At 44.6% G+C, this 288358-nt stretch overlaps 14 protein-coding genes and 1 pseudogene across 43 annotated transcripts in view; 10 read left to right on the top strand and 5 right to left on the bottom strand.

The window, feature by feature from the left end:
- LOC114801966 (phosphatidylinositol 3-kinase regulatory subunit gamma-like) overlaps positions 1-4293 on the top strand; it is a 28842-nt gene extending 24549 nt beyond the window's left edge. The window contains exon 16 of the mRNA XM_029000493.1: positions 1-4293. This exon is cut by the window's left edge and continues 246 nt beyond it. The gene's annotated coding sequence lies outside the window, so the exon portion shown is untranslated.
- Positions 4294-4751: 458 nt separating this feature from the next.
- LOC114802745 (uncharacterized) lies at positions 4752-4870 on the top strand (annotated as a pseudogene).
- Positions 4871-5207: 337 nt separating this feature from the next.
- LOC114802094 (gamma-interferon-inducible lysosomal thiol reductase-like) lies at positions 5208-7860 on the top strand. Its single transcript, XM_029000752.1, has 7 exons — positions 5208-5359; positions 5843-6031; positions 6117-6179; positions 6253-6342; positions 6534-6686; positions 6779-6847; positions 6935-7860. Exons 1-7 carry the CDS (start codon positions 5222-5224, stop codon positions 7001-7003), a joined length of 771 nt encoding a protein of 256 aa, XP_028856585.1. The 5' UTR covers positions 5208-5221; the 3' UTR covers positions 7004-7860.
- Positions 7861-8424: 564 nt separating this feature from the next.
- LOC114802441 (probable proline--tRNA ligase, mitochondrial) lies at positions 8425-10526 on the top strand. Its single transcript, XM_029001352.1, has 2 exons — positions 8425-9023; positions 9633-10526. Exons 1-2 carry the CDS (start codon positions 8520-8522, stop codon positions 10512-10514), a joined length of 1386 nt encoding a protein of 461 aa, XP_028857185.1. The 5' UTR covers positions 8425-8519; the 3' UTR covers positions 10515-10526.
- A 328-nt stretch (positions 10527-10854) lies between these two features.
- On the top strand, positions 10855-14669 carry LOC114802407 (tetratricopeptide repeat protein 4-like). Its single transcript, XM_029001292.1, has 10 exons — positions 10855-11104; positions 11197-11314; positions 11452-11613; positions 12252-12329; positions 12422-12546; positions 12648-12734; positions 12889-13136; positions 13255-13339; positions 14081-14163; positions 14282-14669. Exons 1-10 carry the CDS (start codon positions 10991-10993, stop codon positions 14388-14390), a joined length of 1209 nt encoding a protein of 402 aa, XP_028857125.1. The 5' UTR covers positions 10855-10990; the 3' UTR covers positions 14391-14669.
- A 90-nt stretch (positions 14670-14759) lies between these two features.
- LOC114802307 (tetratricopeptide repeat protein 22-like) lies at positions 14760-19030 on the bottom strand. The gene is made up of 7 exons (XM_029001083.1): positions 18411-19030; positions 18076-18131; positions 17878-17993; positions 17178-17296; positions 16899-17060; positions 16577-16729; positions 14760-15628 (listed from the first exon to the last, which is right to left on the bottom strand). Exons 1-7 carry the CDS (start codon positions 18975-18977, stop codon positions 15104-15106), a joined length of 1698 nt encoding a protein of 565 aa, XP_028856916.1. The 5' UTR covers positions 18978-19030; the 3' UTR covers positions 14760-15103.
- A 2759-nt stretch (positions 19031-21789) lies between these two features.
- On the top strand, positions 21790-35371 carry LOC114802687 (leucine rich adaptor protein 1-like). Its single transcript, XM_029001848.1, has 2 exons — positions 21790-22464; positions 29776-35371. Exons 1-2 carry the CDS (start codon positions 22255-22257, stop codon positions 30472-30474), a joined length of 909 nt encoding a protein of 302 aa, XP_028857681.1. The 5' UTR covers positions 21790-22254; the 3' UTR covers positions 30475-35371.
- A 9578-nt stretch (positions 35372-44949) lies between these two features.
- On the top strand, positions 44950-47244 carry LOC114802462 (phospholipid-metabolizing enzyme A-C1-like). 2 transcript variants are annotated; one of them, XM_029001392.1, is made up of 5 exons: positions 44950-45198; positions 45721-45773; positions 46096-46234; positions 46333-46391; positions 46790-47244. In XM_029001392.1, exons 2-5 carry the CDS (start codon positions 45744-45746, stop codon positions 46889-46891), a joined length of 330 nt encoding a protein of 109 aa, XP_028857225.1. In that variant the 5' UTR covers positions 44950-45198; positions 45721-45743; the 3' UTR covers positions 46892-47244. The 2 variants fall into 2 exon arrangements, with proteins under 2 accessions (XP_028857225.1, XP_028857226.1); XM_029001393.1 differs by having other exon boundaries at positions 46333-46601.
- A 4975-nt stretch (positions 47245-52219) lies between these two features.
- Positions 52220-57924, top strand: ftsj3 (FtsJ RNA 2'-O-methyltransferase 3). Its single transcript, XM_029000727.1, has 21 exons — positions 52220-52365; positions 52473-52578; positions 52716-52762; positions 52860-52939; positions 53246-53345; positions 53438-53632; positions 53716-53831; positions 53923-54027; positions 54112-54212; positions 54308-54394; positions 54577-54729; positions 54846-54981; positions 55075-55277; positions 55371-55479; positions 55723-55813; positions 55886-56021; positions 56210-56304; positions 56556-56658; positions 56934-57117; positions 57201-57295; positions 57394-57924. The coding sequence occupies exons 1-21, from the start codon at positions 52299-52301 to the stop codon at positions 57626-57628; spliced, it is 2544 nt and encodes an 847-aa protein (XP_028856560.1). The 5' UTR covers positions 52220-52298; the 3' UTR covers positions 57629-57924.
- Positions 57925-59210: 1286 nt separating this feature from the next.
- lim2.2 (lens intrinsic membrane protein 2.2) lies at positions 59211-62024 on the top strand. Its single transcript, XM_029000792.1, has 5 exons — positions 59211-59304; positions 59972-60179; positions 60511-60651; positions 61125-61259; positions 61811-62024. The coding sequence occupies exons 2-5, from the start codon at positions 60002-60004 to the stop codon at positions 61879-61881; spliced, it is 525 nt and encodes a 174-aa protein (XP_028856625.1). The 5' UTR covers positions 59211-59304; positions 59972-60001; the 3' UTR covers positions 61882-62024.
- On the bottom strand, positions 60502-63825 carry LOC114802118 (G-protein coupled receptor 35-like). The gene has a single exon (XM_029000791.1). It carries the CDS (start codon positions 63820-63822, stop codon positions 62959-62961), a length of 864 nt encoding a protein of 287 aa, XP_028856624.1. The 5' UTR covers positions 63823-63825; the 3' UTR covers positions 60502-62958.
- Positions 63826-67249: 3424 nt separating this feature from the next.
- On the bottom strand, positions 67250-88845 carry LOC114802608 (GRAM domain-containing protein 2B). 7 transcript variants are annotated; one of them, XM_029001675.1, is made up of 13 exons: positions 73733-74209; positions 72420-72572; positions 72168-72228; positions 71953-72025; positions 71534-71637; positions 71250-71348; positions 71037-71108; positions 70877-70945; positions 70495-70591; positions 70276-70359; positions 70078-70180; positions 69189-69296; positions 67250-69087 (listed from the first exon to the last, which is right to left on the bottom strand). In XM_029001675.1, the coding sequence occupies exons 1-13, from the start codon at positions 73783-73785 to the stop codon at positions 69072-69074; spliced, it is 1092 nt and encodes a 363-aa protein (XP_028857508.1). In that variant the 5' UTR covers positions 73786-74209; the 3' UTR covers positions 67250-69071. The 7 variants fall into 7 exon arrangements, with proteins under 7 accessions (XP_028857508.1, XP_028857505.1, XP_028857503.1 ...); XM_029001672.1 differs by lacking the exon at positions 73733-74209 and adding an exon at positions 87457-88845 and having other exon boundaries at positions 67252-69087; positions 72168-72231; XM_029001670.1 differs by lacking the exon at positions 73733-74209 and adding an exon at positions 80655-80906 and having other exon boundaries at positions 67252-69087.
- Positions 83495-88649, top strand: gipc3 (GIPC PDZ domain containing family, member 3). The gene is made up of 6 exons (XM_029001676.1): positions 83495-83763; positions 84633-84818; positions 84970-85150; positions 87276-87385; positions 87499-87580; positions 88121-88649. Exons 1-6 carry the CDS (start codon positions 83509-83511, stop codon positions 88270-88272), a joined length of 966 nt encoding a protein of 321 aa, XP_028857509.1. The 5' UTR covers positions 83495-83508; the 3' UTR covers positions 88273-88649.
- A 515-nt stretch (positions 88846-89360) lies between the features above and the next one.
- Positions 89361-94974, bottom strand: tbxa2r (thromboxane A2 receptor). The gene is made up of 3 exons (XM_029000915.1): positions 94849-94974; positions 93028-93896; positions 89361-90809 (listed from the first exon to the last, which is right to left on the bottom strand). Exons 2-3 carry the CDS (start codon positions 93838-93840, stop codon positions 90498-90500), a joined length of 1125 nt encoding a protein of 374 aa, XP_028856748.1. The 5' UTR covers positions 93841-93896; positions 94849-94974; the 3' UTR covers positions 89361-90497.
- Positions 94975-100606: 5632 nt separating this feature from the next.
- ptprsa (protein tyrosine phosphatase receptor type Sa) lies at positions 100607-259983 on the bottom strand. Of its 23 annotated transcripts, none has more exons than XM_029000494.1 (39): positions 259714-259983; positions 227352-227441; positions 189951-190125; positions 182031-182176; positions 180607-180748; positions 167995-168183; positions 166490-166498; positions 161853-161870; positions 156579-156689; positions 154882-154893; positions 147585-147854; positions 146275-146856; positions 145999-146135; positions 145751-145895; positions 139290-139598; positions 136425-136618; positions 135733-135759; positions 133757-133874; positions 128826-129419; positions 127797-127891; positions 127135-127388; positions 126962-127049; positions 126411-126638; positions 126057-126214; positions 125443-125457; positions 125095-125210; positions 123088-123135; positions 120009-120106; positions 117058-117181; positions 115824-115999; positions 114049-114168; positions 112074-112228; positions 110970-111255; positions 108061-108239; positions 107827-107953; positions 107614-107739; positions 106086-106240; positions 104461-104596; positions 100607-104329 (listed from the first exon to the last, which is right to left on the bottom strand). In XM_029000494.1, exons 3-39 carry the CDS (start codon positions 190069-190071, stop codon positions 104261-104263), a joined length of 5877 nt encoding a protein of 1958 aa, XP_028856327.1. In that variant the 5' UTR covers positions 190072-190125; positions 227352-227441; positions 259714-259983; the 3' UTR covers positions 100607-104260. The 23 variants fall into 23 exon arrangements, with proteins under 23 accessions (XP_028856327.1, XP_028856330.1, XP_028856329.1 ...); XM_029000497.1 differs by having other exon boundaries at positions 125095-125207; XM_029000496.1 differs by having other exon boundaries at positions 125443-125454.
- Between the last annotated feature and the right edge of the window lie 28375 nt (positions 259984-288358).

Below are 288358 nucleotides of genomic sequence, written 5' to 3'. Positions count from 1 at the left end.
CATCACTTTGTAAAATACAGGCGCTGGGGAGCTGTGGACCAGGACTGCGGCCCGCAGGATCTCACTATTCCCAGTTCACCCCGGTCCTGGAGAACTGTGCCAGATTATTTCCTTCAGCACATTTTGCCAGATGACCCGTGAGCTCAGGTCCAGGCTCCCCCGAAGGTGTCCAGCGGTCTGAATCCCAGGGGTGGAGAAGCCCTGTTCTTTTGATTTGCGAAGGAATTTCAGTTTTTGTGAAGCCCTTTAGGTAGCAAAGCGAAATACCTTTCTTGATTGTTAAAGCTTCAGCTTCAGGATGCGACCTGTGAAGAAACATCCATTTGCTGAAAGCTTTTCATTATTTCTTGACTTCACTTGATAAAACCGTTCTTTTCTCGAATGGCATAGAGGTGGCATTTTCATGACAATTATCAATTCAAATGCCTGTTACACTATTAGGCGGGGTTTTAAGGTGTAGCATTAGGCAATGTATGAAGTACAGGGGGCAACTGAGCTAAAATGCTGTGGCAGTTTCTCTCATACTGAACAAGAACTTCTACAGCAGACGGAACCACGTTTTCTGTTCTTAATGCTCAAGCTGTCACATAGATGGCATTACGATTGACAAGGACTCTTCCTCTTTTATAGCGAGTTTTCTTTAAAAAAAAAAAAAAAAACAAAAAAAAAACAATTATATATATATCAGAATGAGTATCATTCATGCAGCTTATTAGACAGATTCATGCTCCTGACCCCCAGTGAACATCTTTCTGGATGAGCGAGGTGTATACTTTGTCGTGTATCCCTTCCCTTCCCCCTCTAGACTCCTCTGGTCATGCTGTGGGCTGTACATAAAATATACCCCACACCAGAGAAGAAAGAGCATCTGGTTGATCTTCCACCAGATTGTGTGTGTTCTTGTGATTTATATATGCATATATGTACAGTATATGCACATATTTCAGCTCTGATGTGAGACATTGAAGAAAAATACCTTAGACTTGTATTTCAGCCACTGTTACTAGTCTCGTATACAAAAGGTCGATCCATTTTTCTGTTTGGTTGAGAGAGGGGTTTGTTATCCTTGTCTTATTTTTTTTATTGCCTGTAGCAAAAGTGATTCCGTTGAAAGCAGCATAATCAAGAATGGAGTATAGTTTTAGAAGAAATGACACAGTACTCTGCTTTAAAAAAACAACATATTTTTCTAGAACATTTCTGACACTGGTTTTGTAAGTGTCCATGGCGATAGGTGCAGGAACTTCTGTGAAGGTGCTTCAAGCTTAAGCTTTCTACGGCTTCTGAGTATCAGAGTGTCCATGAGAGTGTTTTTTTTGTTTTTTTTCCTCTTTATTTTTGGGGTCCAAGAGAGAGAAGTGCCTTTTTTTACCGTACCTTGTTGTGTCCATGACCACCACCACAGTCATCATCATCATCATCATCATCACCACCACCCCCGTCATCATTCTTCACACTTGTTTTTATTTTATTTTATTTTTTTATGCAAGCCTAGGCATGATTTGCATTAATATTTTGGCTGCTGTCTCTGTGTATTCACGCACACAAAATACAGTGATAACAGCTAAAAAATGATGTTCTTTGTCAATGTGAGATCCATTGTTGTGTGTGTGTTTTTTTTTTTTTTTTTTTCTGTGCTCAGAGTAAGTATTCACTGTCTAGCAGTCAGATTTTGTGGTTGTCAGGTGCTTTACCCGTGACTGCAATAAGGTCAGTAAACTCGTCCCTCACTTCCCACGGACCTTTTACGAAACAAGGACACTAGCTGGTGATTTGAGAAGAACCCCAGTCAGAAGCTAAATACGAGGAGTTCTGAGTATAAGGAGCAAGTTGACGTTTCGGTCGTCTCTCTTGTCTAGTTGCCATTGTTTTCATTTATGCAAAACATAGTAGCATTTTTGACTGAACGGCTGAGGATGGGAGGAAGCTGGCTTGAGGTTGCCATGGTTACAGTAGCCTGTCTCAGCCAGGATATGTCGCTCAGTCCTTTTATGCAGTATTTTCATATATATATTTATATATATATGGCTTCTGTGCAGCGTGTCGGCATATTCAGTACATACGGTGTACACTGTTTTAGCTGGGTTATTGCAGCAGAAATGTCTTTATAGAACAGTGCACATTCTTACATTATCAGGTATGAAATAAAAGAAAGACTTTATTTTTTACGCCTGGCTTTACAGCACGACGCCTGTCTTATATACGAGGTGTTGCGTAGGAAAAGACACTCTGTGAGATCGTTGATACTGTTTCGAGATTGTGTACAGTATATACGTGTGTGTGTGTGTGTGTGTGTGTGTGTGTGTGTACATTGCATATAGAGGAGAAACAGGGGCCCATATAGGATTTGCACACAACTTTTTTTTTTTTTGTTTCTTCCTTCGAGTTGTGCGCTTTTTTAAGGATTTGTGGCTGCTAGTATGTCAGTGCTTGAGATGTGGGGTTGCTTAGGAACACTATAACTTTTGCTTTTTTTTTTTTTTTTTCCGTAGTGCTCGTTTTAAAAATGCTGTGTTTACAGTAACCCTGGAGAATGGGACAACATTGGCTTGATCACTGTCACCAATGGCTTGAACATAATCCAGCTTGTTTGCGTTCTTCGTGTAGCAGATCAGGACACTTTCTCTACTGTGGACTACTGTATATAGCTTTCAGCAGTGCCCGGCTGATTGGCTGTTAGGTTTCAGAGAGGAAGATCATTGAAAACTGTGACAATCTGAAAAGAGTATTTTAATGTGAGAACATCCACGCTGCTGTCCATATTTCACAACCAATATTTCAGTCCTGCAGTCAGCGTGTGACCTGACCAGTGAGATAAGGTGTCTTAGAAATGGTCTGGAGCCCAGCTTCGATTTGGCATGGATCCCCTGAGATGCCAATGCTATAGTAGCAAGAATGGATTTTTCTGAATTTTCAGCTACAGCAAATGAGCCCTGCGTGCATGTGTGTGTGTGTGTGTGTGTGTGTCTGTATGAGTGTGTGCGGGTGTGAGAGAGTAGTTGCATTAGGGTGCACTACAAAGATACATGCTTAATGAGATGATGTATATGGAAGGATTTTATTTTTTTAAAACTAAGACTTCTCTTGGTCTCGAGATCATGATGCATAATAACATCATTTGATAGTTTTGAAAAAAGGCTTCTTAGAAAATGGACCTCTGTAGTGTGTCATAACAACGATGGCATTGGAGATCTGGTGCCGGTTTTGGTCCGTTTGATATTGGCTTACTTGTAAAGCCATTAAACTTGTCTACGTTCTTATGTTAATTTTTTATTTCCTATAACCAGAAGAAAAATCTATGGTAAATAAGCTAGCTTGATTTTTGTGTGTGTGTGTGTGTGTTTTGTTTTGTTATCTTCCAAGCATTTAGAATACATATGTTTACAATTGCTAAGTAATCTCGTAGATGGGGAGGAAAGAAAATCTGTCTCTTGACTAACTTCTGTATTCTCTCGGCAGTTTTAATATATTCTTGTCCCAATTTCACTTTTTTAAACTTGAAGATTTTGTTGCTATGTTTCTTTTTTTTTTTTTTGAACAGCATGCAGGTGGTTAGGAAGTAAGTTGAATATCTTTCCACCTCCTCACCATTTATTGTCTGATGTGATGACTGACGATGTGGATTCTGGTGCTTACTTGATGGAGCAAAAGCAACTGAACTGTTTTTTTTTTTTTTTTTTTAATAAACAGTTCCAAAAGGCAGTCAGAATCAGGGACATTATATATTTTTTATATTTAAATTATCTGATTTATTTTTCTTCATTTTAAAAATTGACCATATGTCCTGTCACTTTAAAGTTTTGTTTGACAAACAGTAATTGTGTTCCTTGACTTGAATCCAGATTTCCCACTGTAGAAATCTGAAATGATGTGAGATGGCAATGGCATTTTATTACAAATCAAGAATCTAGAAACTTTCACAAATCTTAATTTGCCTGACATTTCATTTGCCTTGCCTCACCAGTCAACTTTTGTTAGAATATAAACTATATAATTTTATATGAAACTCCCCGTTTTAAAATATAATGATGGTTGTGAGGAAGTAAATTCCATTTTAAGTGCAATTGAATATTGAGAGGGAGCACTGTTTGAAATCCAGCATGATCTTACTGGGTGTACTCAATATTCCTTACAGTATGTATTTAGGTAATGTTACTTTTATTGAATTTCAGTCCACAGATGCATTGTTTATCCAATTTCCAGCTTGCGCTAACATTGTGTTTGTCTCAGACTGGTACTTCAGTTTTGTTTGGTACAGTCATAAGAAAAAATTAAAGCATTATTGATAACTTGCCTGCCTGTCTTTGAGTGTTTTTTTTTGTTTGAACAGATTTCTCCTGGGGGTCTAGCTCAGTAATGTGTGTGTATATATAACTTTTTATAGAGCACAAATAATAATGTAAATAATATTTACATTTATGGCATTTATCAAATGCCCTTACACAATGTCCCTAAATTCTGGTAAAACTAATGCATGTGGCCTGGTTTTACTATTTGCCCTCATTTTAAATGTTGTGTAGGACCACGAAATCATTTTTACATCATTCAAAACACAAACCCTTAGCCTCTGATTTGATCTTGCCAAAGCCAAATATTCATTTCAGTCTGTTTTTTTTGGCTTGTAGTGATGTCACACATTACCCCCAGTTCAACCGGAGCTATTCTACAGGTTTGCAACATATACACAGTACACGGAAGCACAATATGAGTATATATATCCACTTTATACATACATATATTCTTACATTCTTGCTTACGGCCATACCAGCCGCAGAACGCCCGATCTCGTCTGATCTCGAAAGCTAAGAAGGCTTGGGCCTGGTTAGTACTTGGATGGGAGACTGCCTGCGAATACCAGGTGGTGCAAGCTTTAACTATGGGGCAGTGTCGGCCTAGCGGTAAAGGAACCGTCATCAGAAGGTTGCCGGTTCAAATCCCCTTCCACCAAGATGCTGAGCATCTAATCTAATGAGCAAGGGCTCATTAAGGACATATTAAGTAGTCCTCTTTTTATTTTTAGGAATGATTTAGGTGTGGTGACCATGCTTGTTAAGAACAAGGGGTAAAGAAACACATTAATTTTTTTTTTTTTTTAATCGATCATCCGGCATCACTGATTGGTGGAGCGCTGGATGGATCATGGGAAGGAGGAGCTTCCGTAACGACCTGCTCGCCACGCCCACTTCCCCGGCCAGACACTCCGGATCCCGATGGGAACGTGATGGAGGTTCTCTTCTGCTGGACGCTCCTCTTGTCCCTCCTGTGCGGGATTTGCCGCAGCAGAGCGAGTCACAAGCCGTCGTGCGGGTACCCACCGTCCCAGTGGTGCAGGTCTTTGGAAATTGCAATAGAATGTGAGGTGAGTCGAACCAATCACCCCACCTCAAGTACGAGGTTCAAATTGTGAACGCGTTACACTTTACATTATAACTAATGTAAATTATATTGCCCATTGACCTTCTAGATGCTCTAATTATTTAGTTAATGAGAGAGTGCTCTAGATTATGTTGAAGTCTGTATGGTCACGTGAAAAACTATATTTGTAAAAAGTACAGGTTGTGAAATTAATGCCTTTACTATCTGCGTAGATAGGGGGATTTATTTTTTTTTCTACAGTAAGATCCTCTGCCTGCTCGTCGTTATGAACATCATGCTTTTAAAATGAAGTGCCAGGGGTTCCTAATTTGCCCGTCATGTGCTGGTAATCAGGTGGATCTTGATCTCATTATCGGCCTGTCGCTTTGCTCTTCTGCTCTGTGCGTCTACAACGTCGACTTCAGCTTTTTTTTTGGTGTGCAGGTTTGTAGCTTCGTACTGGGATTTTTTTTCCCCTCCGATCTAGGTTCAGAAACAGTGTTTGGAGCTTAACAGCACCAAGCCGAACTCCGACGTTCCGGCCCTGGAGGTGACCCTGTACTATGAAAGCCTTTGTCCTGGCTGCCGGGCCTTCCTGACTGAGCAGCTGTTCCCTACGTGGACCATGTTGAAGGACATCATGAAGGTCCATCTGGTTCCTTATGGCAATGCTGAGGTACTACCTTAAAGGGGATGCTCCAACTTACAGGCCTTTGCCTGGTCTTGACCAGCATTTTGAAAGCACTTCATCGTCTCCACAGGAACGACAGAACTCTGTCATCTGTCAACACGGAGAGAACGAGTGCCTTGGTAACATGCTGGAGGTGAGACCTGAAGCTCTGCAGATTTTGGTATTCTTAATGGAGTTTTGAATTTATTTATTTTTTCCTCTCCCAGTCTTGCATAATCCATGCTGTGGACCATGTAGCATTTCAGATCATCTACTGCATGGAGTCGTCTTCTGATGTCCTGAAAGCTGCACAGCTCGTAAGTGGTTTTTTTTTTTTTTTTCAGGACTAAACTCCTATGAATTTATTAAAATCATGTAACTGTTCCCATTTTTTAAATGTTCCTTACAGCAGTTCTTTTGTATTAGATTGCATGTTAACTGCCCTCTCTGACCTTAAGATCCTTTGACGTACATCCACGTTAATTATGAACCCCGTTTGACCTCTCAGTGCCTCCAGCTGTACGCCCCATCGGTTCGGTGGGAGACCATTTCATCCTGTGCAACCGGAGCGGTCGGGAGGAGTCTGATGCACAAGAATGCAGTGAAGACTCGCTTCCTGGAGCCAGCACACACCCACGTACCCTGGGTGACTTTCAACGGGGTGAGGAGCTCCTCAGAGGGCGGTCCGCAATGTGTCGCGCGTACGCCGTGCATATATTGACACTACGAACTTTCCGTTTCTAACGTTACCAGGAATACAGAGACGATTGGGAAGATGGGGCCATGTCCTCGCTCTTCAGCCTTGTGTGCAGTTTATATAAGGTCAGTATCTCTCCATGAACTGAGTGGCATTCTGTGGTTTTAAGATTGTAATGTTTAATAAATAAATTTTAATGGACTTATTTACAGGGAGCCCAGCCCCCTGCTTGCACTGGAGTGCAGAAAAAACTGGACAGAAGTTTTTGTTTGCGTCTGTGAATAATTTTTTTTTAAATATTGCTTTCCTTGCACGACCATGTAAAACTGTCTTGTAAACACTTTAAAATACAGTACACCAATGTGCGGTGGTCTATTTCATTAAAGCTCGTTTCTTCCAGCTCTACAGAATGCTGCTTTTTCTGACCTGTGCAGTCCAGCCACGTGGGAGAATTGAAATCCAACATGTAATAGCTGTTCGCGGGACGAGTGGAGCAGTCCGGTCAGTTTAGTGGGTTAAAATGATCACTTTAAATGCACTCCAGACTACTCGTGGAATGTTTCTGCGCTGAGAAGGCCGAGTAAAATCCGCTTCCATTTCCTTTTGTTGAGGCAAGGGGGAAACTGACGAATACTCTTTCTTTGACAATTGTACAATAGCGAAGAGTTCTTCTCATTGAGACACTGTTCACGTTGTCATATATAGGAGGGTAGAGAAGTGATGAAGCTCAGTGGCATTTCGTACAGAAGAGTATTGTATTTTCTTACGCATATCCATGTTTGGGTGGGTGTTGCTGTACGTATTATTTATTTATTCCCCCCCCACATTCCACCTTGCATTTACCAGACGCCCTTATCCAGAGCGACTTACAATCAGTAGTTACAGGGACATTCCCCCCTGGAGCAACTTAGGGTTAAGTGTCTTGCTCAGGGACACAATGGTAGTAAGTGGGATTTGAACCTGGGTCTTCTGGATCATAGGCGAGTGTGTTACCCACTAGGCTACTACCACACCTTAGTTGCTAGAAATGCCCTGTACTTGCCCTGACAATGAACTGTTACCACCGGTCAAAAAAAAAAGGAAAAGCAGAGTGCCAAAAAGGTCCAAGAAGCAAAGTGTGGTCAATTCATCTCCTTCACTCGTGTCTTCATCGCTCCAGGGTTGTCTCCATTGCTTCTGTCCGTCAGCAGCAACCAGCGCATGACAAGTGATGCTTAAAGAAGCATGCATGCTGTGGTTTTAGTCGTTTGATGACTACTAAACTTCATTTGACTGTGGTGTCAGTTCTTGGCCACGCCCACATTGGAAAAACTGTCCTAACTACTGATTGTAAGTCAGTCTGGATAAGGGCGTCTGAATAAAGTTATTTATTCTTGCCCTGTGTGTGCCCTGATTGTTGAAATATTCTCACTCCTGCACACATAACCTCCCTTTGTGGATGCTATAAAACATACACGAGGGGCAGTGGTGGCCCGCGACCGGAAGGTTGCCGGTTCGCATCCCGATCCGCCAAGGTGCCACTGAGCAACACACACACCGCCCACCAAGGGTGACCGATTAAAAGCCACTTCACTTTGGAAAGAAACAGGACAAAAATGGTTGTGAGAAGTCGAACTGTCGTGACGCCGCCCACTCGCAACTCCACTCCAGCTCGGTTGGTGGCGATGCGACATCTTTCAGGCCCTCGAGCGGTCCGAAAACGGTCTAACCGGAGAAGAGCAGCGTGGTCGGTCTGAACCTTCCAAAGTCGCATCATGCAATCGCTGTTTAATCGGCGGTTTGCTCCGTAACGCCAGAATGGAGCCTTTCCTGCGGCTCTCCCGCCGTAGACCGCTGGCGGCGCCCGGGCTCTCATGCGTGAGCCGCGCCGCCTCGAACGCGCCCCCGGCCCGAGTGTCGCGGCTCTTCCAGCCCTGTAACCTCCGCGAGGGCCAGGACGCCGGCGACATGACCTGCCGCAGCCAGAGGCTGATGCTCCAGGGCGGCCTGCTGCACCCGTCCAGCCCCGGCTGCTTCCACTACCTGCCCGGCGCCGTGCGCTCCCTGGAGAAGCTGGTGCGCCTCGTGGACCGGGAGATGCGCGGCGTCGGCGGGCAGAAGCTGGACATGCCCGCCCTGTGCGCCGCGGAGCCGTGGAAGCGCAGCGGGCGCTGGGGGCTCATGGGGAAGGAGATGTTCCGCCTGCGCGACCGTCACGGGACGGACTACTGCCTGGGACCCACGCACGAGGAGGCGGTGACGGAGCTGCTGGCGTCGCAGGGCGGCTTGTCCTACAAACAGCTGCCCCTACTCCTGTACCAGGTACTCGCGTCTCAGACGGATTTTACGTGCTTCCGAGCTGCCGTATAAAGCCAGAAACAAACTGCGTACGCGTAAACGTACAGAGTTGCGTCAGTGCGGCGCGTCGTAATCTGTAATGTGTACTTCTTACCACCAGGGGTCAGTGTCGAGGCCGCAAACCAAGTGATGAACTAAAACCTAGATCTTAAAATAGTCACCTGTTAGTGAAAGTGAAGTGATTCTCATTGTGAAACTCTGCAGCACAGCACGCGGTGACTCAACGAAACGTGTCCTCTGCTTTTAACCATCACCCTTGGTGAGCAGTGGGCAGCCATGACAGGAGCCCGGGGAGCAGTGTGTGGGGACGGTGCTTTGCTCAGTGGCGCCTCGGCGAATGGGGACTCGAATAAGCAACCTTCTGATTACGGGGCGGCTTCCTTAACCGCTAGGCCACCACTGCCCCCCACTCTGTTGAGTGCAGATCTCTCAAAGCCGGCCCTATAACGCCCCTAAAGGCGTTGCATTTCTGCACATACGTACATAGTTGACAGCAAGTATATTTCTGCCTTAAGACATAGTTCTCACTACTGTCTCCTCCAGTTACCAGTACTTTTCTTTTTCTGTTTTTAGGTGACAAGGAAGTTTCGTGACGAGCAAAAGCCAAAGTTTGGCTTGCTGCGGGGCCGAGAGTTTTACATGAAGGACATGTATTCGTTTGATGTGGACAAGGATGCCGCGCAGCACACTTACCAGTCTGTGTGCGAGGCATACGGCCGCCTCTTTGACCAGCTGGGGCTGAGATGGGTGCAGGTTCAGGCCGACACTGGCAACATCGGTGGCACCCTGTCCCACGAGTTCCACCTGCCTGCTGACATCGGTGAGGACCGGCTGCAGGTTTGTGGTAACTGCGGCTTCGCCGCTAACGTTGAAACGCTGTCGCCTGGCCGGGCGGACTGCCCGCGGTGCGAGAGCAGCAGCCTGGTAGAGTCTAAAGGTATTGAGGTCGGCCACACTTTTTACCTGGGCACCAAATACTCCAGTGTGTTTAATGCCACCTTCATCAATGCCCAGAACAAACCAGAGGTGGCAGAGATGGGCTGCTTTGGACTGGGCGTATCCCGCATTCTCGCCGCCGCCATCGAGGTCCTTTCATCAGACGACGCCATTCGCTGGCCATCTTTCCTGGCCCCCTACCAGGTGTGTGTTCTGCCCCCTAAGAGAGGCAGCAAGACTGGACAATTGACTAGCCTGGCCGAGGAGCTTGCTCACAGCCTGGGGAGCGGCCTTTCCAATCTCAGGGGGGAGGTGGTGCTGGACGACCGGACCCAGATGACCATAGGGAAGCGGCTCAAGGACGCTGCCAGGCTGGGATACCCATATGTGGTGGTGGTTGGGCCGAGGGCGGCAGAGGAGCTGCCCCAGTTTGAGGTGGTCTGCCAGAATAGTGGAGAGACCCTGTTCCTCAGCAGGGAGGCTCTTGTGGACATGCTGAGTCGAGTGGAAACTGTATGATTGTGAGTTTTGGGTGAGTTTTTTTTTTTTTTTTCTAAATGTGAAATGTTAAACAAGAACTTTGAAAGGGGACCGTGACACTGGCATACTCTGTACATGATTTCAGTACAGAAATGTTACGTTTTGTACAAATAAAGATTTTATGCAACGCTGTTGGTCATTTATCTCTGTGTGGAAATGTAATAAATAGTTAATACATGTTAAGTTCTTGCTAAACTGCGTTATTACGTATTGAGTAGACTGATCGGGTATTATGTTGCCGATGTGATATCGGAACTAAAGTGTGCGCGTTGTTTCGCGGGGGCCTATTTTACAGTTGCACCAACACGTGTGTCCACCAATCACAGTTCCTCTAGCCGTTTCGCGATCGTTCCTGCTGTCGTAGTTGCTGCCACACGCGGCGAAAAACATTACATTTCAGCTGCTTTATAATAGAATAGAGGATTGTCTCCAAAATTAGCAAGACCGCTGCAACGATGGCTTCGTCAGTGCAGCAAGGGAACGACAGCGACGACGGCATGGACGAGTTTATGGACAAATTTAAGACGCAGAAGTATGAGAATGCGTTTAACGAGAGCAACTGGGAGGAGGTAGGATGATGTTCACTAATGCTTCTTTTATTAAGCATTTCGGACGAACAGGCGTGAGATGGGCTGCTGGCGTCTTTATATATCCTCCTCAGGAGTTTGATAAGGTGCCAATGTTCATGAAGAGAGCTCCAGAAGAAATCGACCCCGTGACCCACCCTGACCTGGCCTGTTTGCAGTCCATCATACACAACGATGACAGTCCGCCCGAAGGTTGATATTTCTAATACGTTTGATATTACTGTACACCAGGACATATTCCTACGTCTTGTCATTTTGCTCCCAGTTTAAATAATATTTTGCTGTCTTTCTTTTTTTCTTTTTTGTTTGTTCCATCACGTCCCACCCAGAGCAGGCAAAGAGGCTGAAGAACGAGGGAAATGACTACTTTAAGGAGAAGAATTATAAAAAGGCCATACTGTCCTACACTGAGGGTCTGAAGAAGAACTGTGTTGACTCAGAACTCAACGCTGTCCTGTATACTAACCGAGCGGCTGCCCACTTCCACCTGGGTACGCTCCACCGACATGCCCTGTGTCTTTCATTATCACTGGCTGTCGCTCTGTTTGTAGTGTTAACAGCAACATATTTTGTACAGTACAGGCCAAAGATTTGGACACACCTTCTAATTCAATGTGTTTTCTTTATTTTCATGACCATTTACGTTGGTAGATTCTCACTGAAGGCATCATAACTATGAATGAACACATGTGGAGTTATGTACTTAACAAAAAGTGGAGACCTGGCCTCCACAGTCACCGGACCTGAACCCAATCCAGATGGTTTGGGTTGAGCTGGACCATGAAGGCAAAGGGGCCAACAAGTGCTAAACACCTCTGGGAACTCCTTCAAGACTGTTGGAAAACCATTTCAGGTGACGACCTCTTGAAGCTCATGGAGAGAATGCCAAGAGTGGTCAAGGCAGTAATAATAACTCATAAGTACATAACTCCACATGTGTTCATTCATAGTTTTGATGCCTTCAGTGAGAATCTATCAGTGTAAATGGTCATGAAAATAAAGAAAACACATTGAATGAGAAGGTGTGTCCAAACTTTTGGCCTATACTGTATATTGTGCCGTGTTTGAGCTGCACAGCTCATGTAAAGAAGTAAGTAAAGGCTTTGTGTGTGTGTGTTGCATTTTCCAGGGAACATACGATCAGCTCTGAATGATGCCACAGCAGCCAAGAGGCTGAAACCGGACCACCTCAAGGCTTTACTCCGAGGTGTGGGATTCATGTAGCCTTCCCAAATGAGCAATGTTGGTGCATTAATGTCCACTTCCAGTGGTAGAGCACGTTGTGATTGTACGGTGCAGGTGGCCAGTGTTGCATGGTGCTGCGCAGCTACACAGATGCGCTGCGGTGGTGTGACGAGGGCCTGCAAGTTCATCCCACAGATAAAAGTCTGCAGGAGCTGCGGTGCAAGGCAGACAAGCTGAAGGTCGGAGTACCTTTACAAATGTGCTGTTGTTTTTTTACAGAACGCTGCACCATCAAGAAAAGCTTTTAAAAACTGCTTGGCTGTCTGTCTTTGTTGAGCAGAGAGCGGTAGATCGAGATGCCAGGAAAGCAAAATTAAAAGAGAAGAAGGAGCGTGGCGAGAGGGATGCCTTGCTGGCAGCCATTAAGGTGTGTTAAGCATTTTAATAAAACTTTCACAGGCTTGAGGTTAGGCTTGTGTTGAATCTGTAATTGGTGTACAGAGGTTGCTGAGCATTGGAATGAATTCCTAAATGTACAGAGATCGTTGAATGTGCGTTTATTGCTGCACACACTTGCACAGGAGCGCGGCATCAAGCTCACAGCGCAAGAGAAGCCTCAGAGGGGTTCAGATAGTGAGGATGAGGAGGGAAAGGATGACATGGTCGATGCAGGCCGGGCAGAGATGGGGTTGGACGGTGTCCTGTCCCAGGAGGCGACCGGGGCTCGGGTGTACCTGGATGAGCAGGGCGCCCTCAACTGGCCAGTGCTGTTCCTCTACCCCGAGCACAGACAGACAGACTTTATCTCTGCATTCAACGAGTCGTCCCGGTGAGTACCAGGGTTTTTAAACTAAAACTTTGGATTGTTAAGAAAGGGCTAATGTGCTCGAAGATCAATCTTGAGTGTGAGGTCGGTTCTAAGACAAAGATGACCATTTATTTTTTAGTTTCATGGATCATCTGGCTGTCATGTTTGGACAGGAGCTTCCTCCATGGGACACGGACCAAAAGTACCAGCCTCAGAACCTGCAGGTTGGTGTGTTCGCTTATTAACCCAGCAATCTTTCTTATGCTTTTTTTGTCTTGCAATAAATCACACTTGGCTACACACAGTGAGTAGTTGAGAGCATTTCGCATGGTAACCAGCCTTATTTACTAAATTGGTTCTGCACATTATCAGTAATTTAGTTATTCAAATCTTTTTAAGCCAATGCTTTCTGATTTATTCGACCTCAAATTGCTGCATGTTCTGGGCAGCAAAGGGCTGCTTATATGCCGAGGATATTAGCGGTTGTTGCACAGCCTTCGTCTTAGGTCCTGTCATGCCAGGGTGAGGCCATTTCAAATGAGCAGCCAGTCTCATACGACTTCCTCCTGCCACGCTGTCGACAAACTGTGGTGGTTTTATCCACCTCCCTTTTCCCAGGGAAGCCAAAATGCTCCCACATATGAGATTTAAGTAATGCTGGAGATTTCTTGAACTCCTCTGCTCTTCCACTTTGTCTCACGTGCGTGACAAACCATGTAGAGGGATTGGTTTGGATCACAGATCAACTGTGATCCGGTGCAGAACTAGTTGTCCATAAGAGTACAATCTTTTTTGCACACTCTAGCATCATAGCAACATGATTGTCTGAGAAGAAATGAAATGTGCCATTTTCACCCACGCTTTTTTCTCAGTAAATAGCAAAAGTTAAACAATATTACGATTCTGTTGCCTTTAAAACGTATTGTTTGATTTGTGAATAATCTAGTCTTTGCCCTGTACTGCAGCTCTACTTTGAAGATGAGGAGACAGAGGAGATGCATCAAGTGGATCTGCAGACCCCCCTCCTCAAAGCCTTGCAGCACATCCGGTACGCAGCGCTGCTGTATGAACAGTAATAAGTGCTATTGAAGCAAATCAACATTATTTATGACATCATTTGGACAAATCTACTCATTACAATTGCTATGTATTTTTTCCCTCCCCAGATGCTCGGTAAAGGCTGGCACACCCAGCTTCATTGTGCTGGTCGCCGGTTCTCCGTTTTGTAAGCAGTTTTTGTCTGGTAAGAAGGTCCATCATCTGAAGTATAGTTAAAGCCTGACCTGGATTTCACATCCACCAAGCAAAGACAGTTCTGCTCTTCACAAACGCTGCGACTAACCAGACTTTACCGGACTTTACCGGACTTTACCGGACTGTACCAGACTGTACCAGACTGTACCAGAGGACCTGCTTTTGGAGGGAGAAAAATCATGCAGGAACATTAAACTGCCATCTGATAACAGGTTCAGCTGCAAACGTTGATCCTAATCATGTTTTCATAAATGCTTATTGATGTGTCCTTGCACTAATAATAAAAATGATAATAATTCACTGTGGTTTACACTTTCTTTAATGTTCTTTGGCATAAAGAACACGTTTTGAAATGTTACTATTTCAGTTCAATATGCACATTTCAGCGTATTTACAAGATTTCAGAGTGACAGAACAACCCTAAACAAGCTTTTCAGGTGAAGTGACATTATTATATAAAAGTTATTGCAAGTGACGTGCACACGTTAATTATGGCTGTCAGCGTGTTTAAAATATCATTTGGCTGTACTGAGTATTTCATGTTTTAAATTCCTGCCCTTAGTCACACATCGCTATGTCATTTGGTGATGTGTTTCAAGCATATCTTTGTTTTTTTGTTTTTTTATGAGGGTGGATTTTTCTGAAAGCTGTCAATTTTGCAGTAATCCCGTCTCAAGTGATATTCCTGTGTCACAGCATTCTCCATATCCAGTCCACAGGTCTGTCTCACATCCTCACACAGAGTGGGCTTTTACAAGTAGAGCCTTGGCCCGGGGCTGTATGCTCTCCAGCAGCATGCGGATCAGCTCGGTCCGTCCCCTCTTCACCAGTGTGAGCGAGAGTTCTCTTACTTCTGCCCTGTGTGAGCGGGACAGCCCCCTCAGCTCCTCCCTCACAGCCCTGGCCGGATACCTCTCCTCCGCCTGCCGCACGCACTCCTCCAGCAGGCCAATGGCGGCCTCGGGGTCCTGTCTGTTCTGAGAGTAGCAGGCCAGCAGGCCCTCCAGAAGGTTCCGTAGGGCGGTCGGGTCGCAGGTTCCGGGCCTCTGCAGTTTCAGGGCCCGGCGGAAGCAGTTGACCGCGTTCCACTCTTCACCTTTCAGCAGCAGGCAGCGTCCCCGCAGCAACTGCAGCTCGGGCAGGGTGCTGCCCATTTCGCACTGCATCGCCAGGGCCAGGCTCACCAGAGCTCTGTTCACTGCAGCCTCGTCCACCAGCAGACTCTCCTGCAGTGCGTCCACTCCCATGTAGTAATGCACCTTCAGCAAGCAGCGGCAAACCATGACTTACATGCAAATATACCCAGAGTAACACATAAACAAAATATTTAGTGTACTTACACACTGAGTAAACCAGACAGCCACAAAGTTACAGGTTCAAAACCCCACAAAACCTCCCTACCATTGTTTCCCTGAGAAAGACACTTAACCCTGAGTGTCTCCAGGAGGACTGTCCCTGTAACTACTGATTGTAGGTCACTCTGGATAAATGCCAGAAATGTAAACAAAACACTAAAATGAAATGAAATTTTATGTAATGCAAACCCCAAGGCAAGTAATCAGAATGTTGCCGGGGTTCGAATCCAGAACCGCCAAGGTGCCACTGAGCAAACACTGTCCCCACACACTGCTCCCCGGGTGCATCCAAGGATGCTCTCTGCATCCACCAAGGGTGATGGTTAAATGCTGAGGACACATTTCGTTGTGTGCACCGTGTGCTGTGCTGCAGTGTTTCACAATGACAATCATTTAAAATTGGGGCGATGAGTACTTGAAGACATACAGAGGCATTGATTTTACAGATTTAATCTCACCTTTTCTAAAAAAAAGTCAGATAAACAAAACACATTCCAACGACCAGCACATGGGTGGGCTATAATTTGTTTCAGAGATTATGTAACCTACTTGCTGCTGGTTCATACTTTAAAATATGGTTGAAAGTGGCCTCTTAAATGAATATTTATTAAATATGAAAAATTGTCCAGATAATAAGCTTTTGATGAGCCACTATAAGGATCCAAATGGACAGACATTTAGATATTGAGCTCAGTGCACTACTTAAAATCAAGTTTGAGGCACTTTTTTTGCTTTGCTCCTCCATTTAGGTTGGTGAAATGCCACTTAATAATCTCTCTGGTTTATCAATATTGTAATATATTAATACAATACTATTTTATATGTATTAAATATATTAACCACATTTCCCACCTGCGCCATTTCCAGGTGTGTCCTCAGACAGGGTCTCACAGACAGGACCCTTTCCAGGTCAGCTCTGGCTTCCCTCAGGTTCTGTCTGTCTGGGATGCTGGTGTGGCCCAGCTTGGCATTCTCCAGGTCTCTCATATAGGTGGTGACATTGATCTGTATTAAATAGGTAAAATGTTCATCAATTGGAATTCAGGTCATTTTCATATCAAATGTTTGGTATCATGCAGAAAAAGCATACGTGTGGTTGTACAGATGGGTATGTGCATGTTATTCTTATAGTTGTGTCTTTTGGGGTTGACTGAGGTCAGTAATGCTCCCTTACTTTGGCCCGGGTGCAGTAGGCCTGCCAGTTGAGTTCTGCGTCTGGCAACACGGTGAGTGCCATATTGCAGATGCCCATCACCATGTCATGCTTGCCTAGTTGGTAAAACACCTTTGCCAGCTGGTTCAACACAAATGCGTTGTCTGTGGCAAGATCGATCGCCTGCAGAATAAACAAATATTACATGAACATTTAGATTTTTTCACTATCCAGAGAGACAGTGTCTACATTACCAACGTCATAAACTAGAGAAAAAAACCCAATGGGGATGTGCGGCACCAATGCATAGCAAGCCAGAGGTTCTGATCCAGAGAATCCACAGTCATGGATGGCCATGGGCACAGTGGAAAACTCCTCCTTCCTTTCCAGCATGAGACCGACATAACACCATGCAAGAGCTGGAAAACATGGGTAAAGAAGCGCCACAGGTTACAGCACCCTTACATCACCCTACATCTGGATCTCAATCAGCGCGGCTCATTCTTATTCCCCCAGATTTGTGACATCAAGGCCTGATGTCACAAGAGTCCTTAGACGACATAGTGACTGTGCTATTGTCTTGTGCTGTTCTTATCTTTGACTGTCCACTTATCTTATCTTCATCCTGGATAATCCAGCACATTTCCCTCGTAATATCCCTGTATAATCTCCAGTTTTGTGTTGAGTTTTATTACACATACTTCACTGTCAGTGGCTGTGATGCATTGTCATTTCATAGCAGAAAGACAGAACTTTACAAAATTTATGTCTAGGCATGTCTAGGTCTGGGTGCGATGCTACTTTATAACCTGTCAGGCAGGCCAGAGACATAGAGACTTTCCTTCTCTGATTCATGCAGGCGGCTCGTGGCAGCAGTAATGTTCTCCGGTGTTTGGTGTCAATCCTGCGTTCAGCCCTTTCCCCCAGACGTCTGACAACAAGTCTGTCTCGGGTCACATCTCGAGAATCCTATGAAATGTTCTGTTACAGAGCGTGTTACCTTTCAGATGAACTTTGTCAGATTTCAGCGTCTCAGCGAGCAGTTTGAGAGCCTTGCTAAAATGTGGTAGTCTGGAGTAGTCCACCTCCGCCTTATCCCTCATCATTTCATCCAGCCTAAAACCGGGAGAATTTCTTTCATTTTACATTCTCAAAATCTCAACCGCTAATCATCGTTCATGTTTTCATCAGGTAATACCTTATGTAAATTGTGGACATCTGGAAATACCAACTCATCTTTTCCTCTGTTGGTATCTGTAAAATAGACAGTTTGTTCAATGTAATAATACAGCATATAAGGTTCTACTTCCTATTGGACTAGAGCATAGAGGCCTTGCTTTTGCAATAATCAGGATAGCCCTCCATAAAATGCATTCATGATGTGCATAGCAGCAGAGAAATAAATTGTGAAAATTTCCTTCACTTCTTCCAGCTTCTGCTACGAAAACCGACTGGATTCTTTCACCTCAATACAATCTCACCAATGGAAGTAACATGCTGTTTGTTCAAAACTATATTAAAAACTGAGCTCACCAGGTCTCCTCCGTGGTTCAGAGCTTTGTTGTACAGGGTACAGGCGGTAATTAACCGCTCCCTCAGGTCATCTTCTTGATGCAGTTCTATGTCATATGGGTATGCATACGCTTGCTCGGCCAAGCACCGAGCTGCTCGCAGCCTGGTCTCTCCCTGCCCGCTGTCCCCGCTTTCCTCACCCATGAGGGCAGACACCCTCTCCACACACACCCCTTCATCCTCTTCCCTCTCGAGGCGGTCGTAGACGCAGCCTAGGTTGGCCCAGGCGTTCAGGTTGCCAGGCTCCTCTCTGCAGATACTGCGGAAGGCCTCTTCGGCCTCGGCCAGATGGTCCAAGTGGAAGTCCAGCAGGCCCAGCAGGTTCCTGATGGCGTACTGCAGCCGGCCGCTCTCACCCTCCAGCTCAGCCCGCAGGCTCTCCCGCTTCACCAGAGTGTCGTGTTGCCGGAGCTCTGCTGGCCCCTGAGGCTCACAGTTCAGGTTCAGCACCATCGAAAAGTGGCCAGGGATGAAGTCCATGTCCTCCATGAGAGCCTCGATGTTCTCTTCTGTGGTGGCTTCCTCCATGGCTTCCCACCTGTCAGCTTCGCGCACACTGACATGCAAGGTGCTCGTCCTGTGAGTAGTGACTGAACAGGAAAGACAGGTTCTGGTGGAGAAGAAGGAAGGGAGCGGTGGAGGGAGGGAAAACTGTGCATAGATCTTTCAGACCAGCAGTCTGACTTCCAGCAGGAAACTCATCATCTCCTTCACATTTCGTTTGAATGCCATATTTGAACAGACTTTGTGTGGCTGGAAAAGGTAGCCCGACTGTGAGTAATTCGAATAAATAGGAACTCCCTGCTACATTTATGTTGATTTTCTGATTCTCAGAAAATCTGTCAAATCTGAAAATTTCTCTGGATCTTGACAAACAGGGAAATGATCAGGTCATCCGGGGACCAGTTTGACTTGTTCATGCTATGTCCATGTATGCTGGGTGCTTTATCCATCTATGTAGACAATTCCTTACATGATTGTCCATTTAGAGACACATTTGGTTTCCATATTTATAAATTGCCCCATTATAACTTCTAAAATCCCTCCAATTCACACAGAATAATATGGTCTGAGGTTCTCAAAAAGTATTTGTCATACAATTTTAAGGAATAAATTCCATCTCCTCTCCCTTAACTCACCACTAGAGAATGCTCTGTGAACAGAAATACTTCCAGTATCCAGCCAAAACAAGGCGCTCTAAAAAAACTTTCTGGCATTCTGGGACGTGACATAATCTAATTATAAAAAAAACAATTGAAAACAAGACATTCATTAAAAGAGATGTAAAAAAGAGCTTTAATTTACATCTGGCGAACATTGTGCCTGAGGCTCAGCACTAAATTAGCAACCTGATAACTGCTGAAGAGTCTAACCCAGGCTGAGAAAAGGGAGCTGCTGCGCACATTGCTCAGTGTTAGTATTCAGATTGTGTCATGGTGCATGCTGAGAGATGGACTGTTTAAAATGGGTGGTAGTAGCCCAGTGCATTACACACTTGCGTATGAACCAGAAGGCCGCAGAGTCACAGGTTCAAGCCCCACTTACTGCCACTGCCATTGTTCTCTGCACAATGGTGTTCACAGTTGAAGGAAATGGCCATTGTGCCACCCACAGCTGTTTAAAGATGGCCTCCTTCCCGATGTCAAATCCGTGACATTCGCAACGGAATCTGCTCAGGTTCTCTATCCTGGTTTGGCCTGGAACTCCACGCGAGGGTGGAGGAGCCAGCATTCCGTGCCTCAGCTGTTTGCCATGGCGCTCTGTTCTCCTCACGACTTTTAGGGGGTACCGTTGCATAACCCAGATTACAAAATATAATGTCTGGAAATGAGAAGACTGTGAATGAAATCCTGCGCCGTGTGCTCTGATACGTTTCCCCAGATCCGCAACCATGCATGGCTTCATTTCTCATCCCTTGAGATGTGCTTTTTATAAGCTCGTGGAACATACAGTTCACAAAACAATGTGGTTATTTACTGTTCCCAAATCACTAGAACATTTCTACTTTTTTAACTCTTCTGTGTGAGTGGCTCATGCTTGATGCTATTTAAGCTCACATTTGAATAAGTAATGAAACCCTTCGCTCTAGTGATCGCCGTTTCTCTCAGAGACTCAGAAAAGGAAGGCAGCTTCACTTCTCCTCCCTCCATTTTCTGCTGCTGAGCACCTCTTTTTTAATTACATCTTGACATCTTAACTGGCAGGCAGTGTAGTATTTAGTGTTTGGCCTGAGCGTTTCCTGGGCGCCGAAGGCACTCTCGGCTCTTCTGGGCCACTCAAGCAGAGGAGAGCAGAGACTCCCCCTCACCGGCAGCAGATGGAAGAATGATGGGGGCTGCAGGTGGAGACCGTGGTCCAGGGTTTTAGTCTTCATTTCTGAATGTGGCCTGCAACATCTCATCACTCAATAACATCTGAGAATTTAATGTTATTGCTTACACCACCTCCAACTTGAGGATAATTACAAACAGTGAAGTGAAGTGAATGTCACATGTGATACACAGCAGCACAGCACACGGTGCACACAGTGAAATTTGTCCTCTGCATTTAACCCATCACCCTGAGTGAGCAGTGGGCAGCCATGACAGTGTGTGGGGACGGTGCTTTGTGGCACCTTGGCGGATCTGATTACGGGGCTGCTTCCTTAACCGGTAGGCCACCACTGCCCCTCTTATTGCAGTGAAAATGGGAGCATTGAGAAGGACGGAGAAACACCGGCCTACAGAAATCCCACAATTTAGAGAAATATGGGTATACTAATCGATAATATACAGTACAGGCCAAAAGTTTGGACACACCTTCTCATTCAATGTGTTTTCTTTATTTTCATGACCATTTACATTGCTAGATTCTCATTGAAGGCATCAAAACTATGAATGAACACATGTGGAGTTATGTACTTAACAAAAAGTGGAGACCTGTCCTCCACAGTCACCGGACCTGAACCCAATCCAGATGGTTTGGGGTGAGCTGGACCGCAGAGTGAAGGCAAAGGGGCCAACAAGTGCTAAACACCTCTGGGAACTCCTTCAAGACTGTTGGAAAACCATTTCAGGTGACGACCTCTTGAAGCTCATCGAGAGAATGCCAAGAGTGTTCAAAGCAGTAATCAGAGCAAAGAAACTAGAATATAAAACATGTTTTCAGTTATTTAAACTTTTTTTTCCACCTATACAATCACAAGGCTTAAACATATTTAATATGCTTTAGTACATGACAGGGTGCATCATGGTCAGGATCTTGAACCGACTTGACTCTCAATCAAGAGTATATAGTGCTATTTCGTGGCTTTTTCCATTTTAAGTCCTTTGCCCAGTTAAAATACACCCACGGCGTTTCCCAGCGACAGCCGACAGTTTGGATAATGTTACACCCACAAGGAAGGTCTGTCGGCGGAACGGGTCTGGAGAAGACATCAACCTCCGGACCAGACGTCTGGAAGACGGGGAGAGTCGCAGAGCCACCGCACGACGTGGATTATTTCAGCCTCGCCGTTTTCACGCTTCTCTTTTTTTTCTCGGAGACGCGCGTACTGCAGTAAATACGGCCCGCAAGTCGCGCAGGTGGAGGCTGGACGTGGTCGACGTGAGTCGGGACAAGATCCGTCCACTCAGGGATGACGTTCGGGCGGAGAGACGTCTCTGCGAGGACGGCGTCCGACGTCACCCGCCGCACACGGGCAGCGGCGGAGATGTGACAGCATCTGGCGCGTCTGTCGCAGCGGACCACCGCCGGACCGCGGAGCCAGTCGCCTGATTGGTCGGGCCGCGCTGCATTCGGAACCGCTCGGCACTCCGCCTGGACCATGGAGGAAGGCAGCGCCAACGAGACCGCGCCGGATCTGAAGGACCTGGAGGTGAAGATCGGGAGGAAGACGCCGGAAGGTCTCCTGAGGTGGATGCGGGAGGAAGCGGCGCATCACGGAGACGCCAAGTTAAACCATCAGGAAGCCAGAGATCACGACCCGGAGAAGAGGAGTCTGGATGAGAAGATAAGGAAACTTCGACTGGAGATGGTACGCGTTATTTAATAAATGATAATAATAACTATACTACTAATAATAATGACAACAACAACAATTATTATTATCATTATTATTATTATGAGCAATTGTTGGCTCATCATCAGCCCCTGGGCATCTCGTTTCAAATTTTATTGCGGCATACAAGATTGGTTTATTGTCAGTACAACAGTCTACACAGTATAATGTAATGACTTTTCAGACAGACACCCATAGTGCTATCATAAAATATACACACACACACACACACACACACACACACACACAAACAATACTATACTAACTAAAACTGAAGCTTAAATACTGTACAGGTTATCTCTAGAAGAGAAAAGTAAAACTTTTTTGTACAATGAACAGGTCGAACAGGACAACTGGACAACATCGTGTTGGACGCTTGTAAGCAGATATGTCGGATATTTCAAACAGGACACATGAGACAAGACAAACATGTGCAAGATGTGCAGCAATGTGCAAAAAGAGCAGAGATGTGCAAAAATCAGGTGCATAATGCTGGAAGTGTATTGTTGTTGAGTTTAACAGTGTTCGGGTGATGTTGGTGCATCGAGAGCTCTTGCGGTGTCTGGCAGTTACGATTACGTGTTCTGGCTGTTAAGTTAAGTTGTTCCTAAATTATACTTCATATATTTCTGTCCCAATTCGTGGAACGATCCAGCACCGACATGCACGTGCGATCAATAATTCAGGAATTCTCTCTCCCTCCTCTGGCAAAGATCCGCAGGTGGTTGTTGGCTGTGAAGCCGGATAAAAAGGTGGAGGGGTTGCCAGGTGGGGCTCGCCCCTCATTCCTTTTTTAACTGAGCAGTTTGCTGAGCCACGCCGCTATCCTGGCCAATGATGCCGGATAAACAAGATTAACATCAGACGAGTGTCCTGCTGGCGGCGCCGGACAGGATTTGCTGGTTTTACTGGTGACCAGCAGTGTTTTGAGCCGATGCCCAATACGTACAAACACACTGAACTTGTAACACTGTACACAGTCATGCTATTTATTGCTAATGCATCTGTGCTTCGTCTCTAAATTCCATTTATCATAGTTCTGTCCTCTCTCGGGTATAATTAGAAACCATTTAGACACGTTGATGGTATCTTCTAATGGGACGTTGGGCACCAGATGTCGTACATTCCAGCAAAGTGAGCTCTGAATGAGGGGAGCGGTGGCTGTGGTCAGCATAAGGGTCGCATGCATGACTTGAAATGTTTTCTTAAACAGCACATTCCGAGCCAGTTAAATCCAGAGACCCTTCCCATTATGCATCCGGGGGTCTTCATCCATGCAGCCGTGTTTTTCCTTAAAAAAAAAAAAAAAAAAAGCGAACACCATTGGCCATTAAGCAAATGGCCCAGTGTGCAATTTGCGGCCCTCTGCGAGGCAGCGGTGAATCTCCCGATCGAAGGGAGAGAAGCTTCGTAAATCTGCGGCGCTGTCAGCGTTGATTTGCCGGCGGCTGTCGGCTCCGGGCCCGGCCAGTGATTGAGGTCTGGCTCTTAGTGTGAGTAGCCGTGGCCCTTTGCTGTGCTGCGGGGGAACGGCAGCAGGGCTCCTGGGGGAGAGGTGCGGACAGGGAGGACGGGACGGGACGCCCTTGTCCCCGTGGTGTTTGTGCCCATGCTTTAATGAGCCGGCTGTCATTGAGGCTGTCGTCTGCGCGGGTCGTGGCTTTGTCACTCCACCCTGCAGGGGACCTCGCACACACGCGCACATACATCTCAGCAGAGGTGAAAGAAACGCCATGATGGAAAATAACAGGGAAAGGTGTATGTGTTGGAGAGAAAACTGTACACTTTGGGAGGTCGGTGAGAGTCAAATCTATTCCCCTTCCCTCTGGGTGGGACATTTTTTGTATTACATATTCATTTTGCTGACAGCAAGTCCATGTGTGGCTCGTGCGGCTTGTTCCATACCTGGCGGCATTGTTTTAGGTAATGGAAACTCACGGCTTTTATGAATGTAATCTGTAATCGGATCTTTCTTACGTTGGGTCAGCCACCTCAGAAGAAACATCCTGCGCGTTTGTGCATTTGTGCCTGTACAGTTTGTGATAGGAACATAATGGGCCCATTGTAGCATTTGGTGGACCTGTATTGATCTGCCAAGAGTCTGTGAGATCATAGTTAATATTCGCAGCTAGGGCTGGATAATTATAGGATCTCGATTGATGATTGCTATAAAATTGAGCTCGATCTTGTTTTTTTCCATTTAGACGAGCTCTAGCTGGACACTCATGAACAATCCATCTGGTAGGGTGGTAGTAGCCTAGTGGGTAAGACACTCGCCTATGAACCAGAAGACCCAGGTTCAAATCCCACTTACTACCATTATGTCCCTGAGCAAGACACTTAACCCTAAGTTGCTCCGGGGGGGGGATAAAGGGCGTCTGATAAATGCTGTAAATGTAAATGTAATCAATCTGAATCAGTCACAAGAACAGTACAATAAAGCCCTGAACCAAAGATTATGATTGAATTAGGTTTGTAACAATAGATGTCAACAGTTTTATGGTATAATGGCATAATAATGCAAATTGTGTAAAATCTGCTTAGTTTTCAGTGTATATTATTGTGAGACAGCCATTCCCATCCTCTGTTTGGGTTGCCGTATTTCCGTCGATGTCATTTGGGACACAAGAAATCATGGAACTGTGCATGTGGCTTTGAACGCACACGGCAGCGTTTCTGCTGAACCCTGGTTTCTTAAGATCGACCGTCACACCCTGAGCCCGGAGAAATCAATGCCCTTGTCTTCTGAGTTTATTGAGTCATCACCGCCTGTGTGCGGACCGCCGGTAGTTTTTTTCCGCTGCGCCATATTCCCCCGGCGCAGGCAGCCAGCAGCTGCGCGGTGTGGCCGGTGACCGGTGTAGGAAGCCACTGTCGCTTCTCCCGACCCGAGAGAGAGAGACGGGAAGGCAGGGGTCTCCATGTCGCCCTCTTGCTCTCCCGTTCTCCTTCACTCCCTGATTCACAGATGGGAATCACAAGGGGGTGGTGCACAGACAGATGGAGCAGGAGGGTGTTGGATGAGAGGACAGGATTTTGTGAGGTCCTGTCATATTAAATCAGTGATAAAGAGCGAATTCTCGTTTAGGGATTCCATGTAGGAATCAGACTAAGGCACAGATAAAAGTCAGAGGTCTGGTATCTAGCACGGCTGCAGGGAGAAGTCAGTGACGGAGGCTGGATGGTTACCCGCGTCTGCAGCTGGTGAAGTCCAGCCTCGGCCATGTTTGTCTGCTGTGCCCTCGCCGCCCATGCCAAGGATGTTGTGGGGGTGTGTGAGAGTGGCGGAATGGAGCGGAGAGCGGTGATGTTTTGGATGTTGTGGAGGGTTGAATGTGGCAGGCAGTGGTCAGTCGTGTAATAATCCATGCACGCTGCATGATACCTCCTGTCAGTTTAGCATCATTGGAAAAGGTTACGCTTGTGCAAAGAGTTAAGCTATTTATACCCTGTATTTCAGGGGATCTGTCAGCGAAAAACACGAAATTATTTTACTTGCAAATAGATATTTAAATAGATACGTGCCATTTTTTTGCTTATTTTTCCTTGCATATCTGCACCAACATGAATATGATTGTCACGACTACGGACTTACGGGGGAAGGAAGCGCAGAGGTCTGACATACTGGGAAGGGTTTTTTATTTTTAAACAAACAATAAACTCAAAGAAATACAAATAAACAATGGCGCGGTGGCCGAAAACAATTTAACTTAAATTAAGAACTGAAACTAACCCGTAGGCGTGTGGCGATTGCCAGAACTGAAAATACTAAGACACGGTTACAATGTCAAGTTCACAAAAATGCCAGAGACCTAGAAGGGGCGGAAACATCCGGCATTTATGGGGCGTCAGGATTTGAGTCAGGTGTGGAGCCCAGCTGCAGGCAATCCTGACAATGATTTACTACTGGCTGTCATCCACATCCACATTTGGGTACACAAAGCAGAGGCGCGCCCTTGTCAGCGTCACATTTATATTTGATGCATAATTCAATGTGATAACAGAGTCACTGCAAGACCTTCCTCTTTAAAGAATATTTAGATTAAATTGTTATTTTCTTGTCAAACTTTGTGTACAGAATCTACAACAGAGTGAATTAAATAGATGTATTCATAGTTGGGGTCCTAGTGAACCGGAATTGATCTCTTCATCGATGGTAACTTGAAAGCACGTTGTAAGTCGCTCTGGATAAGGGCGTCTGCCAAATGCCGTAAATGTAAATGTAAATGTAAATGTATTCTCTTAGGTGTAAATATCGCCTGGTGGCCCATCAGCATTGCTCAGGTAAAGCCCCGTGTGCTTTAACCCAGCTTAAAAGCCATTTTCACCGTTGCTGCTGACTAAGCTCACATGCCATATACTGCAGCTCGTGTACATAATGACCCCTGCGCGGGCTCGGCTTCCTCTGTGGTTGGAGGTTGATTTAATGGCACTAATGCCTTGTCCACTGGAATGGAAATAAATATTAGTGGCGATGGCTTACACCGGGCTAATTGAAATTACCACAATTCACAATCATGTTTTGATGATTCAAGCATAAGCTTAATAAGTGAACCAGACATTTTAATGGACAGGGACAATTCCAGTACAATGTATAAAAAGGGGCCGAGCTTGAAAGGGTTTTCTGCAGAAATTCACTAAATGCTGGCTTTAACTCTTTAAAGCGAGAGACTACAGTGTAGATAATCAACAGTGGCACAAATCGAGCTGTAAGATGTATTATCTTGCCGTGAAAACTCCTCCCATTGTCTTTCAGCTGCAAGAGCCAAAGATCTGAGGGCTTTACAGGCTCCTGGGATACCGCCATGTTATTAAGAGTGATACCCTCATGACAGATGTACACTCACACACACACACACACACACACACACACACACAGACTCGTTTTCTAAAGTGACTCTGATGCATGAGAACAACATGGGACACCAGGGGCACCGCAACTGATCTCTCCAAAATCCCAGGAGGATTATCCAGGAGACATTTGGACTGCGGACTTAAGACGGACTGGGAAACAGAACCTGCTTGGCGGTGAGAATGAAGTGGTTGCGTATAAATATGGAACTGAATATTTGAGACATGCTAGGACATCACAGGAACGCCAGATCTATGTCCAGAGAAGATGGCACCATGGCAGGTAGAGGCAGGAAAAGTTGGCCCAGAGTGAGAGGAATGCAGTCTGGTGCTGGGAGTTTTGGAGGAGGTAAAAGTGACAGCTTCATACACCCTACGTCCTTGTTCCCTCCACCGTGCTACAATACCAGTAACATGCCATGGAAACAGCATGGTAATAATGCTTAATTAAATAGTATTATACTTCCGTTCAGAAGTCATTTAAAAATATCCTCATTGTTCATGCTAGAAATGTCTATTACTGATGGAATATCTTTATCAGCAGCTATTTGTCTTTAGTTCCTGTGGAACAATTCTTTAATGCAAGTCTAGCCAAATTCATCTAATGCATCAGCAGATGTAGTTCAATTGTTATTTATTTTACTATTTGCTGTTGCCGCTATTTACATTTACATTTACATTTACGGCATTTGGCAGACGCCCTTATCCAGAGCGACTTACAACGTGCTTTCAAGTTACCATCGATGAAGAGATCAATTCCGGTTCACTAGGTTCATCTTTTATTCACTCTGTTGTAGATTCTGTATACAAAGTTCGACAACAAGAAAATTACAATTTAATCTAAATATTCTTTATTTACTTCTTTCTATTTCTTAGTAATATTACATAGTAATATTTTCTATTGAAATAAAATTTTCAATGAAAACAAGGACATTAAATTGGTTGATAGTAAGTGCAGTCTAATTTAGAAGGAGGTGTTGAATGTGGGAGCCGAAACATAAAAATGTGACTGGAGTGAAAAACATTTTTGTGTCGGTGCTTGTTATTAACAGTCGGCTCATTAATCTGCCTCCTCTGCCACTGGGACAAGCTGAACCCAACCCCAGAAACCCCAAACCCCAGACCTGGCTGTCTGGACCCTGACCAGCAAACGCTGCTTCATTGCAGATGCTTTATTTTGACACCTCCCCCCAATTTGCGTCATCGCTCAGTTATTTTTCGTCATCCTTCCTCTTCATCTCCTGCTCTCATTAAACATAGCCTTGGCTCTTCTATCCTACGTTTATCCCCTTTGCCTTTCTTTCCAGGATTTTGTTCTCTTTTGTCTGGTGATAGGTGAGGCTGAAATGATCAGAGCCGTGTGGGATGTGAACAGCGAGCACGGTGGCAGCTGTAAATCATCCGCCTGCCCTCCGCTGCTCTCGCCTCAATATTTTTTCCCTCAACTGGGTTGCCAGGCGGCGAACTTTCACCGTGCCAGCGCTTGCCCACCAAGGCTTTTTTACTTGCTTTTATAAAAACCTGCTTTTATACTTTTACATCCCCTTGGCAACAGGCTTTATGTCCAGAGTGTTGATTTTCTCAGAGGTTGGAGCGGTGTGAGATTGCACAGTTTGATATGGGGGGGTTGGTCATGTAGAGACCCTGATACGTGATGGTGTATATGCTGGTCCTATTAGTGGGTCTCTGACCTATGAATGGTGCAAGCAGTGCCCCTAGTCCAAAATGATCATGCATTTTCTGCAGGTGGAAGTACATCAATAGGTTGCTGTGGAGCGAAGGACGCAGGGCGACTTTAAAGTTAAAGTAAAGCAGCACAGCACACGGTGCACAGAGTGAAATTTGTCCTCTGCATTTAACCCATCACCCTGAGTGAGCAGCAGGCAGCCATGACAGGCGCCCGGGGAGCAGTGTATGGGGACGGTGCTTTGCTCAGTGGCACCTCAGTGGCACCTTGGCGGATTGGGATTTGAACCGGCAACCTTCTGATTACGGGGCCGCTTCCTTAACCGCCACCACTGCCCCAGGCCACCACTGCCCCGGTGGTGGCCTGGCCTTTAACCAGTATTGAAGATGAGCTGCAAGCTGCTAACTATGGCTTTCATTATTCTAATAAATATTATGTACTGCCACTGTCCTCTCTCGGCTGCGAGGGAGGCACTCCACCTCTCCTCAGCAGAAATGATATTGTCAGGGGAGTCCGAGGATTTCAGAAACACTTATTGTCATCTCACTGAAGGACACTGCACGGAGAGTAAAGTTTATAATGCCCAGCAGTGCAAAACCGCAGTTCCTGTTTTCCTGTTTTTCTCTTATCGATCATGTGCTTTTATCTGCAACGTTGTCTTTTTTTATTGATGTGTCTTTACCTTTTGTCTTGTCCCCAGGCCTACTTTCACGTCTTTCTTTGCCTATCCCTCCTTGTTTTTTCTTCAGGCTCACCTCCGTTCGGTGGACGTTCGCATCCTGCAGCAGCTCCTGGCGGTACATGAGGGGATCGAGGCAGTCAAGTGGATGTTGGAGGAGCGCAGCACCCTGACCAGCCGCTGCAGCAGCTTGACCAGCAGCCAGTACAGCCTGGGTGAGGGCCCTGATTCCTCTTGGAGGGGCAGCTGGGGCAGCCTGCACGACCCCAACGACAAGCTGGACAACATCTCAATCGGCAGCTACCTGGACACGCTGGCCGACGACACGGATGAATACTGCCCCTCCAGCTCAGAGTCCGTCCTCTGCTCCACCCCCCGCACCACGGACACGTCTGGGCGAAGTGGGGCCGTGATGGGGTCAGGGCCGGGAACTGGATCTCCCCATATGAAGCAGCTGGAAACCACCAAATCCTCTGATGTAACCAAGGCGTCATTTAACACTTCTAAGGATAAGATGGGGCAGAACCAAGCGCCGCCTAGCAAGGCTAATGGAACTGTGGACAAGGTTCTCAGGCAGGATGGAGACCAGGAGACCATCCGAGCCTCCCTGGCTGACAAATTGGCCAAAACCCAGAGCCCCAAACTACAAAAGACCTACATAAATGGCAAGGTGGAGCTAGATGGGTGCAACCTCAACGGCAAGGTGCACCTGGAGTACGACGCCCACTGGCGATGGGTGCAATCACAGGATGATGTTACGTTCTTGTGACGTTACCCTCTTCAATTCCAGCCTCCTTCTGTAATGGTCACCGAGGTCAAAGATCAGTTGGCAGGTGGAAAAAATTTATGAATGTGAGTGTCAAAGGTCAAAATGGCCAATCAAGAGCAAATCTTTACTAGAAGGTCATATCTGCAAGATTGCATGTGTGTTTGGTTTAGGTGAAAACGGTGTACAGTGGTTTCCGCCATTCCATGTGTGTGACTGCAGTAGTTCCAGGTTCCCGTTTAAATGTACAAATTTTAACCCAATCAAGTGTTCGAGCTATGCATCCTCCTGTCCCTACAATCAACCGCCTCTGTGGTGTTTTCTGTGAACAGTGCTAGAATACGGACCAAAGTTTCTGCTGAAACAATCCCAGGAGTGAAATATTTTTCTACTCATCCTGTCCCCACAAACCCCCTATCGAAAACCCCTAAAAGCTTAACGTAGGTTTAGGTGTTCATTCAAGTTGCTTAATTACGTTCTTAGGGAGCACTGTGAATGTAAGCATCCTCTTCCCATCAGAAGATTCCCTCAAGAGCGAATGGCACTTTCTAAACATACATTGGGTACCAGATGACTAGAGAACCCCTAATATTGTCTTGCGCTCAGTGGACAGATACTTATGCACTTAAACGTATGTGATTGCTGATGTTTGAATTAATGCCTAACCAATACATGTAACATGTTGATGGCAATACCTATTGTGTAAATCAGGTTCGTCTTTGGTGTGGCTGGTTTCGTGGGTCCGCGTTTTCCCAGTGTTAACGTTCAAGAATTTGCATGGTTGTCCTATTGGAATGTTGGCAGTTTGAATTTTATGTGAAATATCTGCAGTATTAAAGCATTAGCTTTTAAACTATTACTCATTTTGTCGTTGCAATACACAGAATGCTCAGCACACGGTGCACACTACAAAGTGTGTCCTTTGCATTTAACCCATCACCCTGGGTGAGCAGGGGTCACCTTGATAGTGTGTGGGGACGGTACCTTGCTCAAAGGGACCTCAAGGGGACCTCATTGGCACCTTGGCGGTTCTGGATCTGAACCCGCAACCCTTTGTTTATGAGACCACTTCCTTACCTGCTAGGCCACCTCTCATATCTGGATGTAAAGGGCAGTATTGTCAGGTGTGTTTCAGTGTTCATTGTCTCAACAGATTGTTGAGCAGTGTGCTTGAAAACTTTTATTTTAACGTCCTGTCAGGTATTCACACTGTCCAAGTTGAATTTTCCACTTAAACTTGCCACTTGTGGGACTAATAAGGGATTATCTTAAAGCATTAAAGATGCACTGCATAAAAAAAATTATGCCATTAGGCATGAAGTCAGATACGCAAGAGCAATATTCCTCCGGTCCCAACCGGCTCCCTCTCTCACACACCCACTTGGAGAAGCAACAATGCCAGTGTTTCGACAGTTTCAGAGGGAGGGTTTCTATGACTACTGCGCAGCGGTAGGAGTGTGGGCTTGCTGGAGAGAGGCTGAGGCCAGCTGCTTAGATCAAGAGCCACATGGGAACTCTGCATCTTTCGATTTGGGATCCTGTCCGTACCAGCCGTTCCACCTTTAGATAATCCTGCCCCTGTGTGTTTCGAAACTTTGCACTGCACATAACATGGACTACATGTCTGAAGGGTTCTGACATCTGCACTGTTACGGATACAAGCACTTCAATGGCAATAGGATGCACTGTGGTCTGTGCAGTGTTGTACTATATCCAGATAACAGTTCTAAGTTATGACAAAGTTTTTGGATGCTTTCGTGTAGCTTTTTTATTCATTTAAGTCATGTTCATTATTTTTGGATGTTTCTGTAATAATTCTGCTTTGAGTAACTTAATAGAATGTGTTAAACAGCAGGTGGTGACAAAGGAAAACCTGTTTAAATTGGTCAGTTATGGAACATTTTCCTTTTTAGATTTATGCTTTTAAATTGAAATGGGTATCATGTTATTGTGAATTAACCTCTTTTTCCTGTCATAAAACTTTTCTTTTTGGGAAGAATTCGGTTATTTTCATAATTGCCATCTACTTTGCTAACTAGATATCTCAACAGTGTATTTATCAGACAACCTTAAATGTGCCTTAGCTAAGTAGAAAAAAGCATAAACATTGCAATGTATAATGTATTTATGTTGTCCTTATTGTAGATCTGCTGCATATTTAACATTAATGACGCTACAAAGAAATGGAGGCTAGAAAACAGGGACTGGCAAATCTTCTTAGACCCTTTATGTGCTATTTTCCTTTAATTTGCCATTTGTCAGTGTAATAAAATGAACATCGTAATAACATTTAGGGTTTTCTAACATTTAGAGTTTAAGTGACACACATGGGGAGTGTTTGCTGATGTCCTATTTGTTACCTTTTTTATTTCTGACCCCCAGAAAATAAACTTAAGGAAGTTTTTTAATGGGAGGAGCCAATAGGGAGGATTGACAGCTCAAATGCATCATACATACTCATTATGGACGATGTATTCTGAATACTGTCATTTACATTTACATTTAAAGCATTTATCAGACGCCCTTATCCAGAGGGACTTACAATCAGTAGTTACAGGGACAGTCCCCCTGGAGCAACTCGGGGTTAAGTGTCTTGCTCAGGGACACAATGGTAGTAAGTGGGATTTGAACCTGGGTCTTCTGGTTCATAGGCGAGTGTGTTACCTGCATGGCTACTACCACCCTACTGCCAATATAGCACATTCATCTCCTCCCTCTTGGGACCATATCCACTTGTGAATGGGACATTACACACTCCCCACACTCTGCGTTGTATATAACTCTGTGAAAGTATCCACCATGAAGATAATGATAATGTCATCTGAGGTAATCTGAGGTGTAATGAATCTTTATTTATTCAGAATATTCAGTGCCCCGCACTTATAGACCTTACAGTAGACAATTGGATTAAATGTCCAGCCCCTGGTTTACTTTGCAGCCTGGGTGGTTACTGTGCATGCATGGTGGTGGTCAGCTTGATCCATGTGGCTTTAATGGGCTCTGATGTGGGCTGGGGCCCTTCTCTGTAAGAAAAAGTCTTATGGCACCGTTCCTGTAAAACGTGTGCAATTTATGAGCCCTGATGTATATGTCACATCCTGCTTAGATGATGAAAATACGATTAACGAATGGTTCATGATTGGAAATTTATTGTATATAATGAATGCATTGTTTATGAAAAATCCTGTACAATTTTTATTAACATTGTGAAAATATTTTTTTCCTTCCCTGTGGCGTTTCACTCAGTACTTCTTTAATCCCCTTTCCATTATTACAGAAGTTATTTGAGTTAGGGTACATTGAGGAGGGTTTAAAAATAGATGTGGTCTGGCCAAAATGCAAAGTCAGGACCCTAGCCAGCCATGAAACCAGGTCCAAACGTTGTTCCGTTCATTTTATTGGCAGCTAACTGCATCATTCTGTCAGCCTTTGTTTATTTAATTCCCTGTTGCACATTTTTGCTTCCATTGAAATACGTTATTACCGTCCACAATGTACAATGTCTGACAAAACTGCATTTTTTAAGAATGCTTCTTTCCTTTTAAACAGTTAAATGTTGGCAGGTACAAAATCATTAAGGCCCAACAACTGCAACAGTTTTTCCTTCTCGGTTGGTCGTTTAAATCTGAAAGGAGCCTTTCATTCAAATTCTTGTTCTAACTTTCCAGTTCCTTGGGGATAGAACAAAATTATATGACCTAATGTATACACACAATGTATTTTTTAATATTTTGTTACTGTAGATACTGTAGGCATTAGCCTTCCACAAAAGCTTTAATCATAAATAATTGTCAAATTTCATAATTTAACAGGAATAATAATCCCTTTCTGCAACAGAGCGTTTTGCATTTGCTCTGTTGTATCCCTGATGTACATCATCAACTTCTTATAAATGGTGACATCTGAGTATATAAACTGATATGCAGCCTCCACCGTGCAGACTGTTTTTACACAGTATTTCATCTGCAGTGACCCGGCAGCACTGCCCAACATATTTCCCACACTCCCCCTGTGCCGGGCGGATCTGACGGAGATTAGGACGCGAGTCACATACTGTAAGAGCACAGAGAGACGCTGAAAAGGACCTTTTTGGCTGTTCGCAGTTTATGGGGGGGGGCGGGGCAGTTTTTTTGGAGAGGCTTTTGGAAGTTGAACTGATTGTGTTGCCTCGGGTGCGATGGCAGGAGGGAGGCTGAAAGCATCCGTTTAAGGCTTCCTGTTGGGCTCTGAGAAAAGATCTCCGTGTTAACACGGCTTTGTGGGCACCTGGGCACAGCTAAAAGGGAGGAAGTGCTTTATGAAGCATATTCTTTGGAGGTAGAATGCTAAACACTCTTCCATTGTTGATGTGAAGCAGTCACTATCAGGCTGGGTCCTGGGCCTGGTGGACGGCGAGGCATGTTACTAAGGTTGACAGGTTAACAGGTAACCTGATGCCAGAAGGAACACTTTATTTTATCTTCATTTTAATATTGTATAGCAACCAAAAAAATGAAACCCTCAAAACACTCTTTGGTTATCAAGACTTGACAATGCTCTAACAGATCATGTGACTCAAACTAAAGATTATCTGTGGTTATCAAGACTTGACTATGCCGTTCAAACTCTAAAAGATCATGTGACCCTCCAAGTTGGACCGTTTTCTGTGTTCTTTTGCTTTGCGTGGCCTGTAATAATTTGAACTTGAGTAAAATTTAGAATGACATAAAAGGTGCACTGGATCTCTTCAATTGGTGATGTGTTTTTTTTTTATTCTTATGATATTCTTTGTGTGATGTTCTTTTTTCTTTTAAGACTATGGGTTTTGTGAAAATATTTGTTTGCGCTTGTTTTGTTGGAAAGGTTCCGCAAGATCCACTGTACATGCTTCGGAAAGCGATTAAAGCTATTTTAAGTGTTACACCCTGTCTGCTTTGTTCTTTGTGAGAATGTTTCTGTTTACTTGAAAACAGCTCAAGTTCTAAAATGATGGTGGTTTGACCTCGCTGCTCTCCAGGGCTTTTTAACTTGGGAAGCTTCTGGCACTGGATCGGACATTTCACTGATGAGGGAGAAAACAAGATGGATGTGGCAAAGCCCATCCTCTGCATTCCTCACTCAAAGGCCGCACTGTCTAAATCTGGCAGATGGTCCCCGTCCCTCTCCAGTTACCCACCTATTTAATTGTGAGAGACGTGAGAAGACGCCACGGGTCTTCAAACTATTTCAAGTCAACATGTTGTTTTCTCCAAACCAGACAAGACCTTTTGAAACTCCTTCCTTTTTGGCTTTCTTTTTTTAAACAGCTCTTAAACTCAGACAAACCAAGCATATTTCTGATTATGATTAAAGAGATGCTCTCCTAACCACATGGCACTAGATTCTGGAGGTCTTAACCTTAATCAGACGAAGAGAAAGCAGCATAAAGTGTTTTCTCATTGCATAGAGCATGTTCTCATATTAATATTCTCATTGGACGGCGATCGCCCCTGTCTCGTGTTAAACGGGTCTACAAACCGAATCGGCCATGCTGCCGAGACTGTCCCTTTGTCTGCCCTTTCAGAAATCATATTCCACAGGATTAAGGATGTAGAGGGAGTCTTTGTGTGCTAAGCCGTTTTGTGGTGACTTTGTCTGGTTCATGCATGAATTGGGTATTGATCCCCTGCTGTGATCCACATGTGCCAGATTTATGTGCTGGTGCTTTATTTATTTGGCCTCACTAACAACGGCCGGATCCTGTTTGCTGATTAAGGCCATTGAATTATGTGACAGCCATAACTGAATTATGGGATCTCTGGAGAATAATCTCAGAAGCCATGCCTCTAGAGCCTTCTCCTGTTTCTTCTCCTTTCTCCTGCCACGATATTACACGATGCATTTGTGCAATGACACAGATAATTCACTGTCATAGTTTCTCACAGCACATCTGGCATAATTTACATTAAATAGCACCAGCAACTACCAGTAAACATAGTGCAACAGACCATTTATACCGCTATGGGGCCTTCATAGTCAGTTCCACGGTATGGACTTCCCACCGCAGGAGCCGTCAGAGGGCGGTCCCAGTGTTCTAAAAATCACATAAAAACGGAACAAAGATAAATGAGCACCATATGATCTCAGAGCTGTTCTCATGGGGACAGTGGTGGGGGTGTTCCCCGTGTTTTCTGTGGGGACCGGAGGCCCCACACACTTCTCAGATGTTCAGTGTAGAAATTACATAATGCAGAACACCCCCGTGGATCTACAGACAGACGTCACCTGGGACGTACAAGCCCCAATACCAGCTCCATCCATCTTAACCATCTTATATTGTTTATTGTATTATACATCTCAATAGGTGGTAAATCCCCCTAAAAATAAAGCTGTGAATGCAAGACAGTATAGTAAATTAGAATTAATGTTTGACTGTAGGTGTGTGTACAACATTTAATAAGAGAGTAAACAATATCATTGTTTTGTTGCCATTGTCTTTTTTTTTTTAGAATTTTTTTAGAATTATGATGCATGCAATATGTTTCAGTATCGCTCCTGAGTTGGATAAAATCACTCAATAGAACCATTTGAATGTTTCCAATGCATGCACATGCATTGACTGCCCCATGTTTTGAGGATGGTTTTTACAGTCTGATCTCACCCACCCCCCCAACAACAGCTTCCTCCATACATGTACCGAGCTGAGCTCCAACCCTCATATGCAAGACCTGCACCCAAAGAGAAGCTGTTTATTCAGCTGCATCTCCACTCTCCCATTTACTCCCACATTTCCATCCTCCCTACCCTTGCTACTACTCCCACACATGCAAATCCTTATCAAGTTCATTATACTTGTAGTGTATTCTTTAGCAGAAGAAATTAGTCTTTTCATTGGTTGAGGTTTTTGGTTGCGGTCACTGTAGATGTCTACGACAGTCCAGAACCAGAGAAATTCCATAAAGCAAGCAGTCCACGGACCAGGAAAAACAGAGCAAACACCATGGTTACAGACACAACTCTACACTGGATCCATGCTGATGTCCCCCACCGTGGCTCAGTTTCATCTGTCTGGCTTCCTGTCCCCATCACAAAAGCCCTGACAACAGAGGATCCCCGCAAGGGCCTGAGACTCATTGAGGGGGCAGGAATCAAAGTCACCAAAAAAGCATATATAATATTGCTTTCTAAGTAAGAGGAGACAAGAAAGATAACTCAGAACATCCACACTGCAATTGTGCTTCTCAATAAATGCATGATGTTAGCATAAATTGTGGTAGCTACAATGGATCACCTTACGGTTGTGAGGGGTGGAGAGATGTCTTTTAGTGATGCCCAGTTCCGTGGGACTACAGGAAGTGAGCAAAAGGGCAGAAGTAGGCCACACTGTTCCCATAAACTGATGATGGTGATGGTGAGGGTGTTTGTATGTAGCTCTGTGTAAGCAGCAAAATCTCAAATTACATTCTCACATTATCCTTTGCATTTGCTCTGTGTTTATATGTATGTGCGTGTATGACATGCTCTCATTACCAGTCAATCCCTGATATGTCCTCTGCCAAATAAAGGAATTAGGATTTGACATGTTCATCACATGAGACAAATATTTGCCCATCAAATCGTCTGTTTTTTCTCTTGATTCTGTGTGAAGGGTGTGCTCCTGGGAGATTACCTAGGGCTCCTGTAATCGTTCGCCAGTTAGGTCATCCTCGTGTCCCAGCACCACCAGGTCTTTAACGGCAAATCTGTCGGATGATTTTGGATGATGTCATTAGGCAGCACGTTCAGTTCAACACAGTTGCGTTGGCGGTGATCCACTCTGCATATTATGTCTGTGTGTCTGTGAGAAGGACAGCTTGTTCACTCTCCCGGGGAATGCTCAGCCTTACACACGTTGAATGTGGGAGTGTGGGATTAGATGTTATTTGTAATTATAAACCATGAGGCTGACGTGAAAGGGGAAGTCTTGACTAAAATCTTCGTATTTCGGTGACAGTAATGAGCACGATCCATCACTTATTCATCAAATGAAAGACTTCTTTCATCCATTTGCCCCAATGTACAGAAACACATCTGAATGTCTCCTGTACGTAGTCTCTGTCAGGACTATTGGCCTGTGTGTTGCATGCTCATTGGCCCCTACATTCGATTACCCAGGGACAAGTGTGCTTTTGTGTGGCTGCTTCTAACGAGGGCTGCGGCATGATCACAGAGGACGTAGAGGGAATGCTGCCTGCTGTGAGCCTTTTTTCAAAGACCCTCTGTCCGCCTCTTCTGGACATGTTTCACATTCATGACCCAGAAGGACAGGGGAGCAACGCGCTAATGGGAATATGTTTGGTGGGCATTGAGTTCTTGACGTGTTGGCATGGTGGCAGCCATTTGTTAGCAGCTTGCCCGGGTGACACAGATTTTGTGTACAAAATCAAATTGTGGGTACAATGCAGGCTCGGATGTTTTCTTTGCTTTTACCACCCTCTAAACATGTGGGAGGTCGCATATATGCCACAAAAGTGTTCACCACAAGTGTGAACGTTATCTGATGTAGGCAATGGTTGGCCAAGGAGCCACTGAGGTGTCACTGCTCCCCGGGTGCCTGTCATGGCTGCCCACTGCTCACCAAGGGTGATGGTTAAATGCAGAGGACACATTTTGTTGTGTCACCGTTTGCTTTGCTGTGTATCACAATGACAATCACTTCCCTTTTTATGTAAAAGTGTGTGTGTGTGTGGGGGGGGGGGGGTTCATCGCATCCATTGACAGCCACCCACACAGATTGGAATCAGGTGTGGGGATTGGGACTGACTGACTGTACAAATTATGGGAGGCCACAGTGTGTGTGTGTGTGTTTGTGCAAGGGGGGAGGTTAATTGTTCAGTTGTGTGTAGCATGACACAGGAGGGGACCTAGGAGAGGTCAGGGAGTGAGGAATACCAGAAAAAAAAGAAAAAGGAATGTTGCAAAAGTAACACATGTGCCTAGTAAATCTTTCTCCACAGTATGGCGGTTGGACATGTTCTTTTGGACTGGAAAGACCAGCAGTGAACCATTTTTACCAAAATCATCTACAGTAAAAATCTGATACTCAGTTTACAGTAGCACTAGCAACAAGTTACTTCATTGTAAACCTCCAAGGAAAACAGAGCCGGAAATGACTGTTTTTGAGAATGCAGAGGAGGACAGTGCCGGAGTCAGGAATTCCTCCTGCTATGTGGCATTTGACACTAATGTACAGTTCTCAGAGAGATTTCAGCCTAATGTCAAGGGCTAAAGCTACTTGCAGAGGCTATTAAAGGTAATGCCTTGTTCTAAATCTTGGATTTGCAACAACAACAAAAAAAGGGCCAATTTGGGAATAACCAGACATGACCACACACATACAGACCATACAGATCATAACAGTCACAAGAGTCACCTTTATAAATGCTATTATTATGACAGTTAGAGGTCCCCTATCATGAAACTTTCACTTTGAGAGATTATTTAAAATTAATACGAGTGGCAAGAAATGGTGATAGGTGTAAAGAGTGATAGGGTGGTAGTAGGGTGGTAGTAGCCTAGTGGGTAACACACTCGCCTATGAACCAGAAGACCCGGGTTCGAATCCCACTTACTACCATTGTGTCCCTGAGCAAGACACTTAACCCTAAATTGCTCCAGGGAGACTGTCCCTGTAACTACTGATTGTAAGTCGCTCTGGATAAGGGCGTCTGATAAATGCTGTAAATGTAAATGTAAGAGTGCTTTGGCCATTCTGATTCATTGTTCAAAGAGCGGCAGCTCAGATGGTCTGATCTGGAATATCTCTCCTTATGTAGTCATCCTCCAACCTGTCCCAAAACATTGTCTCCACCGACCATCATGGCATTGCATTGCAGCTGCAATTTTTTATTTTTTGGAAGAAACGCAGACAACTTCCCCAATATTATTGTGGGACTGGCTCAAAGTAGCTGTAATACTGTAATTCAGACTCCTTCAATTGTTTTTGTTCTTTGTTATATTGCAGCCATTTGCTACAAATCACTTAAGTAAATTTTTTCCTCATTAAATGTACACATTGTCAGAAAAATCACCAAAATTACATTTTGGCAAATTTGGTCCAGAATATTCAGACCGTATTTAGTAGAAGCACCCTTTAAATCTAATATAGCCATGAGTCTTTTTGGGAAAGATGCAACAATTTTTCACACTTGGATTTGGGGATCCTCTGTCGTTCCTCCTTGCATATCCTCTCCAGTTCTGGCAGGTTGGATGGTAGACCTTGGTGGACATCCATTTTTAGGTCTCTCCAGAGATGCTCAATTGGGTTTAAGTCAGGGCTCAAGAACAGCCACAGAGTTGTTGTGAAGCCGCTCATTCGTTATTTTAGCTGTGTGCTTGGGGAAGGTAAACCTTCAGACCAGTCTGAGGTCCTGAGTGATAGTTCCATTGGCCTTGTGATTCTCATTTGTTCTGACGTGCATTGTGAGCTGTAAGGTCTAATATTTACAGGGGTGTGGCTTTCCTAATCCACTCCAACACAGTATAATCAAACACATCTGGACTCAAATGAAAGTGTGGAACCATCAATGGCTGCAATATAACAAAGATGGAAAAATTTAAGGGGGTCTGAACACTTTCCGTACCGGCTGTATGTTTATTGTGTCTTTTATTTAACATTATAGTTGTTGTTATCATTATTTCTGTAAGTCCATCATTTGCAGAAAGGAAATTATGTAGCCCCATCTCTGTTCCACTCAGTCCCGTAAATTAAAGAGAACCCTGCTATTTCTGAAAAGGTCCGGGACTTAAAATAAACAGAGGCCTTCTACACTGTGGTCAGTTTTTCCAGCAGTCAGACCCTTTGTAAGAGCCGCAGCTCCCCTGGAATATTATGAGTATATGAGTCAAGGAGAACGGCATCCACCTATCAGAGAAGTGAGATCAGGGACTCTCCTTCACCTCCTTCACCCCCCCCCCCCCCCCATCCCGCGTTCCACAAGTGCAGGGATAACACCAACTTGATCGCTTCCAGATGCTGCTGGATCGGCCTCCTCAGATAAATCACACTGGATACCACGGCTTATTTTTATGATTATTGCGCTACCTAAGAGCTATTTCCTGGGCGGTGGGATGCCTGGCCAAAGGGCTGTTTATGCAGGCTGCAGCTCAGACTACAGATGGGAGCTGGTCTGGGGGAAGGAGAAGGGGAGGGGACCGTGGTGAGAACTGATGTGATGACGGAGATGTGCTTTGGCGTATTTGGTTTTTGTGTCCAAACAGCCCGTGCGTGGTTCCTCAACGCTGCCTCAGGGAATGAAGGAAGGCAGCAAGGTCAAGGTCACGAGGAATCTGGAGAGTATCCCAGCAACCTTTGTGCACAACCTACTTACTGGGTTGCAGTTCATTCCGGGGTGAAAGCACAGAGGCAAATTTTCAGGCAAATTCCACAACGAGTTCTTCCAGGGTGAAGTTGGCAGTGCAAGCCCTTTACCCACCACTGCATCCCAGCGGCCCTAAAATGTAGCTTTTCATTTTTTCCTGGACACCCTTCATAGCCACTTCTCAAAATGGACTGTCTTCCCTGCATTACGGTCTTGTCTTTTGACCCAGAAATGTGTGGCACATTAATGAGAGACTTTTTTTTCCTGCTGACGGTTTACTAATGACAGCATTCCTAAAGGCACAGTGCAGATAAGCCCGGCTGTGTTCCTTCCTATCACCTGTACCGTGTCCCGTTTGTCCGATTTTGGCTCGTGAATAATGGCATTCCAGCATTTTATCTGAGTTGCGCACTATTTACACACGGCCATCTGCTGAGACGAGGCATGCTGGGATGTTTTACTGAACTGGATTCTGCCATGTGCATTTTGGAGAGGGCACTCAGGAGGTTTATCTTTTCTCTATCCCTTTACAGAATAAATTGGTGCATTTTTAGGCCATACACACACAATAGTGATGCTGATGTCCAAAATACTGTTAAAAATGACAGTGGGTCTGAACCAAGGTCATCATGCTCCTTTTTGTTTTGGGAACGCAACATAATAAGTGCCATTGTAATTAAACTCAAGTTAAGGACTATTTGCTAAATATTTAATATTCCAGACTGTAGCACACAAGTGTCAATTGTTGTCAGGCTTCATTATTGTGCCTTTGTGGATTGGGTCTGTAATTGAGCATCGCTGTGAAATGATCAATTTTTCCTTTGTTCAGCTACTTTTTTAAAAGTTACAACTGATGTTGAAAACATTGGTGCAGGGAAGTGGCCAAGAACCTGAGAGGGCCTACATTTGGAAATTTCCACACTGTGATTTGAAATGCACCTTTGACAGCGAGAGAGGAAATTCAGCCTCCTCCTTTCCAGCACCTGAGGAAAAACATTATTATTAAATTTGATCGTTCCGCTTTTGTTGGCTTTGAAAGAAGCAATGAAAAAGGTTTTCATCTGGTTGCTGAAGCATGTGCTCGGTTTGCTTTGGCTGCTTGAACTCTTCAGTGTTGTCCCGAGGTTATGTTGTTCTGCCCTTGCCAAATAAGCAGCAGGTTTTTTTTTCAGAATAGGAAAAAACGAAACTACTAAGATTCCATGTTAATATGAATAAATTGAATCTGTATGAAGTGAAGTGATTGTCATTGTGAAACAGTGCAGCACATGACAGCCGCCCGGGGAGCAGCGTGTGGGGACGGTACTTTGCTCAGTGGCACCGTGGCAGTTCGGGTATTCGAATTCTGATTACAGGTCCGTTTCTTTAACCGCTAGGACACAATTGCCCCATACCTCAGGTATTGGTGTTTTCAGCCAAAAGAAAATCCGTTGCTTTCAAATTATCGTCTACTCTTTCTGTGGTTCCTGATAAGGCAAAAACCAGAGCAAGAAAGCTGGCAGCGATGGAAAAAAAATGTGTACCCAGAGATGGGTTACCATAGTTACCTCTTCCTATGAGGCTAAATAAGTGCATGCAATACTGTAACAGCATGCAATGCTATAAATTCTACTATGAAAAGTAATTAGCCTTCAAATATGTTGAAGAGGTTGCAAGGTAACCAAAAACTTTCGACCGGTGGTTGTAACACACCTGCCTATGAACCAGAAGACCCAGGTTCAAATCCCACTTGACCCTGAGTGTCTCCAGGGGGACTGTCCCTGTGACTTCATATTGTGAGAGTCTCTGGGTAAGGGTGCCTGATGAATGCTGTAGATGTAATTGTGTTAGGGCCTGGGCCAGAAGGTGCCTGTGCAGACATGTCAGAGCTTGGGGATGATGTACCTGTTCCTAATATGTTCTCTCCTGGGAGAGTGGTAAGAGCTCGGCATCAAGGCTACCGCCTTCTGCGTGGTAAAACGTGCAGGGTGTCCATGTTATCCCCTGCGGTGTCTTTATTAAGCCAAGGTGCACTGCATGGGTTTCACAGATGATTATGGAAAACTGTGTTGGTGTTTTTCTGACTTTTACGTGTGAAAAATGAAACTCTGAGTTGTCAGCGCAACCTCAAGGGGAAAAAGGCACCACAGCGTGACTGGATAATTGTCTTTAATAAGACGGTGTTTGGGTAGAAGCCAAACCACTCCAGCTTTAACGGCAGCTGATACCATTAACATATGGCAGCAACTTTAAGGACTCCTAAATCAGCAGCTAGAGACTGCAGGCCTAAGTAGCTTTTTTTTTTAGCACGATTCTGGGTGGTTTGTTGGGAATTAACATAATATTCCAGTGCTGAACAACTGAACATTCAAACAACATTCATCATTCATTTATTGTGTAACTGCTATACACCCCTGATCTGTGCTGGGGAAAGTTTATACTTTTATGCAGTTTATAACATTTATGCAGTTATGAATTAGTTTAAAATTAGACTAACTTGGATCAGCTAATTTGTTGGTTTAAATTATTGGGGCTGGTGCCATTGAATTAAATAAATTCATTGCAGAGCTGCAAACAGCATGATTCACTGACTGTATATCATGGATAGGACTGGGTTCACATTACAATGAAGTAAAAGGCTGAGAAAATGTGGGCCCAGCCCTCTGACAGCCTTTGTTCGCCATCTAGTGATGTTTGATGGAAATACGTTTCGTACAATAATTTCATATTAAATTATGTTTGTCACATTTTTATTAAATAAACATATATTTATGCAGTAAAACACAGTTAAGTCTTAACTTAACGTAACAAAAATGTTTCATACATAACATAATTTCCTTTTAAAAAAAAAAACAATGACATGATGTGTCTGTTCTTCTGTTGTACTCTGAGCAGCAATACAATCTTGTTCTCCATCTGTAGACTTTTGCTTGGGAGAAACCAACCCCCGGTTCTTCTAGCACATCTCTACATATCAGCATCAACATTACTTACAGTTATTGCACTAGACTGTATATAGAAAGAGAGATAGCTATAAATATAGACAGATGTTAAACAGATGGAACAGTTGCTGTGAGTGGCTGCAGAGGTGTGACCTTGCATGCAACGTAAAACCCAAGTGCAGTTGACTAACATCTTTGTTCTCTGCAGTGAATGAGCTGGACCCCCGTCGTGTGTGGCCTCGCTGACCCATGAACGCACACAGCGGACAGAAGCACAGAGTAAACAGCGAGTAGACCTGAAATAGACTTGTGCCGTACACGTCCTCTCGCCAACCTTCTGACATTACAATATCGCCGCGTTTTACTGGTAATAACGTGTTTGAACAACACATTTTTAATTTGATATTTCAGTATTTCTTTTTTTGGGACTGTGAAGTATGAAGATGGCCGGATAAAATGGATCCAGAGATTCTTGTCCTCTTTACACAGTGAGTATGTTTTTTTTTAATCAATGTGTTTGGCTTCATGCGAACTGTTAAAATAGTCTGTCCAAACAGTAATACAAACCTGTCTTCATTATGTACATTGCTACATATTATGTATAACATATTGAATATGCTTTATTGCCTTTTCACTCGTCTGGTTGTTTTAGTCAAATCGTTATTTCCTATTATCAGTGTGTTGATTTAAAAAATTTACAACCATTATTCATTTTGTCCAGTAGATTCTCTTTTATAGTAGTACCATTGTGAGCTTTGCATAAGAGACTGCGCATATTGTCTCTCTGTGTGTGTTTATTGTGATGTTGTGTACTGCCATACTCCAGCACTCTCTGGCCATTCTTACATAAAATCCGCTTTTGAAAGCCCTTAACATTTCATAGTCCACTAAATAAATCAATTTTCAATTATTAATATAAACTGTAAAAACATTTTTCACCTACCCAGCCTTTTTGAAGAAGAGGCTATATTGTTGTTTAGATGTAATGTCTGAGTCTTTTGGTATTTCAGGATGCTTGGAAATATGATGTGGGATGGATAGACAACCAGGAGAAACTTGTAATGTGAGTGCTGCTTTTGCAGATTTGTATAAAGATGTATTTTTAATGAGATTGCTTATTGAATGCGTTCTGGTGAGAAAAAGTCATATTGTTAGTAGACCCCTTCACCTCTTAGGTTAATGAGCTGCGATAGTCGATACATGAAACATGATAAATTTAAACTCCTGACCTCAGCCTTTACACATACAGATACGTCTTGGCATTATTCATCACCCTACATATAATATCCGATTGGACAGGATCTAAATAAATGAAATTACGTTTCAGTATTGAATTTCTTGCGTTGACATTTTGAACAATGTGCTCTGTTTGTGTGTGTATTTAGATGGCCTCTAGTCAGTCTGACCTCAGTGACCCTCCCGGTAACCCCCAGCCTGGTGACCTCATCGAGATATTTCGACCTGCTTACCAGCACTGGGCCCTGTACTTAGGTGATGGTTACATCATCAACCTGTCACCAATTGGTCAGTATTGTGCTTCAACATTCTGTGCTTTATCCACACATTACCACACTGTAAGTGTATTTCGGCTAAATTCTGTGGGCCTTCCCTCCTTTCTTCAGATGAAGGTCAAGCGGCGGCCATGTCCAGCGTGAAGTCGGTTTTCAGTCGCAAAGCGGTGGTGAGAATGCAGCTGCTGAAAGAGGTGGTTGGGGAAGACTCGTATCGTGTCAACAATAAATACGATGACAACCACACCCCTTTGCCTGTCTCTGATATCATTCAACGAGCGCAACACCTTATTGGCCAAGAAGTGTCTTATGACCTGCTGGGCAGTAACTGTGAACACTTTGTTACACTGCTACGCTATGGGGAAGGGGTGTCCGAGCAGGTCTCTCATTGACTATTTTTCAATCTCTTTCAATCTCTGTATTGTTTTCTTTTTTTAATACCCTCATTTTGCATGGTTCTGTGTTATTTTGTAACCCTTTTTCTATGCCAGCGAAGAAATGTTTACATTGAAGTGCAGCAGTTCAAGTTTTATGTCTATATATCACGATATATCACTTCTCTTCACAGGCAACGCGGGCCATCGGGGCCATCAGTCTGGTGACGGCAGCCGCGAGCGCTTTCTCAGTTCTCGGGCTGATCAACACGCGGTCCAGAAACAGGCCATTCTGACCTCGCCGAACAGAACACTTTCCCCGTGGCTCGGTGAGAAACATCAACTCACTGAAACATCACAAGCAGCAAGATTCTTAATTCAGTGAATAATGTGCCTTCTTCAGTTGACAGCGATGGCAGATATTTATCTGACGTCTGATGTGATTTCTTGATGAATAAACATATTATTATGTTGAGAAATTAGGAAAGCATGATAGTTACACAGAATCACCAATATTGATAGAAATGCTTGTTGATTCTATTATTATGAGAGGTTTCTCTAGTGTTGAATTGTATAGGCTTGACTTTGCTTTATATCCCCATTCTTTTGGAAATTTGTACAAATAAACCACAAATGTGATTATACCTCTCGTTCTTCTGTCTTTTCGTGTTATTTTTTGACTGCCGATTTTTTATTCAGTCAGTGTCAGTTCAGCTTCATTTTCAAAACCTTATTATAATATGGACAACATGAGAAAATTCACAGACAAGAAAAACAACACAATGCACAGACATGGCCAAATTATTACACACACAAGTTATTACGCAAAAAATTACATAGCTTGTAAAGAAATGAAATTGGAATTTGCAACATTAGGAGGTCACATTTACTGATATCAAAGCTATTTCAAAATGTCTTAAGATCAAGTTAAATTTTAGAATAAGACACCTTATTTGATAGCAGCTTCACAATTCTCACATCCTTTGAACTTCTACCTGAATTTCTTTGCCGGGTGTCCCAGAGATGTTATTTGGATGCAAACTGCCTCCCACTCTCATAGATCTTTTGCTTGAGGATGCTACAAAGGTTCTTTGCAGACATTTCTGTTGGTGAGCACAGGTAAGAAGTGGCCGAATCCATTTCTGCATAACTGATTGTTTATCTCTGACGCTTAAATACAATTTGCATAATGTTTGGAACGTGGTATAGATGCAGTTATTATTATGCATAGATACATACACTAGATGTCTCAGTGAATAGAGCCGTCTATGGGAGTGAATGCGTCAACAAAGTCACCCTCTTGGGATGGGGTAGCGCTACTTTTAAATTAATGAACATATATCAAGGCTAAAGCGGCATACAGAAAGGACCATAAAACTACAAATTTGAGAAGCGATTTTATTGTCTTAGTTCGTTTCAAATGTCTGACATGTATTTACGACCAAGGTGCAGATGAATCGATAGAGAAGCGTTTTTGAAAACATAAGCAGAATTGCGTGGCTTCTCTGTTGTAGCTTCTTCTTCTATGAATGATTCTGGAAGAGACACCATTTGCTCAAATGTAAATAAAAGCTGAGATATTTTTCTTCACAATAATGCCTCTTCTACATTGTCTTATTATCTTTTGGGAGATGCCTGTGAAATTTCAAATACAAAAAAACTTGAACAAATGACCAAAAAAAAAAAATCATTTTTATTTTGGTCATTTGTTCAAGTTTTTTTGTATTTGAAATTTCACAGGCATCTCCCAAAAGATAATAAGACAATGTAGAAGAGGCATTATTGTGAAGAAAAATATCTCAGCTTTTATTTACATTTGAGCAAATGGTGTCTCTTCCAGAATCATTCATACAATAATCAATAATCAATACAAAGGCCTTTATTGGCTATTACAGCAATCAAACACATTACATATTTGCAATTGCTTTTGATTATTTTCCCTACGTGTCCTCATGTCCTTTCTGGCGCCTGTGTTTTATTTTCCCCGGGAGTTGACTTCGCAATTTGTTGGTCTTGTATTCAAGCTCTTCTCTAAGCCGCTGTTCATCTCGCAATTTGCCCTCAAGAGTGTGACTGATAACTTTGAGCATTTTCAGTTTGCCTTTCATATTTTTACGATCTGCCAGTCTTTTATGACGCTCCATGTGAAGGGACGTTTTATCTTCTTCAGCTAAGGCCAGCACTTCCTTCAGTCTGTGTGCAGAATCCTTCAGATCCATCCGAAGCTGAGTGGTTTCCTCTTGGAGGTTCCTTTTCTCTTTGAGCTCTCTGTGGAGCTGTTCTCTTTCTGAATTGTCATGATCCTGAGCTTGTTTGTCTTTTAGCTCTTGGATTTGTCCTTGCAGTTGGGTATTTGCCTGCCTTTCAGTGTTGAGCTGATGTTCAAGCTCTTCTCTAAGCTGCCGCTCTTCCCCTATTTGGTCCTCAAGAATGTGATTGAGATCTCTGAGCTCTTTTTCTTTGGACATCGTGTATTCTTTTTACTGAATAAATATTTCTTTTTACTGAATAAATATTTCAAGTTAACAAAACTACTGAATGAAGGAACGCTAACCGCTCTCAAGACAGTTGTTTCTTGAAATGAAATTAAATATACGCGTGTGCTCCCCTTTATATGTTTTTCGTCGATGACGTCATCAGCGGTTAAACCAATCACTGCACAGTGGTTGTTTTTTTTAACCAATCAGATTTGTTTTTGACGAGCCAATCACTGCGCTGCGTTATATCAACAAGGCCCTTAGCGGGTCGGTTCAGGGACGAGATCGCGGGGATATACGAGAATACAGCGGCAGTTGGCGTCATGTCGGGCAGGTCCCTGCCTTTAACGGAGGCTCGGCGTACCGACTGAACACGGGGTCCGGCCGCAGCAGTCGCGTTGGATTGTGTGCGTGTGCGTGTGTGTGCGGCCCGGCAAATCGAAGATGGAGGACGAAGATTTTCCTGAACACTTTTATTACCCATATTCATTATGATGTAACCAAACCTGGGACCTAGAGGTTAAGGAAACGAGCCCGTAATCAGAAACCTGTCATGGCTGCCCACTGCTCTCTAAGGGTGATGGTGCTGTGCTGCAGTTTCACAATGACAATCACTTCACTTTCACTTTATTGGATGAATGAAATGACTGAAATATTATTATATGATGACAACCGTCTTCCAAACATGGTTCTGAAAGCCACATTAAGTCATTTTAAAAAGCCAGAACTGCAGGTTATTTTCACAACTGTAGGTTTGCATGTGTAAGTCACTGTCTTGATCATTTTTGCTTGATTCTTCAACAATAGGCTCAGTGTCTATATACTTTAGGCTCAGTGCATTCTAACAGCCCCTGTTTCATCCTGTTTCAAATTTTACTTGTCACATACACAGTCATACACTGTATGATATGCAGGGAAATGCTTTTGTGACTGCTATAGACCTCAATTTTGCAAACATTGCAAGTATTCAAGTGAACCAATATGCAAATAACATAACCAAATATTACAATTTTATGTTTTTAAAGGGTGACGGTGTGGAAATGTGTAAAGGGTGGTAGTAGCCTAGTGGGTAACACACTCGCCTATGAACCAGAAATCCCAGGTTCAAATCCCACTTACTACCATTGTGTCCATGAGCAAGACACTTAACCCTGAGTGTCTCCAGGGGGGGACTGTCCCTGTAAATACTGATTATATGTCACTCTGGATAAGGGCGTCTGATAAATGCTGTAAATGTAAAGTGACAAGTGTCTCAGGCCAGTTGGCGTTTTTCTAAGCAGGTGTCTGCAGGATGCTCGGAGTCAAAGTGAACTTTAGTGTCATTCATTCAGACCATGCAACAAGGGATGCATATAGGTGACTGTGTTCTTTGGGAAGGTCTGAGTATGTGTGGGCAAACAAGGAAAGCCCTGTCTGTCCCTGTATAAGGAGCACGATGGTGAAAGGCCAAGGCAAAACCTCAAGGCTTCATATCTTACTGTTTGAGAAAGGGTTTAAAACCGTACACTGTGCTTTATTCTCCAGGAGTGTGCTGCCTGGGCCTATTTTTAAAATCGGTTTGTTGGCCTTCATGCCAAAATACAGGCAGGACTCAAATTATCTTTTTAAGAATGTGGAGAGACAATAAATGTGTACAATGAAATGGTGGTGAAAAGCATCAGCAGTGAGATTCCCACACAATGAGCAGCGTAGTGAGATGGTAGTAGTCCCTGAACCAGAACTCCCTTTTCCAGAGCAACGTACAATCAGTAGTTACTGGGACAGTCCCCCTGGAGACACTCAGGGTCCAGTGTCTTGTTCAGGGACACAATGGTTGTAAGTGGGGTTTGAAAAAGTGCCTTTGTGGCACAGGCGTGTGTGCGAGTGTGTCAACCACTAGGCTACCACCACCTTGCTACACTTCCAGAACTTGTTGTATTCCTAGAACCATTCAAGGAGCTGTTTCATGTGTGTTTGGTTTTGGGAAAAGAGCCATTGTGAAATAAGCGAGCAGTGCAGTGTAGCTTTTCAGCAAAAAAGTAAAAAAAATATTTTCTCTAATGCTGTTTGTTTGGATTGGTGACTGGTGACATATAAACCTGATTGTGTGCAAGGATGTTTGACAATTGTTGGCCTCTTTATGAATATTGTGGCCCCTTATGGCACTTTAAATCTTAGATCCGCCACTGCACGTCAACCTGAATTGGTTATGGCACCGGTCTGAGACAAGCCTGTCTGGCAATAAGAGATCCAGCATATCCCATAGTGAGATCTCGCTATACGAGAGCCACAGATAGAAACACGGAGCGAATGCGGGGTAGCGCTGCTTTTAAATGAATGAAAGTCTATCAGGGCCAAGGTGGAATACAGAATTGAAGGAACATTACCCGGCGAATTTGAGAAGCAAATATTTTTTTGTCTTGGTTCGTTTCAAATGTCTGACGTGTATTTATGACAGAGTCGCGAATATATAAATATAGAAGGGGGTTTTGAAAACAGCATAATTTTATGTTCAAAATTATGCATTTATGTATTTTTTCATTCGTAATAAATGCAAACTACACTCCTACTATAAGAAGAACAACGCAAATTTAAAGACCACACAATAGGCCAACAATGTTATTTGAAAGACCCTGGCAGTCTTCATAAGTCCTGTTACCACTCGTACATTTATATTTACTCCTTTATCCAAAGCAACAGGCTGTATGGATTTGTAGAGAACTACAGACAATGAACTGAACATGATGCTTTTTTCAGACGAGGAAAAAAATGGAATTTATTATATTTAATATGAAAGATGAACATCCATTTACCTGCTTATTTGGGGAAAAAATAACTATAAACAGGGCAGGTCCATACACACAAGCATCTTGTATAGATTTGTCAAGTTCTATGGACAATAAACCCACCAACCGCCTGCGTCTATAACATTGTCTAAAAAAAGAACTTTAGACAATGAGCTAACTATACAATGCATACAGGTGCCATAACAGCTGTGCTTTTCCTACAAAGTCCGGCTTCTTCTTTCGTACCGTCAAAGAAGCGTGGTTGAGTGAGCTTGGAACCCCCTCCAAATATGGCGGCGGTATTGACGCAGGATAGGCTGAAAACGCCTCTTCCCGTACCATAGAAGAAGCGCGATGACGTCATGTCTGTGCGTCAGTAAAAATACACGTGTTGTGTTTTCGGAATCGGTGCTTGGTGGAGTCGTTGTTGAACATCGGACACATTTAGTACTTTATTAAAAATGGGCAAAAAACTAAAGGTCGGAAAGACCCGAAAAGATAAATTTTACCATTTGGCAAAAGAAACGGGTAAGTAACGCTAAATGCTAACCGTAGCCAAACTTCAGCCGTGTATCTTTTAGAGTGTAGCATGGCATAAGACATTGTATATTAAAATGTAATTTACTTTATCTCAGGTTATAGATCCCGTTCCTCCTTTAAGCTAATTCAGCTTAACCGTAAGTTCCAGTTCCTGCAGAAAGCCAGGGCCTTGGTGGACCTTTGTGCGGCCCCCGGTGGTTGGTGAGTACTGAGAAACACCGGCGTTTGGCTTCGTTATCGGTTAAACCAGCCGTGACGCGTTTTCGGCATGTGGTCTGTTAGAGACGCGTGGCTTGGTCGTCATGTTTAAATTTGCACACGTCTGCTCGTTACCACAGGTTGCAAGTGGCGTCCAAGTTCATGCCCGTGTCCAGTCTTATAATCGGTAAGATGAGCTTGACGCCCTCTGCTGGCGATATTACGTCAGTGCCGTTAACATGAAGATGAATGAGAATCATCATCTTCTGTCTCACTGTACTCAGGTGTTGACCTGGTCCCCATCAAGCCCATCCCCAATGTTGTGGCCCTGCAGGAGGACATCACTACTGAAAAGTGCAGACAGGTAAGGGTGATGACGGTCGTATGGCCTACAGTCGTTTTGTGTGAAAGAAAAGAAAGTGAAGTGATTGTCACATGTGATACACAGCAGCACAGCACATGGTGCACACAGTGAAATTTGTCCTCTGCATTTATCCCATCACCCTGAGTGAGCAGTGGGAGCAGTGTGTGGGGACGGTGCTTTGCTCAGTGGCACCTCAGTGGTACCTTGGCGGGTCGGCAACCTTCTGATTACGGGGCCGCTTCCTTAACCGCTAGGCCACCACTGTGTGGGCCCTAGCAAACTGACATTATATTTCTTCTTCACCAGGCTCTAAGAAAAGAGCTGCAGACCTGGAAGGTTGATGTTGTGCTTAATGATGGGGCTCCGAATGTTGGTGCTAACTGGCAGCATGATGCCTTCTCTCAGGGTAAGTTTTAGGTTTCTGGATTTCGTTTGTGTATTTGATCATCTTTCAGCACTAATGCATAACACCTAAAATCGATGTTATTCATTTCTCAGCTCACTTGACTCTGATGGCCCTGAAGCTGGCCTGTGAGTTTCTGACCAAAGGTGGAACGTTCGTCACAAAAGTCTTCCGCTCAAAGGACTACCAGCCCCTCATCTGGATTTTCCAACAGTTCTTCAAGAAAGTCCAGGCCACTAAGCCTCAGGCCTCCCGTAATGAATCGGCTGAGATCTTCGTGATCTGTCAGGGTGGGTGATGTTGTCTCTGCGCTGCTTTATGTTCACTCTCGTTGCAGAAATTTGGTAGCTGATCTCTCTTTCTTCTTCTCCAGGCTTTTTGGCTCCAGACAAAATTGACAATAAGTTCTTTGACCCCAAACATGCATTCAAAGAGGTTGAGGTTCAAGTGAAGACTGTGAAAGAACTTGTTTCCGTGAAGAAGCCGAAGGTTTGTGGTTTTTGTATGGAAACACAGGTTCTACTGAACTGACGAAGAACTTCTAATGGACTTCTAAATGCCACTTATTTCTTTTTTCCAGGCTGAAGGCTACAATGATGGGGATTTGACCCTATATCACAGCTTCACGGTCACATCATTCCTACGAGCCGAGAACCCTGTGGATTTTCTGAGCAAAGCCAGTGAGGTGAGGCCTTTGTGGTTGTGAAGCATTAAATTAACTGCATACACTGTTTTCATGTTGATGCTTATACCGTTTTTCTGTCTGTAGATAACTTTTGATAACGATGAGCTCGCAATGCATCCTGCTACCTCCAAAGAGATTAAGGAATGTTGCACAGACATCAAGGTTCTTGGTAGAAAGGAACTCCGGTAAGCTGTAGTCATTTTTGGTTTGGATTTATGTCAATCCATAATTACATGGCTAACTGTTTAATTAACTGGCTGCAATGTCTATGCTCATTTAGACTGCTGCTCTCATGGAGGTCAAAGTTACGTAGGTTTTTGGCCAAAAAACTGCGGGACGAGGCCAAACAGATGGGCCATGAGATCAGGTACCTGCCTTCATACCCTTTGTCTGTGGACAGAGCAGTAAAATCACATTCTTTGCATTAGTAAATACATTTCTCATTTGTAATATTGTAATGTATACATGGAATGTTAACTCCATGGCACAGTGTTTCTGGAGATTATGATCTCTGACTGATCTTCAAATCTCCTCACTGGCTCATTTCAGCCTAGACTCTGATGATGAAAGTGATGCTGAGGAGCAGGAGAGCAAAAAGGAGGCTACGGAGAAGGTCGACGGGAAGGAGGAAGATGCTGATGAGGAGGAGATAGAGAAGAAGCTGGCTGAGCTCAAGGCTGAAGAGGTGGCCGAACTGAAACGGTGAGGCCACGCCTTGTTACAGCCTTCACTCCCGTTTCCCATATACATTTTTTTTATGACTGCATGTGTATGTGTGTGTGATTGAATGGTACTGGATGTTTTGTGTGTGATTGCAGTAAAAAGAAGAAGCTGCTGAAAGAAAGGCGAAAGCAGAGAGAGAGGGTGGAGCTGAAGATGGACCTGCCTGGAGTCTCCATCGCCGATGGCACAGACTCCTCCATGTTTTCCCTGAGCACCATTAAAAAAGCTAAGGTAATGTCTGCACTCTGAATCTCGATGGACTGAGTTGGGTGAAGGCTCTAGGCCTGCAGCCTAGTTTAACTGGAGCCTTCTGTTCGACTTCAGGCTCTGTGTGAGATCACAGGAGGGGACATGAAGGCAGCTGATGCTGTACTGAAGGAGAATGAGGATGGCGAGGAGGACCTGTACTTCTCAGATGAAAACGATGATGACGACAAAATCTCCCTTGCTTCTGACCTCGCCTCAGACGACATGGAGGAAATTGAGAAGAAGGAGAAAGAAATGGAGGAAAAGAAACCAAAGAAAAAGTAACCAGTGATTTACCTTGTTGCTGAATTTATGAAACTGATTGCAGAAGTCTGGTTTATTTCTTCTAAAATGTTGTACATTTGCTGTTCCAGAGTGACATTCACTGCTGAAGAGGATGAAGGACAGGGCAATGAACTGCTGGTCGACCTGGAGGGGAAGGATGAGAAGAGAGAACACATGACGAGTATGTGGTTCAGCAAGGTCAGTTTGTGGTCGAACTGCGAGAATTGTGATATTTACTCTGCTTCTTCCTCGCTAAGTTTAGACCGACTTATTTAGTCAGTATAGGAATAGAGCATCAAATAAATTATTTCATTGATGGTGACGCCAAAGCATGTTGTAAGTAACTCTGGATAAGTGCGTCTGCCAAATGCCACAAATGTAGATGTAAATAAGTGTCTGAACTGCTGCGAACTTATTTTATCTATTTATTTTGCTGTATAGGGGATTTTTGCTGAACTCAACCTGGATGGGGACTCCGATGCAGTGCGGGAGATCAGACAGACACAGATACTTCAGAGCAAAGGGACTGCAGGTAGTAGCGCAGCAGAGAGATCACAGATGGAGTGTAAACATGGGCGTGCTGATAACTTGGCTGTTTATGCAGCGAGGGGCAAGAAGAGAAAAGCTGAAGATGATGGTGGCCCTGCTGCACAAGGAGGGGCAGCAGGAGTGGAAACTGTTGCTGCAGAAAAGGGGGAGGAGGCTGACAGTGACTCGGACACAAGCAGTGATGATGAGGGGTGAGATTTAAAAACCACAAATGTAATATCTGTGTTTTTTTTTTTTTTTATTCTATTGTTCCAAAGCTTATCATCTAATCATTGCCTAGTTAGAACCACGTGGAACATTGGCTGTCATGTTATGTTATTTGATTAAAGTGATTGTCATTGTGACAATATCAGCTAACATTGTTCCTGTCGACTCACAGAGATATTGCTGAATTGAAGAGGGCATCAGGGTCCGGAGACGTCCTAGGAGAAGGGGACGATGATGACTTTCAAGTTGTGCCAGTGGAAAGCACAAGTGAGTAAAACTCTGGGGTTGTGGTGAGTGAAGTGTAAATGAATCCAGTGTTAACAGTAACATTGCAGCGTTGCCCATTGCACACTCTTGCTAGTCCCTCTCAGAGTAGCTTCTTGTGTCCAGAGAGATTCCAAGGCTGAGGGGTGTCATCTGTAAAGCCACTTGACACATACCATATGTGCTATTAAAAAAAAAAGTTGTTGTAAATTTTGTGCTGCTGCATGATGCGCTTTTATCACTTTTCTTTTCAGGTAAGAAGGCTCGTATTTTGGATCCTGAAGGGCTGGCACTTGGTGCTCATCTTGCAACATCCAAAAAGAGACACAGAGACTTGATCGATGACTCCTTCCACAGGTATTTATTTACTTAATCTTTTCCCCTTCATAACAGTACTATTCCTATAGTGGCATATTGTCATCGTGCTCACATGTTACTTACACATGAATTTTATTACATTTCTATGAATGATTATGGAAGGTCCTTCTTTTTCCACTCTGTTATTTTGATGGTGACTGATTCTGATTGGTTAATCCTGTATATGTAGAATATGTAAGAGATGGAGGAAAATCTGTCCTGCCATCTCCAATATTTTCTTCTATTCCTAAATGATTACTTTCGTTCACTCTCAGGTACGCAAGTTCCCAGGAGCAGTCAGACATTCCCGCCTGGTTTGTAGATGACGAGAAGAAACACCGGAAGAAGCCAGTGCCTGTTACCCGGCAAATGGTGGATGAGTACAAGGAGCGCTGGAAGGAAATTAACGCCCGACCAATCAAGAAAGTGGCCGAGGCCAAGGCTCGCAAAAAGAGAAGGGTAAGTTGGGGGACAGGGAGACGATCGGAGCGCACAAACTAAATAGAGCAGCTGTCTGATGTTGACCTCTGACCGCCTGGCAGATGCTGAAGAAGATGGAGCAGGCCAAGAAGAAGGCTGAGGCTGTGGTCAACACTGTGGACATCTCCGAGAGGGAGAAGATGGCACAACTCAAAAGGTCAAGAAGTGTGCCTGCGTTCGGAATGAACCTTGAGCCGCAGCTCATTCTCACGTGTTTATTTGATTCTCACATTTGATCCATTTCTTTCCCTACAGCATCTATAAGAAGGCCGGAGTGCGGAAGGAGAAGAAGGAGGTCACTTACGTTGTGGCCAAGAAGGGTGCAGGTCGCAATATTCGGCGGCCGGCGGGAGTGAAGGGGGTGTTCCGTGTGGTGGACTCCAGGATGAAGAAGGACAAGAAGGGCCAGCAGAGGAAGGAGCAGAGGGGCCGTAGTGCAAAGGGTGGGAAAGCGTCACGTGGGGGCAGAGGACAGCCAAACAGGAAGTGAGCTCCAGAACAAGAAACTGAATGATCTTATCACCGCCTAAGTGGTTCAAGTGAGATTTACATGTTGGATATACCCATGATGCTTTGTGGGTAATGTGACCTATTTGCCCTCTCCTGCTGCCCTGCTGTATTGGTAAATTCTTTTTGTCATATGAAAAAAAAAAAAACCTGCATTCGTCAAAATGAAAGAAGTTTCATGTTGTCAGACCTTTTGGTTTTATGTACAGTCACATGACCCTGTCTACACAACAAGAACTACAATAAACAAAGCCTAAGATGGGGTTTTATACATACAGATATTTATGCCATTTATTTACAGTCAAACATGATTCTTTCACTGGTTCATAAAATGGAATAAAGGGTGGTTCCCTTCCCCTCCCTCGATTTTTGCAACTCTGCATTGCATTATGGGTAAAACAGTAATAGTGGTTTAGTACTGTACTGTGTCTGAAACAGCCACAAACTGCAGAAAGAATCAAAACACAATTTTATTTATAACACATTACTATTTTTTTAATAGTACGTTGTGGGTGTGATGTGATTTTTACAATCAAAAGGTAAAAAAATATGAACATGGAATGAACCATGGTATGGTTGCTGTCTTATGTCATAACCCCACTCACCACCAGCATGGTAATGTTGTGAAACACCATTAAAAAGATGCTTGCTCTTTCAAACATGGAATTAAAAAATACAGCTTATGCGTTTCTGCATCATATCAGTGTTTTTAAATACAAAATTTGCACAGTAGACATGTGTAAAAATACAACTAAAAAGGAAGCTTTTCTAACTGTTTGAGAATCTTCTCTTGGAAAAATTACTGCAGTGTAATGTGTATTGCACCAACTCTGATTTTGTGTTATGGGGCGGTTTTATGTATTATGCACTTCATTTTATTTTATCACGTGTGAGTGATGGTCTGTGCAGTGCTCCATATAGTGAACAAGAGGATGTTTTGGGTGAAGATTATGATGTCCTGCTGCCTTTTAATGACATACAACTGGCCTTAATGTAAATAAGAGGTGGCTGGTCTCGGTGGAATGTAGTCGGTTTGTAAAAGAAACGTGCATGAATCTGCATAATCCGAGCTGGGGCGCTGAAATGTCCTAGAATCGTTTTTTGACCGTCCATCCTTCCATTGGTTTGCATGATGACTCAGGCTGGCATTGTTCAGGGGAGCTGATCTGGGCAGGACCTGGACCCGACTCACCCGAACTGTGCACCAGGCTGGGCTTGTTGGGCCTGCGCAGGGTTTGAGGCCAATCCCATCCTGCGTCCCTCCCCTCCACCCCCTGACCCCCAAAAAAGCCTCATGATGAAGGGCTTTGCCAGGACTGATCGGCAACTTTTCCCCTTTTCCTAAATCGGGAGAACAGGGAGGAAGCGAGGGTCCATGCAAAAGAGCAGAGTTTGCCAAAGGGACCGTGAAGGCACTGGCTGGAGATGGAGAGACGAGGAAAGGATAAAGAGTGGAGTGATTGTGAGGGATGGAGAGACAGGGGGAGGGCAGACCAAACAAGAGAGAGAGAGAGGGGATTACCTCACACCTCACATGTTGTGCTCGATCATTCCCTCCATTGTGGCAGGAACAATGACGGCCGGCCGTAGTTGGTTTAAAAAGGATAGAAAGTTGCGGAGAGGCAGCAACCCTCACGAGAGACAGCAACCAGCAGCCAGGTATTTAAAACTCGGAACACCAACCGTGCACCAGGTACCTCAGGGACTAGCTCAGAAGCTCTAGATTCTGCCGCAACGGAAACCGTACCGAGAAAAATTATTCGTGAAGGGTGTTAGAATCAAACATTTTACCGTTCATGAAGGCCGTGGCTCGTCAAAAAACAAAGGCCTGACTTGTTCTCCCGCAGCACTCGCGTCCATTTGGTCGCTGCAGGGCTCCTCCAAGGTTCCATGGTGAATCGTGCTCTTATTTATCAGATGAATGTTGGATTGTGATCTGCTCGTGCAGCGCCTGCCTGAACACCATGGGTCCGGCGTGGGGGGGGTTGGTCAGCAGCAGGCCGGTAGTTTGGCGCGTGTGGAGAATGTGCTGATGTAGACTTTGCAGTGTGGACAGTTCACATTCATTAGCTTCATCGAGGGAGGGGGAAAAGGCATTAATTCATTGCGCTGGACTTCTGTTCAGTAAGTACCCACCAAGTTTTCTTCATAAGTAAAATCGAACAGAATCATGTTCTGCAGCGTTTTATGCAATATATACATTAGTATTGTGTATATTTGTGCCATTGTTTGGAGGCCGTTTATGTTTGTTATATTACAGCAATATTTTATTGGTGTATAAAAAAATTAGTAATTTAGATGCTGTTGTTGGAACATTTATTGTCAGGAGGACTGTGCTGTCCCAGGTCTCTCCTTGATGCTGTACACTTTTGCGGGCGGGGGCACACTGTGTGGTGTGGCTGCCCTTGTGCTACTCATCGTCTCCACGGCGACCGACTTTTGGATGCAATATCGGTATTCGGGAAACGCAGCCAGCCAAGGGCTCTGGAGGTTCTGCATCAATCATAAGTGCCATGCACACACCCTGACCGTGGGTGAGTAGGGCAGTGCACAGTGTGGAATGGCTATTAATTATCTTTTTCTTAAAAAATGTACAGTTCAAAATATAATGATACAAGTTTATGAATATATCACATTAACATACAGAGACAAACACAAACATTTCACAATAACACAATATTTTGATAAAATACTTACTTATAAAAGCAACAACAAGCCAAATGCTTAATAAAAACCAACAAGAAATGTTCCTGTTTTTTTTTTTTTTACATTAATCTGTGTACATTTATATTTACTGGTCAAAAGCATTGGATTCCAAAATGGATGACAAAAAAAAAGCTTAATGTTCATGGTTGCTCTGCACAGCATTCTGGGATGCCACTCGTGCCTTCATGCTGTTGGCAATCCTGAGCTGTTTTGCCGGGGTGGTGCTGGGCCTCAGCGCTTTCACCAATGGGACCAAAACCCGGCGGGTGAGGACAGGAGGGATCGCCCTGCTGCTGTCAGGTGAGCGACCGTATGCATTAAAACGTATGGCATTCCTCAGACGCCTTTATCCAGAGCGACTTACAGTCAGTAGTTTGTTACTCAGGAACACAATGCTAGTAAGTGGGGTTTGAACCTATGACTTCCTTATCTTCCGGTTCATAGGCGAGTGTGTTACTAGGCTACTAACACGCCATCCCAGCTCATCCACAGGCTGCCACGCGATCCCACACACTGAGATGAATGCGGGCAGACGCCAGAACTAAATTCACTAATCCCAATGAGTATATACTAAACACAATATATACGTGCACCATTTCACGCTGTATTTCTGTTCATAACCAACACCAGAGTCCGTATTTTATTCACCCTCACAATCCCCAGCGTTAACATCCGAATAAGAACAGTATGTAACTGTATAAGAAGCAACTAATACTAATACACGTGAATACACAACCTACACACTTTCACAATGTTTCTGTTTCATGCCGCAGGATTCCTTGCACTGTTAGCGTTGGCAATCTACACCGGAGTGACGGTTAACTTCTTCGGCAAGCGATATATTGACTGGCGCTTCTCCTGGTCCTACATATTGGGCTGGATTGCCATCATATTGGCCCTTGCAGCTGGTAAACACATTTTGCTTGGAATCGTCAGTTCATTTACAGCATTAGATTTTTCTGGGCTACTTTGCTCTGCACAACAGGTTCTCCCATTCAAACAGTCCCCATATTCTCAATTCCACTGTTTATTAATTTGGCAAATGGGTAAACTAGGTGAAACCGGCTGTTCCGAAGCAGGGTCGCGGACCCAGAACATTGGGTTTGGGGTGGAGATACGCACAAGGTGGAGCACCAGCCCACCGCAGGCGACACAAAACATTCGCTGACACATTCATACTCAGAGTCACCAACACACCTACATGTGGGTGAAAACCAGAGCACCCGGAGAAAACCCATGCCAACATGTGGAGAACATTCAAACTGAGGCCACATCAACAACCAGCGGCACCGCCCACAAAAAGTTGATCATTTTATGAAGACGCAATTATCTCAGGCTCACAGCCGATGGAATGCTGAAGTGCCTCAAGTGCCGTTCACACCCAAACAACCTCAAACTAATCTCGCTGGAAGCATCAGTGTTTTGAAATAAAATGTCCCACTTGTCCCACTTCCCTCAGGTGTGCTGCAGCTCTGCGCGTATCAGAGGAACGTTGCAGAACCAGCACCTCCCAATGCCTCAGAAAGCTGAACGTGAAACGGCAAACAACGATCCTGTGTCCCTCCGATGGCATGCTGTCATGGGGAATGAGACTCACATATTGGAAATGGTCTTAAAAGCTACTGCTATGAGTTGTCCAAAAAAGCTGTATGAAATAAAACAGGTATTTTAGACTCTCGTGTCCAATTGTTGAAAATCACATCATATTTTACAGCATATATGCACATTTTTCACAGGTATGGGAGTTTCATCGACTGCATTCGTCCCCCTTCTTTTTGATAAGGAAATTAGACTAAAGCTGCAGCTGGCGTGTGTGTGGACTTCATGGGTCAAGTTTCCTCGCTCATGGATTTAACCTAGTCCTAGGCTAAACGAGACCTTTAGTCAAATTCTCAATTTTTTGTCTAAAACTAGGCTTAATCCAAGAACATTATCATAGATTAATACATGATCACTCCTACTACTACCACTATTATTATAGTATATCATAAACCATATATAGGGTTATTTTGCTGCTGTGCTTCTATTATTATCATATCATATCACTAGTACTACCATTATACTATCTAACATTATACTATGTATATACTATATACTAAATACATTCATACACTGATATATTGCCATATTGCTGCTACTTGTCTGCCTGGTGTGTCTAGTTTGCCTGCGCTATATTATGGGTCGGTCATGTTTTGTCTTGTGTGTTATTCCATTTGCACTATTTCTTTTTGCACACTGTGAATCCCCGAAGCGTCACAATCTTGTCTCTCTGTGTACTTGTGTATGGTGAGATGACAATTAAGTTGACTTTGACTTTGCCTGTTCATGGATTAAACCTAGTCCTAGACTAAACTCTCTAAATTTTTTTTAGTCTAACACTAGGCTTAATCCATGATGACCCCACATGATTACAGTGGCGATAGGAATGGTTGTACCTGCTGACTACCTGGCCATTGGTTGCAGATTTATGGGCCACACACTCATGTTTTCATTTTTTGCTGCATTTTAGTAGTAGAGAGCAACAGGAGAACAAAACAAAGTGAATGAATTATCTGTCCGATTTCAGGAATTCCTCATATTCAGGATTTTGATCAGCGAGTGAGAAAATCAGATGACTCCGGTGACGCAGCAGAGGTCCTTCACAGACCTCCTGTTGTTCTTGGCCATGAAATAATAGCTTATTGCATCCAAGCAGCAGTTTGTATTTGACATGGTTAGTGCGACGTGGACAAGGTTGTGCGCAACTTGGGTGAGGTGGCAGTCTGCAGGCCAGAATTCCTCGGCCACATACTTGAACAGAAACCCAAAGTGAAACGGCAAAAAGCAAACAATAAAAGTAACCAGGTTTGCGCCAATGATGTTGATGGACTGGGCGTGGCCAGTCTGACCCTGCACTCTGCCTTTCCTGGACAAGGTGTACAGCACCTGTGCATAGCAGCACGTGATGATAATGAGTGGGATTAGGTAGCCGACGACAATGATGATGCTGATGAAATGGGCTGGCAGTGGCTTCTCCCTGTTCTTCTGGAAGCATCTGACTTGTTGGTTGTTTTCCGGATCTTCTGGGTACTGAGTAATGTGGAGTGCGGCACTCAGAGAACAAATCACTAACCAGATCAGCACACACACCACAAGGGCCTTTCTTGGGGACATGAAGGATTTGGCCCTGAAGGGATACTTCACGGCCATGCAGCGTAAGAGGCTAATAGCCGTCGCGATATAGATGCTAACATACGTGTTCACGTAAAAAGTCGACACCAGAACGAAGCAGGACTCTGCTGGAAGACTCCAGGTGTGGCTGTAGGAATACATCTTGATGGGCATGACCAGAACAACACATAGGTCTGCGAAGGCCATGTTGGTGAGGTACACCTTCATGTCGTTCCACTCTTTCCACTGGCGGAAAAACAGCACCAGAATGGTGATGTTGCACAAGAATCCCAAGATGCAGGTGGGTATGGAGACGGCCATGAAGAACACTTGGACTCCCTCAGTTATATTTGGAGTACAGTTGTTCATTGTTGATCTGTAAAAAGCGACAAAGCAATTTTTCTTATTATTACAATATAACAAATTAGGCCTGCAGGATTTGGGGAAAAAATACATATTGCAATTATTGAGATCAATATTGCGATATGCGATTGCGATATGATAAAGGACACTTGCTTGTATATCAATGAAAAGTTGCACCCCTAGGTCATCCTTCTCACTGATGGGTAGAGTTGATTTCTGGTGGCTCGTGAATTGTGTCCCGCAACAGCAGACTAATGGTGATCTGTAACAAAATGGTCCATTTCATTCAAAATCAGAAGCTGAATTACCAAGACTCGGCCCAATGCACAGGGTGGGCCATTTATATGGATACACCTTAATAAAATGGGAAAAGTTGGTGACATTGAACACATTTTATAAGTGGTCAGAAACTTAAAAAGAATTGAAAGAATAAAGTTACGTTAAAAGCGTTTCTTGTGAAATTACCAATACATTTGATGTGTCACATGACCCTCTTCCTATCGAAAAAACTAAAGTTGGATCCAAGATGGCTGACTTCAAAATGGTCACCACCCATCTTGAAAAGTTTGCCCCCTCACATATACTAATGTGCCACAAACAGGACGTTAATATCACCAACCATTCCCATTTTATTAAGGTGTATAAATCCATATAAATGGCCCACCCTGTACATATCTAGGTCGAGAAATTATAACCTTCCTCAGCAGGAGCAGCACAAGCAGCAGGTTTCTGACTCCCAGGCAGAAATTACATGTTGCTCCAAATGAAATATATTTAATTTTTAAGTTGCACCTCAGTGGTTCAGGATTTGAACCTGAAACCCTTCACTTATGAGTTCGTGTCCACCGCTGGCCGAGGTAAAGGACAACATGCAGAGTAAAATCAGCCGGTTTCGAAGTCACAGCCTCAGAGGTGTGACACTTACAGCATGTGTTGCACGATTTGTCCAGAGCGACACACAAAAGTGCTTTAAAATATCCATCATTGTGTAGATCCCATTCTCTTAACGACTCAGAAGCCCTCCCCACACACTTTTCCGATTTTTGAATATAGAAAGTGTGCGTAAGAGATTATGTTAAGTTTAGTCGCCGTGTGACCCTGCGTTCATTTAGCTCTAAACTATACCTGCATGAAACTGAAAGTGACCGCAAGGTAGCTCAGCGCCTCGTAACTAGTGTCTAAATAAATAAAAAAAAAACGAGCAAAATACAGCCTTTCGTCGTGCAGGCGTGTACACTTCACAAACTATTGCCAGCGACGAGTTTCAACGCGTAAAACTATTTATTTCCCAAGAATGCAGCGTGCTGCGCAGAGCCGACTGTACCACAGGCAAGATGCGAAAAGCTCGTTAAAGTTAATTGTCGAGACAGAAGACATTGCGACAAGTGCAAGAGTTGCTACAGACCTGCCTGCACCCGAGCACCTCTGTCGGAAGCCTGCCGCCACCACAGGCTTCTGTAAAACCCAGTCCAAATAAAAAAGAAAGTCAGTCAAAGTAACGATTTCTCCAAAAAATATTGAAATCAAGAAAACACATTTATGACAGATAAATAAATAAAGCGACTCCGGTTGGCGCAACCATGACCAACCTTCTTGAAAGCCGAGACCCCCCCCCCCCCCCCCCCCCCCCCCCAAAAAAAAAAAAAAAAAAAAAAAAACCTGGGACAGGTTTTTAAATGAAAATGAAGTCGGCATCAGGTCACAGTTAACCACCCTCCGTTATTTAAAACCACTGGCCACAATGCAACCGGAAAACGAAACGGCTGCGTTATGAGACACGCAGGCCATGCAGGTCACGCCAGGATTTTGTGATGTGGAAAAAGACGGACCAAAACAAGTAATTTAAAAAAAAGACTTATATATACTGTACAAATGTTTAAAATCTAGATGCAAAATATGTCATATCGTGAGGGCATCTCTTCACCCTGTTGATTTTCTATTGGATTTAGGTCTGGGAACTGACCGGGCCATTCCAAAACTTTCCTGTTTTATTCGGATGAAGACATTCTTTTATGCTCTTTGTTGATTGTATGCAGATGGATGCTTGGGGTAAAATTCCTCTTCAGCTTTCTAGCAGATGCCTGAAGGTTCTGGGTCAAAGGTGACTGGTGTTTGAAACCATTCGAAACTAAGCCCCCAGCTCCACCTAAAGAACAGCAACCCCCAAAACAGGATACGACCCTTTGGAATTGTGGACAAAAAGATCAACCTTGGTTTGTGAACTTAGCCAGGCCTGGATATATGGAAAATACTGGAGGTACAGATCCAGTATTATGTTTTTCTATTTAACTGGTTAATAAAGTACTTTATAGCGGTCACACCTATAATATGTGACAAGGAGTTACTTTGATCCTAGTGCACACATATTACCTATGAAAGGTTGTGGTGTCATTATATCAGTGGCAATAGGGTGCGCTGTCACAATGTTGCCAGATACATCACTGTTTCATTTACATTTTGTGGCATTTATCAGACGCCCTTATCCAGAGCGACTTACAATCAGTAGTTACAGGGACAGTCACCCTGGAGCAACTTAGGGTTAAGTGTCTTGCTCAGGGACACGATGGTACCTGGGTCTTCTGTTTCATAGGCGAGTGTGTTACCCACTGGGGTACTACCCAAAGCATCCAAAATGTGTCAAAATCTGGCAACAAAGTCCAAGATTCAAAATGAAATTCAATCTTAAATAAGTAATAACAACTCCTTACTCTGTAAGTAATTATTTCATAACTTTTTCATCACACTAGCAGAAATTTGGCATCCACTGGCCTCCATACCTTGATAGAATGTGGGACAGAACAGAAAAGCTGATTAATTCAATATTGTTTTCCAGCCCGTATCTGAACAATTTCACATTTAATGGCAGGCCGATAAAAAAAAAAATATAATAATGGTAAAGTTTACCAGAGTTTTCACTGTTTACACATTGGTCTTTTTTTGTAAGGACCATTTTAAGGACATTGCTTACTGTCTGGATGATGTCCACTTGTCTCTGCCCTATTAAGGAGAGCTGAGCATAAACAATGCCACAGACCTTCTCTTTCAGGGAAAGAACACATTGAACTCCAGCTGTGGGAAGATCTCATGCCTCATAGTCTCACGACACGGTTTTCTCTAATGCATTGGAATTCATTTTAATTAATCTAAAGCTTTTAAATATATTACCGTTGATATTGTTTTGTGTGGTATTGATATTTATACAAAAATCGTAAAAATATTGAAGTGAATAGACACGAATTCTGTATTTAGAGTCATATGAGGAAGCACCTCCAGACTGGTCAGGTAAAACGTGTTCCAGGAAACAGTAAAATGAAGGAGAATCATAAATTAATATAAGAAGCATTATACCAAATGGAATAGGAAAAAGACAGAACACAAGAAAATGAATAATTCCCCAACTGATTTATTTATTTTTTTACAGTAACAAAGTCAGTCTTCCAGAGCCAACTTTGACTTACACAAAATGCAATAAATAGACTGAGGGAGAATTAACATTAATGTAATGTAAATACAAAAGAATTATATACACTTGGTTAATGAAGGGGGAAAAAAAAAAATAAACTCCTCGCCCAAATTCTTGCATTGAGATCATTTATCACGAGTCATGCAGTGGAGTTGGTGAAGTCCACGTGCAACCCCTGCCTGACATGAACAACACTCAGTCACCTGCATAAATCTAGTCCTCCACGGGCTTCACCTGGGGACAGAAATTCTTGTGTTATCTGTGTTAAAGCATGCTCCGAACACCAAGAGGCTGGAACTGTCAGTGAGCATCAATTTCATTTGGGTAAATCAACATGGCAAATAATCGATACCTTTGGAAGTGATACATTTCAAAATCAGTTTCTGAAAGTGAGAGGAGCCCTTCTATGCAAGCAAAAAAAAAAAAAAAACACAAATGTGAAATGCCGAAAGGTAAAGTAGTGCAACCTGTTCTCGGCAGGTTACTCCTACCCTGAGAGTAAAAGGCCATAGCACCGTCTAATACTTAATATCTGTCCGCTCTCCCCTCGTCCTCTTTGGGATTGAACAGTCTCCACACATTTTAAAGTGCGATCGCTCTCCTGAACGATTGAAGTACTCTCACGCCACGAGAAATCTCATCAAGGTATTGCAACACACACAAGGAAAGATTGAAAAAAGGAAAAAAAAAAAAAAACATGCATATATTGGACCATTTTGTGTAAAAAAATATGACTCAAGTTACTTAATTACTTCGATCTGGTGGAGACCTTACAGTTCCCCAACAAGTCCTTCAAAAGACAATCTGGTACATGCAAATTTGACCCAGAGCACGGCCATCTCCACAACACACATGAACATCAGCGTTTAAAACGCTGTAAATACGAGTTTGTTCACGCCGCCCCTTCAGCCGATGTTAGTGAGCTGAAGAAAGGCACTGGTTTAGAAATGGAACCCCGCTGTCCGGCGACCAGTAAAAAGCATATGTAGAAAAGACCTGATTGAGACCGGTTTGTGCATAGACCATGCATACATCCAGGAATACTCGAGGGCCGGGCTCCAAGCACTGCTCATTAAAGTCTTTTAAATCATGCAAAAGCCAGGAGAATGCCACCACCCTTTCTGAGAAGAGAGAAGAACAGAGCGAATCAAGAGAGGAGGTTGATCGAGTGTGTTTGCTGGTTGGTCATCATTTCTACCAATAAGAAGAAAAAAGGACGTTGAGAGACGTGTAAAGAAAAGACACCAATGTGGACCATCGTGCTGCAGGAAAATGAATTAGGACGCTTTGACAGGAACTGCACAATATCCCTCAGAATCAGGAACCCACAGATTTGTAGATATACAGAATTTTTTTTTTTTTTTTTTTTAAACAGCAATTTTACTTTCGTTTCTGCTCAGAAACAAAAACCACAAGTCTTTGGTTACATGTTTGTGACCTTTCGGCACACAAAATTTCTTTCTTCTGCATTCCTCTGCAAGTGACATCAAGCTAGGTGAACATCTGAAGGCTTGCACCTTCCAAAACGCCGACCACAACACAAGCATTGGTGTCCTGCAGATGGTCCCAGGGCGATTAAAGCAGCTTTCCTTCACTGTCAAAGATGTCCAAATGTCCAGGGAGCCTGTTGGCCATGGCCATCTTTCATGGTGCCCTATTGGACTTTCAATTGGTAGATCTTCAGCCAGCAAGTTCTTCTCATGCCCTCGGTATCATTATTCTCAGCTCTCTTCAGCCAGGATGGTTACGTGTCTCTGTACCTGCAAGATACAGAAAGCTGTGGTTTTGCCTGTTGGTGTAACTCAGAAGCAGGCGGTTCTGCTGAAGCCTCTACGTGAACACGCAGGTATACAGCGCTTACCCGCTCTGTAGGGTGAACTCAGGCAGGGCGCCCAAAGAGGTCAGCTGCTCTTCCAGAGCCACAATGCGCAGGCCGATGTAACCCGAGGAGAGCAGGAGCAGCACCACCCTGCAAAGAGACATGCGTACAGGCCCATTTCCATTAAAGCAGCGAGAGCAGATGTTACATTTTGTACTAATCCACTGGAAGAAAAAAATATTCTGCATTCTATGAACAGAAAACGACTGATAACACTTGTAATAAATAAATAAAATACATTATCTGATACTTATCGATTACAAAAATTTAGTATCTAATGGAGGACCCATTTTTTTCATGAGAGACACACACGTTAAACATGGCAGCTGGCGAAAGCAGTTATATATATATATTTTTTTAACCCTGAGAAGAAAACTATTTTGCACAAGCAAATATAGCTTCGAGATGTTTGATTTATTTTACAATGTTAATGGCCTTTTTTCTATTTAATAGGTTTCTTTTTTCATTGTATTGTTTTGGCGGAGTTTTTACTTTATCCTGAGAGTGCACAGAAAATAATACTGAGTATCGAGTGCCATCCTTAGTATCAGTATTGGGTTTGAAATTTCAGCAAAGTCACAAGCCTAACAGTAACAGCATTACACCGTGCAAAAATAATCTGAACCTTTGTTTCCTAGAAGTATAATCATGAGAAAAGTGAACTTTGCTCGAGAATATTTTTCTTCAAAATCATAAAAGAAAAAAAAAAAAGCAACGATCATACTTTTGTCTTTGACCCAATTTCATTTTTCATTATTTAAAATCACTAATAAGAGGATACAGAGACAGAAACTGATTTAATTAATATATATTGATGGCAAAGTCCGAGTGTCTGGACTGTGTATGTCTGTAGACTGTCAGACGGACTTACAGTATCAGGTAGACGAGGAGGAGGGTGTTAATGTTGCTCGGTTCCCTGTGGATGAGAAGTGACCGGGCCCTGTCAGTCACACTCCAAACCCATGAACCGCCTGCTGCATACAGAGAAGAGGGAACAACACTGAAATGTCTGCACTCAGCCAGCTTTACCACTGTAAACCCACACAGATGAGTGTGTGTGTGTGTATACCTGAGGACTCCTCTGTTGAACTGCTGTCCTCGTGCTCCCGGCGTGAATTCCTCAAGGCTGAGTGGCTCACACGTGTCAGAGGCACTAAGGACAAGGACAAACACAGACAGTAAAAAAATAAATAATTAAATAACGCGCACTACCCGCACTTTACCTGATGTAGTTAAAGGCTTAAAAAAAATGCAGGACTAATAAAAATAATCAAGCAGAGCTTCTCACCTCTGCTCAGTTTCACTGGTGGTGGGTCCAGCACCAAGGCAGGCTTTTCTCCAGACAGTTGGTCCAAGCAGTCCTCCAGACTGGACTGGCTCGAGTTCTGCAGTTGTAGGACAAGGACATGACAGTTAACATCACCACCACGGTGTCCCTGATCAAGACACTCAACCCCAAATGTCTCCGTGGGACTGTCCCTGTAACTACTGATTGTAATTCTGGATAAGGGCGTCTGATAAATGCCGTACATGTAACAGTCATATAATATATGACGGTCTAACTTGTGTTAACAGGAGGGTCACGGTTTTCCTTTTCATTGGTGTAATGGTGTAAAAGTACTGTTAAATAAGTACTGTATTAGTTACAAAACAGACTAAAGTGGGCTTACCACGAGTTTGCCCTGATCAAAGCTGTTCTCTGCAGAGGAGAAGAGGGGGCTGCTATTCGGACTCCCGTCCTAAAGGGGGCGATGGTTGCACATTTGTAAATAAATGAACTGCATTGCTGCGAACGGGACAGCAGAAAGGTAGAAACGTTTCGCTCCTCACCTCTAACTGAATGCAAACAGAGCGCAGGACTTTGTGGCATCCCTCTCGGTTCCTCAGCGACACAAACAGATACTGGGGTGAAAAAGAGAAAAGGAGAAAGGACGTTTCAGCCGGCAAATCACGGCACAGTAAAAGCAGAGCAAAGGCTGACGGGCTCAACAGCAGCAAGAGGTTGGAGTTGTGCAAGTCCTCCAGTGTGACGGCCGCTCGTACCTTCTCTCCCTCTGCCGTGCGGATGGACAGTGCGTTGGGCACCAGCAGCGCCGTGTTCTGCTTCTTTATTACTTGCACGCTGGGAACAGGGATCACCACCTGCGCACAGGGACGAAACTGAGGACATGTCCAACAACGAGCACGTTTCAGAACCCCAAAAACAAATACAACAATACAAGAATTACAAGAAAAATGAAATGCGTGAGGAGATTTATTTAAATGAAGACATAATTGAAGGCAGAGTGTGGTCCTACTTCGGACGGGACAGAACTGGGAACAAGTACCTTAGTGGCCTTCAGCAGCACGGACGAGTGGAAGCAGATGTTGTTCTCGGTGATGTAGAGCCTGCCGTGGTACGGCACCTCCTTCTGCAGGGCGCAGATGTACGCTGCATAGAGAGACCGGGGGTGGGGGGGGGTCGGAGAAGAGAAGGTTACAAAAGGCTTACACAGCACTCCAGCTGCCTGCTGACGTCCAAGCGCTGCTGCACTACAGCAGAAGCTCCGGCTGCAGCTACGCCCTCCACTGTTCTGCGCGGCCGCCGAAGCAAGTCAAAGGTCACTAATCAGCTGGCGTGTTGGACCACGCCGCTCAAGTCACGCCATTCTCCTTTATGTCCACCGCAGCACTGTACACATTGACTTAGCAGGAGTGGAGGGTAAACGGTGATCAGCCCGATACGGAGCCCGATTGCACGGCTTACCGTGGATCAGGTCCTCGTTTTCCGGAATATCGGGGAAAAGCTTGTGGAATGATTTGTTGTGTTTGATGAAGCTCTGCGGGGAGGAAAAAAAGAAAGAAAAGGAGGGATGAATGCAGAGCATGTGAAGAATGGTGTGGTTATTTTGAGTGTGAATAAGGACTGGATTATGTAATATCCATAGCAGGAAGAACAAGGTGTGGGTTTGAGGAACCTACACTTCGGGAATTGATGCTGTCGGTTCTCTCGAACGCTCGGTCGCCATCAAACGTTTGAGCCCTGCTAAAAAGCCATATTCAAAATGTCATCTTACCTTGTTAGCAGAATTGTGGACGTATTCACATTCATTTTTAATATTCAGCATGTTCTTGTAACTATGCTGAGCAAAATTGATGTGTAGATACAAACACACACACACACACACAAACATAAACACCAACACAAGACAGCGTTTCATGAGCACCGTGTACCTGAGAGGAGCCGGTTTGGTCAGGTTCTTGCTGTGCTGCTGGTTCTCCAGCTGGGCGTCCTCCAGGCTCTGCGCCCTGCGGGAATCTGGCTTCTTCTTGGCCCAGCTGCCCCTCTTCACCCGGACTGGCAGCGCGCCACTCTCCACTGGATAACTGCGAGAACACACACGTTCACAAAAAATAATGAGTAACATGGAGCTCGAAACGAAGGCATGTCATTAACAGAAGACTGACAGATGCCATGTTGGAAAAGTTTTTTTTTCTTTTAAACTTAAAATTTTACTTCATAGCTTTTTACAAACTTTTTTATTGCATGTTAACTACTGCAGTCAACGTTAACATTAACTGGTAGATGCAACTTTTTTCCCCTTGATTGTTAATGATCAAACCAAGTCCAGTGAACCTAAGGAGCTCCAAAGTGTTCAAAACTAAATAAAACGTATTAATAAATAAGAGAATGATATATAATAGCAATATAAAACATTTTGATATAATTATAGTGAAATTATAGCATTCTGCTATATAAATTGCTAAATATTTGTATTTATACACAGGTTATTTCAGAAAATTATCATTTTTAAATAATCGACTTAAGTCAGCGTGGGTTTATCGACTCCAACTTTACTGCTCCATTTCCAGACTGCCATGACGCGTGAGCCTTTTGTAACGGTTTGGGTCGGTGTGTAGGGGGAACACTTTGGGGTTCCATCTGAACCCAGCCAAAAGTTACAGCTACCAGTACAGCAACAAAAAATGTAAAATTAAATAATCTGGTACCTTGGACAGAACAAATGCAAATGTTTGTTAGGTTGCTTGAATTTTCAGATATCTAATGCACATTAGATGCTATATATAACTGCTATAACAGAACCAGAGGAGATTGTGTTGTGTCGTAAATGCGCAGCAGGCACTGAGACGTCTCTGGTCTTATATCAAGTTCAAGCGGGAAGGGGGGAGAAGGAAGAGAAAAAAAAAAAAAAAAAAAAGCAGTATAATAAAAAAAAAAAAAAAAAAGTGTGGCCTTGACCTTGAGGGAGGGAATTATGAGAATCCTTGTGTGACTGTCCTGAAAATGAAATTCTTATCTTTACGATGGGACTAGAAAGCCTTCACCCGGTTATGACAACAGGTTGTAAAGAAAAAAATAAAAATCCGTATGTCAGACACTTCCTCGTTTTAATCTACGATCTGCTAGCAGTAGCCTCAACCTTGACAAAGATCAACTAAAAAGCCCCTGATGTTGAGAGATGATCCCTCAGCATCACGATGAAGATCCGTGATGGATAAAACCTGGGTCTGTCTCAGCTGCTTACCTGTAGAGATGATCAAATCTTCTAGACAAGCGCAAACTCCACGACCTTTTCATATCAGGTAAACTTATTTGGTTTAGCTTTTCTTATTGGAAAGAAAGCACGAGCCAAACCATAGTTTCAAGAAAGGAAATGTATCTTAAAGAGAGAGAATCCAGCCAGGAAACACAAATCCAGAAAAAGGCACGTCTGCTTCCTCTGTTGATGGCAATTCCAAAAAGAGGTTTGACGTGAAATGGTGTGAAGGCTCACGCACGCTGATGTAATGGAGCACCTCCCATAAGCGCCGAGTGCAGCGTACACAATAGCAGGGAGCTGGAGCGCGGCCCTGCCCGTAAAATTCCACAGCGCGATCGTCGCATGACCATCGTAAATAAGCCGCTCAACCGCTCACCGGCGGCAACACCGCCACGCCGGACTGGGGGGGGGTCGGATCCAAGAGCGCGAAAGTGAAGGAAGGGACGAGGAGCAGAAAAGATTCTCGTTTCTCGCGCACACAAAAGAGAGAGAGAGAGAGAGAGAGAGAGAGGAAAAAAAAAAAAAAAACTCGAGCGAAGTCAGGAGGGAGGGCTATAAAAAGCGGCTCGACCTGTTCAAGCTCGGCCTCTCAGATGCCCACAGGCCTCTGGAACCCACAGGTCAGAGCAGAGCATGGTGGGCGTGGACCTTCGGTCAGGTGACGCTGGATGGAGAGACGGAAGCAGCAGCGCTTCCTCCATTAACAACAGTCGGAAGATAATCTGTAAGGATGAATTTACAGATAATGACTCAACCCTGTCGTCTTCCTTCCTTCACAGCCTCGTGACAGCTGACGGTTAAGATGATTCCTCTGCGGGCAATAACCAGATGATAATATAATCAGTTCAGGTACAAGCGCGGAAATCCAGGTAACGGCGCGTTCGCGCTTCAGCGTCTGGCCCGAGGGTCACATGACTCGCTGCAGGCATGTTCCAGCCCATCCACTGCACGCACGAGGGGTGTGAGTGAGGGTTATTCCTCGGTGCATCAGCATCGCAGAACAGAGGTGACTGATGTCGTCTCGCTCTCGCTCACTGTGTACGAAGGATATTTTCCCCCTAGACAAATACGTACGTGGCCCAAATTTAACTGGTGCCCTTTACGGTGAAACTGTGATATTTCAAGTGGCCGCCGCAAAAACACATGGATATAAATATAGAAGTGAGTGAGTGTGCTTTTGCAGGTAGAGCCAAGTCAAATTGGATGGGTGACTTGGCGAAGCACGTTTGAGAACATTTCGGAAGAGAGCCCCGAGGGACTTTTTAATTAGTGGCACTGAGGAAACATCTCATTTACATAAACAAAACAAACACCACTTTCACAGTCAGATCCAAATGAGCAACTTCCTCCACAGCAGATGGTGGCACATGGGACGTCATGACAGCAGATGCGGCCGACTTAAGTCCCTCAGACGCGTGACCCCGTGCGAGGTCAGCACTCGCACTCTTACGCACTCCGCCACACCTACAACTACGTAAGAGAGGTGAGATCGGAAGAGTCCGCAGACACTGGCCATTGCAATCGGAGGGTAGACGTGTGTGGATGGAGAGAAAAGTTGTGTGTGTGTGTCATTCAGAATAAAAGTAGGTACAACACACAGCTCCCTGGTCATGAAATATCTTGTGAAGCAGATGCATTCAGGCCCCTGTTCTATTGGACTCACTTTATGGCCTCAGGTTACAGCGAGCGCTGATTGGTGCGCAGAAAGGATAGACATCAGATCATCTGATCTGACTGGTTTAAATGAAGGCCATACCAAACGGAGAACTTGGCAAAGAAACCTACCTGAAAACAACAGGTTTTTCCCATCCGGCCTGCTAAGGCTAAATGGGAAACCAAATCTTGTTCCCATGGCAACATAATAAGACGGATATAACCTCCCTGCCTCCAGACCGGTTTCTCACACAAGTTACTTCTTGCCACAAGCTGGCACTCTGGGTGATTCAGTCTCTCTCAGGAGGAGGCGGTGGCTCTGGGTTGAATGCTGCCCTCGTCTGGGGATTCGTGTCCCCAATGGGGGTCTGGATTTCTGCAGATGGCGGGGTGAAAGGTCAGAAAGCAACACTGCCTCCTTTCCCTGAACAAGTGCAGCGAGTAAAATCCCCATTCAGCGGTTCGCCCACAGCCAAAAAGGGTCGTGACCCCGGCCAACCGCTATGCAGGTGAAAGGTACCTGTAAACCACCCAGAGGCCTTTATTCTGACAGAAGTGGTCAATTACTAACTTAAAACAGAAAATGACTAGAATGATTAAAACCATTGTAAACTTCCTGAAGGATTTGCTAAACTATTTAGTCAAACATACAAAAGGAAATTAACATACAAAAGCTTTACAAAAAAAAAAAAAAAAATCCCCCAACATGCACTATTTCATGCCAGATCTTGATGCCAATGTCTAGACACACCTGGAGGAGGAGTCTTATGTAACGTTATGTAAATGTAGCTGCAAGCAAAATTAAAACTATGCCATTACATGACAGGCCGAGACATGACAAATATTACAAAAATAAATGAAAGGTTGTCTGCATATGATATCACAAAAAAAAAAAAAAAGAGAACCAACATTATATTTACTATGATATGTTATTATATTTCACAATGAACCAATGGACATTACCCTGAGTACAGGTAACAGTGCTGGACTGAATTGGCATTATTAATCAAAAGCAGGTCACAGATCAAACGGACCGACCGCAGAGCAAAAATCCAATCATGAGTTTCCAAAGAGCTGATGGTAACCAATGCCCTACATGTAATTACGTTTTTTTTTTTACTACTCTGACTTCTCACCCCTTTAGGGCTGATTAGGCAAAGTCAGCGTCACAGAGCAAACACCGAGTTCAGACTGGAACCCTGAACAGAACAGACTTAGTACTGGAAAACCTACATTATGAACAACAACACAGTCCACCCTGTTCCAGCGTCATCTAGCTACAGTACACACAGTGCGGACACAGCAGTACCAAATATTCATTAGAATTAACCAAATAATAAGAATAAAAAGCTTCTCTACCTGCCACCGTCCTCTCCAGGAAGCAGGTCAGCTCCGACCTGGACACTCAGGCTCTTCCCCTTCGGCAAAGCCAGAGTGCTCGGCATAGTGGCCTTATGTCTCGACAGCACTCGTGTGTGTGTGTGAGAGAGAATCGCTGTGTGTCGATGCTAGCGTGAGACTGCTTGTGTAATGGAGGTGACAACAGACCGAAGTCTAAAGGTCCCTTTTACAGCTTAAAAAAAAAAAAAAAAAAAAAAAAAAAAACCCTGAATATCACTGCAGAGCTCCACGCGCAGCAAAGAACATGTATAATTTGGATGCGAGGGGGAGCCGAGCATCGCCCTCATCTTCGGCCGCATACGGCCACGCGTTGCCTCGGCAACGGCGGGTGGGGGCGAGACACTTCAGCTGCATTCACTCGGTTTCTCTTACCCTCAGTGGTGTCAGAACAAAACACAATAATGGTGACAATGAGGGAACAACGCAGCCTGACAGAGCGCTGCATGCACTGCAGTAAAAATACCTCCCAACAGGCAGGAACCTGCCAACTTCAGGACTCTTTCACAGCGTTTTTAGCCGACTCGATGACAAGTCTGCTAACCTGTCCCCCCCCCCCCCCCCCCCCCCCCTTTCCATATCTGAACATCAGAATTGCTGGAAGAAAATTTTTACACTTGAATCCTGGAAGCCTGCCATTGGATAATTAATAATAATAATAATAATAATAAAAGTCCAACAAACAATGATAAATAAGGTGACTGATGCGACTGACTCAACTGAAGCTGATTGGCTCGATCTTTATTTTGTATTAGAACATTTTCTTGACCAATTACCAAAGTTAGAAGACAGACAGAACAATGAGTCAAATAAGCCATCTTATCTCTTAAACTTATGAACATTTAGTCAAATTGTCAAAAAAAAAAAAAAAAAAAAAAAAAAAGAAATTATTAAGTAAATTTTATTACTTATTGTAAATGACATCAAACCCAGCCACCGGGGACACATGTAACAGTGCTTGGCGCCGGTCCCAAGGCCAGGTAAATGGGGAAGGTGGAGTCAGGAAGGGCATCCGGTGTTAAACTTACACCATTTGAATCTGCTGTGGCGACCCCTAACGGGGGTAAATGAGCTCACCTCCCTGCTGCAGTACCACCATTGGGCCACCAGAGGGAATGGCCACACTTTTGTGTCACCAGAAAGCATACGGTTATAAATGTTATATATTAGTTAATTTAATATTAAATTATTAAGAATAATTACAGATCCAGTGTGCAGGAGAGCCGTGGGGCAGCAAAAGTAGATTAGGGACACAGGTAAGATGCCCCAGTGATCTTTAGCCTGTTTAGCCGTCTGATCCACAGCAGTTTTATGGCGTCCTTAGGCTCGTGTTGAGTCACATGTTCCACAACATCAACGCCACCGACTGGTGGCATCGCTTCCCCGCCGCCTGCGCCCTGCCTGGAGATGGCACAACTCACACAACCAACCGCGGGGAAAAACGGAACGCCCGACATCAGAACAAGTTTGGTCCGAGTGTGTGTGTGTGTGTGTGTGTGTGTGTATATGAAACAGTAGTTCCCGTTCCCGGTCAGAAACAGCAAAATCCACGAAGGCTGGTTACACAACAGAGAGCGAAAGCCACAGACAGACAAAGGGTAGGTGTGAAACAATACGGAAATGACACATCAACCACTTCCTTCCGTGTAAAAGAAAGTATAAAAATGTGTTTGGGGGAAAAAAAAAAAAAAAAAAAAAAAATTCACAAAAGAGATGAATGGATCTGACTGGAAATCTTCCCTGCCAAAAAAAAAAAAAAAAAAAAAAAAAACGCTCAAAGGAAAATTACACGGACCGTCTTGCCCTACAACAACGCGCCACTCGTGGCTGGCATCCACCGCGCTGGGCGTCATGTGGCCGACCCCCTTCCGAACCGTGGCCGGTCAAACAGAGGGCTTTTTCTTCAACCCACCACCCCCCCCAAGCTCCAGTCAACGGGCCCTGTGATGGCCCACCAGAACGGACATGTGACACAGGAAGTGAGTGTGTGAGGGGGCACTGCGGGGGAATTTTAAGCTTGTGTGCATGATCGCTTTGTACCAGTAGCTGATAAGCCGGAGACAAAATATTCCAGATACTCAGAACAGGAACGGCTGGAGCCGGAAGGAAGAAATCGGCCTTTATTAGTAGCCCACGTCTCCTTCTGCTTCTCGGCCATGTGATAGTTACACATGACGATGCATCTTTGAATCTTGAAGCAACACCTACAACGTGATTACAGTAGACAATTCATTTTTTGAATCAGTACTTGCTTTAAGCACAGCAAATATATAGGATAAGAGATAAGATAAGAGGGTGGTAGTGAGCAACACACTCGCCTATGACCCAGGTTCGAACCCCACTTATTACCATTGTGTCCCTGAGCAAGACACTTAACCCCGACAGGGGAACTGTCCCCTGTAACTACTGGTTGTAGGTCTCGCTCTGGTTATCAGTTTCTGGTAAAAGCTGTAAATGGAAATGATCCTTTATTGCTGCCACAAGTGGGAAATTGACATAGTTACGGCACATAATAAGAGCAAAAAAATAAAGACTATGCAGACAATGTAATATAAAAAATAAAAAGTTTACTATACAAATAAATAATCTCAAAATAACTGTGGATGAGTGTATTAAAATATACGGTACATTTTTTTTTTAAAGTGTGGATTAAATTTCTGGGAAAGCAGAAGCGAAAGGCACCGTGTCCAAAATAACGAAACCAAAACTCACAGCAGAGACTCAACTCAAACACCGAAAATACACACTAACCCGCAAACGATAGTCAAGGGAGGACTACACGGGACTTTAAACACGCCGATGCAGACCCCCACTCACTCTTAACCAGCGCCCGGGCGTGGTCATCCCTCTGTTGCTAAACTTACACGCAGCAGCCTACAATTTACCCAAACGCCTACTTCCGTCTCCCGGCGGCGTATGTGATTTTCCCGGCAGTGTGCATCCTTATACAGCCGGATGGACCGGCGCCCCACCCATCCCAGAGCAAGCATTGCAGGGACGTCCTCTACACCGGCAACGATGCAGAGGCTCACTGCTGGTGCGGCGGGACAAGGAGAAGCCGGTGTCCCTCGGGGGGGTCTGGACACCTGGCATGGACAGAACACCCGTGTCCGGCAGCACAGTTGCAGATTATAAATAACACACACACACACACACACACACACACACACACTGACAAGTGCAGCAAAGCCATTCTGAGAGCAGGAAGATCCCCTGGTCGAAGGAAAAGGTGTCACCCACATTACAGACTTAATGATGTAACGTCACCTCTGGAACGAGATTAGGGGCGCATGACCACAACAGGGGATGCTTGCAGGGAGGATCCCGACATTCGTTAACAAACAATGGAAGGTCGGCCCATTTGCTGAACCTAATCAGGTGGGATATTTTGGGTGTCCCGACGTGCTATTTCCGGATAAAGGAGATTAAAAGCAATTCCAGAAAGGCGTTCTTCTGGAAGAACTCTTAAAGTCACTCACAAGTTTGCTCTCATTTACACAATAACAAAAAAAAGATAAAAAAAAAAAAGTGTCCATTGACTTTTTTGTACATCGCGAGTGCGATAAAAATGGAGATTGTAGAGGCATACGGAAATTAACATGACAACGGGTGCGCAGGAAAAACTCCAACCTTACAATTTTACCAACATTTGACGTGTCCAGAAGGACATTTTTATATCAGCACCCCCTCCTTGTGCTACTGGTGCTGACGTATCCGGACATCAGGCGGCTAACGGCGGCTAGCATAATAAACCACGTCCGTGCCGCGCGTAAAGCGCCACGGATCGACCGCTAACCGGCAGCCGGCGCGCCGGTGGGGAGATAACGGGTCGGAGGGGATGGGCGAGCGGCCTTACCCCTCCTTCATGAAATGCTTGATCCGGAAGATGGCCCTCTCGTCGATCTTCCGCAGGAAAGTTTTCAACCTCTCTCTCTTGTTCTCGAGCATTCTTCCATCTGGCGGTGCCCGGTCCAGGATCGAAACACCAGCGCTGGAGCCGAGACGCCGCGGAACGCCAGAGCGGAGGTCGCCGCTTCTTTTTCCTCCTTCACTCCATCTCTGCGCCGATTAAGAAAAGCAGGCCGAATCGGGTCAACTCCGCCAGCCAATCGGCTGCGGCCCCGGGCCTGAAAAAATGGTCAGACCAGGCGCGTCACTCAATCGCAGCGCAGCGCACCACCCCCAGCTCCGCCCACCTCCTTATAAGGAAGAGCCGGCGTCCTGACGCTATCACGTTGTGCGGCCGGCCAGGGAGGGTCGGCTGATGTGCATGGGTTCGACACGAGTCCGTTTTATTAGTTTTTTTTTATTGTTGTTGTTGTTGATTTAAATGCGTTTAAATGCGTGTAAAATGCCTGGATTTTTAGGGGACATGTTTGTATATCTGACACTCACACGGTCCCTGCCCAGTTTAAATCAGTACGTCGAATTTTCGATGCACAATTTGGAATTTGAGTGTGAGTGAGCAGATTGTGAAAAAATAATTCTACAAGCTCTTGCATAAATATCCACCTTCCAGGTGACTGTTGGTTTAACTGAAACAAACAGAATGGATCAACATCGAGTAAATATTATTTAAAAATCCCAAAGACAGTGTCTAGTACACCAGCCAGTTCCCAACAATCTCTGTCCTTTTTTAATGTTTAAAATGTTTCGCTGCATATCACAATGTGTTTGACTGTGTACGTGACAAATAAAATTTGAATTTGAACTAGATTTGTTTTTCTATTTATAGATTTATAGGCACCTTCAGGTATGTATGGCATCTGATCTGAGCACCTAATCCTTGCGTGTGTATTCAGGAGTCTAAATTTGTCTCATGCTACTGGTGTTGTGTTTAATAAGAGGAAAGGACTCAGCAAAAGTTATATTGAAATAGAGAACATGCTGAGAAAGAGTTCACGACAGATCTGATCGTATTGCTACAGACTATTTTCAGTTGCAGAAGGGAAGCACGCTGAAGCCTCGGGTTGAAATATGCAAACACACTCGAGACTCCTACGAAAAAAAAAAAAAAACACAGCACTGATCATTTTTTTTACAAACACAGTGCATTACCGATTAATAAAATCCATATTTGTTTTTAGAGATAATAATATTTACGATGTCCAAACATATATAGCACAGCACACAGTGACACAACGAAAAGTGGGGAAGGTGCTTGGTTCAGTGGCACCTCGGCGGATCGGGATTCGAACCGGCAACCTTCTGATTACGGGGCCGCTTCCTTAACCGCTAGGCAACCGCTGCCCCGTACAGAAAGGATCGGTTATTCCAACACCAGGGGGTATACCAGCATCTTCTGAGCTGTCACATGATCATCACACAGACTGCTTTAAATAAAGGAATTATTACACGTGGAAAAGAGGCCTACATGCTCTCTGGCAGACTGTGGAGCCTTTTCTTGATAAGAGTTCGCTCTATTTAATGGCAGTGACGCAAGCCACACGCCATGGCCTCACAGTCATGTGGCCCAAGAATGGAGAAAATTCCAGATTTCTCTGGCACGTAAAGAGTGTTAAAAAAAAAAAAACAGTAAATATACGATAAGATTGCAGGGTATGTAAACCCAGAGGTCGTGACAATTCAATTTTTCAACAAAGTTTTATATATTTATATAAAGCTGTATATGGAATGTAAATACTGTATGTCCATGTGATGTCCATTTTCTTATCACTTCCTTATTGTCTGTTTTTTTTTTTTTTTTTTTTATTAGAGTCAGCAATGGGGACAATGACCTTGTGACAAGCTTATATAGTACTTTGAACTAGAAAACATTATCAATAAGGGTTTGATAAAGAAAAGGTTGTATTTTTTTTATAAAATTCTACATTCTTAAAAGTTTATTATTTAAACAAAAGATATGTGTTTCTGTGTGAAAAGTCACATATGGGCAAGCATCCCTAGGCATTTTGAGAATTGCATTTGCTATGCAGTGGCAAGCAAACACAAATAATGCATTGAACATAAAACAGGTGAAAAGACCAATTCTTCCTCGTAGACAGACATACGCACTGGAATCATCAGCGCACATCCATCATGAGACCGTGATGCATGCTTATGCACACAATGAAAGTGGATTTTTGCAGGTCTTGGCCACCAGTCCCAAGCGCTCGCAGACTCCATCATATCAAGTTCACAACATATTTCATCTAGACAGTAGACAAAACATCTCAACTCTCAGGTTCACTGGAGCCTTCACCTTCACCTCATCAAAATTTGGGTGAGTGCCCTCAGTTCTTCAATTACATTCACTTCACAAAAGCATATTTGGATGTGCTTTCGCTGTCGGTAGGTGCTCCTCGCCTAAGTGTGTACATATAGCACTGCTGAAACTGCAGCCAGGTCTGGAAGATCAACGATTTGACTGCTGCTTGTCACTGAAAATCAGACAATGAGCTGTTAGTAATCCAAGATTATTCCAGATTGGGGAAAGACCCTCATGTCATGTCCTCCATTTATGAAGGTGATGGCATTGTTGCCATGATGTGTTTCTCATTTGCTCTGGGGGTTGTGGTCTGGTCTCCGATGTCACAAATAAGATCCCCCGTTTTCTGGGGGGTGTTGAATTTCTCCAAACAAGGCCAGCGACGCTCGCCTGTCTGTCCGTTACCTGGCTACACTCATCACTAATGCATGGGATGGGCTGCAGCAGGAGGGGAGCTCGCCATGACTCAGGCTCCAGGTGGAAGAAGCCAGAGCAGGGCCCGATGCAGAACAGAGAGGATATGAGCCCTCAAGCCCCGGACATGAAGGCCACGGCCCAGGAGGAGACGGACAACGTGGTGCCCTCAGCACCCCCTCTTCCAGACTCGGCGCCCGGACCGACACCCAGTCCGAGGCCAAAACTTGTGTTCCACACCCAGCTGGCCCATGGCAGCCCCACCGGCCGCATCCACGGCTTCACCAACGTCAAGGAGCTCTACGCCAAGATTGCAGAGGTGTTCAACATCTCTGCTTCTGAGGTAGGTTGTTACTTCTGAAGACTAGCACTGTCGTGAAACCTCTTCTTATACAGCCGCTTTGTATAAAGTTTCTATTTGATGGCCAGAGTGTTCTGGAAAGTATAAATGTTTCACCAGGTCTAGGATAACAAGGAGGATCTTTCTGGAAAAGACACACAATCAATTTGTGTCTGTACACGATGAGATTAGTTTGTTCATTACTTCTTTAATCATACTTCTTTATCATAAATGTCCTTGTTACTAAGGAACCTTGGTTAAAGTAATAGATTTTTGGTATTATATATAAATCTACATTATATATAAATCTATATTAATATGTATCTATCCATGTATCTATCTGTATATCTATACACACACACACACACACACACACACACACACAGTTACAAGGCTGCTTTTCGTGGTTATAGTTATGATTATAGCATGTCTGCCTTTCTTAACTAGGTTTTTAATGTCAGACCATGAATGGACAAGTTTCAGTGGTGCCATTTCTTTTAAGTCCTTCATTCTGAAAGGAATGAAAGATCAAGGCTGCCTTCTGAAATTGGACTTTATTGCTCTTGAAAAGTGGCCATTTTTTTCTAATGAAGTTCTGAATCTATATATTTTAGTGTAAGTGTAACATTTAGAGGGATATAAAATATGGGATTTATGAATTTCTCAACCAGGAAGGAAATGCAGTTTAATAACACTTAAAGGCATAAAAAGTATAAAAGGAATTCATGAATACTGAGGTTATCGCAACACTGAAGGAAATGCAGTTGAGCAACATTTCATTCAGTAGTGTGAAAATTGTTTATGCTGGTTACATAAAGTTGTGTTTTAGGTGCACAACGGCCTTTTAATTTTCACTGTTGGGTTCCTTTCAGATCCTTTTCTGCACGTTAAATTCGCACAAGGTTGACATGCAAAAGCTCCTGGGGGGCCAGATTGGACTGGAAGACTTCATTTTTGCTCACGTACGAGGGGAGACAAAAGAAGTAGAGGTTACCAAAACAGAGGATGCCCTTGGTCTCACTATAACAGACAATGGTGCTGGATATGCTTTTATTAAGGTACAGCTATATTAAAAACACCAAAATATATTTGCCATCCTATATTACTATACGTCATAGATTGTTTTCTATCATTTGGTCCAATTATGATGCAATATTTGTTACCGGTGTTATGTATTTTGTTCATATTCAACCATATCTCGTCATTTAGAGGATAAAGGAAGGCAGCACCATTGATCGGCTGAAGACTGTGTGTGTTGGAGACCACATTGAAGCAATCAATGACCAAAGCATTGTGGGGTGTCGACACTACGAAGTTGCCAAGATGTTAAAAGAGCAGCCGCGAGGAATCCCCTTCACACTTCGGCTGGTTGGCCCCAAGAAGGCATTTGGTTAGTCCAGCTCTCAAAATCAGACTTCCGCTTTGTTCTAGAAATTTGCATTTCTTTGTTCACTATTGGTCCCAATGCTCTTTGATTAAGAGCTCAATTCAATCCGACTGTTTAATGGCCTTAGAACAACTGCTTTGATGGAACTGGGTCAAAGCGTGTTGTTAGACCGAACACAGCGTAACACTTTCATGCAATGTTCTGAATTTGAACTCTGCCATGACATGCACTAGACAGACCCGAGGGAAATCACTCACTACCCATAACCCCGGAGTCCTAATTAGGTTCATGGCTGCCAGAGCCCATCCTTGTATATTGGTACATTGGGTGCGGGACAGCCACACACACAAACACAAATTCCCCTGGCATGTACGCTTTTGGAGAACCTGGAGGAAACCTGTGCCAACACGGGGAGAGCATGCAAACATGAGAATCTTTCGAGCCAAGTTAAGTGCCGCGCCACCGCGTGGCACCTAATCTGAATCAACCTCTTAGAAAAGACGCACACAACCCCTTAAAAGTCAAGACAACAGCACCACTCTGTGGCCAAATGTACCAATTCATTTTCTGAATGAAAAAGATTTCTGAATCTTTATATTTTACTTTACTTTACTTTATTTAGCAGACGCTTTTATCCAAAGCGACTTACAAGAGGAAGACTTCTATAGAATATTGAGTTTACAAACTAAGAGCCCTGATAAGGCTCAAACTTGTCAGTGAAGAGCATGCTCAGAGATTGTTAGGTGCTAGACGAAGAAAAAATATAATGTATTTATACATTTATGTATTGTTTGTAAAGTGAAGTGATTGAAAGTGAAGTGATTGTCACATGTGATACACAGCAGCACAGCACACGGTGCACAGCACGGTGAAATTTGTCCTCTGCATTTATCCCATCACCCTGAGTGAGCAGTGGGTAGCCATGACAGGCGCCCGGGAAGCAGTGTGTGGGGACGGTGCTTTTGCTCAGTGGCACCTCAGTGGCACCTTGGCAGATTGAAACCGGCAACCTTCTGAGGGGCCGCTTCCTTAACCGCTAGGCCACCACTGCCCCACACACAATAGAGTGATAGTCGTATTATAGATAGATAGATAGATAGATAGATAGATAGATAGATAGATAGATAGATAGATAGATAGATAGATAGATAGATTACTCATAAAAAAAGAAATTTAGGAAAACTATTACAAAAATACTCCAATACTTTACTGTAAATTTTACTGTAAATGTGAATAACTGCCGTAAAAGGCAAATGCCACTGGGCAAACCAGACAGACAACAGGAACAGTGTTTGGACAGCCATTGTACGTTTCTAATCACATTCCAAGAATGGAAGTGTAGGACTTGGATTCGTAATCTGTTGATTGTAAGAAAGTTGAGGAAATGGCCCATTCTGTTATGTCGCTGTGAGTAAAACGTTCTGGATAAAAGAAACGAGTTGATTATTTTCACGGGAAATGAGTGCCCATGGTTACATCCCGTAACCTGTCAGACATAAGTGCTTACGGAATTTCTTTTCTTCTGGGAAACCACACGGTGAAGGTTTCTCAATCTTCAATGGAGCAATGGAGCAATCAAACAATATAACTTCAGATTGCGGTCTGCCATTCAGTCCATTAGACGGTTTATTTTCGAACCTGAACAAGTCCACCCGACTGTGCTGTGCAGACAAAATGTGTTTTAAAGGAGACAATTCCTGTAGATTTAGTCATTTATAGTTGCGCTGTCTGTACATTTGAAGTCGGTTCTTCTACGGAGACGTGTATTGGTGGGGATGTTTAGTAAACTCAGAATTAACACTATAACTGGGATGAGCTTTACCCTTCCTCCACCGACAGCGAATTACTGCGGTTAATAATTGAAGAGCCTTTGATTATCATTACAGCATTAGTTAATTGGATGTTTGAAAATTGATGGATTACCTTTCATGTGCAAAATTCTTGTAATTACACTCCCGAGTGCTCACAGAAAGGGAGGGTGGGGGTGCATTAAGTCAGACTCGACTGCTGTGATTTATGGAATTTGATACAGAAGATTTCTGTTGATGTTTTCCATTTATGAAAATCGAATCGAGACACAGCAGTTGAAACTTTACAATAAAAAGATGTATCTGCCTGTTTACGTCAGACATGATTGGCCAGAGGACGAGGGCACCTAAGTCCAGTGAGGGCAAGATGGTCAGTGGGAAAGAAACCTTACGCCTGCGGTCGAAAGGGGCAGCAACCGTGCAGGATGTGGTGAGTTTATTTGCTCTGACCTGAACGGTCACAGGCTGGACTCCAAGCGCATCCCACAATCCTCCACTGACCTTTTTCCGTGACCCGGGGCTTCTTCTCTTCTCGTCTCGCAGCCCAGCGAGTTTGAGGAGCGGGCCATTAAGAAGGTGGACGATCTGTTGGAGAGCTACATGGGCATCCGCGACGTGGAGCTTGGTGAGCAGACATCCGCAGGGCGGCCAGCCAGACTGGGTGGATGTAGTGTCCTCCATTCATGACCTGATGTGACAGGGTGCCTGACAGTTAAAGGTCTACTTTTCTGAGTAGTTTCTCTGGAAAGGAAAAGGAAAAATCTCAAAATACCGTCAGCCACTTTTGCTCTTAGACCTTCCATTACCAATCACACAATGGAATTTTCACACAGATGTCACTGTGATGAATTACTGGTTACTGGTTTTTACCCGTATACATATGTGATTTATATTGATTCACTTGGCAGATAATTTTCCTGAAAGAGAAATTTGTGGCTTTCATCAGATGCAGATATCCAGAGCAACTTACAATCACTAGTTACAGGGAGAGTCCCCCCTGGAGACACTCAGGGTTAAGCGTCTTGCTCAGGGACACAACGGTACTAAGTGGGGTTTGTAACCTATGACTATGTGGTCGTCTGGTTTATAGGCAGGTATGTTACCCACTAGGATACTAACATCCTAGTATGGAAGTTTTTTGAACTGGTGAAACTCTCTGTTGCAGCTACAACCATAGTTGAAGCTGGAAAAGACAAGAAGAACCCGGATGACTTTGCAGAAGCCCTGGACTCTGTTCTGGGAGACTTTGCTTTCCCTGATGTGTTCCTCTTTGATGTGTGGGGTGCTATTGGAGATGTGAAAAATGGACGAGTGTAAGTGACCTCAAGTATTGGCTCTTTTTTTTTTAAAGCAATACTGTTCCAGGATATTTCTTTCCACTTAGGTTTAATTCAGAATTTAGGTTAAAATTCTGAAAGGTGAGTCACCAAGATTGGGAACATCTGACAAAATGATTTATTTCTAAAAATGAGGCCATGTTTCTTTTTTTCAAGAATAATAAATTAATAATAATAAAAACACTGAGCCACTGAGATCAGATGTATTACAGGTATCAACCTCCAGTTATTAACCCTTGAACTCTCAATTTTCTGCTCCTGGAATGTCAGGGCCACATCCTTTTTCACTGTTACAACCCCCCCCCCAAAACAGAGCAAAGTGAAAGTGAGTGGCCTTAAATATATTTCTTGTAATTAATCCCCATGCAGAGAATATACTGTATACAGCTGAACGTTTACCTATATCATGCCTGAATGTATGATGGTCTTCATATTATCTATTCCTTTATATATTTTTTGGTATTTCATGTATGGAAAAGCCTTACATTCTGAGGATTTTTGTAAATACTAATGACTTTGAATTGATAATGCTAATTGATAGTTCTGAATATATATTACTGTTCTCTTGCATTGCTTTATGAAGACCTGACAGCATTAGGCCTACTGCATCATTTTAGTTAGCAATAAATTAATTACACCAACAATGCTTCCAACGTTACTTTCCGCATGTAGCAAGCACAACCAGTGCATTAGCAGCCATAGAGCTGCAGAAGCCACGCCCTTTCTAGTGGATGTGCGAAACCATTTGTAGTGCCAGTGCACCGGTTTTCCAGAAACAGGATGGATTAATGTGATGACAGGCATTTACCACAGAGCTGTGTAAAAGCTGTTAAAAGTGTGTGTTGCTAATAGTGTGGAGTAGAGCAACCCAGAGTGCATTATGTTGTTATAGTGACATTGGAAGGTGAAACCTTGTGAGACCCTTTACAAGGTTTCATGTTCATGTAAAGCTCTATATACTACCTACATATTGGAATTGTTGCTTAGCAACATCACTCAGTGAACAGTCAGGTTGGATGTTTGAAAAAAGCACGTGTGGCAGGTCCAAGAAGGTCTCCCCAACACAAGTTTCATAACCATATTTAATAAGGGAGAGCATAATGGTGTGATTCTATTCACATGCAGCTTGGTTTCTTTATGTTGTTGCCATGACAATTTCAATATTCAGTACACCTTTATGCTGAAATATTACGCAGCAGCACCTTAATACTCAATAAGGAATTACACAATTCTGGAAAGTGATAAACTATGTCATAATTATCTAAGTGTACTTCTGTCTCATATGCAAGTTGCTCTGAACTTCATCAGCGTTGAAAAGACATGAACCCTCACGCGCATCACTTCTATATCCTCGTGGACCTGAGTCGGTCTCTCCTCAGCTGTCGGACTAAGGCAAGTACAGTGTCAACGTCGAGGGAACCACAGCAGAGCCATTTCAGCTCCCAAGTTTAAGTGAAAGTGAAGTGATTGTCATTGTGAAAAACTGCAGCACACGGTGACACAACTAAATGTGTCCTCTGCATCCATGAGATGTGTGGGGACGGTGCTTTCATTAAGGGGACCTCAGTGGCACCTTGGCCGCTTCCTTACATGCTGGGTCGACACTGCCCCCTAAAGTATAGAATTTCAACAAAAAGGACTTTATCTTGGGGCAAAAGTGTGGCACAAACAAGTCTTAGAACATTCCTCAAAAATCAAACTTGATGTATCTCTTCCTCATCACTGAATCGTAATTTAATTTAATCGTAATAGCTGGCTATAGCAAGTAATCAGTTTCTTGTATACTTGCATTCATTTCTTATAGATATTTGATGGCATGTTAAATTATATTCAAATGCCTGAATATGAAGACTTGAAAACAAGAATTCTTTCTTTCTTTCTGTCTCACCCCACATGTCCCTGGCTCAAGCTGCCTCACTGCAGGGAGAGAGAGAGAGAGTTTGATGCATTGCAGATGTGCACGTCCTCCCCTCAATGCTTACTTTTTACTGAGTTTTCATAAACACTTCCACAAATTGACTGTGGAAAGACAAGTGGAGAAGTGCATTACAAAAGAGCAAATGAAATATGTAACACTTCCGAGCCCAGTTATTGTGTCATGCACTTCTTCGGCCTCTATTTGGGCATTTGTGAATAGGAATATATTCGTGGAGGCATAGAAAGTTCTGTTTGAAGGAGTTGCTCTTAGCAGAGTCTCTGGCGGTCTCAGCACTGAGACGTCGGTGACTGGACAAGCGCCACGGGCTTTGTGTAGCCCGCAGCCTGCCGTCCGCTCTTCTGGTCCAGATCTCCCCCCAGCGAGGCTCGTGTGAGCCTCCTCATGGAGGCGCTGTACAGGGTGAGGATGGAGCCGCGGGACCAGCCCATGCTGGGGTAGATGCGCCTCAGTATGGAACGACGGAAAAGGATGTAGACCCAGGGATCCAGTATCTGGTTGAATGTGGCAAAGCGGATCCACAGCAAGAGTTTTGGGACTTCGAGCTTGCCACGCGACAACACAGTCTGCGCAATAAACACCTGCACACACAGACAATGAATCACTTACAAATGATCAAAATGATTGATGTATGGATGAATGGATGGAAGGATGGATGGATGGATGAGAGACATAATGTACAATGGTCAATATCCTGTTCATGCACAGTGGGATTCCAGCCAGAAGCTTTACCCATGAGTTATTATCTCCAAACAGCAATGTAATAATGGCTGCTCTGAAGCTATAAAATCACATAATAAATCTCAGAAGAGATTTTGGCATCGGTCGTGCAAACAAACCTCATGTCAATATGTCAATATTTCATGGCGTGGCCCTCCCTGTATTTCTGTGATAAATGACATTTTAATGGTCAGTATTTATATACAGCTTTTTTGATACCTCGGCCTATCACAACTCTTTCTGGGTATAAATGTTTGCACGTCATCTGTTTCTTACAAGCTGCTGTGAAAAACAGTGAGTTCGTGGACAGGGCTGCTTCGAGGGCTGGGATATGTCAATGCGATGGTGATGTAAATGTGAAAAGCCACTGCGAGGAACTGCCCACAACATTTTCATCCAGAGATTTGATGGGCTGAGGCAGAACAGAAATCTGACTTCATCTGTTCACAGTTCTGCGTTCCACTCAGAACAGCACACGCCACCATATTTAGAAATGTCTGGGTGCACATGGGCTCATCAGTCCGATTCAGAGACTCGGATCTCTGAGTCACTGCTGATAAGCCTACGCGCATTGCACTCAATCTGTCCAACACCCGCACTCTGCCTCGCGTTTGAACAGTGACTGCTCATTCAGACAGATGAACAACTTCAAAAAGCACCGATAGAAGCCACGCGGCGGGTGAACCAAGATCCTTTTAGCTCTAATGAACATGAGGTGGGACTGAAATCAACCACAGTATGGAGGTTATGGATGCAACCGATGAAGAGCTACTGCCATCTGGCCGCCGGCCAGTAAGGAGGGTCTACTGCGTTGGCTTGAACGGCATGGACATGAAGCGTGGCCAACGGCCAAAGAGCAGCGTGAGATGATGGGGGCGGAGTCGACAGCGGTTTCTTTTCCTACTCGCCTCAGGTTCGACTCTTGACACAGGATGTAAATCCAGGGGTCGCATATCTGGTTGCATGTGGCCAAACGGAGGCCGAGCAAAATGTGCTCGGGTTTAACTGGAGCATTCGCGACTGCACTCGTCAAAATGTCCAGGAGAAGAACAGAAGGTTACATGACAAGTTTCTGACCGTGGGGGCCATGAATGGAGATCATTAGAAGAAAATATAATATCTATTGCCTGAATACTCAATTTTTTTTAAGTAATTTCATTTTGTATTTTTGGACACAGAGAATTTGAAAAATTGGCCCCACCCATGTGCCAGTTCCCAGAGGACGGACCTTGTTCACAACGTTAAATTAGCGGTTGTAGTAAACTGAGGCTGCACCCTTGATAAAGGAAACGCTTTTGGGCTATTAATGTCACTAATGAAGTTAATGGCTGTAGGCCATCAAAGCTGATGTCATCTCCCCCCGGTTCACTCATCATACAGGGTTACCGGAAAAGCGTGGTGAGAGAACACCGAGAGAGCTACTATGAGGCTATAAAATTTGATGAGGCCAAAAATAAATGGCTCCCCTGAGTAATAAGAACAGGTAGAACGCCTTGCGCTGTCTCCAGACAAGACAGCCCTCCCCCCAGGGTGCTCTATGACTAGGGTGGGCGGCTGTGAGCCGAGGATTTCCTGCCGGAGACGGCTCCATCTTACTGGGGCTTATCAGCTGGTAACACGCTTCGCAAGCGACGTGTCCTGTACATACAATGCCAATTAAGGAGCAAAAAACAACTGAACATGTGACCTCTCGTCATTTATTATCCTATATGCGACAAGACTGTAGAGGGGTCCAGAATGCAACAAAACGGTTGCATAGGCGACCATCTTTTGAGAATGTTTCATACGACAAGGCCACATGGTCACACAGTCGAATGCCGTTCTGGTGCCTGTCTGGGACAAGGTTTTGCATTATCCATTCCAACAGAATTAGTTCTATTTGTGGCCATTTCAGTAGTGGAAAAATCCCGCTCAGTTGGGCTACTAGGACTGGGATTGGATTGTGTGTTAAAGTTACATTGAGATCTTTCTTCACAAAAAGATCTCAATTTAGCCGATTGATTGACTATTGCCATATTCAGTATGTGATCATCTTAGAACATCAGTCTGAGGCCCAGTGCTAGACAAAGGAACACTCACCAGCAAGGGACACCAACAGATGGAGGCGATGATCATGATCCAGATGAGCTGCACCATCATCTCCACCTCATGGTCGCGCCGACGTTGGCCACTGTCCTGGCCACAGCATACCCGAAGCAGTGTGATCACACTCACCGTGTTCAGCAGGAAGGAGGTGACCAACGACAGCAGACCCACCAGCGAGAAGATCAGGCTGAATGTCATGTCCAACGGCTCAGAACTGATGTTCAGGAAGCACCATGAGCCGGGTAACTGCAGACGGTAGCTCCCGAGGCCCAGCAGGGGCAGGAGGCCGATGCATCCTGCAGACACCCACACCATCGCTACCACAGAGCATGCTCGGGTTTTGGACATGTTGGCAGAGCGTGAGAACGGCCGGTTGATGCCCATGAAACGCTCCACTGCCATGGAGGCGCCCAGCATCAGAGGACAAAGGCCATAGAAGACCATGGATATGCCCATAAAGTTACATAAGTGGCACTGGGGGTCCAATTCCTGCCACTTGAAGTGTGTGATGTGATACGAGACCACGATGGAGCCAGTGACCAGCAGGCCCATAAAGTCGGTGACCACCAGGCCGCAGAGGAAGATGAGAAAGGAGGAGCGTGATCGACTCGTGGTGCGCTGGAAGGACTTCCACAGAACCAGCAGGGCAAACAGGTTGGAGAGTAGTCCCATGGCACTGAAGATTTTGGAGAATCTGTCTGAGGAGAATCTGATTGCGCCAATGGATGAAGTGTTTATATTGAAACATACTGGAATTGTTTCATTGCCTGAGGAAGACGTCCCCGAAAAATATGTTCCATTCATCATTACACAGGATTGTTTTCTTATTGGCTCAAGACGCTGAGTTGCTTCATCCTGCAAAACTGAAAAAAGGCCATTATTTCCAGAAATAAATATTTTTCACAATCACTGTTTGTACTTATTTGACAGTAACTGATGAAAGAGAGGGAAGCTGGTGGAGACCGGTGTGACGTCATTAGCAGATCTGCTGATATGCGTCTGCAGTAATGCTTCTACGTATAAAAACATAAACAGGAAGACTGATTCCAACTCGGCCGCTAGTGATGCGAGCCTTGACTCTCCAACCAGCGTTAGAAGATGCAAGAACAGGGTCGCCGGTGTAGATAACAGGGGTGAAGGCTGTTTGTTTTACATGCATTTTACTTTTTGTATTGCGCTTTTCTCAGAAGGCCTCATTGCAGAATTTGGGGACACCAGGACAACACAGGCTAGCACGGTCTGAACATATTGCATGACACGGGCGCATCTGAACACATTTACCCTAACCTGAACATGCCCTATGAGCAAAGAGCCATGGGCTCTTGGGGCAGCAAATAACCTCCAGATGGACCCCGGGGCAGATATGGTTCTGCCAAAAGCCATTAGCTGCTCCGAAAACATCAAAGCAAATATGCATGTTTGGAGTAGATTTCGGGGGGGAGGTGGACACTGATTCGATTGGAAACGTCTGGACCGTCTTTGTTATGGGGGTGAAGGGTGCAGGTCAGCAGATCACGCGCAGGTCACGCGCACGAAGTGTCCCTCTACAGCGAGCAGGGGTTCAACAACACAATTAATGCAGTAATATAATATAGTATAATATAACACAATATAATATAATAAAACGCACGAAAAGTGAACATGGCTCATTTAAATAACGACGGCGTGGAACCACACGCAATGTGGTGATGTGACGTGGAAATCCGTTTAGCAATGCGATTTTACAAAACTTTTATTAACCGAAAAAGCGACAGAACGTGAATTTTCATTTATTGTCGTAAAGAACGCTGACAGAGAGAAGAGAGCAGATCTTACCTTATATCGGTTAACTGTGCTATCTGTTAACTGTGCAGGCTGATCCATCTTTCATGGCTGTCTGCTGCAGGGCTGGTGGAGCTCAGGATCTTCTACCAGGACCTTCTCCTCCTCCACAGAAGGCGCCTGTTTTCTTTTCGCTCGTCTCTTTCTGCCTCCGGATTGGCCAGCGTCGCGTAGCCCCGCCCCCCGCCTATGTCTTTATTTGAAGGGCGCCTGGACGCTTGAGCCTGGGAATGAAAGGAGAATTGCTATGTGTTTAAGATACTTTATTAAATCAGACATGAACAGTAATGAGAAAACAAATAAAAGAGATTTGTTTTACTAATTCGTAAAAAAAACGAATGATTAAAAAAAGCACACACATAAAAAACCAAATACATCTTTGTTATTATTTCTAAGTCTTGGTTAAAAAAATCTTGCTGTCACATTCATCAAATTATATAGGTGAACGTGTACATATAAAGCCACTGCCCATCCTCCCAAAGCCCTGTAATACAATTCACACACTTGCAGTATTTATCAATTACACATTGAATATTAGGGGAGATTCTGTAACACTTTTATGGATTTCATAAAGCCCACTTGTGAGAACAGGCCGCATATTTAAAGCAGCAGACAGTAATCAGCCTGGACCTGACACATGGACCAGGAGGGGGTTAATAAATGGATGCAAATGGCTTGTCAGGAAATGAGCTGCAGACCTTCAGTGGAAGCCCATCAACGCTCTCGGTGGCTTCTGAGGCTTCATTAAAGAGCATAATAGAAGAGCCTACAGAGCCTCTGTCTGCCAGGCTGCCCACATACGAATGATGGACGCCCTCCCATAGCAGCAAAGTGGAGCCTGATGTTTGTGTGGAGCATTCACACAAGGCCTTTCCCTCTAAATCACGGCAATGGCCGCTTCGCAGGCTGCCATCCATTACGCTCAACTTCAAAAGGATCGAGCACTTTATCTGCTTAGCATCTGAAGCATGGAAGGAAGCTCGGTGGCCTTTTAAGCCAGTTTTTGTCGAGCTGCCCAGCCTCAAACCTGGGCTTTATGTTTTCCTTTTTTAGTCTTCTTTATGAACTGCGGGGGGAGATGCTGTAGAGCAATGCTCATTCCTGCAGGGCAGCTGTTCAACATCTGTCAGCTGTCTTGGTTTGTCTCCCTATAAAAATACGCAGATGCTGTTTTAAGGAGAAACACGCAGACCTGTCAGCTTTATGACCGTCACTGCAGGTTTTGCAACACTGACCTGCTGCCAGCGCTGATAAAAACCAAGAAATATCTCAGCAGGCTGCCTTAAACCCTGACCGTCATTGTTACTTTTCACTGGAAAGATCAAAAGTTAGATTATGTTTGCCGGCAAAAAACATTCAGTTTGTGAGTGTACTCGACAAATAACTGTTAATCCTTGGGCGTGGCTTCCAGTGAAGTGCCCTCATCCTCTGACCCCTCGGGGCCTTGTGAAAGTGAAACAGACAGTTTTGTGCTGATGGGACAGCAGCGGTGGGACAGACAGACTACTCCTGTCCTGGGCAGCACTGAAAATATTGGGATCTGTTGAATGACTGGAATTAACCACCACGATGAGCCCAAAGAACATGGCAAACATTATTATTATCTAGAACATTAATTAGTAATTCCTTAATTCTCTATGCAAGAATTATGCGTAAAATGTCCTATACCGGCACGGCAAATGTATTTAAGGTGGCACTGGCAGGTTCTGGTGAATTTCTGTGTCCTGGTGTCAGATGTGCTGGGAAACCCGTCAACCCGGCCCTTAATTAGGAACGGCCACCTGCAGCGCGGATGACAACCCCTGACCGTTTCCTTGTTCCCATGGTGCCTGGACCAAGGTCGCGTCATGCAGAGTTGATGGGCTTGGTCAGTTTTGGGACTAGAATGTTCCATGAGAGGGATCTAAGTGAACAAACCCCCCTGTCTGATGTCCATTAAGCGTTAATCTATCTGAATTTCCAATTTCAAGGTTAAGTATTAGAACTGAGGTCTGCTCGGGATCACAGGGCTGTAGAATCTGGTCTGAGCGTGACAGTTACATTCCACATCAAACGATGCAAAAAGGGGCTGGAAAAAAAGATTGATGAACATCTTTACGTCTGCAGCAGACATGCAGACAGAAGCTCGACGACAAGATCAGAGTGAGTAAAAGTCCTGATTCATCTTCGCTGAACATGGTTATAGGAGAATTACAGGGACAACTGAAAGCATCTCGACTGGAATCTTTCGCCATCACCACTCCAGAGCGGGACGGCCAGTGTTGGTGGGAATGTGCAGCCTTCGTATGCTGGGAATGGGGCGAGAGAGAGATTAACGCGTCTGGACCTTCGTGATAATCGGACCAGAGGTCACATGAAGATGAAAACGATTCATCACAACTGCACCTAAGGAGCAGTGGAAAAGTTCAGCGGCAGGAATCTTTCAGCTTCTGGACATAAACGGAGATGGAATTTGTTATCAGGAATCTGTTGCAGGCCAGCATCAACATCCCCCTGTAATTATGACGCCTGAAAAAAGCGCAATTAAGATATTTTTAGGTTAATTATGTTGTATTTTGCTCAGTACAGACAGAATTCGAATGTACGTGGAACACACACCACTGGAGTGCTCGAGGTTTGAAGAGTTCCAGCATTCCAGGCAAAATAAGGAGGTCATCGCTGTTTGGAAGAGAAGTGGGACTGCTCAAATGCAATCATTTATCCACAGAAGATCTTTTGAGGCTCATTACCGAGTTTGTTCTATTTTTGTGTAGACAGGACGCATGGTGGCGGAGTCAGAGGAGAGAGAGGAGCACGACAGCAAGGTTCCAAAAAGTAGTAGTTTTTATTGAACGTGCAAAAATGAACAGGTGCAAAAAAAAAAAAAAAAAAAAAAAAAGGAATCCATAAATAAATCACACACGACTATAACGAAAGTTAACAGAAGATGCTAAACATATACGCTGTTTTGGGCAGGTTAACCCGACCTGGTCCTGCACCAATACTGTGACCTTGCTTGTTCGGAGTGTTCGTCACATTGGAAGATCATTCGTCACAAAGATCCTCCAGGCCTAATACAGGCTCACCTTCCCTGTAGCCCCTCCTCCTGGACCAAACCATCGCTCAGCAATGACATCTCCACATCAACATACAACAGTTCATAATCAAACAAAAATGCAGAAGAACACACATGATAATATATTCACACCACAAAATATTTACAAGCATATGCTACATTTTGAACTGATAAAAGCCCTGTACAGCAAAACCTTCAAACAACCCCAGTGATGGTGACCCCCATAGACCTTGTTGCACCTCGTTCATAATTAGGGAATCATGGTCGTGACACCCAGCAGCGTCAGGCAGCTATGATGGGAGCATGGCGGCATAAGGCCGTCTGCTTACTGTGTGAGGATCGTGGCTAACTCTGTTATAGTACAGTAAAATGTTTTCCTCATCATCCTCAAAATGTATTTAGAAAAGATTATACAGGCTTCATTCCCCAAAGGGGATTTTGGGAAAATTCCAATCCAATGACTGTCAAAGTGCAAAGACTGGAAAACACATTATCTTCTGAACTTTGTGGTATCTCAGGAGGGCTCTCAGTCTTTGGTTTTGAACCCCGTGTCATATCATGATGTAGAGACCACAGTGGCATAGCCACAATATCCAAACATGATCCATATTTAATCAGCCAGTAACCAATGCCAGGCTTAGACACGATGGCTAAGGCCGGGACAGATTATTGAGGGTCAGGATTGCATGAACAAGGCTTAAGGGGAGCAACCAACAGGAGAAGTACTCCTGAAACCACTGAGGATCGAATCTTTCCTGCCTTCTCTTCACACACACATACAAAAAAAACCCCTTACATTATGAAAAGATGACCTATTATGCAAGCAGGCAATATGAAATCTGACCACACGAGGGCAGTGTGACCCTTCAAATATCACAGTGCAGTGACGACCACCATGTCCCTCTGGTGGGCGTGGCACTGGATTTGAAAAGCACAGAAACAGCACCAGTCACCACATGCACCTTAATCTCACCGTTCATCACGTGGCTGCTCCGTTTGTACTTGAAAGGATCAGTTTCCTCTGTGGAGAGGCAAATTGGTCATGTGCTTGAAATGCCAGTGTAAATTAACGTGTAATTATTATTATTTCTACTCCAGCTCCAGATTTCAACCTTACAAAGGTATGAGGAGGCGAGAATGAGAGAATTTCAGAAAATAAAAACATCAAGACAATAACTGCTTATCCAGCTCAGGGTCCAGGCGTCCAGAGCCCATCCACCCAGCCACCATGACATCCAGCCAAGACACCCACCACCCTGCCACCATGCTGCCCCTCAACATGAGCTAAAAACAAGGTTTCTCAAAATATTTATATTTAATGCGCTTTTACACATACAAATGCTCACATAATGTTAAGATTTAAAATTTCAGATGATATGTAAAAGCTGCACAGATCAAACATGCCAGATGTTTGGAATGTAGTGCCAGCACCAGCTCAAGCTTGAAATTAGGGCCCTGTGTCTTAATAAGAGATATTAACAAGCAGAGAGGAAATGGACACATTATGAAATTAAACACATCCTGCATAAAAAGGCACAGTATCGAGCCTTTTCTGGGAATTCTTTTATCCCAGGCACTGATTCGCCTGACTTGTCATTCGCAACATAGCCTTCTCCACAGGCTATGGATAATCCAATTTATTGCTTCAGCGTTTATTACACACATTTTCTGTAGATTTCTGGCTACTGTGTCACAACAATTCTTTGATCGCTTGCTTGGCTGTGGCCTAATGAGCACAAGCTTGATTCACTGCTTAATTAGGCCCGTGCCTTCTTGCTCTGTTCGAACATTTAGGCGTCACCGTAGCTGTCTGCTTTCTGCCACCCCTTGGAGACCAAAATGGCCTATTTCCTTCAAGATGGACAGATGTGAGTGGCTGGCGACCGGAGGGGGGAGGTGAACAAATAGCAGCAGGTGAGGAGTTAAAACCCATCTGCCAATCTGGCCACGCCGCTGGCATTTAACAGGCTTTAGTCAGAGCCGCCGCCAGACGGGGCGCTGGAATTAAACGTGGGCAAGTAGCGCTCAAAGCACAATGATTCACACTAAAACGTAAATCTATTGTTTCTCTTCTTCAATTAGGAAGCTCCGAAGTGTTGGAGAGTGTAGTAGGTGTTATCTGGAGCCGTCCTGACACAAGTCTCAGTGAAGGAAAGGAAGCAGAAATTCAGAGAAAGAGCCCTTTTATTAAACGTCTTACTGCGCCTTCTGTTGTATAGTTCATACCCAATGGCCCATATAATTGAACACCAAAACAATCGAAGGTGCAGTTTTTCTGCTGCTTGAACATTGTATTTTCTCTGCCCAAAATCTGTTAAGCAACCTAATTAGTGTGAATTTATAAGTCATTCAGATTCAGTCACGGGACTAGACACTAAGCCCTGAAACACACTGCTGTGTGTGAGTGAAAATCGGTGAAAATATTAGGGCTGTCATAGATTAATGCATTAATTACTGTGATTAAATGACAAATGTTTAAGGTGTTAATGTAAATCAATGCAATTCATGCAGTTGTGTTGTGTGGGTTCTGATGTTTGACACGGCCAGATCAACTCCCCAGCTATGTCTTAATAATTAGTTGTGATGAAGTCATTGCACAATATGCCACTGATAGTTGTTTTTTGACAAGCCTAGAAAAAAAATATTTTGTATGTGAATATATGTATATATATGAATAAAAAAGGAATAAAAGGTACATTTTCAGACAATATTTCTTTAATACAAAGTCAACATATCTACATACACAGTGGTTTTAAACCAATTATTGTTTCATTTTGAAGTAACAGCTTGAAAGCAATAGTACTTGGCCCTCATACAAAGAAAAAACTATTTTGCTTGAATGTGGGTCTTTTGTCTTCTTTTTGTTGGCTCTTGTATTTTTGTATGTCTCTTCTTTTGTATTTTTTTTTTTTTTTTTAAACTTGTTTTTCACCATCAAGAATTTGGCTGTTGTAGTGTAAATTTCGCCATCTTTACATGAAGTCCAAGAATAACACGGTGCACAAGCTGTCAGAACACATCTCTGCTGCAGCATCGGCTCCTCTGGTCAAAAAAAAAAAAAAAAAAAAAAAAAAAAAAAACTGTTCTCGTCTGCTGAAATGTCTCATGAACGTCTGCACAGTTCAAAAGGCCGCACTGGAATTCCCAGATTCCAGATCCCTCTTTTCCACAAAAGTCTACTGTATCTTAACAAAAACAATAATACAAAAGATCAAAGAAAAAGAACATGAGAACATGTCTGTACAAGTCCACGACAGCAGCAGATCCATGGGGTGGCGATGGCGAGCGTGGCGATGGCTTCTATACTGCATGACCTTCCTCTCCTTCGTGTTAGGCTCTCTACACATTTGCTTTACAGGCACTGGGCAAACAAGCCCTCCTCGGTTCAGTGGAACTAATTAGATTTAGTGTAGAACAGAAAGAAAAGTGTAAAATCTCATCACCGGAGAACCTGGTGTCCCCCTGTACTGATGGCTCCCGTGCAGCTTTAGACTGGCAGATAAAAGCTCTCTGATGTGTAGGGGAAGGGAGTGTGGAATTTAAGATTAGAAAACTCAATCCTTTCAGCTTGTTAAAAGCCAAGTATTGGCCTGTACCGTGTCCAAGGGAATTATGGGAAAGACGGAACCTTCATGACTGCTCTTGCCTCATGGACCACAGCAAGTGGCTGCCAGGCCTTACTGGAAATTACATAGAAAGATGAAAATTAAGACAAAAAATACAAAATAAATGAAAGGATAAGGAGGGCACAGATGTCTCAGAGAAACATTGGTTGACTTTGCAATTAGCAAAAACATAATTTTTCATTATACAAATATTTGTTTATTTACAGGCATTGTCTTTAGGATCATAGTAATATAGGTATATAACAAATGAATGATGGGATTAAAAAAAGATAAAATGGTTACAAAAATTAATTACTTTTAGGAAAGTTTATAATATTTCGCACATTGTCCAAATGCACAGTACAAATAGACCGATCATTTGATTACAATGTGGTTTATTTTGAATTCATTATTTAGTAGACTGGTTATTGAACTTAAAAAATGAGCAAAATAAAACAAACCACAAAAAAAAGGGGAAAAAAAGAGAAAATACTATTCACTACTATTGGCGACAAAGCAGTAACTATTAAAATGCCGTTTCTATTTGGGCACAGTTTTTCTCCTGTGGTAGGAATTAAAAATGGCTGCAGATCCTACAGTCACTGTTTCAAAGGAAACAACATATTTTGATCGGTTTACAAAGAAAATGAATAAAATGAATAAAATGAAAAAGTAAAAAAAAATAAAAAATAAATAAAAAACTAAAAAAAAAAAAAATCTAGTTAATAATACTACTATTTAGATAAATCTTTATACTCTGCATTTAAATATATATGCATGTATGTATCTATGTGTATATATAGCTATATATATATATATATACACACACACACATACACATATATAGATATATACACATAGACACTGTATACTGAATCATTTCTACAGTGAAAAAATAGAATGTCTTTTAACATAATCTGAAAAAAAAAAGATTTTATTCTGACTATTTTAATGAGTAAAAAGAATCTGTTAAAAAGGAAAAAAAAGAAAAGTAAAATAACAATATTCATAATAACACATCAGTGATCAACAATGTTACAATAACAATAAGGCTTTTTGGAAATAAGAAAGACCACACACAGTTCCTTTTCCTTATTTAACCAGAATCCATCATTTGTTCATATGGGGGCTCTGTATGTCACAAATTTGAAACTTCAAGCGAAACCAAGAGCAGGGCAGCTTATGTCTATATGAGAACTGTGTCCCGTTAATGACAAAGGAAACTGTTTCAAGTTTTTTTTTTGTCCTCTCCCTTTTTTTTATTATTAATGTGCAAGTCAGTCACGCTATGATCTTTCTTTTTTTTATTCCATCACATTCCAATCATCCCATGATAGAGTACACTCATTCACAGCTAACATCCACCAATGGATAATGGGGGGAAAAATCCACAAAATTGGGAGAGGGGCTGTTACCGGGTCTGTACTGCTCGCCCGGGGCGTGTACCGCCTGGAGAGGGTGGCTCGGCCTCCCCATACTTGCCGATGCTACAGCCAAACACAGTAGCCTCCTAATCCCGGTTCCGTTACGCTCGCTTTCAGCAGAGATGAGGAGATAAGCAGCACGTTTGGTATACAAACAACAAACAAAAAGAATGTTCTTCTAAGACAAATTCATGAATTCTGACGGTAATGGAGGTTACGGTTTCTCTACAATGTAAAGCTGTCAGAGGAGTGCCCGAGCTCAGCCCCTCATGGTGGGTTTGGGGGTCTTTCTCTCAATACCATCCACCCCTGATGACGCTGAGATGTTTCGCCACCACTGTCGGGTTCGGGCGTGAGCTACGGCATTGACACTGTACAAATATTTGGGACTTTGTTTTAAGAAAAAGCACCAAAGAGAATATCTGCACATCTGCGCTTCAGACATTTGACAGATGGACACGGTAATGCTGAGGGTGAGGTTGGCAATCCTAAATGCAAAAATAAAAAGACAAAAACAAAAGAAAACCCTCAACCTTCACCATGATGCTTCATTTCCTTTAGTCACTTTAGTCTCTGTTCTTACCGCCGCTCTCCTCGCTCGCCTTCAGAAGTCTGAATGAGGAAAGTTCGTCCACGTGTAAGAACCTGTACCTGGTCCGCATTCCGGAAGCAGGAGTGGCGCATCCGTGTTCAGGTGTATTATTTTTTTTTTTCTGTTGGCAGATGATACTGAGTGTGTGCAGAGGCAGACGAGCAACCTGGCCACCAAAACCCTTTCCTTCACCGTCCATCTCCAGATTATCCTACTGTAAACTAGGAGCAAAGTCCCCCCCCCCCCCCCAAACCCCTTCTTCGGGTTGCCATGGCGACCAGCTCGTCTGTCTCTGCCAGCCAGTTGTAGCAACTTCCTTCATTCACTGTTTCACAGTACATCAATGCAGTTTTCTTCTTCTGAAATATAGAACATCCACCACAGCTGAACACTTGAGGTAAGGTTATCAGTCCGACACGCAAGTTCTTCCCACCCCGCAGCTCCAGCACAGATCCGTTGCTTCCCCCTTTGGCCGGTGAGGGTGTACAGTTCGTTTTTTTCTTTTTTTCATGTGGACCCCCGTCTCTGCCCCCCCACTGCTGATTCTGTCCCAGTCAAGGCTCGTTGGAATGAAATGATGCTCTAATTTCGGGTTTTTGGTCTATTTCTATGCCAATTTTTGAACAAGTGGCGTTGTCACTGTTTCAGATGTGAAGCAATTTTTCTACGGCTCAGGAAACCATCACGGGGGAGGTTGGGACTGGGGCAGGGGCGGGCGAGAGATGGCTTTTTATGTTGCATAGTGATCAAAGCTCCCTAGGTACTCCAGAGCCGCCTGGTAGCAAAACTGGTATTCATCCTGCGTGAGAGAGAAGAAACACAGGGAAAGCCTCGCGTCAGCATTTTCCTTCTCTGCGCGGTGCACAAATAAAGATGATCAATGCACTTCTGTGGGGGAGGGGCTTAAAAAAAAAAAAAAAACTTGCTCACCTCTGTCTGCACCATGGCTGGCCGCTGCGTCCTCAGCATCTTCACGGTCTGGAAGATGTCGACCACACCCTCGTAACGCATCCTCTCCAGCACGATGCTCAGCGTGATGAAAACGCCGGTCCGGCCCACGCCAGCACTGTAAGGAGACACGCGAGACAGTTGACAGCGTGGCGCGTAGGCTCCGCCTCTTATGGGAGGAAAGGCACTGGTGTATCTATTGTAGCGGTGTTTGGAGTCCAGCCAGCAGATGGCTGCTGAACATCTGCCACGTGCCGGTAAACACAGACTATACCGGGCCCCCCCATGGTCGCCACAGACGAGTGCGAAATCTGCAGAACTCATCAGCGGGTTACACACCGCGCACATGCACATGGCAGGGAGCACCATTTTAACTTTAATACACAAACTTCTGAGCCGGCACACACACAATCTCGCACGTAAGCCCTTCTTCTTTAAGCCCCTTGCAAACCTTTCTCTGTGACAGGGCCCAAAATAGGAGGAGTCTTAACTCTGATCCTGAAATACTTGAGGCCTGTCTCTGTAAGCTGCTTTGCCATGAAATGACTTCCACTTCACCAAGCGAACAATAATTGATATGACAACATTTTATTTTTTTAAACGAGGGGCTTCTTGAAAGCAGAGACAAGATTGAAAGAGAAGACTGGGCTTCAGAAATTCCGTGGATAAGGTACAGGATGTTAAAAAAAGTAAAATTCTTTTTTTCATACATTACAGTATGAAAGCACTATAATGAATGACTAGAGGAGGACCAAAGGGAGACCCATGTATGGGCAGAAGAAAATCCTCCTGGTAACTACCCCCTGTGTGCAAAGGGGTGACAGCCATGCAGATCCACTCATGGGAAGGATTTTGTATTTTTATTCCACTCCAGCTAATTAATGACAACACTGCATGGTTCTATTAAATATGAATTTACAATTGAGGAGTAAATGGCAGACAGAGAAAGAGCACATCCATGTGGTATGAAATTTAATTTAATGCATCTAGGATTACATTTACATTTAAGTCATTTAGCTGATGCCCCTTTTCCAGAGTGACTTACAATAAGAAGTTGAAGGTTAAGACACAGGGCAACTGTTTATAGAATAAAATAAAATATAACACAGGCCAATCACATGACCTGTGCTTAATATTCTGATTAGATGACTGCTGGCCAGATAACAATCACCTCAGCATACACAACATGAGGGTTCCACCAGAAGATATTGGAGCAGAGTAGGGCGGGATCTCACAGTTTCTGTTCACCAGGATCCAGAGATGTTCAGGATTTTACAGGTCTGCTTATTCAAGGTGCCATGACTTTATAAGCTTGGAAAAAGGCAATAAAAGTGTAGATGCTTTCTGAACTAAAGCAAAAGGTTCACTGCATCCAGTGGGATATAATATCTCCTGCATAAAATCCTGTCAACTCATGTTTTGAGGAGAGATAACAGCACATCAAAATATATAAAAACGACTGGCAGTAAAATGTGGTTTAAGAAGCGCTCTTTTCTGCTGTGGTAAACTGAAAAGCATCAAACTCAATTTCAATTGACAAGAAAGAGATAAGACACACTGTGCTTGACTGGACAGTAGCTCCGTACACACACACATATGCACCGTACCTGCAGTGAACAGAGATCGGGCCGTCCTGCCCAAATTGCTCCTTGGTTTTATGGACTTGACCAATGAAGTCGATGAAACCCTCTCCAGACTTTGGAACACCCTGCTCTGGCCAGTCAGTGAACTGGAACTGCCTGACTGTCCTGGACTGTCCATCCTGAGAGAGAGAGAGAGAGAGAGAGAGAGAGACAGAGAGAGCGAGAGAGACTGATTTACATCAGTAAATATATCACAAAATCTCCTGTTAAAGTCAATCAATGGCACATCAGGTCTGACATGAGTCTTGTTGGGTCGCCGTGTTAAAGGGAATAATCTGGTGATCGACAAATGGGTGCCAGTGCAATGAGAGTCAATCCACAGAGCTGATGGATGACTGGAGCGAAGGAGGTCACACCCCCTCAGAGCAAGAAATGTAAAAAGGAAACAAAGAGATCTTCCTAATCGTGGACTAGCGTCCCCATCATCCAAAGCAGAACAGTCTGGACTTCTAACTCAGAAATGAGAAACAGTTTTATTATATTTCTGTTTACAAGATGGACTTACAAGATATCATTTAATATACAGTATGATAGTATTGACAATGCTGACTCGGGTGTCATTAGTAGCAATGAACACAGCCCTGTTAGACCATTTATGTGCTCAGAACCGATTATTAGGATATTTCAAAATTACACATGAAGGCAACAGAACAAACAAGTAGTAAGGTGGATAATTTATTTTATAATGACTTAAGAAAATTGTAATAATAAAATTGACAATTTTTGAAACATTAGCCACAAAAAATGTATGAGTAAAAAGTCTGATTATGGGGGTACCATGACATTCTTAGTACTTCAACAGAATCAACAGAAACACAGTTGAATTTGCATGGCCCAAATCCCATCTAATTCGTTTATACACGCAACTTCAAGTCCTCACACGGATTTCACTGGAGTTTCCACCTTATGGGTAGCCACCTGAAAGCATTCAGCTATCGAGGAAATTATTGATATATTAAAACATCGTAAAAACGGTGCAAATTTAAGGGGGATTGTAACTGCCGCACACAACCTGGAGGCTGCGCAGTTGCTGTGTCGAAATACGTGACGGCCTCTCTCTCCTTCTCTGGGGGTGTGTTTTGGCTGTCATTCTGCGCTCCATGGCGCTCCAACACACACCACCTCCTGTCTTTCACCCAGCCTCTCTCCATCCTACGCGCCCATCCAGTCGCCTCTGATTAAACCCCCCCTTTCATCTGTCACTGGGTGCCACGAGCTGCTCCTCAGCCCCCCGATTACCGGCAAGGGCTGCTTTTGATGATTCAATCACTATCAGGGCCGGATGGCTGGAGCTGGAACGTAGCCGCCTCCGCCCAGCTCACCTGTTTCGCTGGGTACTTGGCCCTGTGTGAGGTGGTGGTGTCTGGAGCAGCACTGATTAAGGTGCGTCTGATTTTATCGGCAGTAAACACCCACTACTGAAGACTGCACAGGACTAGGCTTCAAAATGAAGTTTTAAGAAACTCCTCAGCATCAGATCAGTCTGACTAACCCTAGCGTCCGTGACCTTGAACTCGCGCAGGATGTACTGGGGCATGTTGTACTCAGCCATGGGGTCCACCACGAAATACTGATACCGGGCAGAGCGCTCGGCTGGCCAATATTGATGGCACTTTTCCTGTGGAGACACACGTAATAAACCATTCAGATTTCGGCAGTCAGAAAAGTTCAGTTGTGGTCAGCAGCAGTGCGGAATCGGACTTACTCTGCCCATCTCTCTGAGTTTGGTCAGCATCACCACGATGGTGGAGTTGTTCTCCCACAGCATCCTCCAGAAGTCCTCTGTGGTCTCTGCCAGTGGGCCCTGTGTGGCGATATAGGCCTTCTGCTGCCTGTCAAGACACAAAACACACCAAACTCTGAGCAGGAAGTACTTTTTAGGATGTGACTACACCACTAACTGAGCAAACATCTTGTTCTTGTGCCGATGAGCACGCACCTGTATCCGTCTATGAAGCTGGAATTGATGTAGTCTGAGCCCTCCAGCCCGCGAATGGGCTGCAGGCACACTCGGGTTGTCTCGTAGGGCATGATGTTGACAAGGCGGTTCTTGAACTTGTTGCATGGCAGGTTGGCACTGATGAAGCGGGACGTGTGGGCTTTGGAGTTGGCAAGGCGCTAGAAGGATGAAACGAATACATCCTGCATTAATTATCGAACGTATGCCTTTCATTCGTCTGTCTGCTAGGTTGGACACTCCACACTGGTTGGCTGTAGTGAACAGACAACCCCTACTTTATTTTTCAAAAAGGTAGGTTTAGGCAAGCGTAAATCCATTTGCTAGAATGGGTCAGTGTCATGTTGAATCTGAATGTTCCATTGCTCTACACACACACATACAAACACACACATACCGTGTGCCTGCCCCCAATAGCTGTATGCCATGATCCAAATTAGGAGCTGTACCCCTCAATTAGCGTCACTTTGGCTCCAATAGCCACAATAGCACGATTCTTGTCTTTTTCAGGTCAGACGTCTGAATGGATCACCTGCCTGTGCTACAATAGCCAGGCTCACGCTGTGCCACATCCTCTCCCTTCAAACTCACTAGCCCGCCCTGCTTTCTGCCAGTTCTGACCAGCTCCCCACACTCTCTCTTTCTTTTTATTTCCCATTTTGTCATGAACAAAAGGTGTTTTTTTCTCAAAATTCAGTCAAAATTACACAAAAATGTGAGTACCAGTAGATGGTGCCAAATATGGGCTTTATTTGCATATTAGTTTTGCATAATTCATTTGCTGATGTTAATAATGTTGTTAAAGACATTTGTGAAATTAATTTGTTTATTTTCATTTACAACAACAGCCTACCATAGTCAGGGTGTTAGTATCCTGGTGGGTTGCACATTCACTTAAGAACCAGAAGACCACAAAAAACAGGTCACAGGTTCAAATCCCCCTTACTACCATTGTGTCCCTGACCAAGAGTCTCCAGGGGACTGTCCCTGTAACTACTGATTATAAGTGATTATAAGGGCATCTGATAAATGCCATAAATGTACCACTATTTTCATCAAATAAAAACAAGATTTTAAATGAATCTGTCTTCTAAGAAATTAGGCTAAAAATGACATTTCAAGTTTCAAGTGTCTGAAGAAATGCTGTCTCTCTTCTCTTTTAAAATCACCAGAACAACACTTGTAATTACTTGAACTTTGCATTTGTTTCTCTATGCAAAGGTTTCTCCTTTGTTGGTAGCAGTGTAAATTCCAGCCGAAAACCCACAGCCCCACAGGCAACAGCCCCACACAAACTGTGGCCACTTCAGATGTGTGTGTGTGTGTGTGTGTGTGTGTGTGTGTATGTGTCGCTGTGAAGATCTGTCTTCAGTAATGACTCTTGAGCGGTCTCAGAGGTGGTCTGGAGTCTGGCGGAGTCTCGGCCCTTGCACGCAGCTCAAGCGAGCCTCACGCAGGGCGTAGTGCTGTTGTAAGATGCTGTAATCCACGACTGTTCATTAGTAAAAGCCCTCCATGTTCGCCCTCTCATCGAACGCCATTTGTCATCATCAAGTATTAATTACGACTCCCCAGGGTTATCGTTCTACCGCCGTCGCTGCCATTACTGATCTTCCGCAACTTTTCACTCTTGCTGTTACCGGTGTTTGGTATTCCAGAGTCTACACAGGTAAATGTCACCCATGGGGATGGGACTATTACTCTTGTGCTAAACACGAGCTACTTCCTGAAGAGACACGAGTTGATCAAAGACTACATGGTGGTAAAGTGCACACACTTTGGAGAGACTGAGGGCTACCACACGGACAAATCGCACATCCTCCACATCTCAGCACGTCATAGCTGCACCGCGCGGTGGCACATGGCAGCGCCGGCTGAGGTCGCCGTTATCTTGCTGCGGCTAATTCAGCCATTCAATGGAGCCCACGATTTAATCAAACATTTCTATTCGCTCCTTGAATCAAATAAAATGTGAGTTCAGCCCTGATGAAAGAGCCACGCTGTGGTACCCTGCTCATTCTCTAAACCGCAGGTGTCAAACTCATTTCCCGGATGGCTGGGCTGCAAACTCATAATAGCATCAACTGATTTGAGCAGCTAAATGTCTTCTTCTCACCTTAAATTTGAGGAATTTGATTAGCAGAGGAGTTTTAGGCTGTAAATGAACATATACAGTGCTGCGCTTTTACAGGAGCCTTACAAGAATCCTAGGATCCTACAAGAACACTACAAAATATCTTAAAAACTTTAAAGCATTATTAATAATACAATTATTATTTATTTTTACAAATGCACACACTAGCAGTCATATTTTTCACCACACCTGCTCAATTATGGGTTTTTCTTTACATTGTAGAACAGAACTCAAGGCTGAACACAAGAACACACGTGAGGCTATGTACAAAACTAATAAAAAAAAAAGTTTCATATTTTTGTATCCATTAAAGCTGATTACTTTTGGTGTGGTGACAGCATATCACGCTGTCTGGTTGTTGCTGCATCTCATGATCTTACTTGACATGATGATGACAACGGTGTGCCGGAGCAATCAAATTAAATAGAGGTTAATCTGGGGAAAAATCCTTATTTTAACGCATCTTGCATTACATTATTCAAATGTATAGCCTGCATAGAGTTGGCATGTCTCCTACATCTATATATTTCACTTTCTTTTTCCATTCACCTACATGTATTTTATAACCTGAATTGCTTTGGGTGGAAGCAATGATAAAATGGGGATTTAAACTTTCAACCAAACTTTTTAGAAAGGTTAATACTGAACCTGCAACAACAGCAATATGATATAAATATCCCTCATAATTGTCATGAATTTGTAGAATATGGGGACTGTGATGACCGACAGTGTAAAACCATAAAGGACTCATGGGTACCTTGAACTCCAGCTCCATGCCCGTGACATGTTCCCCGCTCTCCACCTGCGCCAGCTTCTGGATGTAGGAATAGAGGGAGCGGGCAGCCACCTCCGTGTTGCCGCAGGCGACGGCCTCCAGCAGCGCATCGTGGATGAAGCTGTACTGATCCTCCGTCTGTACCATGTAATTACGCTGCGAGCGCATCAGCGTCACGTGACCATAGATGTCCACTGTCTTCTCGTGCTTGATACGCTCCAGCATGGCATCAATCACGATGAAGCAGCCGGTCCGGCCGACACCAGCACTGCAAAAACAACAGCAAGTGTTCCATTGTTTAGCATTTTGGTCAAACCACATACATCTGTCTACAAATAAATTTGTTTGCACATTTCGTTTGAACTCTACAACACTTCTTTGTCATCAATAAAGTGGAAGTGATGGCCTAGCGGTTAAGGAAGTGGCCCCGTAATCAGAAGGTTGCCAGTTCGAATCCACTAAGCAAAAAGCACTGTACCCACACACTGCTCCCTGGGCTGATGGGTTAAATGCAGAGAACAAATTTCACTGTGTGCACCGTGTGCTGTGTATCACACGTGACAATTACTTTACTTTCTTTCTTTTCTCTTCTCTTTTCAATAGAGTAAATCTAGAGTAATGATGCAAACACAGAAAATTCATTATGCAGACCTGAGTGGAAATAGGTGTTTTGTTTGCCTTATATTTGATATTTGACAGTTATTTTGGCAGTTCATACCCAAAAGGATAAAACTGAACATTTAATTTATGCAGTGGTTGCTGTCTAGTTTTCAATGGAAGTTTCTGTGTGTTGTTATAACAGTGACTGCTTTTTCAATATTTACTCCCTAGCACTTCATGCTCTGACATATAGTTGAAGGGGTAGAGAATGAATCGAACCAAAACATGCAGAGTAGGGGTCAGGAGGACAGAAAGATGTCCAGAACCGGAGAGACAGGCCATATGGAGAAGCTGACTCACAGCCTTGAGGCCAGAGAAGCCCTGAAAGAGGGCCTGACCTTCGCATTACTGCGCATTTCTAAGCCCGGCATCCAGTGAACTAGCACCAGACGGCGGGCTGGCAGTGAGGGTGGGTGGGCCACTGACCTGCAGTGTGCGACGATGGGTCCGGCATCTGGGGGGTTGCAGGTCTTCACCCTCCTGAGGAAGGCGAGGAACGGGGTAGGGTATTCAGGGACCCCGTGGTCAGGCCACGCCGTAAACTGGAACTGACGGACTTCCCGTTTCTCGCTTGACCCATTCTGAAGTGGTGAGAAATATAACATTCAGAAGCAATTAACATTCAATTGCAAACAAATCACAGAAAAGGTGGCATTATTTTAATAAAACTGCCATAAGCAAACAAAGGACAGCCTGTTATTGGAGTCGGTAATTACATGTCTAAACGGCACAAAAATAAACACGCAGCCTGATACATGCGCCTAACGCCTACTTATGTAGATACGATGCCGATTGCCAAGCAACTGCGGAGGGAGATGCGAGATACGTAAACACAACAGTTCTGAAGGCTGCCGGAGTTTAAAATAAATAAATAAATAAATAAATAAATAAATAAGTGTGTGTGCGCGCACGCGTGTGTATATAAATAATATGTATATGTGTGTGTTATCCTGCCCTCTAGTTTTTCCTTTTCTTCCTGGAAGCTCTTGAAAGGACAGTTTTGCATTTCAATGCAGTTCTTCTGCTTTCCTGACAGTTTTTTCCTGAATAAATGAATAAATAAACAATATAATTAAAAGCAAACTGACCTAGTTTCAGGCACCCCCCACCCCCCACTCCACCCATTTGCTTTGCTGGATAACTTATGCCACGGCGATATTTAAGAATTTTGTGTTTTTTGGGGGTTTCGTGTGACGGTAGGATATTCAAGAATGACCAAAAGATTAAAACCACGGCCAAATGATGTGGACCACAAAGCAATGGCAGAAGGGGGTCTGGCCTGTTGGATTAAATTTCCTTTCAGATCATAAGGACAACTGTGCGTTTGTGTGTTGTTCAGATGACAGAAGGCAGAAAGATGCATGTAGGATGGTCCTGTATTCATCTGGAAGGGTGTATTCCCCATTAATGGTGGTCTAGTGGACTTGTCTTTTTGGGTCACAGCATTTTCGGAGGCATAAGGGGGACCTTTATAATATTACACCGCAGTTTTTAATTCAGTGGGCTTGTGTATGAACGGACTGTAAAATATAAAACACAAGTCTGTAAATGTATGCACGTCCCAGTATAAGCACACAGAGCCGGGCAAGCATTTGTTAAGGAGGAGCAGCACATGAGGCCAGTAATGCAGCATTTACCTCTTCCACGCCCCATACCCCATAGTGTGAGGCATATCTGTGGGAAAAGGCTCACGGAGCCCTTCACCTTGTCTCATTTCTAGCCACGGTCTGCTGTTTACTTGACCGCACAGTGTCTGTGACTCGCTCGATGCCAATTACACAAGTTCTAAGTCTCCGCTTCCGACCACTTAGCTAAGTGCTTCACCCAGGCATACGCACATTAAAAGGAGATGATGGGTGGAGAACGTGTCAGGAAGAAGATTGGAGCAGAGAGAGAGAGAGACGGAGGTGGTGAGAGAGTGAAAAAAAAAAAATTTATTTCGTAGGTGCTTGCCCTCAACCAAAATGGTGGTTGTCAAAATGCTGGACGTTGAGAGTGGAGCATGCACTATTGGCTGCCGGTGAGAGCTGTTTGTGTAGCAGGCACATCCACATCCACTTGCCGTCTCTTCCCACATTACATAACCTCAACCAGCAGGGAAAACAGGCTAGGAGACCCGAATACTGCAAGAAATTCAATAATACACTCTGGAATCGTGTGACGAGCTAGGTGTCACATGAAATATGGGAGAAACAATCGGGAAGCCTATAAAGAATGTAAAATATTTTGGTTTTATATTGATCATTATGGTTAATTTCTCATATTATTAGAACATTACCTACAATCTACTGAAAAGCATCTTGATTGATCCAGTCGATACTTGGTTGGGGCTGAATGCTTGTAAAATATGCTTAAAATAAGTAGTAGTATAAACACTAGTGACATATGCATGCTGTAGTACCTTGTGAAGGGAGAATGTGCGCACACAGAAGGTGGCCAGCTCAATTGTGTCCAGCAAGGTGACCTGGATCATCCCGTATGTCTCTGTTCCTCGACTGGGCCAGTACTGATCACACTTGATCTGTGAATCAAGGCAAAAAAATAAAAAGCCAGGTTAATATTGTGAGGAACACAATCTGTTAGATATGTCGTCTCTCAGCGAAACCCTCCAGCAGTCAGGAAAAAAATACATATCTCAGCTTCTTCCAATGTATGAACACCTCCCCGTAGACTGGAAATGTCCTACAGGGAAGTAAAAAATGTAGCCAGACCTCGTTCTGTTTGAAAGGCAGTGATGCAGGGTGGAGGGAGCGAGCGAGCGAGCGCCTTGAAGGCTTCACCTGCAATCATAAACCCAATAGCACACCTCCACCCCCTCTGCACTTTCACAAACCACCCTCGGCCGGCATGATCAATCAGCCTGGCAAAATGTTTTCCTTCCAGCAGAGAGGCTGTGCATCCGAAAGGGGGCCCGGCGCAGCTGGCTAATAAAGATTCATTCAATACGGAGCGTGGCGCGTCAACCCCCCTCGGCCCTGATGCAATGTGACAGCGGTGGCGGCGCGTGCAGGTTTAGCGCTCGCCCTGCGCTTAAGCACAGCCTGAGTCGCCCAGTCTGATGGCTTCTGACAGCGCCCTAATGCAGCGTGAGGTGAGGGAGACGCCACGGACGGGGATGGTGAAAGGTGAAGGGCTCAGGCGAAACCTGCCTGATAGGAGTTAAGCTGCACCTCAAGCGATGAGCGGGACCACCTCCGTCAAATCCCCCCCTAAAGCATGAATATAAATATTTCATGCATTATCGATACTTTGGTATTGAGGATAAGTACTTTTTGTGAAAAGCTTCAAACTTTGTTTTAACCACTTGATTTGAAAAATATACATCTCTTTTTTTTTTTGACAGACAATATAATAAAAAATTGCGTTTGTCTATTAGACTAGACACTAGACAAGAGACAGACCCATAGAAGGTCATATTTAGTTTAACAAATGCAAAGTAAATGAAGAACAAATACCAAAGATACACTCCTCGAATATTACGGTACAATTTTTAAAAAGGAGGGACCTGAAAGTCGCTCTGTCCAAGGTGGACGTGAACCTGAGGTGAAATAAATAAATAAAAATGTCAATGTTTTTTTCCAGTGGTTAGGGATGGGGGTGTCTCTGTGAACCTCAGTTTAGTTTCATTCTCCTGGTCTTTTCTGTCGTTTCATTGCTTGATCTCCTGACGGAGGTTTCCCAGATTCTCTCTCTGTTGAGATTCTCTCAAACTCAGCTGTGCCTCAGACACCCTGGCCCCCCACACGGACTTCCCGCTGCCGCTCTGTGTCGAGTTTGGCTCTCTGAATGTTTTATTGCGCTTTGCAACGACGTTCTGTTCCCCCTGCAGTCTGTGTAGAGGCTGTGCATCGACCTGGTGGCGGCTGTGGGGGCGTTTCATTATTATTATCCAGACCCCGAGTGGGAGTGGGCTAGAAAAGCCAGAAGATCTCCCCCTCAGGGAAACAGCCGATCCTCATTCATCCGCTTGTTATCTTCAAATCCACAACCAGTAGTTTGTAATACCCCCTCAACATTCCTACTCCCGTTGTGAGCTAAAAGTGGTTCTGGTCGTGCCCTTTTTACATTTTTGGAAGCTCAGGCAAGACAAACCATTCTGAAAAGATCAGCGGCACTGAGGGGTTACGTACGAATCTGGGCCTTCATGCTTCCAGTAGTCAAATAGTCGCCTCTCACCCGTGACTTCTCTTCCAGACGTGTCATCATCACTACAGTAGCAGCCCTCTGCTCCCACACCATCCTCCAGAAGTCACCAAACGTCTCAGGCAGCGGGCCTTGTGTGGCAATGTAGGCGTTCTGCTTACGGTAGCCATCAATGTAGTTGGCATTGATGTAGTCGCTGCCGGCGATGCCTGAAAATGAAAAAAAAAAAAGTTATTTCAACTCCTTTATCATGGTAATGCGGGATAGTGACCTATTAAATAGTCTCTCATGTTGAAAAAACATTTTTCTCTAGCTGTTCCCCTTTTTCTTCAGCCTCCCGTTCTAAGCTCAGGCTTTTTGTGGCCCCTGTTGGCATCAGTTGCTCTGATTTAGGGGCCACTGTGGAGTTCTGCAACAAGATGGAGTCTGGCAACAGTGGGAGTAAATCAGACAGCACAGCTATGAGAACTCCCCCCTCCCCATCACCAAGCCGTTCCATCACCCTCCACCCTCGCCTCTTAAGCTCGGTCCATACTAAATCTCCCATAATGCCGCTCCTCTGTGGGTTTCGGTGTGTGTGTTCGGGGGTGTAGGAGACCAGCTTCGGTGGTCTCCTACAGAAACTGTACATCTTACCTGAATCAATGAATACTTTCGGATTCATGAAGTGAGACCAAGGTGCACAATGCCAGAAAAACTGCTGTTTTTGTAACATATTACGTTGCAACCAAAAACTCCCGATCAAACAAAGGGGCAACGTCAGTTGTTGGTATCGTTGTTGCAGGAGCAACAGGTTACAAAGCCCATTTTTTCTGTTCTGTTCGTGCTCCCACCCAACAAAAGGAAACAGCAATCAGAGAGAAGGTAAGTGTCATTAGAAGGGATTCCACGTAGTGTGGCGATTGTCGCGCTGCCGCTTTAGTCACAGCTAAGTGAGCAGGAGACGGCGGAGCGTGCGAGACGTTCTACTGCTGTGACTAATGGCGAAATCACTGCACTGCAAAATGGAAATTTCTAGCCTGATTAATTTATGTATTTATGTAAGGCTTTTTTCTGTGATGATTTTTGTGCATGTTATTGCCTTCCTAAATTGGACTGTTGTGGAGTGTCAGAACCAAGGTGCAACGAATGAGTCACAAAACACGCCGGCGAGGTGGGGGCGGGGCCTTTTTTCCCCCCGCTGTTTTCAATGGTTTTCATATTAGATACATGTACAGATAGCAACATTAAAACAAATTGATCAGGGCTGCTGGGGGAATGGCCTGACCTTCGATAGGTGCCAGAATGACACGGGAGTGGTCGTAGGCGATGACGTTAGCGTAGCGATTCTTGGGCTTGTTGACCTCCAGGTTGGAATGTTCCCAGGTGAACTGCTGGCCAGGATCGATAGACTAGCAAGATGAACACACACACACACACACACACACACACACAAAAAGAAAGAAACTCTCATTAGTATCCAGCACACTGAGCCATCAGAATTTATTTTCTGCTGGGAGGTGCAAGAAGTTCGTGAAGGAAAGCCGGAGAAGAGGGAGAAACAAAAAAGACAAAAAAAAAAAATGAGAAGGAAACAATGAGAGAGTTACAAAAGGAATATCAAAAACAAGGAAAAGAAAAGAGAGCGAAGGAGGGGAGGAGGAAAAGACCCCCTGTTAGAAGTGTGTAATTAAAAGCTGTCTGGCTCGTGTGGTAAATATTAAAGAGCGTGCAGGTGGCTCTATCACGATCATTAGAGCTGACAGTGAATAATGGCAATAAAAAGTCCGATAAAGGTGGCAGACCCCGCCTGGGGGGAAGCGCAGAAAAGGGCCGGCTGGCCTGATGTCGGCAAGATAAATGTAGGCGCGCTCCCAATATAAGAATTCGGAATAAATATTCCACTCCCTTGTCAGGGTAATTTAGTATTCCATTACGATTCCAAGCCTGCTCTTGGCCTGTGGCTCTCACCCAGCTACGGCTTGAAGGATGTTTTCATTTAGGGCTCGCGGTGCTGAGCACAGAAATTGGGGCTAAATAAAGCACAATAAGGGGTTTGATGTAACAGTTTACCCGCAATCATTACCCAGAAATAATAGCACCCGGGTCCTCCTCAGATGGGGCCCTACCACCCAGACTCTCCCCGCCTCTTGCCTTACCCCCGGAGGCTGACTGCAGGAGTTTACCACGGCAGGAGTGAGGTTCTTTGACTATGCTTTAAACCTCCCTCACACACACACACATACACACTCAACCTCAGTCATACTCACACACACACACACCAAATACCAAGACAAACTGCACAGCTCAACCTTCAAGCAGGTACTTAATCACTTCAGTGTAGCTTTATCTCTTCCTTTCTGTCATACACACACCTTTCATTTTTACACTTGTGCTTTTTCCCATCCTTTCTGTTCTCTCTGCATTTGATATCAACTGGACAGAATTTCACAATTTCCCATTGGAAGGAAAAAGGTTCCTTCACCCTTTCCGGAAATTGGCAGCTAAAAAACAGATTTACTTCTCATGTGTTTAGCTGTACGACAATTCATTAGATTAGATTGGCTTAGATTAGCCTCAACATTGTCAATACGTAAGTTTTCATGTTTAAGTGTAGTGATTGGTATTGTGAAACACTGCAGCACAGCACACACAACAAAAAGTTTTCTGCTTTAACCCATCACCCTTGGTGAGCAGTGGGCGGCCAGGAGCAGTGTGTGGGGACGGTGCTTTGCTCAGTGGCACCTTGACGGTTCAGGATTTAAACATTCTGATTACGGATCTGCTTCCTTAGCCGCTAGGCCACCACTGCCATGGTTAAGGCCAACAATATTGCTAGCTTGACTTCATCTCATTCTGTGTTAATTTTTTTTACTATTTTCTACACATTTGGAAAAACAGTCTAAAATAAAAAAAGCTGTTTACTTGTATTAAACGTGCAGGGGTTTAAAAAAAAGATTTTGAGTCATTTTGAGTCCTGAAGTCCCACTTCTGAAGTCTGTGGAATGCAGTATTAGCAGCAATATTCCTCACAGGCTGTATCTGGCATTCACACTCACCCATATGAGCAGTCATTCGTCAATAAAATACCAAATTAAAATTACACTTCTCCTTTTAATTTACTCACTGGCAGTTTTTCCCAGAGAGCGAGAGAGAGCAAGTATGTAACAACTTTTTTTAAAATTATTTCTCTCCTGCGCCAAGTAATTACAAATCTGGCAGCGGTGTTGACAGCGCCACAACTGTGAATATGTAACCCCCGTATCCCCCAACTCTCCGACTCGCTCTACACGCGATGAGAATTTTAACCCTAAACCAAACTCTAACCTTATTAACCCAACCTCTATTTAAAGGTTGCCAAATTTTTGTATGGGAAAGTGATCAACAGCAAAATTCTAATGGGAATAGATTTGATTTTTGTTACGTGAGTGTGAGATTGATGTTTGAGAGTTGGCAGACCTGATAATGTTTAATAAAACCTGGAAAATGTTCCCTCTAGGCAAGCCTATCTTTCTCAGCGCATGTACGGTTCCTCTCGGCCTCATTATTTCTGCCTCGGCTCTGGCGGGGTCTCCCTGGCTTTGGGCCCTTCTGATCTTCCCTGGTGCCACCGGACTGGGTGATTTAGTGGCGGCGGGTAGGAGGCTATTGCTCTATGCAAACAAGGACTGATTCAGCAGTTCAGAGCGGTTCTAATCAGCTGCCGCTTCATTTATATCCTCAGAGCTCAGGCCCCAGACAGCTGTGCTGGTGCTGCTGATGGCAGCCTACTCACACACACACACAAACACACACACACACACAAAAAAAATACACCTCTCCAGCTGTCCCACTGTTGCACCTCCTGGACACAAGTCACTAATGACTCTGCATCCAAATGGACTCCTTTGGTATTCTAACCAGCCAGAAAACGAATCGATCCCTAAAACCAGTTCTTATCCTGCCTCAAGTCAGTGAATTAGCTCTAAAATCACTGGCCGGGTTAGTATGCAGTTGAAGAGGTACCCAGGAATGTTTCATTGCTGGTTTGATCAGCCAGTGACAGAACTGACCTTCTGACCTTCTAGGTTTTGTACTCTTGATATGTTACAACATCACACAGTTTGTGACATTCCGAGTCAGGGTTTGCTAATTCACACACTTGTAGAACTACAAGTTATTGTTAATGTTATGTTTTAATTCTAACATAGTCTTTGCATTTGCTTTATAATCAGGACTGTGACATGGAATCTCTCTCACCTCGTACTCCTGCGAGAGCTTCAGGTTGTCGTTGGCCTTCAACAGCTCTGTGTGTTCAGCCAGCTCCGTTATAGGGATGGGAGGATGGTTCATCATACCTGTTCGGGAGACAGAGATCAGGAGATGTTCTGTTAGAGCATCCAACACACCATATCATTACGGACCCCCCCCCCCCCAAAAAAAAAAACAAAAAAGAGCAGGCAGAACAGTGACTGAGGGACTGAGTGGGCTTTTGGACCAGGGAGGGTGGTGGCAGAGACGAGACTGCGGTGGAGGGGAGAGGGAAGTGTTGTGAGGACGCCCTCTGTGTCCATCTGGCACACACAGCCTACAGGTGGCAGTAAACGGACGGTGTTAGGAAGCATGGTGTGACCAAGCCAGAGCTCGAAAATTCTCATTCCGCACTCAAAACTCCCTCAGCGCAGACAGGGAAGTCTGAATTTATATGGAGCAGAAAACAAAAGAAGACCTATTGGCTGTTGCTGGAGTGTGAAAGAAACCCCACACCAATTATGGTTCTGTTCTACGGGGAGGAGCGGCAATGAATAGAAGAGTAACAACAGCAAACAAAAAACACATTTAAAAAAAAAAAAGGCATCAGGACTCGACATTCTGTAACTCCAGCTTGTGTTGTAAAGAAAATCTATACTTCACTTCTTACAGAACCACCCCCCATACACACACACACACACACACATTCGAAAATATTTTTTCTCAAATTTAATTAGCCTTAATCAAATGTAAAATAACTGTCACGCTAAAAATTACTTTTTGCATAAAGCACAGAAGGAGCTGCATAATTTACATCCCTCTTCGTCAACAAAGAAAGAAGAGGGGTAGAAAGACACACATAACTTAAAATTCCTCACTGTGGACCAAATCTCTCAAAAATAAACACATTATCTGAAGAAGAGTTCTAATGAAATGTTTCCATTTTATGTATTGCTGACTTTCCATGATTGTGAGACTGCTCCTATGCAGATGTGATTGTGATGCCACAGGAGGTGAACCCTGGCCTGGGGTGGGTGCATCTTACGGAAGGAGCGAGAGAGCAAGCGAACCCACCACATCTTTGCATCGGCACTTCTTCCAAATAATATAAAAAGTTTTACAATTCTCTTGTCCTTACGATTAGAAAAGGCTGCTGTAACGGTTTCAGAGTTGAATGTAATGGAGTTAATCCTGTTAAGCGTATTCTTGCGAGACTGCATTGTGCTGCAACTTTTCTTTTTGCTAAAAATATTTACACAGCTTGCGTCTTTGCTTCTATTCAAACAGAGGTCACACGATGTCTGGGTGATGTCATGTTAAAAATAAATAAATAAAAGATTTAATTGGCCATGCATAATCTGCCTAATAAGATTAGCCATCCTCAATTTCATTTTCAGTTTCTACTAATTCTCTCTAAATGTCACATAGTTCATTTAAGAGTGTACTGACTCATCCTGATCCCATGGCTCTTCTTAAATGAGAGGATCAGAGTTACAAGTCCAGACTGGCGACCGAAGACAGAACGATGAACTCTAATCCGTAGCTAGTGCTCTAGAACAATCCAACAATGCACCATTACTTGTTCTGAGTAGAATTAAGATGATTCCAGTGACCAGAGTTTGACCTTTATAGAGTAGAGAACTTACTATGGTCAAACATACCTCTTACTGTGTAAGGTATATTAAGAATGCTGTAAACTAGCCAAGAAAATTCCATCAAAGAAAATCTACTCCTTTCACAGAGAATAAAAATGCGCCTTTAATTTTTCTGTGGCTGGAATTGAACTTGTGTTCCTCCATTTCCAAATTCCAATTCCGCCGATGCGCAGCCTATTACAGACTAAGTACTAACCAATACCATGATAAAGCATTTACATTTACAGAGTTTATCGTATGCCCTTATCCAGAGCGACTTACAATCAGTAGTTACAGGGACAGTCCCCCCTGGAGACAAGTGCCTTACTCAGGGACACAGAGGAAGTAAGAGGGTTTTGAACCTGGGTCTTCTGGTTCACAGCCATGTGTGTTTCCCACTTGGCTTCTACCACCCTAAAGCAGCTGTAGTGCCAATGACTAGGGTTTGATCGTAGGAGGTCATGGTAAATGCTGATTAAAATCCCAAAAAGGGCCACATGTGCCTGGGTTCATATAGCCAGATCTACATGGTGATTTTAAAAGGTTCTAAACCAGCTAACTCCTGACTCGGCACGATTGGCAGGAAGAGCCCTTGTGTGGCGGCGCATCAGATCCCCTCCACACGCAGCATAGGGCAACATCATTCCCCTCCTCCATTAAAAGCCGAGCAACAGGCAGACAAATCAATCGCGTCATGGCTGCCATCTTGGGTTCTGGTTAGTGAACGGGAGTGTGTTTTTACTCAGCGGACGTTCTGTAGCTCGATGTGATGCAATTGTTCAAGGACAACTCCACTCCCCTTCCGAAAAAGATTCTTCCTCCAACAAGCAATCAGCAGCAGATCAATGTGCAGCACGGAAACATCCCGTCCTCTAATTACCCAGTTCCAGTCGCCAGCGCAAACCCCGGAAAAAAACCCCACACCTTCTGATAGCCCCATGCGTTCGTGTCTTTATTTACATATAAAAAGGAAGAGCCTCAGAGTGGCTCCTCTTCTTCAGTGGTTTCTGCTCTCACTGAGAAAAAGGTGATCAAATGTGGGCTGTCTGGTTTTAGCGCTTAAATCTTTTTATTTTTGTATTTTATCACAGCCTGCAGATTAGAAAGGGAAGCTTGGGGGAAGTGAAGTGGGCGGAGTTCTTTAAAAAAAAAAAAAAGGTTACACGTGTGATTAATGAGCAGTCAACAGCGTGACAAGATTTAAGGCCACAAAATAAAAGTAAACATAGCTAAAACTTTTATATATATATTATATAAAAGTTATTATATATATATATATAAGTTAAAGGAATTAGTGAATAACTTGAAAATTTGTGATGGGGGAGAAACAAATCATATGCAAATACATACAGGAGATTAAAAACAAGAAGAGTTTGTAAATGGGGCAGTGCTGAGAAAAGAGAAAAAAATGCGAGGAGACAGAAGCGCAAGAGCTTCATTACGCAGGGACTAACTTTCATAGTCAAAATCGGCTCCACTTAGAGGGCTGCTCAGACCAGAATCTGTGAAAAACAGAAAAACATAAGAAGAAAGGAAGGAAGCCTTTTAAATGCTGATGATGAAATTAATTGTAAAAAAAAGAAGACCCAAGACGCATGAAGATGGACAGGACAGAAAAGAGGTCTCCTGTTCTGTAGTGTGGATGAAGGCACGTTTTCTTGAACTGATTAGCAGCAACTCAGACTTTACCGCGTGAATTCAGGACTTCGGCGTCCTCGGGACAGGCTTGAGCGCTGAGTCCGACGCCACGCATTCAGGCAGACAGGCGGGCAGAGAAAGTAGGGCACGCATCTCAGCGGTCGGACCCCCACCCACCCGCCGACTCATCACCAGTCAGAGCCCTGCTCTGCTGTCTGCTCTCCACGGGCGCCTGCTGATTCGGCCTCATTCAAACATCTCCCAACACAAACTAGCACTCAACGCCACCAACAATGTGCGGCTGGCGGGGGAAAAAGACCCCCAACTCCACCACAGTGTAGAAAACAGAGAAGAAGGAGAAGCAGAAGAAAGCTTTTTTATTAGGGAATGGATAAAACCAAGTTTCTATTAGGTCTGATGTAGGGTGAAAAAAAGGAAAAAAACAAAAGATGACCAGGCGGTGACCCCCCCCTCCTATTCACCCTTGTATCAGTTTCTGGGTATAAACAGGCTAAAAGATCCAGATGAATAAAAGATCCACTTATGAACTGAACTCAATCACTGCTACCATGAGGGGATGAGGGGATCAGCCGGTGATTCCAAGTCTCTCTCCCACAATGGCTAATTAAACATGACGCGGGGGCACTAATCTCCTGTTGGAAGAAGCCAGTCATCTTCTGATTGGTTAGAGGTGAGTTGGAGGTGAGCAGAATTAAGGGGGTTCCACTGGAGAGTTGTGCTACTGTATGAGCCAAAAGATGAGCAGAAATGATGATCAGGAGGGGCAGAGTTTTTTTTTTATTCTTTATTTTAGGAAAACCCCAGGTTTCAGCCTCTGCCAATCACACGCACGTGGAGCCCCGACGGAGAAACGCCATCCCGAGGCTCTTTGCCCGACTGGGTGCTCGTATCGCCGGCCCCGGCCTGCCCCTGCAAGCGTGCTCATGTGGAATCGCATGAACAATGGCTACCATTAGCTAATGGGACTGTAGCAAATGATCACCGCCCTGCTTAATTGGGCAAAAATGTCTGTTTAAACGAAATGCTCAGAGCAGAGAGATAACGACACCGTGGAACGCCACAGAGTGATGGTGGCCGGTGGAGGGCTCTTTAGTAGTGCGATGTACGTGAAGCCATGTTCTTTTCTTCATGTAGGAAAGAGAACAACAGTGGAACAGAACGAGTGAAAAAAAAGTAAACCCTGCCAGTATGGATCAGTTCGGTACATATCCAGGGTTTACTCTCCACGGCCGGTTCCTTTTTCTCTTCATCTCCACTTTGCCACCAGGCCAGTCGGCAAAAGGTCAAAGCGTGGCTCTGTCAAACAGATTACCATTCTCCTCTTTAAAATAAGAGGCACTTGATGGACAGACGACTGAGACTGAAGCTCAGAGATATATGGACAGGGAGGGGAGGCTGACAAACTCGCTCCACACCGAGAAATGTCAGGTTGGGTTTAGTGGGGAAAGGCTGCAGAAAATTAGATCCTTTAGAAACAGGGAAGACCAGTGCTGGTGTCCTGTAAGTAACTTGATCATTATTATCACTTCAATACACCAACTATGCCAAGATGCTACCAAGGGAAAAGTCAACAGTACAGAAGTATCAAAACTGAACTTAGTACTGATTTTAAATGCTCTTCTTTGTCTCCATTTCTTCAAACAAACAAACAAACAAACAAACAAACAAATAAATGATTCTCATGCATTGGTATGTTCTTGTTCTTCTATAACCTTTCATCACTTGCAAAAATGCACAGGTCTAAAAAACTTTCCTGTAATGTAATTTCATGCTTCTTTGTTTTTTCAGACGATTCCTCTCACCTGGCGTCTGGAAGTTGATGCGTCTCAGCTCCACCGGGTCGGTGGGGTGGTGTGGGGCGAGGTCGGCGTTGTTCAGCAGGCACTTGGTGCGTGGCTCCGACTCCTTCCGCTTACTGCTTGAGGAGGGAAAAGCAAGGTGAAGATGAGCTGTGAACAGTTAGGATCTCTGGCAGCAAGAAAGAAGGACAAAACACAAAACACTGTCGACATGCATGAACATTGAGAGGCAAAAACAGACAAAACACACAAAACCACAGTGCTGCAAATAATTAAACATGTTTTGCTAAGGTAGGTTATTTTTTTTAAAATATGAACAAAATAAACATAAAAAACACAGCTAAGACTTACCTGTCTGGTTTGCTGCTTCCGAGGAAAGCAATGAAGGAAAAATAAATGTATAAAAGAAGGGCAAGAGACAAAATAAATAGGAAGAAGAAGTAAGAGAAGAAAACATACAAAAAAATCTATAGAAATTCTGGAAGTTCACAGAGCAGCACAGAACACCTGAACCCAGCAGAGCTGCAATGCCGCAGTCGGCCTGTAGGAGGCCACGCCGAGTCAAGGCCAAGGGCACATGAAGGAACGTTGCCTCGCGGCTTGTGGAGGCCGTCGTGCCAGAGAACAATGAGGGCAGCCAAGGTTAAGCTGCGGAGGAACTGGCTTTTGCCATCACCTGAGCTGCCCCGTACATTTTTAATGCACCGGGATGTGGAGTTCTCTCCTGCTATGTTTTGTTCTTTTATCCCCACCAGTCGGGATTTGGACAGAATGTTGGATCGCTTGCGGGAATGTAAGAAAACACACAAACATCTCTGAGCTACAGGAGATATGGAGTGTTTTCTTTTTCCAGGCCCTTAACAACAAGCCAGAAATGTAAAAAATGTGATCCTTATTAGCCTTCTCAATATGAGACTTTATTTTTGACTAGAAGCAACTGCTGGATACAGACAAAAAATACTCACTTCTTGTAGAGCAGGATGGCAATGACAATGCAGATGATGAAGACCACAGCCAGTACTGGACCCACAACCCAGATCAAGCCATCCCCAGGTTCGATTGGCTGGGGATTGTCATCTGGAGCCACTACTGGGTCTGTGAAGGGACTGGCCACGAACATTCTCTGCGCACACACACACACACAACAGAAACTAATTATGAAAGCTATTTCCATATTAAAACCAGACAATGTAGTCAATGTAGAAGAAGAATTGGGGTCTTGACTTTCGGTTGTTTTTGTCTAGTTTGGTTGAATTGGTTCTTGTTCCTTAGAGCCCTGTCTGTTTTAAACCCAACATGTGGAAAGTGTCTGAACTCACCACGTTTGTAGCGTTGAGCTCGGCCAGCAGGAAGAAGATGTATTCCTGGCCTGGCTCAAGGGCGCGGTTCTCATAGCCGCTGTACACCACCTGGTTTCCCACGGTGAAGGAGGAGGGCAGGTTGGAGGGCTTGAAGCTGGCAGCAATGTAGGGCTTCCGCGGGTCGGCCTGCCGAAGTTGTCGCCTAATGCGGGTGTGGCTGTTCCTCACGCTCACATCCCTCAACAACTGTGGCACAAGAACAATGACTCAAGAACTATTGCTGACATTATTAATGATATTAATACTGTCACTTCCCAGCTAGAAAGATTACCTGTATTACCTGCACTTGTGTTCATTTTCATATTTTGTGTTTGTATGCAATCTTTTTTTTAAGTTTTATTTAAATCTCTAAAGCACGATGAGTATGCTCTTTAGGTGGATTAGAGCTGTATGGATAAACTTGCAATTCTTACCAAGCTAGAGCAACACATTAAAAATGACAGAGAAGCAGTTATTTCTCCTTCAAATGCTGTTCCTTCTCATCAGAGCCTCTGGAAGCAAGAGTTTACCTCTTCCAGGTCCACCTCATCAGAGTTCTTAGGGATCTTGCCGGGGCCCTTGCCTTTTTTTACTGGAACCACCACTACATAGATGCTCCTGCAAGAACACAATATTGTAGAATGAACGTGTGTGATCTTTCTGTATTGTCTGAAATGGTACTGGAGGTTGATCTAAAGCTCACCTGATGATGTTCCTGGTCTCGGGGGCGGGTATGAGGATGGTGAGGGAGTTCTCTGTGTCCCGCTGAAGCTCCAGCTCTGGTTTCTTCACCAGGATAGCTGGAGCTGTCCGTGCGACCACGCGATGCCGAGGACCCCCATCACTGCTCTCCTGGCATGTGATGTGGAACTCATATGTTGTGTTAGGCCGCAAGCTGCCAATCTGCGCTTTGGTAGCCCGAGCGTCGATGTCCATCTTCTGATTATTATACTCAACCTTGAGAAGAATGAGAGGATTTCTGGCACATTGACAAATGGGCATATTCTGCATACAGATCGGGCAGAAAAGATGCTTTCATGTGAATTCTGGACAAATGGCTACACAATAATGGATGACACTGTGATGTAAAGTCACACAGAAAGTTATTTCCAGTCCCCAAGTTCTTGAAAATATATTAAAATGCACAAAAAATGGCACAATTTTTGTTTGCATTTGTATAATGATATGTAATTATGCAAATTACCACGGCTAGATTGTGATACATAATTAAAACCAACACATCATTTTAAAATGATTGTTGTAATGATTGCAATATTTCCATATATATAATCACACACACACACACACACACACACACACACACACACACACACACACACACACAAAATATAGACCAGCACTCACAGTGCAGCGATATGGGTGGCGGCTCTCTGAGAACTTCCAGGTCAACAGCACCGTTGTCTTGGTGACCAGCTTCGCAGTGAAATTCTTCGGCACATCTATAAAAGCGACAGAAACAAAATAACTTTCAGTGACACCAGAGATTGTGGTAGGGAGAAAATGAAACGCTGCATTTTATTGTTTTGTTTTTTTTTTTTTTTCAGATTTTGACGGTTATTTCCCGGGGGTCCTTCGAAGTGAGTGGAGTGCAGTGGTCGCTGTGAGGGAGCAACAGCAGTTGATTAGACACACAGCACGAGACACATGGACACACAGACCTATGGAGCACAGGACCGCCCGCTGACCAGCCCCGCCGGCAGTGCCGCCCCAGCTGTGTCACTCCATCCCTGGGCATAACCCCCGGCTTCCAACACCCTCCCCTCCCCCATGAGCCTGGTTGGGCACTGCCAAGCGTGTGCCTGGCACCAAAACGGACAAACCCAGACACAGCATGCAGACAGTTGTTAGCAGTGCATCTTGGGATGCCATGCTGCAAACAATCCCAAAGTGGGGTAGGGGGAAGGTTAAGGTTTCGGGCAGGGCAGGGCTGAGTTGAGACAGGAGTGGGGTGTCATCAAAAAAAAAAAAAATAAATAAAAATAATAATAAAAAATAACCCAATACCTGCCAGTTTAAACTGCACTCAAAAAAAAAGAAAGCAAGAAACTATGTGCTTTTCTCTCTTACAGCCTACCTGTAGGGGTGTGTAAATGAATCAGTGAATGAGTGCTGGGATGCAAGGAACTCAGTATCTGACCAATCAGCACTTACCTCAGGTTGCCAAGGCTCCTCCCCTTTTTTAACTGACTGACTTTTAACTTACTGACTGTTACCTTTGGGTTAGTGAGGTGAGTGTTCCCGCAAACACGTTACGCTTTTTTTTTTGGGAAGGGGGGGCTTTTTTTCAGTCTTTATTTGTCGTGATGAAGGTGCTTGGTGTTATTATTTTTTTTTGCTGGGTTCCCCGGTTAGACAGAAACAAGGAAGCCCTACCTGTCTCTAGGGACACCGTCCGATACTGGATCGGGGGGCTGTAGGGCCCTGGACCTACACTGGTGTGCGCTCGTATTTTCACATCGTAAGCTGAGTTGGGCTTGAGGCTGTTGAGGGTGTAGCTGGACTCGCTGGCCGGCAGGGTGAGTTCTCTGGGCACTCCGGCCGTACCCGCCTCCTGATAGGCCAGAGTGTACTCTGTGATGGCGCCGTTGCGCTCCGCCAGTACGGGCGGCAGCCAGGCGAACTGCACGGAGCAGCAGGTGACATTGGAGCTGTCTGTGATCTGGGGGTACCCTCGAGGCACCTCTTCGGGGATGGCGAGCTCCTGCACAGCCTCCTCGCCAAACCCGGCCCGACACTTGGCTGACACTTTGAAGACGTAGGTGGCGCCGCGGTGCACGTTGCCGACAGTGTACTCCTGCTCTCGGGGTGTGAACTCCAGTGTGGCCAAGGGACCCAGGTCCTTGCGGCCAAACTGTAGCCGGTAGCCCTGTACCTCCAGCCCTGCGGCCAGCTGCTGGGGGGGCTGCCATAGGACCAGCGCTGAACTCTCTGATTGCTGCCTGACCGTCAGGGATGGTGGCCCGGGTACTGAGAACAGAAACAAAATCATGCGTCAACAGCCATTTCAACGTGGTGTCTGTCACCTACAGCCAGCAGGCAGCAGGAAATGTGTGCGTGCCCATCTCCATGCATTTCGGTACGGCTAGCCAGTGTGTTTAGAAACAGCGACACAAACGATCCCTCAATAAAAAAACGAGCTGCGCTTCCCGAGAGGAAAGCACGTGTGAAATTGCTCGGATGCCTGCGTGCCAGCGTCACCCCGGCTTAATGTCTCCATCTACCACCCAGTGTCTGGAGCAGAAGTGAGCATCCAGCTGGAGACAAATGCGCAGCCCTGGCCTTGGTGGGGAAGCAGCATAATGAACGAAACGGGGGGAGTCGGGAGCAGTCAGTTATTCAAACGCAGGCACACAGGTGTAAAGATTTCCTTACGCTTTAATTACGCTCGCTCAATCTCGGTGTGTGTGTGTGCGTGTCGCTGTTCCCCACAACGGCGAATTTCAGGTCTAGCGGCTGTTCTGTGGGCGAGGGGAATTGAGTTTGAGATAATAGGTGTGTAGGCTGGGAACAGGGGGGCTGAATGGCTGTACAGCTCAAACGGATTAGGAAGAAGCCCGTCTGCATGAAACACGGGTGGCTGGGGGCGGCGTGAAGGGGAGGGGGGCTCTGGGGAATGGAGCGGGGGGCAAAGTGACAGAGAGGACAAATGGGTGAGAGGGGTCAAAATCACATTAATTGTGCCCCCCCCCCACAAACTCCAGGCACTTTGCTAAATCCATTGCCACAGGAGTACAAGCACGTTTCCCATCAGGCCCTAGCATTAATGGACGCTGTTGACACACCTTGCCTGATTCAGAGGAGATTGGCCTTCATTGGAGACCCCTCCCACGTTTCCAGGTACAAAATTTTCCCCTCCCACTCTGCCCTTCTCATGGACAGAGGACGGGTGGAGAGGTGTGAAGAGAGGGAGAGGAAAATGACCTTTAACCACTGCTTGATTAACCCACTGCTGCAACCTACATTGAGTTACAGAGTGAATATAAACCAGGACGATCCAAAAAGTGCTCCGCAGCATTCTGCAACCGAATTAATATCAGCCGAGTGGTGCCGGGCTCTGGGAAACATTGGAGGGCAAATTTAATTGAAAATGTTTCCTGTGCACCTCATTTGGGGTTGGAATGAAAAACTGTCTCTGCTTACCGAGGGCGGCCTGGCGACCTGACAGTGAAGGTCTGTGTGCACCGTCAGGCAGCTTGGTTCTACCACCTCATCAAAAAAAAAATTCTGAGACCCATTGCTATGAAGTGACCCACAAACTTGCAAGCTAATTAACAAAATCAGTAATTCAAATGAATCTGCTCGGAATGAAAAACAACACATGCTCTTCTGGGTATTGCGAGGCAGAAGCGAAAGAAACCCACTTATACTTAGACCATAGTTGCAACAATGCGGCGTAACCTTGCCAACTGCAAGTCTGGCCTGACCCCGTAATGGTCTCACAAGCACAAAGTGGATAAATTAATAGGAAACAATGGAGTTCGGGTGGTATGGTGGCATGTGGAAAGTACACTGTTATCTGCACACTGCCTTTTCTGCAACTTTAGTTCTTCTGTTCATAGTTCATGGTTTATGCTATTTTATACTACCATTATATACGTATACTGCATTTCTTGTATTAATCTAACATTATAGCTTACTGGTACACTTTACTTGCACTTTCGGTTAGTACCATTCATTCCAATTAATCTATTGGGAATGTAATTGATTCATGGGCAGGAAAACTTGATCTGACAGAATCTTCCGCTGTTGAAAGCACAAAAGAAGGTGTCTTTGAAAATAAGAACAAACTAGCATCTCCAGGTTCTAGCCCCACACATCGGCAATGTATTGCAGAGAGCAAATCTATTTCCCATGTCAAGTTTCTGCATTTAAACAATATTCAAACTATTTATCTTCGATGCCTTAAGCAATGCCTAAATTTCCCCACATCTTAAAACATATTTTGTTAGAAATGATTGACAGCCTTGGACAGAAGAGACCAGCTGCAGCAGCTGCAGCAACTCCATCACGCGATGGTGCTACCAAAGGGGTAGGTGTACCTGACAAACCGTCTCTTCCCGACTGCACAGTCTGTGGGAAGACTTCTGTCTTCGTTTCTACTGAACAAAAGGCAACGGTGGCACTTTTTTTAACAGTTGCGCTTTAAAAATAAATAAATACATAAACAAATAAATAAATGAAACGCTAGATACTTGACAAAGCGTGTGACTCTCCATCATGTCTTTATTTCTTCCTAACCAGACAACCTGCCATACAAATCACCACAGATCAATAAGCCTCAGACATGGGGGCCATGTCTGCAGACAGCAGCACTGCGGGAAAACAGTGCTTCATCATTTAAATCGCACTTGTTGGAGCAGAACATTAATATAAGCTTTCATCAGACTCGAAAAAGTTCTATTCGTAGGATTTCCGAGGGGTGACCAAGACACAAGGTGAGGTGTGAATGATGGCCAGAGAATCTACCTTTGTGCAATGTTTAAGACCTTTAAAAAAAACATTAGCAACAGAATATACAGTGAAGTTATGTACTGTGTTTGAGATATTTTTACTGGGGTTAGCATGTTTAGCACCTAGCAGCAGCATGCCATGTTATGCGAACCCTTTATGCCCCTCAAGATGGTGCCCTGAGATCACATTCTAACCTTCCGTTGCCCACGTGGTGGTGGCAGTGGTGGCCTAGCGGTTAAGGAAGCGGCCCCGTCGAATGCAGAAGACAAATTTCACTGTATGCATTGTGTGCTGTGCTGCTGTGTATCACAAGTGACAACCACTTCATTTCTTCATGTTGAAAGTCCTGGCGCTGGTCATTTACGCATTCTCCATGAATTGACCAATGCTCCCTGTGTTTTAGTGTATCAGATGGATAACTCTCTGGAGATATAGTGCCCATCTATTTGATAAGAGTTCATATTCTTGAGGTGGTAGTGCAGCTTTGAGGACGCCATGTCCTGCAAATGCTGTACCTGGGCAGAGGGAGACATTACAGAGCACAGTGTCCAGGCATCCATCACACTAAAGGAACTCGCTGAAACAAGTCGCTTCTAAGCTCGCATTTATTTATTTATCCATCCAGGGCGACATTAAGCCGATTCTCCACTGTTCAGTAATGAAACAGGGGCGGTCCTCGAAGGGAGGATGTCAGAGACCCCTGTGGCACATTAGTCACACCGGGTGACAGCTGGCAAGAGTGACAGCCCGGCGCTTCTGCGCTGTCACACTCTGACACCAGCGATAGGCGCACCTGTCACGCTTTAGGGCTGTCACGGGGTGCTTTGAAGGCCTTGTGGCAACACAGGAAAGAGAAACAGCCCAACACCTAACTGGACACACACTCAGACACATAGAGGCTACATAAAGTTGCTGGCCCTATCACTCTCTGTGGGTGAGAAAGCCCAATCAGTTCACATCGGCCTTGATCTCATATGGGGCTCTAGGGCATATGACCTGAAGCACCTGAGACCTGAGTCTTGTGTGAGTTCCTCTCTGCGTGGCTTTACGCCACTCCCGTCTCCGGTGTGCAGTGTAGGCGTCAGCATGATGCACAATGGCTCGCAGCGACTCCATCCACCCTCTTGCCCCGTCACCACCCGACCCCACCTCTCAAGGTATGTGTCAGTGGGCCAATCATCCTGGGCACACTGAGCAACAGTTGCCGATTGGTAGAGAAAAACTTACTATAATGCTCAATTACTCTGACTCATATGTACTGGAACTTCACCACCAATTTACTGACCGCTGCAGAGCTGAGAAACAACATCCCTGTGAACTCATGGACTCATTTCCTTTAATGCTCATCCAGTTTGAGTTCACTTTTATTCTTGCTCTTTTATTGGTTATTTTAAGGGTTCACATGATGCACTGTATTTATTTGGATGACCTATGCATGAGAGTTAAAAAGAACAAGAAAAAACTGGTGGCATTTCAATGAGTTAACTTCCTAAAAATCCTAAAAATCGGCCAAAAAGGCCGCCCTTCTGCAACTCTGCGTTTAACAAGAATAATTAATAACGATGTATCTGTGCGGCACAGCAGCTCTGCCCTCATTACTTAAGTGTCAGTGCAGTTCCTCGGCACACTTCATTTTCTACAGCAAGCTGAGTGAACGTTTGAACTCAATTAAACAAACATCAATAAAAAATTTAATCCTTTCGGGCACTTTGTGTGCTTCCATTCTTATAGATATTTCTTTCATACCTCTTTTTAATTCTCAGTCAGTATTAGTGCCCCAGTGAGAGCTATGAGAATGGGCCCCGCCCAACGGGATTCGCCTGCAGTGCAGTGCTGAGGCAGTTGGGACTGACCTGCTCCCTTGGTCACCACCAGCTTGGGCTTGCTGCGAGCACCGTCTCCTTTGGTGGTGTAGGCTGCCACCGTGATGGAGTAAGTGGTGTTGGGCTTGAGACCTCCAATGATCATCTCCTGCAGGATTCACACATGCAAAGAGGGGTCAAACACAAATACACACTCATCGATTCCTGAAGGCCTCCGGCACACTGAAACCTTCCCTTTTACCCTCCTCTGAAACATTTATGATGTGATCTCCAGCTCTCCTCTGCTACTGAGTGGTGGAACCAGGATTCTGCATATCCCTTACATTAGCCCATCACTGTGCTTGAGAACCAGCCTTTCGACCTTACGGTTTCATTACAGATTGAGGCAGGCTTAACAGCACATTCGTTCCCATCAAAATGTTCTGGAAACGTGTGAGCAAATTAATGTGTGGATTAAGTATGCACACACACACACACACACACAAACACATTAAATGAATAATTAATTCTTCAATACCGGACAGCAATCGGAGCACACTCAGACGCACACAGCTCAGATACTTTCAGTCACCCATTATTTTCCAATAGCTGAGAGGAGAGGAGAGGCGCAGATCAATGCTGATGAATTTTTCAGCAGGAGAGCGAAAGGGAGTGAGGACATTAGCCGGCTTTTCAAGAGTCGGAGGCAGGCGCCATCACTTCGCATAAGTCTCCAACGATGCCATGCAAGAACTGAGGTTAGAGGATGGCTCAACTTAAAACAGCCAAACTTAAGGATGAAATGTTCACTCAAGCATCTGTCTATATCCATATACAGATGTATTTACTCTGTATTAATTTATAGAAAAAGAGGCTTTAATGGCGGAGTGGCAAATGTAAAGTGTGACAATCACAGTCATGTGAAAAAATACATCTCATGGAAACTGGTCATTTCTTAAGCATATTTGAACAGCAATGTCCATGAATAAAAATGGAATATTTCAATAATTCTCCACTAAATACACATTAGACTAACTGCCCCGTTACAGCTGGTATCCAGAGCTCCAGATTAGATGGTATCGATTAGAACCTCCTGCAGGTTGTGAGGCAGGTGGAACCTGTCTTAATTCAGCCTTACACCTAGACTCTGGAGTTATGTTTGCAATGGAATTGTGTCTTCGCAGCCCAAATAGCTAATTAGAGCAAGCCAATAAACACTGTGACAAAGACCAGGCCTTTCGGAATAATGTGCTCAGGGCAGAAACATTGGAGATAAGAATTGCTCGGATTACTGATCGAGGTGCATTATCACATGACTGTGCATACTTCGAACTTAACAAATCATTACAATAATCAATGAATATACATGTTTTTTTTTCAAAAACACAATCACAATGGAGTCCTGCACTAAAAGAACACACACTAACATGACAAACTCCACACACAAGCAGGAAAAGGAGCCACAAAGTGCTGTGCTGATCATGCGCTGTGCCATCAATAGAGATGTGTGTAATATATGGGTGTTGGGATATGTAGCCATGATTGAAATATCGGATTGTGAGACATTATATAGCAAATTACCCATTATTAGTGCACAATATTCATATTTATCACTTCACTGATACAGAGTTTCAAATCTATGTAATGCATTTCGACATCTGTATCCCGAGGCTGCTATACTATATTGTTGTATTTAAGTTATAATAACAAAAATTTGATCACAGAAGTAATGATTTGATTGTTTTGCATTCATGTGTATTATGCAGTTATGTCTGTTCTGTGATTAGGGAATTTGAATTCAGTATAATTTGTTTTACTCATTATAATGAAAACTATTCATTATATGTTTCATAAGATATGTAGCTACCAATGCTGGCACTGGATAGATGTAATGGGAATATGGCTGGGAAGAGGTACTGGTGGAATGCTGGTGCCCGATTGGCTAGGCATGAGCAGCACAGCAGGCTTCAGGGCTTCGAGTGAGCATTCCCATTTCTGTGTTGCTTAAATCCAAGCAGCATACTCACATATTCGGCTGTCTCGTCCGTCTCCCACTACTCCCCCCCAACCAGAGGAGAGTACATGACAGACAGCCATTTACAAGAGAGGTAAAGAAAGAGAAGTAAAGAGTGAGAAGGAAGGGCAGTTGAGCAACACGAATGAAGGGAAATTTGAGGGGGGGTTAGAAGTAGGTCAACTCGTTCCCACCAGAGATCCCACAGACAGTCCAGGTTTCAGAGAGAGACGTGACATTTATAATGGTGTCTTTAACTGCCGAACGCTGCACTGTTATCTACATAAATATCTGAATGCAGCATGCTGCAAGGGCATGGTATGCATGCACTTTCTGGCCAAATTGTTTCCATTGTTCAGAAATCCAGATGCTACCTTTACTCTTGGTCAAGTCAAAACCATTGCTGGATTCAAAGCAGCCGTGTTAACATGCCTCATTTTGTCTATGCAACTCTGCCAAAAGGGGTAACGTAGAAAGGCAGACAAGGGCAGGGACTGCTGTTACAATTTTAGCTTAAACACATTGGCTATGGACAACAAAGGACAGACAAAAAAAGACAGTCATTAGGCCTAAAATACACCCCTGTCCAGTCAGAGGTGGACGTTTAGGTGATGGAGTGAGGGTGCTTTGCGCTGCAGGAGAGCTGCTATATTTGTCAGGGTGAGAGCCGTAGGGCCCCTGATGGCTGGTCGGGCCGCGACGTACCTGAGCGTCAGCCAGCATGACGTCCTTGATGAGGGGCAGGCCACGCGACTCGCCATTCTCCACACGCACATAGTGCACCTGGTAACCACGGATCTGGCCGTTCTGCCGCCCTGGCAACAGCGAGCGCCACATGACCTTGATGGCCGTGGAGTTCAGCACCTCCACTTCCACACGGCGAGGGGGTGCCCCAGGGACTACAAGAGGAAGAGATATGCAGAGTTAAGGCAGTGGCTCAAAAAAAAAAAAAATTCTCTCAGGCTGTAACACATTATTTCAGATTTTTAATTTTCTGTTCTTCTAAGTAGTTACCTGTTCACCTCAAAACTGTACCCACAAGTTAGTTATTTTATTTATTTATGTAATTTTAAAACACAAAAAATGAAGGTGTTTGCATGCTAACTAGACAGTATGTCTTGTAATACCCTTTATAGACCACAAGAGGCAATAATGAGTCTTGCAACCACTCTGCTTTCCCTGACTCCTGACAATACTTTTGATGGAAATTGTACTTTTTTTAATTTGGTGATTTTAAAAAGATTGCCAGAAGTGAGATGTTTTATAGGAGCCTCCCTATTTTAATTTAAGTCACCAGGAGACTGAATCAAAAAATTTCGCTCCATTAAACATTTTTAAATTGTGCAAACTGACACTGCTGATTAGTAGAAGACAGTAATTACAGTTAATCAGTTGTTTATTTTTTTGGTTAATCCACACTTTTCCTTCACACAACAATCTGCACGTGTGATTGCAAAGTGCGACAGATTTACAATGCAAGACGTAAGGTGGTACGAAATAAACTCATTACCATCATGTCATATGGTGTACGATAAGTGGAACTAATTAACACCTAATTGTTTTTTTCTGCCTCATTATAAATAAACAAATAAATAAATAAATCAAGGACGTAGCAAAGACAAGGACTTTTGAGGAACCTTGGAAATCTGATTCTTTAATCCGACTCCCCGCCCACACTCGGAAGAAACATTCCTCTCCCCTCTCTCAGTCTGCCCTGTATCCTCCTGCAGCTCTAAAGTGCGACCCAATCCTTCTGTGTCTACAGTGCAATACTCTCCCATGAGGGTATTTCTCCTTCAGAGCTCTCTCCGAGAAACTCAGACAGAGGGCAAAATCTTCCTCGCATCTTTAAGGGAAGACCTTTACAGCGCAGGGTTAGCCGGCCACCCATTTGTCTCAGCACTCAAATACCTATTTGATGGAGGCTTTTCCAGGCACACAGAGGAGCCAGTGAAATGAGATTTCCCAGCGGAGGCCTGGGCACTGTGACCCACAGCTGACCTACAGCTCTCAGCTGCCCCATCTCCAGCTAACACCACCGGGCCCAAGATCCAACTGCCCACACATCCATCACTACAGAGACCCCTGCCAGCTCTTGGTGAGAGGAAGGAAAACCCAGGCCAAGAAGTGCCGGAGAGAATTTACTGGGTTTCTTATTGATTAGCAGCTTGTCTCCTAAACAGAAGCTGTCAGGGAGCGAGAGAGAGAGACAGAGAGCGAGTGGAAGAGAGATGATGGGGGAAGGGGGCCATAACCAGGGGATGTTTCACAGATTTCTCACCGACACGGACATCTCCTGATATCATCTCTGCTATCATGTACAGCTGCCTGACCTGTAATGAACACGGCCGTCTTGCGATTTATACTGACAAACGATTAGGTCAGATACTAAAGCCATACTAGTGAAGCAATATGACTGATTTAAAAAAAAACTAACCAGACCTCCTTGATATTATATAAAAATAGCAGGTAACACACTTGAATATGAACCAGAAGACTCAGAAGTCACAGATTCAAACCCCACTTACTACCATTGTGTCCATAAGCAAGACACTTAACCCTCAGTTGTTCCAGAGGGCCGTTTCCTGTAACTACTGGGTGATAAACAGAAAACTATTTAGAAGGACAATATGTCAAATTTGATCAGGTTTAATGTGGTGTGGAATCATTTGTATTTGGAGACCACAAGGGTTTAAAATATTTAAAATACAGTACGTTACCACAATCACACCTAGTGGTGCTTCCTTTATGACACCAAATGCAGACAAGACTTATTGATGCCTACATTTCTATCTGCAAAATGTATGATTATTGATACAAGAGTCAAATGGTGCACCACAGACGTTAATATACTGTAGGTTCATATGCAACTACCTTTGAAAGAACCCCAAATATATATTTTGGATGGTGCACATCCTACCAAATTACTACATGATCAGTACATGATTACTACATGATCAGTGAACCTTACCACAGTAAAATTGATGGCTTGTGATGGATGAACAACTTCTATACTGCTCTCCCTTTAATTTCTCACCCACCATGTTGATAAGCATCCACAATGAAAGTATGTACCCTAAAAATATCATTACCACCGCAGTGGAGCAAGGAGACGAGAGCAACTGGCATTTTAAGTTATAGTGCGGAAAAATAAACCCCACTACCATAGGTTTACTGATGCATTACACGCCGCGGCTTTAGTTTATGAGACCAACATCCTCTCCAGTGCAGCAGATACATATTATGTTTACAGAGCACTGTGCTTCCTGGAAGTAATGTTCTTTTACTGTCTCTAACACACTACAGGGTATTAAGCGCTTTACTGTCTCTACCGTCAGCAGGATCTGGCCGAACAGAACAGGCGGGTTGCTTTGGAAACTACCTTATTTCTGCAGTGCACTTATCCACAACTAGCTTTGCTCATGTGCTTATATTTCGGTGCTCCTTTGCGTCATTAGCATTTTATGTATGTATACGTAATTACTTGATTGTAGTATAAAGTATAATGAGTACATCCTGTAGAGTTCTGCATGAAAATTCAAGGCTATCTAAGAAGGACAGACTAATTACCATCCTCGTCGGTGCGGCACATGAGGGGCTCGCTCATGGGCCCTGGGCCGATGGCAGTAAAGGCGGCCACGCTCACAGTGTACTGGGTCCACTTCTCCAGCCGCTGCAGGACCAGCTGACCAGTGGTGGGGGAAATGTCGGACTCCTCCATGAGCTCTGCGCCGGGCTCAGCTCCCACCACCTGGTAGCGCACAATATACCCCGCCAGGTCGCCATTTTGGCTCTCTGCAGGCGGGGGGCGCCAACTTACCAGCAGGGTGGTGGAGCTGGAGCTGCTGCACTTAATGTCTTGAGGGGGGGCGGAGGGCTCTGGGCAGTGGGAGGAGCAAGAGGAGAAAGGGGGGGGAGGGAAGAAGAGGAGGAGGAAGACAGGAGGAGGGGGAGGAATAGGTGAAAAACAAACGAACAAAAAAAAAGATGGGAGAGAAAAAGAAAATGATAAAAGGGAAAACAAACGAAACAAGCCAAGACGACACCGAAAGGGACCAAAACAGAAATACGGCTTTAAAAAAATTAATTTAAAAGGGCAAATGCAAAACTGAAAAAAAAGGACAAAGCATGCCCGCATGCAATGGAGCTGTGTAGGGTGGGCTGCGCACATGGCCTCTTAACACCTCAACACCTCACACACTGTTCTGCACACACTGACTAGCACATCCTGTCTTCAGTTAAAACTCATAACAGAAGTAATTTAAATGTGTGACTTTGCACTTGTCCAGACCTGCTCACTAACACTCCAGTGTGTACTGATTAGGGGACTGTCCCCCTCTTCTCTGATGATGTAATACGTAGCCCAACTAGATTCATGGTTTTTAATAAGATTGTTTTTATGGTTTGATCACAATTCTTATGACTTTTTGTGACGTCTTGACTTGACAGGATATCTATGGCATTTTTGGAAATGAGGCCACGTTTAAAACTGGCCTTGGTTCATACTACGTGCTTACGTAGTGGGTGCATGCTGTACCTATTTACTTCGTTTACAATAAAATTAGAAAATGGCCAGCCTGTATCAATGTGACTATGCTCTCTATTTACTGACTGTCCAATTTAACAATTTAAATGTATTCAACAATGTTCCTGAGGCTGGCAGCGCCATTACTATTTTCTTTGAATGTGAAGGTAAATAACCTGAAATTGAGTGTATTCTACAGAGACCAACTTAATGAATGAAAACTTCAACACAACACATCATCATTCCAAAAGAAGGGACTTCTGCAAGAAAGTTAAAACTAATACAAATGATAAATGACAAGGATCTGGAAAAAGAAGGCCTCTGTAAAGTAAACAAACTCAAAAAAATAAAGATGTATTAGGATCAACTCATACAATACATGAAAAACAGAAAGAAAATGCAAAGGCATTAAACGCATTACAGCTAAAAATAAATAGATAAATAAAATGACATAGGCATCTTCTGCATGATACGTACCTGGCATCCATCAAACACTAAACTCTACAGACTTTCTTACTGCAAGCACCCGGCTGCTGGGGAAGAAACCTCCCTGAGCCGTTGGGATCCAGCGCGCTCCCTCTTAAAAAAATGCTTTGCAAACACAGAATGTGTCCATCTACGTCTATCTACTTCCCAAACAACTGCATAAAGAAAGATTTCTTATGACCCCTTGTCTGATGTTCTGATATATATCTGGAGGGAGAGGGCTGGCCCAGTGCTTTAACCAGGACTGCACTATATACTCCTTTTATGGGCCTGAGGGTCCACAGCATGGAGAGCGAGAGAGGCGGGGTTTGGTTTGGGGTGGCCAAGGCCTCTGGCACGTCTAAGAGTCCCATTCTGTACCAGTCCCTTTACTGTGTTTCATACAGAGGTTTGTGTGGGAAGAGGGCTCTGATGTGTGTTAGGTGAATCTCATCATGCGTCTGGCTGTTCAGACCATTCATTAATCTCAATGCCTTGGTGACCAGTCCACTGATTCCTCCAGAAGGGTGGAGGCCATTCATCAGGGTCCTTCCTGTTGCGTAATTCCTGTTCCCTTTATTTTCCTGCGAAATGGGCTTATTTACACACGGCTTTAGTGGATTTCCCTCTTCTCTGCCAAATTGTGTTTGCCAGAGCTCTAAATGTCAGGACTGATTGTCCATTGCTCCATCACAGAGCGGCGAACAGCCACTGATATCTGACAATGGCCGAGCTGTATCGGTGCAGATAGGCCCTGAGCCCAGATAACACGAAAGACGATTGCCGGACCTAATCTGCTGTCTGTTTACAGCAGCAACTGAAGTGCTATAGATTATGGATGCCTATCACTGTAACGTCTAATGACAACTTCAGGGCCAGCTTTCCTAGCAGCTGCCTCCCACTGGTCAAGTGCCATGGCCTTGTGAAGGGATCCGAGCGCATCATCTAAATCCATCTCCCATTTTTCATTTGTTGAACAAGCTGACGTTAATCCACACTGAAAAAAAAATAGGTAAATTGATTGGATTTTTCTAACTGTCAGTGTCAAAAGGCAGGTCATTTGTCATAATTAAAGAATTAATCACTGCAGCAAATGCCCATGCTAATTCTCGAATGTACCTAAAAAGCTACAAGCAATCATTGTAAGTGGGTGGTGATTGTAGTGGTGTGTGTGTGTGTGTGTGTGTGTGTGGGGGGGGGGGGGGGGGGGGGGGGGGGGGGACAAAACTGATTGTCTGATCAAGGGTTCTTTGACTCGATGAAATGGGATTCTTAACTGCCACCCTTGTTTAAATATCCTGCTTCCACAGCAAACCCTGCACCACTGGTCATGGACTCATGCTCCTTCTCCACATGCGTGGACCCTCCTTGGCCATGTCTGAACAGGACCATCACTGTCTCAACTTTGTCTCAGCACACTGGGCATCCATGTGAGGCCTGTACTGCCCACCAGCTTCCGACACTAAGGCCTCCATACTAGAAGATCAAAGCCAATTTGAGCTTACATCAGAAGCCCTCAAAGAACAGAATTGGTGGGGGTTCTGGTCAATTAATCTCAATGACTGAGGGTGTTGGGGGCTGAAGACCTGTGGGAAGTGGGTGGTGGGAGACGGTCCCCCTGGAGCTCAAGATGTGTTAAACGTTCCACAAACTCAAAAGCCTGAACACACTTGCACAGGAATACTGGATCGAAAAGTAACAAGAACTGACTTTTATTTCACTTTCTCTTGTTCATAAAGGAGTCCAGGCTGCCAGGCATTGTGGGATACTTGGAACACCGCCGTAGTCTAAGCTGAAGTACGTTGGAGTAGGCAAGGTTGAAGCCAATGGATAATTGTGATGCACGAGGGTGCATGCTCCTAGTTGTGTTGGTTTAAGAACTGTGACGACGTTTTGTGAACATAATTGAATTTATAGCTTTAGGGGACCACAGTGTTTTTTTTTTCATTTCTCTGCACAGCGGCAAACTGCAACCTTCACCTGTGTGTGTTTCCTTTGTTTCCCTTTTTAAGGGACACGCACCACTGAGCTTCTGGAGCTGGACAGATTTGTCTTCAGCTCGTTTCGCAGAGTGCCAGGGTGAACATGTTTGCGGTGCTTGTCAGCCGCTAAAAAGCTCGTTTCCACCTGCGCTGCTTGGCTGGGTCTCACTGTTGCCGCCAGGCACTCGCCGGGGCTCCCTTCCGCAGATGTGAAATTTGAACAACCTGCGCGAAGCGGCGAGGAGAATTCCCCAGGGTGACGACATTTGACCGGGGCCGTCTCCACTCCGAACAGCCATGCGCGAGGCACAACTTTATTGTGTGACAGAGGGGGCCGTGTTTAACCCGATTCCGAGAGCCGGGAATATTGGGGCTTTTTCAACTACGGATTGGGGTGGAATAATGCAAAATTTTGCACTACAGTGTACAAAACACTCCCAGTCCCCGGCAGACTGGACTCCTTAGAAAGACTTACCTCCTGGGCATCCACAAGATAGTGTTTGTGTGTGAGGGTGAAAAGTGTGTAGAGGTTAGCACTGACTTTCTGACTTCTCTGCCATTCATCTCCCTGACCTTCCTCTGAGGAGAAGGCTGCAGTGTGCTGACCTCTGTTTAAGGGAGGGCTCCAGAGGCCACCATGAATGGCTCTTTCAGAACTGCAGACAGGCCAAGGGGGAAGCCTCATCAGTGCATAATAGCACCGATGGACACATATGGGCCCTCGTTCAGTCCTTCTCCTCATTAGAGGGGACAAAACCGCAAAGATACTTACTCTCACCTTCATTTTAACTGATTTATATCTGTATTGCTAAATTATGTGACTGCTAGTGGTGCTGCTGATGGTCACATTTATGTTAAAATAAAATAAAACCCAAATGCAAGGCTAAAAAAGTTGTGGTCCTGAAGGGATTTGAGTCTTATGTGATTAAAAAAGGAACCCAAATCCAAAACAACTCAAAGACAGCTAATCAACTGAACAAAAAAAAAAAAGGAAACAAGCTGTGTGACACCAAAGCCATTCCAAGGAAATTTAGATTGTTTCAGTTCAAAGGGAAACAAGTGAATGAAAGAAAATAGATAATTAGAACGATAGATAGATAGAGAGATAGATAGAGAGAGAGAGTGTGAAGCACTCAGCTTGTAGCTTACCATTCATAAAAACAAATCAAGACAGACATTTAAAAGGACACATGGGCACGTGTACAGGGGTGGCATTCACAGGTGGAATACATGGACATACACAGGAGAGGTCATGCCTGTTATCGCCAGTGACTGGGTTTCCACAGCGCCCCAGTGTGACAGGAGAAGGGTGCTGCATGCAGCTGGTGATTGCTCACTCTCAACTTCTGTGTCTGTGTAAGAGCTGACCCCGGCATCAAGCAAAGAAAGAGCCCCAGTCCCACCAATCAAAGCCCAACCCACTGGAGCCAGGTAAAATACAGAGTTAACAAAAGCTGAATTGGTAGAAACAGAAAATGTGTTAAAGAAAGTCTCACTGCCATGGCTTCCTTTAACTTGCCAAAATGACCCTAGTTTAGCAATTAACCAGTTAAAACCCATGTAGCATTATACACATTCTTAATACATTTTATTTAGACAGTGACTACATGGGTTGGGTGCTAGAGATGTTATTAATAGAGGACAGTGAGGCAGCGTGCTAATATTTGCACAATATGCCCAGCATAGTGAGAATGAAAATGAAAAGTGTATCATCGCAGCAGTCAGTGGATTCCCCTTTAAGAACAGGATGTTCACAAACAGGGAAGAAAAATACATGGGAGCTTCTGAATTTCCTGCAGGATTAAATGTTACATTTTTCAAACAAAATGCGCCGAGGTGCCGATGCGTTCAATCTTGAGAAAGCCGTGAGCGTGCTCAGCACAAGCTGAATTTTTGATGGCCCCGACGCACAGACCAAATCATGATGTCACTTCTGCAAGCGGATATTCTTAGGCGGCACGAGATAAATAATTCAGTAGCACTTCTGCTGCAAGCCAGCGTGAATATACGCAAGCTAATCTATGGGAGAAGGGCCCAGCAAGGGGCCATAACCGCTCCAGTGACCCCTGACGGGGCTGCCCCGCTGTCCTACGGCTAACACTAATCCCCGAAAGCGCCGGCTTGGACCGGAGAGGTGCGTGGGGAGCCATGGCAGTTTCCAGAATCAATGACATTTTGTGTGTTCCAGTCACAAGGAAAAAAAGTGCTCTTGTTGCTGACAAATGAAAAAAGAAATTTGAACCGAACAACAAAGAAGAAGAGGAAAAAGAAAACTAGAAAACATAAAAAAAAAAAAAAAAATCTGCACCGCGCCCATCTGGAATCGACGTGTCCACATTGATTTGTTTTGTTTCACATGTAGTATCCAGCATAGCATACACAGAGTGACAAAAAACAGAAACTAAGGAGAAAACAGTAAAATGAAAAAAGAAAAGGAGGTATCACATCAACAGCCAGTGACACCGCTTGAGCGAGGCTCTGAAGCCATTAAACTAAACTAACAGCCTCTACTCTTTTCCCAAACAGTGCAGCACATGAGACATGAAGGGGGAAAACAGAAACTAGCCACTGCAAAAGCGGCACATTTGGACTCATTTCCCTGTGGTTGCAAATGTAGAGGGGAAAACATCAGTCATTGCATAGAACACTCATTACAAACAGGAAGCAGTAACATGGCAGCACACACAGTGATCAGAGGGGTTTCCTGAGAAGCCATAGCCCAGAGCCAATGCCGCAGCAGCATTCGCGGCTCAGAGATAAAGCTACTCGTTCCCAGGAAATGCAGACATGGCTCTCCTGTGCCGTAAAACCACTCAATCATACCCGTATGTTTTTTACGGCACTTTCTATAGCCCTGTAATAACGATGATTACTTGAAAAAAGGACTTTTCAAAGCACAACCTCTTCATTGAGCCACCCAGGAGACCCCAGCTGTGAGTTAACCCATATTCTAGCCTAAGAAAGGTACACACACATACACACAGTTCTCAGCCTGCTAGACCCCGTAGAACAAGCATGGCCGGTGAGTCGAAAAATATGAAAGTAAAAACATCACATACTGGCTTGAGCGCTTTTCTGGGAGATCTCATTGGTGAAGGCTCCGATGCCCTTGTTGGAGATGGCAGCCAGAGAGAAGAAGTACTCTGTGTTGGGCTTCAGGCCCTCCACAATAAAGGAAGAGGATGGACCAAACTTTTTAGTGACCTAGGTGATAGGACATTATACAGTGAGTCAATGGGTTGGGAATGATCAAGGGTCCACAATATAAGACTTGGGCAGTATTCATACTTTCATACCCTATACTTACCTCAGTGCCTTTGGCACCTTCTCTGTAGCGTAACTCATAGCTGATGATTCCCTCCTTGTCAAAGGCAGGCTCCCAGGTCAGCTCCATGCTTGTGTCTGACACCGTACCAACTTGGAACTTTGTGGGCTGACCAGGAACTAGAAGAAACCCGAGGCATTTAATAATCACATTTTTATAGAAATTTCCCCCAAGGTCGCACATTTTTCAACAGGATCTTAGCTGACTTTTTTATTTGTGTGAGAAAGACAGACCATATATAAATTATAACAAACTGACCTCCCAGTTGCATTTTGACCTGGATGGGATCTGATGGCGGCCCATCCCCAACTGAGGTGAAAGCCAGGACTCGGATGGTGTAGGTCTCAGAGGCCACAAGGCTCTGGATGGTGGTGATCACGCTATCCTGCACATTGTGGATCTGCCACAGGCTCATGGGCTGGCTGTCATCCATGGTGTAGTAAACCCGATACCCTTTGATCTGCCCGTTGGGTTCCTCCGGCTCATCCCATCGCACCATCATGGTGTTCTGAGAGATAATTCGCGCTTGGATGTTCCTGGGTGGGCTTGCCGGCGCCTGCTCTCCTGTGCGAGCCTCCACCGGCTCACTGGGAGGTCCCTGACCAATGGTGTTAACAGCTGACACTCGAATCTCATACTCTGTGTTGGGAGAGAGGCCACCGATGCTGTAACGGGTAGTAGTAATGCTGTCCATCGTCTCAAACTTGCTATCGGGGGTCTTGGCTCGGTACTGTATGATATAATATGTCACTGGGTCTGGGTTGCCACTGTCCCAGGTGATGGTGACACTAGTGGCCGTAGTCTCTGTAACCACTGGGGTCCCTGGTGGTTTTGGCAGGGCTGTGAAAGAATGATAATGTTGTTATCAACCTATCCTATCTTACCAATAAAGCTAATAATTCACCTAGAAATGTAGACCTTTAAATTCGACCGTTACAGTACTGATTAGAGCTGTAAATCTTGGCCCGCGCCCAACCTCATTTTAGTCATGCTTGGGTCGGGTCGAGTTAAATTTGCTAACCTTTTATGGTCTATAGTACTTATCCTTTCCATATGATTCGCTGCTTTTAAATGTGTTTTGGTCATTGGTAAAAATGTTTTGCATGTTGTAAATAGATTTTTATTAAATGTTTCTTTTATGAAATGTGTATTTGATTTGCAATTCTCTACCACCATGGTCAGGTGATGTATTTTAATTACAACGAGAGAGATGAGGAAACCCGGTCATTTCCCCACACATTTCCTTTCCTAGTATAGCACTCGAAGCACATGCAAAGAAAGCCGGCCTTTCTAAAAAGTGCCACTTTTGATTGGTTGACTTTTAATACCTGATTACAGTCCTGGTACTACTGAAAAATACGGTTTACCCTAGTGTGATCTCTGCCATTAGTGAAGGAATTTAATCTAAACAAATTAATGTCCTTAGCTGGGTAATTCCAATTTGGAAAGCTCCAATGATCTAACAAAATCTGCACCCAACTAAATTTGTTCATGCTTGGAATACTTCAAGTTGGAGGAGCAACAAGTTGTCCACACTGAAGCTCCTGAGGGGAAAACCTTAGCCTTACACTTGACGGTGATCTGGGCCACAGCTTCAATGATGCCCAGGCTGCTCATGGCCACGCAGGTATAGTTGGCGGACTCTCGAATGCTGTTGAGCTCGAGAACATTCCGGCCCACTGGCATCTCGTCCTCGGGTGTCAGGTCCTCGGAGTTCAGCATCCACTTGACGTAGGGCATGGGTGAGCCCACTGCCACGCAGGTGATGTTGACGCTGCCACCAGGCATGATCTCATGGTTGGTTGGTAAAATGGAGAAGCGAGGAGGCACGCGGCGGACTGAGGGAGCGAAGGAGGAACGAAAGACAAGAGAAAGGTAACAAGACAGGCCGATGAAAATGAGTCCTTCTTTAGAACCAGATCACAGTCTAAAGAAAGGACAACAAATGGCAAAATGATACCAAAAAACACAACTAAAGGAAATCTACATTTCGATTTTTCTTTTTGGAACTTAAACCAAAACAGTGATGAGAGAAATAAAACTGTTCACCAACAATAGATTGACATTAAAGCAACAATTCATGGCAACAAGGTTCCATTGACCAAAAAATTTGACCCATCACGCACATTTATTGGCACAAAAATCTATTATGAGTTTCTCATCTTTTGAGAACTGAACTGCTGCACATTAAACCTTTGTCTGACTCTCATTCTCTCACTTTCTGTCTTTATCCATCTACACGACAGTCAGTCTCATGATGCTTGAGCTTTCTGATCTCCAAGCTGGTCCAAGGCAAACCAGAAGCTGGCTCCTAGTGAGTCAGAACAAGCCATAAGATCAGATTAGGTCAGATCTCCATGGCTCCTTTCTCTGAACTCCTCCGCAAAGATCTCTAGAGCTAGAAAAGGGCTTCTTCAATGGCTGCATGTGCCAATAAGCAGGGTGCTGGCTGCTTGGCTAAAGATGAGAAACTTTAATGAGATTTTTGTGGTTCAGGGTAGATCAACTGGACAAAGCCTTTTTGAGATCTGACACGGTTCCATTGATAGATGCAGCTATCATTATCACAGACACCATGCATAATAGGTAGAAGTAAATAAAGGAAAATAAAGAAATGATAAAGAAAAAAAAACAGTGGTTTGACTGATAATAAATGCATAGAGGAGTATAACTAAAGGGTCGCTAGCATGCCCAGACAAAGACGATTAAAGAGAAAAAAAGGGTAGAGGAAGAGAGCGAGAGAGAGATATGAGAGAGGGTGAGCAGTAGAGCCATAAAGAAAGAGAAAAAGAAGGGAGGGGTGGGAGAAGGGAGGGGGGAACCCACTTCAATTCTGTGCAAGCTTTTTTTTTCTTTTTATAATTTCTCCTGCCGGTCTCACTTAATGTGACAGGGGCACATTGTCACATTTCAGTCCCGGACCAAAGAAACACCAATGAATAAACAGAACCAATGGCTTCTAATAAACAGCTACACAGCTAACTGTAGAGGCTGTAGCACTGATGTTACGATCACAGATGCTAAAGGAAAAAATAAAGACAGAGGTAAACAAAAACTACCAGTAAACAGCAAGTAAAGACACAGGTCTAATCTACGATGGTGGACAGGTACACATCTGCACCGTAGAGCTGCCAAACCTCCATATGAGAGCAGGTATGGGTGGTGATGTGATGGACAAGGTGGTCTTGTGAAGTATTAATGGGGTTTTTGGATGGAGTGGTGGACCAGCCTCCCTACACGGCACTTCCATTCTTGGTAACCTTCCTCTAGTCTAGTTATAAATTCTACTTTGATCAGATTGAACTGGATCGCTATGAGTAATCTTTATGTTAAGTTTAAACTATTTCCTTACCAGTGAATTCTTTAACCCTTGAGGAAAGACATGGCTCATCTTTTGACATTTATGTGATAAAGGATTGATTGCTTATCAATCAACTACTCAATTAGGATTAGACTATCAAATCAGGACTAGTTTAATTTGCTTTTGATAAGTTGAATTTAAGCATGTGCTGGCTTTTTAATAAGTTGCTTGTTTATAAAGTGTTGCACACCATAATGATCCATAAACTGGATTCTGTTCTCTCAGAAATGCTGTCGTTCAGTTTAGGAACTAGTCAATATTTTTTGATTATTAAGCCAATATAAGTTTGGTTACTCCAAGAATTGCCAAGGCAGAAGCCTGTTGGAGTGCAGCAAAAGATGACAGGGCAGGGGACCTACAGTAGGTGGGGTGAAATGGTGGTGCTTGTTGACATGAGAAGCCATGCAAGCTTCATTAAGATAAGCTAAACAAGTAAGGAAAAGAAACGAGGAGGAGTGAGAGGAATTGTAATGGTGGAAGATGGTGTAAGGTCTGGCTTGAAAGACAGACAGAGCTCAATGAAAAAAGGCAAAACAGACCAGAAAAGGGACTAGAAGGACAAACTGGGAGGACAGAGGAGGACAGGAGAGGACTCCAGCTACAAGACAGTCTGACATAAATGGAGTCTTGGGCATATAGTGCCAAACACTGGGATCAGGGGCTGGTCCGGAGGGTAAGGAGGGGCTACATAAGAGGCAAGAGACATTGATTTTGCTCAAACTGAAAAGCAAAACTCCCAATGGGACGGAGAGGCCTCGCACAATGGGGCTTGAAATACAAGATTCGGCTGCACTTAGAGAAGGAGGAGAGAAACATGAAGGACAGCGAATGGAAGGGGGGAGAAAAGATCGACACCATGGTATTCCACATGGGATTCAATCACTGAACCTGAACTCCTTGAGTTATACCAGGGGGAAGAGCATCGGTGCTCATGCGCTTGGTTTCCATGATGCACCACCGCCTTTATTTCTGTGAGAACGTGTTCCTTGGCTAATACCATGGTGTTTATTTTTTTTTAGTTTATTGGACATCGCTGAAGGGTCAGATTTACTCTTTTGATGTTCAAATGCATGCTGGCTCCAAACCTGCAGAGCTTCTTCAGATGCATTATACATTATATTTGATTTAGTGTTCATTTTTACATGGCAAGTGACCTTCAGCTGTCATAACTGAACTCATAACCTCATTGCTATGAAGCATACATTAGCTGTGTCAAGGCTACAAGGCAAGTGTGAGGCAGTATGCTATGCTGCCACATGCTATTTAAAGTCTCAGGACATATCATGTTCCAGTACAAATAAAATGTGCAAAATAGGGGTAAAGAAGAAAATACAAACAATATCATTCTCCTCCACTCCCTAAAACACACACACACACACACACACACACACACACACACACACACACTGAACAACAAAGGTGAAAGGGCAGCCCGTTCTTCACAAAGTCATGCAAGGACTTCATCTTTAGCATGATGGAAACAAACATAGTATGGCACCCAACCCTTCATGTGGCCTGCGCACCTGTTCCGCCCAAACAAGCATGCGGGAGTCAGGTGAAGCCAGCAGATGTTTTTTTTACAAATATGGCTGAATAATCTGCTGGGCTTATTGGACTTATTGAGGTCATTGTTATTATATTTACAGGACGGTTGTTAATGTTCCCCCTTTTAACTCTAATCAAAACATAAAAATGTTTATGATGAATATTCCCAGAGACCTGATTGAAATCAGAAGTGATAAATTAAATTGTGTTGTTCTCTCCCTGGGGGCAGAAGAGACCTGTGGACTGTGAGCTTTGGTGGTTGAGTGAATGAGGCTTATTTATCTGCTTTTCTTTTATTAAACTCAGGGGTGCAACCTTTCACCTTTGTGTTACTGCACTAATTAACCTAGTCAGGGTTGTCAGTACTCAATAAAACCTGTAATTCATTCCACAGGGGTGTAGTATTTGACTACCTTGTCTTAATGTTCGATAACACAGCTTCCAAACAAGAAAAAGAAAGACCAAAGAGTGATTTGGTTCTGCAAACTATCATCTCTACCATCAAGGAGCCAAAGTGGGCAACTACAATGCATGTACAGCTTTACCCGAACTTTCCATGCATTCTTGTCATGTTATCCTTTTTACTTTTAATCAGAAAATGAGAGCCAAAAATCATAGAATCCCAGTGGAATGGACATGCTCTCCTCATTCACTAAGACCAGGAGCCCAACAGGCCCAGAGTACAATGGACTGGTAGGAAAAGTAAGTTTTAAGTAAAAAATAAAATCACATTAAACATCCATTTCAAGCCCCCGTGTGGAGAGAAAGACATTTCTAAAGGTCTCAACAGTGGATGAGGTGAACAAAGCAGCTGAGAGAGAATGTCTGAGTGCTGCACTACATCTACGAGTATGTTGAAATAAAAGGGGGAGAGTTCGGGGGTAGGGCCGGGGGTGGGGAGGTGGTTTGCACCAGAACGGTTAGAAGGCGGACATTATTGGCCATTTTTGGCCAGACAGTCCAAAAGCCAGCCTGTCCAGGCCCAAAATGAGAGCAGGGGATGCCGAAATAATGTGCAGCCTTTAGTGTCACCTTGGAGCTGAGATTACACCCTCTGAGTCAGCCGGCACGACGCGGAGACGCTTCGCCGTGGGGCGTGGCGACAAGCGTGAGTTTGAGGTGTGGGCCACAGGGGGAAAGAGAAATTAAAGCCCACCTGCGATTCAACAACGCAAACAGTCCCAGCAGGGGCAGAGAAAAGTCATTTCTAATAATGGAAGATATTTCTCCAATACCCTGTCAACTATTTTATTCAACCAATTTTATTCTTGTTTTTCCCCCTCACCCCCTGCCCCAGTTTATCTGATTAAAGCCTGTCAAGGACTAATTGAATTTTCAACGTCTTACTGCTTTCAGACAAGCAACCAGATTAGCGATTATTGCAGAAGTGTCTATGCACCCTGCTCAGCTTGCATGGAGTAAAACACGAGCCGGTTGGACAACAGGCTGATGGTGGGCTTTCGGATGGGCCAGTTTAATGAGCCTCATCTCTCTAAATAAACCAAATGAGCCCAGCAATTTCAAGTTCCCACGCCGAGGGCCGTAGCCGGCTGAAGCAGGTGTGATCTCACCCCCTTTCCCAACATCGTACAGAGATGCACAGCGAGACAGGCACACAGATGCAACAAGACCCCATGCACGTCCAAGGGCAAACAAGCATTCACATACATTCAGCACAGCACAGTCTTCCTGTATCTTTTCAACAGCGTGTCCCAAAATTCAAGGACTGATTAGAGCCGAATTTTCACCAGTTAACCGAAAATGATTAAATGGACTAAAGACCTCTAAAATTGGGCCATACATTTAGCCTCCTTGAACTTCGTCAAGGAAATGTGGCCTGATAACCTTATTGTGAATGCAACAGGGAATAAGTAAGTAACAGGCCTGCTGGTGCTTCATCTGATGTCTGAAGATCCACTAATTGAATGTAACGTTTGTCATTAAAACGAGCAATCGAGGTATTCCACAAAATCAAAGCTAAAACAGGGATTATTGTGTACACTCAGGCAATTAGCTTGCCTGCTAATTACCACTTGGGCAGAGAGGCTTCTCGGGGGCTGTGGCTCATTTGGTCTCCATAGTGACGACGGGGGAGAGAAATTTCCTCACCGGCTGGGCCAGAAAGCGCGTGTGATGCTGCTGCATGATAGCGAACCCGTGGGAGTTGCTGTCTGTGTGTGTGTGTGTGTGTGTGTGTGTGTGTGTGTGTGAGACGGCGTGTACAGGGGGTTTTCACTGGGGCGCGGAGGACGTGTATCTGTTTCTGCTGATGGCCTGGGAAGGCGCGTACTGAACGGGGCTCTTAGGAGGAAGGTGACTCAGCAGTCACGGTGGGTAGTGGCGGATGTGAAAAACATGGCTCAGCCAGGGGCCTGGGAGACAGAGCCACTGTCACATACACACACACACACACACACACACACACAGAGCCTCCATTATTCATAGCATCCTTCTGTCAGCAGCCGTAGTGGGGACTGTGGCCCCTTGACACAGAATGCCTCCTCTGCCCCACCCTCACAGCCTATTTTGTTCAGGTGCCCGGCATGTATTTGCATGGCCAGAAGTGTGTCTGCCTGTGATCCTCATATGGCGAAATCTCAGAGGGGGAATATGTGGGGAAAAATGAGATTCATATCTTGGGCATGAGATCAAACATACACAACAAGTACGCTGCAGTCAGGCCATTACATTTCATCTTAAAAAGGCCCACATCTGAGAGGGAAGGCGGCATTTCGACTCAATTTACCCGACAGGCACCAGTGGACCGAGCTGCAATTAATTTTAACCTCACGCCTTGCATTAGGGCAGGATCACAAAGGAGAGATTCAGAACATGATGCCCTGTTTCTGTTTTTGTCCAATTTGGGAAGAAGGGGGGCCTTAATCACACCTCACATCAATCTGGAGAAGCAATTCAGATGTGCGGTGTGGTGCTGGGACTGGTTGAATAACGAATTGGAGGTAGATTGCGCTGGCTGATGGTTAGAGTACAATGTCGCAGTCAGCCGGCCTTTCGGCTGGGGGCTGCTGTTGTCACGTCCACGCCGCTGAATTTCGATATTGATCTGTGTGGTTCTGCGGTGGTTTGTACCACTGGGTGAAGTGGCGCTAAAACAAATCACGCCCGATCGGCTCTGGTTTGCAATTAATTTGTTGATTATTAGCAAGATGACAGGAACACTGGCCGTTCAGTTGCATTGCTTTTTGTTCTCTGGCATTAATTCTACTTTGAGGCAATGAAAGCAGCAGCAAATACAAGGGGGGGGGGGAGATCTCAGAACATACAGAAGTACACCACAACCAACAAACAGAACTTCATGTGAATGTGGAGAGAACAGAACAAAAGGCACACATCAAACACAAACACCACACCAAAGAACCGAAAAAAGAAGCCTGTAAAAGGACAAACAAATGAAAGCGAGGTTGTGGGTCATGTGGCAAACTGAGGGAGGCGAGGGAATGAACCCAGATTCACCAAGCACAAGGAATGCAGGGGAGAGGGAAAAAAAGGGTCAACGCCCAAAGGAATTCTGTTCTGGCATGCAAGCGTAGTTACATTCTCCCATCATGCATCAGGCACTGTTATTTTTCAAGTGCTATGTTTACATGACAACAAGTACAAGAAAGCTTTCTGAGCAGAAGCAATACCATAGGATGCAAACAAGAAAAAGGCCCCACAATGCAAACGTAAATGTAACAGAACAAATTAATTTTCAAAAATATTCTTGAAAAAAAACCCAGACCTAGCGGGTTTCTCTCCATTTCTTTTGGGATTAACAAATCAATTTCCTTTTCCTCTGTAAATTATTTAGCAGCTTTGATTAATTGTTTAGGCTTTTCAATTGATTTATTGTTCTCTTTTGTCAGCATACTGAGCTTGGTAATAGATATAGAAGTATATTTAATAATTTAAACATGTTTTATGTGGGTAAAAAAAGTAAAAAAGAAAAACACACCAACCTTCTCGAAGCTCTGAGGGATGTAAAGGGGTTGATGCAGAACACAATGACATGAGGAGAAGAGAAAAATAGGGGAAACACAGAGAGTAAAAAAGGCCACCTCAAGGCTTTTAGCTTCTACATTTCCCTCTTTGTTGTTGCGTTTTCCTCTGCTCTCTGTCTCAAGACACCCATGACACCCGCCTTTCACAAACTTTGCCTGCCATTTTAACTTGCTTTGACCCAGAAAAAATCCTATTGGCCCCAGTGGCTGCTCCATCGCCTGCTGAAAAGAGCCGGCCGCCACTGGAGCGAATTCCCGCGCATTGTAACAATGGCAAATCACAAGGTCTTTAGCCACCTGTACAGCTCCTGCCGTGGCGGATATACGTTACTTAGAGAAAGAAAAGAACCAAAGGAAAAGAGAAAAAGGAAACTAAGACCAATGAAGACAAGAAAAAAGGATAAACTAAAGAACCCCCCCAAAAAAAACACAGTTAGTTTGAATTAGCAGCTACAATTTTGACTCCTTATTTTATCCTCAATTGTTTTGGCTGTGAAACAAAACAGGTAATGTTCAGAAAAAAATGGAGGCTATTCTTGGCCCCAAAATGGAGGCCGTTTTTCTCCATTGTAGCTGTTAATTTCAAGTGCAGCTCACTCCAATCAAAGCAAAACATTAGAATACATTAGAAAACGGTTTCAGAAGTGAGTAAAGAAAACAAAGGGACTGTATTTCATTAATACCATACCCCCAATTGAATAAACTGACATCTGCTTTTAACTAATATGTGTGCAGGTATAACAATAATACTATTTTAGCATGCGAAAATCCATCTGCTCTTACCTATAACTTTACAAAAGTAAACCAAGGACACAATTTATGATGCTAAGGGGGTGCATGATATTGCATCTGCCTTATCTGAGCTCTCTGGCAAGCAACCTCCTCGCAGAGCGCAATAATAACAGTAATAATGAAAAGACAGCTCTCTGACCTATTTTATAAAGGGAGGACAGTTAATAATTTATCAAGAACAAAGTTATTTGGTAGAGAGTGGGCACGAGCTCAGCAGATACGAGGCATCCTTTTAAAATATGCACTGAATAAATAATACATGTCCAAAATACTGCTGCCTCAATTTACTAAAGCTGTCTGACTTGGGGACTCATTGTCTTCAGTGGTAGAGACAGGAAATTATGTCCTCTAACCATGTTAGGAAAGCACTGATCAGATAAGGTGTTTCTGTACATCACAGCAATGTCACACTTTGCTAATCAATAGAATTATTTAACATACAATGGATTACTGTGCACCATTTTTACCTTTACCTTTTCTGACATTTTGATTGGTTTGCAAGATTTGCCACCCAATCAAAACAAGACTTACCGTCCTCTTCCTGGACCTTAAAAAAAAACTTGTAAATGGAACAGTCATAGTCTCACTGGACAGTTCCATACATCAAAGCCTTATGTATATAATACATACATATTATATATGTATATATATATATATACACAAACACACATTTTTTTTTTTTTTTTTGAATAGTCTGCCATCTCAACTCAAATCCAGCCACTGGGACTGAAAGTGAGTAAAGATGGTCCTGCACTAAAGGCCCCAGAGGCTCTTGGCCAAACCCTCTCCCCTGAGTAATTTTTGCCTCTTTTGATTGGTTAGCTGGGCGGGTTGCTGGGCTCCTGAACCCGGTTGCTTCCTACCTCGCACATAGAGGTTGGCAGGGGAAGAGTAGCGGACGCCTTCCACGTTAGACGCCACGCACTCGTACTTCCCCTGGTCTGTCTCCTCGCTGTTCTCTATCTGCAGGGCACCTGGAGGAGGACACACCCAGAGAAAAACATACAAAGAAGAGAGAAAGAGAGGGGGAGAAAAGGCATTAGAGGGTCTATTCTCTTTTTGAACATTTCCAGATTCATTTATCTGCGCTGAAAATAAAGCACAGTGCTCATAAAATGAATGAGAGAGTAAAAACACACTTTTATTCATGAGATGAAAAGAATCCCAACTATTTGGTTAAAATTACACATGGACGGGTGGTATGTGATGCCTGTTTGTTTCCTTGGCGCCCCACTGCACCCAGCAGGCTGTGGCCACGCATCATGAGAGGCAGGGATAAAGGATGGATTTTAGAGAGTGGGGGAGTAAGGGTGGGCAGGTAGAGCCACTACACCAGAGTGCAAATTATGAAGACTGAGAGATGGACTGCTTCCCAGCATGAACCAAACGCATGGGCAAGGGAGTAGATGAACACAAGGGCTCATGGGAAATGAGGAGTGTAAACTTTCAGCTGTTAATAAATAATCAAACATGACAGCTTCACATTAAATGATGAAAAGTGAATGGAAATGATAATACGGGAATAAAATGAGAGATAATTCCCAGTTAGTGAGGCTTGGCTGGGGCCTGTAATACAATCATCAGAGCCTCTGCTGGGCGGGCCGTGAAGAGGAAGCCGACAGCTTCTCTCCCTCTGACAAACATACCAGTGTCACTCATTACTGATCAGCAGGCAGAAACACACACACACACACACACACACACACACACACACACACACTTATTCAGACTTACAACTTTCTATGGGAGTATTCTAAAAAGGAATAAGAGTACAGTTATTGTCACCCACATATTGTGCCATAACTAGGCTATACACTGTAGGCAATATGAATATATTTTAAATAACACGATTTAAATAACTTTCAATTGTAAAATACACTAATTTAATACAATTTTGGCCTTTTGAAAAGTGTCTTTAGCTTTCAATACCAGATTGTTATTCCCCGTATTATTGTTGGACTGTCTAAATTTGCTGTTGTCCCGCTCATATTGCATTTGTACCTTTTTTGACTTAACTAGACTTGAAGGAATAACAGCAGTGCATCTTAATGCACTAAACATGCAAAGTATTTTTTTTGTTTAATGCTGTATCGCTATCTGATATAATTGATCACAACATTCCCTACTGGTGCAGAAGTGTCAAATATTGACCTTTTTGAATAAAATGACCTTTGAATAAAATGAAATACCTAATAGCAAGTTATCCAAATATTTGATTGATATGTGTCCGGTGCTTCATATTTATTATTAAAAACATCTTTATCATCATATTTAGACATATTCAACTCCAACAGCCATGTTTATTATTGTTGAATTTTACAATAATATGATACAATATCAGTGCACACACCAAAACTATATACTTTATATCTGGTAGTCCAAAAACTGAACTAAAATCAGCATTCAGGATGCAGTTCTGCTGGTTATCAGAGAACCGGACAGCAGGAGAGTGGGGAGGAAGGACCCCTCAAATTTAAATGAGTCTTCTTCCTCGTCTCTCACATTCTCTTTCTTTCCGTCCTCCTATCAACTGGCTCCCCGCGGCCAAGTCAATCCAAATTGCGTGCACGCACCAGAATTAGAACTGTGACCTGTGGAGCGCAGGTGGCGCGTTCGGGGCGTGTGCGGGGAAGCTGATTGGGCGCGTTTGATGTGCTGGCGGGCGCAGTGTGCGGCGGGGCAGAGGCAGGTGGGCTTGGAGCGCGTTCTGAAGCCTCCTTGCGAGAGCGGCGGGGGACCTGCGCTCCGCAACCTGTGATGTACAACTCCGACGCAGACAAATCCAGAAAACCGTGCCAGCGTTGGCAGATCCGCATACCTCACGCCTTCCCTTTCTCTGCCCTTTCCCCCTCCCCCTCTCTGCTCCAGGAAGCAATAGAAGCAGTGGAATGTTAATTTTTCATGGTCCTGCCAGCAATGGCCAGCAAGCTAATGGCTGACAAACAGAGAAAGAAACAAATGGATGATGAATGGCAGAAAGAAGAGGGGGAGAAAATGCAGCAGCTGAAGGAGAATTAATTAAATTCCAATTAAATCCCGGCAGTGGCTCCTGAGTGCGGAGCCTTTGAGATTTTTTCCAACCCCCTCTCTCTCTCTCTCTCTCTCTCCTAAACTCTCCTGTTTTAGGTGAGGACGCCCCCACCTCACCAGCGATTTCCTGGGGGTCCCTGACGATTTCATTATCCATTCGCTGCCGAGGAACTACAGAGGAGCCTGGAGATGAGGAGGGGATGATCACTACTTTAATCTTTTTTTCAAGTTGCCTTTGCTCCACTGCCTGTCACTGTCTTCAGTGGCATTGGTGGCTGGAACAGTGCTGAGGTGCTCAGACAAAAATAACAAGGGCTCTGCCACCGTTGCCGCCATGCTCTGCTTCTCTACCCCTGTTCCCAACCTTCCTTTCTTTATGTTGCCTAATTTCACGACCATCACTGCAATGTCTGTGATGTTCTTTCAGGGTCACATGGTATTGCATCGTTTATTGACAAACATTTATATAGTTTGCATGCTCTCCCTGTGTTGCAGTGGGTTTACTCCAGGTGCTCCGGTTTCCTCTCTTCGTCAGAAGGCATGCATTCCGAGACGACCTCTGGGCGCAAACTTGAGTAGGATTAATTCTCTTTTGCCTTCTCTACACCACCAACTCTCTGCCCCTCTTGAATTCCTTTGAATTCCTCCTCTTACCCCACCCACCAAAATAAAAACATCTTTTTTTAAAAGGAATTAATACGCCCCATCTTTTGAACGTAATTACACTCTCAGTATTTTTGTCAACCAGCGACAAAGGGTTGGCCAATGGCACTGCTTGCCGAGAGAAAATAATAAAAGCAACAAAATTAGCCCTCCCTGGTGAATGGGGCCGCTTTGTACAGACATGCTGTGGCCCGTGAGATAAAAAAAAAGCATGCGGTTTCTCTTCATGATGTATTCTAATGTTAAAGAAAATGCGGGAGCCAGGCTCATGAAAGCTCAGAGCGCCATTGTGAACCAGCTGTCCTCGCCACAGACCCTCCAGCTGCAAACTATTATTCCAGGCGGCAGAGTGATAAAGATATTAAAGGACATTGTACGTTTTAATAGCCGAACGTGTCTGATATGTCTCCGAATGTGACTGCCCAGTGCTGTGGCTTCAGGGTGGGCTACCTCATTATCAATATTACAAGCATTATTATCATTATTATTAAAGTAATATTCATCCTCTGTACTTTCAGAATATTTACACCTTATTTGAACTTTTCTTGGCAAACATGGTCCCATTTGAGTAATTTAATTAACACTTACTAGCAGGAACTGCACCATTAGAACAGGGAAAAGGAGTATTGTCAGCACAGCCGTAATCTGCAGTGTAGGAATGGAGCCAGGCTACAATCCGGAGCTAAAAACAATGGTACCTCCAATATGCTTGACGATAAGAAAATGCATTAGATATTTAAATGGATGTTTCCTCAATAGGGGGGGGCATTCCTGTACATTTCTCTGCCAGGCATAATGCAATTGCTGTCAGCAATGATCCATACAGGCCTGTGGATTTTCCTCTAGGCTAGTTTGCTTGGCCACGCCCACTGTCCACTGCAAAAGAGCTACACCCACACACTCAAACCACTGCAGACAGAACCATATCTAGGCATGAGGCCCAAATACAGCAAGTGTGTTTACATCCAGCTCAGCCAGAGTCTCTGCTGCTCCCCTATACGACTACTGTGGAGGGAGCCCCACCTCCCAGTTAATAATGGGAAATTTCATTATGCAAACGGGAAGTTCAGGAGTCAGGCTCAGTTTTGCGAGCAACAGTCTGCTTGCCGCATGTGCTGTGCTTTCCAGCTGGGAATTAGTGTGTACTGTTGGGACAGCATGAGTGATCTCTCCCTATATTTCTGCCATGAAGAATAATCTTTGATCTCAATATGGATGAACAGCGGGGGGAGGATTAAAAAAACAGACAGCGTGGCAGGGTATGAAAAATAATGTGATTCTAAACCAATAAAAAAAGGAATGAGATCAGAATAAGAAAGTTAATTTTTCACACATACCTCAAGATCCAACCCTTTCCCCTCCCCATACCCCATGACAAACCATAAAATATTTACAGAGCAACAGTATTTACCTACCTGGTCAGCCTGGAAAAAAAGGAAACAGCTTTGATCAAGTTAGACGAGCAAGACATTTCAGCAGGGCAAAGGCTCCCAGTTCTGTGATTTTTCACTTCATTCAACGCCCTTGGGCAGTGGAAAATGTGACCTTTTGCACGGCAGTCATTGTCATTGAATTTATCCCATCATCTCTTTTCTTTTTATTCAAACCTCAATTCCCTTTACTGATAATGAGATAACTCATAACTTGAAATAGATTTGCAGACAATGCTGATTTAACAAATGTTTTACATGTATTAACACGATGTAATATGTGAATATATTCTGCAGTAGTGGTTTAATAGCAAGATAAAGATATTAAAAGCAATTTTTTTCTTAAAAGTGATTCTAGCCACTCAAAATATAATGCTTAAATTACTGCGATCTAATTGTTTTCAGTTATTTGCTCACAAAATTAGAAACTAGAAACTTCTTTGTAAACTAGATAATGATTTGCTTTTTGTGGTGCATGATAAAATGGCTTTCCCAGCATCAACAGTGGACCTCCCACAGTCCCACAGCACCCAGGGAGCAGTGTGTTGGGACGATGCTTTGCTCAGTGGCACCTCAGGCTTGGGATTCGCACCGGCAATCTTCTGATTATGGGGCCGCTTCCTTAACCACTAGGCCACAACTGCATTCCTCATCATTTATGTTTGACAGGAACAGACTCATGACTGAATTATAGTTAACACTAGTCCTATCGGGGGAGAAAAAACCACAGACATCCCACCCCCTCATAGCCCACGTGACCGCCTTCGTCTGCTTGACCCTTCGCTGTATTGAATCGGAATAAACAAAACGCACCACAGCGACACATCAGTAATAGAAAAAGACAGACAGAAAAGACATAAATGCACAGACATACATGAATACACACACATATACAGACTCAGGACAGAGATGGATGGTGAGCCCTGAAAAGTGCTTAAGTTGTCTTTTTGTGGGTGTGGTCAGCTCAGTATTAGGAGAATAAGTGTGTTAGAGATGTTACGGTTCTCGTCTTACCTCGGATAGGGGTACCCTCTGGAAGAGATACAAAATGAGACACACAACAGTTTAGTTAATGTATTATTAGTTGCTGTTATTAACTAGTGGGTCATTTTGTCATTGATTATAAACTGGTTAGAATTTGGGTTAGTGTGTTTAAAAGACCCCCCCACTGCTAGTAGCATAAAGGTTGAGGAGCACTCATGCTTGCCAGCTCTCTGTATTCTTCCTCTCTGACCTCCCTGATCTCTGTATTTCTGCAGCCCCGAAAGCTCAGGGTGCGGCCAGCCCCCTTTAACATTGCGGCTACTAATTACGATAAGTTGCGTGACAAAGGCCAAATGTGACCGCTGGAAATCGCGCAGGTTAAGGCTCCCCCTTGCTAGCTGACCTTCAGTGAAAAAGGTGCTGCCACCAGACGTTCTTCTCCACTGAGGCTGTGGCGAGCACAATGATGGCGGACATCCTCTAATTAGCAAGCTATTCAGCTAACAGGTCTGCTGAATGTTGCAGCTGTTTATCCCAGGCATCATCATGCACGTTCAAGAGCTGTTAGACGGGTGATGAAATGCCTGTAGGGGCCAGATCCTGGTCCTGGACCATATTTAGCACATCGCACAATGGCACATAGGGATAACCCCCCTTGCATGATGTCAAAGTGTAATTTCAATCAAACAAGCCCATTTGCTTAAACTTTAGGTTCAGATTTGTATGCAACATCTTATATGCACAAAAATCCTATGCTACTTCTGCATATGCAGATTGCCAACAGGACCCTGGACCTCTAAGCACTTTCTGTCAGTTCGTAAAACAAATATGCTAAATTAAGGCCTTCCTTCCCTGCAAGGCCAACCACTGCCCCAAAATAGTATTTGTATAATTTTATTCTTGTGCTCTAAATAAGGTTAACCAATATTTGCCATGGTCTAGAACCACCACTGCTGCCCATTACTGTACTCAACAGAGAGAAGCCACAGCTACCCTATCCCAGTGAGAGGCTAATGGTGTAAATGTGCAGCTCAGAGGTTAATGTGGACCAGCAGCGACCCCACAGTGCTAAGCGCTGAACATCTATGGGGAGTCTTTTGCAGAAACGTCAATTTAGGTCAGCACAGTGCTCCATCAATGACACTGTCACATTTATACATATTACAAAACCGCGCGCTACTCTCTGACTTATGCAGACTTTTGGCTGGCCGCTCCATACTTCTTTGGGAAAACAAATAACTCCTTTATCCACCAGCAGTGGGAAGGCCGTCCTCGTGTCGAGAACGTGTTTTGCCTGCTTCTCAACCTGCTACGTTCAAGCCTTCCAGCAAACATGGTCTTTTATGTGGCACGCTGCTTGTTCGAGGTGAAAGCTTTTGAACGTAAAAGAAAAAGAGAGAGAAAAAAAAAAAAAGAGTTGCTCAAAAGCCATCTGAACAACAGTTTCTGACAGGGCAGCCGAAATGCGAAACAGTCCCACGGTTTAAAAGGGTTCTCTGGACGACATAATGGTGTACAGCGGGAGACCTGCTGCACAGACAGCTCTGGCTTTACCTGTGTGCTCTCCACTGCACGGGAGCACTGCGGGTTCTTTAATTACGCAGGAGCCGGATTAGTGATTGGACTTCATAGCAGGGACATCAAAAAACAGGCAAAACATTAACATTTTTTTAAATATCAGTTTTAAAAGGTTTAATTGTTCAACACTGATGTGAAAGGAAGAGGGAGGGAGGGAGTTAAGAGCACAGGGCAACAATACATAGTGTTATCATATGTTTGGGAAGTGACTAGTCTGGGTTAAGGTTAGGTTAGGTTAGGTTAGATTAGATTAGGATAGGTTATGGTTAGCTTTTGGTTAGGTTTAGAAAGCGAAGCCTGTCACATAAAGTTTTTAAGGAGGAATCAGGACAAATCAGGAACAGGAAATGGCCCACGGATTTAACAACTGTTACTAAAGACGTGTTATTTACCCATTAAAACATGGCCTACAAAGTGCAGTTGGGATGTCAGAGATCAACATCACATCCTCAAAAAGCCCACAGAGATAAACACACGGGCAGATGGTGAGGGAAGATTTTTTTTCCCCCCGCACAGTCCCAGGAGAACTGAAAAAAAGACTACAAGGTCACCACTGCCTTCCATACAGCTGTGTACAACACACAGCCCACACTTGAAGAATGAACTGCCACCATTGGCCAAGCATGAAATCACAATGGCAGTACAGAAGATGTTTCCTTAAAGGTGCAATGTACAAGATATTCAATTTAAATTTAAATAGATCATTGCCTGTCTGAAGGGTCCAAATAAACAGACATTTTTCTTTTGAAAAAGGAATTTGGCCAGGCAGCACAGGGGGAGGGTTTTTACGGTTCTCTTTTGAGGCAGCGGTGGCTGAGTGGCAAACGACGGGGACTCATAATCAAAAGATTTCGGGTACAAGTCGCCAACCGTCAAGGTACCCTTGACCATGATTCCACCTCCACACACTGCTCCCCATGCGCCATTTATGGCTGCCCACTGCTCACAGGTTAAATGCAGAGGACAAATTTTGTTGTGTGCACTATGTGCTGTGCTATGCTGTGTATCATAATGAATAAAACAATCACTTTGACATTAATGATATGGAGGTTGTAGATCACTTCAACAACTGTTGAACAACAAACTGTTACTTCTATGCATTCACATAACTGTAGATCTTTTTTTGTGATTTCTTACACATTGCACCTCTAAGGTAACTAAGGTAAATCCATCCTAAATTTGTCTGTCAGCAGATTCACCACTCTTTCCCATATCGGCGAAACGTCACTCCTGACATTTTGCACACTGGGGAGGAGGGTTGGGCTGTTCCTGTGCTGTGGAAAAATCTTCCTCTCCTCTCCAAAACCCACATGTGGAAAGAGGAGGAGGGGACAGCAAAGCTGGAAGGGGCTGATGCCAATCTGGCCACCGCCTCTGTCCATCTGCGCACTGGATTCTGGGCTTTCTGCCACACACAGCCCCCAGCAAGGCCAGAGTGACCTTAGCGTCACCATAGAGATCTGCTCAAAGTCCTGTTGGGTTCCTGTACAGAAATAACCAACCTTTTGTTTTTGTCTCCTTCTATTCAGTGCTTGCGTCTGAGAGTCGTGGAGGGGGTATTAAAAATAACGTCACACAGGATGCCTCTACTGTTCCTTTTTAATATTCTTTATTAAAAAGGAGGCATGTATGTGCCCAGAGTAGACTAAAAATATGTCTTGGTTCTGTATCAAAAGAATAGTTATTACATTTATAAATAAATGTTCACCCCCCACAATCTCCCAGCGATGTACACTGTCCCAACTAATCTCCTGGGCTCCAGTGAGTAAGAGAGAAATGTCAGCTTCCCTCCACACCGCACCTCAGGGGCTCAGCCAGCAAATACCACATTTCTGCCAGAATCGGCACGCCACATCTGCCACAGGCTCTCAGCCAGGCAGTCGGTAGTTAAAACCCATACTTTAGCCTTCCCCAGCCCTTCATTCATGCACTTAAGACCACCTGTGTACTCGACAGTTCAACCCGCTTCTGCACCTCAGTGAGGCCGTGCTGGACGGTGAACTGTTGAACTCAGCACCGTTGCCACAATAGCCAACACAAACCTGTCATTTGGGCCAGGCAACCCATCAGTCACACAGCCACCTTTGGAGCAGGGGAGGGGGTGCCGGCCATGGGCTATGACAAGGGGCCACGGCAGCTAAAAGCCAATCGAGTGCTGTCCATCACTCATATTCAAGGTACTTCTTGTTGCCTTTGGCTTTTTTGGAGTGGAAACTCTCAGGACTGCGCTGGAGTAAATAATGCTGGCCGGGGGGGAGTATCCAGTTCGATAAGCGCTGAGGATGCTGTATTGGAAAGGGAAGCCCTGATTCCAGCATCAGCAAGTGGAGCCTCGTTGCTGCACGAGTTCATATCCAAAGCAAGAGTCCTCTGACAAGTCCTGTAAGCAGCAGATGTCTGGATCACCCCTGCCTAGGGATAACGACATAGCAACAGTATAAAAATGGTATTTTGGTGCACGTCAGGGGCAAGTTAATTCTTTGAGAATTAATATTTGAGGCTTTTTTTAAATACTGCTGCTTTTTCTAAATATCTCTGGAAGACGTCTGGATATACTTTTGAGAAAGTCCTCAGGATCACCAGGGACGAAACTGTAAGCTTGAGCGCTCAGTGGCACAGACTCAAGTTAAGTTAAGGGAATAGACACGCCTGTATGTGTCAGGGCAGGAGAACACAGTGCCCGCTTCTGTTGCGACTATCCTAAATGCATGCTGCATTACCGGCCTCAATCCCATTTCTCGCCCTTTCTTCTTATTCTTTTGATTCTGTGGGGCTTATTTTCGTACCATGAGGAGCTCGGAGGTGTTTGGGACAAGCAAGACGAGACACAAAAACAGTGTGACAAACAGATAAGTGAAGACATTTGACTGGAACATTGAAATTCTGGCTCTTTGATTGGAGAGAGAGAGAGAGAACAAAAAAGACATCACGGGTTCGTGTTAGTGAAGGAGTCAACATTAGACAAGTAGGGAAGGAGAGAAAAACATGGGGGTAGGAAGAGGAGGAGAAGAGCATGCATTTTAAAAGAAGTTAAAATGCCATCTGCTTCGGGGACAATGGGCAGCTTGTGAGCTCATGGTGGCACTTACCAAAGGCTTCTGAAAATTACAACCGAAAAGCAAAATAAATGGAAAAAAAAAAAACAGAACAGATCATTTAGCACTGATCTCACGTCACCTGGGTAAAAACACTAGCCTGGAGAGTAAAAAAGAAGAGAAAAGTAGCCCTGATTTCAATTTCAGACCAGACATTTCGTAATAAACACCAATGGCACTACACAAACTCATATATTGTTTTGCTATAAAGAACTGCTTATCATCATAAGGCGTCAAAGGTGGGAGCGGACCATCAATAAAAACATTAGGTTTGCTCTTTTGTTTTGCCAAATTGCTCATGGTGGAGAAAAAGAAGGTGAGGGTCAATCAATCTTGAGGTCTCTCCAGTGTGTTATGGGGTCATTGCGTAATCTATTTGCCAAAATGCCATGAGTAAAGATTCAGTAAGGCGTTTTGTACTCTGAGTGTGTCTCTGTGTATTGGAGTATTTTTCACCGTGCATGGTAAGGTATGTAGCGTGATTAAAAAACAATGCTCATTCTGAGACTAATTAACATTTGATGAAATGTGGTTGAAGTGAAGTGCAGACAATGCAGCACATTGGCACTTCAACAGACAGACAGCAGAGCTGCATGACCGTCATTTGGACAGAGCCAAATGCAGAAATGCTTGAAGAAAAGAAAAACACACGGTGGAGACAGGACACAGTGTACCAGACAGACAAGACAACAGCTGGAGGCCAACTCCACCAACACCTTTACAAAAAAAAATTACCCCATTCATTTTTTTACATGCAATAGACAGTACAGAGTTACCATGTGCAGAGAGCGCAACTCCCCCCGCCCCCCGAGGGTTGCCTTCTGTCCTCATATAAAAAAGACAAAATCATTTGCACACTGCAGGTCTCTCCCAGAGCACCACCTCATTCAGCGCTAGGCCCGTGGGGTCCTCCTTCATTCCCTAACCTGAAGAACTGGGTCACTCGGTGAGCTATGCATCATCTGCAACTGCACTGGGGTGCTTCTCTGTATTTAATATGGCTTTTTCCTGAGCAATCTGTACATTTTTCCATTCAAAAAATCTTGTCTAACAAGGCGCCTGCATCTGGGGGAAGGGTCACTGGTGTTTATTATTTACTCCCAACATCCTATATCTGTACAGCCTCAAACCAAATACATTGAACTTCTCTGGTGGTGACAATCTATTGACCCGAATCACCCCTGCTAACAGCCTGGGGAACTCCAATAAAGCCCAGACTTAATTAGATATAGAATTAGTGCAGTATTTTTATGGGGTCTTTTCTTTCAGTAGTCTGTCACACATCCAGTTGCTAAGGCATTGAGAAAAAGGCCACAACCCGCTGATGATTCATGAGTTTCACCAGCTAAATAAAACACTCAACAGTTATGCTTCAATAAATAATAGAAAGGTCAGAACAGGATGTTTTTTAATGACTATCCTCATTTCCAAGAAAAGGGCATCATTGAGGAAAAGAGACTGAAAAGTTGACAGGAAGACGACGAAAGGAAATTTCTTACCTGATCTCAGCTGCTTGATTCGCCCATTACTTGTGCTTGGGTCAACTGGCAGGAAGTCTTTGAACCACGTGATCTCTGGGTCTGGGGTACCACTAGCTGCACATAGCATGGTGGCTGTGCGTGTGCGCTCCACCACCTTTAGCTGGGGACCCATGTCAATGTTGGGGAAGCCTGATGGGAGTAAGTCCTCTGTGAAAGAAAATGAGAGAAAGAATGAGTAACTAGTGTCAGCTAGTGTTTATCGGATTCATCAATCTTCAGATTTCTAGAAATATTTATAATGGGCAGTTAGTTCTTCTTTGGCACAGATAATATATACTGAATATGCCATATACCATAATATATCCATAAAATATAATGAAAGTGACATTTTTGAGCATATCCCATGTGCACTGCTCTTGTAAATATTTATTAAATGCAACCATTAGCAATACTTCAAAATGGAAAAACCCACTGGGTGGGGATATGAAATGGATGTCATAAAAATGACCAGCCATTGCCTTCATCATAGCAGCACAGATTCACTGCATCCTTCACAGCATTTTTTTATACTTTTATTAAATACATTATTTAAAATACATTTTTAATCTCTACTTACATGTTCTTTGTACCTGTACTTCTTACATCGCTGTATATATCTCCTTATATTTTACGACGTAGCAGAAACTGAATTTTCCAGAGGAATCTTCCTGAGGGATTAATAAAGTTCCTACCTTCCTACCAAATTACTCCCAGCACCTCCCAGCATGCAGCGACAGACTTTAGATTTCGTGTTCAAAACCAATAATTTCAGTATTCTGACTAAATAATGTGTTAGGTCCTGGCCTGTGCTGTATATCTTATCAAATATTTTCTGAACAAAAGACAGGCGAGTTGACGGGTTATCTCAAGGAGCTCTAAGCTTGAACTTCTGCTTGATACATCATCTCTCTCTCCCGCTGTCACGGCTGCACTGCAGGCCACCCCAAAAGGGAGCTTCCGCACCAAACGGGCACACACTACCTTCGGATCACAGACAGGACAGATGGATCATCCTGATAGGGAGTCAAGGCACATAAATTTCGTCCCGATATGCCACTGTACTGAATGCTCAGTCAAAACAGGCTGGAGTGTGCAAGAGTTTGGATAATAGTGGAAGAAAAGTGGAAGGAAATTAGGAGGGCAGCATCTTCCCAGAATTAAATGCACAACAAAATTCAAAGTGTCTGAAAGTTGAGTCATGACAACTGGACTTTCTTTCTTTAAGGTAGAGACGTTTCATTGTGCATCCACAGAACTTCAATCTGAAGAACATCACATCTATGAAATTCCAAAAAAGCCTGTACCTGTGATACCCGCCACTTTAGGAAGACAGTACACTCCAGTAAACACACATGAACACAGAATAAAAGCCAAGTTACTTTCAAAGAACACAGAAACATCCAACCCAGATGAGCACCAACACTTTGCCAACTAGGTCAGTGGACAAGAGCCAGTGGCCACCTTCATGGGGGATGGCTGGCACAGACAGTGGTGTGTCAAGGGCACAGCTTTTCACCTTACGCAATCTGGTGCACGTTACAATAGGCCGTATTCACACTTGCTGAGTTTGGCATCGACATCTGAGCCGCCATTCGTTCGGAGGTAGAAAGTGAAGGAAGCTTGGGTGAAAAGAGGACACTGACAAGGAGGAACTCTATGCCAGTGAAGGGGATAAATATTTCACAGTGAGCTTCAGAGAGCAACGAGCACTTGTGCTGAAGCCTCGCCATTGATTATTAAAGAATGCTGATAAATCGTCTCTTTATAGCATGCCGGCCCCTCAGGGCCTGGATCCTCCAAGGCCCAAATTTGGAACATGGCCTTTCCTTCTCTCTCCCTCACATTCTCTCTTTTAGAGCTGACAAATGCTGTAAATGTAGATTGTTTCTGGTACTACAAAAGACAGACCTTGTTCTGCACACATCTGGAGAAGCTCCTTTTGTTGCTCTGGATGTCTTTTACACAGGCTTTGGTCAAGATTGTGTGTGCACAGTGCCAAATAAGGAGGCTGGGACAATGTGAGACTTTAAATACACTGGATAATTCGATTTTTGAATTTAATTAAGCCAAGCAAGCAATATGATTGTATGAAGAGTGTGTGGGAGCCTGAGGTGGGTTGAAATCTAGTGGTGTGGAAAATGGGTTTGGGTGGAGGTAAAATGGCAGAGATGTGTCCACCCCCCTCTCCACCGATGTCATGCCTACTTACTTTTATTCCTAAGTACACTCAAATGTGTCTAAATAGTGCCAAAACAGCCTTCTAATGTGGGGGGAGAGAATGGGAAGAGCATTGGCTTCGGGTCACTAAACGCTTCCACGGGAGGGAGGGAGTGACGGGCGGGTAGCCAATAGGACAAGCCAATACATACACAAGCCCCAGGGTTCGCTCCGCACACTGCCAGCAATCACATTTATGTTTTTCAGCTTGCGAGAGCTCCATGCAACGACAAATACGCCTTGGTCCAAATCGCAATGGCCCTTCACCTACATTGAACCAGCTATGGGTCCACCACTGAGCCACACTGGCCAGGCCCAGACATCTGTGTGCCAAACTATGAAGCATAAACTGTAATTTCAGTCTCTGCCCCTTCTCTGTGAGTGTTTTTCAGAGCGGATAATGTACTGCCGACAGTCTATTGCCACAGATTTAATTAGGAGGGGTTCAAATGGGTCTCCATTAGACAAAAAATGTGTTATTTTCTATGTGCCACCATGTCGTCATTGGTCAAGCATACTCTTCCCTATTAAATCAGTGGGGATTTCAGGTACACCCTATTGTCTCTAAGGCTTTTAGAAATAACCACTCTGCTCATGTCCTACGGTGGACCACCATTACTGATGAGGGAGCCTGTGAAGCGTTCAAGGAACATGGTGTCCCGCTGGGTGACCCTGGCTGTTGTGAGTGGCTGTTATGCAGCAATGATAATGGAGCTGTTATGACAATCAGGGTAGGGAAACATGTTCACTGGTCACTGCCGCCAAACAGCTGGCCCGGCATTCACACACTCGCAAAGCGCTGCTTTTATCCCCGCTTCTTTCTCAACGAGAATGACCATGCTCATTATCCCTAATTGTCTTTAATAGGGGTCTGTTGTTTAATTCCATTACGCAAGTGACAGGTGCAAAGCCCTTAATCTGTCCAGTTGGCTTCGGACCTCGCGCCAACCAAATCTGCACTTACCCCCTCCCCGGCAGCCATGAGACAATTTACCAGATTGCTCCATGATATCTCCCTTTCTGGTATCTTATCTCCCATGTCTGCCAGTCCTGATTGGCGTGGAGAGACACAATGCTAGTAATTATTCACTCATGTGCCCGTTTGTGTCTTCACACACCCAGCAGACTAACCCAGACGTGCAAATGAGGGTGGTCTCTGGCCCCCAAAAAAACGACAAGCCCTCAGAGGGAGCGACCGACAGTGGAGATGGAACTCTCTCCTGACAGACATGGTGGACTGGGAATTAAACGAACGATGCTTGCAATAAATAAATCTCCTCCCTGCTGTGCAGCCGCAAAAGCCGGGCGTATCCTCTATACTTATTACTCGCATTATTATTTTCACTTACTGAAATGATTTAATTTAATCAGCAGCATAATCAGGTTAACTGATTACCCCTCGCCGCAGCCAGAGATGGGGCTTTGGAAAGACGCTGCACGTTAATATTACAGAGAACTCAGTGGGGGTCAGAGAGGCGGGAGGCGATCGAGTGAGGAGGTCCGGGGCCGCTCGTGGCAGGGGGGAGGTGAAGAATGAGAGCGAGTGCGAGAGAGAGAGAGAGAGAGAGAGACAGGCTACTAAATAAATAGACATTTAGCTAATCTGCGGGCCCAGCTGTTTGGGCTCCAGAGACGGTCAGTTTCATTTCCTCTGATTCCAGTGTGAAAGGCGCTCAATTAACATAATCAACCGTCTGATTCGCTATGTTTAGGTGTGTGTGTGTGTGTGTGTGTGTGTGTGAAAGAGAGAGAGATAGAGAGAGACAGAAGGGTTGTGGTCATGGCACATGCCCTGTCACTTTTAGCTGGCATGATGTCATCACACTCCGTCGCACTGCGGCCTGGGATGGTAATCGTGGACGGGAGAGGAGCAGGTCCGCAGGCCGGCAGAGGGACAGATAATGGTCATTATGCAGCCTTCCCTCCACCCGGCTAATCTCCACCTTCCTGCTCCTTCATCATTCCTGGTCCCATTGGTATGCTTCACGCTCCTTACTCCACCAGGGGCGTCATTTCCAACCAAATTTTCAGAAGACATTCAAAAATAAGATGAAGAAGAGAAAAAAAAAAAGTCTAGGGCAGCTAAGATTGCAGCACGCTGTCCAGCAGAGGGGAGAATTATGAAAAAAAGAAAGACAGAAAAAACATCTATGTTTCAGCCAGGAGCAACACTTTATTGCATCTGCTTTGGAATTCAGGGCCATGCTTTTCTCAGAATGAGCAAAAGTGAAAAGGCTGCAAAAGAAGCACACGTACAGCAGCTCTAGCGTTTTTTGGTGAGTTGCTGTTGCAAAGCCTGTCTGAATCTTCCTTCCCCCTCCTTTTCCAAGCTCCTGCCCAACACACACAAATTTGTCTGTGTCCTCCTCAATCTGAAAAATGATGGATGTGAGCTGAAGGAGCCAGACTCTGGAATACTAATCAGGGACGTCAGGGTGCAGCAGGAGGGGAGACATTTGGCTATAGCGCCCTGCAGGACAGCGGCCCCTATCAGGCTCTGGCGAAGCTCCCATCCCACCATCCACCTCCTCCATGCCAACCCACAGCTCCTGATGACAAGTGCCGTGCTATTATCAGGCAGCGTGTGGGCATGTTCACCAAGTTTAAGCATCTCTACGATGACGGGGGCCAGATGTTGAAACCTCTCTCCAGTCACAAGTGTCTGTCAATCCCTGCTGGGTACTGGAAGTGGGTAGAGGGCGTGGCTGCAGAGGAAGCGGGTGAGCCAGGTGTGCTGCTGCCATACAGAAACACAATTCCCGTGGGAGCCATGTGGAATATCGCTCTCTCTCTCTCTCCAGCCACACATCAGGACAGGGACTGAAATACCGAGCCGGAGCTCCAGCTCAGGAGGCTGGAACAAGAGCTGCAGAGGCACTGTTTTAAGGAAGAATGGGACGGAGGAACCTTGATGGTGTGTTTTGCACACGAAACAAGACTGGGCTGGAGAATGCACTGCACTACCATGTCATACCCTGTCTTCTCCCATGCAGTCACAAATGGCTCTCCCAGACATGACTCTCCCAGACAACTCGTACGCATCACCTGCCTGGCAGCGATGCTTAAAAGGAGACGCCTCTTCAGCTAAGTGCACAATACTCGGGAATAACAACTCCGACAAAACTCCTCTCCTTATCACACTTGGTCTGTGTATATTGTCCATCTCAAACTGTACTTCGAAACTTGAATGGTTCTATTTACAGGAATTTTATTGTGAATATACCAAACCCACAAAAAAAAAAAAAAACCTGTTATGATCATGAAAAAAAAGATGTTTGAAACCTTCTATGGAGGCTCCGATTTCAGAGAACTCACTGTTCTGAGACAACAGCACCATGACTAAAGTTCAGAACACCACGCTTCCTGCACAGCACTTCCAACCAAAGCAAATGAAAAATGCATGCCCTAGTGCAGCATAACCTTCAGCAAAACAGAACAAAAGGTCCAACACAGCCGCAACGGGAGGAGGTTACAGCCATTTCAACCTTAATGCTTTTAGATTGGGCAAATTAGCACTATTATCATGGAGTGTGTGCATTTATGGAGGAAAGCACCAAGAAAAGAGTCTTGTGGTGACCAAATGGGAAACACCACAAAAGGCTAATTGCACACTTCTGTCAATTGTCGTTGCAGGCTGTGTATGTATATCTTGCATGAAACTGCTAGTGAATGACACAAATACACTAAAATAACTGGGAATTGTCAACCACTGAGCATCTGGAAACGTCTAGGCTGCTGGAGTAATGGTTAATGAATATCTTTCACTCACTACCTCCAGGTACTTAAGACTCCTTGTACACAGAGACAGAGATCTGTAATGAAGAGGACAGTGGAAAATGAAGGCCACTGCGGTGGCAGAAAGGCCAACATGCCCTTTAAGAACCGCAGAGCAAAATGCTCATTAAATATTAACATGTTAAACATTACACTACCAAAACATGGCTACACCGAGGATCTGGTTTAAGTATGGATCCAGAGACAAGGGAGGGCCAATTCTGTCTGGTTATTCTTCCCATTGGGACAGGCAGCCAACCAAATTCAGCTCCAGGCAGTGTACTTGAACTCTGTGTTCTCAGGTAAATGTCTGCTCACCTGAGAAAATCTTAATGTTTATGCATAAGGGCATTGTGTGGGGCCACCTCCCCCAGCTCTTCTTTATTCATGTCCTGGGTTCCACACAGGACTGTCACTCAGCCTGGTTTCCATGACAACTGAACTCACCCTTTACCTATTTCCCCTGAAGACATTCCACATTGTATCAATGTGAAAGTTTACACCAAACACCTTAAATTGAATGGCGAGGTAATGAATGCGGGTTAAGGCTAGAACCACACCAGTTGACTTTTCTTATTCTTCCAAATAACTGAGGCCATCCAACTACTGGCCACTTACCAGAGGCAGGGTCACCTCCAACACACTGATCTTTCGATTTAGTGAATGACAGCAAGTCCAGAGGACAGCTTATCCATTTATCCTAAATTTCCAGCCAGCAATAAAACAATCAGATCCTCTAAGTCTGACCTAATGCTCCCATCTCCATTTCAAACCCTTTCTCCAGTAGCCCAGAGGACGGGGCATAGGGTCACCCTGCTTCAACAAGCATTACACAAATCAATGGTGAAAGTTAGGAAGGCCAAAGCTTGCCCAGAGAGCCCTACTTTCAGCCATTTATCCTTCCAATGTAACACCCATATGCGATCATGCTTGATTATTGCACTCCAGGTTCTCTGGATCAAAGCATTGGGATTCTCAGTGATTTTCCTTCAGGCACCGTACTTTCTCTCTCTCTCTCTCTCTCTCTCTCTCTTTTTTCTCCAGAGGGACTGGCACGATGAAGTATAAAGAGAGTATAAACAGGGGACACAGAGAGAGAACCTGCAGACATGGAGCCAACCGTGCGTCCCGTTTACCGTCATCACTCGATAAAATGACGCGGCTGCATCGACTGTCCATGTCCATGAGATTAACTCATGGTGCTCTGGCAGAAGCAAGCGATGAAAGACGGAAGGAGCGGGAAGCAACCTTGCATACGCTCACCCAGTGGCAGTGGCGGCAGGGGGGACCTGCACGTGAACCTGCATCTCCCCTATCTGCCAATTATCTGCCCGAGCAAACAGAAAGCGCGTCGAGCGCAGTCATTAGCTGCAGATGTAAACACCAGCGGGCAGAGATAAGGCACGCTAAGCTACTGCTAATGCCACGGTTCTTTTGACAAAAACGGGTTACATAGAGACATGAAATCCATGAATACGATATCGCCATCATTACTAAAAAAAAAAAAAAAAAAAAAAAAAGCCACTGGATAATGGATTGCACGAATCATATGTTTTTTTTTTTTTTTTTTGTCTCTTTGATCAAAACAAAAGAAATGCATTATGCAGCAGGGTGCTACTGAGGCTGGCGGGCCGGGAATTGGCTTGTTTGTGCGAGATGCAGATAACACGGTGGGCAAATACAGCTGGGCCTTTGTTACAACCTGCTCATACCAGAGTCCATCCAATTCAGCCTGATGTGCTAAACTCCTTAGAGAACCCTCACTTCACACCGTGCGTTCTCACTCTGAATTTTTTTTTTCATTATTTCATTTTATTTTTTTTCGCTAATGTCGTCTTCAGTGGCTCTGACTCCAGGGACAGCTAATGGTAAAAGACATTAGGAGGGATGACTGAGCTCATTGCATGTCTTCTATCTCTCCTTCTTTGTTTTGGCTCAGTCAGGAAGCGTGCGGGGTAGAGATAGAAAGACACAATTCTCGGGTTGTTTAACTGATCCGTCGATGTCTCTTCTACAGACAGCTGTTCATGACAGCCAATTAGCGCTGTGATTAATTCAGTCTTTTAGGGTGTGGTGAACCCTGACCCCTCGCCCAGGGCTACACAGGAATCACATGTTGCGGTCCGGAGTTGAGACCATGAACCTCATGTATACACGTGTTTACAGTAACAGTCTCCTTGGCAGGGATCTCTCCCGTGTCCCAGGAGTCCGGGCAATGCCGGCAACTACTAATTACAGGCTGGCACTGAGTCCCAGATTAACCACAGACAGAAGATTATTTGGAAGCCAGGAGGGCACAGGATCGATGGGAACGGAAGACAAAGGTGGCGGGGTGGTGGTCATTAGTCTCAGAGGGACAGACCTAAGACAGAAAAGAAGAGAGAGGGCTTGGTGGAGCCCCTTCCTCCCTTCATCGACGCATCACCCCGACACTGTCATCAATCGGATTGTTAGTTCCACAACCTGCTCTCTCAGCCTTAGGTAAAAATAGTGCCAAAATGTCCTTTTGTCAATAACATTTAGGTCTATTATGTTGCCGCGCATGTCTTTCTCGCTCCTGCACTCCAGTATTGGGCCACAGACGCTGGTAATAGGTGAGGTGAATGATGCGTAAGTGAAAGCACTTTTAGAGTAATTTTATCTTTTTTCTATGCAGTGCTTCAAAGGACAACGCATGCCCCGATGCAGTAGGCCATGTGAGAAGTGTGTGTGAACGTGCATAGCTTAACAGGCCGTCCACCTCTTTAGTGCATTTCCTGGCAGCTGTAGATAACCTTCAGTCTTCTTCTTCCTGCTTTAGCCCTGCACTACTCCTCCTCCTCCTCCTCATGTCCTACTCCCTCGTTCCTCACCCACCCTGTGGATCTCTAATGCATGATAATGCATGATACGTGCAGGGGAAACACACAGGCCGAATGTTAAGCAGCCACACTCTGTTAACCCAAATCATTCACGGACGGCTCTAAGAACACCCACAAACCCCTGGGGCTGGGCATCCACTTTACTCACTCTTCCGGTCAGGAAGGGAGACAGACAGATGAAAAACGATGCATGGAAGACACACAGATGAGGAAAGCTTGGAGTCTGGACACCTTGCCAGGCCACCCCACACTGTAAAAAGTTAACTCTGGCTAAACTTACAAAACTTATCATTGACGTAATGGAAATAAACCAGGTTAGAGCAGGTTTGATTGGTTTATTTACATTACGTCAATGCTACAATATTAGGTGTGACAGATTACTTAAATTTTTTTAGGTTTAGCCAGTGTTCACATTTTTCAGAGCATTTCCTCCTTTAATCCATATATTATTAATGGTTAAATGTAATGTGGATTGCAATAATTCAGTATAACAATATAATTTCTAAAAAATGATGATGCCACGGTTATGTCAACCATTTTTTACTATACATAGTTTCACTATACATAGAAAAATAAATTTGGTACAACTGTATACCTGAACTGAACCAACAATGGCAGTGTATTTAAAAAAAATCTACCTTGATACTGAATAGAAACATTGTAATTGTATTTTTTCAAGTTTATTGCAGCCTCTGACCTCTCCGGCTTTAGGAACATCAGGGTATCCACTTTCTCTGATACAAGAACTAGAAATTTTCTTTTGGTTTCTGATGAGTGGACAGCAAGAGTCTGTCATGGCTTTTTTTTTTTTTTTTACAAAATGGTGCCGTTCGGAGGTGGTGATAAAAGTGGCTAATGAAAGGGCTGCTTGGCGCGCTGAGGGGTCAGAGAAGTCCAATTAAAAACGTGCGCCGGGCAGCGGAGCGAACGCCGACTCGTCCTGGAGGAGCGCAGCCAATTACCAGCCAGGCTGATCAAACGCACATGAGCCGCGCCGAGCTTCCAGCCTGCCATCTTCCCTTGCTAACGAGGTCCCCGTGCCCTGAGTTTAGCAAATATACGGTCACACTACCGAACCCCAATCACACCATCCCTGCTAAAGAGAGAGAGAGAGAAAGAAATGGATGGATGTATCCATGGCGGTGGTTGAGATGAAGAAAAAGAGACTGAGAATGGAGATGGATGGATGGACCTTGATTGAGAAAAAGAGTGGAACAGAGAAGAAAAGGGGGCAGAAATACAGAGAGAAATGAATAGAACGGATGGAAAATGGGAAGTGCAATGCCATCTTGCATTGTGTCCCTCTCTCCGGGTAAAAGAGGTCACATGATCCCTGTGGTGTTAAACCTTCAGAAGGCTGGACTGGGGTAAAAGTGCCAGAGAAATAGAGCTCTGAAAGGGACTTTGCAGGCACTTACAAAAAAAAAGACCAAATCATAAACACTGCAGAGAGTCACTTTCTCATGTATTTTTCTGCTTCCTCCTCCTCAGGACTAAGGAAGAACGCAGGGACGTGTTTTCAAAGCAGCTGGCACACATTCGGCATTCCGCTCACAGTCCTGAGTGCAGCCAGCAGGCACATAAAAAAAGGAGATTTACAGCAAAGCCAGCCCGCTGCCGTTGTGGATGACACACCCCAATAAGCCTTGGGGAAGCTGCAGGAGTTCAGAGCAAGCGCGACCTAAGTCAGGGGGTTAACGGCCGACGCCCTCAAGGACCGTTTACACTCACATGTGTGTGAGTATCCTAGAGCAATGACTCTCGAACCATATAACCAAGTGCCACATCTGTGACCTAGCAAAGGTTTTTTTGCACAGGAAGAAATTTGATTCCTAATATGAATATTATTATATAATACATATTATTGACACACAGCAGCTGGTATACCGCTAGTGGTAACCTGATCACCAGAGTTATTACCTTCAACCAATCAAAATAAACTTCATAAAGGTATGCTGATTTGTACAGTCAGTGGCTTTCTGGGGCTGAAGTAGGGCTGCACAATTCATGGAAATATACTCACGGTCACGATTTAATTAAGGTGATCGTTGGCTATTTTTTCATTTAAATAACCAACCACCAGGGGCGGTTGTGCGCACAACTGCAAGAAAGTGTCCCTCACTTTGAATAAGTTGGCAACCCTAATAAATATATACACCATGGATATATACACTAGATGTCACATTCAACCTCTCAGTGTGTATCAATACTGGCGTCATATTTGGACGAGGTTCCAAAATCATTCAGTCACGAAATGCTGGACTTTTGCATTACGTTCGGCTATAATGAAGAGCAACCAAAGAATCAATGCATAACATTGCATGAGTAAGATTTTATTTGATCATCTTTCATTTGTTAAGAAAATTTGTGTTCAACAAATAACGTTATTCATGTTACAGACCAGAACATCTGTCTTCTCACCCCCACCTCATAGGAAAGGCACAGCTTCGGTTCTGACACCTCTATATATTTCACAGTTACTTCATTATCCATAGTTCTTGACTAATCTGAACAAAATGCCTCTGTGTATGGACCTGCACTCTCTATATTTACTTTTTCCCAAAATGAACAGGAAAATGGATATTCATCTTTCATATTAAATAAAACAAAAAGTCTTTTCATAGTGACCTTCAGGTGTGACAGGCTGTTTTTTTTTTTATTGCAAAAAAAAAATCTGAAAGCCTTGTTCACTTATTGTTTGTTTACAATAGAAAGTGCAATAAAAATGTGGTTTACATAAAATAATGAATAATCATGATTAATAATGGTGATTACAATATTGATAAAAATAATTGTATCTATCATTTTGGCCATAATCGTGCAGCCCTAGGCTGAAGGGTAAACTGGGACAACAAATGACCCTTTCCCACGATATTGGAGTGTTTATGTGGTTGACTGCAAAGCAAGAATCAGTCTGGAATTGGCTGTGTGCGCACGTCTCTCTCCAGCCCAGCTTTCCCACTAACCCTCTGCATCCCACACCTGGCCCTGCCAGGCCCCTCCCCTCCACAGCTTTCATCCAGCCTCCACGGCCGCCTGGGTCCTGCCAAAGCCTGGATTTTCTTGTAAAACTGGGCAGCCTACAATATCCCTGCACTCAGCCAGGGCCGCTGGAGCTGCCAGGTCCGACGTTCGGTAGTAACAAGGCAGATGGCAGGGGCTCGGCACAGAGGAGCAAGGGAACCGTAGAGGAAAGGAAAAGAGAGGGGGGAAAATAGACGTGTTCACCCACACGCTAAATCCGGCGAGGCTGAGCAGGTGAAATCTCTCCAACCCTTGCCAACAGACCCCTGCGGTGGGGTTGGGACGGGACCTGCGGCCTGACCAGCTACCTTGCTGTGTCTCTATAGTGACGTGCTTGGCTTTTGTGATTCGGTGTGAGGCTAGTCATTATGGGATGGGCACAGAGACTTTGCGGTCATTGTTAGGCAACCACCGGGCCACAATGCCTCCCTCATGCTGAGCATTCAAGTGTAAACAGGGCAGCTCTGCCAAAGATCATGCCTATGCAAGCCAAAAAAAAAAATAAAATAATAATAATGGCAACAGTTTCAGCTGGTTCAAACTAGCTCAACAATCATCTGCAGTCTGATGGGGTTTTTGCTCTTATTTAGCAATCAGCCTCTCGTCTTCGTAAAGTGATGCTAACTGTGGGCCTACAGGCCTGAAGGCACAGATGATCATGGTCACTGCGGAATAAAAGTGTGTTTTGACGGGAAACGACGCGTCATCCGCTCACCTCTGCTGATCGTCAGCTTGGCGTGGACGCTGGTCTCCCCCTCGCTGTTCTCGGCCACGCACTCGTAGATGTTCTCGTCGCGCGGCGCCCGTAGCGGCTGGATCCTCAGCACTGCTCCTGCCCCTTCATCGAACTCGATGGTCTGGGTGAGGGAAAGTACGAGTCAAGCTTTGAGTAGGAGATTTATTTTAGCAGCGAGCTCCGCCGAGGCTACAAAAATAATGAACAATGAAAAATAAATTCAAATGCTGTGGGCTCGAGCCTCGCTGGCAGCAGCACCGAAAAGCCAATCCTGCGAAATCATGTGCACAAGTGTTTTTGTCAGCAATGTGAAATAATTCTGCTTACAGCAATCAGTGTAATACCATGCGAGTGCAACCTAGGAGACACGTTCGTTTTAGCCCACGGGGGGAAGGCGTTAAAATACAATACGCACATGAATCAATGGCGGCTGACAGAGAGAAAACGTTGGCCTGCGTTAGCCGGTGGCTCAGGCTGTTTCTTCATGAATTTCCGGGCTAAATGCTAATGAGGAGCTGCGCCGCCCGCGCAAACTGGCCTATGAGAGCGGGTCGATATCAAAGCGACGACCGGAGGAGATACGAAATTGCAAAATGGCTCTTTTAAATGCAGGAAAGATGATCATTTGAACCAGGGTTCAACGCCCAGCTTGAGTCCTCGGACCGGCGTGATGCGCTCGCCTTTCCCCCCCCGTCCCGAGCAGCGTGCTGTAAAACACGGTTAGCGCGAGCTAGTTTTAATTAAGGCACAGTGAGCATCAATCACGACTTTACAGCTGCCATCTGTTCTCCGACAGCGAGGAGCAGCAAACAAACATCATAAATAAGGAACAGCTTGTTCCCGCATTAAACACGGTGATCGCTCCGCGAGAGGCCTCGCCGAGCGTGCCGAGCGCCGGAGACACCCAAGCGGGCCCTGGCCTTCGACCATTCGCTTTCATTCAGTACAACCGTAATCAGCAGCTACTTGACACCCTCCCTGCAATAAGGGTTCTTTCACAGTGCGACCGCAGCTACAGCTCACGGCTACACAACAGACAGGCCACTTCAGAAGTCTATTTCCACAGCAGCCGTTATTAGCTGAAACTCAACAGCCATCTTCAACATGATGAGCTGCTGATTCGATGACCAGATTCGACCAAATCTTTGCTTAGTAATCCAGTGGTGTTGTCACTAGTTTATGTAAGACGCTTGCACATTACTGTTGGACACAGTCAAGGACCAACAGACTGTGGCCTCTTGGAGCAACAAAGTTAAGTGAGTAAAACTCCAGCTGAGGGCATGTTGGTTGACCAGCAGAGCTCTAATATCACCAATATTGCTTTGGGCATAAATTGAGCACAATATTGTTATAAAGGGAGCATGTTCTGGAGTAATTCTGGGTTGTTCTCTTCAAGGCCTTACCTCAATACGCTGTGAGTTCACCCTTTTTCCTTTCTTGTTCCAGGATACTTTTGGCTTGGGGTCTCCCGTAGCTTGACACACAAAAGAGACCACTCCCCCGGATACACCAATCATGTCCACAGGAACTTTACTGAAGGTCGGAGGTGCTGTAAAAGAGGACGAAAAAGTCATTATGGGAAGAGCAGGGTGCTCATAACAGAAAAAAAGACACATAAAGGTAATTAAATCGGTGTTCACATACAAAATACACACACACACACAAAAAAAAAACACATCCACACAAACTTCTCCCTCGCTGTCTGTCTCTCTCCATCTCAGACTTCGGCTGCACAATAAATGTCAGCCCACGTGCTTGGAACCCAGCAGCGTGGGCTGCGGAGACCGAGCGAGTGTGGCTGCAGATTCCTCCAGTGTGTAATGAGATGTGATGGCACTTTACACTACATCCACCAGCCATGGACCGGCTCGTCCCGTACTAACGTGCGCCGGGGGAGGGGGGCACCCATATATCAACATGGCGGTAATTACTCTGCAGACAAGGCGCACGCTGACGCCGCCATGAATTATTTAATGGAGCAATGAATAATAAAGCATCCGAGCTTCTGTCTCCGTTCTTATGCCACCTGAGTGCATTCCAGAACCCACACACGTCCCTCTGCCAGCGCGCCGGCCGCAAGCAAATCACAGATGAGTGGAGGGACAGCGGGAGAGGGAAGGACAGACGCCCTGCCCGTCTCGGTGCCCACTGAACCGCCGCCCGGAGGAAACAAACGCGTGAGCGAAATCCCCGTTCGGCGTCAGAACTCGCTCTTTTGCCGATTAGAATTACATTTGCAGAGCGATTCGATTCATCACTTGACTAGATGCTCGCGCCCGACAAATTTAAAACAATAAAGCCCGGTTTACCCGCACGCGCTGGGGCCGCAGCTTCTCGGCTCGTCTTTTTAATGGGCAGAAGGTCAGGCCCAGGCGCGGCATGGGAAGCCGCTCTCTCGGGGAACTTATTAAATTCAGGATGCACGGATACGTGCGGATGATCAAACGGCCAGCGAGCACATCAGATTAATTATTAACAGTCCGTGGGCAGGCCCAATTCTCTGGGTAGCGATAAACACACATGAAGGAGAGTTCCTGCATTTATTAGGGACTAGGGAGGAGAGAGGGAAGCAGCCCGAGGACAGCGGAGCCGCGCCGACAAAAGTTCCACTTCGACTACGCGCCCCCCCCGAGCTCGCGAACGCGCTCCCACCCGCGCGCCGATGAGTCAGGCCATCAAACGTGACCACCTGCGTCTTTGATCCCGGAATCCTCCGCAGCGGCAGGCACGTGGAGCCCCCCCGTCTGGGAGAGGTGGCGGGGGTTCCGCATCACGGTGGACCCACGGCGACACAACAAGCAAAACCACCCGGCCCACATCGTTCCGCCGTCTAACCAACGGTCGAGCGCAAGAAGCCAGTTCTTCAAATAGACGTGTTATTGTTACGTAAGCAACGTGGCTGACTATAGCTGCATGGATCTTGATAAAATTAGATTCACTTTGTTGGAAAGTATACAATGATTTTCAGGGTGGATTCTTCTCAGCAGACAGAAAAGCGGAGTGTTACAAGCAGTCTAGGGTGGTAGTACCCTAGTGGGTAACACACACGCCTATGAGCCAGAAGACCCAGGTTCAAATAACACTTACTACCATTGTGTCCCTGAGCAAGACACTTAACCCGAAGTTGCTCCAGGGGGGACTGTCCCTGTAACTACTGATTGCAAGTCAGTCTGGATAAGGGTGTCTGATAAATGCTGTAAATGTCAAAACCACAGAACAATGATTCAAAAACTCAACATTTTGCAATTGCACTAAACGTGGCTCTAACTCCGTGACAGCAACTTGCTCACATTGTATGTATATATGTTCAAATATGTACAATTAATGCATAACGTTTGATTGGATTTGGAAGTGCAAATCAAGCTTTTCAGACCAATTTTGCCCACATGTCAGATATTGTTCAGTGCAGACAGCCCAGGAAATGTGTGGATGTCCAATATTCAGCATAATAGACGAGTTACAGGTTGCATTTATGAGATGAAATGACTCCCTGGCAGCCTCTTCCTCTTCCTTTACTCTGCAGATCGAACGGGGAGGGTGGTGTGTACAGGAGTCAAGGGGGCAGCGATCTGCTCCAGATTGCTTTAGATGGCCTGCTGCTCGCTTGACCTGGTCACTCCAAGCACAGGATCATAGCGCTGCCAACCTGCCCTGAAAACGAACAAGCCGTCGCTGGCCAGGCTACAACCGGATACCTCAACCTCAGCAGTAAAACCCCGGAATAAAGGGGTTGAAAAAAGAAGAAGATGAAAGCAAGCACATGGGAGAGGAATAAGATGCGGTGCAGTGTTGCAAACCCCCAAGTTAACCAACACTTGAAAATCTGATGAATGCTTCCAAGCCTGGGGCAATGTTTACACCCAGCAGAGAACTGAGATGTTCAGATCCGATGCAGAGGCAGGAAAAAAAAAAAAGACACCAACAGCCATGGGATCCAGGGAGGTAACAAACATCAACATACTAACCGGGCCACGCCATTCAAAGATGTGTGCTCCACGGCTTTAGCTTGACAGGAAGATGTCGATGGAGCAGAATTTGGTGTTAGACTTGCACACATTGAGGGACTGCAGCACCGCGGAGGCATAATTAACCTTTCAAACCACTTTCCGGCTGGTGGTTAGTCACATTCTATATAATGGCACAAGCCTTTCAACCCAAATTTGGTTCAGGCAAACCCAGCAACGGGGGACTTGACAGTAATACCGTTTTATTTAATCACTTTTTATTTGGAACACTCGGACGTGCAAATTAAACCAATGAGTGGTGCTCTGTTGTCAGTCTGGTAAAAGTGCTAAAATGCAAAAGACGTCAACATCCTTTTGGAGCAAACTGAGTAAATGTCATTTTTCAGGAGTTGCACTCAGGCCACAACAAAACGGAAGCTGAGTTCAGCATTTTTTTCTCAACTTTCTCTGCTAACACTTGGAGGTGGGATTGACAGACAGTTAGATGACTAACAGTATAATTGATGGGGGGCTTTAAGGCACAAAGAAGACCCCATTACGGAGGAAATTAGGGAAGCAATGGCACAAAATGGTGTCCCATCATCCCATTCACTGGCTTTTTCTTTTCTTTTTTTCTTGGTAAAAAGAGCGAGAGAGATGCAGAGAGAAAAAGAGAGAGAGAGAGAGAGAGAGCGAGAGAGATAGAGTGGAAGCAACTTATGATCCATCTGGTCTAAAATAGCCACCTTTAACTGATGACTATGAGCAAGAGGACAACAATTTGTCACATTATAGGTGATATTTTGTACCTTAACCACCCACCCCACACATAACTTATATTATAAACCAGCAAAAATGCATAATTTAAAGGCAGTTATTTATTCAATCATTCTGGCTGGGTACTGTCCTCATTCAACCATCGCTCAAACTAATTTGATGTCAAATCAAGCAAGAGTCTTATATGTGCCAGTCTGCCCATGGCTTCGTGGTCTACACTCAATCCCCAGGGGTCCACAGGGATCAGTGATTGGTCCTCTTGTTTTAGCAATCTGGCACCAAGCTGTGAGGTCAAAGCCATCCATCTAGACCAGATTCCTACACATTCTTCTGGACATTCTTCTTATGTAAACTAGATCCACCATCTTTCCTTCTCTGAATGTCTGTTTTAATTATTCATGCCTCTAGCTTTACATAATTGACTCAAATGAAAGCTGCAGGGCAAGAATCAAATAAGGTCTCAATTGACAGAAAAATCTGAATATGTTAGAAAAGGACATAGCAGGTCCTCAGGGTAAAGAAGAAGCTAGACGCTAGCCTGTATTGGTTCCAAGCTAATGGCCCCAAACATGCAAACACAGTTCCATTACACCTGCTAATACTCTGTTACCAGTAATAGATCAATAGCCAACTACTGGTGTTGAATGGATTCAGTTCCTATGAGTGACAATTGCACTGATTAAAGCATAAAAAAACCTGACTGAAATATAATTAGATATTTTGTGCCCAAATGCTCAGTTATGTGGCTAAAAACACAGAATGTTTTATGGTACTAGGGGCTTTCCTTGTGTACTCGGAAAACTTTAATCCATGCTTTTGGTATGGTCACCATGGATATGATAATTTAACCAATATTGAGCTGTCTGGATATTTCCAACAAACAACTTCAGTAAGTTGTGTCTTCTCCAGGCTTTCACACAGCCCCTGGAGACCAAATGGTGAATGTTCTGTCTTCACAAAGATAATGATGTCCTCCCCCCAACTACCTTCTCCCCAGACGACCTATCAGGCATCTGCCACGTACAGATGACTGAACCTTCATGACATCCAAAAGACACATTCAGCTGCATGCTCCCTGAGGAAGCTCCTGGGGTTCCCTCAGCATTCCTGACCCATATCTCTATTCCAAAAGCCTGTCAGGCCTACCACACCTTCAAATGGTGCAGCCCTAATAGTACCAAATGAATCCCATTGAAACCACCGTTTCAAGCACAGCCTGCAAAATATAATAGAGCAAACCTCCACTGACTGAGAATGAATACAGTGAGTCTGGATGGATGCTAGAACTGAAGTTTCAAAATGGCTGAGCCCTGCGTCTCCATGAGCAATTGACACTTGCTTTACATGCAACTGCCACTTCCTGCCAATTTTTGTAAATCAGTACACAGCATATTACATATATTGTTACACATCTTATTAAATGTTCAAATAAGCCTAATATTTGTATTTGTTCGCTATATCCCAAATATATTATTATGACAACAATAATAATTGGGTGGAAGTGGTTGGCCTAGTGGGTAAACGGGTAAGGAAACTGTCTCGTAATCGGACGGTTGCTCGTTAAGGGTGATGTGTTAAAAGCAGAAGACACATTTTTGTTGTGTGCACTGTGTGCTGTGCTTCACAATGACAATCACTTCTCTTTGAAAAAAAAAATTAGCGTTTGTATTAGTAGTAGTATATGAAAATCCTCAAATTATGCAGAAGAAACAATTTCAGGCACTTCTGAATCCACTGGATATATACTGCATGCTCTACAGGTGAAATACATATAGCATATGCTGGATTTCCAATTTCTCTAAAATTAAGACAATATTCCACACAAGTCTAACATCAATGACACTAACATAGATGATGAAACAAAAACAATCATAATGACAAGGAAATCTAATTACAAAGGAAATATAAAATGCTTTGAAATCAAGCTTTAAAACAGTTTTTTCTAACCAGAGCAAATGTTTATGAAATTCAGAACTATAATCCTGAATTGCATCTCTCTCATTAACCAGTAGTTCTAGTTCTGATGTTCAAAAAGCGACATCGAAACCATGCCCTATACATTTATTTCTGGCTTTAGATAAAGTAGAAAGGAAAGTGCCCGGAGACGGTGGATAAATGGATGGATGGTGGGTTGTTTGTGGTGTAAGAAGCGCTTAAATTGCTGAAGTGGCTCCTGGGTCAGTGCTGGACAAACTGCCTGTCTGTTGTCAACTGAATTTCGCTCTATCAGATAAATGCGGGCTGAGGTGCAGGGCCTGGGGACCAGGAACAATAACACACTGACATGCGCCATCTGCTGGCTGCTGACTGAACTACAGCAAAAGGAATGGGTACGATCACACTGGACAAAATCACATCTCAGCCTCAGCAAAAATAAAAATGCAAGCCTGATGCTAAAATGCTGCAAATAAATACTACAGACAATAAAATAATATATATTTATTATATAAAAGCAACACAAAGATCACTTTCGAAAAAAAACAAAGATAGCAATTCAGTGCAAATAATATGGTGTCAGTAGGGCGTTAGTAGTCTAGTGGCTAACACATTTGCCTATGAACCATAAGACCACAAAGTAAAAGTGAGAGAGAGAGAGTGCACAGCACATGTGCACACAATGAAATGTGTCCTCTGCTTCTAACCATAAGCCTTAGTGAGCAGTGGGGAGCCATGACAGGCGCCCGTGGAGCAGTGTGTGGGGACGGTGCTTTGCTCAGTGGCACCTCAGTGGATCGGGATTCGAACCAGCAACCTTCTGACTACGGGGCCGCTTCCTTAACCGCTAGGCCACCACTGCCGCAGTGACAGGTTCAAACCCCACTGACAACCATTATGTCCCTGAGAAAGACATTTAACCGAGTGTCTCCAGGGGGGGGGACTGTCCCTGTAACTCTGGATAAGGGCGTCTGATAAATGCTGTAAATGTGAATATAACTGTTCATCAATGCACCCATTAGTGGTGTTGTATTACAAGCATCTAAAAAAATAACATGAAGGAATGAAATGAAGAAGGCTGATTTAACAGATAGTAAGAGACGCCTGCCCTTCCTCAAGGCCCTGGAATGTTAAAATGAATACAATTAAAAGAACCACCGATTAATTTTATTCCAAAAATAAAATAAACAGAGTGAAAATCAGAAAATAATGATGGATTTTGTGAGTCATAAACATGCCGTCTCAGCACCCAGCACGGCACTGGTTGAATTCCTCACCCCAGTGGGGTGTCTAGTGGGTTTTCAGGGACAGACAGGGGTGCAATGTCACTGGACCACACCCATGCTGGCCTTCGTGGCTGTTTTTAGAGCTCTCTGTACAACATGGACACGTGGGAACTTCAGAACCGGCCCAAGAGCTTTCAACAACCTGTCCTACTTTTACTACTTCCTTCACCCACCCTCTACCCAGCACCACCAGCACCAGAGGCAAGGTCCGCAGCTAATCAGCTAAATGAAAGGATGCTGGGCTCCTTCCTTTCCACTCGGTCTCACTCAGCCCAAAGGCTTTATTATCACTGGGTGGTGCCCGCCCTCCTCCCACTTTGATTAAAATGTCTTCTTTAGGATGTGATTTATGAGAAGAAGAAAGAAAGGTGAGGGGATGACATCATGCTTTTGGCAGTGTCACCGAGCAACTAGCAACATCCACACACTGCGTGTCTAAATAAGATACATGAAGGAGGAGGAGGAGGAGGTAATGAAGCTCAGCAGTTGTTTGTGTGTGTGTGGAATAGGAGCAGAGCCAATAACTACAGTCCAGAAACAGAAGCAAAAGAGCACCTACAGCAGCGACCCCAATAAAACCAGAGGAGAAATGTCAATTCCGAACCGTGGGTCCTGTAGCCAGGTCCAGTCAGAAGCAGCAATTATGCTTCAGAGTCCAGACAGAGAGTGAGAGACAGAACGGGAGGACGAGTAGAAGCAGGGGGGAGGTGTGGAGGCCCGGGTGGCTCAGGGCTTATGGGTAGTGTGATTAGAGCATTGGGGTTCAGGGACGTGCTGTGTTTGTGTGTGTGTGTGTGTGTGTGTGTGTGTGCTCAGACTGCTAAGCGACTGCAGTGCATTATTTACATGTAGAGGCAAGAAAGCACACGGGCTGCTGATGGAAGAGTTTGGCAACTGACTGGCTTAGAAAATAAATATGTCTGATGAAAAAAGCAGAAGATAGAAAGAGGGAAGCTTCCACCATGGTTCATTCACCTGCCCATTGAACAACACAGAGAGGCAATGTTTTTTTTTTTTAAATCCCAGCTCATCCCTCCCCCTACAGCCCTGCATATAATAAAACCTCCGAACTGCAGGGGAGCCTCGCTCTCACATTGCCTCCATCACTGGCGCCGTCCTCTTTATCTCACTCAGTCTTTGTTTTGTTTTCCTAATGCGTCTCTAAACCCATCTTAGGGGAGAAATGGTGCAGAACAAATCCTAACTGGGAGCTTCAAAAATTAAAATAGCGAGTGCACGGCAGAAAGATGGTGAGATAGTCTGGACGACCCGGGCGGGATAAACGCATAGTAGAACCTAAAATCTCCAACCGGACTCTACCTAGATCCACGAAAACTGAGCCCAGCAGAGGAAAAGGAGGTGAAATGTGGGCGGGGCTTACATAAGGCCTGGGAGCCGTGGAGCAGCAGCAAGAGAAGCAGGGCTGGTAGACAGGGCACGCCTCCGGTAGCCATCGCGTTCATTCTGACCTTAGACCTGGCTGGAGTGCCAAGGCCCCTCATGCGGGTGATGGGGGGGGGATGGGAGCGGTCTTCAACTCGGGACGTCTAGGCACTCTGGAGGGAAAGAGAAGAAGAGATGACATCATGAGTTCATTAAGCTGATGGAGATGATTAAGTAACGAGACGACGTGTTTACAGCGTGTTCACTTCCACATCTGCAGATGTGACGACTGTGTTAACACGTGCTAAGTCGTCAGGGAAGACACTGACCCCCTAGCTTTTCCATCACCGGGATTCATAGCCCTTGTTGCAGTGCTCGTTTCAGACTTGTAATTAACCGCTTTTCACGTCTCATAATTAGTTGGGCTTTATCGCCGCATCTCGTCATTATTTGCTTATCCGCGCATCGTGTAATTGCCTAGGTGCCCGGTCATATTTCAGCCTTTGTCTCCTTGTTTCAGTGAAACTGTCACTGGTCCCCTCAACACGCCACTGCCTCGGGACAGACAGCGCTGATACGTCTCTGGCGCGAGCGCCCATCGCCGGGGTGCCCACTCGCGCTGTAATTAAAACCCCATCAGCAGGGAGGATGGCGACGTTCCTCGAGCGCTATTTTTTACAAAGGACCACATGACTCGCAAAAAAAATAAAAGGACTCGCAGTCAACGTGTAAAAATTATGGAGACAGATAAGCCAGAGTCTATATCTGGACCTGTTACTCATGCTTGTGGGCTACCAACCTCCGGATCTGTGCTCAGTGGAGGTCTACATGGGCAGGGCTTGCCAAATCCATATCAATATTTCTTCATTAGACCAGTGACTTGCGGCAACAATACGATCACACCCCAGTTACTTACTTGGCTGAGAGGTGTTCTAGACCCCGTGAAATATCATTCCACCCTTATTTACCTCATTTTAGTTGTCATGCCATAAAATGACAAGCATCTGCTACAGATCTGACTGCAGACAGAATTGCGTTGCTTAGCAACAACACCAACAGCTAGATAATATGTGGAAATCTATTCATTGTAGACAACAACCTAAATATAAATATAAAAGTTTTTTTTTTGCATATTAGCAGTCATAATTGCAAGTAATGTTAACACTTAAACTGTGGTATAATAAAAAATAATATACGCAAACATTCTATACCACTCAATATTAGACTCAACATTAACATGTAAACTATAATAAAATGCTAGTTTTCCACCCACTGCTCTATTATGGAAGGATGCAAGGAATGGGCTGAGAGAAGTTGTTCAGAAGTTCTTATAAACTAATAAAAAACTAGTAATTCTGCCACTATTAAGTGTTTCAGCATATATCATTCTATTTGCAGAGCATATGAACCATGTCAGCCACAAAATACTAAGATAGAAGTGAAAGGAAGAATCCAGATAGCAGGAAATCAACTACACATCACAGTGATGCATATTCACATTTTTCATATGCAGCTGGTCTATTTCCAAACACAAGTGACAGTTGTCAGATAATAGTGATAGATGTCGAGAGCAGTGGTCACGGTTTAGCAGTCAATTGTCCCACTGGGTGAAGAAACTTGATGAAATGTTAACGATAGTCTTAAGTGGCCGACTCCTTTTAAGCTTTCGCTGGCATGTCAGCTGCCGGTGCACGCGTCCAATGGGGGAGTCTCATCGCAGAGTCTGGGAGCGACACAGCTCGTAACGTAACCCTACCCCATGAACGCGCCAGCTCCCCACCACCCGCTGACAGGCCCTGTCTGTTACACCCTGCGGGAAAGTCACGGCGCCGTCACAGCTCAACAACAGCTCCTTTGTGGCTTGTGCCTTAAACAGGACGACTTCTTAAAAATGTGAGATCACTGCCATTACAATAACGCATGCACTGTACACACGGGACGGGCAGACACACGCGCCGGCCTGAGGCCTTTGTTTCCTCTGCCCCGTCACCACCACTGAAGTGTATCCTAGGGGCAGGTATTTGTGTGTGTGAGAGGTTGTGACAGCCTGTGTGTGTGTGTGTGTGTGTGTGCACTCACATGCCCCTGTCAGCCATCATGCCAACACCTGCAAAATTCTCACCATGAAACCCATGTCAGGGGCAGGTCTTGTTTCTGGAACAATCCACAGGGAGTGCAGGAGTGTTCATCTGTTTCTTGCTCAAAGGTCACGGTACCAGAGCCTGACTCCCAAAAAATATTATTTTTCAATATTTATAAAATTGCCCAATTAAAAAAAAAACAAACACAATTACATTAAATTCAATTTGTGACAGAATTTTTTTTATGATTTACAAAAAAAGACTACTGGAACCAATGCGTTCTAATGGTTCATGTAACATCTGCAAACTAGGGCAGAATACAAGACCACAACTGCAACATCAAATGTCCATATGGTATCGTGCCATGGTTTTAAAAGCCAGATTTGCTATACAAATTGCATTACATTTCATTAGATTTCACAATTAACACCAAAGCGCATCATTTTAGCCATTAAGTTAGTAGGCTATGGCAAATAATACAAGCGTTTTATTTGAGGAGGTCAGTGGAACTATACGACAGCTGCCATCAACCACGGGAACTGTGGAGCTTTGTTAACGGGCTGCTAGATCGCCCGTCAGATTATACCGCCAGCGAAGATTCATTATGTATGTTTGGTTCGGTAGCAGATTATGTATGTTTTGGTTTAGGCGGATTTAATGTGGCACAAACACTGAACTTTGACATGGACTGTCGAACTGGGATACCGTCACACCCCAACCGTCAATCAGGTTTCATGGAAAACTGCCTGGCAGAAACCGTGACGGGCGGATGAAGGTGAATTTTTACGACGGTGGTTGTAGGCTGTGCGTGGCGCTCACGGTAATGAGACGTCCTGCGCACGGTAAATGGTAAAGACAACGCCAGTGGTACAACAGGCACAAATGACATGCTAAACAGATGCTGTTCCGAGAGCGAACCGCACAGCAACGGTTCTTATCGGTTTACATTAGCCTGGCTGTAAAGCGCCGGGACGCCGTCTCCCGCGGGAGCGGACGGGCTTCCTGTTCAGCCCGTACGCAGAAGCCGCCGCGCTCTCCGGCAGACGGATTAATCGCCCGTGCTGATCGCAAGACGGTGAAAGCAATCCACTGGCATATAGATGTAATCACCGGCTTACGGCGCGCTCGCATTTTCCGTGTCACAAACTCCCGTCCACGCGGGCCCTGAATAAATCGAGCTGCTCGGCCCCGCCGCGGCTCGGCGAGGAGAAGCCCTCGTATTTCCTGCGGCGGCCGGACGTCTGGCCGCGATGCAAAATGCAGGAGGGCCGCTGCGCACATGAATTATTGAGCCATAAGCCCGGGCGCAACGTTAGGGGCCCGTTTTTCACCCTGACGCCACGGCGGCGGATGAGGAGAGGCCGAGATGCCGGACAGCAGCACAGTAACAAGCGGCTGATGGCTCGGGCCTCGCACCGTGCATATTAACTCCCAGGCCCGTCCCTCTCCCCGTGTCCCCGCGGCAAGATCGCCCTTTTTTCCAGTTTTTTTGTTATTGTGGATTCCAGCAGCCAGATGTAATCAGCGCCGCAGCGCCGGACGCGCCGGGCGCCTAATCCAGAGCATTTCCATGCATTATTAATGCTAACATGTTTGATTCGCCGACCACGCCACCGATGGCGGCCCGAGGCAAGGGCCTCCGAAAAACAAGAGAGAACGGGATAAACACAACGAGGTCTGTGATACACTCACAACAGACGGCACGGCGAAACCGATAGATGGCCAAGGATAATCACTTTAATTGAAGTAAAAAAAATGTAGCTGAAAGCAGAAGACAGGAGTTTGTTTTTGGGGAAAATATGTAATATTTATGTTAAAATCCATACTGGAGATGGTGCAGGTGCTTCTGGAATTTGGAATGAGCCCAGGGTTTGGACCGGAGGATTACACGGTTGGAAAAACGGATGGGGCGAGATTTAACACTCAAGCGTTCGGGCAGCAACGTTACCAAATCAGCAGCGCTGTTTGTCCTTCAGGGCACGCGGTCAAAGCGGAGGCTGGGAGAGCTCGACCCGGCAGAGCGGCAAGGAGGAATGGGGGGAAGGCGGGGGGGTTGGTGCGGGGCAGGTTGGGTGGTAGGGAGGGGTGGAGTAGAGAGGTCAAGGAAAGGGAGATGAGAGGGGGTGGAAAGGGTGGGGGGGGGGGGGGGGGGGGGGGGGGGGGGCACTGCCCATGTGCATTTGAGCAGAAGAGCTGCCTGCCATGGTGGGAGCAAGTGCCCAGCAGATGGAGCATAAATGAACTGAGGGAACTGTGTGCGGTGTTTACATGTACAGTACACACATCTACTCGTCTGTGGCTCACAACTGCGAACTGTCACACATGAAGTTATGCAGTAAAGTTAAAAAGTGCAAACAAAGGCAACTATTTTAGGTTCTTCAAAGCATTTCGAACTCTCTGCTTCTCTATTCGTGAGTGCAATGAAAAGTGATGTTAAAGCATCAGCATTATACAGGCTGTGTGCGCCTGTAATGGAGCCTACTTTCATGCCTGAATTAAACTGATACTGTATCCGAAGTAAATTTACCTGAATTGATCCAGAAATCTAATCACATTGGGGCAGTGGTGGCCTAGCGGTTAAAGAAGTGGCCCCGTAATCAGAGGGTTGCTGGTTCGAATCCTGATCTGTCAAGGTGCCACTGAGGTTCCAGTGAGCAGAGCACCGTCCCCACACACTGCTCCCCGGGCGCCTGTGACGGCTGCCCACTGCTCACTCAGGGTGATGGGTTAAATGCAGAGGACACATTTCACTGTGTGCACCGTGTGCTGTGCTGCTGTGTATCTCACTTCACTTAAATCACTTTAATCTTTAATTTAATCATTGCGAATATAACACAGGGAACGTGCTCATTTGGAGAGTGGCAGCCCTCACCCAGCCACCAGGGTCTGAAACATGTGAATGAAATACATGAACGAGAAAAACCGAGCAAGAGAGTGGGAGAGTAATGTGATACTTAAAGCTGTATAATCAGAGGAAGGCAACGCTGTGGCACCCCCGCGCGCGTCAACAACTGCAGGAGCAGGCAGAATCATGGCAGGACTCCAATTAAAGCCCCAATTTCCAGCTCCCGAGACAAGTCCTCAACTCACACGCACACACACATATATATACAACCCTGCTGACAAAGAGCAGTAGCCACACTCCCTCATTTACAGACCCTCATACTCAGGTCCAGGCAAGAGAAAACAGACGTTTTCCCATTCTTTTTTTTTTTTTTTTTTTTTGCTGCTACCTGCCTCATTTTCAGTCTTTGGACAGAAATCTGTCAGCGCAGCATGGCCTGTTCATTACACCACCGCCATGGGCACAGTGTGATAATTCCGGACATGCCAAGCTAAGGAGACCCATAACCATCAAGCGAGGTGATGCAAACAAACCTAATTGAGCATGAAGTGGCGGTCGGTTGTTCAAATGTGACATTGCGCGTGGCAGGACATCGTTTGTCAGGTTAATCCTTGAGCAGGTCGCGGCCTGACGTCACGATGAACACAGATCTCGATGTCTCACTCAAGAGACCTCAGCATTGAGCGTGGATGCACCCGAATTGATAGTGGAACGTATTTAAACAATCGTTTGTACTTTTGGGCTGTCTTATGTGTACTTTTTTCTCATTTACCTGAATAGGAACAAGTCAAATTAATGTCACTTTAATACAATTATACTGTTCCCCATCAGAGCATAGGCATTCCCTCAAGAATTGTATATATTTGAGGAAAAATTGTCAAATTTGTTACCATCACAATAGTATGCTACTTCATAGGACAATGTTCTTTATTTATTCTTTCAAATTGATTTATTTTATTTATTATATTACTTATCCACACTACCTTGGTACTTAATGCGAAACAACGAAGGCTGAATTCCTTGATTTATTCTGTTATCAAGGACAAAAAGAGTGATTCCACAACAGTGAGCATATGTGTGTCCCTAATTGAAGATGGAACACACACACACACACACACACACAATTCCACACACCTGCCTGTCTTTCAACCCTCTGCCAGATCACCCCAGCCCAGGTGGCTCGGACTATCTCTCTGTTCAGGTTCATTCCTCTGCCATGTTCAACAGCAGACAGAGCTGAACACTCCAGAACTCATTTCCTTCAGCCGTTTCCTCCTTTCCCTTCCTCACTTACAAACAGCCAAAACACACACACACACACACACACACGCATGCATAAAACAGTAAGCTTGCGCTGCAGATGCTTGTTGAGGAAGCGCATACATTTGCATTGATCTGAAGAAGCCTGGCCGTCTAATCCTGACTCCTCACTTCCCCAGTAAACCTGCTCTGCATTAGTACTCCTGTACACACACACACACACATACACACACACACACTCACTGATAACAATTATTTTTTTATTTCCTTTATAGCCCAAAATCACAAACGGCATGTCTCATTGGGCTTTATAAAATCCACACTGTTTACAAGGAGCCAACAGCATCTGCGACACACACGATCCCTACGCCGAAATGGTTCTGATTATCGAGATAGTAATATCCTGATCATAACATCCTCCTGCCTTTCGCCATTGTATGTGGTAAGTAAAACTCTCTGGCACACTGTGTTTATTTACAGCGACAGAAGACATGTGATCTATCACACAGTCCTGGGCTGCAGATGTGCACAGCGGCCGAGCAGAAGTGGTGATGAATCACACAAGCGCGCACACACACACACACACACACACACACACAGGCGTCTCAGAGTCTGCCATCCAGACAGGGGATCGGTTGCAGAAGGGTGGCCGGCACCACACTGTGACCTCACGTGGAGTCTTCCTGACAACCTCTTCCGACGATCCTTACTGCTCGCTCACGCTCAAAACAAAATGTGCCCTTGCCGCCTGAAGTCCACCGCATCTTCATGTTTTTTTTTTTTTGTTTTTTTGGAGGGAGATCTGGCCGCCTGCCTCACGCTCTGCCCGAAAGGCGAAGCGCTTAACTCACACACAGCGGCACTGAGCTGTCCGGCTCAGCAAATCGCCCACCTCTATGCCTCTAAACAGAGAGGGCTTTCGTGTGGGTTAAGTGAGAGTGTCTAGACTTGTCATTTTGACCCCTGGATGACAGCGCCGCTGTGTTTCGTCTCGTTCGGCGGCGAAGGCGCGCTTTGCTCCGCCCACGACGCTGAAGCCCGTAGGTACTGACAGGGAGAGATCCAGCCACCACGTCACCTGCACCAGGGCGCATTATGGAAGTACATCATTTCATTATGAGCATTGCGAGGACCGGTGGGGGTGCGCTCGGGTGCACAAACGCACTCGTCCTTGATGAAGAGCATGACGTCAGGCTCTGGCCGTCTTCCAGGGCCTCGGTGGAGCTCAGACCGGGCCCTTACGTCCTCGCTACAATGACTTTGCAGGGCAATATAAAAGCATGAAGACAGGTCGGCACTTGGCAGACGCGATGGAGTAGAGAGCTGAGGCAACGGGAGATGAAATTGCCACGAGCGAAGAGGAAATTCAGACCCAGTACACGCCTGGGCTTAAATTAGGGGAGCGCAGGGAAATAAAGGCAACCCATTACAGCCCTGATTCGTCCCAAGAACAGGTAAATAAAATTCCGGAGACCGTGTGTACGGGCCGCACAGCGACCTGTCCGTTAAAAAACGCGGCCGTCCAGAAGAGGCTCCGGGGTGAGATTGCTCCTTTCAGAGTGATACAATTATGCTGCCAATCGCCGCTACTGACAGCAGAGCAAGAGGGGGCTCCATTAGCATTCCGCCCGGACACCTCCATTTATTCTCCACGAGGTGTAACTAGTGCCATCGATGCTGCCGTGTCATGGAATACACAAATCGAGCCTGGCAAGCCTGTGCAGACCTTCCTCAGAAGTCGGAGCGGAGCCTCTCGTACGTTCCTGGTTTTGCATTCCTCGAAAAATGTTGGAAACGGTAGTAGTGGATCTCTACATGTTTTCGTTCCCCCATTTTAAAGCGGAGGCCGCAGAAGCGATCGGCGCAAATGTCACCTGTGCTGAGCGTTCGCTTCTGACAAGTGCTCTTTCGTCAAGGGTGCCCGGGGTCTTCAAACAGCCCTGCAGAGAGCTGGATGCAATAACCGAATCCTGTTAATTAACAACAAATGTGATCAAATTCACCCGTTTGCCCATGAGCGGTGCACTTGACAGTACAAATTCTGGGAAGTGGCGGAGGGGAAAGCACCAGGGGAATTTTTCTATTTCTCTGGTTCACCCTAATAAAACAATTTCAGCGCAGTCCCGTTGTACGCCGGCGTAATTACATTACAGAGATGTGGCTCACGGGTGAAGCGGTAAGTGATTACGTAGTAGCTTTTGCTGGCGAACTGGAATACCCAGAGATGGTAGCTTGTGGGTGTGTCGGAGCAGAGGTTGAAGATCCGCAGGCCACGGCTCAGAGAAGAGTGCAGGAGACAGGAGACAGATGGCCAGGTTCAGCTCCTGACTCGTGTCTGTCTGTCACCTCCCTGCCTCCCGCCTTTCATGGCAGCCCGAGAGCACAACTGGCACAAGTTTTACAGCCGCTGTAAAAAAGGACCGACGAGGAAGGAATGCTGCATATGTCCTGCCCCCCACGCCGTATTTTCACAGCCGGACTTTTCCTGTCTTTTTCTCTCCCCCCCCCCCCATCCCCATTTTACCCCCTTCTTCGCTGAGCGAGCTTCTGGACTGCACAAGTGGATGCTTGTGGCTTGGCAGGAAGGTGACCTCTGAGGTCACGTGACCATGTAAGGGACACACAGCAGTGATGGCACAGTCTGAGGGGCGGCTGAGTGGCATGATCCTGGCTAATTTATTCCTGGACAGGGAGAGGAGGAAAACAGTGGCCATGTTGTCTTCTCTGCCTCCAACTCCTCGATAAAGGCCACTGGTCAAAAAGAGTGCAGGGCAGAACCAAACACAAGGTTATTGTTAGGCGCAGGGGCATGTGGGAAGCCCATCAACATGGCCAGTGTTCCCAAATTTTAAGCATGAGTGTCCAAAGCCTGTTCAGTCAGGACTTCCCATAGCAGTCACCATGCTAAGACCCGCTCTGAGTAATAAACCCACACTCCTAAACCCACCCTCGGCTTTCCTGAGGTCAAAGGTTAAAAGTCAGCCAGCTGGTAAAGTTCTGATAGGGGCCGTTATCGAATTCCTGCCATTCTTTTAATTGAAAGACATTTACATTTAAGGCATTTGGCAGACGCCCTGATCCAGAGCGATTTACAGCGTAAGTCGACTTACAAAGAGATCCAACATAAAAAGTTACACAGTTTTAAAATGATTAAATGTTATCAATGTTAATGATTTCCCAATGCCACTGAAAAATGAGACAGTGGTTGTGTGGACAGTGGTGACCTAGCCGGTAAGGCAGTGGACCCGTAATCGGAAGGTTGCTGGTTCAAATCCCAAACCGCCAAGGTTCAATTGAGCAAAGTACCATCCCCACACAGGCCTTTCATGGCTGCCCACTGCTCACCAAGAGTGATGGTTAGATGCAGAGGACACATTTTGTTGTGTCACCGTGTGCTGTGCTGCAGTGTTTCACCATGACAATCACTTCACTTTCATTTGTTAAAAAAGATGATGTGTTGTTTGACAGGAGTGAGACATTTATTAAAAGAAAAAAAAATTAAACTCCCTTTTTGATGGAGATCATATCTTTTACAGAATCAGCACCAAAAAGAAGAGAGGAAACAACAAAATGCACAGCATGGAAAAACCAGACAAGTGTAAATGCTTTGAGGCTGAAGAACAATGTCGACGATCAGAGAAAAGCTTCTCAGCTCTTAAAGAGGTGTGACAATACCTCTCAAACACGTTGCAAGCCATAAGCCTGCTTCATTTAGCTCCGGCATCTCAAAAGCCTACTAGAGCCAATGGATTCCCAATGGTCAAAAAAATAACAAATTTCTACAGCAGGAACTGTCACTGTGAGAAAGAACTTCCTCATAGAATCACCCAAAATCTCCAAATGGGGACAAAAGGGGAGTAAATCTTTTCTGCTGTCCATTCAGGAAGCACAACTCTAAACTGCCACAGCATCCAGGTCAATCAGATGAATCGACCGGGCTGATACGCCAACGCTCGGACGGATGCGATAGATGTACACGTACATTTCCTGCAGGCAGGACTGGCTGATTACAGACAGATCAATTTTTCATTACTGTTACAATTGGGCCTGCTGACTTCATCGGAAATGAATCCTCTGCGATGTGCCAGACCACCGTGAGGGACAGTTGTCTGTTAAATCCCACCCACCTTACCCAGCCCATCTAGTTAGTGCCTACAGAGAGAGAATGAGAGCAAGTGGGATGACTTCACCAAAACCACTCTGCATGGCCAGTGAATATTGTACATTAGAAAGCAATCACAGATCTTCAGTCTCTGCTCTACCGACCACCTCACCAGAAGACCAAAACGACCAAATCTGACAAGCTCCCAGCTCCCTTGTGGTATTAAATAACCTGTGGTAATAAAATTATTATGGTGACAGACGCAATATGATGGAGCAATATAAACATTATGTCCTTTATAAAATATGTTTCAGAACTCAGCTAAACAGATATGATGCACAACAGGGTTTTCACAAGTAGCATGTCATCTTTTTAATTAATATGTGACGAACGCACGATTCCAAGCATTCCTGGCGCATAACTTCATACGGTAGCGTCCCCACTGACAACACAATGTCCCTCGCAAAGTTTTATTCCAGCGGTGTGCACTCACCTACAAAGCGCCGCCACTGCTGACCGAAACCAACCCGGAATACGGTGCGAAGGTGACGCCCCAGCCACTGGAGAGAACCGGTGTTGACTAGAGAAGTCCCGTCTCCAGGAGAGTGCAGTGACGGGGATGTACGTGTGTGGAGAGTCTTCCTTCTCGCTCCGAGTGGAAAAGCTCCCCGCGGGCATGAAGTGTGTGCTACAGGGTCCCCGAGGCCTCGCTGTTTTTCTGGGAATAAAATGCCTGCGCGTTTCCCACTGAAACTTAACTCTTCAAAGGCAAAACTGTATTTTAAAACTTCAAGCGTCAAAGGATCTTAGTTGAAGTAGTTAACTAAATGTGAAGAAATTATGTGGGAGGAATTCAGTGTTTTATTTAGTCTTACAGAGGTATTTTCTAGAGCTAGCACGCTAACCAGCTAGCATAATGGCATGTAGAGTCACAGTAACGTTGAGTATCTCCTCAGAAGGTGTTTCTAGGCCTGTTTCGTAATCAGTTTAAACCGACGCCACGGTTTCCACTCAGGCCTCTGGTGTGTGTCCGAGTGCGGGTGACTACGTGAGGTGTGTTTGTGAGCTACACAGAACTAGGGTGTGTATTTTTGGCAGCACTTGGGGGTTGTTCCTTGCCGACGTTTCGGACGTGTCCACTACAGCGACAGAAGGCCAGATAATAATACAGTCACCTGTTGCCAGAAGCAACTCGCTGGTCTCTCGGCAGGCTGCCGCACTCTGGAATTTTACGAGCTCGTCTATTCGCAGAACGTGGAACGGGTAGGGGCTCTAGGCCTCTAGGCAGAGGCTTCTTCTCCCCATGGATGGTGATTGGAAGCACCCACATCCTTGTGAAAGGTGGGACTAAAATAAAACGAGAAATAAAAACTAAAAGGCGTCTGTCCTTGTCTGATTGGAGGACGTCTTAACCCCATAACCGGCTGATGGGTGGGCGGGGGTGTTTAATGTGGTTTCATTTCGAGCTAATGGGGAAGAAGATCCCCCTCCCCCCTGTCCCTCCCCCAATCAGAGGGGACATGAGAATTGAGTGGCCATGTGTGAGCGTGTGCATGACCAAGCAAATCGTAACAGGCCCCATGAGGCACGCGGTGTGCACGGGGACTGCAAGATGGGACATTACCGATGCAGGTGTGGAGAAAACACGCAAGTACACACACATACAGGGGACTGAGCAAAATAGATCCTTCACAGGCATTGTTCACCATTGAGCAATGCATTACATATAACATCTAACTCTTCTTCAACATAATAAATATCAACGTTATAATATTAAGTGAGATACTAATCTAATGGTATTCCCTCTCTATCTACGTTTCTACAGCTACATATACATATACACAGGCCATGCATGTTGGGACTATCCGCAGCCATTGGAGACAACAGTGGAAATTTTAGACCATCAGCCCAGAGGATCGAGGGAACTGAGAGACAGAATAGGGAGAAAGAAGGCAGAAAAGGTGAGAGACAGTTCAGTCACAGCAACACAGGGAGGTGACAAAGGTGCAAATGAGTTGGCCAGCTACGGTTCACCTCCTCCCCATGTGGCACCCTGTGTGTTTCCATAAACACAAGGAACTGTATGGAGGTTGACAGTCCCCCAAAATATCCAAAAATACCCACAATGCAAAGCTGTAGAACAGTTTTTTTCCCCCCTTAGAATATTAATGTGTGCCTGATGAAAACAACATGTGTGTCTGAGCTCAGGGGAGCAGCCCAACACCTGGTTTGGGTGAATGCTTATGGTTTGGACCAGCGTTTGCGTGGAAACCTCCCACGGTGGCCGGGGGGAGGGGCGGAGGGGTTGTGGGCGGAGCCGAGGAACAGCAGAGGGACCGGGGCTACGGGTGGCAGCCATCTCCCTCTGTGGAAATGTGAACCAGCTGTGCCATTCTGGGCCCAATCGTCCCCGGACAGATAACACTGGGCCTTTTGTCCTCCCCGCCCTGTCAGCCTGACACTCTCCAACTCTCTCCTCATTCCTCATCCCCTGCCCGCCCCCGCTCTCTCGCCGCCCTGCCACTGGAGCAGGGAAAACAGAGCTCGGCTCCCCGCTGCAAACTCTCACGCGAGTGAGAGCCAGGCAGGCACTTACGCCAACACGACAACAGACTACGTAAACGCGGCAGGTACACAAGAAGCCCCGAAACGCACTCTCTCTCACGCACCGGGCCGTTTAACTTGGTGGCGTCTCGGTTGTGTTGCTTGAACGTAAAGCCTCTGTAATGTTTCAGCATATGATTAATTCATAAGAGCGTTCTGTAGGTGTAGACAGCTACAAAAAAAGATATATATATATATATATCCTCATTATAACCCGAGGAATACTCCAACACGTCACGCCACTGGTTGATGCTGAATAATGACAGTTCCAGCGGCGACTAAAAAAGCCGCACGCACTCGACATGGCCGCCCCCCCCCTCGCTCGCAGTCGGCGCTGCTCAGCATTCCGCAGCTAGCATAAATAACGCACTTTCTCATGGCATTTTAATGAGGCTGAGTGGGAGTTGCATTGTCGCGTGAAGTCGGCCGTCCTGACTCCTGACGCTGCTTTTCCTCATGCGGCAAACAATTAACTTGCTAATGAGCTTCTGTGTGATAATCATAGCTTAAAATGCCACAAACTGAGAGCCGAACAGCAGCCGTCCACTCTAAACTGAACAGCGTATATTTTCAGCTTGGTTAGGTGCATCTGGTTAAAAAAGAAAACGCTTGTATTAACCTGTAACGTTTGGGGAGGGCCGGCCAGCTCCTGCAAATACGTATTCTGGACACCAGTGCACGCATTTCCTTGTTTATTAATTGCTTTAACCAACTCTGATTATAACCCCAAATTAACCTTGCTCGGAATAAGGAAAATCAATGTCACGCAGATTGCCATATTACCTGGAGACCATTTAGCTCACGGATGTTGTCAAGGATCTTGCACGAGGGCCACCGGGACATCCGGGCAGAGTTTTATTTATGGCTCTTTTCAATTAGGTTACTTGGTCGCCAAATGCCAATGAGCTTTAATGGCACTTGACTGCAAACAGCTTGATTGAATAGAGCCCTTAACTTATTTATTTCTTTGTTTGGAGGAAGGTAATCTGGAGGAGACCCTGCCCCCCGTGCGGGTTTTTATCGTGGCGGAGATGTGCTGTGACAAAGCGGGGACGCCAGGAGATTTGTGACACCATTAGCCCAGCCCGACACCCCTTCACTGGGCATTGCTGGGAGCGCGGCCGAAATTTATTGGGATGTTCCCCTTGTCAGCGAGCATGTTTTTAACTAAACGACTCCGGCGTTGGGAGCAATTAGCAGGCCTGCTGAAAGCGCCATGGCAGCCACTGTACTGTGAATGGCAAGCCTTTGCTGCCATTTCATTAATTGCGAGGAGCCTGAGCTTGGTCTCCATGCTTCTCTTTGCGTGTGAGCCCACCCACTGTACACACACACACACACACACACACACATACACACACACTGACGAAACCAACCACACACAAGGGCTGAAACGTCAATAAATCTACAGTGCGACTTATCCTAATTCCATTACGGGCACTACGCACCAGCCACTTACGCTGGTGAGCATTTGCAAGTCAAGTGGTTCGATTCAAATTCAGCACTGCCAGTAGCGTGCTGATAACGTCTCCCTCAGGGCCTTAAATAACATTGATTGATAAAGGCAAAAAAAAATTCGCACAGACATGACCACGTAGGAACGGGCCCCGTAACCACGATCTGGGAAGACACAGCTGAGTCGCCTGGAGGGGGCGGGAGGGAGGGCAAGTCCAGGCAGAGTGGGGCATCTCTGCAATAAGCACTAGACCCCGAGCAGGGTCGCCCCATCACGCTTTTAAACACGGACGACTGACACGGCGCTTCTCAATTACGTCGCGCAATGGTACAGACACCGCTGCCCAGGCCGGAGCGACGGAGCCAAGCCACTCGCCGCAATACAAAAGTGGCTCGGAGGAAGACGTGCCGGGGAGCCAGAAACAGCGGGAGCATGGGAGAGAGGTGCCACCTGGCCTGTTTTGTCCTGAATCTCCCGTATCCTGCTTTTTTTTTCTCCCCGTTTTTCGGGAATTCCCTAACACCGGGGACAATTTTAGCCATGGCCGTTCTGGAGACAATAGCCAGATGCAAAGGAGAAAAACACAAATGAAGGGCTTTCATAAAACCCCAAAATTTCCTCCTGTTCCTGCCGTTCTTTCATCGTCACCCGAGGCAGGCTCTAAAAATAGCCAGGGAAAAGAAAACACTGCTTTTGCCGGAGCGCTGTGGAGGACTTGGGCTGACATTGAGCTGATGAAAGGAGGAAATTTTACAGCACGGGGATTTAAAAATTCCACGTGCCTCCTGTTCCAACTCACCGTGCTCAGGTAGCGTTATCACTCGTTTCAGTGTAGAAGTGCATTAAACCCTCCTACAGAAGTTGTGTCCCAGCACAATAGGGCTGCATGAAGGATGGCATAAGAGGAAAAAAAATGATCTTCAATATCTGGGAACAGCAGCAGACGATTTTGCAGCATTTACAGCCAAACAGACGGTTCATAAAGCAAAATGTCCAAATGACCTCATGTGGCACCAAATGCACTCTGTTATGAGAGTTTGGAGGAGGAGGGGGGAGGTTAAGGTCCGAAAAACCTCCATTCTATGGAATTTTCAATTTTGTTAAGGATAACAAAACCTGCATTTAACCAAACAGAGGTCTACACTGTTTGTGTCATGGAAGAATAGTAGACGAGAATGTACATGAATTAATAATCATCTCTGGCATTGTAGATCCCGCACAGAGCCAGCAGCATCCAACTAACAGCGGAGACACCCTGTCCCCTTAACCTCCGTCTCTCCCTTGCATTCCAGAATAAGAGGAGGGCCGTGAAATGACTTCCTGTCTGGCCCCCCGTGATGGAGGCAGGGGTGCGGAACGGAGTGCCAAGCCAACTCCGGCGCTTCCAGGAAGCAAGGCAAGTATTTATAGAGGGGTCCCAGTTGTGGCGTCGGCACCGGCCAGGTGGAGTGGGTCAGCGGGGCCGAGACAAGCGGCAGCCCTACAAAGCCCCAGTGGGTGATGAAGAATGAAAATAAATTGGGGAGTCGGTGAGGCCAAGTGATGGCAGGAACTGAATTCATAATGACGTGAAACAGTGAGGGAAAAGTAGCAGAGGGAGCAATTTTAAAGGACTTTATTGGAACCATAGAAGGAATCCATGGCCTCTCTGCATGTGACAACATATATATTGTATGCTGAATAAGATGGATTAAATACTAGCAGTTTGTGCAGGCCTTTTTATAATAATAAAAAAAAATTCATTGAATTACCCAGTAACACGCTGTCTATACGAATATATATCGTATAGACTTGTCAGGATTGCCTGCAGCTGGGCTCCACACCTGTCTCCAATCCTGACGCCCCATAAATGCCGTATGTTTCCGCCCCTTCTAGGTCTCCGGCATTTTTGTGAACTTCAGTTGGCAACAGTGTGCATGTTGGTAATTTGAGTTCTGGCAATCGCCACATGCCTTCGGGTTAGTTTGTGTTCTTTGTTTAAGTTAAATCGTTTTCGGCCACCGCGCCCGTCTTTATTTGTGTTTATTGTTTATTTAATAATAAAAACCCCTTCCCAGTATGTCAGACCTCTGCGCATCCTTCCACCGTAAGTCCGTAGTCATGACAAGACTATAGTTACACTTTCAGAAATGACTGTAGTCAGTGTCTGCGAATCATATGTTTTTCATATCATATCATGTTATGATTAAACCTAATCACCCTGCACAAATGCATAGTCATATCTTCATCGTCAGGCGTTCGTCCATAACTGCCGGTGAGCAAATTGAGTTTAAAACAGGCAGTAGACAGGTAGGGGAGGGAGATGAACCGCACCATGCACCATAAACATATGGACAAAAACGGAAAATGACCAGGAAATGACCCATCAATGCAGCGTCTGTCTCTCGCGCTCCATCTATCCACTTTTGAAGCCCGTGTAAGATGGAATCTATCTTAAAGTGCAAGGCAGGGTTATAGCTCGCTCTCTCTCCCTCGCTCTCTCTCATTTCTAACTGTGCTTTGGTTCAGAAGCTCAGCGCGACTGCAAGGTTTGGCCTGTGACATCCGCATTGAAGTGACTCATTCAGCGGGGAGCGTTATCCTTTCATACATTTATCATTCATCAGATCGTCGGAGGCCAAAAGTCATCTGGAGCCGACAGTCATTTAGGGAGATGACAAGCCCCCGTCTGAATACGGGCGAGGAGGACGTAGACAGCAATGAGCAAAAATACCACGTAAAGAAACACAAAAGGCTCACATTGGCATGTAAGCCAGCGCTGTCGCTCATTTAGCCAAAGATAAAATCTTTCATTTTCATCCAAAAATCAAAGCAACAGGATTTATTTCTACTTTGAAAATGAATAGATGGGCACCAGTGGTTGGTTTCAAACATGGAGTGGTTCCAAAACGTGAATAACAAATGTGAATAACAAATAATGAAACAAGACGTGAAATCCAACAGTCGGTAAACCAGCGTCTCAAAATGTAGCTCAACAACAGCAATTTCAGGCCTGGCTTTCCTTCCAAGAAGAGCTCATGCATAAAGGGATCCCTTAAGCACAGCTGTCTGCATCAAATTTCATAAAGGAAGGAAAATTTAGTCAAGGAAAGTCGTTTCTATCATCAAAAACAGGCCAAAGAACCAACAAGAAAACCCTTAGCCCGAACCTGTTAGTAGGATCCAAGCAACACCATCACAAAAATCTCCCATCGTGTACTATTGTTTGATAGTATGGGAGGAAAATACCTTGAAAATTAGCTTGGCCAGTGTTTTGTCAAGGACCTTTTCACATAAGGATCCTCCCTTGCCAAAAGACCAATGGGGAGCCCTGAAGGCCGAGCGCGCTCCTCCAAGAAGCATTCAGGAGGCCTCCCAAAATTCCACAGACGGCAGCAAGACCAGCCTCCGCCCCCCTTTCGCCGAGGATTGTTTCAGGTACCGTAATCAAATTTCACTCCCGTTACTCCTTTTTTTTCCCCACGCGCTTGAACGGCGTCCACAAAAACGGGAGGAGAGGAGAGCTGAGAGAGAGCAGACCTTGGCAAAGGAATTCAAAAAGCCCAAAACTGGGCCAGAAAGGAAAAAAAAAAAACCCACACACAACAACAAGAAGAGGCGGAGAGGAGAAGGAAAATCAATACCCATCCGAGCGCATGGTAACACCGAAGGTGCAATTACGTTAAATGCGTTTTGTTTTACGGAGCTCCAGCCACTGTAACTTTCAGCTCGCTCAATCTTGGGGCAGAGGCAAATTAAAACATTATGACTCCCGGGGGGGAGCTCCAGAAGGCCTGTCAGGAATTTTGCTCTCCCACACACCTTCCTCCAGTGCCGGCTTGAGAGATCAACGCGTGCGACCTCATTATCTCCACGTATTTCGCCCCTGAACTCAAGGCCAGCGGAGCTGCAGGCTTTACAAACCACATTTGCTCGAGCCAGGGCCTGGAATCGGTTCAAATCCTTTTCCCTCCCCAAAAACCTGACTTCAAAAGATAAGGCAGAGAATGAGCGAGGTCCCGCTGCGGCATTCAAGAAATGCCATTAGCGGCAGGCATCCGTGCAGACGGGCCACGACTCAAGGACTTCTCACCGAATGCTTGCATCTGAACCCAATATTAGGGAAAATATACATCACTGGTGTAAAAATACATCATCAGTGGTTTCAGCCTTTAGAGAGTGGGAACAATTAACATGGCCACATCAAAGAGCCTACAATTCTGGGAGGGGGGGCTGACCCAGCCACTGACTTTGGCACTTTGGAGGCGATACTCATCTGGGAGATGTTGCTGATGCAGACATGGTGCAAGGATTAGTGGTACTAGGCGTTGGCGATCTACCATTCCTCTTCACTTTTCCTGGCAAATTTTTAATTATGCAATGGTAAGAGTTTGCAGGTTGGCTGAAACAGTCCTATTGAAAGCTACGGTTTACTGCGCTACCGTAGGAAAAATAAGCCAGCAAGGTAAGGTCAAGGTGTTCCCTGGGTGATCTGACACTAATATAGCTTGTTCCAGATACCCTGCCAAAACATATATCCCCTGTCAGCTGTTTTTACCCTATTAGCGAGTTAAAGTGCTTGTCACATGTGTACACAAATGCACTCTGCTTTAAACAAGCCTGGTCCCCACTGCAGTGCGTTTCTCCCCGACTTTGCAATGGGTTTGAAGAAAATGATATTTTCCAGAATGCACAATGACACATTTAGGTCTCTTTCAGCATAATTATTTATCTTTGTGCAATGGTGCACTACACTACCCAACATGCTTCACTTCCCCAGGAAGGTGAGCTAGTCAAAAATATCTCGGTGGCAGCGCATCAGACAATGAACTACTCCAGTGACACTACTGCTACCAGGAAACGGGCCTGGTGTCAAAAGACATCATCCAGCTGCTTCCAGATGGTGCACTCTGGAAAGAAGGAGGGAAGGGAAAACAAGAGCAGCTCCCTACCGGGGAGAAGGCTTAACCCTCAATAAACCGCGCAGCTGTCAACACAACGCGTCCATTGAAAATACAACCACACCTAATCGTTAATTACAGTTTCGGTGCTCCTGGCGCAGTGTCAAGTTGAGGGTGTTGCTCCGGGGCCTGACTTTAGTGCTCAAAGTGCGGCTCAAAGTTTTTAGTCCAATTTACAAGTATACCACCTATCCTCAAGCCTCAAGACACAAGACAACGTATTGGAGCAATGCACTCAACTCAGACTTGATTCAGTTCGATTGACGATTTTAAGATCACTTTACAATGCAGACGACTAATGATTAAAAATGTGTCATTAGTTATATAAACTGTGCCATTTTTCTTTTCAAAGCTGCATGAGAGTCTAAGTTTACCGTATGGGTAAAACACTTGAAAATGACCCAGTCCAACTTCCCTCACAACAGCGGCCACGTTTTTGCACATTGTACATTATGTAGCTTTTTTCGAGCACTTTACACACTGGCTGTCACACATTAATAGTGATTTTCAGCAGATTCACGGTGCATTTTTACAACCACAATTAGCATTGGCGTAAAATTGCTACTGTTGCTGTGTGTTGTTGCATACTGAATCTCGTTATGCTTCTCCTTGATCAAAATTACTTTTAGCCATCCATACATATAGGTGTATAATGAATTTTGAGATTAAACCTGTTGTAACCATGCTATATTCTCTGGAACCTCTTACTGGTCAAAATGGATCTATATAAATCTCTTTTTCTGGGAGTCACAACTGAGACATGCAATTAGACACGCTGGACGGCATAACTGCTGCAGGCATGCTTTCATTTAAATGGACTTCCATCCTTTTAAGATGCGTGGTGGACTGGATGTGAATGCGCACTCTCTTTTGTCTCTCAGTGTTCTGAAGTGCACATCAATGATCTGGATGTCGTAGAAACAGCTTGAGGGTAACGTTGTGAAATAGACCTTAAACTCAGAGCGGATGATAAGAAGAGTACAATGATGCACTCTCTCCATTCGGCGTTTGTCCCTCTCATGCTTTTCTCTACTTTTCCACACGTCTGTGTTTTCTCTACCGGTCAGAGCTGGCAGCGCCTCGGGGCCCCGTGCTTACACCAGACCTCTTCAGCGCCTACTTTCTCTCTCCCCCCTCCATCTCCATCTCTCTCCACCGGCCCCAGCAGGCCCTCTCCTGCCCACACAGCCCTGCCAGCGGGTCGAGAGCAACGCAATCACACAGCCGAATGACCTGCACAAGTAGGATCCGTGCCGCCACGCCAGTATTTAAATAAAAAAAAAAAAAAAACTAATATCAAAGGGAGGAAAGTGCCACTCTGTACATACAATGTGCGATGATAAAAGGCCAGGTCGTCTCCTCTTTCATGTGCTCTGCGTGCGTTCGAGTGTTTGCACGATGAATCGCTAACAACCGTGTGCGGTAACCGCAGAGGTCTTTAGGGTGCTTCCACCTATCAATTATTTCTCCGGGGTAATAACAGGTTTTTTTCCGACGTCTTTAAAGCTTTATCACAAGGTGGTGTTGAGTGGAGACAGGGGACCGTTTTACGGCAGCCTTGATTTAGACTGTTATTAAGTGCTGAAGTGATCATATCGAGGAGGGGCTTTAGAATAATAATATAGTGTGACGCCATCATTTTGCACACACATGCAATGTAAGCGGGTTTGAGTGCAGTTGCTGATGGTTTGATAGCAGCAGCTTTAAAATGGGCAGGTATGCTGTATGCTTGGATTGTAGTGAAAGTGGTACACCTGGAGGAACAATGGCTTTTCCAAAGTGCTTTATCACACGCTCTGCCCCACAACAGACATTTCAGCAGTAATGGGGTAATCGCTAATGTTCCAATTCTTGTGTTTTCTGTTTGTCAAATGAAAGTGCAAGCACAATTGCCTTTATACATATATAAACGCTATGAGCAGGCTAGACTGGTTTTGGTCCTGCTCTTGACCCACCATGGATGGTACAGATAGGTAAAGTGTAGTCTTGAATCCCAATACTCTTGCTACTGTTTAACTTTCAGTGCTGGAGGGAACAGTTTTGGTCATGCACAACACACCAAAATGTCTAAATCTGTGTAAAACTCGTGGCCTCCCATGCAGCACAAAACAGAGTCTGCAACCGAGCCGCAAAAAAAGCGCTGATTAATGTTGAATACAGCTGGCCTCTGCGCTGCCACACAGACAGCGGAGTCAGAGACCATTAACTAGAACTCAGCCTCCAACAAAGCACCACAATAAAACACCCACTTCACTCCAAAAAACGGCAGGGGTCAAGTCCACGCAGCTGTGACTCCCCCGAAAGGAGAAGAAGAAAACTAACAAAAAAAAAAAAAAGAAAAATCTTATTATCAAAGAAAAGCCAATAACGTCCTCCATTCAAACCGGCCGCGAGCTTCGCAGACAGCTACAGAACCTTCCCTCAGATCTCGGGTTACAGCTCTCATCTCCATCGATTTGTGCCAAACTCCTACTCACATGTTGCATGATGTTTGGCATGGGCTGAGAAATCGATGCACAATGCGCCCTGTGCTATCCCACCCCCCCCCACAGCCGCCACTTTGAAGTTCATGGTGCATTTAAAAAGGAAGAAATAAGCAGCTGCCATTAACAGGGGCCGAGCCTGCCTCTGCTTATTTTAGGCCCTTTCCTCTTTCATGTGCGCAAAACCCATTCTTCTGGTACCAGAAAGGTTCATGGTGCTCTTGAACTCGGTTGAGAGTCATCACCATTATTAGTCCGAATAGGACAAGCTGTCCATTGCCAACCCCCCAGGAAAGTTACTTACTTTGGAAAATGATTTCAGCCTTTAATGCTCATAAAGTGTCTGTAGATTAAATATATGCACATACCGTACATAAAAATAGGATCATCGCCGTATGCATGCCTTTGAAGATTCTACACCCCTGATTTAATCAACGCATAGCAGCCCTGGAAAAAGGTCAAAAATGTAACTTCAGGGCTTTCTGCTGAGGTGATGCATGGGTAAAGTGTAATTTTGCAGATTTCAATTATTCAGCATCTCACCATTAAAATATACATAGCCACTATTAACATTAAAAGTTCAATTTGTGAAGCTGCCTGATTGAATGCAAATGAGGCCCTTCCTCCTTGTTTCGCCACTCTAATCTCACCAAAGATTCGGATTCAGTGGAAAGAGAAACAAAACGCAAAAAGCCACCATTTCGTCATTTTTACTCTTGGCAGAGCAGACAAGGCCATCGCATGCGGCAAATTTGTTTCCATGCTGTTCTCTTTAAGCGCTCCACCACCAAACAAGACCCTACTGTGATTTACCGCGGCCGGGCCCAGTGCTTTATTGGCGGCCTGGCTCCTCCGCTTAAACAGGAATGATTCGCGCTGCAGAAAACAAGCTGAGGGCCCATCACGAAAGTAATGTTCATTGCTTGTGTTTGTGTGTGTTTGTGTGTGTGTGTGTGTTTAAGTGTGAATAAGGGTGTGTGCCATGCCAACTGCAGACTGCAGCAGGTCCCATCTTGCTGCTGATGGGAGTTTTACAGATGAAAACACAGACATGCACACAAGCACATATGCACTTGAATGAACGAGTGGATGAGTAATGTCCCCCTCTGGACAACAAACTCCTGCAACACGGCTGTCCTACTCCCCCGTCCCCACTTCTCTGTGTCCCCAAGACCCCTTCCACCCCCTTCATCTACCCTGCAGGGACCACAGATGGAGCCTGGCAGCCAATGCCACCGCCATTAGCATTCCACCCTCACCCCTGATCCCAGATGGCCATGGGTGTCTCTGAAAGCTTGGCCAGATAGGGGCACCATCACTGTGGGCACAAAAGCAAAAAGGATCCCACGGCCCCGGAGAAGCCGGATTATTACCCCCATCTCCTACTGTTAAAAAAAAAATCTTTATCCCCGACGAGCAGCCATATTCATGGCTTATCAGGGAAGCCCCATCTCCTCGCCGCTATCCGCTTTCACAGCGCGCCAGATGAGGCTGCTTAATCCAGCCGCTCCTCTTATTCGTGGACGCTATCGTCTCGGATCAGAAAGGGTGGGTCGCTGGTGAGAAGGGAGCGGGGGCCGGGTTAAGAATCTGCCCGCTTCTCACTCCCCGCCTCTCGCCGGTGCCCCCGATTCCCGGAGGGCTGATAACAAGCTGCATTACTGTCTGTGCGTTCAGAGCCCAAACAACAAGGTCAAATCGCAGAGGAAATGCAACAAAGCTAATAGGAGAGGAGCGGTGTCATTAGTCTTCTTTATCATCTTTAAGCAAAAGCTGTGCTCATCCCATACAAATCCCTCGCCTTTTTGTCCTGAACGCATATAAAAAATAAGTGGGGAATAAACGAATAATAAAATGGAGACCCCACCCTTTTTTTCCACATAATCCCTAAAGCGCAATATCGCTCAGATTGGCAGGTCATCGCTCTGACGAGACTGTATCGCTTTTAATCGGGATTATCGCCCCTGACTGAGACAGGAGGAGCTCGTTTATTTATTCCGATTAGTTCACTTTCAAATTCCCTTCACCACTTTTATATCGGTCTTAGTGGTCCCCTGATAATGGATCTGAGGTCTCTTTCAGGAAATTCAGCCATGGTGCGGAATTACAGCCACTTCGAGGCAGTCACAATCAGATTTCCCCACGACGCGCTGTTTCGGTGGGATGATGAGGAGGAGAGAGGCGGGACGAGGAGGAGAGCGGCCTGTAGAAGTGAGCGGGAATTCACTGAAATTATGTCATCGACACCATACGTCAACCACAATGTTTCGTGTAACCAGGAAGTTGTGTCTTTTTTTCCCATAAAAAAACCCAGTGGTTCTACAGCGTCCTGCGTGACGAAACAACGAAAAAAACAACGAAACAAACAAAAAAAAACACACATTTGTGCTCATTTTCTCATCAAATCACAGAGCAATTGGAATGCTTTGCACATTTGGAAGCCATGACAGTCGATGGAGTTACTTTTTATTGGAGGGGCGGGATATTCTCTGCGTGATAAAAGCATGTGAAACGGGAGGTAACCTTTCCCCTTATGATGACATAAGGGGACAAACTCAAGATCTGAACGGCAAAGTAGACTGGCCAACGCACTCTTCACACCTGACAGCAAAAAGGATCCCGCGGCCCCGGAGAAGCCGAGCAGCCATATTCATCCTTCACTTCACTTCACTTCACCTATCGCCATTTCTAGCCACTGCAGGACCATAGACAGGCTAGGGGAACTCAAATTAATGTTAAATAATCTCACAAAGTGGAATTTTCATAATAGGGGACCTTTAAGAGCCTCAATGAGAAGGTGGGGCAGGAGGGGGTATTAAGGGACTGGGTGGGGTCGGAGGGGTCATTCAATCGAGACAGACAGGATATTTTGAGGGCCAAAAGGGCCAAACGTGATATGATCTCTGCCACCATTCCAGCCAATAACCCACATGAGAAAAACAGGGAGCAAATGACTGCTCTGGGCTTCCGCCGTCGCAGGGTTTTCTTATTTAGAGGGAAATGCCATTGGCCATGCAGGCAGCGCTCGTTCACCCAGTGGCATGCATGAACCGCAAATATTCTCTTTCTTCACGACTGAAAGACATGCTTGTAATTCGCCAACAACGATGGGATGAAAACACTTTGTCTTTCACGCGCCAGTGATGCAATGTAATTTTTAGAGCGCAAGCTCAAGCGTGTGCCCTTTTCATGGAAATCATATTTTTAATATATAAATAACAAAGCAGCCCTTGCCGGCTGGCTGTTCTCAGCAGAAGAGTTATAATTAAAACGCACCGCGATGGCTGTCTGACAGGGAATCACGTTCACAAAAAGAAACCGTCTCAACCTGTCAAAAAATAAATAAATATATAATAATAAAAAAAACGTAAAGGTGCGCAGACAAAGATATAGAACAACCGCTGTAGGGAAAACAAATCAAGTGCGAACACACCCGGCCTATTTATTAACATCAAACCATCCCGTCCTTAGCACCGGGGTAAAGATACAATAAATTATACGTCTGCACAGCAAAGGGCTAATATATTTACTATGCAGTGTTTCCAAGCACTTTATAATTAAGAACTTCTGCGCAATCAATCTTCACTGTTTAGCGTCAGAGCAGTCAAAGCGGTCGACTCAGACAGGGGTAATTACTACACAGACGTGACAACAAAAAAAAAAATGTAATAAAACATAGCATCTCTGGTGCCACCATCTTGTCATTCCTAACGAAGGGAAACGTGTGGAATTGACAGGCGGGCGTTTGCTCCCGTTCGCCCCATCCGGGCTTGAGTGATGTTTCATGACCGCGACGCAGCCCTCCTCTCAGGCAGCCCCTCCCCAAATCCCACAGGCCCTTGTTTCCATGCTTGCATTACAAACAATTACCCACATCCATCATCTCTCCCCCCGAACCTACAACCAGCTGAGAGCCCCTCCCCCGGAACGACCAGATGTCCCCCGATTTTTTTGGGAAAATGGCAACAAAAGACCGGGCTTTGCCCTGCCCATCTTGCCCCCGAGCTTTCTGCTCTTCACAAAGGCCGGAGGATTAGCAGCTTTTAGCACATGAAAACCCCGTTCCCCCCTTCAACCAGTCTCAAAGCTACTCTCCTCGCCATTTATAAACACGCCACCCCACCCCCTGCTCGCCCCGTTCTCCCCTCCCCCAGAGTGCCAGGCACGGGGAGGTGGCTGGCCAACACACTGTACAGCAGTAAACCCACCACTGGTGGTAATATGATACAGTCTCGAAAAATCACTACATTTAACCCAAAGATCCACCTGGCAGTGCGAAATCGTGGTATCTGCCGCCTACCCCCCCGATGTTTACATTTACCAGACGCCCTTATCCAGAGCGACTTACAATCAGTAGTTACAGGGACAGCCCCCCCCCCCCCCTTGGAGACACTCGGGGTTAATTGTATTGCTCAGGGACACAATGGTAGTAAGTGGGATTTGAACCCGGGTCTTCTGGTTCATAGGCGAGTGTGTTACCCACTAGGCTAATACCACCCTACATTTCACATGTGTGTTTGATAATAATAATATCCCAATATCAATATATACATTTATAATATAAACGGAACGGAACCTGTGAACTCTGAGCCGCTGATTATCGCATCTATGCATGTTGTGCGGATTCAAACAAGTAGATGTCAGAGCCCCACTCTCTTGTTGCAGCTCACTGGGGGTCATAAAGCATCCAAATGTGCTGCTGAGTGGAAAATAACTAGGCCAATCACATCCCCATCACGGCAACCTCCAGCAGCGCCGACGGGGCAGCGGTCCCCCCCAAACCCCAGCAGGGCTCTAACTCAGGCCAGGGGTGCGGTGCGCTTATGACAGACCTGCATTGTCAGGATGTCCCAAGGGGAAGAGCATCAATCCCCAGCCGGCAACTGGTAATCACACTTTAACAACCCGGAGCCCGGCCCGCCGCAGACATCGGATGAGATACGAGCTGGGCGAACCAACGACTAGTCCCGCCGTCTCTTCGCGTGGCGGAAGGGTTAATTACAACCCCCCCACCAAAGAACACTAAACACGAGACGGGCGGGAGATCAAACAAATAAACAAGAGGTCTGGCGGCCTCAACGGCGCATCAAACTATCAACACACATCAGAAAGGTCCGAGGCATATCATTCGTTGGAAAGGCGGCATCTCCGAGGGGAGAGGCTTATCCCTCTCTGCGGAGCCCTTAAGCTGCTCATATAGACTAGTGCGCCGGCAGGCTGGGTAGCTGGGACCCGGGTTTTTATCAGCGAGCCTCCAGCACCGCGCTAGGCCCGGCGTACGCCCGCGGCCCTGGTGCGGAGAGCCGGCCAGGCGTGAGATGGAAATTGAACTTTGACGGGATACGGATCCCGGCTACTGTTGCCGCTGCGTCTTATCTGGACCGAGCCACCGACCCACGGCGCCCCGGCAGGCGGGCACGTGCACTGCGGCCGCGAGAACCTCAGTAAAGCGGGGAGCGCGGCAAATACGCCGGCCTGGCGGTTAAGGAAGCGGCCCCATAATCAAGAAGGTCCGCCAAGGTGCCACTGAGCAAAGCCCCGTCCCCACACACTGCTCCCCGGGCGCCTGTCATGGCCGCCCACTGCTCACTCAGGGTGATGGGTTAAATGCAGAGGACAAACTTCACTCTGTGCACCGTGTGCTGTGCTGCTGTGCATCACATGTGACAATCACTCTACTTTCTCTCACTTTTCTCACCTCCGACCCCCTCGGCTTGCAAAAACCTGCCCAAACAGGCATGCGCCGGTTCCGCGGGGCTAATCACCCTCGCTGTCCCCCTGGCCGGCACGAGTGTGTGAGAGATGAGACGTAAACCGGCCGCAAATTAAACCTCGGAGGACGGCGCCCCATTTTGACGCCAATTTGGAAAGAGAACTCGCAGTCTTGGCGTTGAAGACGGCGGCCCGAGGCGTTTCGTCCCCCCATGGATGACACACACACACCTGGCTAGCCGTAAATTCCAGCTAGCTCGACTGGAGGCAGGCGTATCAAAGACCCCCCCCCCCCCCCCCCCCAACCGCTTGGCAAATTGCACTGAAGTGCGCCGATTTAGCACTCAGGACAAATTAAGTGGCATAAACACAATTAGCGGGTGAAGTGAAGCCTTCCGGTGCCACACGCCTCTCGCTCTCCTCCCGGCAGACAACGCGGGGAGCCCAGGCGAAGCTGCTGCTAACGTTCCGCTAACGTTTATTACACCTTTATTCAGCGCTCGGTCGCTTAAGAGTTCAGGTCGCAGAAGTCCTTTCTATGGAGGTTCTCACAGCGTCAGGAGGGCATTTCAATTTTAACCAGCGAGGGGTTCGGGTTGCAACTGTTGCATCAGCCCTCACGCAAACATACAGCAGAACCTTCCGGAGACACGAAGAAAGCCTTCTTTTTTTTTTAGGTGAGATGCTATTGTTAAGAGTTGTGAGAATGCCCAGAAGACACTTGACTCTGATGTCGTCTCCTTTGATCCTTTCAGGTCTGAGGAGGTGCCACGTTGATAAGGGAGGGCAACTAAAGAACAACACACAGGCAAAGAAGTAACCGGCGCAAAATTCAACTAAACACCCCAGTGCAGGTCCCCCTGAAGACCTTTCATCATGTGTCAGGTACAACTCAAATAAATAAAAAAAAATAATAAAACCTACACGCTTTGTTCCGAAACTTTTTTTTTTTTAACATTTTCTTTCTAATTCATAACCGCTCATGCAGTTGGCACCCATGCTTATCTGGCGAGGCTTATCAAATTACGTCGAAATTACGTTTTTTTTTAATGAACATGCGTATCTAATGCGGCCTGCAAAAAAATAAATAATTGCGTGTATTTTTTTTTTTTTGTCATCTTTATCTCATCAGACAGTCGCTTTATGGCATCAACAACTGAATAAAGGGGCCAGGGAGGGCAGAAAAGTTCTTTGTGAAGCGGCTCCGCGGTACAATGGTCCATTCTACCTGCCCCACGGGCAGGGAATCTCGCTCCCCACGACCGCAGCAGCAAACCCGCAACGAGCGTTCATGACGGTTCATAACCACAAAAACAAATACAGCCGAATGCCGAGAGCCCCCGGGGCGTTATTACCGGAGGAGTCGGAAAGTCACACCGAACACAGAACGCGGCGCCACAGCCCGCTATTTACTGCGAGAGCCACGGTAAACCAGGTTTTATGTCGGTGTATATCGGCCATGGGTATATCACACGCAGATTAAACCCGAGTCCGCGTAGATACACGGGGGTAAAAAAAAAAAAAAAAAAGGAAAACTCGGGGTGAAGTGGCTCGATGTGACGGATTTCACGGTTACGTGTTCACGCGGACGCCATCGGTGCAAAAGCCGTGGAATGTTCGCGGTGTTCCGGCACCGACACTTACTTTTAGAAGAGCGCGATCGTCGTCCGATCTGCCCCCCCACCCCGGTCGCCGCTTTACGAGGGGGCAGTTGCGGGACACAGACGCGCTTTCTACCCCCCGAAAGAAAGGGCTTTAAGTTGCATCCATCCACGTGGAGTGAAGTACGTCCTAAAATCCAGAGAGTTTTTTGGGGGGAACGTGTCACAGCCCCGCCGCCTCGGCAGGAGAGCCGCTCATTCTGAGCAGGGGAGCCGGGATCCAGGGCAGAAGTTTCTCCGCGCTCGGGTTCTTTTTTCCTTCGGAAGCCCACCTCTTTCGGCGGGGGGTGGGTGGAAGGGGGGGTGTCGGGTGCCCCCGGCTTGCGGTCACGTGACCGCGCGTCTGTGAATGGCGTCGCGGAGTGGAATCAGATGCGCGTCCGGGGTCGGGCGTCATTTGAAACCTTCCCGCTCGGGCCCCACGCCGAATTGGGGAGAAGTCAGGGTCACACGGCGGCCGAGACGTTTCACAAGAAGGTGAAGAAGCAAATATTGAAAATGCCCACTGAAACTGATCTGGCCACGTGAGTCGCACAAGTTGTAAAGTAAAGTAAAGTGAAGTGATTGTCACATGTGATACACAGCAGCACAGCACACGGTGCACACAGTGAAATTTGTCCTCTGCATTTAACCCATCACCCTGAGTGAGCAGTGGGCAGCCATGACAGGCGCCCGGGGAGCAGTGTGTGGGGACGGTGCTTTGCTCAGTGGCACCTTGGCGGATCGGGATTCAAACCGGCAACCTTCTGATTATGGGGACGCTTCCTTAACCGCTAGGCCACCACTGCCCCTGGAGGTGTCTGGAGGCATATTTAAGCATCATCATCATCATCAACATATAATAATGACACTACTACTATATCAAATACTGCTATTACCACTGCTAATAAATAGGTTAATAAGTACTATAAGCTATAGCTCACAGTATAGAGATATACATTTACAATATTTATCAGACACCCTCATCCAGAGCACCTTAGTAGGTACAGGGACGGTCCCCCTGGAGACATTAAGTGTCTTACTCAGGGACACAATGGTAGTAAGTGGGGTTCGAACCTGTGACTTTGCGGTCTCCTCATTTATTCGAAAGTGTGTTTCCCACCAGGCAGGGACGGATTACGGATTAGCAAAAGTGCTTTGATTTAGAGCATGAATTGTATGACATTCAAATAATGTTCGTTATGGTACGATGTGGTTGTGCTACGTCTCTATAAACAGAGATGGGTAACCTGGTGCTAACATTAACGTGAGGTAATGGCATTAGGCTGTACTGATTTATAATTTACTGTATCAACTTAAGACACCTTCTTTTCACTTTTTCCGGCAAAAGATTTTGTCAACATCATTCTGCTTTTACAACACGGTACACCGCACTAGTTTGGACCCACAAGTGGCATGGTGACGTAGCAACTTGCCATCCCAGACAATGCTGGCGTTTTTTTTTTTGGGGGGGGCTCACAAACGTTTTGCCCAGGGGCCCAAACGACCCATAATCCATCCCTGCCACCAGGCTACTGTGTGTGTGTGTGTGTGTGTGTGTGTGTGTGTGTGTATACAGTACATAATTTTGATGCCTTCAGTGAGAATCTACCAACGTAAATGGTCATGAAAATAAAGAAAACACATTGAATGAGAGGGTGTGTCCAAACTTTTGGCCTGTACTGTGTGTGCGCTTGTGTGTATATATAAACATTATTTATAGATTAATATATGATGTTGCCACCCTAAACAATGTAATGAGGAGGACTGATATTTAAAGTGAAATATGACAGGACTCATCTCATATCAACAGTCCAGGTCAGTGGTATAAGTGTGGAGTAATTCACCTCAAGAAACCTTACATTAAGTGGACCATATAGTATCCTGCACAACGTTTTGTGTTTGTAATGATTGCATTCAAACTTTTAATGATTAGATCTCAGTTTATGCAGTCAGGATGCCCTTTATCAAACATTTAATTCCTTGATTCAGTGTAGTGGCCAATAAACTATCCATAATTGGCATTCGCTCTCCTTTTTAAAAAAACTGTATTATTAATGATACCCTTCAAAGATTTGCCAGTTTAAGCAGTAAAAAAAACACATTTGTGCATTTTTTTATTTGCCTTGATTTGCCAGAGTCTCTTATTCACAGTCGTCTAATTTAATACGTGTGATAAATCTCGCTCTGCGAACAGTGTTCCCCAGCTCAGCGTACGCAGCTTAGCCTGAGAAAATGCATTCGGTGACAGAGCACGCTGCTCAGTAATGTGTGTAATTTTATTTATGTGGTAATGATTCAAACCCAGTGTATTCAAGCTTATTTACGGGGATGGTAAATTCATACATAGGTGAAGGCAAACTGATCTCACAATATTGTCTGAAACTAGAAATATGCTTTCCAAGACTCTAAATATCTGTCATGTATGTGTAATTAGCCATTTATAAATGCAGGCTGTCTAAGAGCATATCTATTGACAGACAGATTATTGACAACTATCGCTGGCCATTTCCTGCATTTTCAAAAGATTGGGTAAAGACAAAAAAAGTATTCTTTTACTCTGGAGTCACAGGATAAGTTTGCTGGATCATAACTCACACTGTCCCTGGAGGGGACAGGCACTTAGGTTGAACATTTAATCTGAGCCCCTTCTGCTCCCTTGAAAGTACAATTTTAGAAATTGGAGTGGAGAAATTGTGTGAAAGAGGAGCCCCGAAGAAGCAGCTATGCAGTAACAGGATGGAACGGCATGCTTGGTAAGGGCATAGAGGAAGCCCACCATGTGAAGTTGGGAAGAAAACACATCCGACGTCCCTAGAGGGGCTCTCTGCTCAGCACTTTGTGCTCAGGTGTATTCTTTCATTTTGACAGGAATTTGGCACCTTAAAAAAAAAACAAAAAAAAAACAACTGTAGGACCTACAGTGGAGATAACAGGCCTTTGAACCTCCTGAACCAGCTTCTGCACCCCCTTTCGCAGACTGGAGCCCGGACGGATGGCAACTGACAGGCATAACTATTCCGTCTTATCTCACACTGATAGCATCTACAAAGGCCTTTGCAGAGATTACAAATTCATTAACACGATGCACAACCAGACATTGTTTAGTGGGGAGGAGAGGTCATGTAGGTTTGATGCTATTAAAACAAGGCCGTCGCTTGGGCTTGTACTTTTGATGTGTCCCATGGTTGCGATCCAGGATGTTTCCCCTTTTTTCTGCACCACTGATTGTCATCAGATGGGTGTGTGTGGTCGAAGCATGAAATATGACGCCGGCCGAGGTTATGGACACTTGATTAGAATTGACTGATACTTCACTAGATGGCACACAGGAAGCTCTTAAGCACACCGCTCCCCTTCTCTCCCCCCCTTTCTCCATTTTGTCATTTTGATGCATGGTTGAGCCGCAGGAGCATAAAGTGAAAAGGGGAGGATGGATGAGATAGAAACATGCACTGTGCGTGAGAGAGTTAGTGAAACAAACTGGAAGATTTGCTCGAGAGTGTGAGAAAGAGACGACTGTGTGTATGAGTGCATAAGAGAAGATCGGCCCAATTTCAATCCCAAACGTCGAAAATGTACAGCAAACCTCTGCAAAGCAGCCATTCTGAATGAAACGCACACAGAATGTGTGGCTGAATGTAATAACGGAATAAACAATGAGGCCGGGGTCCCTGGAGGGTGGGGGCTCAGAATTATTGGTGACAATACTCCACCTTCAGCATGCAACACAGTCATGCAGGACACAAAGGCATGACATAAGCAAACCTTTCAGTTGGGCTAGACGGTTTTTAGCCATAGTCATTTAGAAGTTGAATTGAAGGGGGCACTCAAGACAATAACAGGAATTCCCACCCAATTCTAGTTTTACCAATCAACCGAACTAGCAATCACCCAGATGGTGGGTGCCCCTTTGTAACAGTAGGCGGGCACAGGCAACTTTAACCTAACCAATTCTGACCCAATGAAATTTCTTGGTGCCTTTTTCCATTCCCAGTGGTGACCAAACATGATACACTTTCAGTCAATGTGAGAGAATCTGGTGTAATCAATATTCTCGATAAACATCTGAAATGTACTAAATCATGTTTACAAAAGAAACATATATTAATGGTGATATGTCTACTTCATTTGTGCAAATTCAAAGACCCCCATTTTCTGAACTCCAGGTTGGTGAACGTCAATAAAAAGGAGCAAGTCATCAGCATCATTTGGAGAGGAAATATTGGGAGGGGAGCCTCCCGCACTGTGGGTCACAGGGGCCAGAACATCCTCGCTGCTCAGATCATGCACAATGTCTGCCGCTGTCCATCTCACCCCGTCTGAAACCTGACACTACTCAATCTCCACACCAGGTTCACACACACCGCTCGAACAGGAAAAGTAGCCAAGTGGGGCTTGAAAAAAAAATCCGGTCACTTTCTTCCGTCATGCGTGCGCACACACACACACACACACACACACTCACGCTCAATCACATCATGGTTGCCTGCTCAAGCCCGGCAGTAATGGAAGTCTGTAAGGGGAGGAAATGCTTACACAGTGGAAGGACAATTTAAACAAGGCTTGCAAGGGGTCTGTTGTTATTCCTTTTTTTTTTTCCTCTGGTGCTGCCCGGCGCGGTTCTCACAAAAAAAGGATTCGCCCACACAGCATTGGGCCCTGAACCGGCTCTAACTCAGCCTGGCAATCTAGAGCTCCGCCATTCATTCTGAGCTCTGCTGGATTACAGAAGGCCCCCGGGGCCAGAAATCCACACCCTTTATTATTAAATCTCACAGCTTCTTGAAAAACAGCCTTTATTACCTGTATTGATTTTTGTCTATCAAAACTCCAACCTCCGGCAACCCAAGGAACATGAGCACATGCCACCACTTACAAGAATGGCACATGACTGAAAAGCTCAATGAAGTGCATGACCACAAACCGCTTGGGCAAGGGTCCTGCGACTGTTGGAAGTTCATGGAAAAGTTGGGCTGCACGTGGTGGGGACACAGCAGCAGTAAGAGGAGCTGGAAGCTCAACGTGTGACTGGATGAGCTCCCGCGTCTGTGGTCACTCAGGGTTGCCTGTAAAGAGGAGGGTATGTCCTCATTTGGAGTAGGTGTGGGGAGCACTGAAATATCACCCCAATATCCTTACAAACAATGATTAAAGTTGCCTGACCATGAGCATGGCAGGTTCCATGGATATGTCTGAAATGGCATGCATGAGGTGTGAAAAATGACAGCCTTTTCTGCTTTGCTGCAGACATGTTCTGAACATCTCAAGATTGTGAACGACAAATCATGGAAGTTCTGGAGTCTATAACCTGAGTCAGATGGAAGGAACTGTGTAGTGTTCACCTTGTTTGGGTTACTGGAGTCAGTGCAGGGTTCCATCCTTCTCACTCATGCCTGGAGCGTCTCACAGCTATCACAGGGCATGCAGAACTACACCTGAAGGCTGAAAGCTGTGCTGGCAACGTCAAATAGAATCAGGCAAAAGAGATAGAAGAAAGTAAGCCATGCTGACTGAATCTAATCCGTTCCTGAAGACGTGGACTGAAGATGCAATGTTGCTCATTAATCTTCAGGTGGTGGCTATATGCAGGAGAATGCATGCCCTCTGTTGGTCTGGTGGAGCATGGACATTATCAGGAATAATCTGGTACAAGAAAAGCAATTATCCTGGGAATGTGGTACACCATTTAGACCTCCTCCCATTACTGGAACATCTAAAAAAGAAATATCCGCCTTGATTGCCAAACACCATGAACTCACGTGCGGCAGTATCATAAAATTCATTACCTCAAGAGTCAAGGTTAATTTGTATTTCTTTAAACACAGCCATAAATAACTGAAGCGTTCATAATTGAATATCTGTAATTTATTGCAGTACCATTATGGTCTTCACTACTGTATTGTGGTGCCAGTGTACCAGAGGTTGGCTTGTGGAACTGAGGGCGGGTTGTGGGTATGTGGAAGTGTTTTTTTTTTTTTTTTTGTCATTGTAATACACAGAACAGCAGGCAACAAAATGTGTCCTCTGCATTTAACCATCACCCTTGGTGAGCAGTGGGCAGCCATGAAAGGTGCCCGGGGAGCAGTGTGTGGGGACGGTACCTTGTTGCAGTGGTGGCCTAGCGGTTAAGGAAGCGGCCCCGTAATCAGAAGGTTGCCGGTTCGAATCCCGATCCACCAAGTGTCACGATCCGGTCCGAAATGGGGGTTACTCCGATCCGGGATCCGGACCGGAGTTTCATTGTTGTCTTGTGAAATGTTCCCTAATCGTTTTCACCTGTGTTAATTGTATAAAGCTGCCCTGTTCGTTTCTGTTCGCCGTCAGGTCTTTAACGTTATGTTCTGTGTTCACTAATGTCAATGTCTCGGATGTCTCCCCTGTCCTGTGATTCACCAGTAAACCCCTGTTTCGTGATGTCAGGTGAAAGCGTCCTTCATTCCTCATTCCTCGTCACTCTCCGTCCTGCTCTCTGTGCACCCGCCGTGTCATGCCCGCATGGACGTGACACCAAGGTGCTACTGAGGTGCCTCTGAGCAAAGCACCGTCCCAACACACTGCTCCCCAGGCGCCTGTCATGGCTGCCCACTGCTCACTCAGGGTGATGGATTATATGCAGAGGACAAATTTCACTGTGTGCACCGTGTGCTGTGCTGCTGTGTATCACATGTGACAATCACTTCACTTTTTGCTCGGTGGGACCTCAGTGGCATCTTTGGCAGTTCAGGATTTGAACCCGCAACTCTTTGATTACAAGTCTGCTTCCTTACCTGCTAGGATATCACTACCACCAGTGGGAATATGCAACAACGTTGTATAGATCAACTGAGCATTATTTAATTACTCTGGTTTCTGACAGGACTGTTTTCCTAAGAGCATATTTGGCTCTGAAGGTGCAGAAACCAGAGAATTTTTGTTATACACCAAAGCCAAATATGATGTAAGATGCAGAAATTCCAATAGGACCCAAAGAGAAAAAAACACAATAAAAAAACATGCCCACATAAAACACGCCTTTCTTCATTGAAGCCCAGCTGAATATGAAAGCGATTGGGCTTCTTACATGTCACCTTCAGGACAGGGCTCCTTGCTGTTCTCCACGCAGTTGCTGTAGGCATGCATGCAGCTGGGGAGGCAGTCCAGATGTTCCGGCCTCCCTGCGCGCCACTTACACAGTTAAATGAGGCCGGCCATCGAGCACCGGGTATTATGTCACTCAATATGCTCTGTGCAGATGTTAATATTCTGCTTATGCCCCCCCTAAGGAAAAAAATGAACCTGCATCAGATGGTCAGATTCTGGCTAAACTCTGCTGATTATCTGCGTTTATGCATTTATCCTTGTCTGTGTTTTAGTAGCAAGAATACCAGTAAAACCAGCAATGTTATGGAAGGCTAACAGTTCTAATTGCAGTAGCAGAGATGATCTTAAAGAGGGAGATATCAGTCATCCAGTGTACAAGATTAACAGCGGTGGGGTCTGCAAAATGGAGTTTTTTGGTGATAACCATTAGTTTTGTAATAATAAAATCGGCACTAATATAATAATAATAACGCTAGTTAAGCGGCTGTACAAGCTTTGACCAGCAAACTACCAGCATTAAGGATTTAATTCTCAACAGAGGAAATAATATCAAATGTAATAATGAAAATGATGAAAAAATCATGATAATTAAATAAATGGTAATTAGCTGTTAGGTGTCTTTCACTGGGAATAACACTAATGCTGTGTTATCAGAAATATCTTAATGACACAACTTCCAAGCACATTAAAGGTAAACTCAAAATTTTGATGATTCCCAAGTTGCCAGGTTATGATATAGAATCATGGTGCAAGACATCAAAGTACTATTGCGCTGTATGATGAAATTATGAAAATAATTATTCTAATAATAATACGACACTCAATTAATTGTGCAAGCTGAATATTAATGGTCTGCTACACCTCTTCACACCAATTTGTTCCAAAAAAATTCTTGTAACCCATTTGCCACAATATAGTGTTTTTGTAAGATTGTCAGGTTTTATTAAAAAGAGTATTTCCTCAATCGTGTAAATTTGACAGCTAGACACATGAACAAGCAATACGTTGTAATTACGATTTAACGAACTGGGACGTAGGAACTTGCATTTAGCAGCATTGTTAGCAATGTTAACAGCAACAGCCATTCCAGCAAAACGAGTGTTACCAGTCATTTTAAACAAAACTGCAGTCCTTCATGTTTTTATGTGATTTTGTGAATATGTGAATATGTTTTTTTCATTCAGGCCACTCACCACTTGTTGTTTTCAAAACCTCTTTAGCTTCATTCCTCAGCTCTTTTACCGACTTCTTAGTCTTCTTCCTTTGGCTGCAGCGCACCTTGGCTGGAAGGAAATGAAAGAGAAATGTTAATGAAAAGGTCCCTTTTTTTTCTTTCCATGCTGAAGGCCAACGAAACCGAGATGCTCCGACCCAGATTGGTGCAGAGAACTGTGTTCAATCTGCATTGTGTGTTTAATTCTGCTTGAGTTAACTCGTTTTCATGCTCGCCGCGGTTCATTCCGGCTTCGCGTGTACAGCGAATCAAGCGCAGAATCACGCCTCAGCACTCTGCCGATGCCTTTCCGCGGGGACGAGGGATGAAACCAGGCAATGTCAGGACTCCATCAGCTTTAACCCCAGGGTGAGGAGATTGGCTGATGTATGGTGCAGACTCGGGGCGTTTAGCAGCCCTCTCACGGTGACACCTCATCAAAGCACGTCCGAACTCCAGCTCCTACCTGGAATCCATGTGCTCCTGTTGCACTGTGGGCAGCCCGCCTCCGCTGTTCTAGCCACACCTCTCCGTTTTCTGCATCTCCCGTTGTCTGTTGTCCCTCCCTCTTTACTGATCTCTAAGCTCAGCTTGTAGACAGGCCCCGGCAAACTCTGGGGGGCACCGTTACCACGACAACCAGCCAGCGGGCAGACATGATTCCTCCTCCTGACGGACCCTGCTTTAATTTGAGCCTACCCAATCATAACAGCCGACGCTGGAGCGGGGTCCCAAGCGGCGGCGGGGCAGGAGGGTGGGCCGCACAGCATCTTCTCAGTCTCAGTGCCAGGGATGAACACACACACACACACACACTCACACACTCGCTCGCAGGGGAATTTGTTTAATGTACATCGTTTACTGTCCGCTCGCACACCGTTGAACTGCTGCACCCTGAACCAGACAATCCCTCTCTCAGACACTCCATTAATCAGGGCTGAATATAGCGTCACGAGAAGAAAGGGAAAGGAGGAGAAGGAGAAGAGAAAGCGGCAGGGCAGGCGGCCTGGGTGGGTGCCAGGGATGGTAGTAGGCCATGCTGCAACTGTTATCCGAGCGCAGAGGGGTAATGTGACGTCCAATGCGGACTGCCATTGTTAGCAGAGGGACACGTGTCCAGGAAGAAGAGGAGGAGGAGTGGGGCGGCATCCGGAATTAATCGAGCTGCGTGCCAAACAAATAAATAATTAAATACGTTCCAAGAAGAAGAAAAAAAAAGAGGCTTGTGTTTTTTTTTTTTTGGTTTTTTATCATGACCCTGCAACATATTGGCAAGAGATACAGTCACCGTAACAACAGATGGCAAAGCACCATGGTGCATGGTAAACTCTGAGCTGGTGGATGCATGATGAAAGAGCTCCTGGCAATGGCTTCCTGCTCTCCGTGAGGATTTTTTTTTCTGCTCAGTGAGAGTGTTATTTTTGCTTTTGTGGAAGTGATGGCAGGTTACAAAGTCCTTCGAGACGCATTTCGCATAAACGTGTTTGGAAGGCTGATGATGGCTGCGCTGGGTGCTGCTGTGTTGTTACGTCGCGCGTACAGATTCTGAACCGGGACCGCTTACATGATGTGTCACTTGTAGTGCTTTTCCTCAAGCTCACCTGAGGCCGATCTGTATGGTAACACACTTCAAACAAGCCATAGGATATGACAATAAATAGATATAACTGTTTAACCGCAATAACATATCATAGTCCCATGGTACCGTCCCCACACACTGCTCCCCACGCACCGTTCACAGCTGCCCACTGCCAACTAAGGGTGCTGGTTAAATGCAGAGGACACATTTGGTTGTGTCACCGTGCGCTGCGCTTGATGTGCACCATAATGACAATCACTTCACTTCTTCCTCTAAACTACAAATTTCAAATAATTTGAAGTATATAGGGTTGATTTAAATATTAATGCTTTTTTGAGTTCCCATCCAAAATATTTGATATACCAAATTTTCCGATTCCAAATTAAATTATTTAACATTTTCTGAAAGATGATAAATATTCTAAATGATGTTCAGTAAGAAAATTAATTGTTACTGAAGCATCTTTTTGTTTTTTAGATATTTTCACGTCCTAACATTTTACAATTTTTACGTTTCTTATGTGTTTATAATTCATGTCACATTATGAGCTTTATAATCAATATAATACTGTTTTGCAATACATTCTCTAGCACTGAATCTATCACTGATGTCATATTTTGTCATATCATTATTATTACATGTGACATTGTTATTTGCATACCCAGCATACCCAGATTTTGCTTGGCTTTTTTCTGTTCACAGTTCTGTTTGAAAGAAGATGGAAGAACATGATCATGAAAAAAGGAATATACTTCTGTAGAACGACCATTGTTTCTGCTGTGGTGTCACCAGCTCAGCATTTACATTTACGGCACTTATCAGACTCCCTTAATCAGTAGTGACATGGAACGTCCCCCTGGAGTGTTTTGCTCTGGGACACAATGGTAGTAAGTGGGGTTTGAGCATAGGTGAGAGCCTTACCCACTAGGCCACTACCAGCCATATAGAAGCAATCCACCTTGTATAATCGTGCCCCGAACCCGCTTCAGTGAAGGAGAAGAACCATCATAGCTGATGCGCTTTTGAAGGACATAATAACAGAGCGCAGTTAAAATAGAGCTTCTGCCAATGTTGTTGGGGGAAAAAAGCCTCACCTCAACTCCTGTATTTTATCTGACAGATATAAAATCCTGCTCCTGGCAATTGTCCATTGTCAGTTGGCGGAAGGTCACAAATCCCTCCCCCATCCTCTGTCTCTCCATCTATCAAGGTTAGTAAAAGATCCTTTTAAACTAATGATATGATATCATACATTATATCACGCCCTCCCGCGGACCGTGAGTGCCCCGATAGCACTGGAGGGATTAAGTGCCGCCGTGCATCGCTTTATCTGCGAAAATGATCTGTGAAGACTCTGTGACATTGACAGCAGTAGATAAAAAAAAATAAAATAAAAAAATGCAGTGTCTCCAGCCCACGGGATGGAACGGAGTGATGTGCGAGTCGGGCCGGTCACGGCTGAGACAAACGCAGACAAACGTGGACGAATTTCCGCAATGAGGGTGATTATCCGGCGTTAAGAGTGATAACATTGACAGTGGATCGACTCGACTCCGCCGCCACTCCCTCGCAGTGCGGCAATAAAAGCGATTCATCCTGCCACTTGAAGTGCATGACAATACACAACGCTAAACTCTCTCCTGAAGGGCCTGTCCACATCTTCTCGGGTGCTGGCCCAGGCTGCAGATTTCCCTCCAGTGAGGCTCAACAGCAACAGCCACTCTGGCTCAAGTCCTATTTTGCGTAGATAAGGGCAACAGCAGCCATTATATTAGCCGGCACTTCGCTAAGGAGAGTAATAATTATTGCCTCTGCTGGACCGAGGCTGTTCCTGACCAGGTTTATTTTTTCTTGTCATTTTTTTTTATCAGTTATGGCACCTGCGAGTGCAAATCTATAGATAATAAATACCTGCATGATAAGATTCTAATAAAGTTGAATCTCAGTGCCCTTCAGTGACCACTAGGACGCAGGAAAAAAAAAACAACATACCGAGTCACAGATGTGTCCTGGCCAGGAGACTGGACACTGCGGATTAATAACTATAAATCATTCGTGTTTACGGCTTCCCTGTCCAGTCGCCCTTTCGCCCCTCCGTTCCGGCCACTGCCCGGAGGGCACTTTCGGGCACATGATGCCACGACACAATGTGTCGGATTTCTCTGCACCGGGGCGAGATTTCACCGTTAAATCCGCAGATTTTGCACATACGGTTTGATGAGTGGCACAGACTTTGTGTCATTGCCGCTACTGAGTGATATTAGACATAAGGGACAAAAACCAAAAAAGTAAAAATAGAAAAGCAAACAGACAAAATCTGTCCTGCCAAAAACGTAATCGCTGCTTATGTTTTGCGAAGGCTGGTGAGGTGGGAGAGGTCGGAGGCAATGTCATTTAGTTTATTATTACTATTATCTACTGGTGCCGGATTTGCGGTGCGGAATTCCGAGCCGACTTTGACCTCTGCAGGCTGGACCAGGGGTTGGCAAAGCCGGGATCATCCTCTCTAATCTGCACTCATTAAGGATGAGCTGCATGATAGCACACCACCACCCTCCATCAGGCTCCCTGCTGCGGATAAGTGGCGGCTTTGATGGCAAATTTAATAAATTACTGCAGATCGCTGCTTGTGCGCCATTGCTCAGTAAATAATGCGCCCACAACAACTGGCGTCATGGAAACCTGGACGACAGTACATGCGCTTTGGGCCTGTTCGGCTAGGTTAGGGTGCTTCATTCCATGCAGAAAGTTTGTGTCAAAATGCCATTGGTGATCTGATAAAAAAAAATGCCCATTTTAGAGTCCCAGTGAGTCTCAGCTTTTATTAGCAAGAGTAGCAAGAAGAACATGCCAGTATTTTTAAGCAATATAGTCTTTCACAGATGCAACATTGCATCATTTCCAAAAACAATGTAACCAAGTTAAAAAGACTGAGATGTCATGTAATTTCATGCACTAAACTGACTTCACATAAATATTGCTCCAACATAAAACATTATGTTGCAGTTGTTCAGGTGGCAATAAATTTGCTGCCCAATGCAAAAGCTATAGACAGACTCCTCTGTGTATTGTTTGTGGTCATAATAAACAATGCCAATAAAAACTGTGCAACTGTCCCTTTAGCTTGAAACAACACTATATAGCTCTACACCATAGCTCCATGGTATTTTTCAACATACCATAGATTTGCATTCATATAATCCACAATCCTAAAACCAATACTTATTTTTTATAGATCTAGTGCTGCCTAAGGTAATATAAGGCATACTTGTAAACCAGTTATTTTTTAAACAATCAGATTCATTCAGATTCAATCAGTTAAAATGATCTCAGTGGGGCAGTGGGACAGTGGTGGCCTAGATGGTAAGGAAGCAGACCCGTAATTGGAAGGCTGCCCGTTCAAACCCCACACCGCCAAGTTGCCACTGAGATGCCACTGAGCAAAGCACCATATCCTCATACTGCTCCCCGGGCGCCTGTCATGGTTGCCCACTGCTCACCAAGGTGATGGCTTAAATGACATATTACGTTGTGTGCACAATGTGCTTTGCTGCAGTGTATCAAAATGACAATTACTTCACTTGAGTGGAATTTGGGCACTTTTTAGTTTCTGCTCCAATGATTTTTGAGTTCTTTTAACATTTGAAAGTTATTCAGGGACATTTTGCTTTCAGGAACTATTTAAGATTTTGCATTGCTTCTCAATCATGAACTTATATCTGGTAAAAAAAATAGTTCACTGAGATCACATTTAAAGAAGACATTAAAGAAAAGTTATGTTTGAGGAATAATATAGACAAAGGATCAATACCACCTTAAGCCACCTTTAAAAGCTTTAGAAGCCTTTTCAACTTTTCAACTTTCACCGGAGCAGAGGGGTTTGAAAAGGTCAGTGCTCATGCCTTACCACAACTTTATGGCTCCTTCCAACATAACTCGCCCCTCTCTCTCTTGCACTGTCCATGGGCCTCTTAAATAAATTACAGCTACACTATCCTCCAAAGATGTGATCTTTGTTCCTGGGCAAATTAAAAATTTAAACCCATTTAGCAGGGTGCTCAGAGTAACTTGAAACAGTGCGGCTGGGCGGCGCGGTGTTCTATCAGCACTTTACTGCAAGGCCCCTTTGAATAATGATGCCAGTCACCCAGGGGCCCGGCACAGGCAGAAGATGCAGGAGTCTGCTCCGGCCGTAATTGATTTATGGGCAATTTTATTTTTAAATCCCCTCCGCCTGTATTCGTGAAATGCACAGAGTATTCCTATAAAAATGGAGCTATTACTCACAAGGAAATGAGTAAGGCGCAAGTTAATTGTACTCTTGCTTTTTTCTCATCCCTTTGGAGAGATAATGGCATTAATGTTCTTTTCTTAAGAGGTTTCCAGTAAAAGCAGATACTGCATGCTGGAATAGTTCACACATGGGCCTGGGCATGAATAGAATGTATGTAAACGCTTCTCCAGTGATGTGCGGACGTACTGAATACAAACACAGTAGTGTGAAGACGTCAGTCCTGACGGGCTGAGTTGTGTATGCAGTGAATGCACAGAATGAGGCCCATTGTGGCTCTTGTTCTGAGCACAAGGTCAATGGAACCCAGTTTACGTGCCACAGCTATGTGGGGAAACAATGTTGCCTGGCATGATGTCATACATGAACACATCAGATGACTACAAGCTGAAATTGAGAATCCAACTACTGTCTAACTATTTTTAAAAAATGGCAATCTGAATACAATATCAACATATTTGCATAGTTGCAGCCCAGCTTTTTTTCACGACAGTTCATGATAGTTCTTGTTTATGACAAAGTCCTTGATGGGTAGTCAGATCTTTCTCTCCAAAACATAGATAATAAAGGAGTGACATTAATGGACATGCCCCGCAATACAATAAAATCTAGGCCACAATGTGTAATCCCAGCCACCCTCTCTTTCTAACTTTCTCTGCCTTGTAAACACACCACTTTTAACAGACCATACAAAAGTATGCTTGCACACTCTCAGAAATGATGGTCCCACTGCTAGTTCTATTTTAAATAACAGTTTCATACATGTTCCCAGATGTGCTGGTGTGGCTCCTCCAATTCAGAGTATTTCTGCAATTAGCACCTGCACTTACTAACCCCTCTAAAACCATTGGGATTTGGTTAACACAATGCAATGTCCACTCTGGGCCTGTGAGTTGTGATTATGTAGAACAAACTGCATTGATTCAAGTCGGAAATGAGAACCATTAAACCCCCCCGCCCGCCACCCACCCCATAAAAGCAGTTTGGCACACTAGGACGACGGTCATTAGCTTCTCGACAAATGAGAGCTGAAAGAAGCTTTTTAAAAGATCCATCTTGGCCATGACCCCCCCCCACACCCTCCCCCCCCCCCCCCCCCCCCCCAACACTTTTTTGACCTTCATTAATGGTCCAATTCATCGACGGCTCTCACTAGTCACAGTCCGGGGACGCCAGTTCGTTGCTGCGGTGCCCTGCCAGATATGGCATTTTCAGAAACGACCCCGTATTAGTCCTCCCTCTATCCCTTCATCTAAGTCATCTCAGGCTAAATGTGCTTTTAAAACCCATTAGTCTTGACCTCCGTGGTTGCCAGTAAGTAAAAGCAGATAGTACGTGATTGGTTAAAGATATAACAGCACTGGGGAGGAGGGGGCGGGTTGGTGCTGAGGAAGTGACAGCGACTCGCCGCTGCTAAGAAGCCCCCTCCAACGGCCAAGGCATGGCGGAGGGCGGACCTAGCCAATCAAAATGTTAATCACATTTGCGAGGCTGGGACCTGCGTTGGTGGCCCCCTCCCAACCCTCCTTAGGATGGGATGATTAGCGGAGCCACGCTCCCCACCCGCTCGCCTGCTCCATCAATTTTAAAGGGTCTACCCGCGGACCCACCACGCTAATTCAGCCGCTCACATCTCTTTGCCATTCACAGACGCGCCTCATTATCATTCAGATTTGAGAAACAAAATCCACAGCGCTTCTAATCTGGACCGAATGCTCGGTGGAAGGGCTCTGTGCGCCCAACGGATGAAAATGAGCTTTGCACGGCAGGCCTGATGAACTGTGCCTGTGTCCTGGGGATTTGGTTTTCAAAATACGGAGAACTGCTGAGGCATAGATAAGAGGTTGATATATAAATACAAATATATATATAAATATACATACCAGCGTGCCTTCAACAAACCCACAGCCCACAGCTGGAAAGCCCATTAAACGCCACATCAGGTTGAATCCTTGACTAATTGAGACTGATGTCAGCATTCTTGTCCTGGGTCGACATGTGAAAAGCCACTCAAGAGGCTGCCAGAGGGTGGAGCATTGACTCTTATTTGAAAAAAAAAAACGATATAAAAAAGACAAAAACGGCACATTGTCTGGCGTCAGTGAGGCATGTCTGAAACAGTGCCTTCACTGTATAAGCATTCCTGGTCCTAAACATGGCAGAAAAAAAAAATGTTGGCACTTGCCACAGGTCCTTGCCCTGTGCTTTTTCCTGTCCTCTTACAGCACTTGGCATGAAGGCAACAGACGCCATTAAGCGAACCTCTCCCTCTCGACGAGGGGATTAAAGGCATGATGAGCTGATTTCTCCAAACTGCTGAAAATTGGCCTTTATTCCACATGTGCGCCGGCTCCTTTAAAAAGGATAAAAGCTGCAAGTAAACTCTGGCTTTTAAGCCACCGGAACACATGGTTTCAAATAGAAAAGCAAACCAAAAAAATGTTTAACTGAAAAACATAATGAATTATTTCATTTAAGGGTCTATCCAACCGGGGAGGGAGGTGGGAGTGATGCGCGTGGAGCGGTTGTGACCATAATCTGATTGAAATTAACCAAATAAATAAAATGTGGCATGGAATAACTCCTCCATCTGTCTGCTCTGAGGGATGCCATGTAGCTCCAGTGATGTTTATGGGGAATATTTTCCCGGCGCTATACAGAACGCACGTGGACTGTTTGCAAATGTCACAGTCACTGTTTTGCCAATCAGAAAGCTAAAATAAAAATGCACATTTGCTTTGGTAACAGCCATGGTTCTGAGATGTCTACAGCACAGATCGTCTTCCGTGCACAATGGTTATTTAGTACGATACAGATAACCGTCAAGAAGTCTTTTTTGTTTTTCTTTGTTTGATTTAACATGTAAATCTAGAAAAGAGATTTGATGTGACATATTCAAAATCTGAACTTAAGACACAAATATCTGGGCAGAGAAGACAGTTTACAACAATGTAAAAAGAAGAAATAAAGAAATTAAAGAGAACTGTGTAAGTAGCACTGTTAATGGGAATTCTGCTTATGAACAGTGTTTAATATTTATTTCATGTTCATTTTTACATTTACATTTAAGGCATTTGGCAGACGCCCTTATCCAGAGCGACTTATGACTTACAGAGCATTGCAACGTTTCCCCATGTAAATAGCAATACATTTTATTTACAGAATTGTTTGCATCCTAGTCTCAGTGTAAAATATTAGTGTAAAATATTTCCAGACATGTGTAATTTTGAAACACCCTTAATCCTAATTCACAATGTTGGTAGATGATGATGTTGGTAGATGTCGTTGTGTAAAATGAACTTTTTAAATTATTTTTCTAACTTTACACATGACCATGAAAAAAATGATAAACCAAACTTTTCTCAATGGCTTGCAGTCCAAGTCTCTGGGTACAGAAAGCTTTCTCCATTCTATCATTGTTCAACACATCTCCTCCCAGCTTTGTTCCAGTTCCTGTATTTTCAGTCACTATTACTACACTTCACAGGTGTCTTGTTTAGCCTCCCCGACATTGATTTGGCGAAGGGAAAGCAATCGTTAGCTCAAAGCAGCGCCAGCTCTAAAATGATTAACTGCACTCTTCATGTCCCGCTCACAGACGGTGGGAGGAACAGTAGACACTCAGTGCTGATTGCGATTCCACGGCACAATCCAGCAATTTTGTCCTCAGGAGATGTCATTTAAAAAAAAAAAAAGACTTTTAAAATAACCTTCCACAACTCAATAAAACATGCAACTCGAAGAGGGATGGGGCAGGAAAAATAACAAGGCGATGAAAGAAAGGATTGAGTCGGTCATTGTGATCTTTAAGAATTCCTGCTTTCTTATTGATCTCAGAATCTCATCAAGGCCATTCTGGAAGGACAAAGTAAAATGCATACATCAAGGAAAATGCTCCTGTATTTTATATTTCCTGTTCCCGTAGCGCACAGGAACCGCTTTTGAGCACATTTGTCCCACGCTGTTCAGCCTGTGCGTGTCAGTGGTACGGCATTCACTAGTGCAGTGCTTGGGTTGTTGCTTTGTGTGCTTTCAAGGGCAGTAGCAAGCAATTCATTGGTCCACAGCACATGATGCCTGACAGATAAATAATCACAATAACAAATTCATCATCATTTCTGCAGTGACATTTAATGCACGAGACAATAGGAACCCAGATTCAGATATTTCGGATATTAAAATAAACTAATATTAAAGACGCCAATCCTAATAAGTACAATCTTTCTGGGAGGTAATGTTGTCAATAAAGTCGATACTCAGATACTAATCCATACAAAAATGTTGTAGCTATTTTAAAATTTATTAGCACTGTTTTGCATCTGCCTGATCAGTGTTAATTTTGTGAATCACTCTGAATAATATACGAGAGGGGAGTAGAATTGTTGTTCAAACGTAATATGAATTTTTGATATATATTTTATATTAATAATGTATATATGCGGATTCTCTGTTCAGTTTTGACTTTTTTTGTGTTTTGGACCATTTCACCCTTTCTTTGGTTCTTTAAAACCACTGGTTATGTTGAGTGTTTGTGCATCCTCATTCTCTCACCTGCATGGAATTACACGAGGAGTTTTTCATTAATTATTATTATTTATTTTTTTTATCAAATTATTTATGTATTGATTTCTTTATGCACTATAAATATTGTCTTCTAACTTGCTAAAAAATATATAAAAATATATTCTTTATTTATTTATTCATTAAAAAAAAAAAAAAAAAAAAAAAAAAGTTCCTGTGTTTTCTTCCCCCTGTACTATTGAAAATAGTATCGAGTACCAGCCTTAGTATCGGTGACATGTTTGAAATTTCAGTATCATGACAAGCCTACTGGTAGGTAACTGAGGTAGCTTGTCCTCAGCGCAAAAGAAAATCGCGAAAGATAGCACAACCCCCACCTCTTAATAACCTATACATCTCTGTCCACCCCACTGTTTGGCGGAAATATTATATCATATTAGGCAATATGATACCTCAACACAGCTGTGCGCATTAGCCACGCAGCAGCGCAGGGCGTTGGTACTCTGCTCAGGTGGAAATACACCCCCGACATGCAGCCTTTGTCAGCCCGACTGCGAGTTTGGCATCAGTCAGCCATGTTGGCAGCGTGGAACGGATGAGTTTGGTGGCCAGAGATAGCAACATAAAAGAGAGAGAAGTGCACACGCTGCATTTCATTACGATAATGAAGGTGTCACTGTCACACCCTGTGTATCCAACATTCAACGTTAAAGACAAAAAATTATTTTGTCAACTACAATCAGTGCACAAAATGATAAAATGGCTTTTGCTTTACTACGACACTTCTTTCAAAGTTTGATGATTCATACATCTGGAGACTTAATGGAGATGCCTAGGACCTTGGTTCCAAAATGCCATACCTGTTACATTGGTGCCCATTGTGTTTGAGATAGACTGTTGTTATTGTTCTTAATAATGCAGTTGATGTGCTCAACAACAGCTCAATAATACTCCTTTTAAACTTGTCTTCCGTGTAGAGTAGTTGAATAGCTTTCTGCTTTAATGCATGTCAATACAGTGGTATTTGGAGTCCTACTGGCTTAGGAGAAGTAAAGAGAGATTTGAATAATTTCACATCAAAACACACGTGAGATGCTGAAGAAAATATAAGATAACACTACAGTATTGAATAAAACAGAGGATGAGGATTTCTCACTCCAAAAAAATATCATCACTTGAATGAGAGCTATTGAGAGATTTGGGGATTCATTGAATGCGTGGCCTAGTTGAGATCGCTGTTGAACCTGATTATGCGCGATCCGTGAGATTTACCGCTACTGGCATCTTTTGTTTGGCAGAAAAAGATCTTAGAAACAGGAGACATATTGCAATTCTTGGTTTGGTGTCTTGAACAGACTATTGAAATATTAAAGGAGCCTCATCTCAGATTTTCATTTCCACATTTTGAAAGGAGCTACGGGAGTTGTTTTCAGAACCACCTGCTGAAATTTAGTTTGGTACATGAACTTTGCACATCAAATCCAATTTGGTTCTTCATTATGCCAGGAAGTTCACTGAAGTGTCTTCACCACTACCTCCTGGCAATCAGCAACTCACACCCCCGACACAGAAAACGACCCATTATGACTCCGCTTAGCTCAAATTCAAATTTAAATTCAAATTTTATTTGTCACATACACAGTCATACACTGTATATCATATACATGATATGCAATGAAATGCTTTTGCGACTGCTATTGACCTCAATATTGCAAATTTTGCAAATATAAAAAAACATTATGCAAATATTGCAAACATAACCAAATATTACAATGTATGTTTTTAAACATAAAACATAAAATATGTGTAACAGAGTTGTGCAAAATTTCGGCAAAATTCTGTGAGGATTGAGTCCAGAAGTGATTGAAAGTACTGGAGTGTATTAGTGTTCTGGTGTTGTTGTTGAGGAAGCTCCTCCTCATTCTCTCTGTGTTGGACTTCAGGGAGCAGAAGTGCTTCCCTGATCGCAGCCGAGAGAACAGTCCATTGTTGGGGTGCCTGAGGTCCTTCACTACCTTCCTTGCCCTGGTCCAGCAATGCTTGCTGTAGATGGATTGAAGGTCAGGGAGCTTGGTACAGATGATACGTTCAGCTGGTCGTACCACCCTCTGTAGGGCTCGCCTGTGCTTCATGGTGCTGTTCCCGAACCAGGTTGAGATGTTTCCCGTCAGGATGCTCTCTATGGTATAGGAGTAGTTCCTAGGCACCTTGGAGGGCAGTCAAACGGTCTCTCAGGCGTTTAAGGTGGTAGAGATGCTGCCGGGCCTTTTTCACCACGGTGTTGGGACCATGACAGGTCCTGCTAGATGTGAACACCGAGGTATCGGAAGCTGTCCACTGGGCTCCCATTGATGACAGGGGTCTGGTAGTTCCTCTCCTGCTTGGTACTAAAGTTCACTATTAACTCCTTTGACTTGCTGACATTAAGGTGGAGATTGTTTCTCTGGCACCAGTTCTCCAGATTTCCAACCTCCTCCAGGTAGGCCGTCTCGTCGTGGTCAGAGATCAGGCCCACCACGACAGTGTCGTCAGAAAACTTGATGATGGTGGTGGAGTTTGTAGTAGCTGTACAGTCGTATGTGTACAGGGAGTACAGCAGGGGGCTCAAAACACAGCCCTGGGGGGCTTCAGTGCTGAGAGTGATGGTGACAGAGGCATCCACTCACAGAGAGATGAGCTGAGTCCCAGGTGCTCCAGCTTGGTGGTGAGTGTGGAAGGGATTATCATGTTAAATGCTGAACTGTAGTCAATGAAAAGCATTTTAACATAATTTCCCTTCCAAGTGTCCAGGTGGGTGAGTACTCCATGAGTACTGTGCAACAGCCTCCAAGCGGGTCAAGTCCATCAGAGCTCCTGACAGACTGATGGTCAGGAGCAACCAGCCGGGGTCAAGAGGAGGCTTTCACACTCTCCCCATCCTGCTCTTTCGCAAGCCAACATCTCGCTGACAGCGGGACAATCGAAAGAGGCAGGCCATGTGTCTCTGAGCGATGCAGATGAAATGGATGTGTCTTGGGCGGTTGCTGCGGATGCCACAGAGATGGGAGGCTTTATTCAACAATCGATTTAGACACGGCTTCAGGTTTTTTCCCTCAGTTTGAGTTGACTGGATCGGAATATTCGGATCTGAAACAGATTTATGGAATCCTGATGTGGAGACCACTTCTCTTCTTCTCCACAGTGCTTTGATGCAAACAGCCAGGAGGGGACCTGTGTTCTTGCTTTCTCTCCCACTGCTGACGGGAGCTCTCATTGAGATATCAGAAGGAAAACAGCCTTGTGGTGGATAATTACTGTCAATCACGGGGGTCTGAGGAACTGAGCATGGAGAGGCCACAGACTGTCCAATGAGGCCACACAGCTGTGCACTGGCAGGAAAAAGGGTCCTTTCATGGCCCAGAGGGAGCAGGAAATTCCCCGGTAGCGCTCTAGCAACAGTTCGTGAAGAGGGCCACTGCAGGGCCACGGCACAGAGGCCACGCCGAGTAACCTGGCCCAGCCAGACCAATGCACTGAAAAGCCGAGGAGGACTCATTCAGGCCGTCAACTGACAAGGCATTCAGTTCCACTGACAATTTGTTTTTAAAGACCTTAACTTTCCCACCACCCAGGATGAGCCTGCAAATTTAAAAACAGGAAAACACATGATGATACCGGGGGTGGCACAGTTTACTGCAGCGGGCAAGTGCAAGTATAGAATAGTGATGCACTGGAACCACTGAGATAAAAATGACAGTGTGTGTGTGTGTGTGTGTGTGTATATATGAGTGTGATTGTGTGAGTGTGATATATATGAGTGTGATTGTGTGAGTGTGATATATATGAGTGTGATTGTGTGTGGCCCCATAATAAGAAGGTTGCTGGTTCGAATCCCCATCTGCCACTGAGTGAAGTACCGTCCCCACACACTGCTCCCCGGGCGCCTCTCATGGCTGCCCACTGCTCGCCAAGGGCGATGGTTAAAAGCAGAGGACACATTTTGTTGTGTCACCGTGTGCTGTGCTGCAGTGTATCACAATGACAATCAATCTGAGAATGAAACAAATACTGGTGTTCAAGTTTGCTGTTTCTGTTTTTATTATGGAAATTTGCATATACTTCAGAAGGTTAAGAAGAGTGATCAGATGAATTGCAAAGTGCCTATGAAGTGCCTATTTGCCTTGAAAATGAACTTAATACCAAAAAAATTCCACTGCATTTCAGCCCTGCCACAAAAGGACCTGCTGAGATCATTTCAGTGTTCCTCTCATTAACACAAGTGAGAGTGTCGACAAGCACATGGCTGGAGATCATTCGATTGAGGTACAATAGTAGACTGGATGCTTTAAAAGGAGGGTGAAATCATTGCTCTTCCACTGGTAACCATGGTTACCTGCAAGGAAACGTGCAGTCATCATTGCGTCACATAAAAGGAGCTTCACAGGCAAGGATATTGCTGTTCCTAAGATTGCACTTAAATCAACCATTTATAAGATCATCAAAGGAGAGACGTTCAAGTGTGGTGAAGAAGGCTTCAGGGTGCAGAAGAAAGTCCAGCAAGCGCTGGATGATTCAGCTTCAGGATCGGGGCGCCACCAGCGCAGAGCTTGCTCAGGAATGGCAGCGGCAGGTGTGAGTGCATCGGCACGCACAGTGAGGAGGAGACTTTTGGAGAATGGCCTGGAGTCAGGAAGGGCAGCAAAGAAGCCATTTCTTGCCAAGAAAAATATCAAGGACAAAGTAAGTTTGAGTACAGTCTGAGTACAGGTATTGGACTTCTGAGGACTGGGGTAAAGTCATTTTCTCTGATGAAGACCCTTTCTGATTGTTTGGAGCATCTGGAAAAATGATTGTGAATAAAGAACGGTACCAAAATATCCTTCAAGAGCAACTTCTCCTAACCATCCAAGAACAAGTTTAGTGAAGAACGATGCCTTTTCCTGCATGATGGAGCACCATGATTTACATTTACATTTACATTTACGGCATTTATCAGACGCCCTTATCCAGAGCGACTTACAATCAGTAGTGCTCAGGGACACAATGGTAGTAAGCGGGATTCGAACCTGGGTCTTCTGGTTCATAGGCGAGTGTGTTACCCACTAGGCTACTACCACCCTACTGGTGATTTAAGGCCATAGTGATAAATAAGTGGCTGAGGGAACAAAATATTACATTTTGAGTCCATGGCCAGGAAACTCCCCGGACCTTAATCCAATTGACAACTTGTGGTCAAAAGTTAAATTCTGACAAACTCCAAGCACTGATTAGGGAATTGGTTGCCATCAGTCAGGATTTGGTCCATTTGTTGTTTAACAGCATGTCTGGACGAATTGCAGAGGTCTATTGTGAAACACAGCACACCACACTGTGCACACAACAAAATGTGCCCTCTGCTTTTAACCATCACCCTTAGTGAGCAGTGGGAAGCGATGAAAGGTGACCGGGGAGCAGTGTGTGGGGATGGTGCAAGAGCGAGACTCAAACCGGCAACCTTTTGATTATGGGTCCATTTCCTTACCCACTAGGCCAGCACTGTTTTTAAAAACACATTTCCTGTGTGTGTGTGTGTGTGTGTTGCGTGTGTGTGCGTGTGTTTTTGGGTACCAACTGCTTCAGTTAGTCATTTTTAAGAATTGATTAATATACTTTTGCCAGAAAAAGAAGCTGATCAAGCATTTTCATTTGATATGTATATTTGAAAATGTCACTTAAGCCCATATGGTTCTCATCCCTAAAAATGATAAAATGCTAAACAATTTGAGTATTAAAATATGCATGAATGTATGTGTCATATTCTAGTTTTAATATAAAAAATATTCAAATACACCCCCCCCAATAGTGGCACATTGCATTACTTCTGTGGACTGAGTGTTCTTTGTTGAAAAAGTCAAGAGTGGATTGCGATGACTGCAACAGCGTATAAAGTGCAAGCACTTTCTCATACATTATCTCAGAGTTTGCATCCATGGGGAATAGCAACGTGCGCAGCAGCACTCATGAATGCAAGAAATAAAACAGAAAAAAAGAACACACAAATGGAATTTCCTGACTGCCTGACCTTTGTCCTCTTTGTGGCCCATTATACTGCTCCTCCTTCACTTGCCCCACAAACACACACACACACAAACACACGCACAAAAAAAAGCTCTCACTGTCCAACAGTCAATATTTTCTGAAGGATAGCCTCCCTCGGGAAGTGCAGGCAATCTGGAGTGTCTAGGGTCTGTGCAATGAAAGAGGCCGTGATTGCATTCGACCGGGCCTTAAAAAGATGTCATACATCAAACAGCAGCAGATAAGAAGCCATCCCGGGCAAGTTAATCAGAGGAGTGCCTTTCATGGGCACACATCCATTTGTCTCAATATTATAAATAAGGCTCTCCACAGTGTCCTTCATTAAAACGCACAAATGTAAATAAGATATTGATGCGCCTGGAACGCACTTCAGAAGACTGGTTGCGTGGGCCTGCGATGGCGTGACCTTGAGCGTGTGCTGGGCTTTGCTGTGTTTCCTGTAACCCAAGCATGTTTCCTTTCTGTGGCCACTAGTGACTTTGCACAATCACCTTTGACCCGAGGATGACTCCTTCTGAGAATTCTGTCAAAATGAGACATCCAGTGGTTCTAAGCGGGACCATTACAAGCCAAGCCAATTTGAACCCTGGTTTGAACATCAAATGCTGAAACACCTGGAGTGACCTCTTAAACACGCTGACCCTCAGTTTATTTGCAGATGAAATATTTTATTGGGGCAGACAGGACACTTTGCCTCTGGAGGAAAAAAAACATGTTCTCGTTGGAGAAGGGAGACCTTAACTGACCCCCTCCGCTTTCCACAAGGCCAATTGTCATTCTGCTCCTTGGGCGCTCCTGGAAACCTCTGGACTGCATAAGATGCATGCAGCAGGGCAAGCCAGAGTTCGCTACCCCAGAAAAATGCACGCCACGGGCTGTCATCATTTTTTCCATCCCTGCTTAAACATGACAAGAAGGCCAGTAACAAGCGGCCATTTGTCACGGCCCTTTAAGCACCACAAAGGAGAGGCTACAGTGAAATATGTCCCAGTCAATATGGTGACACAACATTTAGCTTTGGTGCCGTGACCTTCCATCTCTCGCCTTGGCCCTGGAGCTGAGTGGCCGATGCTGTCGGCTCCATCTTGGCTACGTTTCTGGGAGTGCACCCACCCTTTTCTTTGTTCTTTTTTTTATGTTGTGCTCTACATCTTGTCTTTAAATCAGACGCTAACGTCATCAGATGGCTGGCTTGCTGGTTAGCTGTATCCGCTGGAGCCCTTTTTCCAGTCAAAGTGAAAAGATGTACTGTGTACATTTATGTACAGTGTTAGATGTTAGCAATTATTTCGACCAACCTTGTTAGAGCCATTAGTACTAATGACTTAAAGTAGTGATTAAAATACAGACCTACAGCAGCTTCTTTTTCCCATTGCAGGGAAAAAAACAAGTAGCTTCGAACAGCAGGAGGACGGGTCGAATGTTCCGAGGAGAGGAAAAGAGAGGAGCAGCTCCAGCACTTGACATCTTGAGAACATGCTCCCCTCCTGCTCTCTCTCTCTCTCTCTCTCGTCTATGGGAACATAATGGCGCCTCTAAATTATTAATCACCAGACAACAAGGAGTCAGAATAACTCGGAATTATGTGATGGAAGGTCAAACCAGAAACTCAAAACTCCGCCCCACCCGCCTCCAAAGCTAATAAGAATGCACCAATTACTTCTCTGTGTAAAGCAAATTTAACTTTAAAAATATAGATATATATGTATATATACAGATGTATAGGTTTTATGACAGAATGGTTACAAAAAGTCACATGTATAACTGCTAGTTACCTACAGTACTCTTTATTGTAATATTACGGTACACTGAAGCTCCATTTAGACTCAGTCACTCAGATCCTTCATGTACCAGTTTGGAAAGGGACTGAAGGCAAAATGGTTTGAATAGTTGGAGACTGAATGAAGCAAACCATTATATATCACAAACCTTTATGACTGACACGGTAATGCAGGATGGAGCCTCAAGGTTTGTAAGGCATATTGGTTTCAACAATAGACAGGCAGAGAAGGAGAGAGAGAGAGAGAGAGAGAAATCTCCAGGCCAAAAGTCTGTCAATGCTGCGGCCCCTCTCACATTTCCCATGCCAACCAGGGTCGAGACATCAATCAAGGCCCTCAGGTTACAAGGCCTCCAGTTAAGGAAAGAGCTAAAGGGCCGAAGACTGATGACTTTCCGCTTGGTCACTTTTGTACGAAGTACAGTGGGGTGTTCATCAAAATGTTTCAAAGAAATAAGTGAAAATCGTTGCTTCTATATTCCTACCTATGATCATGAAGCATATGGTCCCATTGGTAGTTTCATGCAGATGTTTCATAAAGCTACAAAACGCTTCCAGCATCCATGTCCTTCCTCCTGACCGCAACGAGCCACACCAGCACTCGAAATCGAACGGAAGTGCTGTACCCACATCACGTTTCATTATTTAGCAAGAGTTACATTCAGAGGTTACAGGATCAGCCCCCATGGAGCATTATTAGGTTAAGTATGTTGGTAAATTCTGGAACATGACAACTTGATGGGTTCACTGGTTAACCAGCATACCGTCCTTAAAACCCACAATGCAGACATCCAAAAAAATGAAATAAAAGGAAATGAAAACATTCAGCATTCAGGCCAGCGGAGGTGAAAAATGACAGTGATGTATGTAAATGACAGAGGCACCTGCAATGACCTGCACACCTGCCACTCCCACCCCGGTTCTGACGGCACTGATTTAATTTGCGGCGTGCTAATTGGACGCTGACCTATAGCTGAAACGCTTAAAACATGGCCTGACTTTTTGATTGGATTAAATAACGAGCCTGGAGTAACCGTCCCCCGGCTCTAATGAGAAACTCCTGCGTAATGTACGTTTTAATTACTTATTAATGCTCATGCTTGGATTGGACTATGGTCTGAATTCATTGTTAGTTTTTTCCACCCATATCCTAAAAACGATGTCTGCTGATGGCTTTTTGTGACTTGTACCTCTTCATTCGGTGCAGGCAAGGGACGCGGGGGACATTATCTTAAGGCACCGCAAGATACGTCAATCGACCCTCAGCTTCCGCCTCCCTCTAATGCACCGACTCTGCCATAAATCAATCCGGGCTCAAATTATGACAACCTCATAATTTGTGTTCAGCGCCGAGCAGCGGGGGTGCAATCAAGCTTTAAATAAGGCAGCACTCAGACTGACCACAGCAGGATGCGCAAAACATGAACAGGAAGGCGGCACCTACAGGGCGGTTAGTGTGTGCGGGCGGGTGCCCATGTCTGGGTGGATGGAGCTAGATGAGGGGAGTCCATTATTCTGGGTGATGCATGGTTGCAGGGTGCACAAATGAAACCTGTCACAACAAGGCTAATGATGTCAGACACAGTTTATCTTTGGGTGGGGTGTGGGGGTAAAAATGCCAGTCCTCTGCTGGTTATGGCATATGCCGTTCCATAGCATCTAACCACACACACACATAATTTCAGAAAGTGTCAAAAAATTTTTTTCAAATATTATACATGATTTTCTCTTTCCCTGTACTTGTCAATTTAAAGAGATCTCAGTGTTCCCATTCACCATCACCATCACATTCCTGCTGGTAATGGACTGAACCAACATTAATTCATTCAGTACGGCTTTTAATGTTGTTCCCGAAAGACAATCTGTAATGCAAGAATGCTGGATACTATGTAAAAGTACATAACAGATCATACAGAATTTCTTTTTTTAGGGTTTCATCCTTATTAATATTCATGAAACACAGGTGGAAAACTGCTGTCTAAAATCTTGCACATATAGTTTCAGATAGACCAGTGCCAATAACACCAATGCCATATAAATTGCTGCTAATCATTTTTAAAAGGGGGAAACATCACAGCAAAAAGGTCCAGTGTTAGGACAGAACAATGGTGACATATTTTATGTGCATGTCTAGCAATAAAGGCAATATAAAAAGGTGCTCAGAAAAAATATGGCAATGTATGAAAGCAGTAATTTACATTCTAATTTCAAATACCGTGGTGTAAGTAGTATCTATCGGTGCAAGTACCATCTTCTGAAATCTGACAATACATCCATCATTTAACCTATTTATGAATAACGTCAATTAGAAATAAATTTTAAAGAAATTTAATGAAATAAGTAAAAATTGCAATCACATTCTGACTTAACCCTATACTCTCCCCTGGGAGTCCGAATTTATTTAAATGCAACGTCAAACTGAAATGTATTTCTTAACAAGAGCCACAAATGCACTCTTTTACAGCAGGTAACGGTGACAGGCCATTCCATTACAAATCATTATAAATCTTGCCTGATTGCAACAGTTTGCAAAAATAACTGAACGATGTGAAACAACACAGTGTCCTGCAAAGCTCACAGAGCAGACGGCACAAGACACTTCAAACACAGCAGGAGAAGGCAGCACCAATGCAGGAGTTGGGGCCCGTGAGCAGGTTTGATCTATGGCGGGCGTTTGATCAGGAGATGCACTTCGGGCAGAGAGTGCAGAAAATGGATTGCCTCCCAGCTTTTATACACAAACCATAAATTTGTCAAAAGAAAAAGACACGGTGATCGCGGAGTCAAGGCTTTGGCACGCCACAAATAAAACGCCACCGCTGGGCTCATCTATTGCACTGTCAGGCCACTACCGAGGCTCCCTGCTCATGACAATATGCAAATATACGGCGTACGGGGACAGGCTCTGATTTACAGCGAGCACACCACGGGCCACATCCCTGTTTATCAGTGCAGGTCGTATCAAGCGGATCGCTGTGTCCAAACCCGGTCTGAAGAAAAACGAGCAGCGCAGGGAATTTCATTCCGTTTCACTTCTGAAACCATCTAGCCCTTACTAATTGAGGTTTGGGACGTTTTGGCAGCTCTGAACCAAATGCCACCCACAGCGCAGTTATTGATAAGGCTGAAACTCCTCCCCTTAGCTCCTCCCCACAACCCCTCTCGGGCCTCTTGCCTGTTTTTAACCTACAATTACATTTACATTTACAGCATATATCAGACGCCCTTATCCACAGCGACTTACGGTGGTTACAGGGACAGTCCCCCCCTGGAGCAATTTAGGGTTAAGTGTCTTGCTCAGGGACACAATGGCAGTAAGTGGGATTTGAACCTGGATCTTCTGGTTCGTAGGCGAGTGTGTTTCCCACTAGGCTACTACCACCCTCTACCACCTGTGTTATACATCCAGACTCTTCTTCTTATTTTACTGATATTTTTATAGCTGCAGCATCTCCCTACTCTGCCACTTCCTACCGCTCCTCTTTCCTCATCATTCCACCCACTCATTCATCCGATTCTTTTTCTCTTTAAGCTACTTCAATCACTTGTCCACCCTCTCGTGTTTCCTGCCAGTAGAACTGTCTCGAAATGATTGTTGATAACATTTACATGTCTGGCTGCGTTTCCTGACCCTCGGTGGGACGAGAACCTCCAGCTCACATCGACACGTCCCGAGAAGCAATGACAGCAGCGATCTTCTAAAGATGGCAGGGCCATACCGGTGCGCCGAAGAATCATTTAACATCTCTCTGATGTTGATAATTGCTTCCAGGAACAAAGCTAGCGCCGGCGCGCCGGTTTACTGCGTAAGGCACCAGGGGTCTCAGCCACGGCACCTGGGGTGGACACTGCGTGTGTGAGTGTGTGAGTGTGTGGGGGGGGTGTTAGATTATCGTGTGCGCGAGTTGAAAACAGGAAAGCTGCCGCTTTGTCCGCCGTGCCGCCATTTGTCATTCCTTGTGTGCATTTCCTAATTAAAAGCGCGCGTTCAGAAGTGCTTCAGAGCCCGCGCCTGCGGGGACACGAAGTGGAGGAGACTCGACAGGCACTAAGCCACGGGGGGAAACGCAGGCGCGATAAAGTCAAGGAGAAAAGAGAGGGGAGTCAGGAAAAGAGGGGGCGCATGGGCGTCTGTGCTTTTTTTTTTTTTTTTTTTTTGCTTTTATGGTCGAGAAAGAGAAGATGAGAAGACTTTAGAGCGGTGGTTCTCAAGTTATGGGGCGTCGGGAGAAAATCTGCAAAGAAACTGAATCTTTTTCGCATGTGAGGAATACATAAATAATCATGCAAATCGGTTCAATCAGACCTGGGAACCATCACCATACACAGCTCTTTATTATTCAACCATAAATACGTGACCCAAAGACATGGTAGTAGCCTAGTGGGTAACACACTCGCCTATGAACCAGAAGACCCAGGTTCAAATCCCACTTACTACCATTGTGTCCCTGAGCAAGACACTTAACCCTAAGTTGCTCCAGGGAGACTGTCCCTGTAAATACTGATTGTAAGTCGCTCTGGATAAGGGCGTCTGATAAATGCCATAAATGTAAATGTAAATGTAAATGAATTCTGACAGACAAGCAGGTCATCTTAGTGGCACCGTTCAGACCAGGGGTGCAGAGTGTGTGGGTGTCTCAAGCTCGAACAAAGAAAACACATTGGACCATTCACCCATTTACTTAACTGTGTTATGGCGACAATCTTTCCCACACAACTACAAGGTTCGATCAGTACGATAAAGTTACTTATTATAATTGTACACATACATTTTATTGGGAACAAAACACATCAACTTTTGTCTTCTAACAGCATGCTACTTTTACGAAAAAAAATGCCACATTGCCACCTGTCAGAGAAACAAATTCAAATGCTTCAGTCACTGGAATAGATCATTACAACCCAGCCACTGGTGGTGCATGTGACCGCGGCCCAAAGTCCAGGTAATTGGGGAGGGTTGCGTCAGGAAGGGCGTCCGGAGAGCCAGACCAGCTGATTCGCCGTGGCCAAAGGATGGTGACAAGTCCAGTGACTCCATATGCTGCATTTAAAAAGATGTCCATCCCCGTGAGGGTTCCCTCTGGTTAGGACAGGAATTAAAAAGCAGTGTAAACCAGCCCGCAAGCACCTACTGTAGCTGGGGGTATGCAAATATACACCCTGCACGCCCGACAGAGCACGTTCCCTCCAAGCAAACGTCTCTCTCCGTTCTGCCATCTCCCTCTTTCTGACAGCTGTCCAGCAGAAGATCCGGCCAACTGACCGAAGAATCAATTGTGCAAAACAAACAAGAGAAGAGAGCAGAAAGAACGAGCTCACAGTGCTTCCTGTTCGAAAAAGCAGATGTTCAGAGACCCAGGGACCTCCGGGATTTATCACTGGACTGAGACCTGAGCAAACTCCAGTCGTGACCTGGTCGGACAAAAATTTTTGCCTTTGCGGATACAAGACACAACATGAAGCTCATGGACAAGAGCCACTATCTTGTTTGCCTTTAGTCTCCCATCAGGGGTGGCCAGAGGGGGTCAACCGTCTCATCCTCCCCCCACCATCCTTGGCATCCACCTGCATGACCTCTATCACCACATCCATGAACCTCCTACTAGACGTTCCTCTTTTCCTCCTGCCTGGCAGCTCCATCCTCAGCATCCTTCTCCCAACCTACTCAGTGTCTTTCCTCTGTACGTGTCCAAACCAATGCATCCAAACCTAAACCTCTAATGCCCTTGTCCTGCGTTCTGGACCGGTGTTTGTATTGTGCGTCTGTGTGGCTGTACCAGTCACTGAGGGTCATTGTATGTATTCTCAAGTCCACGTCTATGTACCTTGTACCATGTACTGTCCTTGTACCATAAACTCTGTCCATCCTTGTCACCAAATATAAGCATCTTTAACTCTGCCATCTGCACCTCCAGGACCAGAGCCACTGTGCTGAACTAATTAATTTAGTTCTATGGAAATAAAAACTGTTTTTTGTTCTGTATGGGTTCAGGTATTGACTGTAAAAAGCATGGCTGGCATGTCATCTGTTGACAGTGAAGTAACCACAGGTCCAGCGCCCCTGCTGGCTGGCTGTGGCATAGTTCTTAGCTTTGTCCATCCCCATGTGAAAATGCCAATTTGTCTTCTAATATGTGCTGAATTCTAGTTCTAAAACATGAACATGTTTGTTCTGATAATGTCATGTATCCACACTTTGCTGGAATAAGGGGACAGGGACGTTCCTCCACACTCAACATAGTAGAGTTTACAGTAAATGGTTACAAAAATGAAATTATACTTGAATCTTAGTGAAATATGACAAGGATTTTATCTTTTATCTGTTCTCATAAAACAATTTTTTCCCAGTTTTGACTGTGGGAAAGCTGGATGCTATCCCAGCAATCTTTGGGTTCAAGGCAAGAACCACCCTTGGCCAAGGTGCAATTCCACTGCAGGCTGGACGCACGCACATTGGCACCATAGCCAATTGAGAATTGGCATTTACCCCCAACTCTCCAGGCTCCACACAGAGAGCCAGCACTGCATGTTCACGAACGCACTGCCCCCAAAGTCAATCCACGGGTTTACTAATCAGGCAGAGGAAAATACGTAAAACCCAATAATCAATACCACCAATACCTACAATAACTCTGCAGGTCATTGGCTGGGCAAAGCATTGCTCAGTTCTAATTAAACTGAAACCTCACGAAAGGCCCTCTTACCACGACACTGATAACAGCGACTCGCTTTCTCCGCCAAAATGTCAAGAGCACGTGGCGAAGAACAGCTGGTCAGCGTTCACTCTTAATCAGAAATCTGGATTCCCTCTCACGCATGTCTGTCTGTATCGGGGCTCCAGGAAGGACTTGAGATAAATGATACAGGAGCCCTGGCCGATAAAGGGAAATGGGAATCGTGTAGCTTCGTTTTGGAAGATAAGGCTGGCAATATGGAGGGCGAATATCAGGCCGAGCGGATGCCACAACGTGGCATTTAGCCACGCTTGTTATGAAACATCAAGCGGGAGGGAGGGGAGGACAAAAAAGAACAAATTACAGGAGAAAACAAGAAGAACAGGCCGTCTGGCCACATTCCAATTCACCAGGGCTCGATGCTCAGAGATCCAAGCTTCCTTGATCAATAATGGTTGATGTCTTTCACAAAGGCCAAGGGGCGTCCATCTCCCTCCCCTTCACCTCCCTCCCGGCTCTGACAGGTTTCTCTCCTGCACAGGGTGAGGAACAAGTCTCCATCCGAGCCCCGATGAATCGTTTATGGGCCCTGCGCGGCCGAACACACAGTATAAAAGGATTATTCCTGAAGGGATCAATGCCTGGCTATAAGAATTTTATTACACCCGCCAGAAGAAATGCATAGCGCGGGGTCGCAGGTACTAATTCAGCATAAGTCCAGGCTATACAAATCAGGGCAATACATTACCTTATATGATGCGCATGCACACTGGGCCAGTGGCGCTTAGGTGGAACATGAATATTAAATATCGATTCTTCACTATTGATTGAGGGATAAATAACGCCACCGGTACATCTCAGCAGTGACACGTGGACTCTGCAGTAATATTTAACTGAGATTAAAGTACACACACATCTAGTAATAATATTGAGCCAATGGCTGCCAATCAATGCGTAGAATACCACCCTGTATGTTAGACTAGATATAACTGCAGGTAATGAATGGGCATGGCATCTTTACAGTATGTCACGGTTGTCTCTGGCTGGGATGAATTTTGCATCCATGTCAAAGGTCAGACCCACACAGGAAGTAAACAAAACACAGCTGTCTTAATTGGGTTAAATTTATTCTAACACGTTACATACTTCGAAATTCATTGCAACAAATTAATTTCTCACTCACTCATGTTCCATAACAGCTTAGTCCTACTCAGGACCAAATAAACACACACACACACACACATCTTTTTTCTTCAAAGATTCAGATACAATGTTCAAGGAACACTGAACAATTCATAATTGAATGCTTCTTCACAGTCTAGATAATTAACAGGTGTGGACATATAATGTGTGCAACATTTTCATTAACTACATGTACAGCAATATAATTGATGAGGTATAGAGTATGAGGCAAAAAAATATGAGAACAGTAGCAGCATTACACAAAATGTCTGTGCAACGTGGCGGTGTGAGAGGGATCAGTGCAAAAATAAGTAAAAGTGTCAGTGTAGGAGTTCCATATGTCATTACAGACTAGTGTGAAGGGTAGGGTAAAATGTTAGACTAGAGGAAAAAAAAAAAAGTGAAGTGACTGTCACATGTGAAACACAGCAGCACAGCACACACAGTGAAATTTGTCCTCTGCATTTAAACCATCACCCTGAGTGAGCAGTGGGCAGCCATGACAGGCGCCCGGGGAGCGGTGTGTGGGGGCCCACACATTCAAAACCCTAATAAATTACATGAGTAGGTTGTATATACTTGTTATCATGTTATTCTTTGAATGCAGATAATAAAGCATACTTGACTTTTTTTATAAACCAAGTGCACATGTTCAAGCCTGTTCACTGGGTTTCAGTAATATCTCAATACAAACTACCCTCAGAATAACAAAAAATCCTCAAGAGGTCTCTTCTGCACATTGAGCTGAAATGTCAAGTGGTCGTAAAGGTCTCCTGACTGTTTCCTGTCCTTCAGAGAGTTCTGTCAGTTGGGATATTTCTTGTCAAGAGTCAGGGATACATAGATAAGGTCTTGGTCTTTGAATTATTAGTCCTACTATAAGGTCACGTTGAGCGTATACTGGACCCATTACCAGAAAACTCGATTTTGCTCCCGTGCGTCAGTCAATCTGCAGCTTTGCGCCCCAGGCTCCGGACTACTGACCACTGGCTGCCTGGCATGGTCTCTGCATGCGTGGCATGTTCATCAGAATTACCTGACGTGGTTCTCTCACCTGGCTCAGGCCCAGCTGCATCCAGCAGGGTATCTACGCCTTGTCTGAATAATGCATGGACAACATCAAGACGAATAGGAATCATTCATAGCAGTTACGGCACTTAATAAACTCGAAGCTAGAAGATGCACAGATATTTTCTTTGATGTCCAAACACATTAACCTCACTAGAACTCACAGGGTGAGGTGGTCACATTTTCACAAGGCTTTTATATATATTTATGGGAAAAAAAACAGTAGGATTTGTCAGCCTGCCCGAGTTACAACCCCAAGGGGCCATGTGGCACAACCCAATCAGTGGAAGTCTTAGATAAACCTCATGACAGACGTTTCAGAGTCTCTCTTCGTCCGTGAGGAGAATAATGCGGGGAGGATAATCTTCACCTCCACTCCCACAGAACCTCGAACAGCATCTGCTTGCTCATGTCCCCTATCCCCCATGGTGTGCAGTCCCAAGCAGCCTCATTAAGCAGAGCAGAGTTGGAGGTCAGAGGTCAAATGTTGTACGCAACAGGACTTGACTTGTCTGTCGTGGTGTTATTACAAAAAGACAAGTAAAAAGATATATAAATAAAAATCACAATAGATTCTCATTTCATTTCCCCACCCCCATGTTCTGCACTGCCCATAGAATTATTTAGTATATACACTCCCCAAAGTGCCTCCTACACATGCAGAGCCACTACAGCAGGAACAGAGGCAATTAATACCTAGACCAGGTAAATGATCTTAAAGCCTTGCTTCAAATCAAAGAAAACTCTCATATCCATTAAAGTGAAGCTTTAAAGCAGCCCCTTTCATGTTCCGCTAATCACACTGAGTCTCTCTCTCGCTCTCATTGTCAAGGCTCAGAAAAGCATCATATTACAGCAGTCATGGTAAATGGTAATTATTGCCCATCACCGGTTCTGAATGGCCCCTGTTCTCAGCGTTGGCACAGTTCAGTTTTGACTGCTGAAAAACAGCTTTTCAGTTTCAACGTTGAGTCTTTAATCCGCCATGTTACTAAACATGACAATGCGTCATGCATCAGCATCAGCTAGCCCTCAGAAGGATCACGATATTCCAAACTTTAAAACTCACCTCTACACGGTCATATAAAACAACGAGAGACCATTTCCACGTGTGGGAAAATGGCAGCGGACCTTGTTTAACCCCATCAGCGGAACACTCCTGACATTCATTTTCTTTTTCATATCGCACTGTGCACCATCTCTCGGCCACACACCTTCAACAGGCCGTTCTTGTGGGACCCGGAGAAGCCCGAGGGCAGCCGTTTCCAGATGAAGAGCTTCTACTTGATTGCCTCCAAGGACGAATGGCGACTGCATGCACCCTTCATTTCGAAGGGCAGGAACATATACTGATTAAATATCGATATTGCATAAATCACTTCAATTCTGTGAGTTTGAACATACCGAAGAAGCACTGCATTTCTCAGGACAAGATTCCAGAATGAACAAGGTCAAGGGTTGGTGTTCTTATTCTCAGAATTATTTATAGATAATGTTACAAGAACCTTGCTGCTCAGACTAGGCCATGTTTGGGGGAATTCACTTCATAACTTGACATGCATCCAGTCTTGGGGGCTTTGCATCTAACCCAATAAATCCTCAGCATCTCATCCATGCCTTCTCAAACAGGGAACAAAATCTGTCTCTCATATTCATTTCTGGGAAAAGAGATCAAGCATTGAGTAGATTTTTAATGGAGCTTTTAACAGGACATTTTTAGAAAAGAATGTGAACTTTAAAGTTTAATGAACTATGATTTGGACAAGGGTCCTTTAAAAACCATGACAAAGGCCTGCGACCTGAAGATTTAAGGACATTCTTTGAGAAAAACGCCACTTGAGCAAAAGAACAATGAACTACAGCTGCTTTCGGTAGCCAAAACAGAAGTTATTATTTTTGGCCCTATGCTCAGATTCATAGTCTAATTATGAAAAACAGCCCAATTCGTTCCTATTTCTGTATTTTATAACCATTCCCTTTCCATTTACTTTTACAATTACAGCATTCATCAGACTGCCTTATCCAGAGAGACTTACAATCAGTAGTTACAGGGACAGTCCCCCCTGGAGAATTAAGGGAGGGTTTAATGTCTTGCTCACAATGGTAGTAAGTGGGGTTTGAACCTGGGTCTTCTGGTTTATAGGCAAGTACTTGCAAACTGCTACTTGCTACTCAACTGATTTGCTGGAACTGTATGTCCTTCCTAGTTTGACTGGTGATATTATTTCAAAGGAAATAATAGTAGTTTTGTCTGAATTCGCTGGCTTTAAAAAATATATTTTTAAAAAGCATTTCTGTGAATGCAATTATGGACATATTTTGACATTACCGTCTCCCAAACTAGACTTTTAAATTCCTCAGTAGCTGCGAAACATTGGAGGTGAAGAAAAGAAAGGCCGAAGGAGACAGTGTGTTTATCTGGATATGACGACTAACAAGCGCTTGCTGAATAATTAGGGCTCCCGTTCTTATGCTCATATTATTACACTGAGCTTCCGCAGCGTTACCGCAGACTGGAAAGGTGAAGGCCACTTCTGAATCCTGCCGCGCGAGCGACAGAAGATCGTTCTTCTAAACCAGCGGATGACTTCAGCCAGGGTTCCTTCCATCACAGTCATCCCGTACGCAGCAAGCGTTGAGCACGCAGCACAGATCTAGATTCATTTCCTGTGGAGCCAGACAGAGAGTCTGGGGTTCAACACGTATCCGCCGTGAGTGTCAAGTTTATGTGGGAACACCGGTTCAACGGGGTACGCATCATAAAGCACGTTAAGGTCATTAACTCCTAGGTAAGAGGTCGTCCTGTGCTGGACCAGACTGAAGCAGCAGCATCTGAGCACAGGAGGGTGGGTCCACAGATCTCCTCCTTTGGCCACGAACAAAAGGCTTAAGCGTTTTTGGAAAATATGTTGCAAGTGCTGACGGTACAAGGAGCAGATTTGTGGAAGTGAAAGACAATTTTGTTTAAGCACAATGAGAGCCGGAGCAGTAAATCGGTGTAATGTTGCAGAGGCGGCCATGAAAGAGAACTAGACTCAGTGTAGGCCTATGAATTATTTCCATGATCCGGTCTGTTGAACTTGCAGTTCGAGTCAACAGGTCAGCTAACTTTTGCTCACTCAAGTCATTACATTCTATTACTCTGTAATTACACTGTAATTAAACCTTCACACTTAACACTGGCTAAAAAAACAAATAAAAAAACTCAAAGACAACTCAAAGATGCTCTGAAACAATAAAGGGAACATAATGCACGAAAAAAAAAATGCAACATTCATACTGGTCCATACCAGTTAAATTAGTTAATCAAAGTTACCATTAATGAGATCACGATATTAAACCATTATTTACAATTTTAAATTATACAGGTTTAGTCACAATGCTAAGGCCTTATCTAGGTCTCAAACTAATTCATTTATTTCTAAAAATCAGACTTGCAAACACAGATGACCTGCATATTATCTGTAAAACAACACAGTGACGCCTCACACACAGTGCCATCAATAAAATTTCACTGTGTTCAATTTTGAGTGAATATCACTTAAATGAGACAGTCTATGCAAACAGGACTTGCATCCACTTTAGGTGCCTTTGCATCTAACACAATCATTTTTTTAAATGAATCCTTTAAATGATTATTTTTAATAATAATGTATTTAAAAAAACACATTCAAGGCCAGCAGCAAAATCTGCTTTGTTCCTTTCTCGGGCCTGACAGATTTCATACACTATTGCTTAAAAGCCCATAACCAGCATGAACACAACTGGGCATGGCACACAACAACTACCCAGAAGCCCACTCAACCCGCGCACGGCACTCTGGGTAGTGTCCAGGGGCGCAACAGGAAGAGCCTACCTTGTTCGTTCAGCATATGTTTCGGTATCCGTTTAAACTACTGTGGAAAAACGGTCATTTTTTATTTAAGCCGGGGGGCGGGGAACCCCGAGAAAGTGCCGCGCCCCGTGGGTGCTCCCGACACCGGCACCTGTCCCGAAGCGCAGCATAATAAAATTAATACGTTCCCGTTATACGATACATTGGCCTAATCCGATCAATCATAATTTCTGGTGCCTTTCATGTCATGAATTATTATTATTTCTTTTTTACATAATAAACGTAGTTGAGGCGTGGTCGGGGTGGCAGGGGAGATTCTGCATCCCACATGCACCCCACTTCACAGCCTCTTTCGCCACTCGGGCGTAATAGGACATTCTAATACACAGTCGCGTCGAGACCAGGCCACGTTACATTATTACGATCTGGCACCGCGGATCGTTCCCCGAGATCGTAAAAAAACGGAATGGGGTGGGGGGGGGCATAACTGCATTACCGCGGACGCCGGAGGAGAAGAGAATGAATGAAGCCACCCTCTCCAACAGCCCCGAACCCCCGGAACGATCACGCTGATTCGTTTCATTTTACGTATTAGACTTAAAAAAAAGGCAAAGTAACGGGCCGCTCGCCGTCATATTATCCCGGGATGTTAAAGAGCGCGCGTTCGACGCCGTGTCCCCAGGTGGACCGGATGGAGACCAGGACTCGAACCCCAATCTCGTACCTTAGACCCCGCAAAGTACCAAATAGACATCCTTGGCCTCCGTGTCTCGGCCTGAGGTTTTAAAAAAAAGACCATTCGGTCGCCGTGAAATAATAATCGGCGGGGAGGACGCTGGCGACGTCGCTCGGCGAAGTGACATAAGTTGCTTTATGACGGCGTGTAATAGAGTCTCACACCAAACTTATTAACGCCGAACGCGAAAGTAGACGACGCGGGGCTGATTTATATTTCAGAATGATAATAATCCTTCAGCCGCACGCCGTCGCCGCCGATCCGAAGCTGACGTGCGCGCCACGTTTAAAACTGCCACGTTAGAACGCGACGCAGGGACGCAAAACAACACCCCCCCCCAAAAAAAACCGCGAATAAGAAGACGTGGCAGGTGTAATTTCCTCCAAGCACGTGGACGGCGGGCAACTTCCTCCGCGCTGCGGTAACCGGTGCGGGGCCGGCGTCTCGGACCAGACCAACCCACGAGAAGAAGGGGGAAAAAAAAGTGTTAAAACGCTGGACGTCGCCATCCCGAGGGAAACCCGATCGTCCGGTCATCCGATCTCCGAACCGCGTGTAAGTCACAGCGGGAGAACGAACCGTTTCCAGCATCCGCGGTCGCGAAACAACTTGTTCCTACCTGTGACAACGGCGGCCGGGGTCCTTTTTTTAATTTTACTCCCGTGCGCGCAAAACGCACCCTTCACATCTTCTTGGCAAAAATAAAGGGACAAGGAGAGTGGTTGTAATCCCGGGAGATTGAGCGGCGCATCAAATCCAGAAAGTAGCCGGAATGAAAGGTTTAAATCCCCCGACAGCGGCCGGTGCGCGGTGCGCGGTGCGCGGCGCTCGGTGCGGTGCGTGCGGCAGCGCTGGACGCTTCTCAGCCCGCGTCGTGAAGCCACAGCTGGCAGCGGCGGAGGCTGGAGGCTGGAGGGTGATGTCATGGACACGCCCACATTTCCTGCCTCTCCCCCCGCCCCCTCGCGCGCGCGCTCCGCACTCACCGGCGCCACGCCCCTTTCCTCGGCGTGATGAAGTCATAGTCCGGCCCACGTCTCACGGCCACGCCCAGTGGGCTCCTCAGCATCCTTCACGCCGGATTGGATGGAGTGAGGAGCCAATGCGAGAGAGGAACTAATCAGAACCTTCCCACTATACAGTGTCTTAAAGGGAAGGTACTAGTTCTATACATCATTCATACAAGATGCTCACAACATTTAAATACATTTTAAAAATTGCAGAGAATACATATACTTCATCATGAAGGAAATTAAGGTATCCAGGAGCTATATAGAGCACCCACATATATATATAATAGAAGGTGGCAATCGTGTGGCATTTACAGTAAAGGTAGGTTTTAATATGTTAAAGGAGCGGTGTGGAGCAGTCTGTACAACAGGTTACACAACATGTTTTAATATAAAACAATAAATACACTAAAAAACAAATGCACAATTCATACTGATCCATACCAGCTAAATTACTTAATCAAAGGTGCTGTTAATGAGAACACAACACATTAGACTATTATTTTCAATTTTAGATTATACATGTTTAGTCACAATATTTTAAGGCCTTGTCTAGTTCTTAAACTAATTTATTTATTTCTAAAAATTAGACTTGCAAACACAGATGAACTGCATATTATCTGTAAAACTGATTTGAAGAACTTTATGTGTCTAGTAGCTGTATAGACAACTCACATATACATGTAAAAAAAAGAAAGAAAAAGGTGCAATGGTATCCATGGTGTAAAAATGTGTCTGTGCCAGTCTCTTGCCAGTGCAAGAGGTATATCTTATTCAGGCTACACAACATATTTGAAATAAAATACTCATTGCTGAACTATACGTAGACAATGTTTAAAAAACTGTGCATGCATACAAAAAGATTCACTGTTCATCTTCACTGTTCCCTGAGATACTTTACTCATACAAGGAGATGATTTTGGGGTGTAATTACATTAGTAGACAACATTGTGGACCACCAACATCTCAATTAATTAGTCATTAACTAATTTTATTTGCTAATGAGATGACAATTCTAGGCCGTGATTTTAGACCGTGATCTTTTATTTCTCGCGATGAAGGGAGGAAACTGGAGAAAGTATACATTTCCCCCTAAAAGTTGTCTTGGAATTCCTGAAATTCTAAAACACCATGCACACTATTACTAAAACGATAAAAAATGATTGATTTCCATTAAGTTTGTAGAAAAAAGGTCCAACAGCAGACATAGACACATTTTTAAGCAATATTATAATGGTTGTGCAGTAAACAGATCCGAATCGGGTGCATCTGCAGGAACATCAGTCGGCAGGAGGCCTGTTTGGCCTTGATTCTGCATTCACAGATGCTGAACGTGCTCTGACAAGACAAGAGTACAAGAGACACCTACTCCTGGCCCATGGTACGTACATGTTGAACCTTTCTGCAGCCCTGCTCTTTACCTCGCTCCTTTTATCGCTCACTTTTTTTCACTTCCCCTCCCTCAATTTCACACTCACAACCCTGTGAGGAAAGCACGCACGTCAATCAGGGCGTCGTGGACAGATGAGAGACGTAATTGGATGTGAGCAGAAATCGTCTCTCACCTTGGGTGGAGGCACGGAGGCCCGGTGCTATAGCAACCCCTCCGGAAACCTCTCAGGGAGATGAAGGGTTCGCAAGGAGGTTGACGGCCATAGTGTCTGAAAATAAATACGTTTTCAAATCAAAGGCCTGGCTCTGTGCTTGACCAGGGTGAAAAACACGATCCTAACCACTTACTGAGAAGGACCCCTGAACACCTTCAGACACGGAAGAAAAGAAAAGAACCCACTTCATTTTAACAAGCTGACAAATGGAAAGGGATACGCAAAAAGTTTCATTGTTGGCTTTTGTTTTTGAGCGAAAGGAGGAGAGTTTGGGAGAGAAGCGGCCCGAGAGCCAAATGAATAAAGTCTGCAGAACGAAAGAAATAACCTGTCTTTGCTCCATGACTCTGATTCTGGAAGCACTCAATGCGCCGGCGATTGAAGGACACCTCATTATGTCACAGCTCTTACTCACATGGGTGTAGCTCGACCACTTTCCCTCTCATCTCACCCGCCAAGTCCTCCGCATCGCCGTGTTCGCCGCTCTTGCTGGTACTGTTAGAATGACTACAGCAACTGTCTGACAGAAGTGGGCAAAGGTGCAAAAGTCCTTAAGATTAAAAGGAGCAACTTTTTACCAGATTTTTACACGCCACCTCTAGTTGTACATTCATTGATTTACATTTCTATTTGTGTTATTTACCAGTTGTCTTTATCCAGAGCACCTTACAGGGACAGTCCACCTGGAGACACAACGGTAGTAAGTGGGGATTGAATCATAGGCGACTGTATCACCAGCCAGGCTAATACGACCCTTTCCTTGGTACCACTGCCAGTGATCAGCCATAAATGTTTAAATGTACAAATGTAAGTGCTACATACACATTTCATTCCCTTTTCCTACCAGTGCATAACCCTGCCCGGTTACTTAGGGAGAAACAAGTCTTATTGAAGAAAAGTGTCCTTGGTTGGTGCAAAGACAACGTGTTTATTCTGTTTCTTCTGGCTCTTAGAGAGCATCTAAATGTTTAATCACTTCGCCGTCTCCCTCTATCTCTTCCTCTCTATCCACCACTATCAAAGTTAGACATCTGAGCTGTCTGCCCACCCCTAGGGCGGTGTGCTGAATATAGAACCTGATGATGAAGCTCCTAATGAAGAGCCGTTGCTACGTAACAAACCTTTGGAAACAGCTGGTTAATTGTTAATATGCTTCTGGAGCAGACTAGTGCACGAGATACACAAGGAACGAGTCACACGAGAAGAAGTGTACATGCAGACGCTGTCATATTGTAAAGTTAAAAAATAAAACGACCCCCCCTCCCCCCGCCTACAACTGGACAGTGCCACTGCTGGCTGGCTGCTGCGGCATCCTGGGATGGTGGCGAGATTTTGCTATAGTGTTCCCGGTGGTTGCTATGGCATCCCCGGTGACTGCTATGAAGTTGCTACATGGAGCTATGGTGTCTGAGGGGACTGCGAGGTGTTGCTATGGATTTGTATTGGTGTTGGTGTTAAAATTCAGTTGCTGTTTAAGGCTTAGCGGCCGTTTGACGAATGCATTGTTTCCTAAATAGGAGCTGTGACCATTGCAAAAGGGTTTTCTAATAATGCTTTAAGCAACAGAATTGTATAAGTACAGACACACATCATATCATTATATTGGAACTCAATTTAAGAAGAAATTACAGTAATCATTCACAGTAATAAAAATGTCTATACATTTACCAAAGCACCGTCCCCACACACTGGTCCCCGGGCACCTGCCAAGGGTGATGGTTAAAAGCAGAGGACGTCATCATTGTTGTGAAACATTTCTGAATGACCCTAGATTTTTGAAAGGTGAGTAAGTGGGCCTAGTGGTTAAGGAAGCGGACCCATAATCAGAAGGTTGCCGGTTCGAATCCCGATCCGCCAAGGTGCCACTGAGGTGCCACTGAGCAAAGCACCATCCCTCGGGGTCACTCAGGGTGATGGGTTAAATGCAGAGGACAAATTTCACTGTGTGCACGGTGTGCTGTGCTGCTGTGTATCACATGTGACAATCACTTCACTTTACTTTAAGTAGCCCGCAAAAAGCCCGCTCTGCCTTTTCTTGAGGACATATGCCTTCAGTGTGAGAAAAGTCAGTTTCAAGTCAGTATTTTCAAGTCACTAGATTCATATGTTATTTAATACTTGAATGAATTTACTAGGCGACCAAAACGTTTGTAGCTATAGGTGTAGACAGTTATTAAATTCAGATTAGGTTTAGGATTAAACTCGGTTAGTTTAAATCATTTTAAAATTGACCGTTTTTTTCCCAAGAGTTGGATCCTATCAGCCCTCTAATTTATTTCAGCTAAACGTATTATTTTAAACCAAGTAAGTAATAATTATTAGCATGGGAGCCTTCACAAACTCTTTTGAACAAGAGGCATGTTGGTCAAAGAGTGGCGAGAAAGATACTCTGGGTGAAAAGGTTACACCCCAGACAAGGCGATAAGTGATTGTCATTGTCATTTGGGCAGACACCCGTTCCTCCTACTCGAGAAACAGGCTGTCTTTGATGCTCTCCTGGTGATGGCCAGGGATTAGAACAAAGGCTCTTGCCCAAATGTCAGTGATCAACCAGGCAATGATTGAATTTAAGGACCGCTGTATATTGGATTCATGAAGAGCCCAATCTGTGCTCGCCACGAGTCTGTGCTTTTTCACTGCGGAGCGAATCCCACCTGAATCAGAATGGGGCAATATAACCACACTTCACATTATGCAACTCATTTTCATAACAGCTTGCCAGGAAGGCATAATCAGGTTTTAATGCTCATTGCTCGGCACTGATGTTTCTTCAGTGTGTTTTCTCTGTGGTTGCGCAAATCCTTACCCAGAGGACAGAGAGGGGGGAAACAGCGGGGGAACCATATGAACTGCACAACTCCCACCAGGGCCTTGCAATGCACTGACCTTCGGAGGAATGTTTAGCAGGTGTGAGTGGCAATGCCACGGAAAGCTACTTTTTTTTTTTTTTACAGGAGACAGCGCTTTCTGCACCTGCATTCATCCAGCCAGAAATGTTCACCTGCTGACATCTGTCGGAGCGTCCGTCCTTTACACGCCCAGGCCCAACTCACATCCTCTTCTCGCTTGACCTGCATGGACCCAAACTGCAGTTGGTTATTTGTGATGAAATTCCTGGTGCAGGCGAGAAACACTCCTGACAAGATGAATCCTGATCAGGGCCCTGCTACTCTGGGCCACATCGCCAGCGCTGCTGCACTGCAGGCCTGGCATGCTCAGGCAGATTAGAAATGGCAGCGATGCTTCTCCCTGAATCTTAATTATGGAGTAATTGCTCCATGCTTCTGTGAGGATCTACAGTGTGTGTTACATGTATGTATGTATGTGTGTTTTATATATGTAGGGTAGATGTGTCATGTTATGGACTGAAGGACATTGCTGTGTACATTTTATTACTCCCCCAGCGCTTTGTCACCTTGACTCCTTCTATGCCTGCGTTACATTAACAGTTCATTTGCTGTGAACAGGAAATCAATGTAGTAAGAGGAAGGATAGCCCCCATTCTGTTGAATGCTACAGGTCACACCGCTGCTGGGACTCTGTGGATGAGGGGAGTAATTTCAGCATGTCTAAGGAGAAAAAGAAGTAATGCTTATGCCTCCAGGTCACTTGTAGCCTCCTAGCATAGGTGCAGGGATGGGTCGTAATTGCATAAAATTTCATAAAACAGAATGCAGAAAGACATATAGGTGCATTCTGTGCAAAAAAGAGAGAGCATGAAAGGAAAAAATGAATGCTTTTGACTGTCAGTCAGTGTCCCCTATGTATGCATCAGTTGTCACAGCACGGACGGCCCTCAATAAACAGTACCTGGGAATTTACTAATGTCAAATGAAAAATATGCTGTGCCTACCATCTACCAAAAGTATTTCCGAAAAATTGGTAATTACATAAATGTGGGTAATTGGGATGGCTTAGTAAATTTTGTGTCATACCTTAATTACCTTAATTGTAATTGTAGTAAACCAGAAGACTGGAAGGTTTCCTATATGCTTTATCATGCACATTTTGATATCTTTGTAGCACCAAGGATTCATTTAGTCTCATGATCCGGTCCGGCAGGGGTTATTCTGGGTCCAGAGTTCGGACCGGAGTTTCATGTTAGTCTTGTGTGTTTCCTGATTGTTACCACCTGTGTATCATTGTATAAAACTGTTCATGTTCGTGTCTGTTCGCCATCAGGTCATTGTGTGGTGATGTTTCCCCTGTCCTGTAGGGTCAAGAACAAGAATGCCAGTCGAAATTTGGTCTTCAGCAAGATGTCAGAAAGCAGAAGGTGGAAGGAGTCATCCTGGAGACCTCTTCTCTGAAGTGTTAGGATGTGCCCGGGCTTGCAGGCATCTCCTGGTCCAGCCAGGAGCAGCAGACGAACTCCCTATCAGAAGGTATCGGAGAAAGTCAGCACAATTTTAGAACTAAACAACTTGGCTTTTTTTTATTAGGAATGGCAGAAGTATTGTATACTGCCATCTTCCCCCCACTGCTTTCAAAATGTCTGAAATGACGTTTAAAACATAAATGCACATGATAGTGTTGCTTAGTGATAATGAAAGAGTAATACTCAACATTTCATTCTAGATGCAGCTTTATCTTATGTGGAAATATATTTACAGGTTCAGTTGTCTCAATCTTCAGAAGTTCTTTTGCTTCGATTCTACAATTGAACAACTGACATACTGAGAGCTAAATGCAGCAGGCGCTGCTGCTGTGGTGGTTGAACGCACGGTTGCCAGATCTCATGCAGAATCCCAAGTGGCACCTTGGCACCAGAAAAAGTCTGTAAGGTCATGGGAAATACTACCAAAGCATCACAATGCAAAAAGCTCTGTAGGTTCGTCTCAGGTTTGCAAAAGACTGGTGCCCTGTCCAGTTTTAGGTTCCAGCTCTCCCAAAGCAACCAGAAAATGCACCAGGTATGCTCTAGCTTTCTCAGGATAAGAGAGCTCAGAAAACTGGTTGATGCATGCTTAGTGACAATATGGTCATCAGTAGTTCTGTTGTATATGTATTATGGTTGTTCATTTTGTGGTCGTTCAACACCTTTGCAGAGACCCAAGCTCAGGACTGCAGTGTTCCTGGATTGTCATTAGATTCCATTTTACACCTCACTAGTCATAAACCTTCATAAACCATGTCATCCCTCAGTAAACCCTGCCCTGCCAGCTCGCCGATTCCATACTGAGTCTTATATAAATTCATGATCTATTTTTCACCCCACTGTACAATATGCATGGCAAAATTGAGTCCCGCCTACCCACCTTCTCTATGATGGCTATGCATGCCTACAAAGCATGGTAGATAAATACAAGAAAATGGGAACGTGATATGACAGTTCAGTATTTGTGTGATTTTTACTGCATTGGTTTTCATGGTGCATGTATGTCAAAATAATTGTACTTTACTCCAAACACACAAGTCTTTAGTGAATGATAGCAATAGCTTTCCACATTTAGCCGTATCTGGTTAAGGTCCAGTAGGGCTTTAGCTGAATGCTGCGTGGCCCTGCATCCGATTACAGGATTAAAGATGAATGTCTCCTTACTGTGTGATTTTGATTGAATTCAGGTCAGAGTCTTTCACACTGACCTAAAGAGGTCATGCATCACTCTAGGGTGACCTTTGAGGGTCGGTAAAGTGATGCAAGAGCCTGATGAAAGCATTATTTTTCTACAGGTAATTGTAGTTAAAGAAATTACTACTCCTGCTGCTATTAGTAATAATAAAGACAACAACAATAATCTTATTTATCTTTTCAGTGTACACATCAACATGAACATATTTTATTTAATGCCGACTGCATTTTGTCCAGGTAAGTAAGTTTATAGCTCTAAAACTGAAACCTATCTTAAACCTGACAGTGTCTGTTTATTAGGATGTATTTCCCGAATGTTTGCAACCAGGTGTTTGTGTGTGTCTTTGTGTGCTTGTGTGCGCGTACCTACGAACAAAGTATCCAAAAAATGCCTTTTCTCCTTGCAAATTGTGTTTAAATTGTGAATTTTAATTTTTTTTACTTTGGATCTCGCCTTTTCCAAATGTCATGTTGAACAGATGTTGCTGAGAGATACAAACTGGCTCCATGCTCGAGTGACAAAGAATGAAAGATCATCTGTAGCTCTTTAGGACTGTGCGCAGCTGCTACAAAATGTTTAATTAAGGCTGATAGAAGCACAAGTTCGCGGCGGATTAGAAATTCTTCGTGGTAAATTGCCCAGGGGATTTTCAGAGAAAATGATACACTAAATGAAACAATAGGTGATATTACAGGGATACTGGGAGAAAAAAAAAAAAAAACACATTATTGATTGAACCGCTGTTACTCGCGGTAATCTCTGGAAACTGGTCCATCCTCGCTCAGGATAATCTGTCCAGCTCTGAACATTTAGGTTACAAATGCACTAAAGACTCTTATTTAGGGCTTATCTACTAAATTGCCATCATTTGTTGTTTTCATCCTCCATTGGATGATAAAGCAGGGATTTGACCTGATATTAATGATTCTCGTGTTGTGTGTACATTCTCATCGAATCATACAACACTCATATTAACCTATTGTTAGTGACCACATTTACATTTTTGGGAAGTTGCACATACAAGCAGTCCTATGTTGTATAACATTAACAATACCGCATTTAGTTTCTGCTCCTTATAATAAAGTAGAAATGCTCTTAAATAAATTGGTCTTCTCTGTTCATTGATGAAGTGCAACAGGCCCTCTCTATAACGTGAATCTATGGTCCTCTGGGGAAAGGGCCTGGTTCTGTGTCGGAAAGCTAATCATTTAAAAAAGAATTCAGCCTAGCGTTCTTGTGGCAATGTCATTATCCTGCATTAGGAATAGTGTTCCACCAGCTCCGTGGTTGGGACGGCTGCGTGCCACTTCCTGTTTTTGTATACATATCTTTTTTCCATGTTTCGACCTTGCACAAAAACTTCAAAGCCATTTCTCCATGTTTAAAGTGTTCAACCTGTCTAAAAGGGAAATGATGGTTAGAGAAATACCTCAAAGTGGGCTTTCCAGATAGATATTCTGATGCCAGGGTGATATTATGAATGATATTATGATGCCACTTTAAAGGAACAGTACATTTGAAGAACAGCACATTTTAACATGGCAGGATAGGTGGGCATGTCACATGACTCTATGGATTTATCATGGGGATGCTTTCAGTTTAAGATATAGGAAGTATCATAATGAAAGATATTTGATGTTTGTGGATGTTTGAAAGTGAAATTGAAGTGATTGTCATTGTGATACACAGGACACCACACAGTGCACACAACAAAATGTCCTCTGCTTTTAACCAATCACCTTGCTGAGCAGTGGGGAATCATGTCAGGCACCCAGGGAGCAGTGTGCGGGGACGGTGCTTTGCTCGGTGGCACCTTGGTGGATCGAGATTTGAACTGTCCAACATCCAATTATGGGTCCGCTATCTTACTTACTAGGCCACCACTGCCCTTCAGATGCTAAATTGGCGTTGTCCAACACTTGAGTCTGAAGATTGCTCCAATTTTCCTCTCTGTTTAGAGAGGCTGGGATGGAAATGAAAGTGAAAATGAAGTGATTGCCATTGTGAAGCACAGCACACGGTGCACACAACAAAATGTGTCAGTCATGATCTGGTCCGAAAGGGGTTACTCCGGTACGGGATTGTCATTGTCCAGTGTCTTGGATGTCTTCCCTGTCTTGTGATTCACCATTAAACCCCGATTTTGTGACGTCGAGCGATTGCGTCCTTCCTTCCTTGTCTTCTCGTCACCTCCTTCTCATTGTCTCTGTTCACTTGCTTCGTCATGCCTGCATGGTTGTGACAGTGTCCTCTGCATTTAACCCATCACCATTGATGAGCAGTGGGCAGCAATGAAAAGCACCCGGGGAGCAGTGTGTGGGGACAGCGGCTGAGCCACCGCTGTCCTGCTCCTGAAGGAAGCCTAAAGGAGGCTTTTGAAATGTAAATTGTCTCATTCATACAGATGCTGGTCAAAAAGGCCATTGCCCTGGTCAGTGGAGGATGTTTCAACAGCAATCAGCCCACTTAGAGTGGTTTGCCAGTGGGGGCTGCAGGGAAACCGCTCGCATTGGGTAATTACAGGACCTCAGACACCTAGCGGGTTGCTGTGACAGAGACATAATGGATTCTGGCCCGGCATTCCACAAACACCTGTCATGCAGCTTGGGAGCAAGTGTGTGCATCCTTTCATATTCTGGCCATTATTTCATCACTCATGCTGTGCTTACATCCTGTCCCGCCCGTGGGTCATTCGGGCTCCTCTCTCTCCCAGCAAGGGGGAATAAGTGTGACATGAAAAATGAATGGAAGTGTATTTGCTGTTATTAAAACCCAGAAGAAGAAAGTTATGTAGCAGGAGTGGATTTATACTTCAGGTGCGAGTCGTAAATGGCAAATGAAGCTTTTAATGCATGTGTTTTTTTTGGGGGGGGCTTTTTTTCAGGGTGGGGTTGCCTTGTGCCTCAGGAGAACACCGACAGGTTGTGCATGTTGTCACTATACCACAGCCGCGCAATTATGGGTGAAAACCTAATTTAGCAAGAAGCGTCATGACCTTGTTGTCTCGGTTTTATGGTCAAACAGGAGAATAGTTCTAATAATCCATCCTCAGCTCTCCAAACCTGGTGGTCTCGGCTGCCTGAGGTCCTCAAACCTTACAACATCACACACGGGAGGGTGGGAGAGGGTGCAGACCTTCAAAGGTTATTACCTATGATACATTGTGAGATATTATGTGAGAAACGTGTCTCATATATACATGTAAAAAGAGAGCATACTTTCCAACACAACTAAGGTGTGTTTTTGTTAAAATGCTGTCACATGCATTTTGAAAATGTACCCACACGGGTCCCAATTTTCCCCCCTCAAGTAACTGCACCATTTGTAAATAACTAGCTGTGTATTTAATTTAATTTCTAGATGTTGGAAAATGGTGTTATTATGTTTGTGGCAAACTGAAACAGATGCCTAATGTCTCATATTAGAAAGCGTGTACATTCTTGAATGTCTTCAGGGTACTATTTAGTCATGGCATTGGTGCAGTTGAGTCTTAACGTGTGCACATTTGATGGAAATTCAGTAATGGCTTCCTTTGTAGATCTTCAAAGCCCAGCTTTTATGATTATCTTGCACAGTTTAAAATGAGTTATTAAGTAATACATTTCATGATTTACTATTTGCTATCCAGCTGTCAGAGGTGCAGAAGAAGTATTGTCTTCCAGTAAAGGGATTCACTACATTCATAAAATCTATTAAGAAAAAAAGATAAAGCCTCATTTTGTTAGGGTGGAAGCGTGGCAATGCACACAAAACAGAAATGTTTGCAATACGAGTGAACCCAGTTGCAGAATGGTGCAAAGGAGTATGAGTGAGTATCACACTTTTAATCTATGAACACAAACCAGTATATACTGCAGCGCCCACTGGCGCTGGTGTTCACACAGGAAAATGGGGAATAAACAAGCAAAGGGCGCGTCTGGGGAAGGCTTGAGCAGGATCAGGTTGACTTGGACGCAGAATGAAGCTGAGCTGGAGACGAATTGAACGAATTGAATCACGTGTCACATCCGTCCCATTCCCATCACATGAGGTCAGTGCAGAAGGACTACTTTTATATACTCAGGCTATATTCATTTCAGAGTATTTCAAAAGGATTTGGAGTATAACCTAGACATCAGATTTGTATATAAATCTTCGAAACAGGTGAAGGGAAGGCCACTGAATGAGATGACAAATTATACTTCATATTAAGGAAAATCTAATGATGTGCTGGTTACAGCGGTACAGGGAATAGTCAGTGGTACGAGCAATTCAAATCCTGAAATTGATTTGCTGGGAGCAGGCAAATTCGACAAGCAAAATGACCTGAGTGACTTTGAGAAGGGCCAAACTGAGATGCCAATATGAATAACTGTGTCTGAATATTGCTATAATTGCAGGTCTTTTCCCCATGTGCAGTGGTGTGTACCTTCCAAAAGGAAGGTACAAACCTTCAAAGGAGGACAACTGGTGAACCAGTGACAGGGTAATGGGTGCCAAAGCTCACTGATGTGCATGGGGTAAAGGCTGGCCTGTCTGGTCTGATTGCATAGGAGAGCTTTCGCCGGACAAAAGGTCAGACACCTTGTGCTGATCATGATGCTATGCTTTCAGAAATTTAGTGCATCACAGTACTTTTGAATGCTCATGTTCAAAGTGTACTTTCTTTACAATTAACAATTATCAAGGTCATCCTATCCTTTTCACAAGTAATAAAGATTACACAGTCTAGAAAGAGACTTTGTTTTGGTGCATATGCAGTTTTGTCTGCATAATAATAAAACAAAATGGTCCCAGAACAGAACCTTGTGGAACTCCTTTGATGACTAAGGTATAAACACTGAGATATTAAGGCTTCATTTTATACAAATCTTGCAGGAATAAAATGCACCAGAATCTGGAACTCCGAATCTGGATCTTGGTCCATGCTATTACTCACATATTCTCTTAATATGACACCTATGTTAATGTAATAATAATTTAATAATATAAATAATACACAGGATACAGAACACACTGAGAACCCCTTCCTTCATAATTATGGATGAAAACCTGCAGTGGCTGTCAGGTGCCAGGATCTATAAGGCCATGAATCTGCGCTCTTTAGCATGAGCATTGAGTATTCTGGTCTGCTGTACAAAATAATGCCAGAACAACATGGAGCCCCCCCTTTCTTTTCCAAATACTCCTGAAATTGAAAACATGTGAGAGAACAGAAAATTGCTGATTACTAACCAGGTCCCTCTTTGTACAGCAGACATTTTACATTCACAGAGGAAAGGCCTATGATCCTGTGGTCATCTTGTGATGTATGGTTTCTGGATTAAATGTGATGCACCAGGTGCTGGAGGAGACTCATTCGCTGCAGCTTTAAAGAAAAAGGGGAAAAAAAGGTCACCACAGAAGGAATAAGGCTTGTTTACTGCCTTCTGTGTGTCGCACTTTCATCTCCCCCCTCCCACTTTTCTGTTCTTCTCTCTGTCTCACCTTGAAGGCATAATCAGCCTTTCTAATCCATTCCCTCTACATTAAGTGCTTCCTCCTCTATGTTCCCTACAGTGAAGCAGTGTTGAGTGCATTGCTGCCCAAATGCAGTCCTGCACAGCAAAGCTGGCAGCAGTTATGGCTTCTTGTGGAAGCCAAGATGCCACAAAGAATGGCTACAATTCTTTTCATATTATTTTCAGCAACATAAAAAGGAAGGCTAAAATTTGGAGTTATTGTTATGTTATATTTAATGCACAAAATTTAATCCACACCACAATGCACCTATCGTTTGTGTCTCACTCTGACTAGGTTTCTCTGAAAACTTGTAGCCTCGCTCCTGTGATCATGACCCCACAGTATGCTATTACAAAGCATTGGTGTGAACCTCACCCATTTCACCTCGAGAGGAGCAGGTCAAGGGAGAATCAAACCTCCACCATGGACAAGAGCACACAGCTCGACACACAGGGACCAGATTGTTCACCCACACAAGACTGGGATGAGGCAATCTACAATAGGCAAGCTGCCTTGGTGAGAAGAGATCAACAGTTGGAGCAGATATTAGAAAATGGAATCTCTGACAATCTCCCTTGACCTGGGGCTCCATGCAAGATCTCACCTCATGGGGTACAAAAGATCTTGAGAACGATGAGGAAACAGCCCTGAACTACACGGGGGGAACTGGTCAATGACCTGAAGAGAGCTGGTAACAAAGATTACAATTAGTAATACACTATGTCATCATGAATTTAAATCCTGAAGTGCTCAAAACATCTGCCAGCCAGCTAATGTCCAGACCCATCTAAAGTTTGCCAGAAGCCATCTGGATGATGCAGAGGAGGATTGGGAGCACATCATGTGCTCAGATGAGACCAAAACAGAATGTGTGATTCGAGGGGGGAGAATGCTGAGTTGGATCCCAAGATCCATATCCACTGTGAATCCACATAATGCTTTGGGGCTACTTTTCTGCCAATGGGACAGGACGACTGATCCATTTTAAGTAAAGGATGAATGGGGCCATGTATCGGCAAAAACCTCCTTCCATCAGTGAGATCATTGATGAAACATGGCTGGATCATCCAGCATGACCATGATCCCAAAGACACCACCCGGGCAACGGCTACATGAACAGCATTACAAGGTTCTGTAATGACCTAGCAAGTACCCCCCCCCCCCAAACAAATCACAGCTCTTGAGAAGATACTGAAGATACTACTAGATACTACTGTGTCTAAACATGGGGGAACGTTTGACTGCTGTCATTGCCAACCAAGGTTACATTACAAAATATTGAAGTGAACTTTTGCTATTGACCAAATACTTTATTTCTGCACTGTTATACACATAATTCTTTAAAAAACATACAATATGATTTCTTGGAATTCTTGAATTCTGTCTCTCACAGTTGAAGTGTACCTATGATGAATATTACAGACCTCTCTCATCTTTTTAAGTTGGACAACTTACACAATTTGTGGCTGTCAAATCTTTTGCCCTGCTGTATGTGTATTAACAGTGTGTTCTGTGTGCTCTCTCTCTTATGAATGACAACATGTTTCACTTTGTTGGAGCAGCCATTAGGCATTGTTCTTTAAGAAGTGATGCAATATATTAGGCCACTTTATGTATGTGTTGTTGCCTTTTATTAATCACTCTGAATGTTATCCTTTTTTATGCAGCAGCCTTTCCCAATGTCACAGTCCATTCCTCAAAAGAGCGGGGGCTCCTAATGAATTCCAATTTCTGTTCAAAATCAGCCTTCCATCATTCATCGCAGTTTGCATCTGAATCTTGAAGGCTTCTGTCAATCTCATCAAGGCCAAAGACATATTTCTAATATGACCTCTGACACCAACTAAAGGGGGCCACACCAAGTAAGCTTTGAATTACGACAAATGTGCAATAAACAATCTAATGTTTATCTACATTTTTATGATTGCTCCAGTATGCATTAGGTAAAGCTGTTTAAATATTCATTTGGAATAATAAAAAATATATAATTAATGTGAAGTGGCATGACCAGAATTATTTTAGCTCATAGTTTATTCTAGTGAATTTACACATAAAAATTCAATGGAATTCAGTAAAATGGACTTATTTTACTGAATTTTAATGATCTTTTAATGACTTATCTTCTAACATATGTACCTTGAATGACCTTAGGGTGAAAATGTACTAGAAGAATAAACTTGCATTATTCTTGAGAATTAATATTTCTTTTCTTTTAAATCTATAATTTTTATTCATGGCTTGTACTGGGTTCAGTTCCCAGCTCAACCTGTTCTCTGTGATGAGTAAAGAAACAGAAATCAGCCTTCATCTCGCCTCCCCTCATTAACTGGAAAAAAGTAGTAGAAATATTAACATAATGCTGTAACATTTCATCCTTGGAGAGGCCATACGTATATTAACTATGAGCAGGTAATGTCTTGGTGGAGCTGGCCTAATCTTTTTTTCCCCTCCAAAAATAGCTGAATAAATGCTGAATCATACATTTTTAACACCTTCAGGACCTCGTAATGGTGGCAGACTGTACCAGCATCCCATAATTTGTTGCGTTGGCTATTTAGACTCATTTGTGTGCCTTTTACATTTTTTAGGCAGAGTGTGAGCATCTGATTAAAACATGTACATAATGTAGACTAGTTTTGTCCTTGGAAACAATTCAGTCGATTTAAATTCCTGCTCTGCCAAACAGGGTCTGTTTCAAATAGAGTGATTTGTGGTGACAGCATTAGCATACACTGTAAAAAAAAAAAAAAAAAAGTTAAGATAAAATTAAATGTACAAGAAAATATATATTTTTTAGCTTTTGTTTTTTATATTGTTGCTTCCCTTTGGATCTTGGCATTGGTTCCTATTATGTAAATGTTCACCTTTGTCTCATTTCCTCTTTCACTTCATACATATGAATTCCTGTCTTTGCGTTGCTGTGAATTGTTATAACACATACATGCATAACCTGTGCAAGGCTTTGCCTCATAGTCCCCTAATGCTTGTGCTGACCTTGTGATTTTGAGGTCTAATCACCTTGACATTTAGTCTGTGGTATTTATTGTGTTTCCTGGTTTCCTCATGACACCTCTGTGGCACAATTTATGTTGTTTTCCCCTCTGAAACCCATCTGTATGCCTGTAGGCAAAAAATTTGGTCATGTAAATTCATAGCACAGAAAACAGCAGCAGGTGGAAGAGAAGGGCAGCGTCTCCTGACTATCAGCAGCAATTCACCTTGTTAACTACCTCCATCCTCCTGTCTTTGGTCCTGCCCAGCAGCTCTGCCTCTCCCTGACCCCTTTCTCCCTGTCTCTGTGACAGTTCCACTGTTGCTGTGGCTGCCTATTTAAATTTGCCTACAGATAGTCACAACAGTCTTGTTTCTAGTTGCTTTTGCAGGTTCCTAAATCTCTTCAGTGTACCGGTTTAACTTAACAGAATTGCTTTCTTCATCCTGTTGCAAACTTGTGCCCTTTAATCTTTCCCCTTTCTTCAATTGAAAACCTGGGTTGCCAGATTCACACCAATATGTTCTTTTATAAAGTGAAGTGGTTGCTCTGAAGTGGTTTTCTTTTGCTTGTAAGAATCATTGCAAGACCAACTGGCTTATTAGCAAAATTTTAATTCTGAAAATGTGCATAAAACATTTATGCACATTAGCAAATTTGAAATTCTGAAAATATTTCTTAGCTCTGTTTCTAGATCTGGCCACCCTAAAAAAAAATTCCAATGCACCCCAGATGGTCTTCACACACTGACAGATCCTGCCATCCGCACTTGCATAAACATGCATCCATCATGTGGTTGGGGGTTGGGGGGGCGGGGGGCTGGCATTATGGAGCAGTGCAGCATTCTGCACTCAGAGGAGAAAAAAAAAGCCCAGGAAAGCGCTTGGCCTACAGAGGTCCTTGCTTGACATTCAAAGCAGAGGACGTGATTGAGAGCCCGAATAATTACCCTTGAAAGCGGCCGAGTGTTTTCATTCTGCACAGGGCAAACACACTATTTGTTGAACCGTGTGAAGATTTCACCACCCGAGGAGTCAGCCGCATTAGCTTAATAATCACTTTTTCCATTATCTTGATTTTTTTTCCCCACTCATTTGGGGAATTTTACAACGCAAGGGACACCGATACCCCAACAGCAGCTGAAGAAGAAATAACTTTGCTCTGGACAGATTGCGTGTGCAGGAAGTTCATGCTCCAGTGGACTCAATTATAATCTCCTTCACCAATTCCACAGCTTCAAAAGCGTCTATTCTGCCACGGCCGAGAAAGTTATACTTAAAGCATTCTCTTTATTCATTGATTATTCTGTCCCTGACTCCAATTTAGGCCCTTTCATAATAACAAAAAAACATGCACCCATGGCAGCTCAGAGTCAATATATAGACGGAGGGCGATTACCGACGTCTGAGTTAAATAAATAAGTAATATGCATCGTTGCAAACATTGGCCCATTGCGATTGCAGTCACAGCCACAGGTGAGTGGGTTTTGTTTGAGAAAATAACATTTTAAATTGGAAGGGAAACTGCAAACCTGAAAATTGCAGGTTACATCCATGCAAGAAATTACCATCTATTTCCCAAGAATCAGGGCGAACTGAAGCGTTTGCCTTTTTTTGTGTGCGATCAAGGGAGCTGTGAAGGTGGATTTCAAAGTAGCATGTATCCATCTGGGCCGCATGGTGGCATGGCGATTAGCTCGCTGGCCTGAAACCTCCGAGGTTGCGAGTTCGAATCGTGTGTTTTGAGCTTGCATGTTCTCCGGCAGGTACACCATGTAGACCAACAACTCAAAATTGTATGTAGGTGTGAGTGGCTGGTATATGTGTCTGTGTACCCTGCAGTGGGCAGGTCCTGCACTGAACTCAATGTTCCAGAATGGGCTCCGCCACCCACGTCCCAGATCTAGGTGCCGTGGATATGGATAGTGAGCGAGTAAGTGTGTGTTTTTTATCCGTCTGTGAGGATTTTGTTAAGGGTTCCCACAGCCACCGCTGCACTCTAGACTTAGGTTGAAAGGGTTAAAGTGAAGGAGTGTGAACGGAGGCTGCGGCAGTGAGTATTCCTTGTCTGAGATTTTCCATTGGGAGAGAGAAGTAAAAAGAAGAAAAGAGTAAAGGTCAGGGCTGGTCACAGAGGGGGGAAAAGACTATATGAGAGGAAGAGAGGAAATGAAAAGTTATTGGACACGAGGGCAGAGGAGGGACCGATTCTGTGAAATAGAGACCTGGGTTGTGGTAAGCTGTGGAGAAGAATATGGAGGTTATCAGGGTCTGTCACATAACCGCAACACATACAAATATGCGTTCTTGGTCTATTCTAAAATGTTCTATAAACCAGGTCAACTAACGAATAATGATAGATGACAAATTAAAGGGAAAACATCATGAAGTAATCTCTTTCATTCAATGAGTCAGAGTGTTGCCCTTGTGCATGACTCTGCTGTCAATCACAGGACAAGCGTGTCACTAAATGGTTAATGAAGATGAAACTGATGAAAATCATATCACGTAGCCTTATCTGAGCAATGTCTAAAGCAATGTCTCCACAACCCAAATAAGAAATCTTCTTTGTTCTGTTCTTTGTTTTGTTCTGTTTTGAAGAAATGATGGATTTTTAGGTAGCCTATCCCACATTGCAATTAAACACTGGCATTAAATCAGATGAAGCAAATTCATTTCCCGAATGTTATTATTATCTGTAGGGACTTTTTAGGCCGAATGAAGAGTTATTTATTTGCTTTTGCAAAAGAAAATCATCACAGTTTATCATCATGTCTGAGATCTGTGCACTTTGTCTCTGTAGAGCAACATCAGTGGAAGAGCATTAATTTCTGGAGCTGTGATTAGATATCTAACAACAAAACTGGTGGAAATAATGATGTAGAATTTCTGATCTTGATAAATAAAAAATAAAACCACTTGATTACTTTGCAGGCGCATTGCACATCTGGTAGCTGTCTCCTGACCCATATGGAGTGGGAGGAGGTCTGCTAACATTTTCTTATGCATCTATTTTGAGATTTAAAGTTGAGAGGTGGCTGCCAGAGATATCTTTATCTCAAGGAACACACTATTCTTTAAATTGTATTATAATATTATATAGCATTCATTCAACATATATATTTACAAGACCTCAGATGCCTTTAATAGTTTACAATAGCTTCATCTACACCACACATTGTCCAGTGTGGTTGAATACTGCCCTTTGACCAGTAAATGTGGGATATGCGTCTGTGGAGACTGAGCTGAAGGGAACTATGAAAAGAAGCACTAGGGTAAGATTTGTGGGGGAACAAATGAACGTGCCTTCATGCCAAGCATGACAAACATCAATTTCACATGTGAGCAGCGCTTTTGAACAAATGCATTGTGTCGATTGGTGCATGAGCAGAGCAAATTTGAGTGAGAGAAGTTTATTCTGAGTAAATGTGCATTTAAGATGTATGCACACTCCTGCTCATGACATTAGGTTAATGGCAGTTCTGCTCATGCATTCAGTATAATGTATATAATATTGTCTCCCCATAAATTCTTTATTGACTATGGATTACCTATTAATAAACATATGTGTAAGAAAATAATATTATGAATATAAGAAACTAAGTATTCTGTGAATGGACGCCGTGGAGGTTTGGGATTCGAACTCACAACCTTCTGATTTTGGGTCCGCTTCCTTACCCACTAGGCCACTACCACCAATTTGGATACAGTTCTGGTCACTCGTGTCACATGTCCACCCACTCTGCAGTGACGATGCAATGCAGCGTAACCAGCAGCCTGCTGACTTTGAATATTGATGTGACTGTAAGGTGCATACAGTGTGTATGCAAGTGTGTGTGTCCATGTAGGGATATAGAAAGGTAGTGAGAGAGCGGTGATGAGATGTGTTGACACTGACCCTGAGCAAATAAATACTTGAGCTTATAGAAAGTGTTGGGATTTAACTTTGCTTTGCGTTGGATGGGTTCAAACTGTACAAATTCCACAGCTGGCTACGTGATTTTTGTCGGAGGTGAATGGCCTGTATCCGGCCTGAACGCTTATCTGTGATGTATGCGAAGTTTCGTTTAACTCACAGCTAAACGCAGACAGCGTTAAAAGCTCATACCTGTCTTCTTCTGCATCACTCTCCCTGAAGAGGCAGAAATCAGCACCATAGACAGCTCCATTTATTAACACACAACACTTGTTGTAACTGGACACCTCAAAAGCCATACAGCTCACCATGCAATTCAATATTTTCTGTAGTCTGCATTACACTGTACACTTTTCATTTGGAAATATATATTAATGAGTGATTACTGCATCTCCTTGAGTCTTGTTCCTTCCCTTCTTGCCACTGCCACCTTGGTGCTAGGGATGGGGCCTTTGTTTCCATGGCTGTTCTGTAATTGTCTAGTTCTCCCTTTACATATTATTTCAAAACAAATAAATATACAATTATCTGTAGAGCCCTGTTGATCACTAGAGATTTTCAGGACTATCAACATCGACTGACGCAGCCAGCAGGTCTTCGAGGTGGTTCAGAGAGTGAAATTAGTAGAGCTGAGCTCGAATGCAGTTGATGAGCTGTGTACCCCGCTGGGCGTACTGTGGCGTGAGAGTAAAGTGGCTGTCATTGCGGTGCACTACAAGCGCAGCACACGCTGGACTCAATGAATTGTGTCCCCTGCATTTAACCTATTAGAGCAATCAGACAATGACTTATTACACTGTTTAAAAGACAATGATGGAAACTGTGGCGTTCTTCATGTTTACATGGGGGAAAAGCCTCAGGTCACGTGACTCATGACAATTAACCCAGAGTGTGTTGTTCAGCCGGAACCATGCAGCGAAGGTTTTATTCATTAAGATGTTTTGTCAGATGCAAACAAACTGGAGCTAAGGGGGGGGTTCGGGGGGGGGGGGGGCATTTGCTACGCAGACTCGTGGTATTTTCACATGCTGTGCATACTATAATTGCGCGCCCACTTCACATTTATAAATACTTTCTCCCAGGTGAAGCCTGTCTTCGCAGAGAGTGGATGGCGAAACTAATCTCAGCGGCGGGAGGCCACGCTAACAGCTGTCGGCGTTTGTGCAGGTCCTCTTGGGGTCACACCTCCTCATAGCAGGGAGCCGAGGCACCAAGACACCAGTTGAATGTCTCCATATGTGGCTGGAAGTATGTGCTGGAAAGGTGTGACAGTCAGTAGATTTTTATGACAAAAATTTAAAAATTCCAAGTAAACCCGAACAGAATGTTAATGTGTTGGTTTGTTCTTAAAATTGGACTAGCACACTGAGAAAATGTGACATTGTAATTTGGACATTCAGAAGGACAACAACTGGTCTAGGCTCATGTTCCACAATACATGGTAGCATAAATATCATAAATGATAATAAGCCTCTCATTTGCATAGTAAGTAAACCCTATATCACTTATGAAATGTACAGTGTTGTCATTCTGTCCATTTCACTCCCCAACAGGTATTTGCCACCAGCTAAATTGTATGTCAATTGGTCTGTGATGGTAACAGGTCAACCATACGAAGCACTGTACTAACATTCCCGGGTCAATAAATCTATTTCCCTCCCATGCATGTATGCTAGGACAATAAAAGGGCCAATCAATATATAACCTTAGCTTAAAGTGAGCATAGACACGTACTGAGTTCATGTGTATCAGGATGATGGGTAATACCTTTTATTGTGGGCCAAAGGGCGATACAGGGAATAAAAACACATGGTTTCATCTTAAGCAGATGATGTGGAAAAAGGCAAATTATCAGCTATTTAGTTTCCATTCCAGTCTAAAATGTGGTCCAAACATTTGTCTGACATAACATTTCTGTCAGATTGTTCCAAACCATAAGCATCTGTCAACAATCGAGGGGACTGTTTATTTATTTGAACTTTTGAGTCTTGCTAAATAATCTGACCTTGACCTGAAAAGAGAGTAGGGCTGGACCTGACTCAGCTAAGCTGTCCATGCAAACCACAAGACTCATTTAAAATGTTGTTTTGCACACCAAAAGCATTGATTTTCCTTGTTAGCATACAGATACATATTGATAATATTTCTTCAAAGTGAAATCTGAGAAAGGAAAGGAATATAGGCATGAAAAAACTAGCTAATGCCTTAAAGTCGAGGACCAACAACAGCACACTTGGGACTGATAAAAGCATATAAATCTTCTCATTAAATGCTCTCTTGCAATTCTACTTCTACTCATTCTACTTTTTCACACCTGAGATGTGGATTTTGAGAGGCCAGACAGCTCAATATTTCACAACTGATAAAGTGGCAAAAAAAAAAAAAAGACCTCAGTAAAACCCACCTCTCCCGCCCCTCCGCCACGCTGCTCCTGTTATTGGCTCCAGTCAAAATGGGAACATCAAAAGGAAAATAAACATCCTCGAAGGTGGGATGCGATTCAGTGACTGTGGTGAAAACCGGAAAACACTGTACATTATTATGCATTAGATCATCTGTCAGAATCTTGACACAACTTGAAAGCTGGATGCATTTGGACATCTGTAATGGTGCTCTGTAATAATGATGCCCTTGAACGGGAAGCATACCTGTCTTCATGCTGGGACGGCCCAGGGTGCTGTCTAAATGTCTCAGAGAGGGGAAGCGACCGACTGATGGTTCCATTAGGCCGCTTGGAGGGCAGAATGGAGGCGGGTGGGTAGACGTGAGCTTGTCACAGCAGTCAATTACAGGCGCCCCGGTTCGCTCTCTTGATGCTCTGGTCTGGTAACCGGTCAGGCTGGATGCAGAACAATTTGTTCTCTGGCCCCGTCGTTTCCCCGCCAGTGATCCGTAGACAGGTGACCTCTGCTGACCTGCCGTACCCGCTCATGCTACCATCATTCCTCCTGATGTATGTAACCCAAGAAAACAAGATTATCCACATCCATCTCTGCTGGCTTTCGCTCCAGGGGCGCGGAGAGAGCAACTGGAGCCACACAGCTACTGTACCCGGAAGAGCGTCATATGAGTTCTCTGTAATAGAGACTAATGATTTTTGGCTCTGTCCCCATTCCCTCTGAGAAAGTGGCACCAGTGATTGATCTGCTCCAGAAGAAAATGAAAGCTGATGTTTATTTTTTGCAGTGCCTGACACCTAGTTGAGTGCAGCCTGTTTCTGATTCGTCAACACATTGACTTTGCAGAGCAGCATTCATGGGAAATTTGTAGGAAGACTGTAATAAATTCTTACAAAAGAGATCCAATAGATGTGGAGTTTAGATAAAATACTGCCATTGGCAGAAGCCAATGGTTACCAAAAAGAGGTATGTACATGACAGTATGGTACACAGAACATTAGAGTATTAGAGCTGTAGGATTTATTGTATGAAAGATTTTTTCCAATTCCAATTTGTCAGTTGTTTATCATTTCAAAAGGTTGCCAAAATATGCCATATTCAGCATAACTAATGACCTCAGATATTGTTACCATGTTACCCAGGAAAGCTGTGGTATGCTGTGGTCTTTTGTCTACAGAAAACATTCAAATTATTTTATTTCATTGTGACGGCTGTTTACATAGAAATTCACGTAAATGTTCTTGCAGTTGTGAAAAGGGGAGATTTTAGGTGTGTCACTAACCTGCATTGTCTGAACAACAATGACATTTTTTGTAGCATATCATACTTAACTGGCGGTGGTGGCCTAACAGGTAAGAAAGCAGACCCATAATCGGAAGACTGCCAAGGTGACACCAAAGTGCCTCTGAGCAAAGCACCGTCCCCACACACTGCTCCCCGGGCACCTTTCATGGTTGCCCACTGCTCACTAAGGGTGATTGTAAAATACAGAGGACACTTGTTGAGCTCTTTACACCAGGAAAAAAAAAGAAAATCACCTTGATGCACTGATGCAAGCATATATTTGCACATGCACAGTAGAAGAAAAAGCTTTTTAATCCTTATTCAACAAACCTACATTTCTCTGTAAATTCATTTGCATGACATCCGTGCTTATTGTTAAAACTGGTCTGCTCATTGGCTCCACACTTGGCTCGAGGGACTTTGTGTCAAATCAAAGGCCCCACTTGAATAAGAACGTCCTCTAACCCTTTTTCTGATACGATTCTTTGATTTTCTGCAAAGACTTCGTAAATGTGTTGTGCGCTGGCAATCTTTCATGCTGCGATAAACACCTGGCATCAGAATTAATTCAAATACACAGACATGTCTGCTGCATCGCCGCAGGAATTTCGGCGCTTTTTTTCCCCCACTGCTATTTGACAGTGTGGGACTGCCTGGGGACCACAAATCCCAGTTCAATCCAAAGTCTTTGCCTGCGATATTAAGCTTAAGACACTGATGTGCCTTACCGGCGCTTTCTCATAAAGTCACACTCTCAAAGCCTCAGCGGTCTTTTGCTGCAGTTTGGGCCAAGAAAAACCGAAAGGGCGATATATGTGGTAAACAGGATTTATATTTCTAAAAAGAAAGCAACAGCGTGAGGCAGTGCAGCATGTTTCCTCAGCATCGCTAGTGCTTCTCGGCTCAGCCTTTTAGAATTCTTCCAGATGCAGCCAGATGGTTGTAAAACGTATAGCAGTAGAAAAATGGATCCTCCGGAGATCTAACAAAATGGGCACATGGACAAGTGTGAATTATAAAGAACATCTGGATGGGTTTTAGTGGAGTCTGGGTGAAAGTAATCGAGGTCCGGTAACACATAGCACCGTTTTCTTTAGATGCTTTTTAAAATAAAACCTAACAGTGAAATTCAACATTTTTGGACGCACCAATAATACATAAATTGCATGCGTTGTGTAGCTTAGCATAGCATTTCCATTGTACCTTCTAATGGCCAGGGGAGCATTTACCTTATTTAAAGAATCCAAAGCATACTGCAGGGAGGCTGCCGGCTCAAATATCCATCAGCTCCTATACGGCCGACTGTAAAACATCCTCGGGGAGTCTTCAGGTGAGAGCACCAAATTCCCCATGTCAGGGGGAGATATTAACATTTCTGTTGTATTTATTGTCCATTACGCGTGAGCAGCCGCACGTGTTGGCGCAGGATGTTCTTCTGCCATGCACTGGTACGTGGGTCTGCCAGACATTTTTTCCACATTCCACCCAGAGAAAATTGACCGTGCATTTTCAGACACCAATTTCACATTGTTGGAAAGAGAAGAAAGGGAGGGACAAGAGGAAAGAAATTACAGTAAACAACCACGCATTATTCAATACAAAGGAGCAGTTCCATCAAATAAATAAGGGGACAGATGGGTATTGTGGAGAAAAGCCATCCAAGCTTGCCAATTAAAGTCTTCTTTCTACATCAAACTGAAACTGTACTGGCCATGCATTAGGTAAAGTAAAGCTTTGTTAATATTTTGCACAAAATGAGACATTCCTACCATCTTAAATATTTTTAAATATTTTATATACAGTACAGGCCAAAAGTTTGGACACTGTCAATGTGTTTTCTTTATTTTCATGACCATTTACATTGGTAGATTCTCACTGAAGGCATCAAAAGTTATGTACTTAACAAAAAAAGGTGAAATAACTTAAAACTTGTTTTATATTCTAGTTTCTTCAAAATAGCCGCCCTTTGCTCTGATTACTGCTTTGCACACTCTTGGAATTCTCTCGATGAGCTTCAAGAGGTCGTCACCTGAAATGGTTTTCCAACAGTCTTGAAGGAGTTCCCAGAGGTGTTTAGCACTTGTTGTCCCCTTTGCCTTCACTCTGCGGTCCAGCTCACCCCAAACCATCTGGACTGGGTTCAGGTCCGGTGACTGTGGAGGACAGGTCTCCACTTTTTGTTAAGTTCATAACTCCACATGTGTTCATTCATAGTTTTGATGCCTTCAGTGAGAATCTACCAATGTAAATGGTCATGAAAATAAAGAAAACACATTGAATGAGAAGGTGTCCAAACTTTTGGTCTTACTTCAGTAATCTTATCTGCCCGGAGATAATTTCTAACATCCTCCTATAAGTACATAATTAATAGACAAATGAAAAATATAAACAAATAACAACATTGACGACATAGAAACGAAAATTCTACCTTTTAAATGTAATAACCCCTCACCACACCAATCATGAAAATGTTGTAGTTGGAAAAAGTTACATTTGTTCTGGCCTCTAGATATTATCGTTGCTGTATCAGTTTAATATTGCAGTACAGTTGCCACAGCCTACTGTAGGGCAGATCCGGTTTACACGAATATCCATGCTTTTGTTTTGTGTGATGGTCAAGCTTTGTTATCTGGCCCTGCAGTGACGGTAGTGGGGGCAGCCTTTCTGGACTGAATGAATAAATAAGCATGCTCTGCTGCACCCAGCGCTGGTCTGGCTGCGTGGAGGCGATCCGACCTGATGCCTCGACCTTGACAGTGCCCAGTGGCGTCGTTACCTGCTGCGCCTCCCTGCCTCACCACGTGCTGGAGCTGCGTTCTGTCCGCCTGCCGTTGCCTCGATAGCCACTATAGCTTTGATGGACAAGGGTGTCAGATTGTTCTATGCTCGGTGATGGAACTCACATCCTCCTTTTCTCTAGGCTGCTAACCTATCCACAAACATAACGCAGCCACGTGGCTAGAAATTCATTTAAAGGCCATTTCTTTTTCATATTAAACTCTCCTTTGTAAATCCCCTTATCGCTCAAGTGTAAAGCTTTTCCATTTTACAATCGGGGCTCTTCTCTCTACAGCCACTCCAGTGGTTGCCTATGAAATGTGCGTGGGGTTTTTCAATCAGTGCAGGCAGCTACAGTCAGTGAGAAAACAATCACTGATTAGACACCGAGCTGGCCATGGTACCATGACCGCCTCATCAGATTCAGCGCATGCAAAAAAAACCTCACAGACAAGATAGAGGAGCCCTTCTATTGCAGAACAAAGGTGTTTTAATAATCCAAGAGACCAGCAGAAATGTTCTGCTGCTGTATTGCAGGGAAATAGGTGTTTAAATAAGAATGTGCGAGCGTCTAGGTGTGGGTATTTTCTTTCGGAACGTCATTTTGTCATGAGCAGCCACTGAATCATCATGTTGCAGTGACAGGTGTGTTGAAATTGTATATAGTGATTTGTTTTATAGGTCTTGGTTGTGTTTTGCTGCTGATCTGGCAGCTTGGGCAACATTAGGCCAACCAAACAGCGGAGCTCGTGTATTCCTGCCACCCAAAACCTACCATACTACATACTGTTTTACAACTTTACAGGCTGTTATAAATGTTTTAAAAAGCCAATAAATGGCTGTTTTTTCAGCAGTGGTGGCCTAGTGGGTAAGGAGGCGGACTTGTAATCAAAAGGTTGCCAAGCCGCCAAGGTGCCACTGAGCAAAGCACCGTCCCCACACACTGCTCCCGGGGCGCCTGTCATGGCTGCCCACTGCTCACTAAGTGTGATGGGTTAAATGCAGAGGACACATTTGGTTTCGTGTGCTGTGCTTGTCGTGCTTTACAATGTCAATCACTTCACTTTCACTTAAATGTTTAAAACTTTAAACGTTTAAAAATTTATGAGATCTGGTCATGAGTGAAGCTCTTGGACCTTGGAGGGAAAAATGCTAAACTGCAGCATACTGTATAGATACCATTGCCCACTATCTTGAGGTCATCAAGGTACTGGCACCTTTAGCAGTAGACCATAAGCAACCTAGAGTTTTCAATAGAGTGTCTGTTTTTAGCATAATGGCCTCCCCTAATTATGATGAAGGTGGCGGAGCACTGAAACCAGCGATAAAGGAGATCGCTGACGTTGCTCCACACATCTGCCAGGGCCCTCTCTCAGTCCCCTGTCCCACAGGCTATGATTTATGAAGGGCCCCAAGAGGGTGACACTCAGCCGTGGTGGGAAACAGGAAGTACATTATCCTCGGCTCATCACATCCTGAACTCACTGTACCTACTGAACTCCAGTGCTGAAGGACTTTCCGGAAAAAGAAAATCTATACATACACACACACACACACACACACACACACACACACGTGTAACACTGTCTGTACACTGCACAGATTTGTCTCTCTTCTCGGCTTCTAATTGTCAGCACAAATGTGACATTTGGCTGGTGACCTTCAGACATCTGAGGATATGTGCAGCCCCTACAAAATATTCAATAATGAAGATGATGATCTTTTACAAACAGACAAGATAATCATGGATCAGAAACACAGAACGGCATCTGTGTGCATTTCACCATAACAAGGCTCGGACCGTATGAATCATGTTCTTGAATTGAGCTAAATTGCATTGGAACGGAGATAACAGAGAGAGAACAGGGAGGAGGGGAGAGAGAGGGAGAGAGAGACGTCTGATCCTGAGAAAGATGTAGCAGACGTTGCAAAGCGCACCTGCAATCCAGCAGTTGTGCTGAATGGGTAATCAATAGCCCTGCTCTATATTAATTACACACTGCTGCCATCCAGGGTGGCTAAAATGAATAAAGACAAACATGGTCAGGGCCTTCACTGTATGCATATATCCCTCTCTGTGTGTGTATGTGAGATAAACTGAACGGATCGTCTAGCCTAAACACAGAACTCCACTCAATCAATAAGTGGCTGTTGAGTGTGTATCCAACCACCCATTCAGAACTGGGAGGAAGCGTGTTATCTGGGGTCAATTGGTAGATAACTTC

This window comes from Denticeps clupeoides, chromosome 13, assembly GCF_900700375.1.
Source record: "Denticeps clupeoides chromosome 13, fDenClu1.1, whole genome shotgun sequence".
NCBI lineage: Eukaryota > Metazoa > Chordata > Actinopteri > Clupeiformes > Denticipitidae > Denticeps > Denticeps clupeoides.
The sequence above is the reverse complement of the archived record's forward strand: the minus strand, read 5'-3'. Positions and strand labels throughout refer to the sequence as shown.

What these genes read in the sequence shown, in the direction of transcription:
- LOC114802462 (XM_029001393.1), top strand. Translation starts at nt 45,744, where the DNA reads ATGGATAGACAACCAGGAGAAACTTGTAAT. An exon ending in CATCAACCTGTCACCAATTG is followed by an intron (nt 46,235 to 46,332) that starts GTCAGTATTGTG and finishes TCCTTTCTTCAG; the next exon opens with ATGAAGGTCAAGCGGCGGCC. An exon ending in GGGAAGGGGTGTCCGAGCAG is followed by an intron (nt 46,602 to 46,789) that starts GTCTCTCATTGA and finishes TTCTCTTCACAG; the next exon opens with GCAACGCGGGCCATCGGGGC.
- ptprsa (XM_029000494.1), bottom strand. Translation starts at nt 190,071, where the DNA reads ATGAGGGGCCTTGGCACTCCAGCCAGGTCTAAGGTCAGAATGAACGCG. An exon ending in AAGGTGCCAAAGGCACTGAG is followed by an intron (nt 145,896 to 145,998) that starts GTAAGTATAGGG and finishes CCTATCACCTAG; the next exon opens with GTCACTAAAAAGTTTGGTCC. An exon ending in CGGACGAGACAGCCGAATAT is followed by an intron (nt 133,875 to 135,732) that starts GTGAGTATGCTG and finishes TGAATCCTGCAG; the next exon opens with GAGATGATCATTGGAGGTCT.
- LOC114802094 (XM_029000752.1), top strand. Translation starts at nt 5,222, where the DNA reads ATGGAGGTTCTCTTCTGCTGGACGCTCCTCTTGTCCCTCCTGTGCGGG. An exon ending in TTCCTTATGGCAATGCTGAG is followed by an intron (nt 6,032 to 6,116) that starts GTACTACCTTAA and finishes TCGTCTCCACAG; the next exon opens with GAACGACAGAACTCTGTCAT. An exon ending in CCTGGGTGACTTTCAACGGG is followed by an intron (nt 6,687 to 6,778) that starts GTGAGGAGCTCC and finishes TAACGTTACCAG; the next exon opens with GAATACAGAGACGATTGGGA.
- LOC114802608 (XM_029001668.1), bottom strand. Translation starts at nt 80,746, where the DNA reads ATGCTCGAGAACAAGAGAGAGAGGTTGAAAACTTTCCTGCGGAAGATC. An exon ending in ACCAAACCGGCTCCTCTCAG is followed by an intron (nt 72,232 to 72,419) that starts GTACACGGTGCT and finishes ATGGCTTTTTAG; the next exon opens with CAGGGCTCAAACGTTTGATG. An exon ending in AAACGAGGACCTGATCCACG is followed by an intron (nt 71,638 to 71,952) that starts GTAAGCCGTGCA and finishes CTCTCTATGCAG; the next exon opens with CGTACATCTGCGCCCTGCAG.
- tbxa2r (XM_029000915.1), bottom strand. Translation starts at nt 93,840, where the DNA reads ATGATGAATGGAACATATTTTTCGGGGACGTCTTCCTCAGGCAATGAA. An exon ending in TCTGTTGGTGTCCCTTGCTG is followed by an intron (nt 90,810 to 93,027) that starts GTGAGTGTTCCT and finishes CTGTGTGTGCAG; the next exon opens with GTGTTTATTGCGCAGACTGT.
- LOC114802407 (XM_029001292.1), top strand. Translation starts at nt 10,991, where the DNA reads ATGGCTTCGTCAGTGCAGCAAGGGAACGACAGCGACGACGGCATGGAC. An exon ending in CCTTGCTGGCAGCCATTAAG is followed by an intron (nt 12,735 to 12,888) that starts GTGTGTTAAGCA and finishes ACACTTGCACAG; the next exon opens with GAGCGCGGCATCAAGCTCAC. An exon ending in AAAGCCTTGCAGCACATCCG is followed by an intron (nt 14,164 to 14,281) that starts GTACGCAGCGCT and finishes TTCCCTCCCCAG; the next exon opens with ATGCTCGGTAAAGGCTGGCA.
- gipc3 (XM_029001676.1), top strand. Translation starts at nt 83,509, where the DNA reads ATGCAGAACAGAGAGGATATGAGCCCTCAAGCCCCGGACATGAAGGCC. An exon ending in CAGCAACCGTGCAGGATGTG is followed by an intron (nt 87,386 to 87,498) that starts GTGAGTTTATTT and finishes CTCGTCTCGCAG; the next exon opens with CCCAGCGAGTTTGAGGAGCG. An exon ending in CATCCGCGACGTGGAGCTTG is followed by an intron (nt 87,581 to 88,120) that starts GTGAGCAGACAT and finishes TCTCTGTTGCAG; the next exon opens with CTACAACCATAGTTGAAGCT.
- lim2.2 (XM_029000792.1), top strand. Translation starts at nt 60,002, where the DNA reads ATGCTGTACACTTTTGCGGGCGGGGGCACACTGTGTGGTGTGGCTGCC. An exon ending in TGCACACACCCTGACCGTGG is followed by an intron (nt 60,180 to 60,510) that starts GTGAGTAGGGCA and finishes TGCTCTGCACAG; the next exon opens with CATTCTGGGATGCCACTCGT. An exon ending in GATCGCCCTGCTGCTGTCAG is followed by an intron (nt 60,652 to 61,124) that starts GTGAGCGACCGT and finishes TTCATGCCGCAG; the next exon opens with GATTCCTTGCACTGTTAGCG.
- LOC114802687 (XM_029001848.1), top strand. Translation starts at nt 22,255, where the DNA reads ATGGAGGAAGGCAGCGCCAACGAGACCGCGCCGGATCTGAAGGACCTG. An exon ending in GGAAACTTCGACTGGAGATG is followed by an intron (nt 22,465 to 29,775) that starts GTACGCGTTATT and finishes TTTTTTCTTCAG; the next exon opens with GCTCACCTCCGTTCGGTGGA.
- LOC114802118 (XM_029000791.1), bottom strand. Translation starts at nt 63,822, where the DNA reads ATGGCCGTCTCCATACCCACCTGCATCTTGGGATTCTTGTGCAACATC.
- LOC114802441 (XM_029001352.1), top strand. Translation starts at nt 8,520, where the DNA reads ATGGAGCCTTTCCTGCGGCTCTCCCGCCGTAGACCGCTGGCGGCGCCC. An exon ending in TGCCCCTACTCCTGTACCAG is followed by an intron (nt 9,024 to 9,632) that starts GTACTCGCGTCT and finishes TTCTGTTTTTAG; the next exon opens with GTGACAAGGAAGTTTCGTGA.
- ftsj3 (XM_029000727.1), top strand. Translation starts at nt 52,299, where the DNA reads ATGGGCAAAAAACTAAAGGTCGGAAAGACCCGAAAAGATAAATTTTAC. An exon ending in CTTGGTAGAAAGGAACTCCG is followed by an intron (nt 54,213 to 54,307) that starts GTAAGCTGTAGT and finishes ATGCTCATTTAG; the next exon opens with ACTGCTGCTCTCATGGAGGT. An exon ending in ATCGATGACTCCTTCCACAG is followed by an intron (nt 56,659 to 56,933) that starts GTATTTATTTAC and finishes GTTCACTCTCAG; the next exon opens with GTACGCAAGTTCCCAGGAGC.
- LOC114802307 (XM_029001083.1), bottom strand. Translation starts at nt 18,977, where the DNA reads ATGGAGGAAGCCACCACAGAAGAGAACATCGAGGCTCTCATGGAGGAC. An exon ending in TGACAAAGTTCATCTGAAAG is followed by an intron (nt 17,297 to 17,877) that starts GTAACACGCTCT and finishes CATGTTTTCCAG; the next exon opens with CTCTTGCATGGTGTTATGTC. An exon ending in CACACCTGGAAATGGCGCAG is followed by an intron (nt 15,629 to 16,576) that starts GTGGGAAATGTG and finishes TGCTTGCTGAAG; the next exon opens with GTGCATTACTACATGGGAGT.